Source organism: Pantherophis guttatus, chromosome 1 (genome assembly GCF_059756535.1).
Source record: "Pantherophis guttatus breed Tessera chromosome 1, ASM5975653v1, whole genome shotgun sequence".
NCBI lineage: Eukaryota > Metazoa > Chordata > Lepidosauria > Squamata > Colubridae > Pantherophis > Pantherophis guttatus.
The window spans coordinates 29,844,167-30,132,524 of NC_142063.1; the positions used below are offsets into that span (position 1 = coordinate 29,844,167).

Sequence of the window (288,358 nt, forward strand, 5' to 3'; positions counted from 1 at the left end):
TGAGTGGGCCACTGTATTCTAAACCAGCTGTCATTTCCAAGTGATCTTCATGGACAGCCTAGGTAAAGCATATTACATCAGTCTAATCAAGCGATGAGGGCATGAATTGCTATACTCGGGTCCTTTGCAAAAGATAGTTATAATTACATATCAGTCAAAGCTGGGAAAGGCTCCTCCAGCCAGTTTCCACCTGCAGTTAAAGCAGAGGCCATGAGTCCAGAAGGACCCCCAAATTGTGAAGATGTGCCTTCATAGATAGTGCCTGCCTATGCAGAGAGATTGCCGTTGAGAGATGTAAAACCAGTAGCTTCATCTTCTATTTCAACCTGTCATTTCTCATACAGGTATCACGATACAGAATTGAAGCAAACTGTACAACTTGAAGTGGCAATACAAAGTTACAGCTTGCTGTTGCTACATCCCAAACAGTCAGATGACTTTTCCCAGTGGTTCCATATAGCTGTTGAAGAGCATAGGAGAGGCATCCAACCCCTGGGCCCACATACTGGGTCATTGGACCAATCTCACTCACACACACACACACACATCATCACAGTTTGAATCTGCCTAAGGAGAAGAACCATTGCAAAACAATGAGTCCCCATAAATGAATAATCTCTGCTCATAAATGGTCCAATAAAATACCACAATCAATAGTATGGAGGGCTGCTAAAAGATCTAACAGGTCTAGGTGGGTGCACTACTCCACCCAGATCATGACACAGATCCTGTGAGAGCAATTAAACTATACCTGTCCTATACCAGGGCCTTATCCCTGACTGAAAAGGATCTAAATAATCCACCTCTAGGATGTTTTGAAGTTGGTCCGCTATCAGTATCTCAACCTTCACCCAAAGTTTAAATTGGATACCAAATAATTGGATCCAAGGATGGTCATTTCAGAAGGGAGCACAGTACAGCTTCCTTCAAGGTTGGTACCCTGCCCTTTGCAAAAAAGCACTAACAATCTCTCAGACCCAAGAGGTTACCTCTCTACCTGCTCCCTTTAACTGTCAGGATACTAGGCACAGAACCAGCCAGGCAACACCCTATCCACCCCTTTCAGTGGTCAAAAGGAGTCCTGCATAATAGGTCAGGGCCCTAATTGCTACCAAGGACTGCTCAAGTGAAGTCAAGATTTTGGCAAATTGAATCACTTCACCAGCAAAACCTGTTACATTGATCAAATGGGAAGTTTCTATATTCTGATCCCTTCATCAGGATGCTGATGAAAGCTCACTGACAAAGTAAGGGAGAAGTTGATACGCTTTGCTTCACTTATTGCCATGATACCTTCTTTAGCACATGCTTACATTCACACAGAGATAATGTAAATGCAAAAAGCATTAGCACGCGCGATTGGTTGGTCCACTGAGGCATGGAGTACGTTGTACGTATTCTTGTTCTCCAATGTTGAGATTCGGGATGCCTTTACCCATGCAGTGAATATCTCCCTCTTTGAAAGACACACTGAATGTTCCACAGTCAACAGATAAAAGAGCATGCACAGAATATTCATTAGTACATATAAATTCAACAAACCAGTATCTTATTTTTTCAACAATCGTTTTATCTTTGCTTTGGTTTGGCTGATGTACACTCTGGTGTATATTGCTACAAAAACATAATTGAATTTGGTAGTTTGATCTGTTTGCTATTCTGTCCATTTCCCATTTCAAATATAAAAAGAGCTGTTTGGGTAAGCAAGTGCATATGCAGGACTCACAATTACTCTTTCATTCTGTGGCTATGGGTTCTTAGAATACAAATGTAATTTACATTTAGGATGTAAACGATGGCTGTCAGGCAGGGAAGAATTTTTTATGCTTTCCAGAACAGGACTCCTTTCCTCAAAATGTTCCTGCTCACCGCTAATCGTATTACTAATAAATGGCAGGTTTAATATATAATAAAAAAGTGAAAGACAAACCCATCTAGCAAGAAAGTATACTTTAAAAGGGGCAGAGAAAATGGAATAGAATTGCTCTATTACAAATGGGCTTTTTTTGTAGAGTAAGCTCTGGAAAGTATACATTTTCCCCCATCTGCAAAGGGGATCCGCCATTTTTACAATATCATATTTAATAAACTGACAAATTGATGTATAGGAACAAACACATTCACTGCTTAAAAAAAAAAATTAAGCAGATTTTTTTGGTGAAGAGATGAAATAAGCAAGAGGCCTTATCCAGCATGTGACTCTATGCATTCTGTAATATAAGTTCCAATACCAAAGATCATAATATGCATGACAATCCATTATTTTTATTCTTAAAATGCTACAGGTCTCCCAAATAGGCAACACAATGGTGCAGCTTTGCATTCAAGTTCATGTAAAAATTCAGTGCTACTATAAAAGAGAAAATATCAAAACCAGATACTTTTCCATGTGAACATATCACTAAGGATATCTCGCATATTTAAAGGAGTGATGTGAATAATTACAGAGATTTTCCACAGCAACTTGCATATCTAGAAACTGCTGCATCATATGAACATAATTTTTTACATCAAGCACTAGCCTAAATACTCTGATGTTGAAGATGGTGACAAGAAATGTGCACAGCTCTCAACAGAATCTGGACACACGTGTGTTCCCTATCATTTTGGCAAACTCAACTCATTTTAAAGAAGTCAGCTTCACAGCTTTTCAAAATGCTCAGAAATTTTCATGGACTGTTTCTAATTAAAGTTCTCCATATTCACTACTTTTTCACCCATTTTTATGAACCTAAATGAAAAAAAGCTCACTCATTTGTACCTAAAAGAGGTCTTGTAATCTTGTAGCTCCCTTATTTTCAAACTGCAAAGGGAAGTTCCATCATGAATAGATTAAAATGCTTCCAACAGGGTGAATAAAAATCAGTCTAGTTTAATCATCTTTTTTCTCCCGAGATTATCCATTTTCCAAAGTGCTTTAAATTGGAAAGTACATGATCTAGAAATCTCTTTCAGAATGAAAACTTAAATAATTTGTTCCAAAAACCATCTTCTTGCTTACACATAGCATTTTCTTTTAGGACCATAGCAAAGTTTACCAATGTAAAACTCCCAGATATCAGCAGGTATTAAACAATCCACAGGAGAACTGTATCCATGCTTGCTCAACAGCTAACTGCTTATGTCTGAAATGTTAATATTTAAATCTCTCTTGGAGATTTTTATTGTGTGACATAGCAAATAAATTTGCCAAACCCTATGGCATGTATAACTCAAAATATATGCCTTGCATTCTCAAAATGATTTTTTATTAAATTGGTTTCAGATGTATGGCAGTTTGAGACAATTGCAGGGTTTTTTTAAAATATGAAATAAAAATGAAAATACTTTTCCTAATATCCATCTAGTCTGGAAAACTAAAGCAAGGAATAGTCAGCTCAATGTTTCATGGTAATAATGAACTCTACTTTTCCTAACATCCATTTAGCCTGGGAAATTAAAGCTCAATGTTTCATGTTAATAGGAAAATGTTGATCCATGCATATTACTGGAGAATATCCTAATAGTAAAAATAGAACTACAACTCTTCCTGCAGTTGTACTTATGTATTCATCTACGTGACACACAGAGGTTACCTAAGAGATAACATACAGAAAAGCATTCAGTGTTTTAGAAATGTTGACTACAATTGACAGGGTGAATGAAAGTCCATTATCCAAATAAGCCACTATAAAGTCCAGTAAACAAAAGGGGGGAAATCCTCTCTTATACTAAGGACAGTAATTTTCACATTTTTACTGAAGATACAACTGATCCTTATGGAGGGCAGGAATAAAACTGTCCAAAAGCCAGAGGCAGTTGTGTTACATTAATTTATATGTAATTCTTGCCACTTTAAATATCCCAATTGAAAAAGTCTGTCCATGAGTGTTAAAGACTAGATGCTTTTGGACGGGAGAAAACAGTAGAAGAGGAAGGCCTTTTCCTTCTACTATTACTATGATCATCAGATTCCATAGTTAAATCTTTATACCAGTTTCTTCTTCAAAGATAATCCTTTGCTTTATGGCTTTTCTGCATGCACTTTGCTGGAATCAAATCTGCTGTACGTCATTCTTTAGGAGCTCACCAAAACATAAATCATGCTGTTGGAAAGAAAATAAAAAAATAATATATATATATATATTTGTTAAATGTTTGTTCTGTTTCATTGGAGATGGATAACTAGTAACCAACCTTTAAGCTTCACCACTGGGCTGACTAGGATTATGGTCAGACATTTCTACTGGCGTATCCCTCCCAACCACAGAAACTTAAAGCCAGACCGGACTCACTCGTGTAACAGTATGATGATAATAATTGCAGTACACCAATTAAAAACCTCTGCCAAGAAAAGGTGACATGTTTTCCCTTTCCAAGCTGATATATTGAAAAAAGTATGAACAGTTCGAAATTTATGGTCATGGCTCTTATTTAAGCTCCAGTGATTCACCAATGTTAATTACTAGTTTCCACCATATCAGAAATGCTTTATTTGCAGGATTTATTCTTAATAATATAGAAATCAACCAAGCAAATATCTTTTATACTAAAGAGGGTGCACATCTCCAGATTACATTAACATAATTGTTCATCATTTAATTCTCTTGTTGGTGCTTAATGTTATTCTGACATCAAATCCCAACTTATTATAAAATAATTTTAATTGTCTTAATATTTAAAATGACTATACAGTTTTATTTTTATTTTTGAAAGTGAAAACAGGTTTTGTCTAAAGTAAAGCATCTTCCTCAATTAGTAAGCAATTTAGTAGGCAACTTCTATACAAATATTTTGTTCTCTGAAAGTTAAGTGGTGAGGCTCTTGTTTCAGGATCAGGAATTCCAAAAGAATCAGGAATTCTATATCCTGTTAACTGGCTCATGAATTAATTAGGGCATCTTTCAGAAACTTCACATATCCCTGTTATTGCTGAATCAACAATGTGACACATAGTGAGTCAGTATGGTATTATAGTTTAAGGGATTGGACTAGAACCTGAGACTCAGATCCATTTTTAATCTATGTTACAGGATTTCTGCTGTAGGGGAAAATGGGAGGAAACAATTAGGTGAGCCACCTTAAAGTGCTGAATTAAGAGCAGAGTATAAATCGAACCAGATGCTGTTGGACATTCATTGAGGTCCCTTTCCCCTTTCATTGTATCTATGCTTACTTAGGGAAGCCACCATGCAAAGAAACAAAAGTTTAGTCTCAAATTTAATATGTATTTCCAACAAGAGCTCTGTTACTCATGGAATATATAGCTTTCCTGGAAAATAATCTAGGTGACTGCAACTGATTATATAATGTATATTATGATTCTTGTGTAGCCTCACCATGGGAACCATTTTATAAAATGTCATAACTTAGTCTTATAACATTAAATATGCCCAGAGATTTTTTAAAAAATGGGACTCCCCTGCATCAAATAAATGAATAAGTGCCTAGGTGTTCATAGCATTTTTAAAAGTCATTGCTGTAATTCAGTAAAAGCATCTTTGTATTTCTATTTAGCTTTCTTACACTGCGTGTTCAACTACTTATCACAAAGACATTATTTTATTAAAAACAGATGACTTACCCATATAGGTAGTAAAAAAAGGATAGAAGATAAAATGCTAGTTTGCACCACCCTTCCTTCTGACAATATGCTAAAATATCCGCATTCATAATGGTTGTGGGATCATAGAGTCCTGGTCCACTCATTACAGGCCTACTCATATACCTGAAAAAGTGAATTGGTTTTTTTGAAAAGCCACAGGAAAAAGTGAGTTTGCTTGTCAAGAAACTATACCCATTATCACACTTATAGTGCTTTCTATCCTGGCGTTTATTCTACATACTCCAAATTCCTTGATTCAGCATTAATGAAAATAAAATTGGTTCCTTCAAGTCATCGTTGACTCTTGGTGACCACCTGGACAAGTCCCTGCGGTTCTCTTGGCAAGATTTCAGAAATGGTTTGCCATTGCCTGCTTCCTAGGCTGAACTGCCCCAAGGTCACCTATCTGGTTTCATGCCTAAGGTGGGACTAGTACTAGAACTCCCAGTTACCCAGTTGCCTAAACCACCGGTGCCTAAACCACTACACCAAATTGGCTCTCAATGAAATATACACTACTGAAATGGAAAATCTCTGTTCAGTTTATCTCTGCCAACATTCAGTTTCTGACATCAAACTGTACTGAGCAAACAATAAGCCAAGTTTCATGAAACACATGAAATCTCAAATCTAAGTGAAGCATCCTTTATGATCATCCTATGGTCTCTGCAGCTGAGATAAGCAAGAATGTGAAAGGGGTGATTTCTAATAGTAGAAAGAGATAGTATCTTATAATATCTGGCAGATGGGTAATATCCCTCTGAACGTGCTGATCTGATCCCTCTCTTTTTCATGTTGCTGAATGGAAATATAAACATGAAGTTTTGTATATGTTTCTTTGGGAGTAAAAGCGCAAAGCAACTATATTAAGTATGAGCAATGACAACAAGATCACAACTGATCTCTGATGATGATATAGCAGAAGAATGCAACACACTGTTATCTTTCTCTTTGTTTCCCTCGGGATCTTCCAAAAGTAAGGAATGGGGAAGATAATTTTGGAGAGCAAAATTTAAAGGACAGGAAAATCCTTGCAGAACAATTCATACAGAATGCAATACATGAAAAGCAAAAATGAAAGCTGTACAAGTAAAGCTTTACCAAACTATGTTCAAAATTACCTCCAAATGTGGTAAGCCAGTAATGGCATATTAAGACTCAGTGTAAGCCATTCTGTTGCACACAAAAACATGACACAGAAGAATGCATGGATGAGATACTCTGGAAGTACAAGCTGCAAAAGAAGACAGGTAGTTAGATCACCCTCTTTTGGACTTTGCATCATTATTTATAGGAACAATAAGGGAGTGAAACCCATTAGACAAGATAAGCCAGTGGAGAAAGTGCCAATCTATTGTGTCATAATAACTGACTTGTGTTACACATACTTAGAGGAACTGAATAAACTTGTTAATATGTCTTACAGAATTTGCAGTATAAACATTAAACTAATAGCACTATCACATATACCTTCCAATTTCCAACTTTTATCCTGGAGATGTTAGATTTATGCTACATAATTTCTATCAGTCTCCGTATTACATTAGCAGATGACATTTAGATATCTTTGAAAGCTGCCTCTGTATCTCTAATTAATTGCAAGTAGAACCTCAGCTGCCTAGACCAAAAACGTTTCCATAATTCTACTGCGCTATCTCACCATTAAAATATGTGCAAGTTTGAATTACACATTTTTTAAAGAAAGGTCAGTAACCTCTTGGAATATGTAGACATATCTGACATTTTAAAACATAATATAAATTTTATTACTGGGGACAAGGTGGCTAGTTTTTAGTCTGGCCTGTCACAAAATGCTGGAAGCAGTCTTTATCTTTTTATGGGAGAAATAAAGACAAGGTAGAGGGAGGGATAGACCTCATAAAATTGGGAGAAGGCAGATAAAGAGAGCAGTTTAGTCTAGTGGTTAAGACACCAGGTTAGAAAGATTATGGGGGATTTAAGCCCAAAACTGCTGCATAAATCACTATATATGGATATAATTAGCACAAATTCCAGTCTGAAGATAGGAGCAAATACAATAGAAAAAAAATCTGTGTCTATATTCAATCTTTCCTGGATTTTATGTTCTGAGGAAAACTTATTTCCAGTTGTATTTTTTGATATATTCATTTTTAATCAATATTTTTTCAATAAACCTAATATAGCGAATTCTGATTATACGAGGTTGTTATAGGCAGCTATACTGAACAAAATGTGCAGCTATTTACTTTAACAAAAGCCATTGGTGATTTGATGTGCATTGATTTATCTGAATTTGCAGAAGCAAATGAAGTGTAGTTTCTAGTGTAAAAGAAACACAGACTTTAATCAGCGTAGACTCAATACATTCAAATTTCACTTCTGCTGATCTAGGTTACATTATGCGATGCCTATAGAGAACAAACCTCCCATGGAACCACAAGTCCCTACCTCCTCTAATACTGTATTTTTTGGAATCCCCCATTAAAAAAAAAAAGTACAGGACATTGGCATGCTATAAAGCAGGGGTGTCAAACTCGATTTCATTGAGGGCCACATCAGGGTTGTGTTTGACCTCGGAGGGCTGGGGGTGGGCGTGGCCGTGGCCGTGGGCAGGGTGGGGGTGGCCATGGTGGGCATTTGACACAGGCTCAAGATGCAATGTTTCCCCTTCTCTTCTTTCTTTCCACAGTTCTTTACTATACCCATTTTCCTATCTCTTCTACCAGTTATTACTGGCAAAAATTTATTACTTTTTTTTTTTTTTTTTTTAATTTGATTTATATGCCGCCCTTCTCCGGAGACTCAGGGCGGCTTACAGTGCGTTAAGCAATAGCCTTCATACTTTTGTATATTTATACAAAGTCAGCTTATTGCCCCCACAAACTGGGTCCTCATTTAACCTACCTTAGAAAGGATGGAAGGCTGAGTCAACCTTGAGCCTTGGAGAGATTCGAACCAGCAGTAAATTGCAGGCAGCTGTGTTAATAACAGGGTGCTTTAAACCACTGTAGTACCAAGGCTCTTGGTATTACTTATTCTTCATATTCCACTAAACTTTTTATTTCCTATTGTTTAATAGTAAATTGCTTTTCCAGGCAGAAAAGCTATTTATACTATTGTATTTTTATTATTCAACCAATAATAAAAATACAACAGCATAAATAACAAGATAATACAAGATCGGGCTCCCCGGCCTCTAGCAGCACTCTGCCGGCCAAAAATGGGCCGTGTGGAACAGCCCATTTTTGGCTGGCAGAGTGCTGCTGGCGGCCGACGAGGCTGAAAATAGGCCACACAGGGGCTGCATGCGGCAGAGGCACTGCGGGCCAGTCCTCTGATATTTCCAGGCCGGCCCCAGGGGCCAGATTTAAACACCCCGCGGGCCAGATGCAGCCCGCGGGCCTTGTGTTTTACACCCCTGCTATAAAGGAAAGCACCAGCCCTCTAATAGCTTGATTTTCAAGGATAACAGAGAGCTTACTCTTCTAAGACATTCTTAGAAAATAGAAGCAGCCAAGCCAGTGCTTTGTGTGAAAAATGTTTCCAGCTGCCCAGAAACAAGAAAAAGGAGAGCAGAAGAAAAGAGAACCAGTGGGTGTTCTGTGATTAGCCATTCCATGAATCGGTAAGCCAGGTCTATGGCAGATGTTTATGAGACCATACAGGGCATGTAAGACTAGTAAGTAAAATAAAAAGTCATTTATTTAAACAATTAACAAATTTAGCAATTCAGTCATAAAGTATCAAAAACTACATTGTAATCAGTGGTGGGTTGCCCCTGGTTCGAACAGGTTCGTAAGAACCGGCAGTACAACTGGTGAGAGGCCCTGCCCGCCGCCCTGGATGTCGTCATCGGCAATCTGCGCATGCGCAGAAGCACAATCCCGTTGCAAACGAGTAGTAAAGGTAAGTAGAACCCACCCATGATTGTAATGCTAAGATTCCTGCTAACTTGCTACAGTAGAAATTTCTTATTTTTATTATTATTTTCCTCTGCATATATTCTCAAGACGCTACATTCCCACACAGATTCATTTATCGCACACAATTAAACGATACGTAAAATCTCTCAGCAAATTTTTCTCTGTATTAAACAAAAAAATGCCCACAGAAGCATAACATGCATATGGTAATATCTTTTTTCTTAAAAGTCTGATAAGGGGATGCACAGATGTAGTGAAAAGTCTCTCTCACTCACACAACAAATGAGAGATGAATCGAGTAAGGTAAACTGTTCCATGCACGGCTTCTATCTATGTTATTTCTTCCTTCATTAGAAGACATGTTTTAGCAGTCACTCTATCTCACAATATTTTTTTTCTCATTCATCAGATTGCATTTAGCACTAATGCCAGTTCCTGTGGCTATCTGATATAATTTTTTTAGAGGAATGCTATCTAGTCAGTCCATGTCAAAAATATATGAAAAGACATAGTCTTTTCCAAATCTTTCAAGTATACCGTAATTTGTTACAGTTTGTCAACAAGCAAAAGAGAAACATTTTAAAATAAACATGGGAATAAGGCATACGAAGCTGGAAAACGCTGGTCTGGTCCTCTAAGGACTAAATAATTACTGGTATAAATGTGTACAAAGAATGGTAGGTATTTTCTAAACAGGTAAATGCAAGAGATTAGAGTAACTTCTTACCAATCACACAGACAGTAGAGAGCACAGGGATTGCAGACTATTCAACACTACAATAGTCTTCTTCAAGTCAACTTTGATTCCTGGTGATTTCATAGTTGTGGGCATGCAATTGTCTTGGCAATAATACAGAAATGGTAAGCCACTCACTTTTGGAATGTTCTGCCAAGTGCCCAGATTCAGTCTGTAGCCCTGGTTCCTTCAGAGATCTCCTTAATCATTCCAGATCTACCTTAACTTCCAGGCCCATACAAAGTCAGACAACTACTGCCACCTATTAGGACTATTTTAAACATTTTGGAAATGGGCACATAACTCACTAAGATCAACTACATGTTGCCACAACATGGAAAAACAGAATTGGTGGGTATTAAATACACCCATGGCAGAAGCTGCAAAAAAGCATCCCTAAGATCAAGGTAAGGGACGCGGTGGCTCAGTGGCTAAGACGCTGAGCTTGTCGATCAGAAGGTCGGCAGTTCAACAGTTCAAATCCCTAGAGCCGCATAATGGAGTGAGCTCCCGTTACTTGTCCCAGCTTCTGCCAACCTAGTAGTTCGAAAGCACGTAAAAAATGCAAGTAGAAAAATAGGGACCCCTTTGGTGGGAAAGCAACAGCGCTCCGTATGCCTTCGGTGTTTAGTCATGCCGGCCACATGACCATGGAGATGTCTTCGGACAGCGCTGGCTCTTTGCCTTAGAAACAGAGATGAGCATCGTCCCTAGAGCTGGAAATGACTAGTACATACATGCGGGGGAACCTTTACCTTTACCTAAGATCAAGGTGGGCAATAAGGGAAAAGTACTATTTTTATTATTACACTACTATTACACTATTCCCTAGCTATTTCCATGCAAATAATCCACAGTAAATCAAGAAGCCAGAATATTCCTTCTCCCTAATTCCAAGATGAATTCCCTTAAATGTGTATCAGCTCTAATCAGGATCCTAATTTAACCATCGTTCATGATTTGAATTCAATTTGCAAATCTGATTAAGGCACAAATATGGCAGTTCTTCCATTTAAATAAACATGAATTTATTGAATTGTTGACGTCAAGTCCTGTCAATAACTGATTTCTTGTAGAAGAATTTAAGCATGAAACAGTTTTCCCCATCTCTTATTAAGCAAGTGCAAAATTCAAATTATTATTTCAATCCCTGAATAGACAAAAGACAAGCAAATGAACAGGCACATGAGTTAACATAGACCATAGACATGATCCTAATAAATGGAAAGCAAAGACTATGGCATTAAGACATTAAACTAAAAAGCAGTACACACCTTGAATGCAATTTTGACTCTTTTAATCTTTTTAACCTTTTCAACTGTCTTTGTGCCGAAAACGTAAAAAGCAGATTGAAAGAATGTTAGTGTGACCACCGACAAGTTCACCAGCAGATAAATAAGTCAGAATTTCAAGAATGGGGAGTGAGGGTAAGTGTGAAAGAATACAGGGACACAATTCTACCCAGAAATCTTAAATCTGTTAGATATTGTAGAATCAAACAAAATGCATGTTAAATGGTTATCTATGTTAAATCATCATACATTTACCAAAAAACATAACTAATTAGGAATTCATGAAGAAAGTTCTGTCTCATATAAACTTACAGGATTTAGTGTATTACACTGGTCTATGGGATTCTTGTAGTCAGTCTTCAGCTCATCAAAAGCTATAATCTAAAATAAAATTAAAATGATTAAGTAACAGTATAAGAACTCTTACTATTTTAAAATCCAGCATTTGGGGGGGGGGAATAATAATGCCATTGCTAGATAAATGATAAATGAAGATAATGATATAAAGATATATACCAGGTTGATAATATGAGAAATATAACTTGTAAAATGAAGCACACGGGATTTGTAACCGATCGACACACTGTTTGCAATTGTAATGGATGATGGATGTTTTATGTTTTGTTTGTTTTAAAAAAAAATTACTACCTAAAATCCAGCATTTAGAACAGCCCAACTTCCAAATTCAAATTCTGAGGGAATCTCCTAAGGACCTGACTCATCCAGTTAGCTTCAAGTAATAATAAATAAGTTTTTTAAAGCACACTTTTAGGTGTTCACTCAAATCCCCTACACAGTAGCAGCAGCCAAGCCTCCCATAGCCTTGAATATTCAAATTATATGAATTGGAGTTGGATTCTGAGCAAGTCACAGTAAGCTGACTGAGGCTTTATCTGAACCTATTATCTGGGAGGTGTTTCACCTTGAAGAAGTGGACAGAATCTTGAGTTCTAGTAACCCAATAACCTGGTTATCAAATCTGTGCACCTCCAGAAGGGTTAAAATTTCTTGTGAGATGGTGCGTGGTGCTATATTCCCTGAAAAAGATGGTGAAAACCCATCTGTTATCAAAGCCATTCTTGGACATAACAATTCTGAATACCTTTATCTAACCGCCAACCTTCTCTTTCTCAAGAAGCTTGCTGAGAAGGTAATCAGGTTAGAGTTTCAGAGATCCACAGGATTCTTTCTAGTGTGGTTTCAGGCTGAGACAGCACTGACTGAACTTGTGGAGGCACGATGGATATTGTGTGAACTTGAAACTTTTAAATCCCTCAATGGCTTTTAATATAATCAATCATCATATCCATCTAGGGTGGCTATGGGTATTAGGAAACAGTGTTATAATGGTTCTCTTTTCTCACTGGAGGGTTCCACTTGGTGCTGGTGGGCGATCCTTTGACCCCTTTTCAAGCTCAATCCTCCCCCTTTTCCTGTACGGTATCTACATGAAATTGCTGGGTGTGATCATCTGCCAATACAGAATTTAATATCATCAATACACTACAGAAACTCAGTTGTACATATTGACCCCAGGCCAACCCAAACAATGTCATCAAAATGGTGCCCCAGTGCCTGGATGCTCTGGATGAGATTTAAGGTCAATCATAGCAAAATGGAATGGCAGAAGGTTTTTAGCTCTTGCGGTATCAGGGATTTTCCATCTGGATAGAGTTGCACCTCACCATACAACTGGTGCACAATTTGAGAATCCTCCTGGATCCTCAGCTCCTGCTCAAGGAATGGAAGATATAACTAGGAGGGCCTTCATCCATTTGTCCACTGCATCAATTTCAGCCTTACCTTGACCAAGATTTCTTTTTCACAATCACTTCTACCTTAATCACCTCATTTATTTATTTTATTCATTTATTTATTTAATATAATCTATATCCTGCCCTATCTCCATAGGACTCAGGGCGGCTCACAACAATTAAAACAAGCCAATAAAAATATAAAATACATACATAAACAAATATTAAAACCCGTTAAAATAATCGAAAACCCCCAGTCCAGGCTAGGTGCCGCGAACAGCCATGTTTTTAATTCGCGGCGGAGGTCAGGAGCCAGCTGGAGCCCCAGGGGGAGTTGATTCCAAAAGGTGGGTGCGCCCACAGAGAAAGCTCTTCCCCTGGGGGCTGCCAGCCAACATTGTCTAGCTGATGGTACCCGGAGCAGGCCCTCCCTGTGGGAATACACTGGGCGATGGGAAGCTGTTGTTGGTTGCAGATGGTCCGACAAGTATCCTGGGCCTAAACCATGTAGAGCTTTATAGGTCATTACCAGCACCTTGAATCTCACCCGGAGGGCAACCGGCAACCAATGCAAGCCGCGCAGGAGAGGTGTTACATGGGAGTATCGGGATTCTCCCATCACAACCCACATGGCTGCATTCTATACCAGCTGAAGCCTCCGAGTGGTCCTCAAGGGCAGCCCCATGTAGAGAACATTACAGTAGTCAATACGGGAGGTGACTAGCACATGAGTAACTGTGCGTAGGGCATCTCAGTCCAAATAGGGGTGCAACTGGCGCACCAGATGAATCTGGGCATATGCCCCCCTGGTCACGGTTGTTATATGATCTAGACTCAACCGTGAATCCAGGAGGACACCCAAGTTGCGTGCCCTGTCTACAGGGGTTAAAACTTCACCCCTATAGCCAATGATGGAACCTCTCCTTCGGACCGAGATGCCGGTATCCACAGCTACTCAGTCTTGGCAGGGTAGAGCCGAAGCCTGTTCCTCCCCATCCAGATCCGCACCGCTTCCAGGCACCGGGACATCACATCAAGGGCATCACTGGGTTGGTTCGGGGTGGATATAAAAAGCTGAGTATCGTCAGCCTACTGATGGTACCTCATACTTGACTACTGCCATATATTCTACATGGGACTGCCCTTGAAGACCACTCAGAAGCTGCAACTGGTCCAGAATGCAACTGCACAGTCCCAACATGTCACACCCATGTGGCACCTCTCCTACATGAGCTGTGCTCATTACTGATAGACATCTATGTGCAATTCAAACTGTTGCCCATCTTGTATGCTTCTTCAGAGAGGGTTTGCTCCAGGTCATATCCGTGAAAAAAAGTCATTTATTGGGTGAAATGCTCCCAGTTCGGACCGGATTGCCCGATCCGGTAGCGATGGCAGCGGGTAGTTTGGAGAACCGGTAGCAAAAATCCCTGCGCCCACCCCCCATGCCCAGCTGAGCTGCGAGATCATCAGAGACTGTATTTTTTACTTTTAAAAGCATTTTTTCCTTCGGCCAAAAAAATGCTTTTAAAAGTTTTTTTAAAAGCCTCTGATGATCGCATGGCTCAGCTGGGATCGTCAGAGGCTTCTAAAAGCATTTTTTTCTGCAACCTCTTCGGCTGAAGAGGTTGTAGAAACAAAAATGCCTTTAAAAGCCTCTGGCGATCCCAGCTGAGTTGCCTGATCGTCAGAGGTTTCTAAAAGCATTTTTTTTTCTGCAACCTCTTCAGCCAAAGAGGTTGTAGAAAAAATGCTTTTAAAAATTAAAAAAAAAAAAGTTGGCCACGCCCACCCAGTCACATTACCCAACCCACCAAGCCACGCCCACAGAACCAGTAGTAACAAATTTTAGATTTCACCCCTGGTCCCTACCCTAGTGTCAAATCTATCCTCTGGAATATCTATCCAGAGATTAGGTTGCCCCAACTAGGGCCGTGATAGCGAACCTATGGCACGCATGCCACACATGGCAAATGGAACCATATCTGTGGGCACACAAGCATTGCCCTAGCTCAACTACAGCGTGCATACCTGTGCCAGCCAACTGATTTTTGGGCCTTCCAGGCCCACCAGAAGTCAGGAAACAGGCTGTTTCTGGCCTCCGGAAGGCTTCCACAGGGTGGGGGAGGCCGTTTTCGCCCTCCCCAGGCTCCAAGAAAGCCTCTGGAGTCTGGGGAGGGTGAAAAATAGGCCTACCGGGCCCACCAGTAACCTTTTTGCCATCGCGTGCCAAAAGCAGGGGGAGTGCGGGGGGGGTCACACGCGCAAGTGGGAGTCGTGGGGCACAGAGGGGCCTTGAATTATGGGTGTGGGCATGCACGCACGTGACCCCCCCCACATGGCCCACACTTTTGGCATGCGACAGCAAAAAGGTTAGCCATCACTGAAGTAGGGGCTTTAAAGATTGTCTCTTTCCCCAGGGCCTGCATAAGGAATGCTTTTCTTTGACTGCATTATCAAGACTTGTTCTTTTTTTGGTTTGGGGGAATTCTGTTTTTTGTTTTTTGTTTTACTTTTATCAGGGGATGCCATCTTACTGGGAATTTTTATTGATTATTTTTATTGTATGCCATTCAGACTATAAAATAAGTTTGGTTTTACTTATTTACGTAATTTTAGAATAAAGGGGGAGGGGGAAAAGAATACAACGTAGATGCAATCTGATAACCCAATTAAAATGCCCATGCTATCTATTTTATAGCATGGGTCAATGTTGAGGCCAATTTGTCTTCACAGCCTTCCAGACTGTTGGCGGCAGTCAATTCGCCAATGCCCATCTCTTGGTGTCAGACAGGATTCTCCAAGGTAAGGATGTTTATCTTAGCACATGCATAAAGGGGATTCCCCCTGGCTCTCTACCCTTCTCCAGAGAAAAAAGTGTTTGCTATTTAAAAATCTAATAAGAGAAGCAACGTATGGAGGCTAAGAAAAGGAGCTAAAGAAGGCTGCTCCAGATTAAAGACTGGATTCTAGGAAAATCTGAAAAATCCAAGGAAGCAACCAGGAAATGTTTGCTACGTCGATCACTTGATCTCTATAAGTTAGATAACAGGTGTGAGCTAGAAATATTGTATCAGGTTAGTTTTATTTTGGAATGTGCTTTAAACTTTATAGCCTCTGATAGTGCATAGTTTCCCTATGCAAGCTCAGGGATTGTGTCTCTTAGGTAACAGACCAATACGTCTCATAGTCTGCTTGTATATCTTTTCCCTATTGGAGGCTCTCTTGAGATGCTCTCTCTGATTTTCACAAATCTCTGTTTTTATCTCCACTGATTGTTTTGTGCATTTTATTTAAAATCAAAAAGGAATGTTTATTTTTAAAATAATGTTAACTTTATTTAAGCCACCTAGAATCACCTTTGGCAAAATAGATGATCAATAAATGAAATAAATAATATTTTTTGTTTATACCTTGTAAATTTCATTCTGATTTCACTACCCAGGGCTAATTTTCCTAACCGTATGTCTGTCTCTGGTTACAGGCTAACAAGATGACACTATAGAATTTTTTTTTTCCTTTTACTTGTCAATAAGACACACAGGTTGTAAGATCCCTCTCTCATACATTAAGGTTGTGGGGAAATCAGTAAAGGCATCCCCTTAAAAATTATGTGGTTGCAGCAGTAATTACACAGTAGCTACACGGAGGCAAGAAGGTGGGGCCACACTATGTAGTCTAAGAGGATTTGTAGGAGAGAACGGTTGAGATTTCTGACCTTTTACCTACGCATTAAGCTAGAAAGCCTTAATATACATTCACACAAAAGTATAGAGATACATTTTATCCTGAGACTATTAAGATAGCATGTTACAATTCCGTACAGCATAAATAAGTCTGCCCCATCTAATCTCACCTGTTCCAAGATTCCCCTCTCCTACAATTCTAGCCCTACAAGCTTTAACATTCCCTGGTTAAACCCCATGATGTCTCTTACCCCACAAGTTATTGCTCTTTTCATATTTTCCTCTTTATTCTACACATCAGTCAAATTCCAGTTCTGCAAACAGATTCATTAAAAAAAAAGATGTACCAAACTAAAACCCCACCTGAGTTCAATGTCTTGCTTCCTATAAACACCACCGTGAATTGACAGTTCTCCTATTGCGATCCTTGGCAATTGGCATCAGAGTGTAACAGCCTGGTTATTGGTGGCAATATACAGAAAGCATACAGGAGCCACCAAGAATGTGCAGAATGGCAGTGATCCAATTCAGTGGGATAGTTCAACCTTGCCATAACAAGGTACCATCATTCCACTTTGACAAAGCATTGAGATGGGATTGAGCCCCCTCAACTGATCATTTCATTTTACAAAAGAGGTTGGCATGCATACGTGGGAATCCCTTTGGCTCAGGGGTGAAATCTACTTACCTACCTTCCTTACTGGTTCGGAAGTGCACGTGTCACATGCGCGCGCAGACCCTCTGCGTATGTGCAAAATCTTCTGTGCATGTGCAGAGGGTAAAAAACACATTACTTCCTGGTTAAAACCAGGAAGTAACGACATCCGAGCGGGTGGGCGGAGCCTCACACCGCCATCGCCACCAGTTCTCCGAACCACCTGCCACAATCGCAACTGGATCGCCTGATCCGGTCCGAACCAGGAGCATTTCACCCCTGCTTTGGCTGATCAAACGGAACTGAGGTACCAGTAGCTGCCTTATTTGATACTGCAGTTTGTAGGGATGATTGTGGCTCCTCACAACAAAGCATCTTTTAAAAGCTGTGCACAGCTTTTCACAGCTTGATCCTTCTGAATATCTCTTGGACATCCAAATAGGACTGATCACTATACGGGTAGTCCTCGACTTACAACCGTTCATTTAGTGACCGTTCGAAGTTACAATGACACTGAAAAAAGTGATTTATGACCATTTTTCAGTTTCCTTTGCAGCATCCCCATTATCATGAGATCAAAATTCAAATCTATGCCAATTGTTTCATACTTATGACCGTTGTAGCATCCTAGGGTCATGTGATTACTTCTTGCAACCTTCTGACCAGCAAAGTCAATGGGGAAGCCAGATTCACTTAACTGTATTATTAACTTATCAACTGCAATGATTCACTTAGCAAGAAAGGTTGTAAAATGGGGCAAAATTCATTTAACAAATGTCTCAGCAACAGAAATTTTGGGCTCAACTGTGGTCATAAATTGAGGATTACCTGTATCCTGTACTATGAAATTCTAATTACCTGTACTAATTAACTATGAGTTCAGGAAGTAATTTATTTTTGAGTTTTAACTGTCCTATTTTTAACCTTTTCTATATATGGCATTTTTTTTTAAGTTTAACCACTTTAAATATCCCACAAACAAAAACATGGGCTATAAAACCAATCCTTAAATACCCTTTTAACTTCCCTAAGGGGTTAAACACACTACAAAAGAGAAGTATTTTTTCCCTATTCACTTTCACCAGGCTCTATAACACAGGTAGTCCTTGACTTACAACAGTTCATTTTGTGACCGTTCAAAGTTACAACGGCACTGAAAAAAGTGACTATGACCATTTTTCACACTTATGACCACTGCAGCATCCCTATGGTCATGTGATCCCTTTTTGCGCCCTCCTGACAAGCGAAGTCAATGGGGAAACCAGATTCACTTAACAACCTTGTTGCTAATTTAAGAACTGCAGTGATTCACTTAACAAAGTAAGTGTTTCTAGCAGGACTTCCCGATTCTGTAACAGCTTTATTCCTTATCCCATCCGTCTGGTAAAAACTCGCAACATTCTTTTTTCTCGCCATGTACATGTATACATCCAAACTACAGTGTTGTTTCTCTGTGTCATATAATATATGTGGGTATATACATCATTTTGTATTTATTTATTTATTCTGTCATGGTTCTGTCATGTATATTGGAGGTGGTGACCCTTTAAGAGCTGTAGGCAACAAAAGTTCATTTTAATGTATGCCGATTAGTGTACATTCAAAGTGACAATAAAGTCATTCTATTCCTATATTCCTATTTCATACGTGGCGAGGAAAGTCGTAAAATGGAGCAAACCCACTTAACCAATTTCTCACTTCACAACCTACATTTTGGGCTCCATTGGTAAGTTGAGGACTCCCTGTATCTTTCTTAACATGCTTTTTCCTCCTTTCTCCTTTGGTAAAACTTGAGCTTCGAGACGCACCAATAACCCTTTCTGCGCTTTTTTTTTTCCTCCCAGTTTCACAAAAAAGGATGCCGGGATGACACTCCTGTACACGCAATACTTACATTACGGTCACGCCTTATAATTGCAGAAAAACTACCAGGGCGACCTTAACGTGCCCGCTGCGCACATGGTCCCCAGGTTCCCCACGTTCCCCAAACCCTCCCGGCCTCGCCAGCAGAAATGCCAAGTAGAAATTTGGGGGAGCCCCGCAGTGCCTCCCTCCCTCCCTCCCTTGCCTGACTCTTCTCCGTCGTGGCGCCACGACCGCCAGCTTCTTAATGCCCGCCCCTCCAGCATCGGCGGCCCCTTCGGGGGTTCGACCCTCCAGAAGAAACCAAGCGACCCAAGTGAGGGGGGGGGACTTTCTTCGCTCCCCACCCCCCCCCACCCTCGCTTCAATTCCAGGCAGCCCACCTTGCCCACATCTAGCCCCTCCCTCCCTTTAGGACCACCGCCCCGGATTTCCAGGGGATGCCAGGACGCCTCTCCTGCACTCACATGCCATATAGCGAAGAAGATAAGCGCAGCGGTGAGAAGCAGCGCCAGCATATAACAGAAAGCAGCGAACGTGAACGCCATGGCGGCGGCGGCGGCGGCGGGGGCGGCGATTGACACTAAGGAAGGCCGGCCCGACGGCGAGGCGGGAGGAAGTTTCTGGGCCGGATCATTCAGGGTGGCCGCAGAGGCCCCGGAGGGGGGGGGAGCGACAGACGCTTTCGACGTCACTGCGCAAGCGCACACGGGAGAGAAGCCGCCGCCGCCTTCGCAGACTGGAGTTCCGCGCCGCAGCGGCTACTTCTGGACGGCGGAGGAACTGCAACGTGGCTCCTTTCCCGACGCCGGGATTGTTTGCTATTCGCATCCGCGGGATTGTGGGTTTCACGCAGGACACCCGTATTATAATAAGGGAGGCGGCGTCCAGCGCTCTGTTTTCCGCTTCTTTCGCGGAATAGCAACGTTAGCGGGAGGATGCATGGAAAGGATAGTGAGGTTTTTTTTTTTTGCTGGGGGTTACTCCCGGGTGACCGTGGGCTTCTGCACCGAGGAGAGTGTCACGTCCGTCTGTACCACCTGCAGATCCCACCGTTAGGAAGCGGACATTTAGCTGGCTCCGTTACAACTTAGAATCGTTTTGCCAGCCCCAGGAAAAAGGGCTTGTCCTGTGTTTGCCCAGATTCTCCCATATGTTTTATTAGGAATGAGTTTATACCAGTCTTGGATGGATGGTTACTAAAAGTTGCTCCTTGGGGTTTGATTAAATTAAAGATCCAGTTCTGTTTAATAATATAAAAATCAATTGTATCATTTTTAAAAAATCAAGTTTTCTTGATTTTTTTCTTTCACACACACACACATATCTTTTATGAACAGAGTATTGGCCATATCATATCTTATACAACTTATCATATCCAGTTTCATTTTACAGTTACAATTTTTGTCAAAATATTCTTTTTCCATACCTTTTTATCTTAATACTTGTGTGCTTATTATATAAACAGCATCACCATCCACTCTCAAATCCTAGTTTCTTGACATTATTTCAATTAGTTATCTTATCCATTGTTAATCATATATATTTTCTTATAACTTTCTTATTAATTCGTTCTTCATCCTAATAAATTTGAATATGCTCGGGGTTGCCTTTCTACCATTTCATCTCCCTTGTTTTACAACAATTCATCTTCTCCTTTCTTCCCTTCCTTTCCTTCTATTCTTTTCTACTTTCTTCTTCCTTCCTCTCCTACTCCTTCTCTACTTCCCCTTCCTCCCCCCCCCTTCCTTCCTTCTTTCCTCCCTCTTTCTAACCTTCTCTCCTACTCTCCATAAACACACATTTTAGGTAGGAAAGGTGAGACCCCTTTAATGTGGATGAGTTCCATTTTTTTTAAATGGCATTTTCTTACCTAACCAGCATGTCTTGATACTGCAAAAGCTGGGCAAACGTCACTTTGTCTCAATCTATCTCTCCTCACTTTCCTCCCCAACTCATCCCACTTTAAATCCTGCATCATTTAGCTGTTCCACGCATTTGATGAAATGGACTGCAGCTCATGAAAGATCATGCTTGTGAATAGGTTTTATTAATTGGAAAGAGTTATTTGGGGCTATTGGAGTGAGTGTCTGTAGAGATTCTCAGTCGTCCAGGTCATGGTTGTCCCAAAGGTGCATTTTCAGGAGACAGCTGGACTTTCTTGCTTTTTTTTTTAAGACGTTTTGTTTCTCATCCAAGAAGTTTCTTCAGCTCTGACAGGATAGTGGGGAACAGAAGGATTTATATTCCTTGTAGACAGCTGGTAATTTGCATCCTGGAGCACTTGGAGGTTTATCTGTGTCCTCAGGGTCACCTGAGTAGTTCCTGTAGTCTGCAATTTTTCCTCTGGAAAAATTCCTCCCAGACCATTCAAAGGGTATTCATCCCAAATTGTATAGCTAAAGGTCTGTAGAGATTCTCAGTCATCCACAGTTCATGGTTGGAGTGTGTGCCAGCAATTTTCCAAGGAACAGGAATTGAAGTAGGATCTGCCCATCAGGCACCTGCCACAAATATAAGTTTTTGAGGGTGAAGAGAGATTACCTTCTGGAAAGGTGATCTCAGTTTTTTTCCTCAGTATCCAATTATTTTGAGATCAACTTCTGGTATAGCAAATCTGGAAATCAGTGGGGGGGAGGGATTGTTTGCATGCATGTAAAAGCATTTCTTAATAACATTTTAGAGGTAATCTCCCAGATTTCCTATTTATTGTGTTGTTCGCCCAAGTGTTCCAAGGAAGATCATAAAAGATCCATTTCGTTTCTTTGGACTTATCTGCTCTTTTTTAGATTTGTTGATGAACACATCCAGTGACCAATAATTTCATGATGTGGATTATGTCTGTAAATAACGAAGTACTGATTTCTTAAGATGAAGCCCTCAAAATTACACAGAATATTTTACTCAGGTAAACAACACAACTCTGGAAATACAAGCTTGTTTTCTAGATCTTTCCACTGTGGAAAAACATGCTGAAGTTTTCACATGGAATATCCCACTGTATCTCACAAGATGTCTTTCTGAGTTAGTTACGGTAAACGTTGATCTCCAGCTACATCCCTGTGTGGTGCTCAGATCTTCCTAAATCTGATATTCACCTCCCTGAATTCCTAGCAAACGTCATCCACTTATAAGTCGAAACATTCAGTATCACCCCCAGATCAGAATGACAGATGAGTCTAATTGGTCCCAGAACTTCTTTAAAAGCCTGTATTCAATGCCTGAAACCTCAATAACATTTTCTCCTGAGCATGTGCAAAAAATGAGCCTGATATACCACCAGGACAATAACTAAGTTAAAAAACTAATAGTCTGGCCAGATTTGTTCTGCAGACTTGAACGCCTGTCTTTTTCTTTTACAAATACTTCCTTCAATGGTTTGGATAGAAGAAATGGCAATTTGTATTCAATACAAGCAGAGGCTAACTTCCTCATTTGTCAAAAGCTAACTATATATACCCAAATTGGGTCAGCACCCCATCCTGTTATTTTATCTTAAACAGCCCAATCAAATTATTGTCAAAGGGGAGATCCTTGATAGGAAGAACTCTTGTTCAAAGGTTATATGTTCTTTTTGCCAGGCTACCTTTGGGGGTTTTTCCCCCCCAGCTTTAAACTTATTCTATCACATTAAAAATAGAAGACAGGGAGTTTGACAGGTTTTATTAACATTGTATGATCATTGATACCAATACAAGCTCCATGCTTTTCCAAACAAAAAGAAAATGATGATTTTAAAAAACATGCAAAATCAACTAAGCAGAACATTAAAAAATACCCCAATCACTGCAACACCTGTCAAGCTGGATAGTTTCACAGAAATGTCAGGACTTCTCCAGTCAGTCAGTCAGTCAATCTGCTCAGTGAACAATAAAAGTACATATTGCAGTTGCCACTCAAGATCTGGGTACATTTTCCTTTCTATAAAATACTGTTGCTCTTATCTCATACAGAATAACTTTTCAGCATTAGCAATGTTTAATTATATTAAGTCAATACTTGGTAATATATTATTGTAAAGAGACCAATATCCTCACTAACAATTTGGACAGGGGAGTTGAGTGAAGCAAGAAAGAGTAGTCCTGGGCTCAATCTGCAGCTTTTGTCAGATTGGCTAGAAAAGACTGATATTCCAGCGATCAATGCACATTATCTTCTCCAACGTGGCACCCTCCAGATGTGTTGGGGATAGAATTCCAAGCTACTTTAAAAAAATGAATTATACCTGTTGGAAATTCAAGGACCTAGAGTCTGGATATATCAGAAGAGTGCCAACTGGGGTAGGTTATTCAACCAGATTCTAGCAAGAGCAATAGATTTACATACTGCTACCCATACTACTCATAATGCTTTACAGCACTTTCTAAGTGGTGTACAATGTCAGCATATTGACCCCAACATTCTGAGTCCTCATTTTACTGACCTCGGAAAGATGGAAGGCTGAGTCAATCTTGAGTCTGTCAGGATCGAACTCTAGATTGTGGGCAGAGTTAACAATATATTGAACCAGAACTAATGGCCTACCCCAGCTGGCATCCTCCAGATCATATGCCCTTGAATTTCCAACAAATATACTAGCTAAAATACTTGGGATTGTAGAATTCTGTGCGGAAGGCCCAAAAGGAAGGTTGGGTCAAGGAAGGCTGAACTATGGATGCTACAGCTCATACGTTTCAGGTACAACTAGAGGGGATGGTAAGTGAGCTATAATTGGCTTGGTTCACCTTTATCCTCAATGATCCTTTCTCAATAGCTTTGCAATTTTGTACATTTACAATGTGCACATCAAATTACTGCCCCCAAATTAGGTACCATATTCATTTCCCTAAAATATGTTTCATATAGTACTGATCTGATTTCAACATATAAAATAGTGCAGAACTATCAGGACTTTAGCAATCTACCCAGTTTTATTAGTAGACTGATTCTCATTTTTTTAAAAACCCTGCATGCTATGAAAGCCTTTTCACCTGTTTCACACAAGAACATAACCTTCCATCAGTGAGGGGGAAACAACGATTCTTCCGTGAACATAACAAGCCATGTCTATTCACTTAGATCAACTCCCTAATCTGGTGCCACTCAACACATCTGGAAAGGGTCACAACAGAGAAGAATGAATTAAATCCCACATGCTTTCACAAAAGCTGATCAATGTTGATTAACAGATTGATTCACAAATGCCAGTTTCACATTTTATCCAGTGAATACGGCACTATCAATAAAGCATAAAGATATGATTTTTTTAAAGTTCAAAAAAGCTTTTACAGGAAAAGGGGAATATGTTCAAACAATTGATTCATACAATTGCAACGTGAATATTAAAAGCACATGTATTCTGTGATTCTTCCCTTTTGCTTGGATCTTCCTGTTGTTTATATGCTACAACAAACATGTATTATGTATATATGTAATATGTGAAAAGGCTTGAGGGGGGGAAAAAAGAAATTCAAAACCAAGTATTTGGCCTCATTTTGAAATATTGACAATTCTAATCTATAAAAGATTAATGAGAAGTACTACCAGAAAAAGACCAGAAATGGAACCATTGTTAGAAATTTATCATCCCACTATATTAAAACATCCATATGAAAATTTGATTTAAAAACAAGTTAGTATTCAAAAAGTTGTTACAGCTACATGTTTTGATGGAAATTCTTCACATGTTGCTCCTTCAAAATCCAAATAGAGAAGGGGAGGAGCAGGAAAAAAATCCTCTCCTATTAGCTGAAGATGTCAGTGTTTCCAGGCTGCAAACAGAATTCCATTTAGGAATAACTATAGTTCACATCATAATGCCCCAAAGACATCACAGAATGAAATATTGTGGTGGGGTAGAGACAAGCAATTGCTTAGAAAAGACAACAGCTTCCAAATTGTGGAGTTTAGTCTCAATCTCTTTAAACCGAAAATCAAGCCTGCAATTTCCTTCACCAACTTTGACCAAACATAATTCCAAGGAGTGTTCAGCTACCTATGTTTTTCTTGCCAAACTTTACAGAGAACTGAACAGTATTCCTAATTTTTAAATGCTTCTGACAAATCATTCATCTTCCAGACTCTCTTCAGCCTCCATTTTATCCTACACCAGAGGGGCACAAATATGGCGCAGGAACACCATGTAACAGTGGGCACACCAACAATTCTTTTAGCAGCACTTCAAGACTGAATTATCTTCCCCCCTTTTCTGCTTTCTGGAGTATTGAACTGGCAAAATGGGTGATTTACAATTTACTTCTTAAAACTCTTGACACTTATCCAAAACTGAACCAAACTTCACTAACTCTGGAATATGATTCACAAAAAGCTGAGTACAATTCTTGAGCTGATTAAGAGTCTGCTCTAATAAAAGGGAGAAAAAAAAACATTCAAATTAAGAGCATCCCAGGATTATAATCTTAGATGAGGGACTGCAGTCAGTCGCTTAAGAAAAAATATTCCTAGAAAAAACACTGGTTTTAAAAAAAACTTAACAAAAGAGTGGTAAAGAAGGCAGATAAGCACAAAAGAATCTTCAGACATATTTGGTACATAAAGGATTTCTATGTATATCCTCCTTCAACCAAAGAACAAATCTGACTCCCTCTCAATATCCATGTAAAACAGCCTCTGTACTATTGTACTCTATTAATAGTTTAGGGATAACACAGCTGCAGTTCATTGTAATGCCATTCAAGATGGAACAATTAGACCAGAGCTTAAATGATCCATTGCAAAATCATTTACAGAGGGTTCCCCCAGACATGATTCATTGGAAGGGTTATTCTGAATTAAATTTATTCTTCCAATGTAGCATTCATGACATAAAAATCTGGGTTTTTACTTTCTCAGAGAGTACAAGTTTTACTTTAGGTTATTTATAGTCACTTTCACAAACTCCCAAGCAACTAGAACCTCAGTTCCAAGTCTTGCATAGAAATAACAGTTTATATGGTGAATGCAAATATTCCTCCTCCAAGGAGCCCAGAGTGGCTTCAGAACAGCTCTTTAAATAAATCCTATCAAGTAATAGAAATACTATTAAAGTGTGCATTTTTGGAGGCTTATTTGCAGGGTAAATCTCTAGAAAAATCCTAAGATATTCGTGTAATTTTTTAAAGTATATTTATATTGATGGTTCTCTCACTCCCACTCCACAAAAGAGTTCTCCCTCTCCTACAGAAAAGAATGGGAAGTGTCTATGTTTAAAATTATATAAAACAAAAACAAATGCCCAAAATGGATTATATTTTCCTACTAACAAAGACAGAAGACAGCCATTAAAGAAAGAAAAAAAAAGATAGCTAATATTTTTCTATGTCATTTAATAATAGTCTGCCTCAACATGTTATTTTAAGCATAGCAGTTTTGCCTATCAGTAATAACTGTCCTCTTTAAAATGACCAGCCCAATTCTATGCAGGTAAGCTGCTTGCAGAATTAGGCAACATACTCAGATGCCCAAAACGCATAACCCAATCAGTGCATGGTTTATCTAAAATGAACAAGAACTAGTCTACTAAAATGTAAAAGCTACTACTTCTTCCTTTGTCCTGGCAATGAGAAATTCTTGGACTCTTTAAAGTATTTGGAGGTGGGGTGGGGGGATGCTTCCAAGAGTCGTATCAAGAAATCATATTACCAGAGATATAATCCCATTAATGCCAACCGGTATCAGATTCGGTATACAGAATCTGACATTTTGCCCAACTAGATGACCTAGGACACGGGTGTCAAACTCGCAGCATCATGTTGCCGTCAAGCGATGTATTGCGATGTTTTTCTTCCCCTGCGCGGAACTGGGGTGGGTGTGGCCTGCGCGTGGCCTCTGGGCCACCAGTTTGACACCCCTGACCTAGGATAATGTTGAGATTTTGGAATGTTGCAGTTATAATCCACGTATAGTGCATCATGCCGATGTAGAGTTTGATCAACTAACTATCAGTTTGGGAAACAGCATATCTTTCTGCTCCTTTGTCAGTTTACATTTGGCTACCTCTAGTCTTAGGAAACCTCATTCCTAGGTAAACCATAACAACAATAGACAGGAAACGCCTTACCTGTCTGTCTCTAAAGATCATATTGCCAGTTTATTGGCTACATCATCCATTGAAGGGAGAATCAAGTTTTGCAGCTAAGTAATTCAAGCTGCTGATTAAAGAGGATGGGATTCTTTGATCTGTATATGTATATGATCTGTATATCAAGGTCCAGTCAAGGAGAAACACAAGATGTTAAGAATGACATCGAAACACTGCTCTCCCCCAATGGATATTCCTCTGGCTTCAGAGAAGGCATTGGCTACATATATTTAACGTACAAAAAGGAAACCAAGGTAGTTAAGGAAGCCAAATTCTGCATGCTATAGATTACTTCTTTCCTCTGCTGCATTTGTAAGAATCCAGGCACCCACACACACACAGCCCCATCTATTGAGAAACAGAATGCAGAGATGTGGTGGACGCTGATTAACCTCAGAGTATGTGTTGACTTTTAATTTTCTTTTAGCCAGGCAGAGCATTTTGCCTTAAATCATAGCAGTATAAATCAGAGTGTATGCACCTACAGCTGAAGTTAATGGAAAGAGAGATTAAGCTATCAGACGCTACTAGGGAGATATTTTTAGGCAAAGTTAACCTGTATCAAATTTAGTATTTTTTTAAAAAAAAATGGCAGTGTAAGACTTTCTTACAATCATTTGATAGATATTTTTTTAAAGGCACACAGATTGAGAAGTGCTTGCATAAAAAGTCCAGAAAAGTCAAGACTTTCATATTAATAGATCTACATATAAAGACTTTTGGAAAGGAAGTCCACTACGGTATGTGACCAAGCCCTTAAGAGGTTGCTTTAAATCTACTTTCTATTTGATTAGTAAAAATGCTATCCTTTACATACACAAAAATAGTGTTAAACCTTTGACCCAAAGTGGAAATATAAGGTTCAAAATAATTGGGGTTCTTTTAAGAGAAAAGAAAAGGCCCATCTGGAGATGTTAGGAACCATACTAAAGTATCTATCCTAAAATAAATTGGGCCCAATTCCAACGTTTTCATGACACTGGATTCAGTGTTATTTTCACATAGCATTAGGTCCAGTTATTAGTTATTAATGTCCAGTTTCTATTAAAAGAAGATGCACTTGTAGCTCAAGAGGGGGAAAAATCTGCTGTAAGTTTCCAGAATATTTGACTGAGTACACAGTCCATTGATACAAACAAGAGCTAGTGCACAATGTGTCCCTTTGGAGATTCTGTCCCAGAGTTGTAAACAAGTACCAGTTCTGATTAGTCCAGATAGAAATATTAGTCATGTATGTGCAAAAAGAAAAAAAAATTATCCCTGCAGGAAGAAAATTGTTCCCTTTTAAACAATTAGAAGGAAAGGAATAATCCTGGGCAAAGTTTGGTTAAGCAGGAGATACTTCTTCCCCTCGTGTATATAAATTTTGCACAGACAAATATATACATATATATGTACATACATACAAACATTGCAGGAAACAACTGTAAGTACAGTGCATTTTTGTTAGGTTTAGAAAGCAGGAGTCATATCTGGTTCCAGTTTGAATTGGATGGAATGCTTAATCCTTCTTTTAGTGGAAGTAGCCAAGCTTCTCCTGAAGCCATTCCTCAGTCAGATCTTCTGTATTCCTGATTTCAAATACCTGAGGAAAAAAACAAACAAAAAGAGCTTCAGCAACTACATTAAGACATGGTTAAAAGAAATGGACAGACTTACCTTGGAGCTCAAGGATAAATGTGAAACACAGTACTATATAATCTGGAAAAAATTTGATGAATGGCTAGATAAAAGGAGGATAGCCGAGACAAGGTGTAGTGTTGGATGAGAAATATATACGTTATGACAGATAAATATGTATGCAAATTGCATAAATAGGTACAGGTATAGATTAATAGACAAGTATGTATAATTGTGTAGAAATATGATATAGATTGTTAGTATGATGTGTATAAATAACGTATAAGGTTAAAGAATTATAATATTAACTTTAACATAATTTGTATTAGTTTAAAGTGCTGGAAGATATTTAGAACCAGTGATGTCATATCTATGTCCGATGTTTTTAATTTTGAATGATTAATAAAAAACTTTTTAAAATAAAAAAACATGGTTAAAAGGATAAGCGACAGTTGACTATGTTGATACAACCCACTAAAAGCCAAACCTAAACCAATTATATTATGGTTTAGCATGCTGTATGTACTAAGCCAAAAAGAGAAATCATCTACTCCAAAAGGGAATAAGGAACAGATATTACATAATGCATTTTTAATTTAACTTTTTTAGAAATCAACAACTACTACTGATGCAGATAAATTTGTCCAGGAAAAAGCACACGATCATCTATCTTCGACCTAGAAACTGCTAAAGTTGGACATCTTTAAAAAAAAAAATTGCCATTCGGTACAGAGCCTTCAAAACAGCGTACCAGCAGATCAAACTACGGTACGATCCTAGGATTTATTTCCCACAGAAACGGGATACTCAAGATCAAGACAGAATCTTTTCAGTTGCAGGTAAGTCTTATATGATAGAAATCCATTCTTTCCTTGGACAGCAGATCAAGGAGGAATCTAAGTCAAAACCTTGTCCCCAGCATTTTAATTTTTTCTGTGTATGGATGCATTAATCGTTATGAGGGAGAACACTGAGTCATGCAAAGATCATCTGTGGCTTAAAGCCTGGGATAGTCTCCTCACGCTCACCAGTTAGGAATGGAAAAAAGATGAAAGTCAACTATATGGAAGTGTAATATAAAGTGGCCCAGTTCTTTACAGTAGTAGTAGTAGTAGTAGTAGTAGTAGTACTTTGTCATTGCACCTTGTACAATGAAATTAAATGCCATCTTCAGTGTACATTATACATAAGAAAACTATAAAAACATCCTTCACATTCTATGCGATTGAATGAAAATCCCTGAAATTGCATTAATATTGCACTATACTATACTGAAAACTGGTGCTCAAAAATACTTTGGATGTGCATCAGCCTCTTGAAGGAGCCCAAGAAAAATGGAATGCACTAAGTTGCCCACAAAAATCTGTTGGGATACACCAGGTTCCTGAAGCAGAAAAAGAAATACACAGCTGGAAAGGAAGGATGAATGAAGCAGTTGTAGTTATTTTGTGATTTCTAGATCAGGGCTGTGAAACTCCCGGCCCACGGACCAGATGGATCATGCACTGGCCACGGCCACACTCAGTTTACTGAAGGGGGGGGAATCCCAATACGTCACGTGATGCCACCGTGATGATGTGAGCTTGATACCCCTGCTATAGTTCGATGTTTCTCAAACTTATGCTCAAAGAGCACTCCAAGGATGTACTACTTGCATCCCAGAACCATTATTTGCCACCTATGGCTACAGGAAACCAAATAAAATATCAATTTGCATAAAGGTCAACATTAACCAGCCAAATCGACAATGAGCATAGAGCTGCATGTGAAGCCCTCCTGGAGAATAGCAATTTCAGAAAGATTACATAGTACATGTTACAAAGTTCAGTTTTCTCTTGAGATCAAAATTTTGGTTAAGTACCGGATTATGCACATCCTGCAAATATTAGAATTTGAATTGACAGACTCTTTAAGGGCAAGAGGGAATACATCAACTTCACAACAAATGCATCCAAGATTTGTTTCAGTTTTACCTTTGTGAGTTCTGCTGTTTGCACCAACTTATTTTTGCTGCCAGCATACATCATCTGTTGCTCAGGCTTACACCCTATAATTGTAAAAAGGGAGGCAGGCAAACAGAGACAAATAAAACCACATTAGTCAGTCTATTTGGCTACTTGTCCTCAGTTCTTACTGCATATGCAAGAAACAACTGGTCTTTTCCTTATCCTACTTGCTGCTTTAAAATTAACATAACAACTTTCCCAATCTAATGATTTCCAGATGTATCAGACCAATTCTCACAAACTAGGAGGGGTTGAAGTCTTCCAACACATCTCGAAAACGTCAGCTTGGAGAAAATTTGATTAGATAATTCTGCACACTAAGAAAGATTCAGTTAGCAGTAGCAGTAGTTATTTGTTAAATAACTTTATTTAACAAATAAAGTAGTTATTTGCTTAGAAAATATTGAAAAGGCCAGGCTGCCTTTTGCCCTCTGAATAGGCCTATACTTTACAGTCTATATCTAAAACTATTACAAGTACAGTATTGGTGGGCACTAGGTCAGAACTTTTTCTGTGGCAGCCTCCTTAGTTTGGGGTTTTAAATCTTAAGAAATGTTGATTTCGTTTAATTTAGTTTATTTTAATGCTTTAGTTTAAGGGCTGATGTTTTTATTTCTGCTTATTGAATATAATATATATCTGTGCTTGAAGGTTGAAAAGCATTCTATAGATGCTTGAATACATGCTTATAAAATAAACCAAAATCCACAACTTCATGTTCTATAGATGTTTGGGGTTATGGCTTCTATAATCTTTTACTAACAGGGGTTATAGGAGGGCACCAGGTTGCCTAGCACTCTACAGGTTCATATTGAATATGAAATCTGATCAACCATTTACTTATTTCACTATCCTCTTTGAGCTAGTAAAAAGATATTTACTGAAGACATCAGCTGCCAATTCTATTCATATACACCAAAAGCATTCAACACAGAACATATGTTCCACAGTCTACACCAGCTTGTCAGATTGGAAACATATAATAAGCATCTACCGAATGTTCTAAAAATCACTTTAAAAGTTTACACACATTACTGAGTGATTCTTATTATTTACATTACAGCAGACCATTATTAGCCCTGTGCTGAAGAGATGGTAATTTAAGATGTAAGGAAATATATCTTAAGTAACTAATTTGGTACATAAACCATTAACATTCATTCAGTGTTCACCCATTGTGTTAATTTGGCATACTAGCCCTTAACATAATACATACTCAGTGTTGACATATTGTCTTGTAAGTCAGAATGTGCATCATGATGTCATTATATAAATGATGCAAAATTATATTTCCGCTATGACATCATAATGTATGTGCATTATTTGACTACTGCAGATGCCAATGGTGCTAAGCTATTGTTTTATTTATAAAGGTTCTCACGTAATACTAAGTCATCTCCATGATTTACAATCAACAACCACTTGCTTCACAAAATATATTAAACCAAACTAAACAAAAGCCATTATGGCTTAGTGAAAGGTCCTCTCCAACTTGTACGCTTTTCAACTTCTTGCTTAGAGTTTGAGATGTTGATATGCTTCTACAAGATCTCATAAGACCTCTTGTAGGGTTCCAAAATTTCACAAGATTGGAAAAAATCTAATATGGGCATTCTGCTGATTCCTTGATGATATTTAGAGGAGTTGGGAATGCCACTCCTAGTTGTTATTCCCAACTCCTCTAAATACTATCCAGGGATTACCAGAATGCCTGTTAGATTTTTTCCAGTCTTGTGGAATTTTGGAATCAGGGAATGAGAAATTCCCTTACATTTCAAAATCCAATTGCTATCAAAAGTTATTCATCAACTCAACGTACAATAAAGTGCAAAGTTGCTGAGGTTTTTACAAATTTCATTAAAGAAGCATTTAAATTTTTTCTGCAGTCCTGGTGAGACTGAAAACAACTGCATCCCCATTAGCTAACAAAATTGTTACCAAGGTCTACAGCCATTCTGTGTGTTTGTTTTCACTCCCTTTTCTGATAATCCGTCACTTGATGATCTCTATAGAGACCATTTAGAGAGGGCTATAAAACACGTGAAGCAGTATATAAGTCTACATGCTATTGCTATAGACTCCTTGTCCTATTGTTCCTACAACTGTTACTGAGATAGGCTTCAGCACTGTTTATCTTCTGAATTTGTTGACACAACACAAATATAATGACACTCAGAAGCCAAACAACATGAACTTTTCCCAGCTAATCAAAATGAAAAACTTTAACACATCCTTAAGTACTTTTTATCTTCAATGGCAGCCATATTTTTATTTCTACTGAAGACAGTTTGCACATTACTTCACTGGAGTTTAACTTACCAACTGGACTTGAGAAGATAAAGCAGAGTGGGTAAGAGACTCGCCCATCATCATGCTGGTACTTGTAGCTATAGACAATGAATGTGTTCTAAAGGTAAGGAAACTAGGGAACTTAAGTGTGGGTTGTGGAATATTCCACAGCTGGCTCGGTTCACATACACCCTAAGCTAAAATCAAATAAACTATAGTCTGGTTTGGAGCAATGCATGAACCCAGTTTGGAAATAAAGCTCTTTCACCTACTATAAATCTCTTCCCTTCCTGGACACTAATGCCAGAAGTGAGTTTCTAAGAAAGCTCTGCATAGCTTCATTAACCTCTAGCCTCTATGCCCATGATGGTGAACTTACGGCACGTGTGCCAGAGGTGGCACACAGAGCCCTCTCTGTGGTCACGCATGCCGTCGCCAGCTGCTCTTCTGGTTTCCGGCACACAGATGTGCACCGGCCAGCTGGTCTTCACAGGCGCCTGAAAACAGTCCAAAAACCGGCCTGAAAACAGCCCAAAAACCGGCCTGAAAACAGCCCCAAAACCGGCCTGAAAACAGCCCCAAAACCGGCCTGAAAACACCCCAAAACGGCTGAAAACACCCCAAAAAAGGCCTGAAAAACACCCCAAAAACAGCCTGAAAACACCCCAAAAAAGGCCTGGAAACAGCTCAAAAAATGGCCTGAAAACAGCCCAAAAATGGCCTGAAAACAGCCCAAAAAACGACCTGAAAATGGCCCAAAAATGGCCTGAAAAATGCCCTGAAAACAGCCTGGAAATGGCCTGGAAAACGGTCAAAAAAACAACCTGAAAACGGCCTGAAAAACAGCCAGGAAAACAGCCCCCAAACCGCCCCCTAAAATGGCCTGGTTTTGGGGCATTTTTCAGGCCATTTTTTGGCTGTTTTTCGGGATAAAAACCACCCAGAAAATGGCCAAAAAACCAGCCCAAAAAATGCCCAAAAAACAGGCATGCACACCAGCCAGTTGGTTTTCGGGTTTCTGGCGCTCTGTCATGCGCATGCACACATATTCCAGTTTGGGCACTCGTGCTGAAAAGGTTCGCCATCCCTGCTTTATGCCAAGAAGCACAACATAAACTTATTGGCTCGGGCACCAAAACATGACATCAGAATCTTGTTTCTATGTACCAAAACATTACTCTGATCACTGATAAAGGATATCGAGGTTGTCTTTCTGGAAGCTCATCTTTTAGTTCATCTGGAGATATGCCCTGTAGGAGTCACAACAACAACTAGTATTTTAGCAACGTACTTTATAGGCAAGATGCAATACATTATTACAGCCTTCACTCATTTTAAAACTGTATTTATAGTCAACGACCAGCACTTAAAAAACAGATTATGATGACCTGTTAGTTTAGTGCAAGAATATCCTTTATTTTTCTTTGGCTGGATACATATATAAATAATGTATCTACTGAGAACATGTTTAGCAAAAAAACAAAACGTTTATATATTTAAGCTTGGCAAAGCAAAAAGCTACTTCTGCCTCTTACACAGACATACCTCATGTTCTTCATCCAAAACCACCAGCTGTTTCTCTTTGTCAATCTTCACTATACAATGAAAAGAAGGAAACAAAAAAAGTTAATTTAAATTATGCTATCTGGGGGGGGGGGGGGAAACTATTGTCATTCACTTAGATCAGTGTTTCTCAACCTTGGAAGCTTGAAGATGGGTGGACTTCAACTCCCAGAATCCCCCAGCTGGCTGGGGGATTCTGGGAGTTGAAGTCCACCCATCTTCAAGCTTCCAAGGTTGAGAAATACTGACTTAGATGCCTTTTTTTTTTTACTGGCTGCTTTTCTCTTTCACCTGAACTGAATGCAACAAGACCATTAGACAAAGTATCTCCAAATACAGGTAGTCCTTGATTTACAACAGCTCACTTAGTGACCGTTCGAAGTTACAACAGCACTGAAAAAAGTGACTTATGACCATTTTTCACACTTAACGACTGTTTCAGATCCCCATGGTCATGTGATCTACATTTGGATCCTTGACAAGTGACTCACATTTATGACATTTGCAGTGTCCTGGGGTCATGTGATCACCTTTTGCAACCGTCTGACGAGCAAAGTCGATGGGGAAGCCAGATTCTCTCAACAACCGTGTTACTAACTTAACAACTGCAGTGATTCACTTAACAAATGTGGCAAGGAAAATCATAAAATGGGGCAAAACTCACTTAACAAATTTTTCACTTAGCAATATAAATTTTGGGCTCAATTGTGGTCGTAAATTGAGGACTACCTGTAGTCATCAGGCTGCGCTAGCTTTTATCACAAGCTAGTTCACTCATTGAACTCGCACTCATCGAAGGAACACTATGACTGGTCCATGTTCATCTAATTTGTGGCTCTCAGCATTTTTCCAGGGAAGTTGAGACCCAGATTTATTGAACCATTTATTAGTTAAAACCAGGGTGGATTTGATTTAAATCAAGTTGATTTAAATCACAATTTAAATCATGATTTAAATCACTAGTAAAAAGGCTTGATTTAAATCAACTCAATTTAAATCATAATTTTTAAAGAACAACTGTCATCTCTGCTACTCCTTTGACCCACTGTTGACTCACCGATAGTCCCAGTATTGCAGAATATATGCTACATAACTAAGCTCCATTTCATGCTGAATAAACTAAATTATTTATGTATCTTAAATAGAAAACTATCTTACGATAGATTTTTACCCCAAAGTTTTTTATTAAAATAAATTCGATAAAAATCAAAAAAATCTGATTTTTTTTTTATTTCTTAAAAAAAATCATTGATTTTTATCCACCCTGGTTAAAACCCATAAAGATTTAAGGCACCAATTTCTCCATTAAACACCCCAATGCTACACAAAGGATCCTGGTCCTACCTACATTGGAATAAGAAGGAACGTTAGGTATGTACACTGCTTTAATTTATTTATAAAAACAATAATGGTGGGATTAAAAAAAATCTAAATCAGGGGTGTCAAACTGGCGGCCTGCAGGCTGGATGCGTCACACGCAAGCCACACCCAGCCCAGCTCTGCGAAGGGAAAAACATCGTGAAACGTCACGTGACGGCAACATAACACCACGAGTTTGACACCCATGATCTAAATGGTCTTTGTGTGCCACATCAAGGGTAGTACAGCCCTCTAGCAAACAAAGGCAATATATGTTATTGTTTCTGCATTAAAATCCTGTATATGTAGTTTGGCTTGGGTTTTGTGCATTTTGTTAATCGAACCATTGCCATTTACAAATGCTAAAAACATCTGTATCACCCTCTTAACCTTCTGAAATCCCTTCTGAAAACAGGCTTAGAGTCTGGCCAACCTTGAAATGTGAGGCCTTTGATATGTTGCATAAAGCTGATGTGGTCCTGAAGCCAACAGAAGTCTCACATTCCCCACTGGATGCCAAACACAATTAACCTACTTGTATGCCAAAGTCTGCACTCTTCGGAATTTTGCAACGCAGACTTTGTACGTGTAATTCAAATGCAACCAAAACAATAGAAATGCTACACAGGAAATGTGGATTTTATGTGATTTTGTTTGCACAAAACAAATGTACACTGTACTCAAACCAACAATGTACTCAAAGCAACTCAAAATAGGGCAAAACTGTACAACTAAATGCTCCTAGATTTGCTTCCAAGACTTAATGGCTTTTTAAAACTTGTGTGTGTGTGTGTGTGTGCGCACATACACATTTTTTAAAAAGCCTTTAAGTATTGGAAGCACATCTAAGAACGAGCACACACACACACACATATTGATTCAGAAACAAAAATCCAAGTTAATTTCCGCCAGAGGAGAGAACATGAGTCTGTATTATTCCCCTTTATGAGCGTTGTGAGCCCTCCCTTTCAGCTTACTGATAATGGCTGCATTGTTCGTGTCTTTACGAAAACGAAATTTTCTCAGCTTCTCTATAAGGTCTTCAGCAACATCACAAACCACCAGGGATTCACTCTAAAGAGAAGAGGGGTGGGGAGTGAAAGAGAAAAGGCACAGATGAACAAAAGATCTCTTGATTCCAGCCATAGATATCACTCCAATCCTCAACTGTTGGAGATGCAATGCATATTTAAAAAAAAAAAATCAGGCAAAATCTTATTTAGAGAAAAGCTATAGCAAGTATTTTGGAGAAAAAAAAACACACGAGAATGTAGTACAATATCCATGAGGACAAGTGTTGCAGTTTCCTAGTCTGCTACCCTCCAGATAAGTTTAGTTCATTATATTTGGAATGTTGAGAGAGTTCAAGACCTCATTAACAAATCCTTTTGGCATATATAGTGGAGGCTTACTGAGGGTTGTTGTAGTCCAGCCTACTTGGAAGGATCTGAGTTGAGGATGTCTGGCTATTCACACTTTCACTTTCTTTATTTTCCTGCATTAACTGTCAAAGAAATCAAGCTTCAGGCAATCAGAGGACGCATACAGTGTGAATTCAGTATAACTAGAGGAAAGATACTTATCCTTTTCATCCCTCAAAATCCTTGATGGCCTTGCCCATTCCTACACTCTAGGGTGGAGAACACAAGGTCCTTCAGGTGGTGTTCAATTAACAGTTCCAGCATCCCTTGCCTTTGGCCATGCTTCCAAGCTTGCTGGGCAATATTTTGGGGTTTTTTAAAGTGTGAACTCACAGCCTCCCGCTCCCTAGCCTGGTGCCTTAACAACTAGACCAAATTGGCTCGTTCTGGTATCCCAACGCTTTCCTGCTTGTGGCCATCTCTTCGATCATCCTTGCTGTTGAAAGGTTTCTAACTTGTTCAAATAATTCCACTTGGCATTTCCTACGTTCTCTGCCATCAAAAAAATCTCTACATTGCTACTTTTCTTTCCTTCTTCAAATCCTTCATTTGCTTGTCTTGTAAAGTATGCAACAGAATGCACTATCCTCACATTCAGCTGAAATGAATCTTACTATGATTATAAAAACTATTCTCACTTGATTGTCCATGATTCCAATTCCCTAACGTTCCCATTTTGTCTCTCTCAGGTTGCCTTCCAGACCATGATGTCTTCTGGATCTGCCTTATTATTATTTTGATGGGGGGGGGGGGTGTTCCATATATAGATAATACTTGCAATTGACTATTCCCAGTACTGCATGGCAACATCTCCCAACACACAGCTTGTTATCAGAGTTCAATATGGGCAGCAGTGCTAAATACAGTTCTGAGGAAATACATCTTATTGAGTTTAATGTGATTTACTTCTGCAAGACCTAGTAGTAATTCTAGGATATATTCACATGTTTTACATAGCCATAATGTTACTTTGGTTTTGGCTAGAATGCATCTGTAGTGACTGTTTAGTCAGAAACGTATGGTTAAAAAAAACCATGATTTAATACAGGGTGAAGCCAGTCAAGAGCAACTTGTGGACTTTACAGATCTAGCATTGCAGTAGGCAAGGTGAGCCACCTCAGGAAGGAGGCCAACACTTCAAGTCTCTCTGATCCAACATAACTAATGCATGTGTTACTAAGTTAGACAGCTAAGCAAACCCAGGTTTCTTTTCACTCTGCAATAAACAAATTGGAGATTCCCATGTCCAATATAAAAAGCTATGCATTTTCACAAAATGGGTAATTAAGCTACAAAATTTCTATAAATGTAGCAACAGGCACCAATTATAAAAGGAAATAAGACAATTTATGGAGAACAGTAGTTATTAGTCACAACTGCTATATATTGCTTCCAGTTACCAAGGTAGCATGATTTTCAACATTAAGAAAACATTAGTCCATGTGTTTATGTTGAGCTTTGGATTTCTCATAAGCACCTGGTTTCAAAAGAAGAAGACTCCTGCACCTGGTTGTCCAACATGAATATGCTGGACTAGATGCTAGACTAGGACACTAAAGTGATTCAGATGTTTTTATTCAGGGACTAAATGGCAAAATTATTCAAAATAGATATTGCAAATGAAGGCAAATATACGTGTCCCTGGAAAATGTTGCAGGATCCAATCAAATCAGTCACGGGGACCAAAGGTTTATTCTTTCAAGCTTTTGGGCTCATACTAAAGCTCATCATCAGGGAACTTCTCTGTCTCCAGAATATGCAAAACAGATATTCAATTATTCTATATTACACAAATAAATCAGAACAGATGATATTACATTTCTTTTTTTAAAAAAACTGTTGCTCATAAACCCAACCTGCAATCCATTTTACTGTATGCTTACAATACTCACGGTGTATAAATGCTGTATGAAAATATATCCTGGCAGTTACAATTGCACACAATTACATTAAGCCAGAAAAGCCACAAATGAGTTTCCCGAACAGATTGACTTTCAGGCATTTGTTATGATGTGCAAACCAAGTATTTCAAAAAAAAAACCATTTGCTTATAACAGAAGGTTCTGAGCCTGCAAGGAGTCCTTGAGCATGAGAACAGCGTATCGCAATCTTGTTGCCAAGGAAAAAGAATAAAATGGATTCAGAGGTCTTCATCTTCTGTATCTTTCTATTTAGAGATTAGGTATCCGTCCTGTGCTATAGCAGGAGCCAGTATAAAAACCACAGGATTGGAGGAAGATTAATTTATCGACCTTTTCCCCCCTCTCCCTTTGCAAAAGATTGCAAAACGTTTTGGATAAGAACTGTTTTTTGTTTAACTTACATCTATTCCTCCAAAGCATATATAATGCATTAAACATGCATTTTTGAGGAAACATAACATCTAAGAAAAGTTGCTTCAAAGCACATAATTCCTAGTTAGGGGCAGGAAGAAGATCCCGACTACATCTGATGGGTTTAGAAACACAAGACATGTGCTGCATTTCTTCATACCAAAGTCTTAAAATCTCTCACAAATACACAGCTTGGAATTACAAAGGTCTTGTTTTTTTTCAATTAGGCTAAAGTTTCACCAACAGCTTCTGAGCACACAAAGAGATAAGTCAAATTCCTCAATATTAAGCAATATTTGTAGTTAGGAATTAGAAGTTGCAACAACACAAGGGAATGGATTTGAAGAGAAAGGCAATGAAGAGCCCCAAGGCCATTCAGACCGATCTCTCCTTGCAATGTACACAAACGATTTCTATCTGTCAACATTGGCTATAGATAGAAAATGGCCATACTTTTTGGACCAGAATAATAAGCAGTAATACCATTACTTTTATAAATGAAAATAAGTATACTCAGAGGTTTGGTTTAACACAAGTAAAAAAAAAAACATTAGCTCTTCAAATTATTCTTTCTCAGGACAGCTAAGGAGCAATAATAAAATAATAAAATCTCCTTCAAGTGAACTCCTAGTAAATTCATGGACATCAATTCATATCAGTTTATTTGGGATTTTTTGGTAGCAATGTAGAAATGGTTTGCTACTGCCTTCTTCCAGTTTTTTTATTTTATTTTCCAGTCTAACATCCTGAGATTTTCAGATGATTTCTCATCCAAAAACTAAATAATCAGTCAAGGTTGGCTAGTTGCTGCCACCTGCTTGACAAGGAGCATTTAGGTGCCATAACATCAGATTTTGCCAACTCCTTCTAGCGTTACACATACTGAAAACCCTATTTAAATCAGTTACCATTTTCCCCCATATAAACACAAATCAGTCAGTTGCAAGACCTCTAGAGCAATTCTCATGGGTTACAGTTCTCCTTTCAGGAATTTTTAGGAAACAGATCCTAATTAGAGGATAAAGTTCAAGTTGAATCCCATGGACGTTTTCCCCAATGAGACTTAATGCTTGGTGCCGAATTGCACTATCAGGACTACAAATGTGCCTCAAATCATTCCTGGAATTTAAGCCATTCATGTCTCCTTTTTCCATCAAATCATGAAAAAGAATGACAAGTGCAAATTTACCGCAAATATTTCCCTGTGAGCATGAATTTAAAATATTTCAAGGGGCTTTTCCTAGAGCAGGTTACACTGTAGTGGTCAATACCAACTCTCATGGTTCAATAGGACAATCCATTATTGTTATTGCTATTCATATTACTATTACGGTAGTTATACTAGTATTTTTTAAATACTTGAGACACAATGAACAATCTGAAACTTCATGAAAGGGTTGATGAGATGAACAGTATGGAGACTAGAGCGCATTTCTCAATCTCAAGAGAAAGAGGTGTAGCCTTCAATTCCCAGAATTTCCCAGCCAGGTTGAGGTTGGGAAAAACTGGACTAGAGGGAAAAGTATCCGTTTTCCCCTAGGCAGCGTCTCCCAGATGTGCTGGGCTCCAAAATCCTAGCCATTTATTTTGATGATGGGAGAGGAGGAGGGGAAGAAAACTATAAAGACGGATAAAAATGAGCGCTTGTGCTAGAAAAGAGACCCAGCAAGATAAGGAAAGAAAATTGCAATTTAGTCCTACCTTTGCAAGAAGAATTGATTATTTTTTTTCTTTGAAGAGGCGGCAGAGAATAGCAATTCTAAAGTGCCCCCCCCACTTTCCTTCCGACGCGAGGGGAAATTGGAGATAATTTCATTAAAAAAGGAGCATCAATCCACCAAAAATTGGTGGATCGTCCCCGTAATTGGAGTTTCATCGCCTTAAGCCTTTTTCAAATATTTAGGCAAAGCTTTCGGGAACCCCGTACGTTGCTTACAAGCCACAATATGTAACAAAACAAGCTCACTGCATTCAATTTAGCTGGATTTGGGGGACGGGGGATCTCATTCTCCATTCAATCGCTGGGAGGGGGCTATTTCTTTAGAGCTTAAATAATGGCAAGAAAGGCGGGAAAAAAAGAAAGATGAAGACCCAAACGCTAAAAATAAAACAAAAAACCGAACCGCGATTCCACGGCAAGAGGTCTCGTGAACTTACCATCTTGTAGCTGCAGCAGCTTCCTTCCCAAGCGCTGGCCCTTTAAGAACCCGGGAGGGTCCTCCCCACCTCAAGCCCCAATCCAGTTCCAGGCCCGCTTAGTGCGCATGGCCTGAGCACTCCCTGAACCAATCAATTTTATCGCTCGGCTCCGGCGGCGGCCTTCCCTAGCTACGGTGAGCAAGAGGCGAGTTGGTCTCAAGTGGGGATCATTACCTATTTCCCTCCCTACCCGGGCCTCCATCCACCCGCCCACGCCTAGAGAGGCTGGAGGATAAAGAGCGTCCCATAGTCTATCATTCCGGGCGGGGCGAGGGAGAGTGCCTCGCTCTCCCTCCTCTCAGTTAACCAGGAAGCAATGTTGCCATGGTAACCAATGAGTTTTTCTTCTCCCACCCACCCCCCAAAAATGAGGCCGTGCTACCGCCCCCTTTAAAACCGAAACAAAGCCAAGCTAAGCAAGATTAAATAATGTGATTACTCCTAAACGAAAAATAACAGTTACTTACATTTTGGGCGTGTAAAGTCTTATATTAAAAGTTCAAATGTAACATTTAAAATGTTTTCTTGCAGACGTTTCATTACCCAAACTAGGTAACATCATCAGGGCTAGTAAAGTAGTCATGTTACAACAAGGAAATCGTCTTTGGTGTATGCTGTTGAAGACTTAACCACTTTGTGAGATTGAGACTCCTCTCACAAAGGCTTGTTCCAACCTTCTCCAATCTGGTGTTTTCATGGTGAACTAAACCAGGTGTCTCCAATCTTGGCAAAAGCCTTGGCAGACTTCAAGTCCCAGAATCCCCCAGCCAGCTGGCTGGGGGATTTTGGGACTTGAAGTCTGCCAAGGCTTAAAGTTGCCAAGGTTGGAGACCCCTGAACTAGACCACATCTTCTGCCACTCCCAGCCAGCACTGTATCCCTATTAGCCTGGTTTGCATTATAATCCTGGTGGATACCCAACTGGGTTTTATATTATAATCAATTTGTTACTCTCAAGATGTGTGGGCTTCAAGAATTCCCCAGCTGGTGTGAACTTCAATTCCCAGAATCCCCCAGTCAATGTAATGGCTGGGGAATTCTGGGAGTTGAAGTCCACACATCTTAAAGTGATCACAGCTGAAAACTACTACTCTGATACTATCCCAATTGTCTCAACAGTCTCTGGGCACTTTTGACTGGAATGAAAGCTTTGGGATGCAAGAAAAACTGGACACAGAGCATCTGTCTGCTAATGACTAATCATCTTGTCAGAGGTTATGCAGGCTGCATAGAAACCTAGATCGACCACTCTTTTGAAAAAGTGGTTTAAACCCTAAGATTAAGGGTCCTGGTTTTAGATATCTACTTGGATGCAAGTCATGTAGAGCTGAGCTCAAGTCCAGTAAATGTGTATTGAATTTTTTTGTTGGCAAAAAACACAAAATTGAATGAATGGGATGCAAATGAAGTGTGTTTTTGTTAATAATTTTAATACATAAGTATACAAGTTATGACAAATATTTGCAAAATGTATACAAATGTTCGAAAATACAAATAGCAATAGCATTAGCAGAGAAAAACAACTGGGATTATACATGTATGCTTGTTTTAATTCTTATTTATTTTAATCCACTTGAGGAAGGATCCATTTAAAATAATTAAACGTGCATGAAACCCTTTACTAGTGAAGTAGTAATATGTTTTTATATTTGTCTCAAGATCACCACACGGTTTGGACATCCAGAAGCTGCAATTCCCATCATCTCTCACCATTAGCCTTCTTTAGTTGGAATTCAACAACTGGAGGTTGCCCATAGTTTTGAGTGATGGTTTTTATAGGGTGGTGTGCTTCAATCTAATAGAGTGACATCGAGTCCTGTATGTCCTGACATTTAAAAAAAAAACTGTGTGGGTATGGCTGCATACTACCAAAACAACGTTTAAATGGTATATTCTAATAGTGTGTTAATAATAGTATACAGTAGCGCTGAGTTGAAAGGGTGATATAATATACGGCAGGCCATCTGCATTAATTGCAGTACCACGAAGAGAACCGGTAAAGTACGATTGCAAAAGGATCTCACCAACCCGATCTGCAATAATAATAATAATAACAACAAGAGGAGGAGGAAGTGGCGGGTCGGGAGATGCAGCTTCCCGATTTCTTGGCGGGCATGCGCTTAATTTGCGCATGCGCTCTTAGATGACAACAAAAGGACGGTGGGGGTTTGGAGCGGGAGCATCATCGCTCCTTTCTCCTCTTCGTTACCCGATGGCTGCTGCGTTGTTGGTGACGCTGTACGAGTACTCCCCGCTCTTCTACATCGCCTTGGTTTTCGTCTGCTTCTTGGTGACCAGCGGCCTCATCATGGGCTGGTAAATCGCGGGGAGGCAGTGGGTGGTTAATGGTTTGCGACGGCGGTTTCTGGAGTCGAACCGCGAAGATTGGCTGAGAGTCTTGATGCGCGGGGGGAGTGGGGGGGAAGAGTGTGGAGCAGAGAGGTCTTCATACTTGGCCCCTTTAAGACTTGTGGACTTCAACTCCCACAATTCTCCAGCCAGCTATGCTGGCTGGAGAATTCTGGGAGTTGAAGTCCACAAGTCTTAAAGCAGCCAAGTTTGAAGATCTCTGCACTGTGGAGTATAGCAATAGCACTTAGACTTATATACCGCTTCACAATGCTCTAAGCGGTTTACAGAGTCAGCATGTTGACCCCAACAATCTGGGTCCTTATGCAGAAAGTATGCAGAAAAGCGATTGTCCTCTTAACGGGTACCCTCCGCTTGCGATGGACAAGGAATTCCCACTGTCAGATTTTCCATAGGATGTGTGTTGGTAGGATGAAGTGTACTTTTAATAATTTTAATATAACCATAACCATAACCATAACCATAACCATAGAATTTTATTGGCCAAGTGTGATTGGACACACAAGGAATTTGTCTTGGTGCATACGCTCTCAGTGTACATAAAAGAAAAGATACGTTCCTCAAGAATTCTAAGGATATAATTCTATATAATTTTAATATAAAAGTATATTATATACTTATATATAATAAGTATATTATATATAATAAGTCCAGCACATCTGGGTTGGGAATGATTGCTGTGGGATTTAATGCAGCCCATGCTGTTGAAAGCATGGGCACTCTTTAAATGCTTGTAAAGGAAAACAGTATTAGGAATCTCATGAGAGAGGCCATTTAAATGGAGAGGAATTGAGCAAGATAATCGGAGAGATCCAAGAGATTTAAAGTCTGGATACCGTGGAATGCATGGGGCTTTGTAGAAACCATATAGGGATGGGAAATGGCTTTGATAGGAGTGATGCTTAGGTGGAGTTGAAAAATGGCTCTGCTTGTATATTTTTAATGGGAGGAGGCAAATAACAGTGGTTTCCGTGTAAAAAAAAAAGTTGTAAGGAAAATGTAATTGACAGAAGGTAATTTAAAGGAAATGCAACATAATTTGGAGGTTATCTTCTTTGAAGACATTACTATTCCTTTAATAGTCAGACCTGGACATTAATACAAATCTTTTATTTCATTATGCTTTCAGTTGCCCTGAAGAATGGGTTATGCTCTGTTTTTTCAGGACTCTTAATTCTACCACTACAAACACTTTGTGCTTCTTAGGTTTGGATGGGATGTTCCTGTGATTCTGAGGAATTCAGAAGAAACTGAATCAATTGTGAAAGTGTCTCAGAAACAGATGCGGCAAGTGAAAAATCCATTCAGTTTAGAAATCAAAAACCCAGAAACCGCTTCAGCTTCAAGTCAGTATATTGTATATAATATTTGTTGACATTTTCTGTTTTCTCTTGTTCCCTCCATTTCTATTTCTATTTACCAGAAATGGATGAAGTGCATCACTTCTGTTATTATCCCTCCTTATGCAATAAGCATGCAAAAGGAAATAGAAAAGGTATTTTTAAGGAAAATTCTGTCCCTTATAGGTTTTGATTTGCACTATAAACTTAACTGAAATAAGAGCCACTGTTTGTGGGGGAAAGAAAACATTCTTTATCTGTGGATAACGGTTCTCTGTCCTTGTGGATGTGGGAGCTGAAGCACTATAAGCTCATTACAGAGAATCACCAGAAAGTATGCAGCTGCTTCATTGGTTAACTTTACATGACAATTAGGTCATCATATTAATAGCACAATTTGGAACTGACAGTTTTAATCTGAATATATTTATAACCTTACATGGCCTCAAAAAGATAATGGGTCAGTTTCGGAATTTTAGGTTTTCACTGTTTGAGGAAAATCTGTTGAGCATGGAAGTTTGAAAGACAGATTAGGCGAATATTAGATTCATTATATAGTAGCATGGTATAAAGATAATACTTTATTTCCATTGTTTAGCTTTGAGTAGCACAATTCTTTGTTATACATTTGTACCATTGTTTTCATTTTCCTCAAGATGGCATTACCCTGGTGTCTAACTGCCTGGAAGACTGTCTCCTTTCATGCTATTGGGGCTGCAGCGTGCAAAAGGTCCATGACGCTCTGCAGAAACATGCCTACAGCTTTCGAATAAAAACTCCCCAGTCTTTTGAGGATGCAATGTGTCATGAGTATCTCTATTGTCAACAGTATTGGTATCCTTTAGTGAAGCTTGTGTATTTTCAATTTTGGCCAAGTATACAGTGGAAATTTCTCCTTGTAAATGTAACATGTACTAGTAAGCAAGGCTTCATTATGGTTGCAAAGAAAAAAATAGAAAAATAAGGGGAGTGGCAACATCCCATGCCCTTGACCAGTCGTCAATGTCTTTGTGCCGATTTTGATTTTAATTATGCTTAAATTAAACGTCAAACATTGCATGTATTTTAAAAGTTAACTTCATTTATTTTGAGGCAAAATTTCTGCATTTTTTTTTTAAATTATACTAATCCAGAGAAGTTATGTAGCACATGCTGCCTTCTTAGTGATTAGTTTATTTCTGCCCTCGCAGAGTGAAATCCAGTAGTACTTGTAAGACTGGGCATGCTTGGAAAACAGTTTGGAAGAATTACATTGGAATTCAGATGATCATAGCTTTGTTTTGCATTGCTTTGCTTTGCTTTGTTTTCTGACTTATATGCAAGCTTGAAAAATGACACAATTATCGTGATAGTCCCATTAAATTACTTCAGCTCATTAAAATACAGGTATATATCCTCAATTATCACAATTGGGTCCTGCAACTCCATTGCTAAATGAGTCATCATGTGATTACTGCCTCATTTCCCTGCAGTCATTAAACAAATTATCTGTGGTTGTTAAGTGAGATTTCATGTGACTGCAACTTGCAATTTTACTGCCGGCTTCTCAACTGATTCTATCTGTAGGAAGCCAGCTTTGAAGTGTGTAAATAATGATCACATGATAGCAGGAATGCTGTGACAATCATAAATGTGAAGACAATTATTTTTACAGTGCCACTGTAATTTCAAATGTTCACAAAACAGGACAGTCAGTAAGCAAGGGCTACCTATGACCATGTTTTTTAAGGCTCACATGGAAGTGTCTGCTTTTACAAACAACAGACCGGTATTGTGCTTATGTAGCTTCAAACATTCGTCTTCCAAATCATTTTCAAATTGTGCTTAACTCCAATATGTCTACCGCTAGACAAGTTGTTAGAATAAATTATATGTACATCCTGGGCAGGTAAATATTTCAGAATAATTTGAAAGATTAATGATGAAATGGAAATCCTTTTATTTGAAATGAAAGTTACTTATGCAATGCTGGGTGTTGTTTGTAGGAGCTAGTAATGCTTTTAAAACTGAAAACAACCATTCAAAAGTTCAATCCTAATTTCTGTGCTCCTGAATGATTAACAGGTAAATTATTCTTTTGTCTTGGGTGAAAACAGTCAAGATTGTAGAATAGTGGTTATTATGTAGTTTGAACTTCCTCTGTAGATTTGATAGCATAATTAGCATAATAGTCTTTATTTGTGACAACAAAGACTGTTCCTTGACACAACAAAGTATAAAGAAGACAGAAGAAGAGGAAAAGCATAGCCTGTTACCAGAAGAGGCAGACACTAATGATTTTGGTCTAGTGCCTAGATCTCGGTACCCACTAGTGGTACTGTTAACCCTTGCTGATGAAGACAACAGAGAAATATATGACATTGTACGTAATCTCCACTTTTTTTAAACAGGGAGGAATTTGTATTGTCCTATACATGTATTTAAAAATTACCATTGAATAGAATTGACTAAGATGTTTGAGCTTTTACATTTCTGTTAGAGAACTTTCAGTTTTAATATAAATTTCTTCATGTTTAAAACTGTAACTGCCGGTAACTCCTGAAACTGAAAGAAGTGCAGGTATTGAAAATTATAAAGTTCTCAGCCTTTATATCCAGGAACCACTGATGGTCCTTGGAAATGGTATAGATGATTATTGTTGTGGTCAGTAGTAAGAATTTGAGTAGACTTAATGAAATTTTTGTCATTTTTTAAAAATGTATTTTTTGCTGACTTATGGTCTATGTGGTCATCATTTTTAATAGTAATGCTCTATATAAAAAAGGAATTTGGGAGCTACCGACTAGATTTCTGTAACTTGCTACTTTCCAAATGTGTTAGAATTTCAACTCCCATAATTCCCCAATATTAGTATGGCTGAAACAGAACTTTAGAAATAATTCCAAACTTAATTCTTGAGCTCATCATATCTCATAGATTTATAAATTATATCTGTTTCAGATATAAAAATTAAAAAAAAAACCCTCACTATTCTTACTGCTTATAGGCAAATCTTAATATTTTGGCAAGTTTTTAACTTGCATAATCAACTACTGAAGCCAAACTAATTTTCTTAGGTGATCTTAAAATATCACATGACAGAAATCACTATCAGTGGGAGCAGTAGTTCACTAGAATCTTGTTTGAAAACTAAATGTATTATTTTCATAATAAATACGGTAATTGAAATAAAGGTTACACAGTGATTGCCTTTTTGTTAAGGTATAGCCAATCTGAATTCAAAATAACTTCACAGCTAATGGAAGCATTTATATAAAAACAGTAATTAACATGACCCCATAAATCAGTTAAATCACAGGGTATTAATAGGCAAGTATCATAGTCAAAGTAGGTGTTTGATTCACAGCTCTGAAATTAAATGATTGGAAAGATAGAATAAACATAGTAATAATTTTGTGTGTATAGCACAGGCTTCAAAATACATGTGTGGGTTTGAAGATGACTCAAGATTAACAGGTGCATTTTTAATATGTAAAGTCTATGAAACTAAGCAAAACTGTTGGAGACTCAACTTAAAATGAGTTAACAATTGATATCACCTGTTAACATTTTTAGCTATGTTGTGGTCTGGTTGGTGTTTGCTTGAACTGAAACGGACAGTGTGCCGAAATAAATCTTTCCGTCTTTGTTAAAGATTTCAATGATATCGATAATACATATTCCAGATGCCAGTTACAGGCTTTCCTGCCGGATACTATATCAGTATCTCCTTTTGGCCCAAGGTCAATTTCATGATCTAAAGGTAAGCTTTCAGATTCATTTTCTAGATCAGGATTTTATTTTATTTTATTTTTGTCAAAGACAAAAAAAAGATTGTCTTCAAAAAGACAAAAAAAAAAAAAGAGTTGAAATCCCGGAATTCAGAAGCAGAGTGAGACAAGGATTCCCACAGATAAATAGACCCTTCATAAGCCCCCATTGGAACCACCATATTGCAGAGAGAGAGAGAAAAAGAGAGATCCAGGGATTTTGAACAAATGGCCATAAAACCAGAAAAAAAGACTGTTCTTTAAACCAGCCAGTCTTCTTTGATTACACACATCTAGAACTGATTTTTAATTGGTGCAGAAGTCTTGTGTAGTGATGCGTTAAGTAAGAGCAAAGCTTTTTTATACATCAGCAAATCTATAATCTTTCGTAATTGAAGGCTATAATTGTCTGGATTCCCTGGAGCAAGTTTTTCCAGTCTGCCTCTCTAAATTTCCCCTGTGCATTCTTCATTAGGTTTGTTGACAAACATTCTGGCTCATTTCATACATTAGATTATGTTAAACTATGGCTTACATCATTATTGTTGAAATACCAGATCAAAATAAGCCAAAACCAAATATGCCGTATTGCATTTTTCCTCCTATCCCTATTACTGCGCTCTAAAAACTAATCATGTTTATATTATCACAGTCTTGTAGATCTCAGTCAGTGTACTTGATAGTAAAATTTTTATCTGTTTTTTCTCCTCGAGGCTCCTCTTTCAATGGAATTAGAAAGTAAAGTTAAGCCACGGTTAGGGAAGTCTCTCTTTTGATTTTCTTTACACGTTTATCTGAATACCAGGAATCAATGCACTTTTTCTCACGTTTCTGACAACATGGTGAAAAGGGGCACTGTTCTGTTCATTTTCTATTAACTTTCTAATTTTCGCTATTTTCCAATTCCTAGTTTTCCACTGTTATGCAACAGTGCCAATGCAATATGTGATGTCTTTTTCATTGCATTACTTTTCATTCTCCTCTCCCTTCTCTGAGGCTGATCATGAAACTGCCATTGTAGTATTTGCTCCCTAAATTCTATTTATAGAAGAGGGGCCATAGGGAGCCTCAGGTATCCAGACTTTGGCCCAAAATTGAAATCATACACATTTTGTTCCTAAAGTAGTATTCCTCAACATCAGCAAATTTCAACTCTGGAACTTCCACACATCTAAAACTTGCTTAAACACTATCCTAAAGTGACATATGGATACCTAGTGAATCCACAGACATCTTCCTTGGTGTTTGCTAAGCTTCCAGCCTAACCCGAATGTTTAGATTTTGAGAAGAAACACATGTCAGCATAATGTTATTTCCAAGAAATGACTCTATGTCTAAAATAGACCCCATTTGGTTTATTAGAAAATAAAAGTAAGTCTTGTGTTTTGTATAGAAATATATCCTTTTCTCAGAAAGGGGACAAACGTAACTGAATGTCAGGGAATATTCTGTTAAACTGCCCTTTTTTAACCACTTACCTGCCAATGCATTTAATTTGGCAAGGGGCAAGGCTTCCCCTAGGAGCCATTTTGCAGGAGTGGCCACAAAATGTTCTAAAATTCAGCATATATCTGACAGTCCATAAAGTTGAGGGTTCCTAACATGTCCTAACCTAAGGGTTTAGAGGGAGGAAGGAGATATTTGTAAATGCTGTTTTCTTTCTTCTAATTTTTCCCATTTTCCCTCCACCAGCAACTGTTCATGTCTGCCAGCAACAATGCATCCTCTCTAAGTGGCTCTTTCTCCAATGAAAGGACTGAAGACCACGTCCTGCTTGAAAAGGCTGGCCTGGTGGAAACGCAGTCAGAAGTGCTGGAGGAGAGCAGCAAGGACTGCATCGTCTGCCAAAACCGAGCCGTCAATTGGGTGCTCCTTCCTTGCCGACACACCTGCCTATGCGATGAGTGCGTGAAGTATTTCCAACAGTGCCCCATGTGCCGGCAGTTTGTGAGGGAGTCATTTCCATTATGCAGCTAGAGACCCTTGCCAAAGAGGATCCTGTGGTATTGTACTTATCAGGGACTCTGTGGCAAAGAATTGATAAACCTTTCAGCTGTTGGTTTTGCAACAGTATCTTTGATCTCACATTCCCTTCTACTTGAATGATGTTTGGTGCCTGGAAAAAAACTGAAGCAGCATTTTTATTTTCCTTAACCAGGCATTCAGAAGCATCACTGTGAAGGCCAATGACATAGGAGCCTCAATTTAGTCTTCAGGAATGGGACAAAGGGGGAAGAACTTTAGGCAACAGAAGCAATGCACTGAACAATGAAGGACATATTTACAGGGGAGGGGGGGGGACTTTTTAAGTATTTCCAGAACATATTATTTTTAGGTGTATTCCAACAATCACAGAGCATATGGAGAACAAATATCCTCATATGTAAGAGACGTTGGCAATCTTTCTTTATTTATAAAGGTATTAGAGTAAATATCACATAGCTTGGCTTTCAGCCATTAGCAGTGTTGCACTTTTTAAGCTGTAGTAGGGAGTGGGGAAAGAAAATGCATAACAATTCTCTGTGTAGGTTCAGATGTCTTTTGGGTATTCCAGCCTTTGTCAGTTTCATGATCTTGAAATGATGCAGGCTGGAAGTTCTGGAGTCCTGACATATCTGAAATTGCCAAGTTGGGGGTGGCTGGTATATTCAGTTTTCTTGGGCTTGCCGGATCTAAGCGTTTACATTCATTTGCAGATGCAAGTATGGCATTGGGTGTGAATTGTCACTCCCAGCAAAAGGATGTCTACAAGATGCGTATTCAAGCAAATATTCATTGAACCGCAAATCAGTTTCCACTTGTCTTGTTCTTGGATACTAAAAATTCATTTGCCTCAGGCAATTTTAGACACGACATGACATTGGTGATGTCATGAAAAGCTGACGTGGTCCAAACTCAATGTGATGTAAATGAGCCTGTTGACAGGGGAGAGTTCATTTGAAGACTGTTATGCCTTCAAGTGGAAGTGTTTTGTGTAGACCTTGCCTCCTCTCCAAAGTGCCACTTCTTGTCAGCATTTGGACACCTCACTCTTTGACTTATCCAAATTCCAAACACAATTTTAGCCCCTGTAGCAATTGTATGGTTTAGTTGAAATGAGATGATGTCTGCATTCATGCAGACATCATGCATAGCCATAATTTCATTGTTTGTTTTTGGCTCAGAATCTAGCCAGTTCTGGTTTATTAAAACAAAACATGGGTTACAATATTTTGCTTTTAATGTGTGAATCTAAACAATGACTTCGTTTTCTACCTCAGTTAGAATTATAACCAGCATTGTCATTCTTTAGGATCATGTTAGTAACATAGAAAACTAAGCCTTGTTGAATGAGATAAGCTAGCTGGCCAATACATTTTACAAACAAATAAACATACAAACACTAATTTCTCTGCATTCAGAGTACCAAGAGTGAATCCAGCCATTGTGGATTCACACAGCTTGGCATGATGTACCAAACTATCAAGTTATTGCTTATTCAGTAAGCAGTAGCTTAATGTAATGGTAACAATCGCTTCAGGTGCCAGATGTTACCACCATCTTAAATTATGGCACAGCCCACCCACCCCCACCCTGTACATTATATTTGAAGTACTATACAGCCATGGAATCTTAAAAGATTCTTGTTATCTCATTCAGAAGAATTTGTGAGAATATTGTATTCTCAACTAAAATTTCAAAATATATCAATTTGAAAAAATGTTGGGATACCTCTGCTGATCTGTGGCTGCGTACAATGGGATTACCTCTTTCAATCCATTCCAAACTCTCAGCAAAAATAATTCATTATGAATTTTTTAACATTTACTAAGCATTGTACACACACACGTGTATGTAGCACAAGATACCAAGAAACATAAAATAGAATGAAGAAGGGTGAAGAAGGGGGTGGGGATGGAAAGAAAAGAGGAAGATGTCAGTTCTTCAGCTTGTATGTCAAATCTGAAATAAACACGAGTAAAAAACCGGACTTTCTAAAAGTATAACCTAGTTCCTTTCATAAGCAGAGTTCATTGTTCTCTTTATTATGTAATGATAGCTCTTGTACATAACAATTAAAAGGATAACTTCAATAATAAAGCCAGTAACTGACCAGACATATAGCCACTGCACACCTGTACAACTTCTCTAAGTGATGTACAGTAGTTTGCTATGAAGCATAAGGAATCTGTTTTGTTTTTCTACTAGAAATCCCGGAACTCAGTGTAATATCATCACACAGGAAGAGACTTCCATTTCTGGAAGAGGGAACTTTGAAGTATATGCTCAGTCAGAAATTTATTTCCTTATAAAAGAAGAGAAAACCTTTCTGTGATTATTTCAGAACCATTAGACTTTTCTGGTCTGTATATCATAGAGAAACTTAACAATAGATGCCAATATTCCCTGTGCCTGCCAGCCACACAGACAATATTGAATTGGATGGACCAATAATCTGAAGTGGTAGAAGGCAGCTTCTAATCTTAGTAATCTTAATTAAGAGGTTTGTCAGTGTGGACACTTTTGGGGGAAGGGATCAGCCCCAGAGACTATTCCAGATAGGTAGATCTGAGAGAGATGCTAGGAAAAGAATGCAAAGAGAGGACCTATTGCATAGAATATCAGTCCTATCATGGTGGAAGTAGCCTTTTAATCTTAATAGTCCTGTTCTTGATTTAGTTCATATGACAGGCTGAAGGAGAAACACGTAGGATAACAAAAATTCATCGTCTCTTGCCAATGTTTTACCTAACATTTGAGGCATTCTGATTTCATACAACAGTTATTTAATTAAATGTCTAAATTTTAATCATAAATCATATTATGATTTTTAAAATATTGCTGTATACCACCCATAGTCAATTCTTATGAGACAGGTGGCCATATAAATATAAATACAAAATTCAGTATCTGGATTCACACAACATGCTAAGCCATAAAAACTACACCAGGTTAATATTTACCAATCTATAAAACATAACTGTTGTGCCACTTTAATTCTAAAATAGGTACGATTTTAGCTCTCTGATCATTATAGGCTTCAGGTGGTCCAAGATTCCATTTGTGGCTTCAGAAACACCCCAAGATCATACCTATCATTTCCAGTGACCAAATAGTGTGATTACTCATACTCAGTTGCAGGGGTTTCTGAGGAAGGGACAGAGACTTCTAAGGTAAACGTTGCCATCTCTCACCTAAAAGGCCTCATTTAAAAAAAGAATGAATGAAAACTAGGAACATTGCCACCTCTTTTAAGAAGTGTGGACTTCAACTCCCAGAATTCCCCATCCAGCATGGCTGCCTGTGGGATTTTGGGAGTTGAAGTCCATACATCTTGAAGTTCCCAAGTTTGGGAAACACTGGGCTAGTAAGTTGGAAAGATAAGCTGCCTGTGAGTTAGAAAAACTTGCTCGCCTCTTATTTGCCCCAGGAATTTCATCCCCCATCATCATTGCAGCAACAAAGCTATTAAGTCGGACTAAGAGCAGTTGGCCCCTTATTCACCCAGTAAGTTTCCATGGCTGAGGTTGGAATGTCACCTGGATCTCCTAAGCCCATTGCACCAGAATTCTTGTTATCGTCCATCGCAAAATATAAAATACCATATGCATACTTCCTTGACAAATGAAGGTGAATATACGTGTCCTAGGATAATGTTGCAGGATCCAGTCTGGACTGGTCACTGGGACCAGAGATTTTGTCTTTGAGATTTCAGACTCCTGCTAGAGCCCATTCTCAGGGAACTCCTCTGTGTGAGGATGAGGATGGGCTCCAGCATGAGTCCGAAAGCTTGGAAGACAAAACCTCTGGTCCCAGTAACCAACCCAGATTGGATCCTGCAATACTTCCTTGAACCTAGATATCAATGTTCACTCTCTGATACGCTCCAGAAGTAGCAAAAGGCAAAGTAATTTGAAAAACAAAATTAACTAATGGTAAAGGACGGATTATTTGCAGAATGTTAATTGTATCTACTGGCCTTGTTTATGGGTAGAAGTTTCATTGTTCATTCCAGATCCAGGGTCTATAGCAAATCCATGCTGATCAATCCATGCAAACAGTTTTTCCTCTGTCAGTGATGCCACCAGCTGATTTGTCATCCTTCACCTCCATCATCTGTTGTTTTGTCAGCCTCTCAGTGCTGTCAGAGTCTTGATTAAGAAAATCTGAGGCTCCTTGAAATGTGATACCAGAGACAGAGCTGTAACTCCTAACAGATGGCTTCTGTTCTGTTGGCACGATGTATTTCATGTTTGCTTAATTAGTCGCATGTCATATTGAAAGCTGAAACGTGTTTGCATGCCAGGCACACGCACAGAAGAAAAAGACTGGCCTCAGCCTTTATGTATAGCCTTCTTCAGCTGGATGCCCTCCAGATATATTTTATAGAATCAAAGCTGTGGAATGAACTTTAGAGGTTATCTCATCCAATGTCCTATTCAATGCAGGATCCACCAGAAAATCCTCAACAGCTGACCATCCCACCTCTGAAGACCTCCTGTGAAGAAGAATCTATCACATCTAGCAAGTTGTCCCACTGGCTGTCAAATTGCATATGGGAAGAGATATTAAAATCCCAAAACGTTTGGAAGATGCTCAGTTGATGATGTCTGGGTTCAGAAACCATATTAAGCTATGGTTTTTAACCCTGACTTTTTTTAAAACAAATAATGCCCCCATTCATGCATAATTCTCAGCCATAAATCATGGTTTACAGCTGTAATGGCTGAGCTCAAGCATTATCACACTAAGCCAAAACAAAGCACAGCAATTTCAGACATAGGATAATCTATCAACCCAACCATATAGCTATGATGCACCAAGCAAGAATCTTACCTGGAGAAGTATTGTTCTATATCAGGAGTGAGCATCCTGCGGCTCTGGACATGTGGCTCTTTCACCCCTCTGCTGTGGCTCCCTGTCACTCAAAATATGCGTCACAACCATCAATGTGTGACACCCACCGGCACATGATTTATTGAGCTTTTCAACCCCCGGTAGGCCAATCATGGATAAATCCAAGAAAAGAAAAGTTTCAGAAGAAAACAGAATGTTTAATTCAACTACATATGCTAGTTTTGTGGCCCCCTCAAGAAGTAGTCAGGCACGGGAAGGGTTTTGTGGCTCCCAGTGTGTTCTTTTCTGTGGGAAACAGGTCCAGATGGCTCTTTGAGTGTTTAAGGTTGCAGACCCATGTTCTATACTCTTAGTATTTAGTATTTAACAGTATTTATTTTGACTGGACCAGAAGAGAAAAAAAAGGCCAAACTTCTTTAGACAAAAACCCATCTGTTCCTCCCACTTAGTTAACTAGAACTCTCAAAATTCCTCAATTCTGCAGCCAAAAGAGTGCCTCACTCAATGTTAGAACATATATTTTGCAGGCATAAAGTTATTTCTAGCTTTTCCATTTTAAAAATATATTTGGCTGATTGTGGAATTTATACCCATGGCAAGCCAGTCTGTAACATTTTTACAATAAGATATTAAACACTAATTGAATAACAGCATTGAATAAAACAAATCAATAATGCATAAACAACCCCCTCCAAAATCCTCAAGCTGTAGAGGTAAAATGCAAAAAAAAAACAACAAACAAACAAACCTGGATGGGAATGCTTGTTTATAAAAACAGGTCTTTGATTTCTCTTAAGGTCAGCATGTAAAGGCAAAGGCCACTTCTCAGTTGCAGCAAGGTCCTGGCCTACTTGTTTCTGCCTGTAATAAGGTCCTCTTAGTAATGCCTGTAATAAGCCCGTAGATGACAAACACCACTTTCAGTTAGTAAGGTGGTAGGTAAGTTGTTCTTTTAGGTAAGGACTCAAGACGTAAGAAGACTTGTTTGTTAAAAACCATACAAGAAGCTAGTGCAAGCACCACATGTCCCTAGAGGGAAACATACAACAGAAGATTGGTTGCTGCATTTTGGACCCACCACAGTATGTTTCTTTCAAAGATTCCTGTACATTAAATGCATTCCAGTAATCTATTTGAGAGGTGGTTAGCATATGGATCACAAAGGCCAGGTCAACATTGCCCTTAGAAGGGCAGATATTAGTAAGTGAATCACACCTAAGTGGGATCAATCACATATCTCACTACTTTGATCACAGAATATAAGCCCTCTCCTTCAGGGGGAATATAATTCCAAGGTTGGTAATATCCAGGGGTGGAATCCAGCAGGTTCTGACAAGTTCTGTCAGAACCAGTAGCGGAAATTTTGAGCAGTTTGGAGAACTGGCAAACACCACCTCTGGCTAGCCCCAGAGTGGGGAAGGAATGGGGATTTTGCAATATCCTTCCCCCAGGAGTGGGGAGGGAATGGGGATTTTGCAGTATTCTTCCCCTGGAGTGGGGTGGGAATGGAGATTTTCCAGTATCCTCCCCCTGCCACGCCCACCAAACCACACCCACCAAGCCACACCACGCCCACCAAGCCATGCTCACAGAACCGGTATTAAAAAAAATTGGATTTCACCACTGGTAATATCCCTTCCGAAGAATAAAGTTATGACCAACCCTCAGACTTTAGCTTCAGTTTTAATCCCTCATCCAGGCTGCATTCCAGTCCAAGCAGGAAGCAACCATAGAGGCTGACACATCTATAAAAATCTAGATCATTCATGTAAAGATGTCACCCATTATTTTTATAGTTTTATAATGACTGTTATACATTTGCTGCTTAATTGTTGTATGCCACCCAGAATCACCTATGAGATAGATGGCCATATAAATTTGATCAATTAATCCTTCCTTCCATCACTACTGTCTCTTCCTTTCATTTCCAGCCATCTCATCTATTTTCCAGCTCCAGCTCTGTCTCCATCACTAACATCTATTATGCTCTCAAAGTTCCTAAAGTTGGGTTTCTTTTTATTTATTTATTTATTTATTTATTTATTTATTTATTTATTTATTTATTTATTTATTTATTAGTTCAATTTATATGCCGCCCTCCTCCGAAGACTCAGGGTGGCTTACAATGCACTTATAGCAATAGACTTCATTCTTTTGTATATACCTGCTTATTAGGGCTTTTGGCCCCCCATAAGTGGTGTTTCTACAAAGTCAACTTATTGCCCCCACAATCCGGGTCCTCAATTTACCTACCTCGGAAGGATGGAAGGCTGAGTCAACCTTAAGCCTGGTGAGATTTGAACTCCCACTAATTACAGGCAGCTGGCAGCTAAGTTCTACATAACAGCACTTAGTCCGCTGCACCACCAAGGTTCTTATTACCCAATGAGTCAATTCAATATGCCCAATTCATTTGTTTCTCACTAATCCAATTCTCATAAATCTAAAGTAGAAGAGAATATCTGCAGCTCAGGGTTGAACTGTGGAGTCTGTGGTGCTCTGGTTGTTTGTTGTTTGTTGTTTGTCGTTTGGTTGCAGACATTTCATTACCCATCTAGGTAACATCATCATAAATCTTCCATTGATATTAAGGCAGTATTCCTATTGTAAGCTTGCAGACTCTGTGTTAGATCTCAACATCTGCCTGCCATAGTTGTATCAATATCCAGAGTTTTCACAAGTATTTGATCAAAAAAATTAAACCTACCGAATTTAATTAAAGGTTGAGCAACATCTTTAAAAACACAAAATGCTTTGATATATGGAAAAAACTTATTTTTATTCAGATGTTGGAAATAAAATTGGAAAAACATTGGGCAATACAGTAGGCAATAAAATAAGATGCAATTGCCATGCACCTTTAACCTTCCAATTTTTAAAAGCGATCACCTGAAAAGTAAATATTATATAACTTTAAAATGGTCAAACCTCCCTGAAATAAAAAAAATTCTTTAGAAACACTGGAAAATTTTCCAATAACATTGTAGTTTGGATATTTTGTCCCATATCTCTGCACAAAAATATAGGGCTACCAAGCAGGGGTGGGTTCTATTTACCTTTACTACCAGTTCGCAGCGGGGCCGCACGCTCTTCTGCGCATGCGCAGAAGCATTTTGGTGACGTCGGGGTCGGTGGGCGGAGCCTCCCGCCAGTTTTACTACCGGTTCTATGGAACCGGTGCGAACCGGGGGTAACCCACCACTGCTACCAAGGCTCTTTACTGCTCTGTATTGGTCATCCAGACATCTGTGGTGCAGATACAATATGCCTAACCTTGGTTTGAGAGAGCAAGGCCATTTACACAGCTAATAAACCTTTTCTCGGCCATAAAATTTGCTGGCTAGTTCACCCATTATATTCATCTGTAATGTAACTGTTTGGCTTTCATTACTTGTATGAAGTCAACCATTACAGTTAGTAAACCACATTTTAGTATGAAATATATACGCAGCAATCTGTGATATGTTCCAGACACCATGGATTAATGAAGGAATGAAATCCAGCAGGTTCTGACAGATTCTGGAGAACCAGTAGCGGAAATTTTGAGTAGTTTGGAGAACCGGAAACGGAAATTTTGAGTAGTTCAGAGAACCGACAAATACCACCTCTGGCTGGTCCCAGAGTGGGGTGGGAATTGAGATTTTGCAATATCCTTCCCCCAGGAGTGGGGAGGGAATAGGGATTTTGCAGTATCCTTCCCCTGGAGTGGGGTGGGAATGGAGTTTTTGCCATATCCTTCCCCTGCCACGCCCGCCAAGCCACGCCTACCAAGCCACACCACACCCACCAAGCCATGCCCACAGAAGTGGTAGTAAAAAAATTTGAATTTCACCACTGGATTAATCTAATGTGGATACTGTGTCATAATTAACTTGGTCCCCCACATTCAATTACCTCAGCTACAAATTCTCTGATGTGTTGATTTAAACAGCTCCACTAGATGGCGCTTCCTCGTTACTTTGCCTGGATGATAATAGCCTGTACAGCTGTCAGTATTTATCTGGCACAGATTTCGGCATAATTGCTCTAAAGTGGCTCTTCAATCAGGTGCAACTTACTGCATTCCTGAGTAGCATAACAACTGTAGGGCCAGGCCAAAGTGAAATCTTCTTCTTGCCCCATGCTGGACTTTTTTCCACACTTACCTAACTTCCTAGATTGTGGGGAAATTGTTTTGATAAGTTATGATTTGCTTAACCATGTTTTATTGGATAAGTAAGTTGTAATAGTTAGGTTGATGCAACAGTTACTTAATTCATTTTTGGTATTTCTACATTGTCCAGCTCAAAATTGACTCCTGGCAGTTTATATAAATTTTTTAAAAAATGAATGCAGGAGACATTCAACCACAGAAATAGACTATACCAGGGGTTAGCAACCTATGGCTCTGGAGCCACATGTGGCTCTTTCACCCCTCTGCTGCGGCTCCCTGTCACTCAAAATATGCGTCTCGACCGCCAATGTGCGACATCCAGCGGCATGTGATTTATTGAGCTTTTCTATCCCTGGTAGGCCAACCATGGATAAATTCAAGAAAAGTTTCATAAGGAAACAGAACATTTAATTCAACTACATATGCTAGTTTTGTGCCGCTCAAGAAATAGTCAGGCACGAGAAGGGTTTTGTGGCTCCCGGTGTTTTCTTTTCTGTGGGAAACGGGTCCAAATGGCTCTTTAAGTGTTTAAGGTTGCAGACCCCTGGACTATACTATAGCATGCTAAGCCATAAAGTCTCTTAGATAAGAAACACAAGTTTCTGGAGATCCAATGTGGTGGAATTTTCAAGTTCAGAAGAGCCAATAAAACTGAAATTTAAAACAATACAAGGCACATGCTTGCTAAGATTTCTAATTGTTGTGTGAGCACTCTATGGATAATCATAAAGCTTAGATCCAAATCATGGTTCACCAAAAATTTGCAGCAGTTCGCAAATTTGAGGAAATCGACAAGGGGAGGGGCCTCTGGAGTAACCAAAGCAGCAGCTGTATCCTATGAAAAACAGGGGCCATTTCTCCTCGCTCTCCCTCTAAATGACAACCCCTCCCCCATATTTAGAAGGCTTCTGCTTGCTCTGAACAAGATAAAATTATGTCCTCTGGCCTATTGCCAACATGTACAGATAGGATTAGAACAGGGGTCCCCAACCCCCGACCATAGACCGCCACCGGTCCACAGCATGCCAGCAACCAGGCTACACAAACAAGCGAAGCCGCATCCATGGATGCAAGCAGAATGCAAAACCACACTCTCTCTTGTCCACAGAAACACCTTTCTTCATGGAACCAGTGCCTGGTGCCCAAAGAGTTGGGGGCTACTGGATTAGAACACTCATCTCTTCAGCACAGAGAGTCCTCAAATTCAGTGATATACAATTTTTTTAAAAAAAAACTAATTTAACAGAAGTCCTCTCCATCACTACCATCATCTTTTCTGGAAAAAAATTAAAATTCTGGGCTGTGTCTTTCCTCTATAACAGGGGTGTTAAACTCACATCGTCATGGCGACATCACATGATGTATCGGGACTTTCCCTCCCTTCTCTAAACCAGGCATGGGTGTGGCCAGTGTGCGACGCATCTGGCCAGCGGACTAGGAGTTTGACAGCCCTGCTCTGTAACATACATCAAAATCTTTAAAAGCTACAATTTTAACTTTTCTAAGGTTCGTTTAGAAAGACAAAGCATTTGTTGGAAAGAAAAGTGGATCCGGGCAGATATGAGGCAACATCAGAAAAGTGCATGGAGTTCCCCAAGATATATCTCATCTAGATATCTATCAGGCGTCTGCCTCCAAGATGTGTCAGGAGGATACTAAGTGCCAGATTTGCTAGCTACCAGAGGTGGTATTCAGCCGGTTCTCCCGAACCGGTAGTGGAAATCCCAGGTGGGCCCGGCCACCCGCCCCGGCACTATGCCGTCCTATTTAGGCACATTTCGAAGCTCCGTGCATGCGTGTAAGCTGTGCAAGCGAGCAAAGCGCATGCGTGGAAGGCTGCACACATGCATGGAAGGCTGCACACATGTGTGGAGGTGCACGCTCACATTTGCAAATTGGTAGGGAACACCACCTCTGCCAGCTACCATAGCCATGGACCTCTGGATCCTGCAGTCCCAACTCAGTTATTCGACTGTGCCTTCTAAATCAGGGGGCTGGTAAGAAAGAATGTAGCAAGCAAACCAGACATTTGCACATGTGAAAGCAAACATTTTAAATGACAGCACTCCTCAGTTTCAGAAAGGGAAGTATTTTGTAGCAATTAAATAAGATCTTGAGGAAGCCTGAAAGATTACCAATGTATTCTCACCTAACTTTAGCAGATGGTATTCTTCAGCTGAAGAGAAGGGAAAAAGCAGACAATGACAAAATCTCTGGAATTTTCAGAGATAAAATCACCTCTGCAACTTAAGGCCAAGACTTTCTGTCCAGGAGGATGGGGAACTGTGGAAATAAATTGGCCGAAGAAACTGCAGGAAAGATATCAGTCTTCTGATGAGTGAATGAGGTGATAAAAACATTTAAGGTTCTTTTGTTTGTGATTATCAGCCAAAATCCAAAGGTATGTGGAATTCTTTTTCTGTTATCCATTGGGACTACTGATCAATCATAGCAAAGAACAATCCTGATTAAGGACAAGGTCAGAGAAGAGGATCAGGGACGTGGTGGCTCAGTGGATAAGACACTGAGCTTGTCGATCGAAAGGTCGGCAGTTCAGCGGTTTGAATCCATAGTGTTGCGTAACGGGGTGAGCTCCCATTATTTGTCCCAGCTTCTGCCAACCTAGCAGTTCGAAAGCACGTAAAAAAATGCAAGTAGAAAAATAGGGACCACCTTTGGTGGGAAGGTAACAGCGTTCTGTGTGCCTTTGGTGTTTAGTCATGCCGCTCACATGACCACGGAGACATCTTCGGACAGCGCTGGCTCTTTGGCTTTAAAACGGAGATGAGCACCGCCCCCTAGAGTCGGGAATGACTAGCACATATGTATGAGGGGAACCTTTACCTTTTTAATGTAGTGGATGCAAACTAATCAAGGAAAGAGGCAACCTGGAATTAAGGAGAAACTTCCTAACAGTGAGGACAATTAACTAGTGGAACAGCTTGCCTTCAGAAGTTGTAAGGGCTTCATCACTGGAGGTTTTTAAGAAAAGACTGGACAGCAACCTATCTGAAATGATATAGGGCCGTGATGGTGAACCTATGGTACGTGTGCCACAGGTGGCACGCAGAGCCATATCAATGGGCACGCAAGTGTTGCCCTAGCTCAGTGCCGGCCAGCTGATTTTTGGGTCTTCTGGGCCCACCGGAAGTCGGCAAATGGGCCGTTTCCGGCCTCCGGGGGGATGAGGAAGGTTGTTTTTGCCCTCCCCAGGCTCCAAGAAAGCGTCTGGAGCCTGGGTAGGTGAAAAACGGGCCTATTGGGTCCACCGTGCCATCGAGTGCCAAAAGTGGGGGGAGCGCAGGAGTGTCGTACGTGCATGCGTGGGGGGGCGGGGTGCACTGAATTATGGGTGTGGGCACACATGGGCGCAACCCCCCTGCACTCCCCCCACTTTTGGCACACGACGGCAAAAAGGTTAGCCATGCTGCTTGAGCAGGGGGTTGTACTAGAAGACCTCCAAGATCCCTACTAGCTCTATTGTGATTGAATGTCTATCCAAGTTTCTGTACCCAGAAACCTATTTGGCAATTTCAAAATCAAAGCATCTGGGTTACAAGTCAATGTATAGATTTGCACATTGGTTGGAAAAATATCTTATTTACTTTGCTGAACTGGCTAAATTTTAAGCTATGGTTTATAAACCATAATAAACAAACTCAACTATAAATCAGAAAAGTATAAACCAAGCTCTGGCATGGCTCAGTTTAAGGTATGAAGCAGCTGACTGCTTTATATTTAGATTATAGTAGAATTCTCCAGCATATCCATCCTTTGAATAGAGGTAAAAGGTAAATTTCCTTCATGTCAACTTTGACCATGGACACACATTCATATAGTTTTCTCTGCAGCAGTATGAAAATAGATTGCTGTTGCCTTTCAGGATTTTTTTTTTCTTTACTTTGCAGCTTAACCTACACCCCTGATGTTCCCTGGAGGAATCTATCCACATTCTAGTAAGGCCCAGACCTGCTTAACTCCCAAGGATAGATAAGGTCAACCAGGTGCTGCCCCCTGCTGAGATTTTGAATCCACTCCTATACATGAGTTATTTTTGAAATTAAAACCTTTGGGGCTTATGGAAATGCTAAAGCAGCCACCTAACATCATATATTCTGGATTTCGTTTTGAGATATTAAGAACAAAATGATATCTGCTAATAATAGCATTAGTGAATCAGATCATTTGTCATGGAGATTTCTGAAAGATTTCTAAATGAAAGATGGATGCCAGAAATGTCAGTTCTGATGTTGATGGAAGAAATTATCCAGCCAGGAAAATCCCAGCTTTTTCAGCTTTGAATTCTGTACACTTAAAAGCCATTTGGGTAAGGAAGGGAGCTTTAGTTCATGAAGCTCATGGCAAAAAATTTACTCTTTCATGTAAATATTTTAAGGCAAGACAGCCAGTTTGGTCTAGTAGCTGTAGGAAGAAATAGATTTCTGGGTTCAGCTCCAAGTGGGGAAAAGTCACTGGAAACATGGAGACTGCTTGGAAAGATGGTTTAATGGTGGACAGGATCACATGGTTTGAGTTCCTGAACAGAAAAGGGCCGAGACACAGTGAGTCCCCGGGTTTATGCCCTCTCTGGCTTTGAACTTCCTGGGGCCCAGAAAGAGTATCCTGATTGGTTGTCAGACTCCCAGGGGGTGGGTGTCTTAGCTAGCCTTGCTGGCTGATATAATCTTCTCAGGTGCCATGTGGTGAGTTTCTGTTGCTAGATGGGTCCCATTGTGTTAGTTTCTATTGCTAGATGGGTCCTATTGTGTTGCAGATGATGGTCCATTGACAAAGGATTGGGTTTCTGCCTCTGGCCCATTGACAAAGGGTGGGGGCAGGAAGATGGGAGCTGCTTCGTCTTTAAAACATGCTTCTCCATTTCTCATCCAGGGAAACATAATATTCTGCCTTTTTAATATTTCCCAAAATATTTCATTCCTCTAGGAAAGGGGTGGGTGCTAACTTCCTACATAATGAAGGCAATAGGTTAGAAACCAAGAGACAGTGAGTTCTAGTCCCACCTAAGGGATGAAAGCAGCTGGGTAACTTTTGGGCCAGTCACTCTTGGGCAAAAGCTAATTAGCCAATCCTATCACAACCAATGTATCAACAGTTAGTTGATCCAAAAAAATTGGACCCAGCACTTGCAGAAAATTCTAGGAGAAAAAAAAAATCTACAAAACAAATCTCCTAACAAAGTGGTCTTTCTTCCTGACCATTGGTAATAACATTTCTTAGGCAGAAAATTAAAATAAGAGACATACAGGCCAAATGTCCTGTTTTGCACGTACTTGTGGCTATCTTGGAAAATGGAAAGGTAACAATTATTCTAATTTTTTTTTAAAAAAAACCTGTCTATTTGTGCAAGACTTGAGGGGCATATAGGCTTACAACTACAATGGTTGAAAGGAAAATATCACCAAAATGTTATCTGTTGAAACCGGCCGTCATGACTTGACTCTAAAACTACCTCTCCCTACTGATCCTTCCAAGTACCCAGAGAAAACAGTCCAAAAATAATCTAACAGCGAACTATTGCTGCTGCTCTGCAAATCTGTGTCCAGCAGTAACCCAAGGTCAAATGCCAGCAGGAATCACATGCCATCAACAGAGCCAAGCCCTTTTGCACAAGATTGCAGCCTTCTGAGCAAGGTAACTACAGCTCTAGAGACGGCAGTCCCTCTGAGACATGGGATTAAGCACACATCAGAAATCAGCATCTTGGCTAGCAGTGCTCACAGGAAAGGGAGAACATAAATGGTTTCTACCTGGTAGAGCTTTTACTCAGGAGCTTCACTACAGCTCTGTTTTGGAACTACTGTCACTATAGGGCTTAGAAAATGGGGGTGAGAGAAAGACATAAGAATGCATTCATTTGGCAGGATAGGTCAAGGATGTTTCAAACTACTATAAGCAAATTCTTCTCCTACTAAGAAGACTGCTGTATTCTTGGCCCTTTGCCAATCTCTAGCAGCCTTCCCCAAATGAGTAGCTATAATGCCTGAATCCTGGGAACACCAGGAGTTTTTTGTCACAACTTATCTGGAACTCGGGGTTTTGTTTTTTTTTCTTTTCTTTTCTGCTGAAGGCCAAACTATCTGCAATACTCTCTTGGTTGCAAAGACTGCCGTGGGAGCAAGTGGGAGGGAGTGATGTCACATGCATTGCAAACTTAGTTGTGGTTTGTAACCAATGCTTATATGGCTTAGCTGGATAGTTGAATCCCAGACAATTGCGAATTATTTCAGAAGCCCCAACGAAGCAGAAACTGGCTTAGTATGATGTATGAATCAAGTTAAACATGTTTATTTTCCAAGCATTAGATATCCATGATCAGGAAAAAATTGTTACATGCAAAGAAAGGAGGATTAAAACCACTAGTGGGCCTGGTAATTCCCTTCCCTATTGCTTACAACCTGGATCTCAGAACCTTGGTTTATATATCACCTATTGTTATCATCTAATCAAGAAATCTCTACTCCAATTATGTGCAGTTGTCTAAGATTTCAGTCAAAGGAACTGAATTAGAATAGAGGTGGAAAGCACCTTGGAGGTGTTCTAGTCCAACCCCCTGTTCAAGCAGGAAACCCTGTACCATTTCAGACAAGTAGTTGTCAGTCTCTTCTTAAAAACCTCCAGTGATGAAGCACCCACAGCTTCTGAAGGCAAGCTGTTCCACTGGTTAGTTGTTCTCCCTGTTAAGAAGTTTCTCCTTAATTCCAGGTTGTTTCTTTCCTTGATTAATTTCCATCCATTGCTTCTTGTCTTGCCTTCTGTTGCTTTGAAAAATAACTTGACACACACACACACACACCCTTCTTTGTGGCAGCCTCACATTGCTTATTGCTTATCCTTTGCTATCTGGAGAAGAGACCAGAACTGAATCTAGGTCCAAAGCATGGGCTTTATCATTGAACCGTATTCCTGTTCCCACTGTGGTTAATTCAACAAAGGAAAACTAGCAGCTCTACCCAAAGCTGCAAAACAATTTTCATTAGGAGCCAAGCAAGAAGTCTTGTTCATAGTTCCCACCATTTGGAATTGCCAAGACTAAAACGATCAGTTCTGATTGATTACAATATTCTGGAATCTTAGAACAATCCTTTAAAGAGACGTTCCAGGGATTTAAACACATTTCTATACAAAGCGTGCACTCTAGCAGTGAACTCTTGTTTCCTAGGAATGCATAGGTGTGGTTTAATTTTCCATTCTCTTGGTAGGCTAGTCTGACTCAACGAAAGAAGCCAAGGTCAATCTGAGAACTCCTTACAAAATGCATTCCTAAAAATCCTGCAGAAATCACAGCAGTGGAATGTTGAGGAGGCTCACTCACTAGCATCCATTTCTTCCATCATCTGCATTTTAATCCATAACACAAAACTGAAGCAGGAACTCTCAGGACCAGTGGGGAAATGTGGATAACCTTTCCATCTGCTGGTGGTTCTTTTCTGTTTTATTGAGAACTTTGGTTTTTAGGTTGGTTAACCCAGGGGTCTCCAACCTTGGCAACTTTAAGACTTGTGGACTTCAACAGCCAGCTTTGCTCCATACACTACAGGAACATACACTACAGTTTACAAAATAATCTTTTTCAGGAAGTCCTAAAAATATAGTTGGGAGTTTTTAAATTTGATATTTAGAAAAGAAGTTGGGGAAACTGAAAGTTAGTCAGTTATGAAATCAGAAGCCTTGCCTCAATTTTCAAATATGCTTTTAAGTATCAAATGATAGAGGGAATTATTGTTGGAGCCTATGATGGCAAAAACAAGAAGAGGCTAGAAGCACCTTTTCCAACTCATGATTTTGATGGAAAAGAATAAGTCTTCATGAGCTGCTGCACACTGTATACATCTGATGAAGTGAGCTGCTGCTCACAAAAACTTGTTTTAAAAAGTGTTTCCAGAATCCTTCTGTATATTTTACAAGGGAATTAGTAGCATCAGTTTCCCGGGTTTACAATATGGACCCTTGAAACTCATTGTGAATTAAGAAACGTGGGTCAGGATCACCCCCAAAATAACAGAGAACATCAGCTTAATTCTGAGGGACTTAAATGAGTCAAATAGCATGGGGATGCAAAGGAGGAATAAAACAGATGTAGAATGCCAACCTACCCTGTCCTATTCTTACTCTAGTCAGGCTACCGCAGTTATTTTTAAGAATTATGTCTTTTTAATTTCTAAAATATGACATACAAAGCATGGATTTCGGGAAAACCATGCAATCTTTTTGTAAATCCTTGCCTTTCATTTTGATTGTTATGTGTATGAGAAAGAAGTAGGAATATCAAATGTGAACTGCAGAAATGCAATCAGTAGATGGAAATAAAGAGAAATGGAAAAACTTGGGTTTTTTTGCAGCTCAGATCAAGACGGCTTTGAAAAACTGGAGTGCACCCACTAAAACCAATCAGGACCTAGGAATCTGTCTTTGAAACCATTCCTAACAAATGAATAATAATGTACATGCAATATTTTCTGGCTAAAAACCAGCTCCTAGCCTGTTGTACAGTCTTTGATGTGAATGGGGACCAAGTTAAGCAGCAATAAATATTAATTTTCTGGATGTTTTACTGTTTTTATTGTTTTATAACTTTAGAATTATAAGCCACCCAGAGTCACTTGGTTGAGTTGGGAGGTACAGAAATTGAATGAATAATTAAACAGTAAAAACAGACTTCTACCTTTGCAGAATATCATAACTCTGCTTCTGTAAGATTCAACAAAACTATCAGGAGTAGATTCTAAACAAGAATTTTTTTTCCACAAATAGGCATAATAATTATCTTTTCAGGTTTTGCCCTCCATAGGTTTATTGCAATCCAGGCTTTATCTCTATTCTCCAGGAAGAGACCCGGCAAAGCCCTTCTCTTGCAGGTTGTTCTGGTTTTGGGCTAGCACAGCGGTCAGTCAGAGCCACTCCTTAAAAGCTACACAGAGGTGAAGCTGTTCATCCACACACCTTACAACTCAAAAAAGAAGGGTTATCCATTTTTACCCAAAAGGTGATTTTAAAGTTATATCCATCCATGCATTCATCCACCCACCTTTCTCTCTCTTTCTTTCTCTCAGTGTTGCTATGTGAGATGGGAAGGAAACATGTACCGTATTTTTCGGACTATAAGACACTTTTTTGTCTCCCAAAAGGGGGCGAAAATGTCTGTGCGTCTTATAGACTGAATATTGCTGAAGCTCCGCCCACCTACCAGCCATTTTTTGGCCTCTGCACGCCCTGTTTTCAGGCCTTTTTCAGGCCTTTTTTTGGCCCATTTTTGAGGTTTTTGGCCTGTTTTTGAGCAGGCCAAAAAACAGGCTTTTTTTGGCCCGTTTTGTGGGCTTTTTCAGCCCATTTTCGGGGCTTTGTTTGGCCTGTTTTTTTGGCTTTTTGGGCCTGTTTTTGAGGTTTTTGGCCTGTTTTTGAGGCTTTTTTTGGCCCGTTTTGTGGGCTTTTTCAGCCCATTTTGGGGGCTTTGTTTGGCCTGTTTTTTTGGCTTTTTGGGCCCATTTTTGAGGCTTTTTGGGCCCATTTTTTTCAGAAAAAAGGCCCCCCAAAAGCTTCTACAATGGGCCAAAAAACCAAAGAACAGGCTGAATAAAGCCTCAAAAACAGGCCAAAAAAGCCCTGAAAGCAGGCCAAAAAAAGACTGGAAAGGCCCAAAAAAAGGTAGGCCAAAAACTTTTTTGTTGTTGTTTTCCTCTTCTAAATTTAGGTGCATTTTATAGTCAGGTATGTCTTATAGTCTGAAAAATACAGTACCTATTAGTGAACTGAACTCTGTAACATCTTGCCTCTAGCTTGCCTTTTCTCACCCTGGAATAGTGTCTTATTTGAAGATATGGGTAGCTTAAAAGATTAACGGAGATTTGATCTCCCCCATCAGAAATCCAAAAGGGTTGTTGCAGAGCTGTGTACAGCATCTGAAGGGAAAAGATGTTTAAAGTATTAAAAAAGTGTCAAAGTAGCCCTTGTCAGCAACTCCTTAAACCAAGTACATGAAACACCATTTTGCCTTCAGATGCAAAATGCTGCAGAGCCCTAGAGTCAAACACAGTGAGAGCAGATCTATTGTCAATTGAACAAAGAGATTATTGTGCAACTCAGACTGACTGATTTAAATGATTTAAGAAATTGTTCGGTATGCTCAAGTGTTTTTAGTAGTATATTGGAAAAGGGCTATAAACAAAACCAGAATTAGTTGTGTTGTGTTTTCCTATTTTAATTAACAGGAAGAGAGCCATCATTGAATCTGTGCAATGGTGCACAATCTTGCGGGGCAAAGAGACACATTAGCTGCAGCCCAGAAAGTTGATACAAAAAAAAACTACAATGAATTAAACCGAATGTAACCAATTATGTACAGTTAATATGACCATCATCCCCCTCTCTTTACAGATTTCACCTGTGTTTTTACATTCAGTAGAAACATTTGGTGGTACATATGAAAAGAGCCTGAAAACCACCACCAAGGTGTTTGGAGACTAAGGTTGTGCAGCAGACACATAGCTTGTAAGAACATGAATGCATCTTGATGACTGGGAAACATTGTCCTGAAAGATCTCGAAATCCTTCTCCCTCGTCATTGGAACATGGCACAGATCAAGCAGAGAAAGTTGGCAGACTCTGAGGACAAAAGATAATAAAGCGAGAAGGGACTGTGAGCTGGTTGTAGATAAAGTATCTTGGAGTATTACAATATAAGACTGTCTTGGAACCTTGACGTAAGTCTGGTTTTGCAGACAAAAAGTCTATATAGCTTCTCATAGGTTTCGCTGATGTAATTCTTACCACTCTAGGTGTTGTTACTAAGGTGGTACAAGTCTGCAGTCCTCTCTCACCCATCCTCTTAGGAAGCTGGTAACCAAACATCCCCTTTGTGGAAGTTATGAATGACTATCAGCAGGCACGAAGCTCTCCCCTCGCTCCCTACACAGGCATGCACGCTTGCACACACCTGATGCAGGTGTTCTCTTTTGCCGGGCTAACCCATTGCAGCGTGAGGAGGACCCTGGGATAATCGTGCAGGTCTGCGCCAGCCGTTCGCTGGGTGCGTTAGGACGCGTGTGGACTTCTTTGCAACCCCCGCACATATCTCCTGATCTTAAACCAGAGAAGCACAATCTGCAATGCAGCAACGTTTAGAGGGGGGCACTCCAATGTTGCTGGGAGGTTTGATGGGATTTCTTTCTCGGCACGCAGGGAAACTCTCTCTCATACCTCATTACCGCTCCCTCGTCCAAGACCAGGTTTGTGTAAGGGTGGGAGGTGGTTTTATTTATTTATTTATTTATTATTATTTTTAGCGGCCTGTTTTTGCAAAACACCATGTCGAGGGGGCGGTGGTAGAGGGAAGTAGGACATCTCGGCGCCCTGTGCCACCCAGGAGAACCAACCTGTAGGCAAGAGGTATCGGGCCAGAAGCGGGCGGCTATCCCTGGCGATCATCTACGCTTAGCCGGGGGGCTTTTGCGGACGGGCGTGTCCTTCGCGAGGCAGCAAAAGTGCGGGCGCGCGAGACGAAGCGCAACAAGCCGCCTTTTTATCGCCAATGCAAAGTCGTCTGGTTTGGGGAATGACAGCAGCAGCGAGCAGCTGGAGCCCCTCCTCCTCCTCCTCCTCCTCCTCTGCCGCGCTCCCGGCTGGGGTGGAATCGAGTTGCGCTCCGCCCCTGCAGCCAATCGCGCCCCGCGCAAAGCCACCACGGCCTCGCCTCGCCCGGGGCTGAGTCAGCGGCGGAGGAATGCGAGGCGCCCCCTGCTCCTCGGGGAGGGGGCGTTGCACCTCCGCTGCCGAGGCCATGACGTCATGGGCTATGCTAATGACTAGCATGTGAGGAGCGGGGGCTCCGCGGGGCGCGCGGCTCACTTGTGCCGGAGAAGCAGGCGGGGGAGAGAGAGAGCGAGAGGGAGAGACGCGGGTCCGACGGCGCGCCCGGACGCAGCGCCGTTCTTTACTCCGTGCCGCCGGGGTCGCCTTCGCTGGTGCGCGGGCTCGCCATGGCCCTGCCCGGGCACCGCCAGGCGCCGCCGCCGCCACCTCCTCCACCGCCACCTCCATCGCCGGCTCCTCTTCCTCCTCTTCTTCTTCAGTGAAGGCTCAGCCGAAGCCGGCAAAAGAAGGACGGCCGGCCGGCCAGAAGGGCGCGCGGCAGCCAGGTGGGCGCTCCGCATAGCGCGAGGGGAGGGGGCGGGCGAGAGGAAGCGGGCGAGTCGGGCGGAACGACGGGCGAAGCGCCCTTGCTCTGCGGCGTCCTGACTCCCGTCTATCGAGGAGCCCACCCGGGCGGGAGTGGTGGTGGTGGGGGGAATTCCCGGCACGGAGCCGGGGACGCCAGACTGTCGCGGGGCTCGAAGGACGCAGAGCCGGGGGGCGCGGCTGGGAGGCGGGTGTCTGTGGCACGGAGCAAAGAGCCGCCGGAGCCAGTGCCGGGTGAGGTGCCCGGCTCCCTCTGTTTGCATTGGGCTGGGAGAGGGCTTGGAGTCCCGGGCTCGAAGTTTATGTGGGACCGGTGCTTGTCGTCCTTGTACAATCGGGGGCGGCGGCTGTGAAGCAAAGGTTGTTGCTTCTCCTTCTGATACCCTGAAAGTTTCCGGGCAGATCATTTGGGGGGGGGGGGTTGATGGGGCTACTACCCCTTCTAGAAGGCATCTGGTTCTTTTGAAGACGCATCTACTTCGACTGTCTCGAAGCCCATGAAAGTAAAATTGCTTTTCTGGGACAGTTACTTTTTCTGCACCCATCTGTGCTTGGGGAGGTACCGGCTTGCGCCACCTTTCCCCCCCCCCCCGTTGCCCTTCCTGGCTTAGGCTCTCAAGCGGTACTCTCACTTTGGAACTCTCCAGAAGTGTAAAGGATACCAATAGCTGCCTTCCGTAGCCATTGCCATCTTGGCCGAGGCGATGGGAGTTGTAGTCTGGAGCATCTGAGCGACTGCTAGGTTGGGGGAAGCCTTTTTCCGTAGATTTGTGCAACCCCCTGGAAGAAACCTGCCCTTGGTAGCGATTTCAACCGCAGAGAGAACCGAGAGATGGACGCCACCTTGTGAAATCGGGGGTGAATATAAGTGTGTGAAGTGCATGCAGGACAGTCTGTGAGTGTTGAGCACTGATTGGAGAAAGGAGGTGTTCGTCCCCGATTTTTAAAAGTAGTATGAAAACGAGAATCTATAGTGAGTTTCCTTGGGTCCCCCCCACCTCCGGGTTTCTGCTGAACTGTGTGTGCTGTGGTCTTGGGGAAAGAAGAGGGGGGGTGTCTGAGAGTTTATTTTTGTCTCCTGCCTGCTGCTTGCTTGGAGCCTACATCCAGTGGGGGCTGGTGGTGACTGGTTGGGAGATGCTTGAATTCTGTAGTTGAAGCTGCAGCCCTTCTCCTCAGCCGCCTTACTTTCTGGTTGGGGAGTGGAAAGGCATGAGAAAGAGGAGGAGGAGGAGGGGAGAGCACCAGAACCTGGGCTGGTTTGCATTAGCTATCTATAGCCGCAGTGTTAAGTTCTCTCCCCCCCCACCACCCCCTTTTCTCCTTGTGCATGAATGATCAGTTGCAGTCCTGTCTCTCCCAGCCAGGTACATTCCTGTCTTGGGGTGGGGGGGCACTGGGAGAGACTGCTTAGAATGTACAATAAGCAACAGGGAGCTCTGTCCTCACTGCTGTGTAGCAGGGAGGTTTCTTTTAAATCTCTCTGATGTGAAGCCCGCACTTCTCCATCACTCCCTCTGCTGCCTGTGTGTGGGCTGCATTTTCAGCCTCTCGTTATCTCTGTGCTCATCTTTTCCTTTTCCACAGAACCTGTTATTTCTTGGGAGGGTGGTCTTTAACAAAAAAGAAGAAACAATCCCCTGGTGTGTGCCCCACACACCAAGCCCTTGTCTCCCTCCCTAATCCACCCTCTTGCTCTCAGTGATCAATGATCCCAAATTTCCCCTTCTGTCATATTAGGAAGTGAGCCGCGTTGTTTGTCATGCTGAATCATAGCGTTGCCTTTCAGAGTGTCTCATCTCACAGCGAAATTCTTTTTTTTTCCCCCTCTCTCTCTTTCTCCATCCCCTCCTCCTCTCCAACAGTTGTGAAGGCTTCTATTTTCTCCACTTCCCCTAGCAAGGAATGCTGTGACTGTGGATGGTCCAGAAAGCTGCCCGAGGAAGGAGAGCCAGCGCCAGCCCTGGGCTAAAATAACCAGACTGGAAAAGAGCAAAGAGGGAGGGGAAAGCAAAACACCCAAAAAGAAAACAGCTACATAACCCATATCCCCTCACAACATCTTCACACGTTGCTGTGCCTTGTTGAGAAATACCGCTATACAAGTCCACACACAGAAACCAAGCAGTGTGTCTGTTTTCCCTTGCCACCATGTGTCATTGTCCTTGGCAGAATTAAGAAGCAGCCAGTGGCCTTTTTGGACGTGCGAGGAAGAAGAAGAAGAAGAGCAAGCAAACCTCAGAATCCGTCTCCGAACATCTGTCCTATTTCTGCAGTTAACAACGTTGTAAAATAGACGTTTAAAAAAGGGCGTGGGTGGGAAGAAAAAAAAAAAGAACTTCTAGGGGATTCTCCTACTTTTTTTTTTCCTTGCAAAAAAAAATATATATCAGGGAGTGCCCCACACAGATTTTTTTCCCCTGTTCTCGATATTGCACGCGGACATTCACTTGCACCAACCATGATGTTTCGAGACCAGGTTGGAGTATTGGCAGGTTGGTTCAAAGGCTGGAATGAGTGCGAACAGACAGTTGCTTTGCTTTCCTTACTGAAGAGAGTGACTCGGAGCCAGGCCCGTTTCCTTCAGCTCTGCCTTGAGCATTCCCTGGCTGACTGCACAGAACTGCACGTTCTGGAAAACGAAGCCAACAGCCCTGGTGAGTTCCCCCCTCCCCCCACCTCCTTGTCTCCTCTTTCTCCTCTCCTCCCCTCCCTTTTGGTGCATCCAGTCCATTTTGAATGCCACATTGTTCTCTGATGTATATGAGGATGCATAGTCATATTTGAAAGGTGGTGGGTTGGTTTTTTTAAAAATTTTTTGGAGGATGCTGTATAGAAATTGCTCTTCCAAAAAACACTCTTTAATGGCAACAACTGGGAGTAACTTCCTGATGATACTTTTCCCCTCTGCAACCTCATTCAGCGTAAGCTTTGCTGTAACTCCAGGTAGCATGAATGATTGTAAATATCCTCATCCTTCCCATAAAACCTGCTGTCTAATAACTAAGTCAGGTCACGTAGAGTCTGGATTTCCTAGGCTTTTTGGGGGCAATAGGATTTCCTCTGTCTTTCAGCAGTGTGCAGAAGAAGCCTAATGCTACCTTGTGAAGGATGTTGAATAATTCTTGCCTTTGCTCCTCTGAGGGTGTGCATAGGTGCTTCTGTGCGTGCGTGCGTGTGTGTGTATTTATATGACTTACATCAGTTTTAACAATTTGGAGAAGCTCATTCTTTCATAAGAACTTGTGACTGGTGTGTTTTTCAGCAAAAACGTCTGGTAGTTCTTTGTGGCTTGGCCAATAGGTTGAAATATTATTTTTAACTGTAGAAAATATGTACATGTTTAAATTGATACTTTAGAATTTGTTTATATTGCTATTTCCCCTATGAGGAAGGATTAAATTATTGGAGTATCCCGGAAGCAAACCCATGATATGCAGCAAAAAATAATTAAGTGTTCATCTTGCATGTATTAAGGAAGAGATGGAGGAAATTGATTTTTATAAACAATTGTACTGGATCTACCTTCATTCTCACTGCTTTCCACACTGCCTGTGATTAAAGAGTCTGGAAGTCCAACAGCACTAGAGGACTACAAATTGATTGTCCTCTAAAGCAGCGGTCTCCAACCTTGGCAACTTTAAGCCTGGCGGACTTCAACTCCCAGAATTCCCCAGCCAGCAGAGTTGCCAAGGTTGGAGACCCCTGCTCTAAAGACCAAGAAAAAAAGTCATTTTTTCTCAACAGTGAAAAAAAGTTTTGACATCCATTTATAAAGTTTCTTTTTAAGTTCTCTGGAGCAACCATTGCAAAATACTTGTGCAGGTAATACTGACAAAAATTTACAAGACATCACATTTATGTAATGTATTTTAGATTTTTCTTCACATATATTATCCCAATAATTTTTATCAGTTATATGTATTTCCATGTTATTATCTCCTTATTGTCAATAGTGAAGAGTTATCTTAAGAGATAAGCATACACATATGTTTGGTACTGGCATTACATGTTATGCTGATCGAGCTATTGTGATTTGAAAATGATAGTGAATGATGTGGTGCACTTCTAATTAGTTCTGTCGCATTGATTAAACCATGGCTGAGGAAAGCACAAGTACTTAGAACTTGCGATTTATGGCTAAGAGAAGGTTTGCACACATCTACTTAAACCTCCTTTTATATATGCAGTGTGATAGGCTAAACCAGAATTTTTCAGCCCATGGCAACTTTAAGGTACGTGTGGACTTCAATTCCTAGCATGCTGCCTGCGGAATTCTGGGATTGAAGTCCCCACTTCTTTTTTCTTTAACAATAATTTTATTAAAGTTTACAAATACAGAACAAAAAATTTAAAAAACTACAGTAATGCAAACTAAAGGATAGTGTTTTTTGTAATTTGATTATTGATAGGGGATGAGATATGGGAGGAAGTGGTTTTTTTAAAAAAATTAAAATACAAGAGGTGGTGTTGACTTATCTATATTGCTTATATTTGTCTAGAGGGAGAGAGGAGTGATCTTTTAAAGCAGGAGTCTCCAACCTTGGCAACTTGAAGACCTGTGGACTTCAACTCCCAGGACTCTGGGAGTTGAAGTCCACAAGTCTTCAAGTTGCCAAGGTTGGAGACTCCTGTTTTAAAAGACCACACATCTTAAAAGTTGCCAAAATTGAAAACCACTGGGCTAAACAATGAAACAGTTCAAGAGAATGATAAAAAATCCACAAAAGCTGCCATTGAAAACCTTATACTAAATATGTACACAATACACACATAACAGTAGCTTGCCATATTGCAGACTAAAGTCTGCAATCTTGTACACTGGCTTTTCCCAATCTGGCACCTTTCAAATGTTTTGGGTTTGCAACTAAGGAATTTTGGACATTTTGTTCTAAAAGAGTGCCAGATTGGAAGGGTTGCTGAAGTTTTGAGATCAAGTATCTGTTTGAGGTTAGGCAGATAGCAACCTGAAAAAGGGGAGGTATGTTTTCTGAGATAATACCCAATGTGTGGAGTCATTGTTACATGATAAAACCATTTTTCAAGAATTTCTAGAGTGATGTTTTAAGATGTTTTAGACTTTGTCTAGTTTGTGTAAACTGTGTGGGAAGCAATGTTGAGAGGCAACACATTTTTCTTATATAAACAAACTTGAGCTAACTTTTGAGTAGACCTGCATAAGATTGTATTGTGAATAGCAAATTGAGAGGCTGCTCATTCAAGCTTCATGTCTACCTTGGATTTATTAGACAAACCACACTCTTGCTGTAGCCTTAGATTTCCTATCTGAAATAAAGACCAGTGATTCCCTTTCTTAAAAGAATGGGGATCATGTAGGGCAATGTTTTGAGCACTCTAGGACAGGGGTCTCCAACCTTGGCAACTTTAAGACTTGTGGACTTCAACTCCCAGAGTTCCTCAGCCAGCTTGAGGAACTCTGGGAGTTGAAGTTCACAAGTCTTAAAGTTGCCCAGGTTGGAGACCCCTGCTCTAGGACATTACCTGGGAATGGATACTGACTTAGCTGAAACCCTGGCTCCTTGCATACTCCCCCCATCAATTGAATGGTTTGGACTCAACTTCAGCCCTCACCTTTGGAGATGTCATCCAGCTCCTAGGGAACAGCAGCTTCAAGGAGCCAGGGATAAAGCCTTCCCTAAAAGACCCTTAACAATGGCACCTAGAGAATTTACTGCAAATGTTTCTTCAGTTGGTGAGAGAGAGAATGACCTTTGGGTTCAAGCTTCCCCATCTCCGTTCAGTATAAAAGTTCTAAAGTCAGGAAAAATGCATTGCTGATTTCAGAAGTATGTTAGTTTTTTATTTATTTTTTTTAAGCAACCATAACTGAGCATGCTCAATGTAGCTTCTTATGAACACTTAGAGTTCAAGTGTGCAAAGTGCAGCTGAGTCATGGGGGCTTATGGTGGGTGATGGTGATTTCAAGTAAAGGTTTTGACACTAGTCAAGCATTTTCAGTGGATTCTAATATTTGTCTTTTTTTGGAATGAGCTTTTTGATTTTGTTTCTTTATCCTTTGCAAGACCGAGTCAGGATTGACAATAAGAACTGAAAAAAAATTGTGAAGATGAGCAATAAAATGCTCTTTTGGAGAGAGATGAACCTGGGAAGTGTTGGTATATGTCATTTCCTGGTTTCCTTCTGGTATCAGTGGTGTATCTCTGTTTGAGGCAAAGTTCATCTACATATGTACATTCAAAGGCCTTTTTGTTCATTGGCACACTCGGGGGTTGTGTCATTCTAAATATTGGGGATAGACTCTGTTTTTAAATCTATACTTTTCAATTATCTTATAAACATACACTAGCTTTTCCCAATCTGGCAATCTAGGAATGGTTTTGTAGTAGCATAAGAAAAGCTCGCAACTTGGGCGTCCTCCTGGATGCACGGCTGTCTTTAGAAGAGCATATGACGGCCGTGGCCAGGGGGGCTTTTTATCAGGTCCGCCTGATTCGCCAGTTGCGTCCCTTTCTGGATCGGGATTCCTTACGCACAGTCACTCAGGCACTCGTCACTTCCCGCCTGGACTACTGCAATGCTCTCTACATGGGGCTCCCCTTGAGGAGTACCCGGAGGCTCCAACTGGTGCAGAATGCGGCCGCGCGGGGGATTATGGGAACAAGGGGTCACTCCCATGTGACACCTCTCCTGCGTGAGCTGCATTGGCTTCCAGTGGTCTTCTGGGTGCGCTTCAAGGTGTTGGTTACCACCTTTAAAGCGCTCCATGGCATAGGACCTGGGTATTTGTGGGACCGCCTTCTGCCGCCGATAGCCTCCCACCGACCAGTACGCTCCCACAGAGAGGGACTCCTCAGGGTGCCGTCGGCCAGGCAATGTCGGCTGGCGACCCCCAGGGGGAGTGCCTTCTCTGTGGCAGCTCCCGCCCTCTGGAACGATTTGCCCCCGGAGATAAGAAGGATATCGGATCTCCGGGTCTTTCGCCGTGCCCTGAAAACTCTTCTTTTCCAGCAAGCAGGGCTGGCGTGAACCCTGCCCCCTTTTTTAGTTTTTAATGGTTATTAATTGATTAGTTTGAATTTGTTAATGGGTTTTAATTCGCACTGTTTTAATTCAGGCCAAAGTATATAATTCTTTTAATTAATTTTAAATTTTGTATTGTTATGTATTTTAGTTTTGGCTGTGCACCGCCCTGAGTCCACTAGGAGAAGGGCGGTATATAAATTGAATAAATAAATAAATAAATAAATAAATAAATAAATAAATAAATAAATAAATATTTCTTTATAGATAGTGTTAAACCAATTATACCATTTATTCTATATTCTGTAGTAATCTGTCTCTTCTTTTTCTTTAATTTCTTTTGTTAATTTGTCCATTTCAGCGCATTCTAAGATTTTATCTATTAGATCTTCTTCAGTTGGGATTTTTTCCTATTTCCAGTTTTTTGCATATGTTATTCATGCTGCAGTTAAAATATGTATCATCAAATATTTTATTTCTTTGGGGTATGGTTTTGTAAAGATTCCTAACAGAAAAGCGCTATTTAAATGTAGCTTCCTTGGGTAAAAATCGCAAAAGTTTAAAAAAATTCTGAACATTTCTCCTCCTCCTCCTTCAACCAAATAAAATATCCTAAATGAAAACTGAACAAGTGACCCACTGCCAACAGAAGGCATCCATTTGTAGATGGGGGTAATTGTCTTTCCTCAATTCTGCTTGAGAATGGGGTAGAGTGGAAGGAAATTTCCACTGCCTGAATAAACAGGAGCTTGAGGGAAGCTACATTAGGCACTTGGATTTGGTTTGGTTTTCTACTGATGGGCTTGAGCTAGATCAGGTAGCATGTTAAGAGATTAAGAAGCCGGACTATGTGGCTACATTTGTTCTCAAGGGCTTAAAGAGCTCTTGCTGCTGCCCTTGCTTGCAAGTAATGCTATGTACTGTATGTATGTATCTAGCCTAATGTATGGATATACAGTGTTGCCGTCTATGAAATGCTGGGCGTACATTGCTATTCCTGGAATATTGGGAAGATATCAAATATAGGACCTCTGCGTCTGCATTATGTGTTTATTATCTTCAGACTTTTAAAAGTAATTCCTTTAACTGTTCCTTGAGAATGAAGAGCTGTAGACTGCTAATTGATTATTCGGTATATTTTGTGTGTAGAGATCCAGGTTTGCAACATTCTTAGTCGTTTGTTTATTCACGCAGCTGCCCTGTTTAGATGATGCACAATCCAGAGATGAGTTTGGTTCAAGGTGTGCATAAATAGGGCTTTGTGTGTCCATTAATCACATTCCACCCTTCAAATCTGGATCTGTTGCACAGCTGTACCATTTGACTCCATTGTCACTTGCAAAATAAACATCCACTTGGTTATTTATTACCCGTTTTTAAAGAAAATAAAACAGTTGTTGCTGCCTGTGAATGAAATGTTTATACCCCACTGCTAGCACATGTTTTGTTAAGGGAGGGGGATGATGGTGCTAAAAATGTGTCATTCTCTTCCCCCCCCTTTTTTTTGTCCAGTCTCAGTGTAATTCTGAACAGAGCCCCCAGTGTTCATTGTGGAGGAGAATGGTGAGTGTTCTTTCAAGTTCACATGAGAACATAAGGCTTGCAGGGTTTGAGGGCAGCTGTTGCTGGGGCCATTTGATGGTAGCTTCCTGCTGAATTTTGCAAAGCATAGAAAGCTACTCTGAAATTTGTTTTTAGGAAATCACTCCAGGGCTCCATTCCAAGACAGAGAGGTTTCTCTGTTTGAATTTGTGGTGGTAAACCCTGCTGGGAATTAGGCTATTTCCTTATATAGTCTGTGAGGAACAGTGTTGTGGTGTCTTTCATGAATACCACCACACTGCATAAAAGAGTTTAAAGTGATCTAATCTTATGAAGTTAGGCAAGAAAGCAAAGCAGGATTAAAAATAAATTATCGGGTGTAAGAGCACTGGGGCCTGAAGAGTTGAAAGGTGGATGAATGGGCTGTTCTCTCTTAGCTGCTGCTTCATAGCTAGAGTTTGCAGTTCTTCAGCTGCAGTGGAGATACTTAGCATATGGGATGGCCTGCTTACTTCTCATGTGATAGCATTCCTATTTGCCTTAACTTTGGTTAAATGTGATATGAGCATGGCTTGAATGCATTTTAAGGTAGCTTGTTGGAAAAGCTATGCTCCAATAGTCACTTATTTGAAACAACCTATGTCAACCTGCTTAGGATCACAGAGAGGTAGACTGAAGTGTAAAAAAATAATGCATAAATATGTATACAACCTTCATACAATTTCCTTTTGGAGTAAGGGTTATCACTGGGCATAAATAAGAAACAATAAGAGTGATTAAAGATAGCAAAAGTGATTTACTCTATTGCTATTAAGTTTAGTTCTCCATACCATTTTCTGCCTTGCAAACCATCCTTAATTTCAGCAGATCCAACTACCATTTTATTCATGGCCATTTAAACTTCTCTTTCTTTTTGTGGAACTTCAACTTCATCCAGCTACAGCTTCCTTCATTTTTTCCTTCTCATCCCATTTCTTCTTCCTTCCTATGCTTGTACTGCAGTTTGATCTTCATTCTCTCTGTATGACCAAACCACCTCAGCATACTTGTTTCAGTATTGGCCATTCGTTTTTGTATTCCTTCCACATTCATTCAGCGTTCAGTTGTTGACCCTGTCTTTTCTGTTTTATCATATATGCTTCTTAAGCAAATCATTTCCACTGCATTTATTTTAGTTTTGTCTTTCTCTTGACATGGCCATCTCTAAAGGTATTCAGAGTGATCTTGGGGAAGGTATATGAAAACTATGAAGAGGAGGAGGAAAGAACAGTGGGGGGAACGTGGATAAGAAATTATACAATCCAGAAATAGAAGAAAGTGTGAGAAAAATATCTCAAAATAAGCCTTGATTTTGTTTAGTATTAGGTGGGACAGCAAGCAACCTGGACAATATTTATTGTTCTACGACAATAAAGTAGCATTTGTAGAATTCTTGTATCTCTTGCTTGGTCTGGTCTACCCTGAAAAACTGATAACTTCCCTCATTTTCAAATAACAGTGAAGGCAGAAACACACAACTGTTTTTTTTTCTTTCAACGAACATTCATTATTCACAGTATACTACCCCATCTACCAGCATTTTCACATCTTAACATTTCTCCATCCATTTTCCTATCTAAGGATGAACATTTTACTGAAGTATACAAATGCATCTGCTTTTCACCATTTATGTGATTGTTTACTTCTTTCCATGTGAAACAAAACTATCTTGATCTTTTGATAAATTTTTCAAATCCATACCCTACTGCATCGTTTAGGTTAACATTTATAGGAAATCATTTGGGTTCTCAGGTAATACAGCATCATTTTTACACAACAGTTCACATACATTCACATTCCCAACCATTGCAGTCTATGACAACACAAGCTTCCTGTATGTATTTATAAGTAGGCCTTGACTTATGACCATTCATTTAGTGACCGTTTAAATTTACAGTGGTGCTGAAAAAAGTTACTTACAGCTGGTCCTTGCACTTATAACTATTGCAGCGTCCACATGGTGACATGATCAGTCATGTGCCTGGCAACAACCATGTATTTATGATGCTTGCAGCATCCAAGATCACACATTTGTGACCTTCCCAGACAGCTTCCAGCAAGCAAAGTCAACGGGAGAAGCTGGATTCATTTAATGACCATGTGATTCACTTATCAACCACAGTAACCCTCAGACACTCAAATTGTATTCAGTGGTACCTCAGTACTCAACATTAATTGGTTCTGGGAGGCATGATGAGTACCAAAAATGATGAGTACCAAACAAATTTTTCTCATAAGGAATAATATAGTGAGTCACAAGGCAGCCAACAATGACAAGTTTTAGCTTGTGCATTGAGTATCAAACAAATGATGAGTGCTGGGACAAAATTTTCATATCAAAATGCTTCAAGTACCAAATTTGATGAGTGACACGATCAAAATTTGGATGCTTGGCAACTGGCACATATTCATGATAGTTTATTGTATGTCATGCCATAATTACATGGGAGTCCATGATTGCCATTTGTGATTTTCCTACCTGGCTTCTAACAAGCAAAATCAGTGTGGGAAGCCAGATTCACTTACCAATTTAACAATTACAGCAAAAAAAAAAATAATCATAAAATTGGGCATGACTCACTTAACTGCCTCGCTTAATGATGGACATCCCAGTCCCAATTGTAGCCGTAAATGGAGGACTTACCTATCTATCTAAATTACTCCTCCAACATTTCCTCACTTCAGTTTCATCCCGAGTCATTTTTATTTTTAATTTCATTCATGATGCTAGAGGGTCTTTGTTTAATCTCCTTCACCTACTTCCAAAACAATATCTAATTTTTGTCAACATTTATTTGCATTTTCTCTGCCTGTTTTAATTGTTTCTTACTCCTTTTGACTTTGCAACATTTCTATTAAGCAATAGCTTTGTTTCATCCTCGTTTCTTGCAATAGCCATTCCATTAGATGCATTTTTCTTCATCGAGTATCTCCACACACTTCTGTGGCCTTCTCAAACATACTATTTTCATTCTGCTCTGGGCAGCTTCCACATCCTTTTTCCTTAGATGTTGCTTGAAGAACTGCATCTCTTATACAAGCCAAGAGCATACTTTGGAGTTCTAAAGAATAATACAGCACTTTTTCTATGTCAGATTACAAGTGGTTGCATTATTTACAGATTGAATATCCTGTTTCACCAAAAATAGGACCCATCCGGAAAATAAGTCCTAGCATGATTTTTCAGGATGCTCGTAATATAAGCCCTACGCCCAAAATAAGCCCCAGTTAAGATTGTCAGCCAGATGGATGCATTTAGTACTGTATTTCCCCAAAAATAAGACCTAATCAGAAAATAAACCCTTTTGGAGCAAAAATTAATATAAGACCCGGTCTTATTTTCAGGGAAACACAGTATAAGAATGCATCGAAATGTTAATGCATTAATGTGTGATCATTACCATTTGGAAATGATAGTTTGGTTGATCATTATGACTTGGCGGCACTGAGGTTTATGGAAGCAATTTTTCAGTCCCTTATATTCTTTACAACAGGCAACCAAAGCAGAGATTAGGCCAACATTTTCCAACTTTGGCAACTTTAAGGCATCCTGCTAGAAACCAGGAGATGGTGAGTTCTAGTCTTGCCTTAAGTATAAAAACTGGCTAGGAGAGTTTGGACCAGTTACTCTCTCAACCCAACTCACTTAACAGGTTGTGGGGAAAATAGGAGGAGGATTATTAGGTATATTTGTTGCTTTGGATTATTATCACCTGGTCTATCAAATGAATGACATTAAAGCCTTAAAATTGTACATTTTCCAGAGAAACAAGAATGAATATGATCATAAGGAGTGGTTGATCTAATGCGGGGCTCCTCTTTTGTATGTTTCCTCTACCACTTTTTAATCTATTCATGTGAATAGATTCAGGGAATGGTATAAGTAGTTCTTGACGTATGACCACAATTGAGCCCAAAATTTCCATTTCTAGGCAAGACAGTTGTTAAATGAGTTTTGCTCCATTTTACAACCTTTCTTGCCACTGGTGTTAAGTGAATCACTGTAGTTGTTAAGTTAGTAACATGGTTGTTAAGTGAATCTGGCTTCCCCGTTAAATTTTCTTGTCAGAAGGTTGCAAAAGGTGATCACATGAACCTGGGACATTACAACCGTCATAAATCTGAGTCAGTTGCATGCATTTAAATTTTGATCATGTGACTATGAGGACGCTGAACAGTTGTAAGTGTGAAAAACAGTAATAAGTCACTTTTTCAGTGCCATTGTAACTTTGAACGGTCATTAAATGAATGGTTAGAAGTCTACGATTATCTGTATATGGGTTCCTCTACAGTCCTTTGAGAAAGACTGGGAAAAAAGCAGGCTAAATGTGACTACCCAGGACTGTGTTGATCATAGTTCTGTGAAGGCATAAAGGTTAGATATATATTTGCACTGAACAAGCAAGAAATGTGTTCCCAGTTCTGAAGAAGCCTCAGGCATCTGTTTTTTCATACCAAAAGTCCTTAGATTTTGTCCTTGGCAGCTTTCTTTAGGGCAAGGTTGACAGGGTAAATGGGTTATATAAGAATTTTCAAGGGGCCAACAAGTCCAATGGGCAGGGCAACAATAATAATAATCTAATGATGGCCAGCTTTTTCTGAATTTTCTTCTGTTTGGGGTAGAGCTGGGAGGTATTTGCTTTTTTTTAATGTTAATTGTATTTAAGAATTTATTTCATAAATTTGGTTTGCTTCTCACCTGAAAGTAGCAGAATACAATCATCAGTTTTTAGCTGTTTTGTGATTAGAGGGGCTCTGACAGCTGGAGAAAGAGTTAGGGCCATATGTGATCCTGTGACTTACTGCCACTCTTCCCCCCCCCCAAAAAAAATATTGGAAGGCTGTATTTCTCTTCCTGCAGCCAGCCTTTAATGCTATTGCCATTTGTAATATACTATACTTGGAGAAATAGTAGAATAAACAAACTTCCCATGTTTCAGTGCAGTAAAGATTAAAAGTTGGATTTATTCGTGTATTTCTCCCACATCCAAACGCTTATTACAATCTGCCACATCTCCTCTTTCCAACAAAGATTTGGGAGTTTTTTGCAAATAGAGCAAAGCTTTTCTATCTCACCATTATTTGTTCCTTGTGATTTGCTTCCAGTTGCAGAATCTTTAGGCATTTCTTCTGGTTGTACAGTTGGCGTAGGAGAAGAGAGGCTCTACAGAGGATGAAATCTTACCAGGATTGAATTGAGTGACACTGTGGATTTCTCAACCTAGTAAAAATAATACTCAGCTGTTTCTAGGCTTTCCTCCCCTTTCCTGTCAGCTTTGCACCCACCTGTTGCCTCTTGTCTTAGCTTTATCTCGTTGAAAGTTGAATTCAGTCTTTTAAATACCGAAATGGACCTAATTATACAGTTTAAAGAAGGCGACCTTGACTCAGATTTGTGGGAACCCTCAAAGCTTCAATCTTAAGTATACGTTACTGCGTGATGCTTCAGTGGCTGGTGAAACATGATCCACAAAAGGCCTCTGCCCCAAAGAGCTTACAGGAAAACTTCCAGCTATAGCAGAATGAAAGGAAGGAACAGGAGGTGTGCTGAGAGATAAATATAGGCAAGTGCAATTCCGTGGTTTTGGCTTTCATTTTAACTGAGTGTGCAGATGGAGAGTTTAAGTGAAAGTCTGGGGGGAAAGTGAGTTTTAAAGGGGAATGATTATTTATTTTCTTGATTTATTTATTAGATTTTTATCCCATCTTTATTACTTTATGAGTAACTCAAGGCAGCAAACATACCAAATACTCATTCCTCCTCCGCTTTTTCCTCACAAAGCCCCCATGAGGTATGTTGGACTGACAGAGAGTGACTGGCCCAAAGTCACCCAGCTAACTTTCATTCCTAAGACGGAACTAGAGCTCACAGTCTCCTGGTGATTGGCCCCAAATCACCCAGCTGGCTTTTCATGCCTAAAAGGAGGAGTAGAACTGACAGTCTCCTGGTTTTTAGGCCAGCATCCAGCTTCTAACAAGCAAAGTCAATGAGGGAAGCTGGATTTGTTTAATGCCTTCATAGTTCCCTTAAGACAGTGATGGCTAACCTTTTCCGGACCAAGTGCCCAAAGCCCGAATATGTAAATGCGTGTGCGTGTGTGCCCAAACCCCCAAAATGTGCACACTGCACTGTTCATGCACCCCGCCCCCACTCATGCACGTGTCGCCCCGCACGTGTCTCCCTGCTCATGCATGTGCTGCCCCCGCATGTGCTCCGCCCCCACGCATGCACAGCAGAAACCTAATGACCAGCTGGGAGGTGGGAGGCACGCGCACATGTGTGGCAGAGCTGAACTGGGATGATGACTCATGTGCCCACAGAGAGGGCACCGCGTGCCACCTGTGGCAATTGTGCCACAGGTTCGCCATCACAGCCTTAAGAACTTTTTGCCATAGCAAAAAGGTAAAAAAAAAAAGTCAGACACAACTCATTTAACAACCACTTTTCTTAGAAACAGAAATTCTGGTCTCAATTGTGATCATAAGTTGAGGACTGCCTGTAGACAGATTTTCATTTTAATCTTCAATTGCTGCAGAATGTCCATATCAAAGAAGGAAATGTCTGCCATTCCCATTACTTTCCTGATATCTAAACATTGGGGAATGGGGGGGAATTATGAGTCATCATTTTCATAAAGTTTAGCTTCCACAAATCATGGCAGGGAGCTCTTCCATATTATTATTGTGTAGATTTTGTTTTTCAGGAGAGAGAGTTGTGTTGAGATATGACAATAATTCCCACATGTGAACATGAAAAGAGAATCTAAACCTGTGTTTCCCATACTACTCAGCAGGATGCCTCACCAAAACCCCACAAATTGGACATGATGCCCTTTCTGTTTGTTATTCTGCAGAATGGGTATTCATACACATGAAGGGGAAATGTAGCCAGCATGAATGACTATTACTTGTAATTGAATCTCTGGGTAACCAGCTTCATGAGATGTCATATCAGTCCTTGCTTCTCCCCTTGCCCTGGGAGTCTGCGAATTCACAAGAGTGGATCAGTGGCTGCAGCTGTCAAATACAATCCAGTGAAATAAAAAAAGAGTAATACAATAGCACCGTGAGTACCAACATTAAAAAAAAAACTGACAATAGTGAACACGTGCAGTAAATTATTGTGAATCCATATGTGCTTTTCAAAAGATAGCTCAACCAGGCACCTGAAACTGCAGGAAAAGCATGAATAGGCAATACATTGGATTTCATTGGGCTGGAGATTCATTTCATTCTCTAAATGTCTGTGGAGATTCTCAGTCATTGAGGTCATGGTTGTCCCAAAGGTGCATTTTTTCAAGAGGCAATTAGACTTCCTTGTTTTTCTTTGAAGACCTTGAAGTGGCCTCAACGACTCTCTAAAAGAATGCAAATGACCAGCTGCCTGCAAGGAATATAAATCCTTCCATTCCCCGCCATCAGTCAGAGCTGAAGAAGCTTCTTGGATGAGAAGCGAAATGTCTTCAAAGAGAAACGAAGTCCAGTTGCCTCTTGAAAAGGCACCTTTGGGATTTCATTTCCTAGCATTTTAATAGCCAGAAGTTTCTGTTGAAGATTGTTGGCCAGTAGATTTATTGTTATTATGGAATGAGATACATAATTATTTTATAAAGTTTTATTTTGCCTAAGTGATAAATAATTTTAGATTAGTTTTTTGGTACAAAATTCAATTTTAAAGGTTTTAAACATAGAATATACAAGAAGGCAATCACAATCTTTATTTCATTCGGCAAAAAGTTAATTCCGATACTCTTAAACAAAAAGATAAGGGAGCATTTGTTGAACTGGGTAGTCACTTCATTTTCAAAATGTTTATTTCATGGTCGGTGATTGCAGAAAATTTGAAAAACATTGCTTTGCATCCTAGTAAAATAAAGGAAGAAAAAAACCCCTATGTTTTATCTGTATTGTATATCATTATACTTCTATCTGCCTTTCCTTGTACTTTTACTAATCTAAAATCCTGCAACATTGCAGTGTTTCTATGTTAGGATATTGCTGCTGTCCTCCAAGATTGCCATTTTCTTCTTCTTTTCCAGCTCTACAATATACTTTCAGAAGGGCTGCACTGTAATTATATAGATACCTCTTTAGTACTTGCAATTGGGATTGGCAACTCTGTCACTAAGCGAAGCAGACATTAAGTGGGAAGTATCTGGCCACAGTTACATTTTCCTTTCCTCCCTTTCCTTCCCTTTGGAATGCTCACCCCAGCTACAGACAAAACAGACAAAATTAATTAGTTTCGCACCTTTGATTTTTGTTTTCCTTCTAACTACTCCCTTGCTCTTTAGAATGCTCACCTCAGTGCTGGGATAATTAATAAGGAAATTAATGTTTGTATTTACATTCATTGGAGAGGAAGGGATTACAAGAGAGTAAGCAGGCACACAGTAGGGAATACACATCAAAAACAATGCACTGGCACTGGCAGCCGTGAGTACACTACGCTACACAAACAGCCTGGTGTATTCCCCATTGTGTCTTGTAATACCTTCCTTTCCAACTTTTATGCTTTGCAAGGGGGGGGGGGAGAGAAAAGCATCATGTCAGGCACCGGATAATGTGTACTGACCGTAATGATGATCAAATGACCGAAGGATGCTGCAAAGGTTGTAAATGCAGGCGTTGGTTGTAAAGTTATTTTTTCAGTTCCATTGTAATTTTGAATGATTGCTGAACGAGGCAGTTGGTAAGCATTGACTACCTGTATAAGCATGGATTTTACTCTATATTTGCAATTACACATTCATTGTCTTACTTAATGATCCATAGCAAAGAATCTACATTTACTCCTTTGCTTCCAGAGGGTCAGCATTTCCATGAACCTATATCAGAAATCTTTCACACATCACTCTGACATTATTAGATTAGCTAGATTTATTCAATGAATAGAATGGCCGGCCTCATGTGAGCCATGGTGGCCCAGTGGTTAGAATGTAGTTCTAAAGGCTACTTCTGCTGATTGCCAGTTGCCAGCAGTTCGACAGTTCTAATCTCACCGGCTCAAGGTTGACTTAGGCTTCCATCCTTCCGAGGTTGGTAAAATGAGGACCCAGATTGTTGGGGCAATATGCTGACTCTGTAAACCGCTTAGAGAGGGATGTAAAGCACTGTGAAATTTTATATGTCTAAGTGCTATTGCTATTTGGTGAGCCAACACAAAAGAAATCATATTACTGTATTTTCCGGCGTATAAGATGACTTTTTAACACATGAAAATCTTCTCAAAAGTTGGGGGTCGTCTTATACGCCGGGTGTGTTCTCCTGTAACCAGGCAGACAAGCCCGAAAGGCTCTGACGAGCCTTAAATGGCTCTGGCGATCCAAGCTCTGACGATCCCAGCTGCATTGCCTGCTAATCAGGCAACGCAGCTGGGATCGCCAGAGCCATGTAAAAGGAAAAAAGTGTTCCCCCTCCAGCTTGCTTACCTTAGCTGCTAGTCGCAGCGCTTGGCTTGCTTCACTTGCCTGAATCCATTCCATCAGCAAGCCACTCCCTGCCTGCAATCAAGCAGGCAGGGAGTTGTGGACTTCAACTCCCAGAATTCCTCAGCCAGCAAAACAAAGCTGGCTGAGGAATTCTGGGAGTTGAAGTCTACAAGTCTTAAAGTTGCCAAGGTTGGAGACCCCTGTTCTATTGGGTAAGTTTTTTCCCCTTTGGGAGCTTTAAAAAAATAGTTAATTGGGGTTTTTTTAAGTTGTTCTTTTTTAGACCTAGCCATTTAAAGTTTAGGAAGTTTTAAACTTAGTTATACGGCGAGTATAGCCCAAACGCTATATTTTAACAGGAAAAGTCGGGGGCCGTCTTATACGCCCAGTCTTATACGCTGGAAAATACGGTACAATTCAGCATGTGTAGGAACTCAAATTATGTTTTCCATCCCTCCATTGCCTTCCCCCAATTCAGGGAAAATACACGAAGGTATCCTTTGTTTTTCTGTACCTGTATTCCACATAGTTCCTTGATTTGTGTTTGAAGTAGCTGTTCATTCATTTGGTTTTGATTTATTCAGTGTTTGCTCGTAGACTTCTACTAGAAACCACAAGGATGAAAAGTGTGTTGCAGGGTCACAGCACAAACCCAGGTTTTCATACTTATGTCCTGACATCAGGCAAGTATGTAAGTTATGTATGCAAGTCATGGAGTCTCCGTCATGATGTCAGAACACTGTATCAGCCCTTCCTTCCCACTGCACACTCCTATAGCTTTGCGTGGATAATGCTTTGCTAGCTACAAACTTTGCCTTTCACTCTTCTTTGGTCTTTCAGCTTTGTAAAGTCTGCTGGAGTTTCTTTCAGAAGTAGTGTTTTGAGATTCTGTTTAGTCAGTTTTGTAAATAAAGTTTTCCAAAGTGTCCTCTCACACGTTTTGAAGTGGAAATCGATAGGAGGTATATATCCCTGTTGATTCTTGAATCTCTTAAAGCACACTCCCGCCTTTGGGACAACAATAACCTGGATGACTGAAAATCTCCATAGACGTTTCATTTGGAAGATTATTATTTAATTGGGGCATCATGAGCTATTACTTTTGTTATGGTTTTAAATCTCTATATGTCCACTAGAGTCATTGCTGTGAGATTGGACAGTTCTATAAATAGTTTAAGTAAATAAATAATCTCAGACTGAGTAGTTTTAGATAACCAGATAAAAATAGTGACAGAACATAGTGGCATGAGGAACTTTTGGTGATTTGAATTGATATTACAACTACATTTCTATTGCCCTAGTCCAGTGATGGCTAACCTTTTTGCCATTGCTTGCCAGGAGGGGGTGGGGCGGGGAGTGTCATGCGTGCACGTGCCCACGCGCATGCACACGCAAACACCCCCCCCGCTCTTGGCACATGTTGGCCTGGTAGGCCCGTTTTTCTTTCTTACCTGGTTCCAAATCCTCTCTATTTATGTGGGAAGGGCGAAAACAGCCTTTCTCACTCTCTCGGAGGCCCTCCAAAGGCCTGAAACAGCCCATTTCCCAACTCCCAGTGGGACAGGAAGTGATATTTTTTGCTGTCCCCAGCCTCCAGAGCCTCTCTAGGAGTCTCTAGGACAACGTGACCAGACATCCCGTTTTTGGCGAGACAGTCCCGATTTTTAACAATTTGTCCCGCGTTCGCAGCGTTTTAAAAAAGTCCCGATTTTTGGAAAGAATGCACGACAAGCTAAGGAATGGCAGGAGAACGGGAAGGGAATATCCGTTTTTGACTCACCCTCACCTTCTACCTCTGTTGGATCGCTGGTCCCCGTTCGCTTACCCAGCCCACTCCCAATCTATTGCTGAGTCCCAGCTGATGGCTAGAGGGGAAAAAAAAACTGTTTAAATTCTTGCCGCGGGGCTTCAAAGGGCCGCCCTACAGCTGATCAGTGTTAAAAGAAAACAAATGAGTAGACTGGTGCCTGCAAAAATAGAAAAAACAGCCCCTTTCAGCTTCAGCATAGGTTAATTACCATAAGTTGATTTGATCAGCCTCCCGACTCTCAGCTGATTTGCTCTCAGGTGTTTTGCGGAGGGCTCTGTTGCTAGCTAGCTGCAAAGAGGTAAATTGCTGGAGCAAATGTTTTTTTTCCCTAGCTATGCTGAAAAAGCGAAACTGAAAGTAAAGTAGGGTCTTTGCTGCAACGTGACAAAATGAGGCAGAGAGAGACTTCTTTTTCTTTTTCCTCACCAAAAAAGGTAGGTGCAAAACTGCAAACAATGGGAAATTTAGGGCAAAAGAAGAGGTTCAAGATTTTAAAACACAAAAGGAAAAAAGCTCTATTTAACTAGGGAATTGTAATAATTGAGATACTATTAATTGTATATTGTGTTGAAAGCAGAAATGGTTAAGTTGTGGTTTGGAGGAATATACTCTACTCTAATTTCCCTTCCCTTCCTTCATCCCTCTCTATTGCTGTATCCTTTTATGCATATGGACTACTCAGAGGGCTGAAAAAGTTATTTTTGACTGGTCCTCGCACTTTTGACCAGCCCTCGAACTTACGACTGTCCTCACATTTTACGTTTTTGCCCTATCTTTTCACCATGGTGAAGAGAAGCAGTTGTGAAATGAGTGGCACGGTTGTTAAGAATCCTACAATGGGCATAAATGATGACCAGTCATAAGTGCGAAGACCAGTCAAAAGTGCGAGGACCTGTCAGAAATCACTTTTTTCAGCCCTCTGGGTAGTCCTTTTGTGCACATGGACTACTCAGAGGGCTGAAAAAGTTATTTTGACTAGCGCCCCTCCACCCCCCGGTCAATGGTGTCCCGCTTTACCAATGTTAAAATCTGGTCACCTTACTCTAGGAGCCTCTCTAGGAGTCTCTGGAGGCTGGGGACAGCAAAAAAAGTCACTTCCTGTCCCACCAGGAGTTGGGAAATAGGCCCTTTCAGCCTCCATAGGGCCTCCAAGGGAGTGGAAAAGGCTGTTTTCACCCTTCCCAGATAAATAGGATCTGGAGCCAGGTAAGAAAGAAAAACGGGCCTCCCCGCTCCCTCCGGCCATCCAGAGACAGGAAACAGCCTGTTTTCCTACTTCTGGTGGGCCCAAAAATCAGCTGGCCAGCGCAGGCATGCGCCCCAGAGCTGAGCTGGCATGCCCACTAATTTGGCTCCTAATATACCACTAATATACTACAGGTGGCATGCATGCCATAAGTTCGCCATCACGGCCCTAATCTAATTCTTACTTCAGCCAGATTGCATTACTCTGTGTGACATTACTTTGACATGGTTGAAAGAATGGATTGAACTAAGAAATACAAAACTATTAACACTGGAAGGTCATGATCTACAATTGGGTTGGCCTGCCTTTTTATGGTATGGTAGAAATAAGATACATATGTATTTTCATAGGCATTATATAAGAAATGCATTGTTATTGGTATGGGAAAAAGTTAGAGATAAATATTATGTGAAAATACCAATATGGTTATCAACAATGGAACCCTTAATTCACTCAAACATTTTTAATTTTGGAAATATTGTTAGATTTAAAGATTTGTTAACAGATAAGGCGGAATTGAAAGGAAAACAAGATCTGGAAGAACAGGGAATTGAAATGGATTGGTATATGTATATGCAAATACAAACTAGATATGAAAAAGATGTTAAACTACAGGGTTTTTACTCAGAGAAGACTGAGCTGGATAAGATACTCATGGGAACAGAGGATAAATTAATTTTAAAATGTTATAATTTTTACTAAATATAGAACTAGAGGAAGAACAAGTAAAAGAAACAATGATAGCCTGGGCAAAAAATTTTGGATATTCAATTGAATTGGATAAATGGCAACAATTATGGGAAAGAAATTATAAATTAACAATGTCTACTGCATACAAGGAAAATCAATATAAAATGTTTTATAGATGGCATATTCCCCCAGAGAAACTGGCAAAAATGTTTAAAGATAAATCAGCTAAGTGTTGGAAATGCCACCAGTTACCAGGTTCATATTACCACATGTGGTAGACATGCCTGGAAGCAAAAAGCTACTGGAATAAAATTAAGTTATGGGTGGAGGAAATGATACAACAACGTATAGACTTAAAACTAGAACTATTCCTATTGGGTATCTTACCAGAGAAAATTAGTAAGTATAATATGTATTTGATTATAAATGTAATAACAGCAGCAAGGATTGTTTATGCACAAAATTGGAAAGCAGAGAATATACTATTCGAGGGAGAAGTAATTTAAAAAAAAATAGATTGTGCAGAAATGAATAGATTAACTATGATGATAAAGGAAAGAGAAGACTCAGAATATTTTAAGATATGGAATACATTTTACTATTGGTTAGAAAAGAGATATAAATAAGTTTTAAAAGAGATTGAGGAAAAAATAATTGTTGCAATTAGAATATACTACTAATGGAAAACCTTTGTAATGGACTTGGCGAGATTGAAGACAGAAGAGATAGAGAAGAGAAGAAATTTTTGAAGAACACCGAAATGTCACATGGAAGAAATGAATGATGTACTAAATGTTTGTTTGTCTTAAAATTTTTTTTAAAAACTTTATTAAAAAGGGGGGGGCAGCGTGCTGGTTTCTTTGGTACCCATCATGTAGAATCCCCCAGAAGAGTTTCCTGGTTGTGTTATTTTAAAGCTAGTATGAATTGAAAATTTGAAATGCAATATTTTTACTTGACTAAATGTGATATGGGAATAATAATGGTATGAATTTTCTAGCACTGATAAGTATTAAAGTGCTCATTAAAATTATTTGATTTAATCAGGATATGTATTTGCATTTTCATAGGAGGGAGGAGGAAGAATAGCTGTCAGTCATTCATACCAGCCTATGAGTCTAGGTTGTCTGGATGTAGTTGATGAAAAAGTTTTACTGATGCCACCATCTGCTCTTGAATGGAGAGGTGCCATCTGGAACTTGGATGGGCCAGAAAAGGAAATCCTCTTTTCGCAGGAATAAGCTTTCAAATAAATGATTTCAGGATTTCTCCTTTTGGAGCACATGGTGCTGGATTGCATGCTGAATATTGAAGTAATCAAGACAAAAGAAGGATGCTTATTTTAACAATGGCAATAGTTAGGAATTGAGAAAATTCTAATTGTCCTGCATTACATAATGCTGTGATTTGCAGATCAAAGCTAGCCTTCAGTAATCTCTAAACATTCTGAGCCAATGGACAAAGAGATGTACTATTTATTTATTTAAAAGATTTATGTGGCTGCCCATCTTAACTCTGGGTGGCTCACAACAACCATTTAACCAATAAATAAAATAATCATAAAAACAATACAATTAACAGAAACTCTGCACCATAATCATCGCCCTTGGGATGCCTCATTGTAGGCTTGCCTACCCTCCTTCCATACTTTCTATCCACACAGCACTCCAATAAAAAGCCAAGTCTTAATGGTCTTCTGAAACACTAGAAACTTAGAAAGCCTGTCCAATCATTGGTGGGAGGATATTCCACAAGGTAAGAGCAGCCACTTCTGTGATGCCGCTACGTGGCAAGATTTCAGGGAAGGGGACAGGTGAAATTTCTAAGGAATAGACAGCCCCATAAATAACTCTCCATGAAGATGAAGAAAATTGGAGCTTATACAGAACTATTCAGACTTGAGTGAGTATCTCTAAACAGAAATAAATGAACACAAATTAACACAACTAAATGAACATCCATTATTTGATTTCCTGGTTCTAGTTCTCCCAAGGTTTTCTGAGGCTTCTGCCTGAATTCCTAAGCCTGGTCACATGAAATCTGTTTTCTTTAGGACGAGGGTCCCCAAGCCCCGGGTCCATGGCCCAGTGCTGGTCTGCAGCCCCATTCAGAACCAGGCTGTAGAGGTAATGGGCGCTCATGTCCAAAGCTGCATTTGTGAAAGCAGTGTATGCGTGGGGGGGGGACCTCTCCTCCCACACCCACCTTGCTGCTGCCATTGCTACTCTGCCAAACTGGAAAGGTTGGAGACCACTGCTTTAGGGGTCAACCAAAATTCCCCAAAACAAAGAAATTTCCTCCTTCCTTTGGTCCTGAATTGCATTCTTAGACCAGGGGTCAGCAACCTTAAACACTCAAAGAGCCACAAAGGTCCTAACCGGAAGCCTACCGTTCAATTCTGGAGCTGATTGGAAGTCCGGTTCCCCCACCATAGAGTCTCTTCCTAGCACAGCATCCTTTTTCCTCTATCTGTCCTAACTTAAAGCCCCATCAATTGTGGAGCCGGCTGGTGACAGGAGCCACAGCAGAGGAATGAAAGAGCCACATGTGGCTCCAGAGCCGCGGGTTGCTGACCCCTGCCTTTAGACTCTTACTAGAAAAGTTGATGAACATTCCTTAATCTATTATAATATTATATTTTTTAAAGAATAAGTTTTGATGGGGATATATGCATACAAATACCTAGGCAATCAGAAGATAGTATCTGCTATTAGCGGGGTTTACAACAGTAGTAGTTAATGTTTCTAATATCCAATAGATTTAAAATAGACTTAACTATAATTTATTTGTAACTATTATTTTTTGCTCTCCCTACTTACTGTATCTACTAAATCATTTCTGTTGGAATTCTTGGATTTCAATTAAATAACTAGAAATATTTCTTTTCTAGTTCTTTTTTTTAAAGTGGTCATTGGAGAATTTGCACTAATATCAGCTTGCTCTTTATATAATAATTCATTAGATCACTAATATACTGATGCCAAATTCCAGAGCTCTGACACAAAGACTCTTAAGAAAAATGGCATTTGCTAAATTCTTATGTAAACCCTTTGATGCTCAGCTGTTTTAGATCATTGTGGTATTTGTTTAAATTTCTTCCACAATAATTTTGAGAACTATGCCATGGATAAAATAATAAAGATTCCTTTAAGTTGAGCTCAGCTCTGGGTAACTATAAGGTCCTCTAAACTGGTAGTTTTCTTGCCAGTAAGATAGATGTAGTTTGCCATTTTCCTAGAATCCTCCTCGCAGGATGATTTTTCAATTTCAAAACTCTAACCTATAGCCCTAAGATTTTCTAAGTATCTCTTGCCCACAAGTCATGCTTAGTTCTTTTCTTTTTCTTTTTCTTGTTTTCAGAATACAATACTGAAATTTTTTGTGGACATGGATTTAAATCCCTCTCTGATCTGTATTCCACATGTGCAGATAATCCTAATTCATTCTCTATGTTATTTACTTATTCATATATTTTATTCAATTTTATTTTATTTGTATAGTCATCCACTTTATATTTGTGACTCTCGGTGGTCCAGATGATTAAAACAATCAAATAATATAACCAATAAACAAAACACAAAAATCAATTTTAAAAAAATAACTAGCCTTTAAAATCAATGTAAAACCCCACTAAAAACCAAAAATAAAACCAGAAAAGATAAAAACCAGGCAAGTGCAAATCATGGATCAATCAGCACAGACATCTAGCAGACTTCAAACGACAGCTAGATCCCAAACACATTGGTGCAACCCAGTGGTGGGTTTCAAAATTTCTTACTACCAGTTCTGTGGGTGTGGCTTGGTGGGCATGGTGTGGCATGGCTTGGTGGGCGTGGCAGGGGAAGGATACTGTAAAATCTTCATTCCCACCCCACTCCAGGGGAAGGTTACTGCAAAATGCCCATTTCCTCCTGATCAGTTGGGATTCGGGAGGCAGAGAATAGATGGGGGTGGGGCCAGTCAGAATTTTTACTACTGGTTCTCTGAACTACTCAAAATTTCCGCTACCGGTTCTCCAGAACTGATCAGAACCTGCTGAAACCCACCTCTGGTGCAACCGTGTTTTCAGAACCTGTTAAGAGGACAAGCAGGCTTGGGCCCAATATAACCTTAGAGGAGATTAAGTTCTGGTTCACTGCAGCAGAAAAGGCCCTTCTCATGGGCCCCATCAGATAACCCTCCTTAATAGATGGGAAACTGTAACATGCTTGTTCTGCTGGACCTGATGTATAAGTAGATGTAACTGGGAAATCTGGTCCCTGAAATAACTCAGCCCCATGGCCTGTAGCAGTGGTGGGTTCCTCCCGGTTCGGCCTGGTTCTTCTGAGCCGGTAGCAGTGACAATATGATGTCACCAAACCGGTTCTGCCCCCGCCCCCCGCGTTATTCTTACCTTTTATTTGGCCCCACCCCCAATCTATTGCTGCCTCCTGAGTCCCAGCTGATGGCTAGAGGGAAAAAATCTGTTTAAACTCTTGCCGCAGGGCTTCAAAGGGCTGTCCTACAGCTGATCAGTGTTAAAAGAAAACAAATGAGTAGATCAGTGCCTGCAAAAATAAATGGGTAGATCGGTACAGCTCTGCAAGCAGTTAAAAGCCTGGTAGACCAGTACCTCTGCTAAATCCTAAATAATTGCCACATGACCATCAAGCCACACCCATAAAATAAGCCACACCCACAGAACCGGTAGTAAAAAAAATTAGAACTCACCCCTGGCCTGTAGGGCTTCATAGGTTATTACTAGCGCCTTCAATTGGATCCAGAAACAAACTGGCCACTAATAAAGCTCATAGAGCAGAGGTTTAATGTTCATTGAATAAAAGCACACACAGCTGTTTGTGCAACTGCATTTTGCATCAGTTGAAGCTTCTGAATACTCTTTTAAGGGCATCTCATGTAGACTGTGTTAGAATAATCTACTAGGGAGGTGACCAGGGCATTAGTGACAAGAGTACAGCATCCCAGTCCAGGAAAGGGGGCAACTAGCACACAGCACAAAGCTGTGCAAAGGCCCTCTCAGCCCCAAATAGGAGCTGTGAGTCTAGATTGGGCACAGGGTCAACTCTATCCAGTTCCACTGATAGCATAGGTAGTCCTTGACTTATAATGACAATTGATATCAGAATTTCTGTCGATAAGCAATGTGGCCATTAAGTGAGATATATCCAATTTTACAACCTTTTGATGTATTGTAATATTGGTGTAATGTTGACTTTTGCTGTGCCTTTAAACAAATCTAGTTGTCGCCCCTCCCCCCCATTTATTTTGCTTGTGGGAAGCCCTCTGGGAAAGTTGCAAATGACAATCACAGGATTGCTGCAACTGTTGCAAATGCATGCCTGAATTCGAATTGTATTGATTTTGATCATATGATTATCAAGAAGTTTGGTTAGTTTTTGTCAAGGTCAGTGTAGTTTTAATGTTGAATTATAATAAGGTTTGAGACAGAAGATAGCAAACTGCAATAGAGCTGGTTGAATGTTGACTTCTTGATGCTGGATATTTTATTTTATTTTATTTTATTTTATTTTATTTTATTTTATTTTATTGGTTAAAAAGTAGTGCTTTAAAAGGAGGCAGCAGTGAAAGATCAGAAATCGGTGATTTTTTTTTCAGATATGAACTGATATTTCATCCAATTTCTGTTATTTCTATGGTTAATGTGGAATGCTCAACCCATTGTTGCCTATTCAGATGAGAAAACAAAGTAGCAATTATGATGAAAGGTACTTATTTTGTGGCACCTGAGAACCCCAATACAAAGACCTGTGTAAGTTATTTTTATTTCATTTATTTATTTATTAAATTTGTTTCCCGCCCATCTCACTGCAATTTCAAATTCAGACCCTTATAGGTAAAGCTATGAAGACAGACCTGAGAATTAATTAGCTTTTTTTTTTCTTTAATTGAAAGTTGAGTTTCTTAGTTGTACCGTACAGTTATGTCAAACATGATAAGCTGCAGAATCACACCAAATTACTTACCCATTAAGCCTGATTCTGTCTTTCAGCTAGAAGCACATGACTCAATCTTGAAACAAAAATATTTCCAATTTCTGACTATTTATGCTTTCCTGACAGTGGCAGTATTTGGTGGCAATGAATTTACTGAGTGTTTTAAAAAACACTGGTAAATGCACAAGTCTGCTTGACAACACCACATGTTCTGCAGACCTGCTGTAATATTGTCATTGCTTAACAGTAGGTCACTGAATTATGCCTAGGGAAGGTTGTCTCTGTCGCTTCCAATTACTTCAGCCTTCCTGCTTATTTTTGCAAATCTTGTCTAATTCAGTTCGTTAAACTTGAAGATTCACCGTATGACATCTATGTCACAGGATAACATATGTCTGTGCATTATTTTCATAAGTATGCACATTTCTATGAACCTTTCCCAGTATATATATATATTTTTAAAGTGAACTGCCTTGCAAAATTCAGACAAATAAGACTTCAAATGATTCATTGAGTGTCCTGTGTTCAGTCCATGTATGTTCTTGAAAATGTTCAAAGATTCAAAGAAAGGTTCTTGCAGGTTTTCAAATTCCACCCCAAAATTGCAGAGTAGTTTGAAGAGCATATAGGTGTAGCTCTTCTACATTAGCCTTTGATTATGTAGCCTGTTGATAAAAAGCTAAACTGATTGGCTGATTTGGGCTAAAAACTAAGGGGCATTTTTCATTGGGAATGTTCCTGTGAACTCTGCTCATGTTTTGTTGCGTGGAAAGGATCAGAAGGGCATCTACAGTAAGTACCATAACCCCTATTCGTCTGGACTATTGTAATGCTCTCTACATGGGGCTCTCTTGGGGTACACCCGGAGGCTCCAGCTGGTGCAGAATGCGGCTGCGCGGGGGATTATGGGAGCAACGGGGCGCTCCCATGTGACTCCTCTCCTGCACGAGCTGCATTGACTTCCGGTGGACTTCCGGGTGCGCTTCAAGGTGTTGGTGATCACCTTTAAAGCGCTCCATGGCTTAGGGCCAGGGTACTTACGGGACCGCCTTCTGCCACCAATAGCCTCCCACCGGCCAGTTCGCTCCCACAGAGAGGGCCTCCTCAGGGTGCCGTCGGCTAGACAATGCCGGCTGGCGACCCCCAGGAGGAGAGCCTTCTCTGTGGTGGCACCTACCCTTTGGAACAATCTACCCCCAGAGATACGAGTGATCTCCGACCTCCGGACTTTTCGTCGGGCCCTAAAAACTCATCTCTTTCAGTTAGCCGGTCTCTCTTGATTTTATGATTTTATGGTTGATTTTAAATTTTGATATGGATTTTAAATTGATAAATTTTAAACTATGGGCCAAATTTAATTATTTTAAATCTATTTTTAATCGCACTTTATGTATAAATGTTTTATTTTGGCTGTTCACCGCCTTGAGTCCGAAAGGAGAAGGACGGTATAGAAATTTGAATAATAAATAAATAAATAATAAATAAATATTATATTATATGCATCGGTTATGCTGCTGTTTCAATGTGCATGCATAGGGTCCTGTGTGCATACTAAAAGAATGGTGCACTAACTCGTGGGGGCTCTATGCATTGAGAAATGTGTTTGTTGTTCTGCTTACCTGTTGTTATGGAGAAGATGCTATTAAGGGAACAGAGTTTCTTTGTATAATACTGAGATTATACAAGTGAGGCTCTTCTATGGAAACTGTTCTTTGATACATGACAACTCTTCCTCTGCACGATTGCTTTTCTATTCTATTATTATTAATTTTATATTTATAAATGAAAAAATAGGACATTGGTACCCCCTGAAGCAGAATCTCTACTTTGATAGGAAAGTTTGCCATTTTAAGTGAAGTGGTACAAAGATCTTTCAACCAGGGTGTAAAGTTTTAAGAGGCAGATCTAATTCAGTTCAAACACGGTCCTAAACTGGGTCCAGTCCACCTCTGTGGATTAAGGAAAGACCTATTTGAGGGAGTCTACTAAACCAAAGAGAAATAATGAGAAATAATGAATGTGATGGCAAAGCATGTCCAGTTAGACCTGTTCACTTCTCAACAGAGACACTTTAAATATCCAGTGGAGCACCACCTTAATTGTCACCTTTTAGAGAACTTGTTTTTATTTAAAATTATCTCTTCAAATCATGTGTGAAGGCTCCGTCCCCTGGCTGGTCAAGCTAACCTAGTGAACAGTTAACTATACTGTATAGGGCTGTGGTGGCGAACCTATGGCACGCGTGCCACAGGTGGCACACAGAGCCCTCTCTGCGGGCACGTGAGCCATCGCCCAGCTCAGCTCTGCCATGCATGCGTGTGCGCCTCCCGCCGGCCACTGCTTTTTGGGTCTCTGTTGTGCATGCATGGACGAGTCATGTGCGCATGCACATGGGTTAAACATTCATGTGGGGGTCATGCATGCACATGCAGGGTTGGGGCCCACGCAGGGTGGTCATGCGTGCATGTGTGGGGGTGAGACACACAAGGGGGGGTCGTGCACCCATGCGTGGGGTGCAGGATGCACAGGGGGTGTCGCACACACTTTCGGCACTCGGCCCCAAAAAGGTTAGCCATCACTGGTATAGTGCAATACTAATGCAATATCGGGTTTTCAATTCAATTGTATAGAATGTGAAGGATGTGTATTTGTGTTTTATTTTTATAGTTATAATGTACACTGAAGATGGCATTTAATTTCATTGTACAAGGTGCAATGACAATAAAGTAAAGTTAACTTAACTTAGGCTGCACAGAGGACTGATGGATCAGCTTAAAGGACTGCTCTGTGCTGAGTTTTCTCAAAGCCCCCTCTGTGTGCCAGGAACCGGGAGGGGCAGAGAAGGGAACCACCAGGCGTTGCTGCTTCTGCTGCTGCTGCTGCTGCTTTTAAAGCACATATCAGATTAGTTCTTGAGAGTCCCAAGGTTTGCCTGGGTGTTTGGACAGGTGGCTCTCCTCCCTCCCTGCCCCCAGGTTATCCTCGGTTTTCTTGGGAAGTGGAGGAGGGAAGGTCCAGTAATCCTCAGTGATGTGGTAGGAGGATGGTGCACAGCAGCTGAAGGATCCTGCTGTTCTCTATGGGATTAAGGAATTTTATCAGAGAAGCTATTGTTTGTGTGCCTGGCTTGGAAACTGGGTTAACACTTTCTCTGCTGCATCCAAAGTCCAATGCAGGATAGAGGAGATGGGAAAACTCTTGCTGCAACGGTTTTTCTTTTATAAACTTTTTTTTAAAACAAAGGTTGCTGATTTCAAACCAACATAGAAATTAAGTTAGTGAGATGTACATTTAGTGTATAGCAGGGGTGAAACTCAAGGCCTGCTTGGTGCTTAGATCTGGCCTGTGGGACCGCCCTGGAACAGCAAAGAATTGGCCCGCAGTGCCTCTGCTGTGTGTGGCCCTCCCAAACTCTGTTTTCAGCCATGACATCCTCCTGAAGCCCTCTGCCAGTGAAAACAGAGCTTAGGGGGGCCGCGCACGTTCCTCTCAAGCTCCGTTTTCACTGGCAAAGGGTTGCAGGACGCCACTGCGGGCCAAAACGGAGCTCAGGAGCCCGTTTTTGCTGGCAGAGCGCTCGGGCCACCACAGGCACCCCTGACACAAGTGATGTCAAGATGGCCATGCCCACCGTGGCCACGCCCACCCCAGCCCTCCGAGGGTCAAACACAACCCTGATGCGGCCCTCAATGAAATGGATTTTAACACCCCTGGTGTATAGTATAAAGGTGAGTAGATATAAGTTTTCTGGAGTATACTTAGTGTCTTTCCTAAAAGTCCACTCGAATCTAGTGCAAAAGTCCAAGGCCTAATTCCCACAGTGTGCCAGGTTTTGATGTAGTTCAGGGATGTCCAACTGGCAGCCCATGGACTGGATGCGCCACGTGTAGGCCACGCCCACCCCAGCTCCACAAAGGGAGAAAACGTCACGATACGTCACGTGATAGCAACGTGACATGGCGAGTTTGACACCCACGATGTAGTTCATTTAGCTTTGGCATAATGTGTTGTGTAAGTACAGTGAATTGTGGTTCATTCAATAAAGTTAAACAAACCCTAGTTTATCCCAGGGTTAAATACACACAACAGAACAATCCAGCCCTATCTTTGTTCACTACAATCATGACATTTTGAATCACTGCTGCTACTATTAAAACATTGGGAAGGCACGTTTCCTTCTAATCATCTGAAATTGCCCAATGATCAGTAGTCTCTTATTTAACCATGATTAACCAAGTGCTGATATTAATAAAAGATGATAGGTCAGCGTAGATATACTGGAATAAATTTATATAATATTATGCAAATAAGATATGCTTAGACTTCAACAGTTTCTGATCTTATAACCAGTGTGCCTGTAAGTAAAGAGCCAGTTTGGTCTAGTGCTTAAGGCATCAGGCTAGAAAGCAGAAGACCTGAGTTCTAATCCTGCCTTAGCCATGAAAGCCAGTGGGGTGATTTGGGGCCAGTCATTCTCTCCCAGTCCAGTCCAGTCCACTTCACGTCACAGGGTTGTTGTGGGGAAAATAGAAGGAGGAAGGTGTGTTAGATATGTTCGCCACCTTATTTCTAAAATTAATACAGGCGGGATATAAAAATCAAGTAAACAAAAATAAATTCATCCTTGAAGGTATATAGGAGAGGCTATAAATCTAACCAACAAAATGGACCACCTGCTTTTAGACATGATCAGAGTCAAACCCAGCTCCTCTGTTTGCCTAATCCCATCATACCCAAATTGACCTTCCCTGCCCAAGTCGAAGCCCTCATCCCATCCCATCTAGACCATAGAAAAAGGCCTCCTCACCCACTCCCTGTACAGCCCCAGGGCAATCCTTACAAGGGACCTATAACCCCAAGAATCCCCAAAGCTCCATCCTTCATCAGCTGATGACCTTAACATTTCACCTCCTTCACAAGGGGCTTCCCCAGTTCTGCTGCCCTCTTGAAGGACCCATTTTGTCTAACAATAGAGCTAAATTTATTCATCCATCCATCCATCCATCCATCCATTCATTCAATTTGCCGCCCATCTCATATCCAACACCTCTGGGCTGCTTACAACATAAAAACATTGAAAAACATTAAAACCAACAATTGTTAGGGGAAAAAACAGCAGATAAAGACATTAACAGATATAAATCATCGACACAACATGGCAAAGAAGGGAGCTGGATGCATGGGGGAGGGAGGTGGGGTTCAATTTTAGTCAGTTAACCATCTCCAGGTACATTGACAAGGACCTGTGTAGCTTCACCAAACTGGCTAGCCCAGGAGTCAGCAACCTTAAACACTCAAAGAGCCATTTGGATCCATTTCCCACAGAAAAGAAAACACCGGGAGCCCCAAACCCTTTCTGTGCCTGACTATTTTCTGAGCGGCCACAGAACTAGCATATGTAGTTGAATTAAATGTCCTGTTTTCTTCTGAACCTTTTTTTTTTTTTGGATTTAACCATGGTTGGCCTACCGGGTGTCGAAAAGCTCAATAAATCGTGTGCCGGTGGGTATCACACATTGGCAGTTGTGATGCATATTTTGAGTGACAGGGAGCTGCAGCAGAGGGATGAAAGAGTCACATGTGGCTCCAGAGCCACGGGTTGCTGATCCCTGGGCTAGCCAGATCCCTTGGGTTTCTTGCCTTCAAGCCGTTAACTTCTATAAAAGTCTTTGCATTTGTTCAGAATCCCTCTTTCGTATAAAGGCAGCACCCATGGTCACAGTAGCATGATTCTTCTCAGTGTTGTTCTCCTTCTTCAGATTGAATCCATGACAAAGTAAACGGGAGGGGGGGGAGGGGGCTGTCATGGGTAAGTACATTGTTGGTGATAAAGCAAGCTTCCTTTTCTCACCATCATGGCCACAAAATAAACTGTAAAACAGTTTCTCCGCTGTGTTGAGTTATAGTCGCCATATATTTTTTATCATTTGTGCTGGTTGTTGATTCTTCTTATTTCATTGCCTTTTGCTCCTTCTCAATTTCAGGACATTGGAGAATTGTCATATTAATGATCCAAGTCATCATTTCATTAAAGGTATTGATTTAGTCCTTGATTTACAACCATTCATTTAGTGATTGTTCAAAGGTACAGCGGCACTAAAATGACTTATGACTGTTTTTCACACTTTTTTTTCACATGGCCATTGCAGCATCTGTGTAGTCAGGTGATCAAAATTTGGACGCTTGGCAACTGACATGTACTTATGACAGTTGCAGTGTCCCGGGGTTATGTGATCACCTTTTGCAACTTTTCTGACAAGCAGTCAACGGGGAAGCCAGATTCACTTAACAACTATGTTATTAATTTAACAGCTGCAGTGATTCACTTAACAACTGTGGCAAGAAATGTGGTATAATGGGGTAAAACAACACAAATTCCACCATTCTTGCATATGAAACTTTATCCCATTGTTGCATTTGTTACCAACAGTTCCAGGGGCAAACTTATATTTGGTAACTGTCTTATATTTGCATTATTTATAAATATGGAAGCAAAACATAGTGGAGGCAAATATATTCCAATAAATAGACAGCAAACAGCTGATACTATATTCGTTTCCCAAAGACAACAGCTGCATTCCAAGAATGCATCATCCAAGTAACAGCTGTTTCTGTGTCTCCCAGTTCAAACTTCTGGCAACTGCAAACTGTTTCTCTGACCCCTCCTTTCTGCGAAAGGGATGATTCTTCTTCTAACCACATTCCAAAAACTGGAGATCATTAGATACCAGAAAAAAACGCATTCACTCTCATTGATGAAATAAAAGTCAGGCTGGATTCACTCACATATTGCACTAAGCTCTATTTTTTTAAAAAAAAATATTGAATGAATCATAGTTCAGTGGATTCATCATAAGATACTGAGCTGTAAATCAAAGAAATTGCATTATGACCTAGTGAAATGTATGAACTCAGTCACAGGCTTCAGCAAGCCATCTGTTTAGTGAAGGAGGATCCTCCTCCAGCTAATGTTACTGTTTAGCATCCTTGATGCATTACGTAAACTAGAATTTCTAATGATTTTGGTTTACACTGAACACATCCGCATGCTGATGGGTGTTGCTTCTTTTTGGTTCCTCTTACTAACAGAGCCAACAAATATGTGTGCCCTCTAGAAACAAGGACTTCAAATTGTCATCACATGTGTGTTGTCATAGATTTGCCAAGCCCAAGCACTGCTTTTACAATCCTGATACTACTTTGATATAGAAATGGTTTAATGCTTTAGGACAGGGTGTCTAACCATGGTAACTTCAAGACATGTGGATTTCAGCTCCCAGAATTCCCCAGCCAACAAGGGGAATTGCTGAGAGTTGGGTAGGGAATTCTGGGAGTTGAGGTCCTGAAGTCTTTAAGTTGCCAAGATTGGATCCACCCACCCACCTCCTGGTTTAGCAGAAGATAGAGATAGTTTAGGAGTGCAGAATATTCCCAACATGGATTTGAATTGAAGTTGTCCCTGGGGGGAGGTCTACATTGATGGGCTTGCCAAGATTGGAGAGGTACAGCAGCAATGTATCATTCCTATAGGTGGAGTTTGAGGTTATTCCTTTTTTTTTTTTTTAATGATAAAGCCTTTTCAAATGTGCTGTTAAGAAAAATTAAATTGAACAGAATCAGGGCAATGTGCTGAGATCCACCACCACCACCAAAAAAGAAAAGAAAAGAAAACAGAGAGAGACATTAGGGATTATGGAATGCCTACTGCAAGTTTAGGTTGAAAAGTTTTAGTTTCTTGTGGATTCCTTAACTAGGGTACAAGCTTGGAAGCTACATTCATATATCCATAGTTGTAATGCTTTGTATTTCTATAGAAGAGTAACTACTGTCTGTTTAATTAGATGTATAAGGCATGCATTCATGAGGTGTTTATAGTCACACACATTACCATCAGTCACACACATTATTTTGCTTCTAGCTGTTTCATACAGCCTCTGAAACAAGAAAATCTATTAGGCATTGATGCCAGTGTGATGTTCATACAATTTGTCTATGAAGGTGGTCATGCCTGATTTTTTCAGGGAAATAATGTTAATTGACCTTGCTGTCCAATGCCCCATACAGAGAAGGTTGCTAGCTGCAAGATCCTTTTCATTGGAGATGCTGAGGATTTAACCTGCAGATCTTTTTTCTATATAGGTCATAGGTTCTAAGGCTCAATTTTGTTGATGCAGTGCAGATACTATTGAGTCACAGACTGAGTGATTAGATTTATTTCGCGCTCTGCCTCTTGGTTCAGGTTACAGCAGTTATAGCATTAGCGTTTAGGCTTATACACTGCCCCATAGCACTTTACAGGATTCTCTGGGTGGTTTACAATGTAGAAGGATTGTTTTCATATTGGCCCCAACAATCTCATTTTACTGACTTCGGAAGAATGGAAGGCTGAGTCCAGTTAGGATCAAACTCCAAACTATGGGCAGAGTTTGCCTGAAATACTGCACTTTAACCACCGTATCACCAGTGGTTTTTTCTCAAATGCAACATTTTCATCTTCAAGAGACACACATTCTTGGGAATGAAGGAAGTTATTTCATACCATGTCAGAAAATTATTCTATTTAACAAAAGATCTCCAGTTTGAGAAGACTTTTCCTTGGATTATAGATATGACTATTCAGTGGATTTGCCCACCAGATTCAGAATAGCAGCCTTGATGTACTGACCAGGGTTTCAGGAAGAAGTTGTTTCCAGCTATCCCTAAAGATCCCTTTAGTAAAAACAGATCATGCACCAAACCTGTGGGATGCATATAAAAAAGGAATTGATGTGACTTCACTGTCTGAAGAAAGAACAATGTATAGACGACAGCATACTAAGTTGCTGCACTCATCATAAAGCCTGCTTTTTTGTAAAGGGCTTCAGTTGTACACTTTGGAGGATTACGGAATAAGGTTGCCCTTGAGAATGTAGACATTGGCCACAGTCCAGCAAAATTACACTGTATAATTCTAAGATCTTTGCTGCATGGATATTTGTGTTTTAAAGCTATCACAAACTATTTAATTAGTCTGTGCATAACTAAATCTAAGAAAAGTAGTTATTGCAGCAGCTTATACAGTCTATAAAAAAATAAGTAAACAATGCAGGACCAATTAATGTTGGCATTAGGAAAAATTGTAAATTATCATGTATTCCATTTGTGTATGTTAAAGAGTGGATGAAATCTTGAAAACCTAGACAAGAGAATATATTCTCCCAGTTGGAAAATAGCTTAATGCAATTTTGAATAAATTAGAGCAGTGTTTCTCAACCTTAGCAAGTTTTAAGATGTGTGGACTCCCAGAATTCCCCGGCCAGTTTTGCTTCTGGAAGTTGAAGTCTACACATCTTAAAGTTACCAAGCTTGAGAAACAGTGAATTAGAGTCTGACTCAGGGGTAAAGGAAAGAATGTGTTCCTTGTACAAAGAAGTTATACACTACAAAAGTATCTTTGCAAAATAAGTAATTGTGAGTTTCTTGAAATTGTAATTCAGCTTCTTGAAGAACTTGGTGTGCACAAACCGTGCCTTTTGCAATGTAACTGTCAATTTTTGCAAGGTTTTGCAAAATGAACTCAATGTTCTGCCCAAGAAAGATAAATTATGATTAGTGCTTTAGAAATGAATGATCTGTAAGATGGATGAGGCCACCAAACGAATTGGGTTACTGGAGCATTGAGACAAACTCGCACAATAGCATATAATGTAATGTGACATAGTGTGACATTGTTTTCTTGTCCTTTTTTGTGTTGTGGTAGACTGGAAGCAACATAAGGATATTAACAGAAGTCCCATTGGGCTACCATATGACGTGAATGAGCTGTGTTCTATTGGGTGGCTTACCAAACAGAGCCATGATGGCACAGTGGTTAGAATGAAGTAATGCAAGCTAATTCACTGCTCACTCCAGGAGTTTGATTCTGAACAATTCCAAGTTGACTCAGCCTTCCATCCTTCCGAGGTCAATAAAATGAGGACCCAGATTGTTGGGGGCAATATGCTGACTCTGTAAAACCGTTTAGAGAGAGCTGTAAAACACTGCGAAGTGGTATATACATCTAAATGCTATTGCAATTACAATGGTGCAGAATAGTTTTAGGATTTGTTGTTGGGCTGTTCAAGTTGCTCTTCACAACTTCTTCTAAAAGTATTCCTCCAGTTGCACAGAGGATATAGAGAATATCTGGGAAAATCTCAGACCACACTTTATCCTTTAAGTTATCTTTCTTTCAAGCTTCTTGAATTAAGATTTTGTCCCATGGAATAACTGTTTCAATGTAGAAAATTAAAATTAATACTGTATGTGTATTAGCAGGGTATGACTTGGAGAAGATTAATGTAAGGAATAGATTCAATGTACTTAACTTATGGGGAAGAGAACTTGAGGAGCTAAAGGAAAACTGAAATGGAAAAAAATACATTCCCCAAATCAAGTGGCTATTGGAACAAGCTAGCATGATAGCCAGAGAAAGAAGAAAAATGAAAGTCTTGGGCAGCAAGGAAGATGGAGTATCTGAACACAAATTTCAAATATCACACAAGAAAAGACAAGGCAAGTTATTTTAATCAAGACTGTCAGCAGGTAGAAGCATATAACAGAAAAGAAAGGTACTCTTTGGAAAAACTGCAGGAAGATAAATATCTACAATAGATATACCCAAGAATAAATATGGAAACAATCTTATAAAGACAAATGAATTTAAAATAAGATGTAAGGCTCTTCTAAAATCCTTTACAGAGAGAGGATTTTTTGTAAAGAGAAAAGTGAAATACAACAAGCAACAGATCAAACAGGATAGCACAAATGTCAGCTATATGTCAACAAATACAGAATATGATTGTGTGGCCTAAAGACAGGGTGTTTGTTGAGCATACTGTACATATAATAAGGAAAGAAGATGGAAGAGAATATACTAATTACTGCACCATCTATTCTAGCTAAATTTTTTCTTAATATCGTAATAAAGAAAAGAAGAAACAAATGCCAGATGAATAGCTACAGGTTTCAGAAAAGCCATAGGAACATGAGATCAAATAAATAATGAGGATAATAATGAAAGCAAGACAATATAAGATGAACTTTTGTTTTAGTTATATCATTGGACTTTAACTGTATACCTCATCCCAGAATGTGGGATCAAAGAGATTACTGGAATGTCCATGGAAGAGCTATAAATTATTAAGATTGTGATGGCCAGCTCAGTATGTCCATACTGTCAATAGAACCTGTCTTGACAACACAAAGACAATTCATCCCACAAAATGCATTTGTATATTTTTCCTCCGATAATGTACATTATTTTCAAAATGCATAAATCAGCAGCAATGGTATTATGAAGATCATTTGTACTAGATAACATTCTGCAATTTGTTATCCTTTTCATCTCTATAGCCCAGGATGATCACTAGCTGTTAATCCTGGAGTTTATTTTTAATCCCACATACCTGAAGGCTTTTAGATAGCAAAAAGCTGCATTAGACTGCATGTTCCATTTACAGTACCTTAAGAATGACATCACCCTTTTCTAGAAGAGGCCAATATAACTTGGGCCTTTCTCCAATCTTCTTGTATCGTCCATATTGCCTTTCCTTCAGTGGTGGGATTAAAATTTTTTTACTACCAGTTCTGGGGGCGTGGCTTGCAGGGGAAGGATCCTGCAAAATCCCCATTTCCTCCCGATCAACGGGGACTCGGGAGGCATAGAATAGATGGGGGTGGGGCCAAGCAGAGGTGGTATTTACTGGTTCTCCGAACTACTCAGTTTCCGCTACTGGTTCTACAGAACTGGTCAGAACCTGCTGAATACCACCTCTGCTCTCTTTTTCTTAGTGATAATGACGACAATCATATGACTATCTGGGGCAGGCAGAAGGGGAATTGAGGAAACATTCTCTTGCTTACATGACAAGGCTCTGATGTTTATCACAAATAGATCTATTTATGTCCATGAACAATAGGGCAAGACGTTGGAGGAAAAAGAAATATCTACCAGAGGCTGATTGGAGTCTTTCCAAAAGAATGTATGCATTCTTTCATTTTTCTCTCTTGGCAGTAGGTAGGACAAGAAGAGGAACCACAAAAAGTAGCTCAGAAGGAAAGATCCAGTGTAGAAGAAATTTGCAGCAATTTCAAATCTTTCATAAAATTTTGAATACAAACAAAAATTTCATTATCTCCAAATATCTTAACTTGATTGAAATATGAAAAGGCAAGTAAGCATTGACCTGAAATTATTTTTGTTGATATATATCTAAACATTTTAGACTTAACAATTTAATAACCACTACATAAAATAATTTTATAAAGGTATCTATGATTCTTTCTCAAGCTTCCTATTCATTGACTTTAGCCATTGACAATGATTTTGTACTGTGTTGCTTCTTTGATGCCCTGTTTTGCAACAACCAGATGGTTACTATTACCCCACATTAAACAGATTAACAGAGTTGGAACGGACCAACAAGTCCAACCCCCCCACCCAAGCAGGAGACCCTACACCATTTCTGACAAATGGCAGTCCAATTTCTTCTTAAAAGCCTCCAGTGATGAAGCTCCCACAACTTCCGAGGGAAAGCTGTTCCAAAATAATAACAAATATTCCAATATACTCAAATTTCCTCATGTAAAGCAGATCACTGTATCAGAATAAAGTCTTGCCTTCCTGTGCATTTGATATGGGAAGGAATGGTTCGAATCTCTCTCTGAGATGTCAGTGACTTTCTCAGTAGCTGCCAAAACCCTATGGAACAAGCTGCTTTCCACTCACCCTGTCTACCTGATTCGTTCTCTGTGTTTCTTCAGGAAAGGTTATGGTGATTTTCTGCCATGATTTTGGAGCGCTAATTCTTAAATATGATGGCGGGTGTGTATTTATTCATTGCTGTGATTTTAAGTGTGTTTAATGCTAGATTAGTGTCTATTTAATTCTGGAATAATGTCTTCTGTAAATTTTTATTTTTAATTTCATTTATTGTAAAATAAATGCCAAAGTCTAAGATTGGGTAGCATATAAATCTTATGAAATAAATGGATGAGAATGAAGACCCCTAATCCATGAGTCCCCAACCCTTGTGCCATGGCCAACTACCAGGCTGTGACCTATTTGGAACTGGGCCACATGGGTAGCAGGCCGGTGCGCGTGTACATAAGTGCACAGTTCAACTTCCACAAGTCGAGCTGCAGATGCATGCATGTGCATGCCAGCCTACCATTTGTGCAAAGAGCTGAGGTGGCGCAGTGGTTAGAGTGCAGTACTGCAACTACTTTAGCTGACTAAAGTATCAGCGGATCAAATCTCACCAGCTTAAGGTTGACTCAGCCTTCCATCCTTCTGAGGTGGGTAAAATGAGGACCCAGATTGTTGGGGGCAATATCCTATTTAGTATACTGTCTTTGGTGTAAGCCGCCCAGAGTCCTCGGAGAGTGGGCGGCATAGAAATATGACAAACAAGCAAACAAACAAATAAATAAATGCACTTGCATGGCCCGGTTCCCTTCTCCTCCCCCAGCTGGGCTGCCAAGCCGCAAAGGTTGGGGATCGCTGCCCGTATCTTACTCAACTGTTCCTCTGGCTTTTTAGATATTCTTATAATACCAAAGTACTTTTTTCAAAGACTTGTTGCAGCCACAAATAAAGTAGCTTTAAGCTTATTGATTGTACTGAGATTAAATGCATATTCTCATGTGTTGCATGACTGTCCACAATAAAATGCAGCACTCCACAGCACTGAACTCCTGCTGCTTTAGGAAATCACACATAGTTTGGTTTAAATGTAGGGAGTAAGGGTGATTCCTCCTACCTAGAAACCCCATTAGCAAACCACATCTATGACTCCTTTGTTTTACATAACCTAAAATATAGTTATTGTATGACTGTATAGATATTCACTATTACTATGTGGAAGCCGTTGAATAATTCTCACTTTTACCTTGAATGTATAGAGGTTAATCTTATTACAAGTGATGGATATTTTACTTTGGAGGCTCCTTAATTTATATTCCACTATTAATCCTTTTAGTACACTTTTGTATCAGTTTTTATTTTATCCCAAATCTGCACTCAATTATAAGTATATAACTAAATCAAGTACCACTGCTTAGTACTGCTTTTCATACAAAGCAGATAATTAGCTGATGGCAGTACTGGGATCTATTGTTACTCCCATCTAAAGAGACAACTTATGCAGTGTGAGCCTCAGGAAAAATATCTGTAACCCTGAGAACAGGCATGTACTGTATTAACCCACAAAATAGGACACAGACAGCTATATAATGGAATTGTCCCTCATTAAAACACCTTATCGCTTGATTCATTCAATGTGCTAATACAGGTTAATAAAACATCATTGTTGTGCCCCGACACATGAACCTTATTAAAAACTCAACTCTATTTTAGCCTGGTCTAGCATGTTGTTTCAACTCTGTCATTGTGCCAGTTAAGCAGTTGTTTGCTGTGATTGAACTAGCAATGTATTTAAAGGATGGACAAATCCAAAATTGCAATGAAGAAGTAGTGAGAAGGAAAGTACAATTTTCTTTTTATTTTAGCATTGTACATTTGGATAAGGCTATTTCTTCCATAAGAGTCAAACTGCTTTTACGAGTATGTGAAGTATTATAAGGCTGTAAGACTCGCGATGCTGCTGACAAATTTTCCACTGAATAGTCTATCAGCGGTTTCCCATCTATCTTCTAATCATATTGAACAACACAATGGATCTCCTTTCTTCCTTCCTTCCCTCCCTCCCTCCCTCCCTCCCTCCCTAATGTAGATATTCTGAGTACAGGTAATCCTTGTCTTATGACTACAGTTGAGCCCAAAATTTCCGTTGCTAAGCAAAACTGAGTTAACTGAGTTTTGCCCCACTCTGCAAGCTTTCTTGCCATAGTTGTTAAGGGAATCACTGCAATTGTTAAGTAAACCATTTGGTCATTAAGCAAATCTGGCTTCTCCCATTGGCTTTGCTTGTCAGAAGCTAGCTGGGAAGGTTACAAATGGTGATCACTTGCCCCTGGGACAGTGCAATTGTCATAAATACATGCCAGTTGCCAAGCATCTGAATTTTGATCATGCAACCATGGGGATGCTGCAATGGTTGTAAGTATGAAAATCGGTCATAAGTCACTTTTTTAGTGCCATTGTAACTTTGAACGGTCATTAATCAAATGGTTGTAAGTTGAGAACTACTTGTACAGAATTTGGGACTACCTGCAACAAATATTCTGATTTATTTCCTTGCCTTCGAATAGCAGTATATTATGTTCTAATACTGTGAGTACCGTATTTTTCAGAGTATAAGACATACCTTCCCCCCCCCCAAAAGGGGGTGAAAATTTAGGTGCGTCTTATACACCGAATGTAGCCCCGCCCACCCACTGGCCCCCACCCTTTGGCCTCTGCCTCTCAGCAGTTACCTCCTTGCAAGCAAACAGCAAGAAAAAACTGCTCCTTCAGCTTCAACACAGCCTAATTAGCACAAGTTGATTGGATCAGCTTCCCGACTCTCAGCTGATTTGCTCTCAGCTGTTTTGCTCAGGGCTCTGCTGCTTGCTGCAAAGAGGTAAATTGCTAGAGCGGATTTTTTCCCCCCTTGTGCTAATCAAGCTATGCTAAAAATGAAAATGAAAATAATAATAATAATAATAATAATAATAATAATAATAATAATAATAATAATAATAATTTTATTTCTATACTGCCCTTCTCCCGAAGGACTCAGGGCGGTGTACAGCCTATTTAAAAACATGAAAGTAAAGCAGGCTGTTTGCTGTTTGCTGCAATGAGGCAAAATTGCTCAGAGGCAGAGACAGAGGGAGATTTCTTTTTCTTCTTTTCCTCACCCAAAAAAGTAGGTGCGTCTTATACTCCGGTGCGTCTTATACTCCGAAAAATACAGTAATTCTCCCATGATAATCAGTGAATCAGAATAGAGCAGGAAGGGATCTTGGAGGTGTTCTAGTCCAACCCTCTGCACAAGCAGGAAACCCTATACCATTTAAGACAAGTCCACTCTCCTCTTTAAAACTTCCAGTTATGAAGCATCCATAACTTCTGAATGCAAGGTATTCTACAAGGTGTTCTATCTACTAGTTAATTGTTCTCATTGTTAGGAAATTTTCCCTTAATTCCAGGTTTGTCTCCTTGATTAGTTTCTATTCATTGTTTCCTGTCTTGCTTTGTGGTGTTTTGGAAAATAAGTTGACCCCCCTCCTCTTTGTGGCAGCCTCTCAGATACTGGAATACTGCTATCATGTCTCCCCCCCCCCCCGTCCTTCTTTTCTCTAGACTAGCCAAACCCAAATCCTGCAACTGTTCTTCATATATTTTTGTCTCCAGGCCCTTAATAATATTAGTTGTTCTTTTCTGCACTTTTTCCAAAGTCTCAACATCTTTTTTGTAATGTGGTGACCAAAACTGGATGCATTGTTCCAGGTTTGGTCTTAATAAGGCTTTATAAAGTGGTACTAATACTTCATGTGATTTTGATTCTATGCCTCTGTTTATAAAAATCAGAATTATATTAGAATTTTGGCTGCTGCTGTACACCTCTGGCTCATATTTAAGTGATTATCCACTAGGACTCCAAGATTCCTCTCATAGTTACTGTTTTTGAGGCAGGTTTCGCCGAATCTGTACTTGTACCTTTGGTTTTTCCTGCCTAAGTGTAAAATCTTGCTTTTCTCCACATTAAATTTCATTTTGTTGGATATGGCCCATTGTTTAAGTCTGTCAAGATCTTTTTTGATCCTGAGTTATTCTTGGGGTTTTGGCTATTCCTGCCAGCTTAGTGTCATCTGCAAATTTGATGAGTTCCTCTTCTACTTCCTCTTCTAAGTCATTTATGAAGATATTGAAGAGTACTGGGCCTAACATGGAACTTTGTGGTATCCCACTGCTTATTTCCCTCCATATAGATGTAGCACCATTAAGGACTACTGGTTGAGTACGGTTCACCAGCCAGTTACAAATCCATCTCACAACTGAGCATTCTTCACCATCCTGCTGACATATTTAGTGTTAATCTGATAAAAGTATCAGAGAGGACTAGAGGTCCAGTACATGAGCTGTGCAAACTCACTGGGTGACTTTGGGCTATTCGTTTTCTTTGGACCAAATCTACCCTGTTTGATTTTAGTGAGGAACTGAAAATGCAGGAGGGAGCAATATGTAAATGATTCTAAACAGATGGAAGAAAGGCAAGAAATGAAATTAGCTAAACTTATAAGTAAACAGAGAAAAAGCTGTATAAAGAGAGAGACAATTTAACAAGAATTTGACATAATTAGCTATTCTGTCACAAAATAAAATGTCTTTTAACGCCTAAAGGCCTGCAACTTTCCACCCAATTGATAATCCAGTTCTGAAGACACAGGAAAGGGGCTTTCCTTATGGATTTAAGCCACGGATAGGCACACATACATGCTAGTCTTATCTATATAATTTCCCCCCAAGCAGTAAAAAGAAGAAGCTGTGGTTGAACCATTCCTTCCTCTGGCTTTCATTTATTATTAAGATGGTTGGCATTTGTTTGAAAATTCAAGTTTTAAATATCATTGATATCTTAATCAATTGTCCACTCTCAGCTCTTGCACAATAAGACAATTGGAACATCCATGTTTGTGTTTGCCACATAGTGCAAATATATCTGAGATCACCCAGAAATGCAAATTTGACATCATACAATACTGCTGTATGACACTGACTTTGAATGCTTTTCAGGGCCTTTCAAATCCAAGTTTACTGAGTACAGTACACTTTTTAAGAAGTTGCAACTGCTACCTTTTTGAAAAAGTGTTATTCTTTATATTACAAGATTAAATTATGCTCTTATAACACTCTATCCAAGCTGTTGAGAATGGAGTGCTTAATAACCTGCATTAAAAAGGCATAGAGAGGCCTTTAAACCATATCTTCATGGTCATTTTACACTCTGTAATAAACTGAAAAGAGGCAAAGAAAACATTATTGCCCTTGATCTCTAATTCCACATTGGCAAGTTGGTCATGTAAGAAGAGTGCGACGGTACAGATAGTAGTGGCCAATTAAAGAGTTTTATCCTTGGGTGCTATTGAGAAAACAATATCTTATTTTGCGTTTTTCAGGACAAAACATTTCAAGCAATTCAAATATTATTACTTGGAGTTTTAAATTTTTATTGGAGATGGTGCTACTGCTGGTGATGGGGACTGAACTTCACTGCTTGTAATATTATGTAATAACTGTGAGAGATTCATTTTGTATAGTTTTAAGTCTAGCAAGAAGTTTCCTAATCTATCTTTCTGTTGAAACTCTGTAAGATAAGAGTCAATAATGAGGGGGCTAAATTAGAATCTTTTAAAAGGCCCTCTGAGCCTCTAGTTGTCAAGGGGGAAAAAGAGAGTTGGGATAACAAAGTTTGTGCAAACTGGATTTAGGGAGAGAAGAGCAAGCATGTTGTGCTCCTAAAATTCTCTTCTTACAGTAGACATCTAATGAAAATAATGGTTTCTAACCAGCATTCTAGTTGTCTAGTGGAGACATTAGTGTCTTTCCAAATCACAGTTTTTCTAATCTACACCATCAAAACCAATGAACGAAGAAGGCGGAATTGGATTTATTTTGCTACTTAAAATGTTAAAAGTCTATTTTCATGTGTTGTGGATGTATATGTCATGCTTCTAGGTAGACATGTGTCATTAATTTCCTAATCTGTTGATTAACTATATCAGTTCAGCTTAAAATAATAGATCTATAATTGGAAGCAGCAGCTGAGTTGTACCCACTGCTCAATAGAAAAATCCAAATTAAAGCACCCCTGACACATGTCTATTGTGTCCCTGTTTAATCCCATCCAATGAAGGGGAACATTCCCCCTTTTTTTAGGTAATTGCTGCCACTCTTAGACTGCTTTTAATGTTAGGAAGCTTTTTCTAACATTTGTTTAGAGTCTTCCTTCCTTATATCTTCAAATATATTATTTCCTATGCTGCACCCTCGAACAATAGAGAGCAGGTTACGACTGTCATCCTTTAAAGCAGTGGAAGATATTGAGCCTTTTCATCTCAAGGTGAAATAGGTTTAATTCCTTCAATAAGATTTACTTTCTAGTTCACTTATCCTCTTGCCGTTTTATGAACTTATTTCTCTAAATCCTTTTTAAATTTGATAACCAGAACTGAATAGAAAACTCAAAAGAGCAGAATAAAGAACCGTCACCTGCTCTGGCTATGACTATCCACCCAAGATATTTCTGAACTCTTATCCTTAACCGTTGGACACATTGGCAAGGGTGATACAATGTGGACTTCAACAATACCTGGAGGACAGCAGGTTTCTCAGTCTTGAACTAAAGCTTTTATTCCGGATTTTCCTAGGAAAACAAAGTATCTGCAAACAGTATTCTAAAGGAGGCACATTCATTGAGAATTGCTAACCTTTCCATCCCTTCTCTGTTTCTTGGAGAGCCACTTCAGTGAATTCAAAAGCTAGAATAGGAAAGTCTGGAGCCGTAAAACCTTTGGATAATTGGGTTTTATTTTGAAGGCATCGTGATTCCTAGCCAAAGATTCAGTGCTTTCCACTTCCTAGATTTGCTGTTTGAATTTTTAAATAGTAACAGTTGAGTTGGATAATCATAGGGTATATGTCTGGTTTGTAAATTAAGTAATAAAGCATTCCAAATTTTACATTGAAAAAAAGAAAAACCTCCTGGAGCATTCTGAAGTGTTTTTATGTTGCAAACTCTGCTTTTGAGACGAAAAAGGCAGCACCCACAATGCAAATCTCTTTCTCTTTTCCAAAGAAAATTACAATTGCTTGCTTCTTCCTCTGTTTTTTAAGCTTTTGAAGGATTACTTAATCTTCTGGGTGAGTTCGAGAGTAACAGAAACAACACTTTTAACCTGGATTTCCCCAATTTTGCATTTCCCCCATCTTATTGTAGAAATGTGGAAGATTCCCTTGACAGAGATTTCTTGCCTAGGAAAAAGGGGCTGGAGCGATTTTAAAATCAAGAAAGTCCAGATAACATTTGGCTCGGACACCTGCCTGATTCACTGAACTTTAAGGAGTAGAGGTGCAAAATAATCAGACTGCAAGATTATGTTATTCGAGCCAATCTCAATAAAAGTCATTTTAGCCTTTCTGTGGAGTTGATTTCCTGGTCTAATCTATGCAGTGAGATTGAAACATATGTTGGGAGTTCAGCTCCTAGAATTTTGCCTAGAAATTTGGGGAGTTGCAATCCAAACATTTCTGGAGTTTCCATGGTGGAGAAAGCCTCCCTCAACAGTAATCAATCAAAATAATCACACTAATCACGAATCAAAGAAAGATGTACATCACACTTCTAGGAATTGGAAATAATTTTTTAAAATGGCAAAGAAGTAAAGATGACTATGGACAGACATTTTGACTCAATATATTGAGAAGAAAGGTTTAAAAAGCTCAATCTTTTTTAGCAATAAAAAAAAAGCCACTTGAGTTCAGGGCTTAAACTGTGGCTTCTTATCCTCCCAAAGCCAACATTCTTATGAAAGTGGAGGATTCAGCTTCTTACAGGATTCACATATGATCTTTAGACTAGACTTGGTCTCCATACTCAGCAGAATAAAATGGTAGACTGTTTGAACTGACTGCTACCGGTATTTCAGGTTGCACATAATTGTTTTTGATGTTTGTTGTCCTCCTGGAAAATCTCATAGGAAGGAAAGCAACCAGGCCAAGAAGCTTTGTAACGTTTTTGTTTCTTTACTTTGAGGGGAATTTTGCCACATTCTGCAACCTGAAATAGTAGAATAGATTCTACCATCTTATTCTTCTGCATGTCTAGACGACATTTCAGTCCATTCCCAATGTATGATCAGAGCAGGTACAAAAACCATGAGTACTACTGTCACATGAAAGTTTCTTTTTGAGAGTCTAACTGGGTCCACAAGCTCCGTTTTCGTTGGCAGAGGGTTGCAGGAGGCTGTCACAAACACCACAGGTGTCCCCGACACGAGTGATGGCAAGCTGGCCATGCCCACCTTGGCTTCCCGAGATCAAACACAACCCTGATGCAGCCCTCAATGAAATTGAGTTTTACACCCTTAAACTATACTGTAGCTTCTGAGTGGTTTTCAAGGGCATCCCCATGCAGAGCATATTATATGCTGCTGAGTTTAATTCTCAAATCCTTTAGTACAGTATTAACTGTGCTGGCTGGGACCATTAAGCATTGTAGTTTAGCAAAATTAATAGGACCACAGAATTCTCACTTTGATATGTGCTGCATTTCACTACCTGTTAAACCCAGCCATGATGCCTATGAGGATCTGGGAGCAAGAGGGTGGAGCAGGTGACAGGATCAAAACCATGGTGTTAAACCAGCTTTGAATGTATTTATACGTGCATTACCTCCATGGATTCATACTGCCTTGGGCCTGCCAAGATCCTTCATTAGGCTAAATTGCTAGTGAAATATTGCCTTATCTCAGGGTATTTCAGGGTACAGTCAGTATAAAACAACTAAACGAGCTTCTGCCATAGGAAATGCCCGAGGCTGTCTCTCGTTGAGGCTGTCTCTCGTTGAGGTTGCCTCTTGTTGAGGCTGCCTCTGGTTGCATTCTTCACCTATATAGTTTCATGTATAATTTTTGGATAGCTGCAATCCGAGACAATGTGATTTGTGTGATCATTATGGGAAGAGAGTACTGGACAAGACAACGCTTCATTTGTACTTCATATCAACGTTCAAGTATGCAAACATACTTTTTCTGTTGGAAAGCATTACATCTAAAATGATACCGAAAGATGCTGATGATCTCTCTATTGTATGATTTACACTACAGGCATCTCTGACTGAACTACTATTACCCTAGTAATGAGCCAGACAAATAAACACAAGGTTGTTTTTTTTTCCTAAGGACATTGCATAAACAATATGATCACTGGTGTGCAGGCTCATCCTGAATAAAAACAAAAAAATTAGTCTGTTCGGCAATAGTTAACTCATCTATTGTTTTCTACATTTCACTTTCGCCATTAAATCACCCGTACTACTTAATGGAAAGTCACTTTGCTTGCCAAATTAAAACATTTGTTGTTGCTTGTGTTGCTTTTAGAGCTGAATGGCCATCCCCAGGCCTGATAATCCTATACAGCCACTGTACATAAAACAAAATGGAAAAGTTCACATTTTATGTTTCAGATCCATGTTTTCCAGGCCAGTCTATCTCAGGCGCAGGTTGTTAACCTCTGCAATATGTTAGTAATTAAAAGGGCCTTCTTTCCTACCCCCTGGTTTGTTTGTTTTTTAGTTGTTGTTTTTTTAGAAGTAAACTACGTTTCAGTAAGGTGATTAAAATTGCAAAGAATTTTTTTGAGGAAGGAGAAGGGGAAAAAAAAGAGTTTATTTACCTCAGTAACATTATTGTCTCTTCCTTCTTCCATGCCTGTGTAGGCTAGCAGTCAAAACTATTAAATTTCTTTTTAAAAAAAGAAATCAAATAATTTGGAGGTTTTCAGTTTCCTGATACCCAGGTGCGGTGCATTATCTGAGACATAGTACTTGAGACATAGGATGATTGAAAATGTTTGGGGTTTTTTGGTAGCCAAGACTGCCAGAAAAGGCAATAGCTATGATAGTGAGATTTCTTGAATGAAATGCTAGGATGGTGTCAGTTTACATGTCTCTGTTTGGTTTCAGTCAAAGAGCACAAAATGGCAACATCTGCCCACAGAAATGATAAAAGGAAGGAAGTCCTTTTTCATCCCTTATTCTGTGGTTCCATTGTGGCCTCTTTCCAAGAACATTCATAGTTGTGTGTTCATTGAAGCTGGCTGTAGCAACTCAGTGTTCAAAAATAAAAAATAGAACAAGTTCCCCTTGGTTTTGCATGTGTTAGCAGAGAGCAGTGGCATCAGGTGAGCTGGATATATAACTAAGAGGTTAAAGAGAAGGATGTGAAATCCCTAAAATAGGACTGTGTGCATCAAGAGATAATTCTAGGAGATATTTGCAGAAACTAAATGTTTAATACCCTATTTCCCCCAAAATAAGAATTTCCCCTGATAATAAGCGCAATTGGGCTTTTGAGTGCATGGCAATAAGGCCAAGTGCTTTTTTCAGGGTTCAAAAAAATGTAAGACAGGGTCTTATTTTCTGGAAAACATGGTAGATTCTTAGAAAACTTTTGTTGTGAAAGGACATGACTTTGCAATGGCCCATTGTGACAATTTTTTTCTTCATTTGATTCATTAAAGATTTTTTTTTAATCCCGCCTTTATTATTTTTACAAATAACTCCAGGTGACAAACGTATCCAACACACCTTCCTTCTATTTTTCCCACAACAACCCTCTGAGGTGGGTTGGGCTGAGAAAGAGTGATTGGCTCAAAGTCACCCAGTTGGCTTTCATGCCAAAGGCAGGATTAGAACTCCCAGTCTCCCAATTTCTAGTTTAGTGTGTGTGTGGGGGGGGTTGTTAACAAAAAAACAAAACAAAACCCAAAAAGCAATGGATTAAATTATAGGAATTAACTATTAACATCAAACGGTTTTATCTTTCAGATGTAAGGGCCTTTCACCTTTGCACTAACCAAGCTACAAACATGCCCTGGCAACATTTTTTTTTCCCCTGTTGTGTCTCCATGACAGTGTGAGACTGAGTTAACACAGCCTTAGTTGTATAGTACTGGTGTTAAAAGGTGTTTTCCTCCTTAAGTCAACACGTTTTTGTTTTGTTTGTTTTTTGCTTTAATTTATATGCCGCCCTTCTCCGGAGACTCAGGGCAGCTTACAATGTGTTAAGCAATAGCCTTCATACTTTTGTATATTTATACAAAGTCAGTTTATTGCCCCCACAATCTGGGTCCTCATTTCACCTACCTTTGAAAGGATGGAAGGCTGAGTCAACCTTGAGCCTGGTGAGATTTGAACTTGCAGTAATTGCAAGCAGCAGATGTTAATCTGTTAATAACAGTGCTTTAGTCCACTGTACTACAGGCTCTGTTTTAGTGACAAGTACAAGGTATGTGGAATCAATTAAACTTCACAGGCATTACTCTGGACAGCAAGTCAGATACCAGTAGCGTATGGGATCCTGCTGGGGCTTGCTTGCTTGCTTGCTTGCTTGCTTGCTTGCTTGCTTGCTTGCTTGCTTGCTTGCTTATTTATTTATTTATTTATTTATTTATTTATTTATTTATTTATTTATTAAATTTGTATACCGCCCTTCTCCTTTCAGACTCAGGGCGGTGAACAGCCCAAATAAAAACATTTGTACACAAAAGTTAAAATAATTATTTAAAACTAATTAAATAGAATTTGGCCCATAATTTAAAACATATCAATTAAAATCAATATCAAACGTTAAAACCAACATGGAATGAGCCATGTTTTTGGCCACTTCAGGCTGATGTGGCATGATTTCCATCCTCCCATCTCTGTTCAAGCTTATCTGCTGTTCCTGGTCATCTTCAACTTTCAATCAGGGGTGAAATGCTCCCGGTTCGGACCGGATCGCCCGATCCAGTAGTGATAGCGGTGGGTGGTTCAGAGAACCGGTAGCAAACATCCGTGCGCGCAACCCCCCCCCCTCCACCCAATCATCAGACGCTTTTTTTTTTATTTTTAAAAACATTTTTTCTACAACCTCTTCGGCCAAAAAAAATGCTTTTAAAAGTAAAAAAAAAAAGCCTCTGATGATCGCGCGGCTCAGCTGGGATCGTCAGAGGCTTTTAAAAGAAAAAAAGCCTCTGCCGATCAGGCAGCTCAGCTGGGATCATCAGAGGCTTTTAAAAGCAGTTTTTTTACAATCTCCTTGGCCAAAGAGGTTGTAGAAAAAATGCTTTTAAAAGCCTCTGACGATCCCAGCTGATCGGCAGAGGCTTTTAAAAACATTTTTTTATAACCTCTTCAGCTGAAGAGGTTGTAGAACAAATGGTTTTAAAAGTGTAAAAAAAAAAAAGTAGGCCACGCCGACCCAGTCCCCCACCAAGCCACGCCCACAGAACCGGTAGTAACAAATTTTACATTTCACCACTGCTTTCAACCACATGGGGACCAGAAACTTCATTGTTAAGCAGTATGCTTGTTAACGAGGCATCATATGATCATGCCATTGATCATTGTACAACCTTTTTTTGCCATGGTCATTAAATCAGATGTCATGTAATTGCCACTTGCAGACTTCTGACTTTTCTTGTCAGAAGCTAACTAGGAAGATTGCAAGTGGCAATCAAATGACTGTAGCACGCTGCAGCTGTTATAAACACATTGCAATATGCAATGATTGACAAATGCACAAATCATGTGACTACACTGATACTGTGATAGTTGTAAACGTGAGGACTGGTCATGTCACTTTCTCATTGAACGTGGGTCCGGTGGTCCTCTTCCATGGGGAGTGCTCTTCCGATGACGTCGGATCGGGTCTGCTAGCTGAGAAGCTCCTCCCTTCCTGTAGCCTCCCAGCTTTCAGACTCGATCCGATTTGGATCAAGTCACGGTTTGAGCTGCTCCATAACTTTGGAAGTATTATAACTCTAATTGGATATTCTAAATTGATCCCTGCCTTCCAGCTAATTGGACTTCTAAATTGTTGCCTGCCTGATTCCCCCAGGGGGGGGGGAATAATTCCCAGCGAGCAAGGTTTCGTCCCGAGGCCGCTGAGGACTGATCGAGGTGAGTTAAGCTCCCTCGAGGTGGAGATTTCTCTGGCAGCGAGAGGGGTTAAACTCCCTATGCCGCTGCAGCAGCCCTCAGGCAGGGATTAGGTGGTTGCTTCCCCGCCGCCGCACCGGCTTCAGAAGGGGCGGGGAAGGCGGAGCCTCCACTGCTCCATTGGGCTGCATCGCGCCGGAAGGCACAGGAGCTGGGAGCCTTTCCCTCGGGCCTAATCGCCCCATTCTCCTCCGGCTCTCCTTTCAGCTCCGGCAGGACTGCAGGCAGGGCGATTTTTCCTGCCTGTTCAGCAGCGATTTGGCGCCCCCTGGGCTTTCGCCCACGCGCCTGGAGGGAATTGCAAAGGAGACAGCACAGTCTAATTGGAACTCATTGCTGCCAAAGTAAGTTTCTCCCTGCGGGGGGGGGGGATTAACTAAGGATCATCCTCCCCTCCTGGATTAATTGTTCTATTTGCCCTTTCTTTGGCAGACGGCTTGCAGCCTTCCTAGGCCTCTCCAGGGATCCCTGCTCACCTCGTGGCAGCCGCCATTTTGGCCTTTCTGCTCCCTCCACCATTTTGCATTTCTGCGAGGTCTGGGCCTCTTTCTACAATGGCTCCCACCAGACAGTCTAAGACTAAGAGACAGGGCCCTTCTTTGGACCAACCTGGAACTTCAGCTGAGGTTCCTACAAAAAAGACAAAAAAATCCTCCTCCAAATCTTCTGATTCTAGATCAAGGGAGGAGATGAGGCTGCACCAGGCAATTGAACGTTCAATACAAAAGGCCCTCAAGGAGGCCTCTATTAAGGAAGCTGAGGCCTCAGCCTCTATCCCTGCTCGGGCCTCCTCTCCTGTGAGACCTGAACCCATTGCCCAGGCCTTGCCTCCAGCCTTATCCCCGGATGGGGATGGGGCTTCTGTTCAGCCACAGCAACAAGTTAATGAATCTCTCTTTGGGAATCAAGAAGAAGAGCCCTCTAGGGCTCAATCCCCGGGGGGGGGCAGGGTTTCTCCTTCCCCAGTCCTGCAGAGTTCTGATAACCAAGGGCAGGGGCCTGTAATTTCCCCAGATTTGGTGGCTTATATCCATCAGGCCATTCAGCAAGGCATTCAGGCCGACAGACAGCGCAGAACAGCCTCATGGGTTTCTGATTCACCCTCTCACATAGATGTGGAAGGTTCAGGTCTTATGTCAGATAGGGTTCAACCCCCTGCCAGAGCTCATTCATCAGCTTCTTCTGTCCAAGGTTCTCTCACCGGTGAGGAGGTTAAGGACACTGAGTTGTCTGATGATGAAGACTTAACCCCAGACCAACCTTCTTTCATAGGCCTATTCAAACCCCAATTGTTCAGGTCCTTATTGCACAAAGCTAAGTTAACGACTGGTTTAGGAACACCCCGCCCTAATCCGGCTGGGGAGGGGACTTCTTCAGTGCCTCTGTTTGAGGAACCTCTCATTGAAACCGAAGAGATCCCAGGCCCCAAATTGTTCCGGGATGTCCTCACTAAGCAATGGCTTGCCCCTGCTTCGGGGCCTAGACCCAATGCGTTGGACAAGCGCATTTATAATATGGCCCCGGAGTTTTCCTCCCTTCTGCAGGTGCCCTCGGTGGATGCTCCGGTTGCCGCCCTTTCGACCTCTTCGTATACTGCGGGCCCTCCAGAGGAGAACCTCCGGCCGGAGGAACGCCGTCTGGAACACGTGTTGGTCAAGTCTCACCAGGCTTCTGCATGGGCCGTCAGATCCTCAATGGCTGCTTCCTTCTTTAACCGAGCGTCCATTCTTTGGCTCAAGCAACTGCAGGAACGTCTTCCAGTGTCTGACTTACGCTCTCAGCAGGACATTACTAAGGTACTGGCAGCTTTAGAGTTTTCGGCCGACGCCACCTTGAATTCATCCAGGTTCACGGCCAAGGCCATTGGGGCAACTATCACGGCCCGTAGACTTTCCTGGCTCAGACAATGGCAGGCAGACGCCAAATCTAAATGGCGTCTGGCGACATCCCCGTTTGAAGGCCCCTTCCTATTCGGGGCTCCATTGGAACCTCTCCTAGCAGAATCTAGGGACAAGCGTAAATACTTACCTTCCATGTCTCGTAGGTCGGGACAAAGATTCCTCCCCTCTTCCTCCTCCTCCTCCTTTCGTCCCTTTCGAGGGCCAGAAGGATTCTCCTTCCCTCGACAAGGTCAGAGGTCCTTTCCATCCAGACAATTCCGCCCCTCCGAGCGTCAAGGGTTCCAATCTCAGCGGGGCCAATCTAGGCGCCCCTTCCGTGGGGATCGTGGGCGCTCCGCCCGCAGATCCCGCTGACGGTTCGTCCAGCCTTCCCATCGGAGGCCGCCTGGCCCTGTTTGCCAGCCAATGGGAGGCCACATCCTCGGACACCTGGGTCAGGGAGACTGTCAGGGTGGGCCTCTCCCTCGAATTTCTCTCCACACCCCCGACCCGATTTCTCAAATGCCCTTTCTCTCGGGATCGGGCTCGTCGGCTCCTGATGGTATCGGCCATTCAACATCTTCTCGAGATTCAGGCCATCGAACCGGTACCTCAGGAGCTGCGCGGACAAGGCTTTTACTCCCGCCTGTTCGTCATCCAGAAGTCGTCGGGGGGTTGGAGGGCAATTCTAGACCTCAAATCCCTGAACCGACGGATCCGATACCGTCGGTTCAAAATGCAGTCCCTCAGCTCCATCTTGGAGGGTATCAGGCCCGGGGACCATCTGTCCTCAATAGATCTGACGGAGGCTTACCTCCACGTTCCAGTCCACACGGCCTTCAGGCAGTTCCTCCGCTTCTGTTATGCGGGTCGTCATTATCAATATCGAGCCCTCCCATTCGGCCTATCCTCGGCCCCCCGAGTTTTTACAAAAATCATGGCCGCGCTAGTGGGCTACCTCCGGACTCTTCCAGTAAGGATCCAGGCCTATCTGGACGATCTCCTCGTCCAGTCGACTTCGGAGGATCTAGCGCGCCAGGACTTGGACACCACCCTCCAGGTCCTGGAGAGCCACGGGTTTTCCGTCAACATGGCCAAGAGCCATTTGATACCCACGACTCGCATACAGCACCTGGGAGCCATCATAGATTCGGTGGAAGGCAAGGTTTATCTTTCTCAGGACCGCCTGTCCAGCCTGCGGTCACTGGTCAGGTCAGTGTCGTCAGGGAGACCAGTCTCCCTGGCAGCCCTGTCCAAGCTCCTGGGAAAGATGGTCTCCTGCATCGGGATCATCCCTTGGGCGCGTCTCCACTGCAGGGATCTGCAGTGGTTTCTGATCCCGTTCCAAAAACGTCATCTAGGGACTTCCGACCGCAAGGTCCTCCTTCCCCACAAAGTTCTCCTCTCCCTCCAGTGGTGGTCTTCAGCAGCAGTCCTCAAGGGGAGGGAGTTCAGGGTGTCCCAATTCCTTATTCTGACTACAGATGCCAGTCTCCTGGGCTGGGGGGCCCACCTGTCCTCGTCCATGGCCCAGGGGCGCTGGTCCCAGTCAGATCTGACACACAATATAAACTGGTTGGAACTTCGGGCCATCCACCTGGCCCTTCGGATCTTCCAGGATCAGGTGTCAGACAAACACGTATTGGTACGGACGGACAATGTAGCCGCCAAGGCTCATGTAAACCGCCTGGGGGGGACCCGGTCTCGCCACCTCATGCAGGAGGCCGAGAGTCTGGGAGCCTGGGCGGAGTCTCACCTGAGGTCCCTCCGGGCATCTCACATATCGGGCGTGACGAACACCCAGGCGGACTGGCTCAGCCGGGAGTCAGTGGACCAAGGGGAGTGGGCCCTCGACCCGGGCCTGTTTCGGATGATCACCGACCGCCTGGGCCTCCCGGTGGTGGATCTGTTCGCCACTCGGGCCAATCGCCAGACAGAGAGATTCTTCTCTCGCTACCCGGAGCCGGGGGCGGAGGCAGTGGACGCAATACACAGCAGCTGGCCGGCCGGCCTCCTCTATGCCTTTCCGCCTCTGCCTCTCATTCCCAAAGTCATCAGAAAGATGCTGTTCCTCCGGGCGGAGCTCCTGTTGATTGCCCCGTTCTGGCCCCGTCGGCCATGGTTCGCGGACCTCCAAGCCCTGTCCGTCCGTCATCCCTGGCGTCTTCCTCGAGACAAAGTGACTCTTCGTCAAGGGCCGTTACTGCACCCGGATCCGGCGTGGCTTCAGCTAACCGCCTGGCGGTTGAGCGGAGCTTGCTGAAGAAGTCCAAGATTCCTTCTCGGGTCGCCAACACTATCCAAGCGGCTCGACGCCCGTCAACAACACGGATTTACGACTCCACCTGGCGCTCCTTTGTGTCATGGTGCAACCACCGCTCCATCGTCCCTACGTCGGCCTCCACGGTACAGGTACTGGTGTTTCTGCAGGACGGCTTTGAGGCAGGCCTGGCCCCTAACACGCTCCGTCGGCAGGTCTCCGCCCTATCCACCATTTTGTGTTGCGGTTCTAGACATTCCCTCTCGAGTCGTTCCCTCATCCGCCTCTTCCTCAGGGGGGCTTCCAACCTTCGCCCGGGGTCTATCCACAGATATCCCTCCTGGGATTTGCCCTTAGTGCTAGACGCCCTCACGAAGGCTCCCTTCGAGCCCCTAAGGTCAGTGGGCCTACGTTTCCTGTCTTATAAGGTCGCCTTCCTACTGGCCATAACCTCGGCCAGGCGGATTTCAGAGTTGGCAGCCCTCTCCATCAGGGCTGATCTCTGCGTTTTTCATCCTGACCGGGTGGTACTTAGGTTGGACCCCACGTTCCTCCCTAAGGTGAATTCCCCTTACCACAGGGCACAGGAACTAGTCCTTCCAAATTTTTGTCCACGTCCTAGCCTGCCCTTAGAACGAGCCTGGCACTCCCTGGACGTGAGGAGAGCCCTTCGGATCTACATCCATCGGACATCTGACTTTCGGAGATCAGAATCCCTTCTAGTCTCCTTCCAGCCATCTAGTATGGGCCAAAAAATCTCATCCATTACAGTGGGGCGTTGGATTAGGGCCACCATAGCCACGGCTTACGGGTCCCAGGCCTTGCCAGTTCCACCCAGGATCACGGCCCATTCCACCCGCAGTGCGGCCACTTCGGCCGCCTGGGCCACCCAAGCCTCCTTGGAGGAAACCTGCCGGGCTGCGGCCTGGTCGTCCCCTACCCCGTTCATTAGGCATTATCGACTAGACCAGTTTGCATCTGCGGATGCAGCATTTGGGCGTAGGGTACTCCAACAGGTCCTCCAGCGGACCTCCTCATCGGCCAGGGCAACTCCCTCCCTATAGTTTCACGCTTTGGTATGTCCCATGGAAGAGGACCACCGGACCCACGTTCAATGAGAATGGGCTTTGCCTTACCTGAAAGCCCTTTCTGATTGCGGTGGGTCCGGTGGTCCGCCCCGCCCTGTTATGCCCAGGGCCGATTCGGCGGGGTTCTGGTGTCCTGTTTCCTTTCTTGCAGCTCACCGTGTAGGTCTGCTACAAATCGAATCTCATCAGAAAGCTGGGAGGCTACAGGAAGGGAGGAGCTTCTCAGCTAGCAGACCCGATCCGACGTCATCGGAAGAGCACTCCCCATGGAAGAGGACCACCGGACCCACCGCAATCAGAAAGGGCTTTCAGGTAAGGCAAAGCCCATTTTCATCGTGGTTGTAACTTCAAATGGTTGCTAAACAAATGGATTAGACCTATATTCTGTGGTTGCCTCTAAAGAACTAATTACAGCAGTGCTTTGCTGAAGATCTAACAGAATTTGCACAATTGCTCAGCTGATCGTATTGGAAGTGCAGGAACTGATTTAATACAAAGCGGAAATCCCAAACAGAGGTTAGGGGAATCTGACATCTATTTGGGTTTCAATATTTGAGGAGCTGCCATAAAGAAGAGGGGGTAAACTTATTTTCCAAAGCACCAGAAGGCAAGACAAGAAGCAATAGATGAAAACTAATCAAGGAGAGAACTAAGAAATTTCCTGACAGTGAAAACAATGAACTAGTGGAATGACTTGCCTTCAGAAGTTGTGGAAACTTCATCACTGAAGGGTTTTAAAAAGAGACCAGTCAGCCATTTGTCTGCAATGGTAGAAGGTCTCCTGCTTGAGCAGGGGGTTGGACTAGAAGGCCTCCAAAGTCTCTATTATTCTGCTATAGTGAATTTGAATTGCCTATATAAATCCTAAGTAAAGAATCAAATAGAAGAGAAGAGACATAACTCAGGGATGAACTATGGAGTCATTGGTGCTCTCTGAATCTTGGTTGGTTGCTTGCAGATGTTACATTACTCAACCATGTAACATCATCATTGGCACCACACATTTTAAAGTCACAGAAATTGGGAAACACTGCTTGAGATGCTGTTTATTGGGATCCTTTCCAATCCCATTTTAGAGTCTGATGCCTTCCCACCCCCCTCCATCTAGCATTGGGTAGTCCAATTGTAATATTTGAAAGAAATTTGCCAAGAAGTTTATTCTTTCCATGAACTCGTAACTCTTTTGTATCTCTTCAGGGTAGCAGCTTCTGAATTAAACTCTTCCTGAGCTGTTTTCTGGTCAGTGTGGCAAAGATATTTGCTCAGGTTGGATAGATCACAAGGCCTTTTAAACATTTTGGCAGGCATTTGTAAAAAAAAAAAAAAAAAAGGATTTAAATCTGTTTTCTTTTTAGTAGTACTGCTTAGTTGTAAGTAAAGCATATGGCACACCTGCATTATTAGAAAGATATTTTAACTACTTGACAGACACTGCTGCTCTCAGTTTTCGATTCAAGTGTCCCATGGGTGACCACATTTCTTCCTTGAAGTTGGACATCTTGTTTTATTTCTAATTGCTTGAGAGAAACCTTCCTGAGTAAGCGGCTGTAAAATAAGAACAGTGCCTATTTTATTTGAACACAGCTTGTACAAGGGAATTCTGCCTTCAGAAGTGTTAGACCACAACTTTCATTAACTCTTATTACTCATGCTGGCTAGGGGTCTAAAAAATTATAGCTGATACATCTGGATGGCATTTGATTGGGAAAGGCTGTCTGACTATATTGGCCCATTAAAGATAAAACCAAAAATAGGTCAGAATAAAGCATTAAATTCTTACATTATTAGCTTAGAATAACTCAATAGGAGCTTCATCCTAGCAGTTCCAAGGATTGAAGGAGCTGCCACCACTGAAGAAAATTCCAAGTTTTATTTTTCTGCTTTGACAGTTGAAGGGTTTTTGTACCTATAAAAGCTAACTGGCCTGGCTACAACCTCTTCTGTCTAACTCTGACATTATTTTCAAATATAATGCAGAGTGGCACATAATTCTGGAAGGAGGCAGTTGAGCAGTTGACATCATCATCCTATATTTGTTCCCCTGAACTATGGTCATAGATGAAGTGACGTATGTAATCTGAGTTACTGAATCTTTGCAGTAAATGAATATGAAAGTGATCAGAGGTTTTTCTTTTTCTGTTTGTGAAAGTTGTGGTGCCTGGATAGATGGTAGGAAACCTTGAGCAATATTGTAATTCATGTTGGGATGTCTACGTGTATTTGTAGTTTTCGAGATGTTGCTGCTGAGCAACAACTTACCATTTCTCTGTTGTATTACCCATGCTAGCTAGAGCTTCCAGGAGTTACTGTACAGCAACATTTGGAAGACTTAATGAAGGTGATTTCTTAGACTTGAACAATAGGATAAGTACAATTTCAATTGGGTAAATGGAACTTCTACCGGACTCAGGTTGTTCTTCTCTCATGAAGTTCATATATATCTAGAGACAAATCATAATGTTTGGTTTTGGAAAGCCTATTCTAAAGATGAAGCAAATGAGGTTGATTTAAAGTACAAATTATACAAATTTGAAAACTAAGTAGGACCATGTAACATTCTTTGGATTCAAGGACACTTTGTTGTAGCTCAGCAGTTCTGGATCTGGTTAATGGCTGAGTGTGGCTATCTACAAATTCCCCATGTACTGGTGAGATCAGTGGTGGGTTGCTACCGGTTCTCCCAGGTTCAGGAGAGCCAGTAGCAGAAATGTTGAAGTGAGAGCAAACTGGTTCACTCCGACCGACAGCTGGGCCCTCCTGCCCGCCCCTGCGCTATACCTACCTTTATTCCTTCGTTTTTAGCCCAGCTGAAAGGCGCAGCAGAGGGGATTGCCATGCCTCACCTGTTTTGAAATCTAATGCGCTTGTGCAGGGTGCAAGTTTGGCATGTGCAAAGTGCGTGTGTGAAGCGAACTGGTGGTAATACCGGTTAGAACCCACCACTGGTTGAGATCCATGAAGAAAAAAAAATACAGTACATACAAAGCATTACTTTTCCTTCCTTTTGATGTTTATTAACAATTTAATTAAACCATGGGGATTTCTGAGACTTGTAATTTTTTAAAAAAGCTGTATATAAAGGAAAAAGAAAGTTTAGGTTTGTGGCTGTTGGAATTGTGGCTTGTAAGGAATAAATTTGGCCAGATATCAGTGGTCTGGAATGGCTGATGAATGTCAGTGCAATTCTCTTTGGAAAAGAACTGATTTCTCTAACCCTTGTTCATTTCTTCCCATTCAGCTACACCTGCTCTTGTTTTCCTGTAGGATGTTTCCAGGGCTTTCAAACACAACAGTCTTGTATTCTTCCTTTCCTTACGTCCCTGGTTTCTGCAGTTGTACTTTCCTAAATGGGGATCAGTGATCTCGAAGCAAAAGAATGCAGCTAACCACTGTCATTTGGGATCCTCTGAAGTGCTACCCTACGGAAACTCTGCATTCTTTAAGCTCGCTTGTGGTGTGCCAGCACATTCCAATGGTCTGAGGTGGAAGCGAATAAGTGGTCGCAAGCACTGCCATGATTTGGGGTGGAGGAAAGGATCGTAATTTTTAAAAATACTCCTAATTATATTCCTTCTCAACAAGGGAGCTTTGGAAACATTTTTAGCTCTTTATAAATGTAGAGATTTTTCTGTCCTTTTTACATCTTTAAATTGGGCTATGATCTTGTTGACTTATTTTTGTATTAAAAACTTGCCGTCAGAATGATCTTATTTTTAGATCATGTAAGAAAAAAAGAAAAGAGAGCAAGCAGGCTTGCATTATTGTTTTTTTTTTTCTTCTGGTGGATTTTAGAAACATACCCAGTGGTGGGATTCAAATAATTTAACAACCGGTTCTCTGCCCTAATGATTTCTTCCAACAACCAGTTCACCAAACTGCTCAGAAAGTTAACAACCGGTTCTCCCAAAGTGGTGCAAACTGGCTGAATCCCACCACTGAACATACCCATACCCTGAATAGTTTCTCTCTCTCTCTCTCTCTCTCTCTCTCTCTCTCTTTTTTTTGTTACCCTGCTTTGAATGTAATTGCTAATCTCTTAGTTTTTCTACTGTAAACTAGTCATGAGATACAGCTGCTATTTTGTCACAAGCTGCAACTTAGGGAAGTACTCTGGATTGCAATTGGAGGATGTCATTCAGATGGCTGAATTACCTACTTCACACTGTGAAATGCTTTTAATCTGTGCCTGATGAGCACCTTCATCTGTACTAACCTTGCTCAGTCCGGCCACATTCCAGATGTGGAATGGACCAATTGCAGAATTCCCCAGAATATGGCCATTGTGGGAATTAAAATGGAATGCCAAGATAAGGAAACTTGTCCTATACCCACCATTTCCTGTTGAAACCACTTTTTTCCTTAATAGCTCAACTGAAATATTCTGCCCCACCTCCCCCGCCAAGAGCATCTTGATTTGATCCTTTGATTTTGTCTTTTTGGGGAGGGATTGGGGTGACGTGATAGTTGCCTTCCAGTACTTGAGGGGCTGTCACAGAGAAGAGGGGTTCTCCAAAGCGCACCTGAGGGCAAGGCAATTGATGGAAGCTCATTAAGGAGAGATTCAACATAGAACAAAGGAGAGATTTCATTAATAATATAAATTAATAGTATGTGTAATATTCATTATATCTTAGCTTTCCATAAAGTTGTAGGTTTCCAGACTCTTCTTAGTTGAAAACAAATAAAATATACCTTACAGTAGAACAGCAGTTCCAGACCTTTCCCTTAAAGTGGACCTGTGTATTATAATTGAAAGCTTTTGAGTACCGCCACGGAAAGTAAGGATCAGCAAGATGGTATCTGCTGATACTGTGGCATGTGCATCCCAACCCAGAATTAAATCACCATATTTAATATTAATATACCAGTATAAAGTTATTTCAGGGGACCAAATCTTACAAGATGGTTCAAACTCATGAATTATCTAACCCTTGGATGACTTTGTCTATTTAAAGAAGTGCATCATAAGTTTGCATCCATACTGATTAGGGCTCCAAGATCACCGCAAATGGGGACTGCAGCCAAGAAATTAAAAGATGCTTGATCCTGGGGAGGAAAGCTATGGCAAATCTAGACAGCGTACTAAAAAGCAGAGACATCACCCTGCCAACAAAAGTGCGGATAGTCAAGGTTATGGTTTTCCCAGTTGCAATGTATGGCTGTGAAAGTTGGACCATAAGAAAGGCTGAGCACCGAAGAATTGAGGCCTTTGAACTATGGTGCTGGAGAAGACTCCTGCAAGTCCCTTGGACTGCAAGGCGATCAAACCAGTCAGTCCTAGAGGAGATCAACCCTGACTGGTCTCTAGAAGGCCAGGTCCTGAAGATGAAATACTTTGGCCACCTAATGAGAAGGAAGGACTCACTGGAGAAGAGCCTAATGCTGAGAAAGATTGAGGGCAAAAGAAGAAGGGGATGGCAGAGAAGGAGGTGGCTGGATGGAGTCACTGAAGCAGTAGGCATGAACTTAAATGGACTCCAGAGGATGGTAGAGGACAGGAAGGCCTGGAGGAATGTTGTCCATGGGGTCACGATGGGTTGGACACGACTTCGCAACTAACAACAACAACAACAACTGAAAATCACCTGGAGAATAGCTTGACTCCCTTGTCTTTGTGAGCTGCCACAAAAAAGAGGGAATCAAGCTATTCTCCAAAGCACCTGAGGGCAGGACAAGAAACAATGGGTGGAAACTAATCAAGGAGAGAAGCAACCTAGAACTAAGGAAAAAATTCCTGACAGAAATCAGTAACCTGTAATCAGTGGAACAACTTGTCTCCAGAAGTTATAAATGCTCCAACACTGGAAGTTTTTAAGAAGATGTTGGGTAAACTTCCGCTCTCACATGGCTCATAGATTGAGAATTATTGTGTTAGAAAATGTATGAAATACAAAGTAGAAATTCAGATTTATTTATTTTTTTAGAAAAAAAAATATACTTTGCTGTTTTCACATGTAAAGTGGTTTATATAACTCCATACCTACAGCAAAGACATTGACTAGTGATTCAGCCTCCAAAACAAAACATTGAGTTATCTACAAGAGCCTCCAGAAATAGGACTTCGAGACCTAAAGGTTAAATCAAATATATGTTCTTTTTTCACCTGGAAGATGGTTTACTAATATCTTCATAGCTGTGTTTCTAATTAGCATGTGTATGAATTTTCTATGCAACCCTGTGAGTACAATCATCAGTTTTAGAAGTTATAATGCTGCAAAGCAATACAAGTTAAAAGTAGCAGTGCTTCTGTCTGAGGTTCATCTGCATCTATTAAGTACGGAAGGATAAAAACAGAGCAGCCCTGTGACAAAGAAGTTGGTCTGCCCCTGGTTTATTCCTGGCTGCTGGTGAGACCGCAAATGTATTTTTAGTAATAGAGTCATATGTTTGCTATATCCAGCATGTGTCTGTACTTTTTCTCTCCCATCTCTTCAACAAGGCTGTGGTCTTCTTTACTAGACTATTATTCCTAGGGATTATTTCACTCGCATATCTTTAAAACATCAGAGTTGGACCCTGCTTGTTTTAAGAAATACAAAAAAGACATGTTATTAACATACCTTTTGGGGTGAAAACCCTGCTAAAACAGTGCTTCTTGTAGTAATAAAATATATAGATGCACCTATTTACATGCCTTGCTTTTATGTGTTTTCCCAAATTCTTCCAACAGCTGAATTATATATTCATTAGATCCTACTATCTAGGGCAGGGGTGTCAAACTCATGGCATCACGTTGTCATCACGTATCACACTTCCCCCCCCTTCACTAAACTAGGGGTGGGCGTGGCCAGCACATGACACATCCGCCCCCACGGGCTACAAGTTTGACACCCCTGATGTAGGGCACTACCTCTTTTTCCTCTAGATATAAAGATAAACAAATTGAGATTTCTCCCCTTTTCTGATTTTTGTTGTTGTTGTTCTTTTAAAACAATTAGGTGTTTTAGGCCTCATTCGATTTGCATATTTTGCTCATATATTCTGGTATTGTGATGTTTTTCATTTTTGCCAACAAGATTGCTCAGTGGGAGAGGGTATATTTAGAACTGCTAAATTAAGTTACGTAAAAATAAATAGATTTGGGGAACGAAACTGTTCTTTACTTTTGAGAAAGTTTGACCTCCGTTTTTGGGGAATACAGATAGTCCTCGACTTATGACCGTAATAGATCCCATCTATCTTAAATTATGACAGTCATAAATTGAGGCACCCATGTGACCAGGCCAAATTTTACAATTTTTTTTTTTTTGCGGTGGTTGTTAAGCGAACACTGTGGTTATTAACTGAATGTTGCAGCTAAGGGAATGCAGCAGACGTTAAGTGAATCAATGTGTTCCTATGGGCATTTTTTGCTGGGAATTGCTGTCACATGACTGTTGAATGCTGCAACCAGTCATAAAAGTGAACCTGTTCCAAGCACTTGAAATGTGGTCATTTGATCATGAGTATATATGCACCTGTCAGAAGTTTGGAACTGGGTTATAAGTAGCTTTTGGAGGATCAATTGTAACTTTAAATGGCCTCCTAGCAACTGGTCATTAAGTGAGGACTCTCTGTATGGAAGGAAGCCTCCACCCAGTTGTCTTGCTTTCTTACTGCATCATTATGAGAACTGCTGCAATTCTCCAGTGTCCAAACTCACCCTAAAAACATATTCTTTCCATACCCTTCAATCAACAAGCTGCTATTCTTTATTCCAATTGCAGGCTATTTTATTCTTGGTTGTATGTTTTTCCCAGAACAAGAAGACATTTTAAGACTTGATGACAGACTAGATGGGAAAAGGTAGAGAGATTTTCCTCTCTTACCATAGAGGATATGATATTTTCCCTGTATTTTAGCTTTCTACCTTCTCTGATTCTCAGCCCCAGAGGTGGTATTCAGGCGGTTTGTACTGGTTCAGGAGAACCGGTAGTGGAGTTCGTGGGCTCGCCCACCTGTCTCGGCTCTATGCCGTCCTATTTAGACACAGTTTTGAGGCCGGGCGCATGCACGGAAGGCATGCGTGAGAGCAAAGCACATGTGTGGAAGGTCGAGCACGTGCACAGAAGGTGGGTGCGAAGTGAACGTGCGCACGCGGAGCAAACTGGTAGCAACAAAATGTGAAACCCACCACTGCTCAGCCCCAGTTGTATCTGGGACTTCCTCACATAATTCCATTTTCCATGCCAGAAAGAAAAAGAAGGCAATGTTCTTCAGAATATTGATTAAAAGAAGAAAAAGAAAGTGAAAGGCTGCTGTTGCGGGGAAGAAAGAAAAATATTCCCTGGACCTGATTTAATTGGAAGAAAGAAAATTCTTCTGTTCTTATCATATTAATCCTGATTTTTAAAATCAATCCATTCTGGATTGTATTGCAGCTTGTCCTGAAAAAGCAGGTGTAATCATTAATTATAATTATTACAATAATAACCACAAAGAACTTTAGCGTAACGTTTCTGCTGTTAGTCAGTGTTATTATAAGAGAGGCAGATTATCATTTGCTGAATGTAAAGAGAAAGCCAATCTATGTGTGTGTGCAGAAACACTTTTATTATATTTTGTAACAGTAGAACTTTTCTAATATACTTTAGCTCATTATGTCCTGAGATTTCCTACGGATGAAAAATGAGATATTGAATGCAGAATACTCAATTTGTCTATTTTTTATTTCATAGCCACCATAAATGCCCATAACAGAATAAGATTACCTCATACAAGAGAGAAATTTCTTTTGTACTTTCCCATCATCATATTGATTAAAGGAGTGGCTGATAACAATTTTAAATCTAAAGTGCTGCATTCTCTTCAGAAATCTGAATATAATTTTCATTAAAACTTTAAAACAAGAAGATAAAAACAAATGAATGAAAGAAAAAAGAAAAGAGAAAGAAAGAAAGACAAAAGGAAAGAAAGAATAAGAAAGGCTGCAAGAAAAAAAAGCAAAAGCTGCAAGAAAAGAAAAAATTTGAAAAATAGGAAAGAAAGAAAAATGATAACACAAAGTGGCTTCTGATATTTTTCACAGCAGTACAAGAATATTTCAACCTCTCTAAAGTTACATCATATTACTCTTCTTCCTATAATCTGCCCTAATTATCAAAGCCATAATTCACAATTTTATTTTGTTTTATTTTTACACAAAAAAGAGGGTTCAAGTTACTGAGAAATGCAAATAATGTGTTTTCTCTATTCAGATAAGTCAATTTATCCATCTCAACAAAACCTGTCAACTTCATAAATCATTCCTCCATAGTGAGTAATGTCAAATCTTTTCCTCTCTTCATGTAGTAATCTCACTGCAGTAATCATATATTGAAATAATATTCCATGCCTTTTTTCTAGCTATTTATCCATTAATGCCATTCTCTTCAGAAATCTAAGTGGTTGTAAAGAAATAGTCAGCACTTGTTGCGAATATGTCAATAAGAGTAACTATAAAACAAATTATATCTGCATACTCATTGATGGCAAAATCACTTCTTAATCACCTGGGAATTAATTCCAAAAACAGCTGCCTTAGACAGGAATTTCTAGATAACCTAGCTGGTCAGATACTCAAGAAAAAGAAATATAATACAATTCTTGCTGCAAACTCTTAATAACATTTTTTAAAATTACATTTCTATTGACCCTATTAAAATAAGAGCAAGGAGAAAATTGTCCTCTGAAAATAAATTACCCTACAGTTGATTCAGCAAAATAACAGGGTTTTACTTTGTTTTAGATTTGGAAAAGGAGATGGACTTTTAGTATACCAATGCTCCCTATTAAATGATGCACAGTTACTTCAGAAATTAACATGTAGAAGTTGTTCTGATTTTTAATATTAATATTAAAGTATTAGAATAGAATTAACATAGTTGGAAGGGACCTTGGAGGTCTAGTCCAACCTCCTGCTTAGGCAGGAAACCCTATACCAGTTCAGACAAATAGTTATACAACCTCTTCTTAAAAACTTCCAGTGATGGAGCATTTACAACTTCTGGAGGCAAGTTGTTCCACTGGTTTTATTTATTTTATTTTATTTTATTTTGAATTTGTATACCGCCCTTCTCCCTGAGGACTCAGGGCGGTGAACAGCCAAGTAAAAACATCAAGTACAAATATTAAAATACAGTTAAAATATATATATATAAATTTGGCCCCATTAATTAAAAACAATAAACAATAATTAATTGTTATTAATAATTAAATAATTTATTGAACAATTAATTGTTCTGTCAGGAAATTTCTCCTTAGTTCTAAGTTGCTTCTCTCCTTAATATATTAAAGCATTAATAAAGTATTTAATACTAGCATTAAATAATATTAGTATTAATATTTAATATTAAAATATTAACTATAGCTGTAAATAATCTTCTACCTTAAACCTTGGTGGGCAATTTATGGCTACCAGTAGTTTGGGGCTGCTGTTCTGTAAATATTTGTGCTTATACACACAGTCATTTTCCATCCCAAATACATACACTTGCAGCTCATTTTCTCAGTGAGCTTAATTCCATACTTATATACACATCTTATTTATTTTTACATGCAATCAATCACATACATGCTGCCCCATTCTGCCCCTTGTAGTCCTTGACTTGTGATCACAATTGAGCCCAAAATTTCTGTTGTTAAGTAACCCCCACGCATGCCCATGAGACCCCTTCCCCCCCGTGCATGCGCACAAGACCCCCCGTGCATGCACATACATCTCCCACATGCGCCCCGGGCCCGAGACCCAAAAATCAGCTGGCTGGTGGGAGGTGCTCATGCATGCGCGATGGAGCTGAGCTCGGCAACGGCTCGTGTGCCCAGAGAGAGGGCTCAGTGTTTTTCCAGATATTCTTTAGAAGCTATAAATCTGCTCAAGACATATGCACTAGCCAGTGGTGACTATCCCCACACAAAATTCTGCATCCAATTTACAGAATTTTTAATGTGTATCAAAGTTCAGATTTAACAATGAAAAGTTACTTTGGGTTCAAATGTCAAACTTGGCCACTCTGTATTAAAAATGTGGTACCTTTGCTTTGATTCCTAAAAACCATCTCTTATAACTAGTGATTCAATTGCAATAGTAAAGCTTCCAACTTGCTGTATTAAAGTATCAAACAGACTCTCGAGATTTGTTGTTATAATTGTCTACACTAATTGGGACTCATGTGGTGTACTTGGGTGTCAGCTGGTTTGTTTGTGCTCTGCTTTTCACAAACAACAGAAAATAAAACCATTACACATAAAAATAACTGCAATAATCTGCTAAGGAAACTGAATTTTACCAAGATTTATTTATAGCATTGATTTTAAAAAATCCCAGCAGATATTATTGAGGTTACGCTAATTCAGGCACATTCTATATACAGCTTAGTTTCCCAGATTGTCTACATGTCAGCATCGCTTATGTTCTGACATATTAATGTGTTTGTTCTTAATAGATTTTGGTGCTTTGTAAGATTCTCTTTGAAAAGTGTGAATCTAGTCATGGCATTGGAGGGGAGAAGAGTTGGTTGCGTGATTGCATGCCATTAAATCAATATCCACTTTTTGCAACCACGTAGATTTTTCTCCACAATGATCTGGTCTTCTGACACTGTACCTACTGGAATGGGGGGGAGGGAGCATATTTTGAGATTTTTCTTTTTCTTATACAAGGTTTTCCCCGCTTTCTATGCATCCTGAGTTTACTATTATGCTTATGCACAAGCTGTATGCAGGGGTGGGCTTCAAAAATTTTAGCAAGAGCTTCTCTTCCTGGTTGCTGGGTGAGCATGCCCATGGTGGGTGTGGCCTAGTCGGCCTCCTGCACCACAGCAGTTTTTGCCCTCCCTGGCTCTGGAGGCTTTCCTTGAGCTTCCAGGAGGATGAAAACGGCCTCCCCAGGCTCCAGAGACCCTCTGGAGGCCAGAAACGGGCCTGTTTCTGGCCTTCCCTAACTTCCAATAGGCCCGTTTTTCACCTTCCCTCGAGCCTCCGTATGCACCCTGCACTTACCTGCATCCAAAACAGGCCGTGTGGGGACTCCTGGGAGGGGAAGGGCAAGGTGGGAGGGGCCAACCAGGAGTGGGATTTGGAGGTTCTCCGAACTGCACAGAAACTTAGCTAGAGGTTCTCCCGAACCCCTGCAAACTCCCAGGAGCCCACCCCTGGCTGTATGTAATTTAATTGTTTCCTTCGCTTCATAAATTCTGTACTTAACTAAATTGATGGAGCAGCAGGGAGAAAGTAGAAAATTAATATACCTGTTGTCCTGGTATAAACTAATGATTCGTGGCTGATTTTCAAAGTATAATGTTGTAATGAGGTATATATTCTCACTTGTTCTTGAGTCTCTGTGAACAGGAATGACACAGCAAGAAAAGTAGTAGGGCTGATTCAGCATTTTTCTTCTAATAATTTTATTTAGATTTACAAAGATAAAAGACTAATACAAACCAAGAAAAATATAAAAAGTAAAGAAAGATAAATGCAAAGTGAGAGAAAATGAAATAAAAAAATAAGAAAAGATATAAAACTGACTCCCCCCTCCAAACAAGTATAAACAATTTCGGGAACTTAACATCTTCGCTAGTATTTAAAAATATTCATATATTCTTTTATAAAATTTTATACAACCCACAGGAAATATTCTTCCAAGTTCATCTAGTTCCTTGACTTTTCAAAAATTAATATTGTAGTCTTTCCTTTACTGTTTTCCAAAAATTAAGTTTTTCTTTTTAATCCTTAAATTTATATGAAACTTCTTTCATCTAGTGTAGAAGAAAACTCTTCTAGTGTGACAAAACCTGCCCTTTGGAAGGTTCTTAACATCCAGAAAAATCACTAACGAGCAACTTCCTGAAGTAGTTAAAAAAGGAAATGGGCGAAACCAGTGTCCAAATGGAGATGCTGAACCTCATTTTAGGCAGGATGAATTTCCCCTGGGGCTCTCAGAGTTCCTAAATCTGCTGGAGGTCACTATTTTACAATCTTTTCGTGGGGAGCTTCTATATGGAAGAAACTTATGAGTGAGGGAAGAGGAGATGAAACTCCACTTTTCCTCTTTTTTCCGCTGCAGCCTCCTTGGCTCCTGTTTTTGCTGTGACTATTGGCTCAGCTCTCAGAGTCATCTTCAGTCTGTCATTATGTCCCTGGAAGTCCAATTCAGCATTTTTTTCCCAAGATGTTGTGCTTTGCCAGAGAGCAAGCCATAGTAGGGCTCTTGCCTAAACCAGACAGGTTAATGTCTTGCAGTTTCCCAGCCCAGCTTACCCAGCCCAAAAAAATGCCAGCATTTCAGCTTCACTAGGATACATTGGGGTACTGTTCTCATCATACAGTGCTCAACCAACATCACCCCAAACTATGCTAGCCAAAACGAAGGAAGTTATAGCCAACCTTTCTAGATCAGGGGTCTCCAACCTTGGCAACTTTAAGCCTGGAGGACTTCATCTCCCAGAATTCTGGGAGTTGAAGTGCTCCAGGCTTAAAGTTGCCAAGGTTGGAGACCCCTATTCTAGAGGATACCAGTAAGAAGACCACTCAAAGATGCCATATGTAGCTATTACAAATAAAACAATTTTGTGTTCTCTTCTTTGGGGGAAATTTTGAATGATGTTATTTGTCTGCACATTTTTTGATTTTACCGAAAAAGTTCCTTCCCTGGCCTAAGACATAGTTTGGATCTCTACACTGACTTAATTCCTTTATTAATCCCCGGAAGTCTGAGCATAGCCATAACAAGATACAAGTGAACTGAAATGCCTGATTGCCTGCCTACTAGGGCTGCAAGCTCTCAAAATTTTTTTTTAATCAAAAAGAAGTTGGCTCTTCAACATATTTGGGATGGAAATACAGCTGGGAAAGGAGACTGGGTGGAATTTGGGATATTCTTTGTGAATGTCCCTTCCAAGAAGTTAGCTGTCTGTTTCTCTTTTTTCTTTTCTAAAATTTCCACTTGGCCATGGTTTGCAGAGCCAATAGCATTCCAGTTGGCAGAGTTTCTTTCCAGTTTTGGCTGAAACAAGCGGCTATTTCATCCTGAACTCCCCTCCTCCTTCCGTTTTTTTTTTTTTTCTCTGCTAATGTGGAAGTCATCATGGCTTTACGTCATATGGCAGTGAACCCAAGCACATTTTATGGCTCTGTGAGTCATCATTACTTTTCCAGCGTCTGTGTCATTAGCTTGGAATTTGTATTTGAAACTTTCTCCACACTTCATTTACTCTAGATTTTTTTGCCAAGACTCTCTGCTTTGGTGTTTGTCGCTTAATATGGTCTTCCTGGCCCTCTTTTCACAGAATTTTTCAACCCCCTCTCCCCATTGTACTGGGGACAAATCCAGGTTGTAATGTTCACAATTATCCCACTCTTCTCCAGTTCTTTGCCATTAATAAAAACATATCAGGTGTTGGTTTGTCAACACATAAGAGCACCCATTACATAGTCCTTCACTGAATTTGCAGTTTTCTTTAGAAACAGGCAAGTACAAAGAAGACATCTGGAGAACTGGAAGGTTAGTTTTTGAACAGGAGAAAGCAAAACTAATATCGCTGCAAAGGGTTTTTAGTATGTTTAACTCTTTAAAATAATCTGATTTGAATCCCTGTATGGTTCACTTATGCTGACTGAGCATAGTGATCTAATACATCAGGAGGACACCAGGTTGGGGAAGGCTGGTCTCTGCCTGTGTAAAAATGCAAAAAGAGCTTATATTCTATATATATCCTACAGCATCTCTTAGCAGGCATATTTTTAATGCTCACATTGCTTAATAGCTGCCAAATTGAAATGGTGGAATCATCTCTGCCCATTTTTCTGGGTGAGAGCAAATTGGGAGGGGATTTATGACTGTCCTTGCATGGGCTATCTTTAACACTTGTCATTTGCTGCCCAAGAAGGAGACAGCTTCTAGCTAAACTTGGATATCTCAAAAAATCCTGAATCTTATCATTAATGATAAGATTAGTTTTCCCATATATAAGATAAGATATGACCAATCATTTTATTGTTGTATGTGTGTACATTGAGAGATTCCTTGTGTGTGCAATCACACTTGGCCAATAAAGAATTCCATTTCCATTTCTATATTTCTAATTCTCCTCCCCTCCCCTCCCCTCCCCTCCCCTCCTCTCCTCTCCTCTCCTCTCATTGGAGCAGTCCCGGTTAGTACTTATACAGAAGTTGACCAAGAAATCCCAGGACTGGAAGCTAGACTGGGAAAGCAGAAAACTTTCTGCTGGAAATCCCTGGAATGCAGTGGGAAGCCACTGGTTTATTGTTTCAGAAAAGACTGTATGGACCTTGTACATGGATTCAGCAGAAGTCAAGTAGAAGGAGACTTTTGCTTACATGCCTTTTCCCAAAGTATCCTAAGGCCTGTCTTGTACGAACAGAGAATAAGAATTGAATGTGATGGTGAGATTTGTTCCATAGAAGAAGCTCAGTTTCCTTCTGTTGTGACTCCTCAAATGGTATAGTCTTCGTTATAAAACTATAAATGACCTTTTCCTCATTGCCTCCATATTGTAAGCAATTGTCCCATTTTTCAAACTGCTGTTGTTTTAACCATCTTTCAGGTTTCTCTGGTTGGAATTTAGCTTGTTACTTAGTTTGTTTTAAGGGTCTGAAAGGAGAGCATCTCAAGGAGTAAGTGGAAAGAAGTATCATGATGTCACAAGGACAAGCCAGTCTTAAAGCCAGGCTTTCTTCTAAATTTGTTGCGACATCAGAGATTACAGATCTAACTAAGAAAGAAAAGGGGTATGTGAAAGTGTGTATTTTAATGGTCTTTGGACCAGTGGTGAAATGTAAAATTTGTTACTACCGGTTCTGTGGGCGTGGCTTGGTGGGGGGGGGGGTAATATGACTGAGTGGGCGTGGCCAATTTTTTTTTTTTTTACTTTTAAAAGCATTTTTTCTACAATCTCTTCGGCTGAAGAGGTTGTTAAAAAAATGTTTTTAAAGCCTCTGACGGTCCCAGCTGACTTGCCTGATCAGCAGAGGCTTTTTTTTCCTTTTAAAAACATTTTTTCTATAACCTCTTTGGCCGAAGAGATTGTAGAAAAAATGCTTTTAAAAGCCTCTGATGATCCCAGCTGAGCCGTGCGATCATCCGAGGCTTTTTTTTTTTTACTTTTAAAAGCATTTTTTCGGCCAAAGAGGTTGTAGAAAAAATGCTTGTAAAAATTGGAAAAAAAAAGCCTCTGATGATTGCGCGGCTCAGCTGGGCAAGGGGGGAGGGCAGGGATTTTTGCTACTGGTTCTCCGAACCACCCACCTCCATCGCTACCGGATCAGGCGATCCAGTCTGAACCCTGCTTTGGACCAATTGGTTTGGTGTATGTGAGTGTTATTGGATGCCCCCTGGAGTTTAGCAAGACATGAAGATTTTGTGAGCGGACGTTGTGGCTTTTCTTGCTCAAAGGAGAGAGTTTAGAAACCTCTCACAACATAATTAGGTTGGCAATGTGAAAGAAGTGTATTATGAGCATCCAATTTAAAAAAAAAAAAAAAAAAAACCCTAAATGGAAAGAAAACCCTTGAAGCTTCTGTTCTGCCTGGTGGGGTGGAGAGAGGCCAAGTGAAGCTGCAATCTAATTTTGGAGTGGTGTTATTACAGGTCACAGAGTCATTTCACCGGCCAGTCACAAGCAGAAATTCCAAAAGAACAGGTCACATGGTGGCACAGTGCGCTGAGGAGGCTTACGCGAGTGACGATTTATTTTTTAATTTGGCCAAGAGCCCTACATTACTTTGTGTCTTCCTTAACAAAACAAAACAAAGCAATGACTCTTAAGTGTTCCCTTTCCTGTTACACCACCCCCACCCTGTGGCATTGCCCAGAGTGTGGCAGTATAGAGTGAGCCATGCTGTTCTTCATAGTTTTGCTTGTATTATTTTTGTATGGAAAAATCTCATCAGCAGTTAGCAGCTTATGTCCTGGGTGGGGGGCAGAGAATTAGACCACACAGTCCTCATCTATCTTTTATTTCCAGTGTGACTCCCTACAATCTCACTGCTCCCTGGCTGCTTCTGTTTTCATATACATTGTGCCAAAAACTGATAACTATGGTTGTCTAAATTGTGGCTGTGGGGGATACAGACAAAATCCTAGGTGCTTGGAGTCCTAAAGGCAGAATGCTGATGCCTAGAAACCTGAACTATTTATACATTTAAGAAGATAACTGTCTTATTCTAGAAGTGCACCATATTTTCAGACAAGGGCTAGACTTCATTCTTTGTATGCTGTGCCAGTGCCTGTATCTAAATATGGACAGAAGCTGAATTTAAATTACATTGCATTAATTAAATAATATAAATATGTGCCTCCGGATGTTTAATAATTCCCTTTTCTTTGACATTAAAATTACTGTTTGGTGTCAAACTGTCAAATCACTCCAATGACGAGGATCACTTAATGAGACAGTCTCAAGTTATGCATTCCTTCTTTTACAGAGTCAGGTTATTGATCCTTTTAGACAAGTGTTTTCTAATCTTCTGACAGTTGATGTTGAGTCCTCCAACTGCTTTAATTTCTGCAAAATGGGTGACCAATGTAATGTATATGAGATGCTATGGATGACCTCAGAGGGAGTGGGGTGAAGGTGTGCTCCATCCTTGCTCTGTTTCACTTCTTGGTGGTTTGCAATACCATCAAATGATCATAGAATCCTTCTAGAACTTCTGTGGGGGTTGGGAATGAGAGGTATGCTTTTTTTTCTCATTCCTTGGGATCCATTCCAATTGGTATTGATTGGAGTGGAAAGGTCTAGTCCAGTGGTAACGAACCTTTTATTCACCAAGTGCCAAACAGGTACGTGCTTTGCATGCTTTGCACATGAGTGTGTCACCCGTGCTGATGTGCGGCTCCTCCCCATGCTCTGTACATGCAACCGCACCATCTGCGCATATGCACAGCTTTTGTGCGCGCCCCCACCGTGCGCTGCACACACAATCACACCATCTGCGCATGTGTGTGGTTTTTACATGTGCAATGCACATGTGCAAACACCATCTGTGCATGCGTGCACTGCGCACCAGTACTCTCACATGTATGCATAAGCACGCATGCGTGCGCAGGAGAGCTCCAAAGACCAGCTGGGTCCCTTGAATTGTGCGCATGTGCAAGGGCCCCCGAACACCAGTTGGGGGGTGCGTGCATGCACAGCTGCAGGTGAGTTGGGCGACAGCTTGCGTGCCTGGAAAAATGACTCTGTGTGCCGCTTTCGGCACGCGTGCCATAGGTTCACCATCAAGGGTCTAGTCCATGCTTTGTGGTGAGTATCTCAAAGCTTGATGTACACCACCTCCTATTTAATATCTACATCATGAAAATGCTGGATGAGTTTAACCTACAGCATGGATTGAAATATCAGAAATATGTTGATGATGCTTAGCTGTACATCAAAAATATCATTAAGTTCTGTCCTGATGCCTGGAGGCTGTGGGGGACTGGATGAGAAAAAACAGCTTCAGCTCAACCAATCTGAGTGGCCTTGGCTTTTAGGGCTTCCTGCATCTCATCATTAGTTCTGGGTGCAGTACACTTCCTCAGAGAGAATTAGGGTACAGTTTGGGAATTCTTTTGGACTTGCAGTTCCTATTTGAGAAGAAGGCACACCTATAGTCAAGGAGATTTTTGTAAAATTACCTGTAATATGCCAGTTGCATCCTTTCCTGGACTGGGGGGAACTGCAAAGGCACTCATGTTTTTGCTGTCCTCCCAAATGGATTAGTGCAATGTGCTCTACATGGGATTCCTCTTAAAGAATATCCAGAAGCTGCAATTGGTCCATACTACAGTGGCACAGGCAATTTTAGGGGTGCCCTTACCTCATGAGCTGCACAGATTCTCAAGAAGCTTCTGAGTGCAATACAAGGTCCTGGTGCTCACTACTTCATGGGATGGGACCAGGATATTCGATTACCCTTACTCTCTGGATCTCACCAATTAAAGAATACTGATTACTGTGACCTGCAAAGTATGCATCTTTTGCTGGAGTGCTGCCCTTTTGGAACACCCTACCACCTGAGATTATTGCTGAATTTCCAGAAAATACTTAAGATCTGGCTATTTTCCCAGGCATGGTAACTAGGAAGGTAGTGAAACCAGTGAGATTTTATAATTGTTGTTGAGGAATTATCCTCAGCATCCATGTTTTGCTTTTTATTATGTGTTGTTTTTATCAGTTGCGTTATTTATATTGGTTTTTAAATTATGTTTACCACCTAGAGTTGCCTTGGGAAACAGGCAGCTCTACAAAGCTAAATAAACGAAAACTGAAATAAATATATATTATTGAGCATCTCCAGTTTTGCTCACCATAGGGGTTCTTGCATTATTCTCTGGCGGTCCCTGGGAGAGAAAATCAGCCTTTCTCTCCAGCATAGAGAGATAATCATACCCTTCTCTAACAGTAAGTTTCTGGTCCTTCCATGACAGGCAACTAGCGCCTTTTCTTCAAGAATATAGATTACACTCTTTACCCAAGACTATAGACATGGCCAGCTCATTCTAAAGCTTCAGATAAATCATTCTATTCTTATTGACAACTAATGTTGATTCCAATTGCTTTTAACCCCCTTTAATGTCTTCTACTTGACTGTGGACTAAGAAGATGTATTTAGGCAGGATATTTGCAAAAGCAGCTCTGCAGAATATTTCTCCCAGCTCTGTGTTCTTTTGTTTGGGTGGAAGCAATGGCTTCTCAAAATATCAAGAGGAGGTTTCCATTGCTACCTGGTTCTTTTGAAGGCCTACATGCCAGACTGAACCTGGACTTCAGCTTCTGTTTTGTAAATTCTGGATTACCACAAAAGACTCTCATTCCAGCAGGGTAAATTTCACATTGTAACTACTTCATTAGCCTCACAATTACGCCTGTCTGCCTCCATTAAGGACACGGCTTTTCCCAATGTATAAGACATGCATATGGTGAAATTAGATTGATGGCTGCTTTCCCTTGTCAAACAAATATAGAACCTCAGAAGAGACACCATTCTTTTCATTTTAAGTAGTACATTTCTTGTTAACCTTCCTTCCGCAAATCTGCCAACAGTCACAAAAACTATGCACTTTGGGAATTGGCTATCACGGTTAAACATATCCTCCATAGTAGTTGGTACAACAGAAATGATGGCCTTCCATCGGGTGCACTACAGTTGTCTTCAGTAAAAGAGTGTATCATAGACAACACACAACGTCTACTGCCTTCTTGGTGCTTTCTCTTCACTGCCTTTCCCAGCTCTCCGATGGGATGGGACGGGATGCACTGAAGGATAAGAAGATTGTCTTCAAAGACACAGTCCAGTTGGCATCCTTCACAGGTGGTTCTTATCAGTCCACTCAGCTCTGGTGAAAATTTACATAGTAATCTTTCTTGGCCCTGTGACAAAAGCAGTGTGTATATTGGAAAACAGCGAGAGTACTATCAGATCACCTCTACCTTCCTTGAATTGATTCGGGCAGGTCTGGACTCTGACGCGATAGATCCAGAGAGGGTGATGGAGACAGGTCTTGAGACTGTTATCTGGGATGAGTTTGATCCTGTGACCCCAGATGACGTGGACAGGATTCTGGGTAGATTGAACGCGACCAGCGTTCTTTTGATACCATCGACCATGGTATCATGCTGCACCGGCTGGAAGGGTTGGGGGTGGGAGGCACCGTTTTACGGTGGTTCTCCTCCTTTCTCTCTGACCGGTCGCAGTCTGTGTTGACAGGGGGGCAGAGATCAACCCCGAGGCCCCTTATATGTGGGGTGCCGCAGGGATCGGTTCTCTCGCCCCTCCTGTTCAACATTTATGTAAAGCCGCTGGGTGAGATCATCCGTGGTTTCGGGGTGAAGTACCATCTGTACGCTGACGACACTCAGCTGTACATCTCCACCCCGGATCACCCCAACGATGCCCTTGAAGTGATGTCCCAGTGCCTGGAAGCCGTACGGATCTGGATGGGGAGAAACGGGCTCAGGCTCAACCCATCCAAGACCGAGTGGCTGTGGTTTCCGACGTCCCGATATAGTCAGCTGGCGCCATCGCTGGCTATTGGGGGCGAATCATTGGCCCCCACGGAAAGGGCTCGTAACTTGGGCGTCCTCCTGGATTCACGGCTGTCTTTAGAAGAGCACTTGACGGCCGTGACCGGGAGGATTTTTCATCAGGTTCGCCTGATTCGCCAGTTACGTCCCTTTCTAGATCGGGACTCGTTACGCACAGTCACTCATGCCCTCGTCACCTCTCGTCTGGACTATTGTAATGCTCTCTACATGGGGCTCCCCTTGAGGTGCACCCGGAGGCTCCAACTGGCGCAGAGTGCGGCCGCGCGGGTGGTTATGGGAGCAACATGGAGCTCCCATGTAACACCTCTCCTGCGCGAGCTGCACTGGCTCCCGGTGGTCTTCCGGGTGCGCTTCAAGGTTCTGGTTACCACCTTTAAAGCACTCCATGGCTTAGGACCTGGTTATCTACGGGACCGCCTACTACCACCAACAGCCTCCCACCGACCAGTACGCTCCCACAGAGAAGGGCTCCTCCAGGTGCCGTCGGCCAAACAATGTCGGCTGTCGGCCCCTAGGGGGAGAGCCTTCTCTGTGGGGGCACCGACAATCTGGAATGAGCTCCCCCCAGAGATACGGAGGATCCCGGAACTGCGCACCTTCAGACGCTTTTATTTCATCAAGCGGGCCTCGCCTAAATCTTCTTCCTTTTAAGTGTAAATTTTAAATTTTTAATGTATTTTAAAATTATGGGTATTTTAAATTATGGGTATTAATTCAGCCAAATTTATTTAATTCATTTTTATTCGATTTTAAATTTTGTATATTTATGTGTTTTATTTCATGGCTGTACACCGCCCTGAGTCCTTCGGGAGTAGGGCGGTATAGAAATTCGATAAATAAATAAATAAATAAAATTGTATATTAGTGTTTATATTCAGGTAATGGGACTGGAAGAAGCATTTCAGAGAGGAAATGTTGATTATTTATTTATTTATTTATTTATTTGATTTGTATACCGCCCTACTCCCGAAGGACTCAGGGCGGTGAACAGCCAACAATAAAATACATAAATACACAAAATTTAAAAACCCGATAAAATCAAATTAAACTTTTTGGCCCAGACAAATTAAAATACCCCAATAATTTAAAAACAGATTAAAATTTACATATTTTAAAAAGGGAAGAGATCAGGCCAAGCCCGCTTGATGGAATAAAAAGGTCTTCACAGCACGGCGGAAGGAGCGCAGATCCGGGATCCTCCGTATCTCCGGGGGGAGCTCATTCCAGATGGTAGGTGCCCCCACAGAGAAGGCTCTCCCCCTAGGGGCCGCCAGTCGACACTGTTTGGCTGACGGCACCCGGAGGAGTCCCTCTCTATGAGAGCGTACTGGCCGGTGGGAGGCTAGGCGGTCCCGTAAATAACCAGGCCCTAAGCCATGGAGCGCTTTAAAGGTGGTAACCAAAACCTTGAAGCGCACCCGGAAGACCACCGGGAGCCAGTGCAGCTCGCGTAGGAGAGGTGTTACATGGGAGCGCCATGTCGCTCCCATTACCACCCGCGCGGCCGCACTCTGCGCCAGTTGGAGCCTCCGGGTGCTCCTCAAGGGGAGCCCCATGTAGAGAGCATTACAATAGTCCAGGCGGGAGGTGACGAGGGCATGAGTGACCGTGCGTAACAAGTCCCGATCCAGAAAGGGACGCAACTGGCGAATCAGGCGGACCTGATAAAAAATCCTCCCGGTCACGGCCGTCAAGTGCTCTTCTAAAGACAGCCGTGAATCCAGGAGGACGCCCAAGTTGCGAGCCCTCTCAGTGGGGGCCAATGATTCGCCCCCAATAGTCAGTGATGGCGTCAACTGGCTATATCGGGACGTCGGAAACCACAGCCACTCGGTCTTGGATGGGTTGAGCCTGAGCCTGTTCCTCCCCATCCAGATCCGTACGGCCTCCAGGCACCGGGACATCACTTCAAGGGCATCGTTGGGGTGATCCGGGGTGGAGATGTACAGCTGGGTGTCATCAGCGTACTGATGGTACTCCACCCCGAAACCACGGATGATCTCGCCCAGTGGCTTCACATAAATGTTGAACAGGAGAGGTGAGAGGACCGACCCTTGCGGCACCCCACATATGAGGGGCCTCGGGGTCGACCTCTGTCCCCCTGTCAACACGGACTGCGACCGGTCAGAGAGAAAGGAGGAGAACCACCGCAACACAGTGCCTCCCACCCCTAACTCTTCCAACCGGTGCAGCATGATACCATGGTCGATGGTATCAAAAGCCGCTGAGAGATCTAACAGGACCAGGACAGAGGAGCACCCCCTGTCCCGAGCCCTCCAGAGATCATCAACCAACGCGACCAATGCCGTTTCCGTGCTGTACCCGGGCCTGAAGCCCGACTGGAACGGATCCAGATACGTCGTTTCATCCAGGTGCTGGGGAAGCTGTTGCGCAACCACACTCTCAACAACCTTTGCCACAAAACGAAGGTTGGAGACCGGACGATAATTTACCAACATTGCCGGGTCCAGGGGAGGCTTCTTGAGGAGAGGCCTCACCACCGCCTCTTTCAAGGCGGCAGGAAAGACACCCTCACCCAGCGAAGCATTTATAATCCCCTGGAACCAGCCTCGTGTCACCTCCCGAGAAGCCAGCACTAACCAGGAGGGACACGGGTCCAATAAACAAGTGGTCGCGTTCAGTCTACCCAGAATCCTGTCCACGTCCTCAGGGGTCACAGGATCAAACTCATCCCAGATAACATTCTCAAGACCTGCCCCAGTCCCTCCCCCTGAGACTATCCAGTCGGAGTCCAGATCTTCCCGAATCTGAGCGATTTTGTCATACAGATATTGGACAAAATCCTCGGCTCTACCCTCCAAGGGGTCCTCCCGCGCTTCCTGGTGGAGCAGGGAGCGGGTCACCCTAAACAGGGAGGCCGGGCGATTATCTGATGACGCAATAAGAGCAGCAAAATAGCTACATTTCGCTGCTTTTATCGCCACTAGGTAATTCCTAATATGAGCTCTTACCAGTGTCCGGTCAGATTCAGAAAGACTGGCCCTCCAACTATTCTTTAGGCGTCTTTTCCGGCGCTTCAATTCCCTCAGCTCCTCAGTGAACCAAGGAGCTAAATGAGATCGGCGCCGGGTCAGAGGCCGCAAAGGCACGACCCGATCCAGAGCTCCAGCGGCCGCCCTATCCCAGGCGGCCACTAGGTCTCCAGTCGAGGCGTGTGCCAGAGCCTCAGGGAATGGCCCAAGCTCCATCTGGAACCTATCCGGTTCCATCAGGCGCCTGGGGCGGAACCATCTTACCGGCTCCGCCTCCCTGCAGCGGGGTGTAGCGGTTCGAAGGTCGAGACGAAGGAGAGAGTGATCAGACCATGACAAGGGCTCGGTGACTATATCCCCTATCTCGAGATCACTCAACCACTGTCCAGAGACAAAAACCAGATCCAGCGTGTTTCCCCCCATGTGGGTAGGGCCATGAATTAACTGGGTCAGGTCCATGGCTGTCATGGAAGCCATGAACTCCCGAGCCACCTCAGATGCCTCACCAACGGACGGCAAGTTGAAATCCCCCATGACCATAAGCCTAGGGGTCTCAACCGCCACCGTGGCGATGACACTGAGTAGCTCGGGCAGGGCTGCTGCCACATGGCAGGGAGCCAGGTATGTGATCAGCAAACCCATCTGAACCCCGTGGCCCCATTTCACAAGGAGGGATTCACAGCCGGCTGTCTGAGGAACAGTGGCCTCCCTCGGTCTCAGACCTTCGTTAATAATAACCGCTACCCCCCCGCCCTACCCTGCAACCTCGGCTGATGGAATGCGCGGAAACCTGGTGGGCACATTTCAACAAGAGGGACCCCCCCCTCTTGGCCCAACCAGGTTTCCGTAATACCTGCCAGGTCCGCTCCCCCCTCCTGAACAAGATCACAAATGAGGGGGGCTTTATTTACTACAGACCTGGCATTGCATAACATCAGATGGAGGCCAGGGCCCTGAGGATCTGCGCCACCTGGAAAACGAGTGGAGCTTTGGGGGCCGGAGCGCGCCACCGCTCGAAGACAGCGGGCGCGCGCTCCCCTAACATGATATGGCCCCCTGCTCCCGCCATATCTACCCCTCCCACCCACGGTACTGATGGTAAAAACCTTATCTGGATGAACTTTATCCCCCCTCTTGACCCCGGGCCCCCCACCCCCCATGCCGTGCTCCACAGCCTTACCTGGCCCTCCCCTTAGTGGGTTATCCCCCATACCCACGGCCTTACTTCTGATCCAACCCTCCCCCCCCGGAACCCCTTAAGACATTTGCTAAAACTTTATCTAAAAAACCCCTCAACCCCCTCTTCGTGACATGCCACCTCTCTGGGTTCCAAAGCCCTTCATCGAGGTAGGCCTTCGATAACATGGAAGGCCAGGCTTGCGAGAGGGGGGAGTCTCGCAAGGCAAAGAGCTCAGCCGGTGAATACATTCCTGCACGTTCGCTTGGGGAAATAGAGTCAGGCTAAGGATTCAATGATGGTACATTTAAAAGTCCAGGAGAGACAGTTCACCATTTTGGCGCGGATCAGAACCGGGGCTCCACTGTCCTCTCACGGCAGTGGAGAGGAGTCTCAAGCCGATGCCCTGAAAAGCAATGACCAAGCCACCCTCTCACGGCGGCTGGTATCGACAGGTCTAATTCAGTGGCAATAACAGCAAGGTGACTCCCTCGGTGACCACACCCAGGCTTAAGCGCCTCCTCACAGCAAGGCATTGTAAATGTGACTGGGACTGATGATATAGCCGGAAACCAGGGGTCAATTATAGTCAGGTCAGGTCAGGGGTCCAATAAGTCCAATGCAGTCCAGTGCCGGTGCAGATAAGGTCCAGATCAAATGGCCACGGCCCCGCCCACGCCCATAACCAGGCCGCGGCGGGGAGGGGAAAATGGATACAGGCCAGGGGGAGGCAGGCCAGTCGCCCAACTTTGCCAAACACCCAGTCTCCATAGGGACTGATGATCTTCTAGTTGGACCAATATAATTCTCTATTTTGTTGCTTGCCTTTATTGAAGAACACTTAACATCCAATTTATTGGGAGGTGTTTTCCTTTGGGTGGGGGGTGTTAAATTTATTGTGTTCTATTTTAAATGGAGTCCCATATCAGTACTGTTGTGACATTATTGTGCTATTCCACACATGCTCCGAACCCTTCTAGGCATATGTTTGGTTCTTTGCATCCTTCTTGGCTGAAAAAGTTATTTAAGTGTAGTTAAGATGCAAAAAACAAAGGCAGCATTTCAAAACAATGTTGTCAAACAGAAAACCAGGGTGTAATAGATCAGCAATTTATTTCCTAACATCTGAAGCTTTTAAATGCACTTTCATGATATTGTACTTCTTTTTCTTTGACATATAAGGAAAGTGACTGGCAGAAAGACTTAGTAAATATTTGCTGCTGTGTCATTGTTGAATTTGTACATAATTTTTATATATAAAATATTATTTTGGTCTATAATTGCTACTTATTAAAAAGTAATGTCTTGTTTATAAATAAATTTTCTATGCTGAAACTCCTGGCTGACACCTTTATATTCATTACTCATATACATTTTGACTAAATTGTACCAATCTACTGAAGCTACTTAACCACCATCCTTCCTTCTGAGAAATATCCAATTCTTTTTGTTTGTTTGAAAATGAGCAGATTTATTCATAATGGGTTCTATAAGAATGGCTTGTAGGATTCTGTATCTCTGAGCTGATTTTCCTTCTACGCGGTATTTTTGGATTCTCATTATTCCTACACAGGAAAAGACTTCGTTATATTGGCTTGGTTCCAGAAGGCTGGACACTTGCTTATCTAATAACCTCTCCCTAAAGATACATACAATTTCAACCTTTCTGAGCGTTCAGAAGGGCATGAAGACCTGGCTCTTCCCCCAGGCATTGGGACCAAGCTGTTACAGATAGTCCTCAGCTTTTAAAAGAACCTTTAAACCAGGGAGTTGTCAGGCACAAATAACCAAGACCATTTGTTGAATTCCCAGCATAGAAGAGAGCTGCGGCATAGAGCCGTGGTGGCGCAATGGTTAGAATGCAGTACTGCAGGCTACTTTTGCTGACTACTGGCTGCCTGCAATTTGGCAGTTCAGATCTCACCAGGTTCAAGGTTGACTCAGCCTTCCATCCTTCCGAGATGAGTAAAATGAGGACCCAGATTGCTGGGGGCAATATGCTGGCTCTGTAAACCGCTTAGAGAGGGCTGTAAAAGCACTGTGAAGCGGTATATAAGTCTAAGTGCTATTGCTAAGTGCAATAAGAGTTTATTATTGCTACCTCTAATACAAGAATCTTGTCAACTAATGGTCAAAGCTAAATTGGCACTAGGTAAAGGTCAATAGAATTCACAGAGGGGGAGGCTAGACTTAGGTCTCTTGTTGCAACATAATAACTCTAAACTGATAACACTTTTAACCCTGCCTTCCAGCTCAGCTTACTCTTTTCCTACAGGAGCATACATGTCCCAATACTTGTCGGTTCCATGATAAAGTTGCAATATCAGCAGGAGGGGAAGGTGACCAGTGTGGTGGGGATAGGGCATCTCGAATAACAGGTTGATGCCTCATCAACTTTAAAAGTAAGTTAATTCATGCGTCTGGGATTTCTAGAGGAAGGAAATATAGGTCAGTTACATTCTGTGTGGGTTTTTATTGTTTTATTTTTATTTTTTATTTTTTTTGATATCTGATCAAATTTATTTGACATTCAGATATGCAGGTAAACAGTTTTTATTATCTTTGGGGGGAGGTTGTTTTTATTTTAAGGACGTTTAAACCTTAAACCTTAGACCAGCTCTGGGAAAAGATTATTGTGAATCTCAGCTGAGATGTAGTGAATTGGCCAAAAATTAGGCAGCCCTTGCAAAATTGTACTACTATAACACTACCCTTAAAGCTGTCCGGAAATTTCCTTTCGTATAGCCTTCCAGTGACTTTAGATTGCAGTAGTACCAAACATGAAAAATATATAAGGAGTAGCAAATAAGGTTGTGCAAATCACTTGGGCACAGAATGGAGTGTCAAAATGAAGCGTCTCTGGAAAGTTTAGTACAGCTATTCTGAAGCTCGCTCTTCTGATCATGTGTCCATGTGAACTCAATCTTGAACTGGCCATACCTTGACAATTCCAAGTAGCAGATTTGAAGAGTCCTCTTGGACAAGCTGTCCAAAGAAACATATTTTAACCTATGAACAGCCTGTACTCTAGAAGTATTATGGGGATTCCTTCCATGTGCATTTCCAGTTTGGAAGCCTTGAAGGACAGATACGGGAATAAACCTTATGTGAATCATAAGGAATTAATTATCACAAGAAAGCTGTATTCACGTGACACATTTAACAAGCTCAGTTAATGTTGATGGGGCCCTATTTGCCCCACATGATAAACTTGGTACCATTAAATAAGGATATTATTGTGTCATAGAAACATTGCTTGTTTGTATTGCACAAGGTTGTGCAAACCCAGAAATGGATGAATTTAATATTCAGCTTAAATATGTGTGAATATAACCCGTATCTAGAAAACCTCACATTTTACGGGTTTAAACAACTTTGTCTAAACTCCTATTTTTATGGAATATTTCTGCTTCTTGAGGAGTTTTTTACTTTAAAATTTTTATGGGTTTAAACAACTTTGGCTAAACTCCTATTTTCATGAAATATTTTTGCTTTTTGAGTTTTTTTACTATCTGGTTTTTATTAGCTATTTCAAGGGCTCTTTTAATCTCAGATATGGGTATCTATGTATGGGTATATTTCCCCAACAGCCATAAATACATTTCTCAGAAGAAAAATTGGGGAAGGAAACTACACAAACTTTAAGATAGTTTTTTTTTTCTCATTTTATTTCTAACTTAAGGGAAAAACAATTCTGCATGCGTAACTTCTGCTTTACATATAATTTTAAGTCATGGAATAAACTGAAATGGTTGAATTCACACAATACGATGAGTCCAAACTAAACATATTACATAATCTGTGAACCTAGATTTTTTAAAAAAGTTGATTCAGTATAACAGCAGTGGTGGAAAAAAACTAAATTTGGAGAGGGAAAATTTTTGAGGAATAAATAGAATCATTGGTTATGTTTAGTCTCAAAAAAACGAGACTATAGAGAGACATGATAAGTGTCACAAGGAGTTTATGGCTTTCATGTAGAAGGCAGGGCAGAAAACAGGATACGAAAGAGCAGATTTAATTTACAAAGAAATTATTTTGGTTTATACTGAAAAATGTCCTAACTGTATGAGCTATTCGACAATGAAACAGAGTGCCTGGGGGATGGTGACCTCATCTTCAGAGATGTTTAAACAGAAGCTGGATGATTATCTGCCAGAGAAGCTATGTCAATAGATTTCTGCTGTGGCCAGAGTCTAGGAGATCTCCAAAATAACTTCAACCCCTCTCATGCCATAATTCTGTGATATAACAAACTGATTCACCAAGCTCTACATCTTATGCCTTCCAATGTGATGAACACCATAATTTTAGATCAGGATATGCAAAGATACTACTGATAGGCTGAAGTTATAATGTACACCCTCATCATTTTTTGGCTCCACTTACTAATGATCCCTCATTGTGTTTGGTATCAACGTGTAGTAGGATTCCTGCTCTGCCCAATGAAAATGATTTTAGATATCTTACATATCTTTGTTATTAGCAATAACAAAATTCAGTCACCAATTAAAATTACAAAACCCAACAACAGAAGGAGCAAACTATAAGAAGTCAGCTTCAACTTCAAAGATAAAGCATTATGAACGCTTTATGAAAAAGCCAAATTTGTTGCTAATATTAAATATAACAGGAGACTGGAAAAATGACTTTGAAAATATGGGACAGACTGTTTAAAGCTAAGCAGTTTCAAAGTAATGCTGGTCTAATCAGAGTAACCATAAGCCGTCCCTTGGGAGTCCCTTGGGAGTTGGGCGGCATAGAAATGCGACAAAATAAATAAATAAAAAAAAGCTAACCATAGTGAGTGCCTTGAGTTGGGTCTGTAAGACACTTGGGGCAAAATTTGTAACACAATGTATGCAGCAATGATGAAAAGCCCATTCCCTCATTCACACTGTTCCATTTTTTGACCAACTAGAATTTCTGACTACTTTACAGCTGCCTTATGAAAACTAGGAGATGGAAAGCATTATGAACTGGTATCTTAGCAAACATTAGTAAACAAGATGTCCACCCACTCTTCTAAATATTAGATGGAATTGCCTTCAGTTTAATCCAGAAAAGTATGGTGCTCACATACTAAGAGCTATAACCAGTAATACAAAAATATTCCCCTTCTCCATATAAATAATTATCTAAAATTATCTTGGCTTTCTCTGGCTGAGGAATTCGGGGAGTTGAAGTCCACAAGTCTTAAAGTTGCCAAGGTTGGAGACCCCTGATCTAAAGGATATCTTTTAATGAAGTTCCTGATTAGACACAAAATATTCATCTCTCTCTCTCAGCTAGTTGTGATTTGTATAAATGTCCATCTTTGAAACATAAGCTGCCTTGGTGGGTTTTAGTCATTTGTTATCTTGGAGGTGGAAGATGACAGAGAGGGTTGTGTGGGTTGGGACACTTCAGGCACATATGTGCCAAAGAAATGGAATTCATGTCATACTTTTCTACTGTTTTCTTTCTTTAGTAGTGACTTATCTTTCAGGAAACCTCCACTTAATGTAGAATCACTTGCAAAGGCATATGGTTGTCTGCCTCTGAGCCACACTTGGCACCATCTGTTTTCAAAACAGGGATGGGTATCATCCTTGACAATCCAATATTTCATATTTGCAATTCAGAATGAATAGACAGACAGGACTCACTCAACATAGCAGCTAGAATCATGAATGGCTCTCAGAAAGCAGAAATGGAAATTTGCTTGGGTTCCCAACATATTTACCAGATCACACAAGGTTAATTTCAGTCATTAAAGGAAAAGATGGTTGAGTCAATCTTTTACCCTTCTTCGTGTTTTTTTAAGACATAAGAGTAAATATTATTCACTCTAAAGAGTAAGTCATTCCAGTTTGGGTTGCTGCTTTCACTGTCAAAATACCTTGATTCATAACTGATTTTTTAATGTTTTAGAATGATTCATTTTATAATAATTAAATATATTTTGCTACTTTAGAAATATACCATGATATCTTGCTTATCTAATGAACAACTTCCTGACAGTTTAATGTTAGTGGCAAGCTATATCAGGCTAGCAACCAACAATTAATTACATGTTTTAAAAAAAGTCAAATTTATTTCCAGATACAATTTCCTGTCTGGACTGAGTGGAACTCCCCATAGGGCTATCTTTAGATAGAAAAGCGGCCTCAAGGTGTTTGAGTGTGATAATACAGTATGATTGTTTTCAAACAATCTTTGTATAAATGCAGATGAAAAGATTTACAAATTCCCACAATGGAAGAATGGATGATGAAATTAATGGAACTCGCTGAGATGGTGAAGTTAACGGTTATGGTTAAAGAAAAGACTTTGTGTAACTTTGTTTCTTTGTGGAAATCACTTTTGAACTTTTTTGTTAGCGGCTGAAAGAACTATATTAATTTTGAGATTTGGAAATATAGAATTACTGTGTGATATTGAATTTTGCATCTAAAATTTAATGTATCTTAAATTTGTAAGAATTGAAGAAAGTTGGAAGTTACTTTTTTTTCTATTTCTTTTCTTGTTTCCATATCCCTTTGCACCTCCCCTTTCCTATTTTTCCTTATAAAAGCGCATTTTATAAGGTAATGAGTATCATATGATTGACGTTTTATTTTTCCATTAAACATATTTTTGTATTTTAAATTAATCTGTTTTCTTCTTCTTCTCTCTCTCTCTCTCTCCTCTTGGTAAATTACAAATTTAACTGTCCTGCATTCCTGTTACCTGAACTCAGAAATCACTATAAGCTTCGTTATGAAGGTTAGATAGTGCCCAATTGAGCCTGATCTTTTCCCCCCATAGAACTATGACCCTTTCCAAGGTTAATGGATAATGGCATGCATAGCCATTTTTGCCAACCTGGTCGTGCCAAAAGAGATACCATTCTGTTCTTTGCACAAATAATGTATGTAGTCCAGATATGGTGCCTCCCACATATCTGGTGCCAACACATCTGGATTTCCCAGGCAACAGGACTGGAGAAAACTGATTTGCAATGTGATGTGAAGTTACATGTTTCTGTCCCCTGCTGTGAGATGTTTACCTTGCAGCAAGATAAAAACATATTATATAGCAATGTGTTCTGCAGCCAGATTATAAAATGATCAGTCCCTATCCTTTGCATATGAGCAGGTACATGCCACAGCTTTCCCCCCATATAGCAACTTCCATGATCCCAAGCTCGCATGACTGGAAAAATGCCCACAAATTATCAATTTCACAAAATAACAATATGAGTGGGTCGGGATCAAGTAGGGAAAGTTAACCATTTTGGTGGCTTGGTTTCATTTTAGGATATGTTTATAAGAGGACGCTACTCAGAGAAGTTGAATCCTTAAGTAGGGTTATGATTCTAGTTACAAATTGGTATGAATGATATGTATTCATGCCAGCCTGTCTTGAAACAACAGTGGACATTTCTTCATTTGCAAGAACAAACATAGCATCTTCCTCAACCACACTTGTATTTTCTTGGAGGTTCTGTGTGATTCAAAAGCTTGCATGCAGTCTTAAGTATTATCCTGCTTTATTGTTGTTTCTATTTTGCATCTTAATTTTCACTGCAGTAGAAGAAAATAAAATGATCTGATTATGGATGAGATTAGTATCAAAAAGCTATTCATAATGTTTTAAAATCTCTTGATTTACTTATTAGCCTTGTTTCCTGATTTCACACTCTTTCTTTCTCTTTCCTTTCCATCCCTCCCTCCCCCCCCCCCATCCTGGCACAACAGGAATCATTAACCAGTGGCAGCAAGAATCAAAGGACAAAGTGATTTCTCTATTGCTCACCCACCTGCCTTTGCTGAAGCCAGGGAATATTGAAGGAAAAGTGGAATACATGAAACTACTTCCCAAAATCCTGGCTCACTCAATTGAACACAACCAACACATAGAGGAGAGCAGGCAACTCCTGTCTTATGCTTTGATCCATCCTGCCACATCCCTGGAGGACAGGAGTGCTCTTGCCATGTGGTTGAACCACTTGGAGGACCGCACATCGGGAACCTTTGGCAGCCAAAACAGAGGTCGGTCTGACTCGGTGGATTATGGGCAGTCACATTACTATCACCAAAGACAGAACTCGGATGATAAACTCAACGGGTGGCAGAGCTCTCGGGACTCTGGCATATGTGTGAATGCCTCCAGCTGGCAAGATAAAAACCTGGGGTGCGAGAATGGCCACCTCCCTCTCTATTCCTCGTCCTCTGTTCCTGCAACCATCAACACGATTGGGACTGGCACAGGCACAAGTAAGTCTGTAATGTTTTTAAAGGTTGATGCTTTGCATCAGGTCACCAGATATGTCTGTCTCCAGAGTTCAATATCAGGTACTTCATTTCTAATCCACTCCACTATGACACCGAATAAGAAATTATAGATGCAGAAAAGGTAAAAGCAAGAAACTAGAGGGACAGAAATATTTAATAACGTCAGTGGTAATTTTAATGGTGTTTTACATATCAGTTCCTGCTGTAAATAAAATGGAGTAGAAAAAGACTTGCGGACAATCAAACAGCAATTGTCTGGCAACTTCTTCTCAATCTGTCTTCTCAATTCTTCATTAGAACAAACATACAATGCAAAATAAAGCCAGTACAGATAGTCCTCAATTTAAAACAATTCATTTAGCAACTGTTTGGTAACATGATCTAAATTCAAGTGCTTGGCAACCAGCATGTATTTAAAATAGTTGCAGCATCCCAGAGTTATTGCCATTTGTGACCTTCCTACCAGCTTCCGACAATGGGGAAAATCAGATTCACTTAATGACCACATGAGCCACTTAACAACTGCAGTGATTCACTCAACTGAGGCAGAAATGATTGTGAAATCAGGTGCAACTCACTTAACAATTGCCTTGCTGAGCAACAAAAATTCTCTTCCCAATTGTGGTCCTAAGTCAAGGACTGCCTATAGTGTAATAAAACTTCTCTGTACCTCTATGAATACCCATTCATGCACACGTGCATATACACTAAGATACACTGTGTTATATCTTCTCCATTGTCATATAGGTGTTTTCTCTGCAGTGAATAAGTTCTAAGAAGAAGACAATACTGAAGTTAAATAATTTAATCAGCAATGTAGAACAGCCAATTGATTTATTATAGCTTCAATTTTCTCCATGGTGTGTTAAAAGATTTTCGTACAGATTTAATGTACAGAAACGATGATTGTGCAGGGGCAGCTGAAATAGAACTCAGAACATCCTTCAACCCCAGATGATGCTGCAGCATCATCATCATGTGTGTCAGGACATGTGGCTGCTCATTTCCGACAGCAAGCATTGTTTCTTAACCCTCTGCATCTTTATAGCCGATTATGAAACAGCGTAGACGTGAGGATGGCAAGAAGCCAGTTCAGATTTGCATGTGCAAAAGCAGACAGACAAAACATGCAACTGTTACAACAACTTTCAACACATTAAAGCAAGTGGCTACATAAAAAATTTCTTGTGGGAAGGATCAGTTTGACCCCTCGGTCCGTGTGTGGGAAACCCACAATTAAGTAATGGGAAAAAGTCATAGTTCTTCTTTTGTTCTTTCGCATTCCTTGTTTTCCTTTTTTCTTCTTCCTTGTGGAATACATTACATATTTTGTTACTCCAGTTCTGCATTTCTAATCAATTTGTTTTACTATTTACTTGTAGAAGAACAGATACTTCTTACTGAACAAACCAGTTTCATGTAACAGTGTCTACAGAAGGGGGCAATGGTGGGACAGCAACTACAAAGCATCCTAAATGAAGTGGGTTATCTGAGCCTCATCCAGTCAGGATTCAGATCTTGTATTAGGCATCACCTTGGGGAAGGTATGAGAGAACTTGAGAAAAGAGTACACAGAAACTGAAGCAAGTATGAGAAAGGAACTCAAAAGTAATCCTGCCTTGATTTTGTTTACTACGAAATGCAACAGAGAGAAACTTGGACGGGCTTTCAAGATTTTGTTACTGTAGTCTACAACAACAATAAAATTAGCATTCCTTAAATTCCTGCTATTGTCCTGGCCCAGTTTACCTCCCTCCAAGAGTTGACAATTGAGAATCAAACTGTCTATGAAGAATCCATGTCATCCATGTCATAGTTGTATCAAAAGTGTTTTTTTTTTTTTTGAAAAGGCAACTGGATTGATTTTTTAAGGAAGAAGACAATGTTCTGCTTCCTATCCTGGAAGCTTCATTAGTTATATTGGATGGTGTTAGAGCAGGGGTGAAATGCTCCCGGTTCGGACCGGATCACCCAATCCGGTAGCGATGGCAGCGGATGGTTCAGAGAACCAGTAGCAAACATCCCTCCCCCACACCCTGCCCAGCTGAGCTGCGTGATCATCAGAGGCTTTTTTTTTACTTTTAAAAGCATTTTTTCTACAACCTCTTCAGCCGGAAAAAAATGCTTTTAAAAGGCTCTGACAATCCCAGCTGAGTTGCCTGATCTTCGGAGCCTTTTAAAAGCATTTTTTTACAACCTTTTCAGCCGAAGAGGTTGTAGAAAAAATGCTTTTAAAAGGTAAAAAAAAAAAGATTGTGCGCCACAGCTGATCACCCAGCCACCCTCGCGTACTGTTCTACTTACCGCATGCCTCCTTTTGGTGTGCACTACGCGCGTGCACCTGGCATGCGGTGCGTGGTGCACACTGCGTATGGGCAGGCAGCGAACTGGTAATAAACTGGTTCAGATTTCACCACTGTGTTTGAGGTAAAAGGACAATAACTATCAATAACTGTCCTATCATCTCTTAACACCATGAACAACTGATGAAGCTTCCTGGATAGGAAGCAAAACGTCATCATCTTCCTAAAAAAAAATCAGTCCAGTTTCCCTTTTCAAAAAATAAAAAACACTTTTGAGAGAACCAAACTGATTGCCCTGATCATGTGACCTGATTGGGACACATCCCTATTCATCACACAACATTCCTTTGTGGTTTTGGGGTACTCTTAACAGGAATCCTTCTGGCCTTCCAGCAGAATTGAGAAGTAGGAGACCCTGTTTTGAAGCAGTTAAATTCTGCCTGGAGTGAATAGTTCAGTTTGGTGATAGGGAAAGAGGAGGGGTCATCCGGTGATTGGTGAGTTGTGTGATACTACAGATAAAACCAATCTGTTTAAGTGGTTTATCGGAAATGAGATGTTAAGAGTACTTAAGATGTTGAGGTCATATGGAAAAGAGCATAATGCTTTCAGTTTATGCTCCATCTCTGTGAAACAGTTTGTTTAAATTATATACCACATTTATATTGCACCATAGTTGTCTGCAGATTCTTAGTGGCTTACAACATGAAAAACAAAAATAATAAAAATAAAACTCTTAAAGCCAACAGGAAAGAATACAGAGTTTTCCCATGGAGGTCCAGATGGTGCCATTATTGATGGTACTTTATAAAATAGTGATGCTGCATTGGGGTGAGACATTTTATTGTTTTAACATTCTATGTTCAGTATTTTGTAAACCTCTAGAAGACCTTGTAGAGTCATCAGATGTAAGTAAATACTGTAAATAAATAAAATCATATATTCTTAACATTCATAATTCAATCTACACCTTCACTTCCCTCCATACATTCAACTTCTTAAGACCAAACACTTCTTGCAGTTCTCTTACACTCATCACTATTCTCTCATAGTTCCACTGATACATAATACCACCTATTTTTCTTTCATTATTTCATTCCATCCATTCATTTGTAATCATTACTGTTCTTTTTTTCCCTCCTTGCTTTTCAATGTTGCAACTGTTTTCTAAATCTGTACGCCATTCGGAGTCAGTGTTGAGTTAGCCAGCCTTATAAATCTACGAGAGGAAGACTGTCCATATCTATTGCACATGCTTTTAGAAGTGCCGTGAAGCCTTTTCAATGGGCAGGTTTTCAACCAGGTGAGCCTGTCCCACCAAAGGCGGATGTGGCTTCCTTCGAGCATCGTCTGCTTCTCATTGGGTGCTCCTTTCTGAGTCAGTCTCTGCTTGGTGCACAATGTTCCATTCAGCTACACTTCTGGCATAAAGCACCATTTCCCACCGAAAGAGCTGCTATGTAATACCTTCTTTTCCTTTGGCCTGAATGTTCTCTCCATGTCGTTCCTACACAAATAGCCCTTGTCCTAGGCCAAGATACTTCCTGACTTGCTACAATGAGGCCGTTCTGCTCTCACCAGGAGCACAGCTTGCTCTGCCTAACACGTCGCGCTTGTTCAACAAGAACTTTGCAGAATTTCTCTCCTGCTGGAAAATTTATAAAGTAGGATTTTAAATACAACGCATACATTTAGAATCTGAAGATTGTGAATCCGCATGGCATATAGATACATGCTTTTGAAAGGCAGGGTTTTTTTTTTTAGTAGTTAACAGTCTAAATTTAACATTTCTACTTAAAGAAGTGTTAACAGTCTTTCACTTGCACATATAAAATAAAAACATGCAGGTAGAGATGAACACCTGGACTCGATTTACTTGTTTGTTTTTTGCAATCCCCTCAAGATTATGGTGCTAAAATTCTATGCCAACCGCCCACCTGCCTGAGTTCAATTTTCTGCTTCTTTAAAATCATTAGTAAAATAGTGAATGAAGCTACAAATAAACTAAAAAACATCATTTTTAAAAAACAAACCGTAACCTGCCCCCCCCCCCACCTTGCAAATGCCTGGTCCAAAAGATACCAGAAAAGGAATGGCTTCTGCTGTAGAAATATTGCCTATTTCGAGGGAATCAGATTTCATCTAATGTACAGACCTTACTGAACAGTATTTCCTTCACCAATAGTCATGAGGGCTGAGGCTCCTGAGAGATGTAGTATCCTGTGAATTGCTCTGGTTTTTGGTCGGACCAAAATAAAAAAGTCAGATATAATATTTGTTTGTAAATAAACTTTCCTGTTCTTGAGCCTAAATACTGTCAGATGTGATAACAGCTAAAAATACATTAAGATCAATGTAGTAAAACAATCTGGTATGAAACATATAGATAGAATCACACATTAAAATATCCAGATACTAAACAACAGAATTTCCCAAACAGTAGTCCAATATCCAGCCATTCAGCCATCATTATATATATAATGATTTTGTGTGTGTGTGTGTGTGTGTGTGTGTGTTTGTTTCTATCGAAGCACCTGGTCTATCCCAATATGGGAGGGAGCATACTACTTCCCTTTTGCCTTTCAGCTCCAATCCAGGAGCCCTCAAGCAGTCGCATTCACGATAAACCATTTTATACCAAATTTATATTTTGCTGATATATATATTTCTTTTTCGTAGGCTTTTATGTGCATATTCTTTCTAGCCAGGTTTTACCTACGTAAGCTAAGATGTTCTACAGCCCTAGTTCTGTGAAATCTCATTCACAAGTTTCTGGGCAAGATACAAAAAGCGTAGCTTACGTAGGTAAAACCTGGCTAGAAAGAATATGCACATAAAAGCCTAAGAAAAAGAAAAAGAAACATTGTACCTTTACAGGGAGGATACTTGAGAAGAGGGTGTGGCTCACTGATGATGCCTTACAAGGCAGAAATAGCTATTTGAGTCTCCCAAATTACAGCACAGAGTTGTTGCTTTTCAGCAAGATACAAAAAGCCCAGAAACTTGTGAATGAGATTTCACAGAACTAGGGCTGTAGAACATCTTAGTTTATATAGGTAAAACCTGGCTAGAAAGAATATGCATATATATATATATCCCATCCCTAAATCTCTAGATCAGGGGTGCAAAACTTTATTTAATTGAGGGCCGCATCAGGGTTTTGTTTGACTTTGGGGGGCCTGGTGGGTGTGGCCAGCTTGATGTCACTCATGTCAGGGACGCCTGTGGTGGCCCGAGCGCTCTGCCAGCAAAAACGGAGCTCAGGAGGGCCACTCCGTTTTTGCTGGCAGGGGGTTGCAGGAGGCTGTTGCAGCTGAAAATGGAGCTTGGGAGGGGCACCGAGGGCTGGTCCTTCACTGTTTCCAAGGCAGCCCCACGGGCCAGATCTAAGCACCCTGTGAGCTGGATACAGCCTCCAGGCCTTGAGTTTGACCCCCTGTTCTAGATAATTAACTATAAAAATTATAATAGCTCTCACAAAATAATAAATTCCTTCCCCCTATGACAGAGTTCCCCAACCTTTCTGCCTTTGTGGACCAGCAGGGGAGAAGAGGGGATGTTCCATGTGAGTGGTGGGTGATGCAGGTGCATGTGCTCCATTCATCTCCCCGTGCAAATACTTATACTTGTTCCTTGCTCTGCAAGCAGGAGTTGTGTATTCAGGGGGACCTACAAATTGGGGATCATCTGAATAGACTACAATTTAGTTCTAGATCAAATGCAAGATTTCTTTGAAACTTTGAAACCTAAAGCAATTCCATCTTGGGAAGATTCATTTTAAGCCTTCCCACCCAACCCTGGCAACTTCTAGGCACCAATTCAGCATTGTAAATACTAGCCCCACATTGTGTTCAATGTCTGGGAGAGAGGTAAAGAGTTCCAAAGTAGAGATCCCTGGGCAGAATTGTCCTCCCTTCCCAACTGGGGCTACTCCTTGAGGAAGGAGAACCACTGTAAAACAGTGCCCCTAGTCCAATCCCTTGAAGGTGGTCCAGAAGAATACCATGGTAGGTGGAATCAAAAACTACTAGGAGATCAAGGAGGACCAAGAAAGTTGTAATCCTCTAAACTCTGTCTCTCCGCAGAGAGAGATAGTCTCATTTATAAGACTATCTCTCCCATTATTTCCCATAGATCCCTCTGGAATCCATTAGGTAAAAGAGGAAGATACTCAAATGTTTTAAATAAGGGCAGAGTAAATAAATAACTTCAGCTGTTTATTTTGCCTTTGGGATTTTTTTCCAAATTTATCAATGATTTCTCTGGGAGAAAACACTAGTTGAAAGTAAATGTTAAAAGATGGTGTCAGGGTTCCAAGTAACACTCCCAACGAAAGAAGACTCCGAGGCTAGAAGTTCCATGCCACTAAGTGTAGCAGTCCTGAAGATCCAAAGAAAATGATGGCCTCCAGGGCTGACAGATAGTTTGCTTACCCAGATTTTTTTCAGAGCAGGGCCACAGAGGACTGATGGTTGACCTTTAGAGAGTACCTTTTAGGTCACACAGGGCAATGATAGATTCATTATAGAATCATTGTAAATGTGTTCTATAATGACAATATACAGTAAACCAGAATAAATAATTGCAATCTTGCGGCAGCTACCTTTTAAAAAAATTAGATCTCTAAGATTTATTTTTGGAACCAGGTACACAATTTTATTTCATAATAGAAATAATAGTTTGTATCATATGTATTTATCCCATACCATAACTGCATGTTTGTTGGTGACCAATTAATATTTCTATTTCACAGTTGAAGAATACAAAGGTTAGAAAATAAGAAATCGGCACAAAACCAGCAGCGGCCAACAATTATAATTATTGCTGCAATTCTGTGCATTATTATTAAGCCATTAGGAATGGAAGAAGTTGTTGATCTGCTATGATCGCCAAAAAGAATGTGCCTTTTTCATATTCCCTTTGCAAGTTGTCCCTCGCCGCTCTCCACTTTAAGTCCAATTTGTATGAGAAGACATAAAATTTGCTTGACAGTCACATTAGTGGGCAATGAATAATCTGAAGCTTCATCAGAATTCATCAAAAATACCATATTATGAAATATTTTTATCTGAACTAATGCCAGTTGTAAAGGGCAGGTCGGAAAAAATCTGACTTGCCCTTTACAAAATTCATCAGAAATGCTATATTGTGAAATATTTTTTATCTGAATATCACCAGTTGCAAAGGGCAGGTCAGTTGTGAGTGTTTCCGTTCATATCATTTTCTAATGGTTGGTCATCACATTTAGAGTCAGACAATATATCTGTACCTAATCCCCTTACACAAGCGTAAGCAATCAAATGCCAGATTCAGTTGCTACGAAACAAATTCCAGGAATCTTGATTTCCAGGATTGATCAGTCTCCAAAGCAAATATTAAAGGCTGATAGTATTTCCATTACTGCTACTTTTTGTAGATATACTACTCATAGACTTCACCATGGGTTTAGAGTAGTTTTAGAGTAGCTTCTGTAACCACAACATAATCCGTGTACCCTGGTATGCAAATCACTTGACCCAAAGAGCCAAGTGGGAAGAGCTTGCAATAAATGTATGTGGAGATGGGAACATGAGAAGATCGCAGCTCTAATTTCCTGTATTGATTTTTGGGTTTTATTGTTGTTCAGTCTGGGGTTGTTTTATCAAAGAGAAATAATATTTCAAACAGAGCTGAGGTGTGGCTCTTTAGTGATGCAGTGTGATTCAAGAGTAGAACTCGGTGTTGTTGAATTTCAATCCTGTCTTTCCTGACCATTGGTCCTTTTGCCTGGGGCTGATGGAAGTTCGAGTCCACCAACAACTGGAGAGCCAAAATAAAAATTGAATCAGGCTGGATTTTAGGAACATTTCTCACCACTGTATGGTGAGCACCAATTGCTTTTCCACCCAGAAATGCTAACGATCAAATCTGGGACCTTCTTCCTGCAAAACAGGTACTTTGTCACTGAATGAAGAGATGCTTTAAAAAATCTAGAAGTTACAGAAATTACAGAAACCTAAAAAAATAAGTTGCTTTAAAGAAATGCTATATTCATGCTTCCACACATTCTGAAATACCTCTTTCAAATCATTTTCAAAGCACCTGCTTCCTGCTCAGTATTAACTTCTGCACGAAGAAAATATTGTTCATTTGGCAGTTCAGTTCCCCTTTATCCTCTGTGAAAGTTGTTGAGCAGATTGCCGTGAAAACTGGTGGATTTTTCTTCCCCACTATTTGGTTTGCTTGTTTATTAGATTTGTGTCCCACCTTTATTATTTTTATAAATAACTCAAGGCAGCAAACATACCTAATACTCCTTCCTTCTCCTACTTTCCACATAGCAACAAACCTGTGAGATGAGTTGGGTTAGGTGAGTGATTGGCCCAGAGTCCTTCAAATGGCTTTCATGCCTAAAGAGGGACTAGAACTCACAATCTCCTGGTTTCCAGCTTGGTGCCTTAACTAGCTATCTCTATATTGTCTCTATCGGAAAGTACAAAGATGCTGAGCTGTCATTGAACAATTTGGCAACTGGCAATCTGAATTCCCTGCAGTTTTGCAGGGCTCTCCATGGTTTTTTCCTCTTTGCCTGATGCTTAGCCTTGCTGATTATTTGCAAACAGTTAACTGCTTGTCAGGATTTGGAGCATATCTGGTGGATGATTATTTTTTTAAGCACTGAAAAGCGTGTGTGTGTATGTATGTATGTATGTATATGTATATATTGACACATCCGGCACTGTCAAAAGGCAATCTTCTACAATTTGTTAAGGAAAAAAATATACCCGTAATTTCAACAATCTTCCAAATCTTTTTCTCTATTTACTTACTGATTACATTTATTTATATGCTGCCTGATCAACATGCAACTCTGGGTGGGTAACAATAAACATAACAATGTATTAAAGACAGTAAAAACAAGTAAACTTTATCCATTTGGAGCAAGACCCAATGGACAATGTCATGACAACAAAATCAGGCTAACCTATTAGCGGAGCCCAGTCTCGGGGCAAGGACAGATCTTTAGTACCTTAGGAAAGGCTGGCAGAAACAGGGCCATCTGACTATGGGGTCTATAGAGCAAGTACTACAACAGAGAAGTCACACCTCCCCGGGTCCTATTAGATCACATTTAATAGAAGGCACCTGGAGCATATCTATCTTGTCAGACCTCATGGGACAAGGAAAGATAATTGGAGACAGTTGGTCTCAGCTGGCCCTATACCATGAAGGCTTTATAGATGGTAGCTAGCTATAGGTGGTATAGTGGTAGCTAGCACCTTGAATTGCACTCAGAAGGTCGCTGAGAGCCAATGCAGTTACATGGTAGAGATGGAATGTGGCATGCCCGTAACTACCCACCATATTGCATTCTGGACCAGATGTGTAATCCAAGTGATCTTCAAGAGCAGCCCCATGTAGAACAAATAGCAGTAGTCCTATGGAAATGACCAAAGCATGAGTGAGAGTGATCAGGACCTCCTGGTCTAGGATACAATTGATGCACAAGATGGAGTTCTGCAAAGACCCTCCTAGCTGCAGCTGCCACCTGCTCATCAAGTAGGAGCTGAGAGTTTACATGGACCTCAAAATTGTGCAGCTCTGTCTGTCCCTTTCAAATCCAAAGAGGGCAAGTCTTCAGCAAATTCCAAACCCCATAGCTATTCAGTCTTACCTTGTGTTTCCTCCCCCCCCCCCCAATCCAGCCTCTTAGAGCCTCCAGACAGTGAGAAAGCACCTTGAGACATCATCTGGCTAGCTTCGAGCAGACTTGCATAAACGAACACCATGCTGATGATATCTGACCACCAGACGACTGTAATCCGTCACTCATATAGATGTTAAAGAACAGCAGGGAAAGGGTAAAGCTCTGAGGAACACATTAGAAAAGCTGTTTTTGACAACTGATTCTGTCTTTCTGAAATTGCAGAACTGAAGTTTGTGGCCACAGAAAACTAGTTTTTTACAATGTTAGTAATTACTGTTCTCTCTCTGCCAAAACTCACAGTGGCTGATTGTATCCGCCTGTGCACTAAATTGTTGGGACTTTCATATGTCGAATTTTAAATTTGCCTGCCAGACTTTCTCAGCAATCGGTATTTCCTCCTTGATTACTTAGTTCAAAAGCAATGTTGTCTTGATATTTCTCGCTTTCCCTTTTTAGCACACACAGCTGAAGTACGATAATTTCAGCTGAGTAACTCTCTCTTCCATATACACATTTCCTAGTGTTGGCACATATAATTTGAAGAGGGTGGAATTTACTTTATTTGATAGTTCAGAAATAATAAATCAGCCAAAACAGAGTTTAAAGAACAGAGTAACAAGCGAAACAGGGTGAGTGAATATTTATCAGTCTTAATTATTTCAAGGCTATCAATTCAGGGATGCAATGATCTTGTGAGATGGGTGCATACAACACACTAAACCTTGATTAAGAAAACATAGCTGCCATGTTCAAGTAACCTGCTGTGCCCAGATAAAGTATGTTATGGTTTAATGTAATATATTTTGTTCATATAACATATCAAGTTAATAGTTTGGTTTTCACAATTATCAACTATCCAATCACATTTTATCTAATCAAGCATTTTTTGTGAGCTATCATTGGACTGACCAAATTATGAGGTATTCCCCATATATTTGCATTGTGCAGTATTGAACATCTCTATGTACATGTATGTACATGCTTACCAATGCATTTACCAGCACTTTGTCAAACGTGTTGGTAGGTTTGACTATATAATTTCATTATATAGTCCTTGATAGATAGTCCTTGACTTACAACCATTCATTTTGTGACAGGTCAAAGTTATAATGACACTGAAGTGACCTGCAACTATTTTTCACAGACTGTTTATTTATTTTTTATTTATTTTTTAAATTTTTATACCGCCCCCTCTCCCGAAGGACTCGGGGCGGTGAACAGCCAAAATTAAAAACACACAATACAAATATTAAAATACTTTAAAACGAAATTAAATTTATCATTTATAAATTTATTTATTTATGTTGGCACCATCTCCATGCTCACATGATTAAAATTCAGCTGCTTGGCAACTGACTCACATTTATGACAGTTGCAGTGTCCTGAGGTCATTTGATCACCTTTTGTGACCTTCTGACAAGCAAAGTGAATGGGGAAGCCAGATTCACTTAACAAACTTGATACTAACTTAACAACTCCAGATATTCACTTAAGAACTTTGGCATGAAAGATTGTAAAATGGGGCAAAACTCACTTCAGCAATGGAAATTTTGGACTCAGTTGTCATAAGAATCACCTTGTGGTTGATATAGGCAGCAAATAAGTTTAATAATATTAATAAAAAATACAATTTAAAAAAGGTTGGTGTCTATATGGCTTTTGCAATGAACTATATTTGTGGTGTTTCCATAAGAACGATAGATCAAATTCCAAAACGTTGAGATCAGAAAATGTGTCAGTTACCTTGACTAATCAGGTAGAACCCATAACACTTGATTTAAAACTTTTCTATTGGAGTAAATGGCTAATGAGCTGAAGGTCTGGACCAGGTTGGCAGTATGAATAAGAATTATTGTTGTTGGCTTTGAATTTGCAAGTTCAGTCTTACCTTAAAATTGCCTGCATTCTGGTTCAGTTCAGAGAGTGGCATTTGTGTGTCCGTGTTGATCATAACAAGTAAGAAGATGGAAACATTAACACAGTTGCAAACCTTTTGTACATTCCTCACCAAATTCCCCAGGTGATGGATTGGTGGTGTGGAGAGGAAGCAAGAATGCAAGTAACTCAATACAATTCTTGCGTGCTTTATCAGTACCTCTTCCATGGCCAGTAGACTTATTAGCTATAATCCTTTTATTTCTTTTTTTTTCTTCCTTGTCCTTCTTCTCTTCCTTCTCCTCCTCTAAATGAAGAGTATCTAGAGTATCAACACCTGGGGAAACCCCATTTTAACAATAGAACAATTAAAGAGAGATTTGAACTGCCTCTGCAAAAGACTGGTGGTGATTTAACTATCATGAGGACATAAAGACCATTATTAAGGTGTCTTATAACTAAAATTAGAGGCACATGATGAGGAGGCCAATTAGTTTATATGTGAAGAAAGATACTAAGATATTTTTTTAAAAAAAAATACAGAGCTTTAAAGTATATTTGGTAACACTTCAATCTTAAACATAGGTTCAGGTTTTCATGTGTTTATACACAATTTAATGTGCTTTCTGAGTTGAGAGTTGTAATACAAGATTTGTGGAAGTGCAACTGAAGGATTTCCTTAAAACTGCCGATAGAATTCCCAACTATTCTTATGAGTAAATATGTAGTTTTTTATTGTTAGTATCACTGAATTTATTAGTAGGATAAGCTTGTAAATACTGCCTTTTCTACCATTTAATTGCTCCTTCTGTTATTTCTTTTTATTTTAGCTTTGTGGTGGCAGCAACCATCTGTTTACACAGAGAATGTGCTAATATCTGCAATGAAAAGATGTATGCATGGAAAGAACCAGTATTACACTAAATTTCTTGGCTACTCAGCTAATTGTAATTTCATGGAATGATCAGATTTCCATTAGAGAGAGACGTTCTGCATGACTTTAAAGTATCTCTGTGGTTTTTACTGACCACAACACTGGTAGAGGCCTAAATCAATCTTCCCCGATCTAGCGCTGTCTGTATTTTTGGGATTAGGGTTGGGTGGATTACCGTATCTGAGCAACAAAATCTAAATGACAGCAAAGGGCCTGGTGTTTTCTTTCTCTTTGCTGCCATCAAGAGCTCATCCACTTTTTTTTACAGCCCAGAAATCCATCTAGTTCACATATAAATGAATATGAATTCAGTTTGGCATTTTCAACTTGGAATAGAGCAATACAGCATGGCAATTTTCCATTTTCACCCCCAGTCCCTTAGACATCACTTGGAAGCGAGCCTTTATCTGTCTTTAATGCTACGATCTCAGAATGATGAAAATAAGCCATGTTAATGGAGTTCTCTTCCAGAATTATTCAAGAGTTTTGAAAAGTTAAAAGACCATGACAAAGCGCCCCTCTCGATGGTCCCTGATGTTACAAAAAAAAATCCCCTTTTTCCTACAGAAAGAAAATAAATTGCCTGTGCCCTTCCCATCCATATTTGCAATACATGTGTGAATTTATTTGGCCAGTTGCAAAACTAAAAAAAAAAATTAAAAAAATGAAAAGCAATTGTTAAGGGGGAAGCCACCCTGTAGTGAAGGCGCCATTCCTTCTCTTTCTGTTAAAAAGTCTTTTTTGGCTCCAGTACTAACAACATAGCATGGGGGCCATTTTTCAGTGGTCATAGATTGCAAACTGGAGCTTTTGTGAGAGGGTAATGGCTTGTTTAACCCAGAGGTTCAAAAATGGCCAGTGGATAAAAAATTGGTACACGTTGATTATTTAAGCAGAACAAAATCAAACCCAGAAGTTATTTTAACAGAGCTTACCTGAATAAAAGTATTAAGGTTGTCTGTACTCCTTCAAAAGCAGTGGTTTGGAGAAACAGCAGATACTAAAAAAAATTAGCTGGGAGGATGAACAGCCAAGAGCAAAGCTAATTAAAAACACAGATTGCCAACAAGCCAATATTGGGAGGGGTGGGGACAGAATGTCTACTGTTCTAATAAGTATAGAGGATGGTCTTGAAGGGCAGAGCAAAGATCCATTACTAGAGACCAATGATCAAACAAAAGAGGTTTGAAGCCAGGCCAAGAAAGTGATTCATGAAAACCATCTCCGCAGTATATGTCCCACCTCTTAATTCATGTGAAGATAAAAGAGGGAGGAAGGGAAACACATTCAGACTTGCAATGTTGTAATGATATGTGGGAACGCATTTATTTATTTAGCGTATGGCATACAATGCTAGGGAAATCTACAAATGCTAGACGCAACACAGTCCTGACAGACTAAATTGCTAGTACATTCCATTCAGCACTTGCATGCCTATGTGGGAATGATCTTGAGAGACACGACAATGAGACACATCCAAGGGAGCAATCAAATAAAAGACCACTTAGCCAGTGGCGAAATCCAATTTTTTTTACTACCGGTTCTGTGGGCGTGGCTTGGTGGGTGTGGTGTGGCCTGGTGGGTGTGGCTTGGGCTTGGCAGGGTAGGGATACTGCAAAATCCCCATTCCCTCCCCACTCCTGGGGGGAGGATACTGCAAAATCTCCATTCCCACCCCACTCTGAGGCCAGCCAGAGGTGGCATTTGCTGGTTCTCCGAACTACTCAAAATTTCCACTACTGGTTTTGCAGAACCTGTCAGAACCTGCTGGATTTCACCCCTGCACTTAGCCCACAACAGGAATGGGGGGGGGGGCAGGGCAAGAGGCTCAGAAGAGACTGTAGAAAGTTAGCACCCACACTTCTAGAAGAATGAAATATTCTAGAAAATATTAAAAGGGCAGAATATTATATTTCCCTGGATGAGAAATGGAGAAACATGTTTTTTTTAGGCAGGAAGCAGACTCACTCTTAATAGCCCCCACCCTCCTCAATAGCCCACAGCAGATGTCAACACTTAAGAGATAAAGAGATGACTAGGTCTATTCATAAGCAAATACCCTCACCCAAGAACCAACAAAGGTAGGATTAGCCCTCAGCCATAATAGGAATTGCCAAAACCCTCTTCATTACATCATCACCCAGCAAGATTCAACTAAGCCTGAGAATCAAGACAACCTACAAAGTTATCCCTGCATGGCTCCATGGGAGTCTGACAACCAATCAGGATACCTGCCCTTACACAGGAACAGGAAGCTCTAAGGTGGGGCCCAAGAGAGGGTATAAATATAGATAGATAGATAGATATCTTCCATGTGCTCTTTTGGCCCAGGACCTCAAATCATGTGGTCCTGTCCACCATTAAAGCATCTTTAATGGACCCGGATGGACATTTCTTCCAACAATTTGGCACCCAGAGATGGGACTCCAAGCTAACCTGACCAATAGATCTGGCCCAGGTAACCTCCCTTGCCGGCAGCGACCGACTGAGACTGTGGGTGAGTTTTCCTGGACCTTGGCCATTTGGAACAAAGGTTTTAAAGAGGTTTTGAGTGTTGAGTTCAAAGGCTGCTTGGAAAGAAGGTGAGCTCTGTACTTCCAAGAAATAGGTCTATATGGCATAATGTAGTTCCAGGACTCAAAAAGTCTCCATGAAAATAATAGTTTTTAACACATTTTTTATTTATTTATTTATTTATTTATTGGTTCGATTTATATGCCGCCCTTCTCCGGAGACTCAGGGCGGCTTACACTGCGTTAAGCAATAGCCTTCATACTTTTGTATATACCTGTTTAGTAGGGCTTTCGGCCCCCCCTAAGCGGTGTTCTTCTTTATACAAAGTCAGCTTATTGCCCCCACAATCTGGGTCCTCATTTTACCTACCTCGGAAGGATGGAAGGCTGAGTCAACCTTGAGCCTGGTGAGATTTGAACTCGCAGTAATTGCAGGCAGCTGGCAGCTAAGTGCTATTTAACAGCGCTTTAGTCCGCTGCTCTACCAAAGCTCCTTGTTGTAATCTGTCTCATATATAATATTGCATTTGGATAACTATCCGCCAACCCTTATCCCAATTTCAGTTGGACATCTGTTTAGCCACTCCTTATATCTGATAAAATGAGACGTAACTCACAAAAATATTTTATGTTTTTTAAAATGTGTTCATAGAAAATAATGTACCAGCCACCTCCTAGTTCCAGGATCTGAGTAAGTTTAGTTTGGCTGTAGAATACCTGTGAATGTGGTAAGCAAGTATATATACATTCAGCAGTGGTTTTTGTCTGGATACAGCAGAAATTCAGAAATTCATTGGTAAGGAAATGCACCTCTTACTGGAACAAAAACTAGTTATAGAATTACTTATTGATTAGTTCTGAAAAAGCCATTTAGCCATCCTTCCAAATGCCAGGCATTTAAGGTGCTTCACGTAATGCACACTAAAAATATATATGAATCATAGATAATAATGATATTAGTATAAAAAGTAGAAAGAGGGGCACGTAACTAAGGCAGAATATCAGCAAATAGCCCAACCCTGCAAAGATGAAGTGAGGAAAGCCAAGGCTCACAACGAACAAAGGTTTGTGACAAAAGTAAAAAATAACAAAAAAAAAAACTTGTTCCAATATGTTAAAAACAAGAAAAAAGTCAAGGAAATAATTGGTCCATTGCTGGGAGAAAGTGGCAAGAAGGTGACAAGCAACAGGGAGAAAGCAGAACTACTTAACTCATTTTTTGTATATGTCTTTACGGAAAGGGAAAAAACAATCCAACCTATCAAAAACAGCACCACAAAAAAACAGATTAGGAACATAAGTTAAAATAGGGAAGAAAATGGTAAGGGAGCACCTGCCTACTCTAGACGAGTTCAAATCACCTGGGCCAGATGGATTACACCCCAAGGTTCTGAAGGAACTGGCAGATGTGATCTCTGAACCACTGAACTATATCTTTCAAAGATCCTGGAGCACCGGGGAACTGCCAGAGGACTGGAAAAGAGCTGATCGTTCCCATATTCAAAATAGATCCAGGAAACTACAGACCCATCAGCCTGACCTCAATACCAGGGAAGATTCTGGAAAAGATAATCAAGCAACAAATCAGCAAACGCCTAGAAGCAAACAAAGTAATAACCAAAAGCTAACATGGGTTTGTCAAAAACAGAACATGCCAGACGAATCTTATTGCATTCTTTGACAAAGTGACAAAACTAGTGGACCAGAAGAATGCTGTCAATATAATTTACTTGGATTTCAGTAAGGCATTTGACAAAGTAGACCATAACCTACTACTTGATAAAATAGAAAAATGTGAGTTAGACGGCATCACCACCAGATGGATTCGTAACTGGCTGACCAACCGCACTCAACATGTAGGCCCAGTACTCTTCAACATATTCATTAATGATTTGGACAAGGGGATATATGGGGAACTCATCAAATTTGCAGACAACACCAAGCTAGCAGGAATAGCCAACACTCCAAAAGATAGGCTTAAGATACAGAAAGATCTTGATGGACTTGAATATTGGGCACTATCTAACAAAATGAAATTCAATGGTGAAAAAAATAAGGTTCTACATTTAGGCAAGAAAAAAAATGCACAGGTACAGTATATGTGGTATCTTGCTCAATAGTGATGACTGAGAGAGATCTTGGAGTCCTAGTGGACAATCACTTAAATATGAGCCAGTAGTGTGCTGCAGCTGCCAAAAAAGCCAACACAGTTCTAGGCTGCATAAACAGAGGGATAGAATCTGGATCACATGAAGTGTTAATACCACTTTATAATGCCTTGGTAAGGCCATACTTGGAATACTGCATCCAATTTTGGTTGTCACAATGTAAAAAAGATGTTGAGACTCTAGAAAAAGTGCAGAGAAGAGCAACAAAGATGATTAGGGGACTCGAGGATAAAACATATAAAGAACGGTTGCTGGAACTGGATATGTCTAGTCTTATGAAAAGAAGGATTAGGGGTGACATGATAGCAGTGTTCCGATATCTCAGGGGTTGCCACAAAGAAGAGGGAGTCAAACTATTCCCAAAGCATCTGAGGGTAGAACAAGAAGCAATGGGTGGAAACTAATCGAGGAGAGAAGCAATTTAGAACTAAGGAGAAATTTCTTGACAGTTAGAACAATTAATCAGTGGAACAACTTGCCTCCAGAAGTTGTAAATGCTCCAACACTAGAAGTTTTTAAGAAGAGATTAGATAACCATTTGTCTGAAGTGGTGTAGGGTTTCCTGCCTAAGCAGGGGGTTGGACTAGAAGACCTCCAAGGTCCCTTCCAACTCTGTTATTCTAATGTTCAATACTGCTGCAAAAATAATGCATCCCTCCATTTCTTTTTAAACCAGTTTGCAAGTACAGATAGTTGTGGGATAAGGGGCATTCAAGAATGTGGAGTGTTGCTTCCCAGCTTAGCAACCTTCATATGTGTTAGTTATCAGCCCCTAGGATGGGGAAGCCAAGTTTAGATGGAAAGACAAAAACTGGAAGACTGTGAGTTCTAGTCCTGGCTTAGGCAGAAAGCCAGCTGAGTGACTTTGGGCCAGTTATACACACTCAGCCCTAGGAAGAAGGAGGCAATGGTCAATCATTCCCAAAGGCTTGCCAAGAAAACTGCATCATGGGAAGGATGCATGTGAAGATATGACCCGAACAAAGAGTTCCAGAAGCGCAGTCAAGAAAGGAAATATATTTCAAAGAAAGAAAAAAGAAGAAGCAGAATCAACTATAAGGAGGGAAAATGGAGCGGACAATCACCCATTGCTAGGCACAATCTATCTCTTTTAGGTGAAATGTCCTTCCTTAATTATACCCACTTGTATTTCAGTGATGTTGTAAAGGTAATCTCGACTTAATTGAGATGAGAATTTCCATTGCTAAGCAAGGCAGTTGTTAAGTGAGTCACACCCCACTTTGTGCCCATTTTTGTCATATTTGGTAAGCAAATCACTGCAGTTATGTGAATCATGCAGTTGTTAACTGAGTCTGGCTTCCCCTGTTGACTTTACATGTCAGATGCCAGCTAGGAAGTTTGCAAATGGCAAACACATGAACCAGGGACGTAAATATAAACTGGTTGCCAAGTATCCAAATTTTGATCACATGACCATGGGGTTGCTGTGATGGTCATGTGAAGGACCAATTGTAAGTCATTTTTTTCGATGCCATTGTAACTTCAAATGGTCACTAAACAGATGATTGTAAGTAGAGACTCTTGCTGAGTCACTTTGCTTTAATATTCTACTCTGCATCCTTTAAGCGAAGTGATCTACTAGATCACGGGTGTCAAACTCGCAGCGTCACATTGCCATCATGTGACATTTTGCAATGTTTTTCCCCTTCATGGGGCTGGGGTGGGCGTGGTCTGCGCCTGACACATCTGGCATTGTATGTCCCTTACTAAGAGAAAAAATACCAGTTTTGTGATAGTGATGCCGCTTAATATAATAATAATTTTATCAGTAGATGGATATTGTATGTAATGTAGTGGAGATCTCAGTCATTATGGTAGACTGACTTATATTCATCTAGTACAGGGGTGTCAAACTGGCAGCCCACGGGCCAGATGCGTCACGCACAGGCCACGCCCACCTTAGCTCCACAAAGGGGGGGGAATATCACGAAACGTCACATGACGGCAATGTGATGCAGCGAGTTTGACACCCGTGATCTAGTAGATCACTTCGCTTAAAGGATGCAAAGTAGAATATTAAAGCAAAGTGACTCAGCAAGAACATTTTTTATCAGGTTAAAAATGCATCTTAATGAAAGTAACATGTTTGCCCAATTCATACTTTAGGCCAGTGGTTCTTAAAGTGGGGGTAAATACTCCCAAGGGACTTGTACATATCCTGGGATTAATGGAGCAATTTATAATTGCTTGTTTGTGAGTTCAGGATCCAGTTTCAGACTGCCATTGTCAACACGCTTGTATAAAAGAACCACCTAGTAGGTTGGTTTTTTGGTGTGGGTAATGCCATTATGTCAGACCAGAAAAAGTAGTAATTGGGTCAAACCATTTAAGAACCACTAGTTTAAATGATGACTTGCATTCAAGGGAGACGTTTACTTTGATCTGCTAACCCTTGGGGAAGAAATAGCTTGCTTTAATTTGTTTTCCACTTTGTTTGTTTCAGTTCTCTCAAGTCAGACCCATCATAGCCCTCTGAAACGGTCTGTGTCCCTCACCCCACCCATGACTGTGCCTAGCCAGCCCCTTGGACACGGATGGATGTCTCATGAGGACTTGCGGGATAGGGGACCCCAGGGCATCCCTTCCGATCATGCCCCCCTGTCTCCGCAAAGCAGTGTAGCCTCCTCAGGCAGTGGTGGGAGTGAACATTTAGAAGATCAGACTTCTACTCGTAACACATTCCAGGAAGAAGGGAGTGGTATGAAAGGTGAGTGGAAAGTAATGAACGTTTTCCCTTCCTGTCCTGATTGCTTAACAACATGTGTGCCCACATTCACACAAAGTCCCAAAGTTGTTTGAAACACATTCTTCTAAAGCAGAATATAGAGACGTTTTAATTCCATGTCTGACCTTAGGCTGCAGTTTAAAACTCTTCCATTAAACAGGTTGATTTGCAGGAGTTATTCCTGTCTATTGATTAGCTGAGATGGGATACCTCCCCTAGGACAGCTATTAAGCTAGGTGAAAAAAATACCACATTCTGTAATCCAAATTTCAATATGGAAAGTATGAAGCACATTAAATGAGTGTCAGCTTTCCCAGCCAAACCAGATAGAAAACACAACAAAATGAACTAATTCTACTTTATTGTAAGGCTCCTTTAACACAATCTAACAAGTCACAAACTTCCTGCTTTCATTTTAACTGTTTGATCCATTAGAGCAGGTCTTTCTTAAGTTTCTTTCTCTGGCCATTAAGTGACTGTGGGGTCCTGCATCTCTTGTCTGTTTCCTAGACAGCATCTCCTCCTCTTTTCCCCCAATATCATTCATTGCAGTCCATTACACTGGGTTCGTCCTCTGCATTGAACCATACCTTGGCTTATTTTGTTTTACTTATTATGTTGTGCAGGCAGGTAGTTGCTCTATATTTGATAAACACTGATTAATAAACCAGAGTTTAGCGGAGCATGTGAGCCCACTCAGTAGAAAAAAAATACATTTGGAATAGCTGGCTGAGGAAAAAAAGAGAGTTGGGGTTCTGGTTTATGCATATCAAACACACACAAGAACACAAAATGAAGAGAACTAATGAATCTTCTGGGCAAGTATGGAAGAACAGGCTGCTTAGCAAAATTGTAGGCACCTGTGCAAACTTCTTTCCCTCCCATCTGAGGTTTCTCCCCAGCACAGCCAATAAAGCTACAACCTTGAAATGGGTGTGAGGGGGAGATGTGTGCTTTGGAGCTCTGCAGCCACTAGCAAACAGTACAGTAGCTGAACAATAAAGGCATTCTTGGCCTTGTCTTCTTAAGAGACTAACAGAGTTGGAGGGACCTTGGAGATCTTCTAGTCCAGGGGTCAACAACCTTAAACACTCAAAGAGCCACAAAGGTCATAACCGGAAGCGCCCCCCACCCCTCAATTCTGGAGCCGGCCGGAAGTCCAGTTCCCCCACCATAGAATCTCCTCTTAGCGCGGCATCCTTTTTCCCATGCCTACCGGAAGTCCGGTTCCCCCACTATAGAGTCTCCTCCTAGCATTTTATTTATTTATTTATTTATTTATTTATTTATTTATTTATTTATTTATTTATTTATTAAATTTTTATACCGCCCTTCTCCCGAAGGACTCAGGGCGGTGAACAGCCAGGGTTAAAATACATGCAGTATAAAAATTAAAATAATTTAAAAATAATTAAATCCAATTTGGCTTTCCAATTTTAAAACCCCTTACCCATAAAAATTAATCAATTAAAATTTTAAGCCAGCCCGGCTCGCTGAAACAAGAAAGTCTTCAGAGCCCGGCGGAAAGTATGGAGGTCCGGGATCATTCGTATCCCTGGGGGTAGCTCATTCCAGAGGGCGGGTGCCCCCACAGAGAAGGCTCTCCCCCTGGGGGTCGCCAGTCGACATTGCTTGACCGACAGTACCCTGAGGAGACCCTCTCTGTGGGAGCGTATTGGCTGGTGGGAGGTTATCGGTGGCAGAAGGTGGTCTCGTAGATATCCAGGCCCTAAGCCATGGAGCGCTTTAAAGGTGAGAATCAAAACCTTGAAGTGCACCCGGAAGACCACCGGAAGCCAGTGCAGCTCGCGCAGGAGAGGTGTTACATGGGAGCACCATGTCGCCCCCGTAATCACCCGCACGGCTGCATTCTGGACCAGTTGGAGCCTCTGGGTGCTCCTCAAGGGGAGCCCCATGTAGAGAGCATTACAGTAGTCCAGGCGGGAAGTAACGAGGGCATGAGTAACCGTGCATAAGGAGTCGCGATCCAGAAAGGGGTGCAGCTGGCGTATCAGGTGAACTTGAATATCAGGCGTATCAGGCGCAACTGGCGTATCAGGCGAACCTAAAGCATGGCGCCCTTTTTCCTCTACCTGTCCCAACCGAAAGCTCTATCAATTGTGGAGCCGACCGGCGACAGGGAGCCGCAGCAGAGAGATGAAAGAGCCAATTGCGGCTCCAGAGCCACAAGTTGCTGACCCCTGTTCTAGTCCAACCCATTGCTCGGCCAAGAGATCCTGTACCATTTCAGACAAAATGGTAGTCCAGTCTTTTTTTAAAAAAACCTCCAGTGATGGAACACCCACAATTTCTGAAGGCAAGCTGTTCCACTGATTGATTCCAGGTTGATTTTTCAATTCCCTAATTTGCAATCATAAGAATTCCTGGTGGTCTTCCCTTCAGGTACCAATTAGTCCTGCCTGCTCAATGCCCAGGCCAGAAAGTCTGGCCTGATTGGGCAGGGAGGGTCATGTGGCAGAAGACTGTCTATTTTTAAAGCAGGAAAAAAGGCAAAATGGGGATATTTAGAAATTCTGGATTGCCTATCCTGTAAGGCCCAAAAAGCCACCAAGCTTGAGTAATACATGATGGAAGTCACACAGTCAGACACTGGGCGGGTTCTTGGTTGCCTCTTCCCATCTTAATATCAATTCAAATTGTTAAATGGAACCATCAGCCTCAAACGGTACAGGTAATACTCAACTTAAACAACAGTTCATTTAGTGACTGTTCGAAGTTACAACAGCACTGAAAAAAAAATGACTAATGACCATTGTAGCATCCCCGTGATCATGTGATGGAAATTCAGATACGCGGCAACTGATTCATATCTACTGTGTCCCGGGGTCACGTAATTACCTTTTGCAACTTTCTGACAAGCAAAGTCAATGGGGAAGCCAGATTCACTTAGCATCTGTGTCACTAACTTAAGCGTTTTAGTGATTCACTTAACAAGGGTGTCAAGAAAGATCCAAAAATGGCACAAAATTCACTGAACAGCTGTCTCATTTAGGAACAGAAATGTTGGCCACAATTGTGATCGTAAGCATGATTGGAAGGAATGCTATAATGGTCATAAGTGTGAAAAATTGTCACTTTTTCAGTGCCGTTGTAACGTTGGACGGTCAATAAACGAATTGTTGTAAGTCGACCACTACCTGTATATTATTTGATAGTGCAAGTCTCTCCTATTCTTATGCAATTTCATTGAATAATACATATAATAGGTTTCCTGGACCTTATTCCTCCAGATGTGTGTACATAAGTCCTTGCTGGTTGAGGATTATGAGTTGACATGCAACCCACCTAGATGATCCCAAGTTGAAAATACTCCTGTGTGTAGAGTATTTCTGGCATCTGCATTGGCATAAGAGTGGGGTTTTTTTTATCACCTTCCATGTGTTCGTCTATCTGTGCTTCCCTCCATGGCATGTTAACCAGGAGTTAGCTGGTCCCATCTCTTGCTTCTCCTTAACAGCTAAGCATGATGAGGAAACGGCCCTTTTCCAGTATCTCATTCTGCTTCTCAAGGGGGGAGCTTTGTAGGAGTTGTGCTTTTACTTCTCTTTGCTTCACATTGCTTCAGGGGACACTTAGAAGACTTGTGTACAGCTTCCCTGCTTTGGTTCAGATCAGTGTTTTTCAAACTTGGGAACTTTTAAAATGTGTGGACTTCAACTCCCAGCCAGAACTGCTTTAAATTAAAGAATGCAAAGAGGAAACAAAATTATTTGAGCAATGTCAGAATGGCAGCTCAGTAAAAAGGGCTAAACTCCAAACCTGTTAGTGGACAGCAACTAATTTGCATTTTATAATTACCATAAATTCATGCCATGCAATTATTGCTTAGGGATTGTATAAGTGTGCAACATGGTACCCACCATGATCCTGGATCTTGCAAAAATATATTATGGAGAATAAAAGTAAAATGTCAGATTCTTCACAACAACAATTCAGCAGAGCAGAGAAAATAATGTCTAATTTTCATGCACCATTTTATTATTTTGCTACAAATTTATCACGTTTGTAGGTAATTTTTAATGTAGAGGAACATTCACATGATTTCATTAGTTGGTTACTCGGCTGGTATCCCTATTGCAAACTTTTGCAAATGCAAATGCTTAAATGAGCAGATTATTTTGATGCTACAAGCTTTACAGTGTGCTTGGAATCTGGACAATTCAGCCTTATCATGAATACTCTGCCTGCTGTTTCTTCCCACTGCTATAAAAGGCTAAAAAAGCAGGAATGATTTTGAAAGCATAGTATCCTAATTATAGATCTTGGTATCCTACTTCGTTTACAGTCAGGATCACAAAGTGGGGTTTGTTCTTTCTTTTTTTGGAAACTTAGCCTGTTGGGAAACAGCAAACAAGGATCAGTATGGATAACCTGCTAATAAACCAATAAAAACTTTGTTTAGCTAGATAGATTAATGGAAGGAAGAGGGTGGGAGCAAACAGGACCTGTACATAAGCCCACTGCTCCTTCACAATAAAACACAATTCTCTAGAATACCATTGGTGGTGTGCCTGAATGATACCCTGCCCAGTATAAAATTTGTATAAATTATTTGATAAACCATTGTTTCGAAGAGCACGACATGGGTATTTTTAGAAGCCATGTGTCAGGACTACCTCCGATCAATCCCTGGGAAAGAAAACCCTTGACTCCATAGATTCAGAAGAAAGGTATTTTTACTAGGGAAGAACACTCTGCTTTGTGACATGATGTCATGCTGGTCACTTGACTGCAGAAATGTCTTCTGACAGTGCTGGTTCAATGGCCTAGAAAGGGAGATGAGTGTGCCTCCTAAAGTAGTTGGCTATGACTAGCAGAGTAAAACCCACAGGAACTCTCTTACTTTTGCCTACAGGCAAGGACTTTTATATAGGTTTAATCTCTACGGTTTGTATAATTTTGATTCTCGCTAATTGTTGGCATAATTATTTACAATTTTTAAAATAATTTTTGCCATTGGCCCAAGCAGCTGATCATGGAGCAGATTATCGTAATGTTTGCTCTGCTACTCTTTAAGATGTAATTGTCGTGTTTGTCTGTTCCACATATAGATGTTCCTGCCTGGCTCAAAAGTCTGCGTCTCCATAAGTATGCTGCCCTTTTTTCCCAGATGACCTACGATGAAATGATGTCCTTGACTGAATGTCATCTTGAGGCTCAAGTATGTTAGATTATTTAGTAAAAAAAAAAAAAAAGTTCCTGAGTTGCTTTGGCCATTTGACACCTAATCATCTAATGATCATCCAATTTAAGAGCAAATTAAACACTGTTTTTTGTTAGCACCAATTCTGCCTAAATAAATAAATACCAGATTTGAAGCAGGAAAGACATGTCCTTAGTATGAACCATTATCCTCACTGATGACAGGTACTGCTTTAAGTGGTGTGTTTCCTCCTATGGCTACAAGAGAATGCCAGCCTTACAAAAGCTTTTATACAAGCTTTTATTTGGGTTAGAGCAAACTGTTTTTTCTTTTGACCAGAGGGAATGTTATCTGAATAAAGGTCCACTCTGAATGCTCTTGTAGAGGGAATTAAAGATCAGATGATACCTGGTCCTTTTTCCTCTGACAAAATCATCACTTCTGTTTTTCCTCCCCAATCTCCACTCATTCTAGATCGTATGGGGGGGGGGATTAGGGAAATCCTTTGATCCATACCACCAGCTGGCTCTGTATCAATCTAAATAGTTAATTAGCTATTGGAACCTATTGGACTCAATTGCTTTAGTCTGGAGTGATTAACTGTGTTTCCCCCATGTGCGATATCCTGTATAGGTGTACTAATATTGTGTTCCATGTCTCTGTTGCAGAATGTTACCAAAGGTGCAAGGCATAAGATTGTGATCAGTATCCAAAAGCTAAAAGAGAGGCAGAATCTCCTCAAATCCTTGGAAAGAGTGAGTGCTCTCCATTTTTTCTTTTGAAAACAGATGAGAGTTTGGCTATTACTTCAGCTAAATATATGTATAATGCTCTGAACCTCTTTGCCCATATGTATACCTCTGTATATGTATACGGATGAATTGCTATATATAACGTAGTCACTTCCTTTCCCATAACGGGGTTTGACTTTTGGTTTAGGAGTTGTAATCTACAACCTATCTACCTACCTACCTGCCTACCTACCTACCTTTTTTGTTCATTGGTTCATTCATTGCTCCATTCATTCAGTATTTCTGTGGCTACCTATTCATACATGACTCAGGATGAGTGCCGCCATGTTCTTCACACATGCACATCCCATTGGACTTGCAAGGCAATGGGATGCGCATGCACGAAAAACATGGCAGCAATGAACATGGTGGGCGGGGCGAGCAAGTGGCGACTAGGGGACTGGTTCGGGGGTGTGGCCAACTGGCCATTGCTACCGGTTCGGCGACGTTGGCCAAATTTCCACCGATGGTTCACTCGAACCGGTGCAAACTGTCTGAATGCCACCTGTGGACCACTTGCCAAGAGCCTTGTGATCATGTGATTACCATTTCTCTGATGACTTCCTTAGAAGGTCACTGGGAAAGTTATCAGGGAAGATTGCAAGCTAATTGGCTACCTGCCAATGCTACCTGCCCAGGATAGCAGTTCCTGCCCTCTCATCTCTGGGGTCTGGCTAAAAGTGCTCCCTGCTGAAAGATTTCGAATTTGTGCCTGCTTGAAGTTTGGCTGCAGAAATCACTTTTTCAACAGGCCTTGTGGATGGGAATGTTAAAATCTGTTCCTTTTTCTATTCTAAAGATTAATGAAACTGAGTTCCATTTCTCTCAGGGACTTCATTTTTATTATATTGTATTGGTATTTTAAACTATACAGTTTAACCTTATTTGTGTGAACAAGGTAAGCAAGCTGTTCAGAGTCAGCTTTGACTGGAGGGATATATAAGCCCTGTAACTAAGCTAACAGAAAAATCAATAAAGTGGCCCTACTTTGTTCCAGCATGCGAGCACCCAATTTGGAAAGGCCAGCACTTGCTTGCCATTATACATTCTCACATTGTCCAACCCCCTCTGTCTGTATTCATGAGCATGCCGTTGTGGGTAGCTTTCTTTTTCTCACTTCTTTTAAAATTTTGTAATCGTATTCTCAAAATGTATATTTTCACCTAAAAGCTAACAGGGTCATTTGCAAGAGTTCTCATAGAAAAATCATCAAAACCTCATCAGATCTTGTGTGGGATTATCGGAGACATATACAATATTGCGTGACATGTTCACAATCTTGCTGGTGTTTCTGCAGCATCTTGAAGAGGGTTTTTTTTTTAGCAGCCTTGCATCAGATCTCATGATGTGTCAGCTTTTTCACACAATATCTTCCAGGCTTTTGATATATTATGTGGATGCAGCAGGAGCACCATTTTGCACCATTGAAACCGTGTTCCTACCTCTGATTTAAATCCCTGTAGATGTCACGCTGTTTAGTCACTTTATAAGTAAGCATTATGGCTCCAGTTGAATATTCGCATCTAGGGGACTCATGAAAAACAGTGAAGAATAAATGGAACTGCGTGAACGGTGCAATATTGTAGGTTACAGAAGTGTTTAGAGCTGTTGGTAAGAAACAGAAGTTTGCTTGCTAAGATTGTCTAAAGGGAAAGTTAGCTGTAAGAGTGGCTTCTCTGAAGTACTTTTGTTTCTTTCAAGATAAAATATTTAGGCTGGGAGATTAATCTTATTAAATTAAATAATTTTATTTTGCTAACTTTGATACTGAAATGAATTTTTTTATATCCGAGGAGTAAGCTTTGAATACAGAAACAGAAAACAGGAAAAATTTATCACCTGTTTACATGGAAGCTAGCCATGTTGGAAACAGGATGTTAATGTAGATGGACCTTTGCCCTTATATTCTTACAGGAGGTCCAATGTCATGGTTTCTCCTCTCCCAGTAGAGGCTGGGAACTATAATTGTATGAAGTTGATAAGTTCCATTACCATCAACCTTCCTAACAAAATGACTAATAATTTCTAGATTGCAATTCATATAAATATGTCAAAATTATTTCTAATTGAACATTAGGAAAATCTTCAAGTGAGAGTAAGGATCACATACAAATTATTGATGGAGACCTTTTCTCTGTTTATGCTGAAGCAGACACTAGAGAGCCACCTGTTAGGAGTGAGTTAATTTACATTGATTTTCATCAATCCTCCCATCAATTTATTCTAGATCAGCTAAAAAATAGGAAATGATATGGAGGAGCAAGGATTTTAATCCAGATTTCATAAAATAAGGATTTGAACCCAGATTTCACAGAATCAAGGCAGGGTGTTTGTTACAGTTTTGGCTTAGATGGGTGTGTAAACTCAGTGACTGTTATCTATGAACAATTATATAGGGTTTAGCATCAAACCCAACTGGTTTTTATTTATTTTACAAACCATGATTAAGTGAGTCATGGATGGTTGCAATGTATGAACCAAAGCTAAAATGACATTTTTAGTGTCTTATATTCTGCTGACTTGTCAGGTGTTAAACGTTCATTAGGCTTCTTCTTTGGGTCATCTTCCTGATTTATCTTATGCAAGTTCTATTGGATATTTCATTGATACTCATGCTTGGCACAAAACTGTGACATTTATGGGATGGTTCAGGATTTGAGATGCTCATGGGTGGGTCTGTTTTGCTACCCGCAGGATATCCTAGAAGGAGGCAATCTGCGCCTCCCATTGCAGGAGCTTCACCAAATGATCCTTACCCCAATCAAAGCGTACACTTCTCGGAACCTGTCAATGGATGAGCACAGTTCTCATCTCCATCGACCAACTTCTCTGATTAGCTCAGACAACCCAGGGTCGGATTGCAAGGACTCTGCCTCAGGAGGAATGCAGCACCACACCTTACCCGGTTGTGAGGGGGAAACTGGAGGTATCCCTTTGCCAGAAGGAGACATCCCAGGACAGTTTACTAAAGTGATGGGAAAAGGTCAGTTTGCTTTTTTTATTCACGGTCCACTTGTGCCTGTTGCAAGTTGTCATTCATTAGCCAGTCTGGTCCAGGGAGTTCATACTCAGTTAAATACCCTGTTTCCCCAAAAATAAGCCTTCCCTGAAAATACTTAAACGCAGAGCTGGAAATCAGATAAGACAGCAAGAGGAACCCCCTCTTGCTTGACGGGCCCCAAAATAAGACCTCCCTGAAAATAAGGCCAAGCGCTTATTTCGGGGTTCAAAAAAATATAAGACAGGGTCTTATTTTCAGGGAAACGTGGTAATTAATGTATAGACTGCCTGATCCAAATGACTCTGGATGGTTTACCTCTAATAACAACTTATTAAAAGAAAATTACAGTTGACTGGAAGAGCAAAGTGCGAAGAACTGGAACAAAGCAAAACCAACAAGGTGGCTCCACAATCACATTAGCTTTAGCAGTGATTCAGAGAACGGAGCAATGAGGTTGAGTAGAAGGGCTCAACCTGTTTTTCCAGAATCCTGTGCAAGCAGCCAACCAGAGGCATCCATCATGGGAAGACCTAGAACAAGAATGGGTGATTAATTTTTCCAAGGGGCCAAATGGGACTGTTCTGCAGGGCTGCTGTGAGTGTCTCGATGTTACCTGCTCCCAACATCCCCCATTGCTGTTCCGACACCCCAGCCCTCCCCTCCCCTCCACCCCATCCCCACTACCAATGCCACAGGCTTAACTGAAACTACCCAAGGGCCGGTAGGCTTTAAAATGCCCAGGTCTGACCTACAAGATCAATAGTTGGGGGTACAGCCACCATTTGTTTTCCTTTTGATCCCCCCTAGTGAGTATGCCTGGTTTTACCACAATGTTTGAGAACCTCTTCCCATGTAACCCAGCACTGATTTGCTACTGTCTTTTCTGGGATTTTTTTTTTTTAATTACCTATTTATTCTGGGGATTCCCTTGTGTGCTCCTATCTAAGAATAAAGTTCATATTCCTCAATTTTTGCAGTATCACTCAAGATCAGCTAAGTGCTGCCATCTGTTGTGACCCATTCAACTTGAATTAAGTTTATTGTAAATTAAATAAAGTTTTTATGGGGGCTTCTTCTTTCAAATATTAACTGGAATACTAAAGTAACGATGATCCTTTACTTGAAAAAGTATGATCTAATAGAATTAGATATTAGGTAATTCTCCTTCTCAGATCCATTTTATAACTTTAATATCGTAAGTTTAAATATAGGATCCAGTTTTCATTTTTTGTATTTTGCTTTGCATATTATTGTACCTTCACTCTGTTTGCTTTATCTGCTGTACAGGTAGTCTTCCACTTACAATACTTCATTTAGTGACTGTTTGAAGTTACAATGGCACTGAAAAAATTGACTAGAGACCATTTTTCACACTTATGACTGCTGCAGCATCCCCATGGTCATGTGATCACCTTTTGTGACCTTCTGACAAGCAGAGTCAATGGGGAAAACCAGATTTACTTAATAACCGTGTTATTAATTTAACACCTGAAGTGATTCACTTAATAAAAGTGGCAAGAAAAGTCGTAAAATGGAGCAAAACTCATTTAACAAATGTATCACTTAGCAACATAAATTCTGGGTTCAATTGTGGTTGTAAGTCAAGGTTTACCTGTATATGAACATACTTTCACTTTCTCTTCTCCTTTTCTTCCTTGTTCTGTTGTCTCATTCTGTCCCCATTTTTCCAAAATGCACATTTGCTGTTATTTGTATTCCCTACTAATGAAACTGCAGTAAAGATCTCATACTTAGATCTTGCCACTTCCCATAGTTGCAGGAACAGCAGCATTTAATAGAGGCAGCAAAGCATCAGTCCAGGGCATTTGCAACTAAAATTGACTCCAAATTGTTTGAATTCAAAATATAAATGGCTTTTAGAGCATATTTTCTTGCATATAAACAGATCCAGAATCAGTTTCTCAGATAGCAGAATCTTCCATAGAATTATAGAATACTTTTGAGTTGGAACAGCTTTTCAGGTTAAGGTCATTCCGTTGTCATCTGCTGTGTATGGATCTACTAAACTAGGGGTGTCAAACACAAGGTGCGTGGGCCGAATTCAGCCCATGGGGTGCTTAGATCTGACCCGCGGGCTGCCCTTGAAACTGCAAAGGACCGGCCCGTGGTGCCTCTACCAGTGAAAACGGAGCTTGGGAAGACCACGCATGGCCCTCCCGAGCTCCGTTTTCGCTGGCAGAAGGCTAGCAAAACAAACTAAAAGCAAAACAAAACAAAAGGAGAAATGTTTCCCCTTTTGCATTTGAGCATCCAAGAAGGGACAGGAAAGGAGAAAGGGAAAGAGGAAAAGACAAAGAAAAAGAGGAGAAGAGAGCAAGGAAGGAAAGAGGGGAAGGAAGAAGAAAGGAGAAGGGAGGGAGGGAGGGTCTGAGGGAAATCCTGCCTTAGCACTTGGCCACACAGGCACCCCTGACACAAGTGATGTCAAGCTGGCCACACCCACCCTGGCCTCCCGAGGTCAAACACAACCCTGATGCAGCCCTCAATGAAATCGAGTTTGACACCCCTGTACTAAACCATCTGTGACAGGTGGCCATTCGGCTCCTTTTTGAAAATGTCCAGTGAAGGGGAGTCCACCTTTATTATACACAAGTGTTTCTGAATCTTAATAACTTTAAAATACATAGTCATCAATTCCCAGAATTCCTCAACCATGCTGGCTGGGGAATTCTGGGAATTGAAGTCCATGTATCTTAAAATTATTGAGGTCCAGAAGCACTGTTCTAGACAGACTGTTCTCTGCTGTTTTACAGCTCGTGGTCAGGAACTACCTCTCATTATTCAGCCTGATTCTTATTTCTTTTGATTTTAACTCAACAACCCAGTCCTGGGTTGTTTGCTTCCCTGGTTTCAACAAAGGATAAATCTGCCTTTTCTTGCACATGACAGGTTTTCTTTAGATATTGTAAACCTCTGCAAGCTAAATTTCCTAGCTTCTTTGACAATTCCTCACAGGGTTTGGATTCTATCATTCTGGTAACTGACTTTGTTCTGGCTTTTGTTACTCTTTTTAAGTGCATTGCCCAAAACTAAACTTGTGATCCAACAAGTGCATTTGGATAGCCATTCCCAAATTTATATTCCCAAATATAAATTTTGGATAACTATGACGTTCTATTCGAAATAATAGGTCAATACATTCAAAAGATCAAAAAGTGTGAACTGACATCTCCAGAAAAATTGTTCTGGCTACATATCAGAATATCAGAATAACAGAATAGCCCAACTCCTGCTTAGGCAGGAAACCCTACACCACTTCAGACAAATGGTTATCCAGTATCTTTTTTAAAACTTCCAGTGTTGGAGCATTGACAACTTCTGGAGACAATTTGTTCCTATGCAATATATGCAATGACTTACTGACATAATGGCCAAATGTTGGGCGGAATCTGGAGGAAGAAAGCTGGCCTAATTGGGCCCACAGACTGCACCATCCTTAGGGGTAAAAGGACTGTAGCAGAGACACACTTAAGAGCAAAGTATTTGACAATTAGACTTTAATACCTACTATTGACAAATATTGGCCTTTTAGGACAATTCAGCAATTCAAGGTGGGCTGAATTATAGCTTCTTTCATTCCTGGTCAGTTTGCTCAATTGCTTTGCTTGGCTGGGAATGTTCGAACTTGTAGCTGTTTAGTCTAGTGATTAAGGTACTAAACTAGAAACCAGGAATCACTGAGTTCTAATCTCACTTTAGGCATGAAAGCTGGCTAGATCACCATGGGCCAGTCACTTTGTCTCATCCCAGCCCACCTCACAGGGTTGTTGTTGTGGAAAAGTAAGCTAAAGTAGGAGAATTAGATATAGCAATAGCACTTAGTCTTACATACCACTTCATAGTGCTCTCTTTAAGCGGTTTACAGAGTCAGCATATTGGCCCCCAACAATCTGGGTCCTCATTTTACCAACCTCGGAACGATGGAAGGCTGAGTCAGTCTTGAGCTGATCAAGATCAAACTCCTGGCAGTGGGCAACGTTAGCCTGCAATACTGCATTCTAACCACTGAGCCACCACAACTCTTCAGTTACCATAGTTACCACAGCGCCACAGTTCACCACCTTCAGTTATTTATAAAAATAATAGAGGATATAAATAAATTAATTAATTAATAATTCATCTCAAGGGTACTGTATTATGGCAGACTAATCTAGATATTAAGGTTTGCTCTCTATGAATCCAATATGATTCAGTATGAAGCAGCATATTTTTATTTATTTTATTTATTATACTATTTTATTGTAATAATGAAGTAATATACTGAATAACAATAAAATATTATAAAAATGTATTTGATTGTATTATGCTCATACCAGCCCCCTGGTGGCAGTGATTAAGTTATATTATTCCATGTCTGTCCTAAAGTCCTTCACATCGCTTTTCAATACTGGAGCTGGGGAAGCAGGAGGCCCAGCAGCTTCCTTTTTATAAATAAATATACATGAAATAATTCCAAGTTGACACCACAGTAACAGAAAGCAAAGGATGGAACAAAACTGAAAAAGGAAGGCATGAATGGAATCCAGCCTGTATCTCTGTACATTTTTTTTTTATTGACAGTTGTTTCCCATTGATGGCAATTCTTTTCAGGTCACCACAATGAGTTCATTCTTCAAGAGATTGAAAATAATTGGAAAATTCTCGTTAAATTTAAAGTTATGTGGTGGTGTTTGATGATGTGGTTGTTATTTTACAGTTTGTACCCAGCTCCTTGTCTCCAGACCTGACGAGGAGAATATAAGCTCCTATCTACAACTCATAGACAAATGCCTAATTCATGAGGTGAGTAATTTTAGGGAGCTGAGGGAAGGGAGGGAGATTGGCAAACTCTTGTTCTCTTCCCATTTCTTGAAGAGATTTGCTGGATTTCCTAGATATGCAAATATGACCATTTGAGCACTAATATTGGCATGGTTTAGGGATAGTATCTCAGGTCTAGGTAAAGATCAGTTCCTGCCCAGCCAGGGAAGGATTTTGGGAAGATTCTAATACAAATCAATCAAAACCCATTGCCAGTTATTATAAATACAGTATTAAATGAGGCACTCATAATTAAGTGGGGAAATGGAGTAAATGATTTCTAAGGATCCTTTTTGGTTCTTTGCTTCTCTGTTAATAAAATGATGTTAGAAAGCTTCTGCTTTACAATAAACAGACTGATAAAAGAAACATCTCTGAATATAATTGCTATTAATTTGCTATTTCAATTAGCAAACATTTTCCTTACATGGTTGTAAATACTTTGGAGTTTTTTCCCCCTCGGTTGATAATGATCTTGCATAGGTCAAATGTTGTTGTCCTGTTCTTTGTCTGTGGTCAAACTTGGGCCTCCCTCTGTGCTGCAATTTCTCTTGTCCAATTTTGACATTCCTGTACTACACATAGCTTACTGTAACCATCTTCTGGCTTCCAGAAAACTTCAAAGCTTTGTCCAGACTTTTGACATTTTGTATTTATCAAGTAACGGTTAGCATTTATAGCCAGCTTTTCTATGACATCTGGCATTGAAGAGAGATTCCATAACATCTGGAGTACTATAAACCAAATGACCAGTTGACTGATCAACCTTAGCCGCCTATCATCATCTCACCTCATTTCCCTTTTTATAAGAGCAAATGGATCATATTAGATTTTTTGCTGTCATCCTTGCCCAGGCTTGCAGTTTAAATATAGTTGATGCTTTAAGGGAACTCATTAGTTTCAGTCCAATCTCTCATGAAGTGCTACTTTTATTCTCTCCACAAATGTTTGCCAATCTGGTGCAGTCTCTGACCAAACCTGTCTTTTTATGATAATGTAATAATATTTATTCCACCTGGCCCTTTCCTGGCCCTAGGAAAGCAAACAAAGCTATAGTTCGTTTAACCACAATTTCTTAATTAAACCTAATGAGGATTCAGAAGTAAATAAGTTTAACAAAGATAATCAAAAGAATTAGATTCTAAGTCCTATGAAGATAGATTGAACGGGCTGGAGATGTTTAACCTCCAGAAGGGAAGATTGGCTGAGAGATTATAGCACTCTTCAAATAACTGAAATTACAGAAGAAGTAGTAGAAGAAGGCAAAGGTTTGCTGTCTGTTGTTCCAAAATGCAAGAGATGGAATAATGGTAAGTTAGAGGGCAGATTCCAGTTGATTGTTAGGAACAAGATTTTTTTAATAATAGGAACAATTCAATGTGAAATGTACTGAACATCTAAACAAGATGTGCTTCTTGTGATTGAAGAGTGCAATTTCAAAGTTGGAAGTAGAAAGGAAAATATATATATAGTTGACACAGAAATAAAGGAGAACAGCTTGGTGGTTGCTGCCAATCCAATAACTTCCTGATTTCTAACCCAGTCTTCAAAGAACATGGACATGGACATGGGCAATACATGGAATGCATAGAAATTAAATTGTTTATATGATTGATACAAGTAGGTGGAAGAGGTCACTCCACCTAGAGTCTTCGGAGAAAGACGGCATACAAGTTGAACAAATAAATAAAATAAATAAATATAATAGCAACCGATCATGAATTGCTCATATACAAGTTCCAATTCAAGCTAAAACAGAAAGTCAGTCAGTTTCCAGGATATATCTTGAGCTTATAACCACAGTTTTCAAGGAGAACATTTGAAGTTTTGAACCATTTATAGGGAATCAGAGAAACTATAGTATAAAAGCAAAGACATTCTTAAAGATAAATGTGAATAGAAAAGGCCAAAGACCAAAAAACAGACAAAAACAAACTGGATGTCAGAACAAACAGTGGAAATTGCCAAGAAGAGAAGCCAGAGCCAAGAAAGACAAAATTGTAGGAAGGAACATTGAAAAGTATTTCAGAGAGCTATTAAAAAGACAAGAAACAGTATTGCAGGGAAATCTGGAAAGACATCAAAGATGAAAACAGACACAGACAAATAAGATCCAAAAGTTCTCCAAATTTAGAAAGAGGTTCCAACTTTGCATTGATTTGCTAAAAGACACCAATGGACAAATAGTAACCGATTTCAAGAAGTTCAAAGTTTTGAAGGAGTACGCTGAAATTCTGTACAAGAGAGATATCAACATCCAAGATTCCTTAGAATATCATCCCTATTTACAAGAATTTCTAGTACAGTAAGATGAAATTAAATCAGCACCTTGGTCATTACCAAGTCAGAAGGCTACAGAAATTAATAAAATATTTATAGAGATATGGCAAGCAACAGAAGAAGAAGAATCGGTGAAGATTCTAACCAAACCATATTAGCAGATCTGAAAAATAACACAACAGCCAACAGATTGGAAAAGTTACCCCAGGAGATTTAACAATATGTGCAAACTATTCTATAAATGTCCTTAATTTCATATGCTAGCAAAATAATGCATAGAGACATGTAACATAGATTGGTATCCTAAGTGGAAAGCTAGATGCCAGATGTTCAAACTGGTTTTAGAAAATATAAAGGAACATGGGAAAATATGCATACTGGGTAAATGAGAAAACCAGAGAATATAATAGAAAATAAAATAGAAAAGTCTTTGGTTGCATTGACTGTGTCAAACTGTGAAATGTCCTTAGAAAAATGGGAATCCCAAAATTTCTAATTGTTCACTAAAGTTAGACTTTAAAGAAACAAGACAGAAAGAGTATTAATGCTTTTGATAGTATTAGAAAAGGCTTCTGAAAATACCATGGTTAGCTTAGAAAATAGAGGGAGTCATAGACAAATCAATCTTGAGTATTTGCTTGAGGCAAAATAACCAGAGTCAAGTTATTATAATTTGGACCCATTTTGTGAAGACTTGGCTTTCTTGAGAAATCTATAATACTGGGAAAAATGAATGAAAAAAGAAGATGATGATGACCAGCTGCAAGTGGATGGATTAAACCACAGTGGCAGTGGGTGCCCTGTTGGAAAACCTGAAGGGTCAATTTGGGACAGATCAATTTCTGTAGTTGTTAAAGGTTGACACTGACTTGATGGCCCATCCCATTATCTCTCTGGGAATCGGTTCATCACTAACATCTTATTGTTGATTGGTTAACAACAAGATATTGAGCTAGTTCCCAGAGAGATGATGCTTAACACCAGTGTCGTGTCAAACTGGGACTAGATAGCCATCTGTTGGGAATACCTGAATCTGGATTCCTGCACTGAGTAGGGGGCCAACCCTGGTCTAGGCTAGAGTGCACCTTCCAACTTTTTCATCATGCTAAGAGACAAGTAACATTATGGCTCATGTGAGACCAATGTTTCTGAAATGTTGATGCCATGAGAACTCTGAAGTATTTGCTGCTATCGAATCCACATTAAAAGGGTGCTTGGCAACTTGCATGTGGAAAGAGCAGTAATGGCGTTTGAAACTTGGAGAGAGGCTATTTCACAGCCCTTCCATAGAATGACATGAGGATCGCAAGATTGACTAATCTTCACAGCATCAGCCAGTGGGAATTCACCTCGAGTGATCCTCAAATGCAGAAATGTCTATGGCTCAATTTGTCTTTCTCCAAAGCATAATTAAGTTGTTCTGAAAAATATAGATTTCAGACTCTTGAATGTAAAACTTGCTGTTTGAGAACAGTGGTTACCTCTAACAAGGTACTGTGTTCCCCTCATTAGTGAAATGTTTTTACTAATAAGCCAGTCATCCTAATGATGATGAAGATCACTTGTGACTTTTTCTTCTAATCATTATTCTATTTTGAATGTTTATCCCCCCCCCCTTTTCCCTTCCCTCCACCCTCCCATAACTCCCTCTCTTGGACAGGCATTTACCGAGACACAGAAGAAAAGACTGTTGTCATGGAAACAGCAGGTGCAAAAACTATTCAGGTCTTTCCCTCGCAAATCCATCTTAGACCTCTCGGGATACCGGCAGCAAAGAACGTAAGATTGGGGCTTCGTCCCGCAGACTCAACTCCTGGGAGTGCCAGTGCTATAGAGTGTTGCCTGTGATAATGTCGTAGGGCTAGGCCTAGAGGGCCAGTGGGTGGGAGGCACACCCCTTGGATCTAGGAGGGGGGGGGAAATCAAGGCTCACGGTTGCCCAGGAACAAGCCTAATTCAGCCTAGCAACTTTTACACTTCCACTGTGCCTGGAAACTATGGTGGGTTGAGCGATTTGTGATCAAGTGACAGGGTAGGAGTTGGAAGAAATCACACATGCAAAATTATTAATTTCCAGATTCTTGACAGGAACGTGGCTTTAGTGTGAATTAAATTATTTGCGGTGATTTATTTATTTCGGTCATTTCGGCACAAAGCTCTATAAAGCAGTTCTGTAATTCTGTGAAGCATTATTTAATTACAGTATTTTAAAGTGAGCTTGCCTTGTCTTTAATTTTAAACAAGACATCATTCACGAGACCTTTAGCTTCAAGGCTCCCTCAGAAAGAGGGAGAATAGGGCACTTTAATCAATTTGGTATATTTATCATGAGTGAGGTGTCTTTTGGAGGTTTATAATACAGGAGGTGAATTTCATTGAATTGGATTTGCCCCATTTTGTTTTCTCAGCCGAGGATTTGGCCAGTCAAACTCCTTACCGACAGCTGGATCTGCAGGTGCAGGAATGGGCAGAAGAAACCCACGCCAATTCCAAATTCCCTCTCGAAATCTCCCCACTACACGGCTGGGGCTTTTGGGTCCCAGTGGCCTCCTAGGAGCCAGCCAGCGCAATGGAGCTGCCAACCCCACCATCTTAAAGCAAGGAAGACAGGTGGGTATCCATCAACTTCTGGGTGATCCCTGAAAGCCACAGGGCCTATGATAAAATGAGATAGAAAAGGTTAGTGCAAGCTAGAGGGAACTACTTCAAAATGAGTGGCTAGATTGTCCCTCAGTGAAAACCTCAGTACAGATTTGTCCAATGTTGTCACTGGCCCTCTTGGGATTTTCTGTGACTGAACAGAAGCGTTATCTAAATAAAAGCTATGTGGAATTAATTTAACAGGCTTTGCTGCCACAAGGTGAAGAGATAATCATTAATTTTGATGACTTTAGAAAGGATTTATACAGATCTGTGCCAGATAACTCTGCAAAGAGGCATCCAGCCATGTTAACAAACTGCCCATTTTATAAACATTCAGATCAAAATGTAGTACAGATAAGTCTCAACTTAAACCATTCATTTAGTGACTATTCAAAGTCACAGTGGCATAAAAAAAGTGACTTATTATGACCAGTCCTTGCACTTAATACCATTGAAGCATCCCCATGGTCACATCAGTGGTGGGTTCCTCCCAGTTCAGTCCGGTTCGGTCGAGCCGGTAGCGGTGATGATATGACATCACCGAACCGGTTCTCCCCACCCACCACCCACCCACCCACGTTATTCTTACCTTTTATTCAGTCCCACCCCCAATCTATTGCTGCCTCCTGAGTCCCAGCTGATGACTAGAGGGAAAAAAACTGTTTAAACTCTAGCCGCAGGGCTTCAAAGGGCCGTCCTACAGCTGATCAGTGTTAAAAGCAAACAAATGAGTCGGGTCGTAAGTGCGAGGACTGGTCGTAAGTGCGAGGACCTTCCTGAAATGACTCTGACCAGCTAGCCACGCCCACCTAGTCACATGACCTCCAAGCCACACCCACAAAATAAGCCACGCCCACAGAACCGGTAGTAAAAAAATTAGAACCCACCCCTGGGTCACATGATCAAAATCTGGACTCTTAGCAACTGGAATATATTTACAATGTTTGCAGCATCCCGGAGTCATGTGATTTTCTACCTTCCTAGTTGGCAAAGTCAATGGAGAAAGTGTCTATGGAGATTCTCAATCACCAAGGTCAGAAATCAGCAACCTTAAACACTCAAAGAGCCACAAAGGCCCTAACTGGAAGCCCCCATTCAATTCTGGAGCCAACCAGAAGTCCGGTTCCCCCACCATAGAGTCTCCTCCTAGCACGGCATCCTTTTTCCTCTACCTGTCCTAACCGAACGCCCTATCAATTGTGGAGCCGACCAGCAACAAGGAACTGCAGCAGAGGGATGAAAGAGCCACATGCGGCTCCAGAGCCACGGATTGCTGACCCCTGACCAAGGTTATGGTTGTCCCAAAGATGCTTTTTTAAAAGGGAAGTGGACTTTTTTGTTTTTTTTTTTCTTTGAAAGCATTTCACTTCTCATCGAATGTTTTCAAGGAAAAAAAACAAGGAAGTCAAGATGCCTTTTGGAAGAGCACTTTTGGGTCAATGGGAAAAGCTGGATTCTCTTTACAACTATGTGATTTTCTTATTACTGCATTGATTTGCTTAACAATTGTGGGAGGAATGTCATAGAATTGGGCACGCCTTATTTAGCAATGGAAAATCTGGTCCCAATTGGAATCATAAGCTGAGAACTATCTGTATATCTTGCAAATGTCAATGCTGAAAGAAACATGCATTCATTTCATTGCCGTGAGACTGTTTTCTTTGGAGCATCTGGCAGGCAGTTGTTGAAAACTGATAGTCTTTAATCTAAAACTGTCTATCCAAAGATGGCACTCTTCAGAAAAAGTGACTTTTAACTGCCGGAATTCCTAGGGTCTGTGCGGGAGTCTTGGGCATTATACTATAATCCCTGCACATGTGCATTTGTCCATTTGAGGAAAAGCTGATCTAAAATCACAATCGCAAGCTCTACATGTGTATGATTCAGAGTATGTATTTTTTTTTTCTTTTATGGAAAAGAAAAAGTATTTATCACTCACCTAAAGTTCCTTTGTTACTCTCTTTCCAGTTTCCTTCTTGGACTAAACTGAACACTCTTACATTGAATTTTCAGTTTAAAAACGAAAAATGAAAGTGATTGCGCTGGCCAAAATAGTCTGCAGGCATTTCCTGTTTTCACTGTTTTCAGTGCTGTAAAGAGGTCCTGTAAAGGGGATGAGGGTTGCCGAGGGAGGAAAAATAAAATGTTTTGAGTGCAGGAGAGATGGGCCATTGGTAGGGACTGATGTTCTTAGTCTGGCCTGCTCAAAAAGCAAACGCAGCATTTGGTAGGTTAAACTGAAACTGTATAGAAGAAACACAAGCAAGTGTGTGAATTACAGTTACAAGTTTGGTGAATTTGAAGAGTTCCTGTCTTCAAAAAAAAGGGTGGGGGGAAACAGACCGAGGGAACTACAGATCAATCAGCCCAATACAAATACCTGGGAAGATACTGGAAAAAAAATAACCATAAAAAAACTAAACAAGATGGGATCCAGTTTGTTTTATGCAGAAACATAGACAAAAACACATCCAACAAGGGACTCCATCCATCTTAAGCCAAAATCTGGGGAAACAATCAAGGATAGTGTAAGTAGTCAGGGAATGGAAATGATCCAGTGTTCCAGTTTCCTCTGTCTATTTTTGTCCCGGGCTGAAAAGACAAAAGAGACGTCTTACTAGAGAATGAAGTCAATGGCAGCAGCACTCATGGCCCTTCAGTGTGATCCAACCAGATATCATTGAAATTGTTCATTAGTCAGATATAATAAAATCAATACAGGTAGTCCTTGATCAATGACCACAGTTGGGACTAGAATTTCCACTGCTAAGCAAGGCAGTTGTTAATGAGTCATGCCCAACTTTTTTGTCATGGTCGCTAAATGAATTACTGCAGTTGTTAAATGGATGAGATGGTCATTAAGTGAATCCAGCTTCTTGCACTGACTTGGCTTGTTGGAAGCTGCTGGGAAGATTGCAAACGGTGATCACATGACCCCCACGGTTGCTGCATCTGTCATAAATATATATGCCAGTTGTCAAATGCCCAGATTTTGATCATGTTATTGTGGGGTTGCTGCAACAGTCGTAAGTGTGAGGTCCGGTTGTAAATTACTTTTTTCAGTGCTGTTGTGATTTCAAACAGTCCTCCAACCTGATTCAAATTTCAAACCTCCTCTAACCCAGAGGTCTCCAGCCTTGGCAACTTTAAGGCTTCCAGAGTTCAGCAAAGCTGGCTGAGGAATTCTGGGAGTTGAAGTCCACAAGTCTTAAAGTTGCCAAGGTTGGAGACCAATGGTGGAATTCAAATTTTTTTTACTATCGGTTCTATGGGCGTGGCTGGGGAAGGATATTGCAAAATCCCCATTCCCTCCCCATTCCTGGGGGAAGGATATTGCAAAATCTCCATGCCCACCCCACTCTGGGGCCAGCCAGAGGTGGTATTTGCCGGTTCTCTGAACTACTCAAAATTTCTGCTACCAGTTCTCCACAACCTGCTGAATAGCACTCCTGTTGGAGACCCCTGCTCTAACCTACTTCAAATGCATTTGCCCATACAGGTAGTAAGTGATTGTAAGTTTTGAGGGCTACCGTATGCGCAGATGCATTTCAAGCCAGTTGGAGAAGGTTCCATCAAATTACGGAAGGACGGAAGAGTTCCTGAAATGAACTGTTTTGCTGCCCTCTTTCCAAAAAAAGAGCAATTGTCCTTTTTCTGCTGAAATCTGGCACAGTAGCAAATTGGCCTTCTTGTATAATTCTAGGGATTGTAATGTTGCTGGGGACCCTTGCCTTTTTTGCATTTATGGCTTGCCTTATTTTAATGGCGCATGCTCTGTGGTCTCTCCATAGAATCTTTGGTTTGCAAATCCAGGAGGAAGTAACAGTATGCCCAGCCGAAGCCATAGTTCTGTACAGAGGACCCGTTCACTGCCTGTCCACACCTCTCCTCAGACAATGCTTATGTTTCAGCAACCTGGTAAGTCTCACCAGTTTCCTTCTTTCTCGGGGCTTAATCACCTTCTTATTTCCCCACTGAAAGAGTGATGGACATGTGAAAAGTACCATATGGCTTGTTAACAATTCCTTTGGGAAGACCTTTAAAAGTAATGATTTGGCAAGGCTAGAAAGGGATGAACTCTTCCCCCACCCCACCTTTTGTGTCAGGTTGAATAGAAATAGGTAATTTTCCTCTTGAGCTGAAAAACAAATCACTATTGAACTCTGGATTAATAGTCATCTGTCATGATTTGTATAGTGGTTATTTTTAGCGTAATGCAGGAAAATTATCTTGAGTTTTTTGGTACCAGCTCCTATTTACTTTGATGAAACAAATTTTCATTGAATTTATTGTGGAGAAATTGTGCATTTTGATGAAATTCTCAGAGTGAGCTAGGGTGTTCTTGAACAAATCTTGAATAAATCACAATAAATAAATAAACTTAGTTATGAGGAGGCCAACAGATAGGAGCCATCCCACTGGCTTCCCGCTTTTCCTTTAAACCCTCTAGGACAGGGGTCTCCAACTTTGGCAACTTTAAAAAGCTGGCTAAAGAATTCTGGGAGTTGAAGTCCACAAGTCTTAAAGTTGCCAAGGTTGGACACCCCCTGCTCTAGGAAAACTTCATGAGGGAACTCCTTCCATGGAGCTTTTTCAGACTGGGAAATGGGGGCAGTGAGGGAGACCTTAAAATGGTAAGAATAAGAAGGATAATAGAAAATAACGCCAACAATAACATTACTGTCCCTTCCAAGAACCCAGTAAAACACTATTTGGAGAAATTCAAAAGAAATTCTGAGGCATCTTGAAAATAAGATAGAAAAACAGGAGCCTAATTCATGGGAAAAGAAACTTAAGAAATTGCAATACAGATCGTCCTCGACTTATGACCACAATTGAACCCAAAATGTCCATTGCTAAGCAAGGCAGCTGTTAAGTGAATTTTGCCTCATTTTACGACCTTTCTTGCCACAGTTGTTAAGTGAATCACTGCGATTGTTAAGTAACACAGTTGTTAATTGAATCTGGATTCCCCATTGACTTTGCTTGTCAAAAGATCACACAAAGTGATCCCATGACCCTGGACTCTGCAGCCATCATACATGCATGCCAGTTGCATCTAAATTTTGATCCTATGACCATGGGCTGCTGCATCAATTGTAAATGTGAAAATGGTCATAAGTCACTTTTTTCAGTGCTATTGTAACTTCAAACGGTCACTAAACAAATGGTTGCAAGTCAAGGACTACATGTACAGATTCTGGCACAGCATTAGTTTATTAATATTTACTATTTTAATGTTTTATCGTGTTTAATGTATTATCAGTTTATTTGGTTGTAATCCACCTAGAATCGCCTCTAGGTGAGATGGGAATAAATTCATTATTTACTTATAGAGAACTATTCCCACAAAAAAATGCTGATGGAAGGGGCAAACCCTGCCAGCAACAAATCCTCTTCAAGTTTTGGGAAAAACAATTTTGATTCCCAAAAGTTGTTACTGGGCTCTACCCTCTTTAATTGTTTCTGTTGAAATAAGTGGGGATATTTACAAGGAATATCATGTTAAACTATGACTTATTTAACCATAGTTTATTAAGCCCCACTTAGCAGAGTTCAAAAATCATGCTAAATTGAATTAATGATTTGCAGATACCATGCAGGATGCTAACAAATCACAAATAAATAAATGATTTATGGTATCATTTAGAGTTCATAATGGCTGGGAGTTACACAGAATGAAGTCAGAATGAAATAAACCTCATTATGACTTACCATGTCCTGGGAATATACTGAAAAGTTAGGGATATGGAGCAATCAGCTTCTAGATTTTTGTAACAGGGATTTGAATGGTGAATTCTGGAGAAAGATCTCATCGTAAGATGTCAAGTATTGTGAACAAGAGGAAAGTTAGAGGTGGCGTCAAATTGGCTCAGTCTCTGTGAACTCCGTGAACAAAAGCACAATTTGTTCCTAACTTTATTTTTAAAAAATTGAAAGTGTTTTATTCATCCATTTGTTTCTGTGCCCAATTGTGCATCTTTCTCCATAGCATGTTGTTGTCTTCTGTCTTAATTAGCCTCTTTGGTAGACATAGGTATTGCAAGGAATTGAAATCTTATTATAATTCATCTCCTTGGCTAGAGTTAATTGTCCCTTGCTGGTGGGATTATACCATCTTCAGATTGCTTCAAAATTATCTAGAAGAATTGAGAGAATTTTTGTTGAGCCTAAAGTGAGAAAGTCCTCTTTTTTTCCTTAAAAAAAATCACACCTTGCAATAGCTATACCCTAAAGTTCTATTTAGCTAGAGGAAAAACCTTTCAAATAATAGTGGCAGTTCTCATCTGCTATATTTAGTCCTCTCGTTATCTTTGCAGAGTTCCAAGTCCCAGTGACAGAACCCGATATCAATAATAGGCTGGAGTCCTTGTGCCTGAGTATGACTGAACATGCCCTAGGAGGTAAAAGCTATTATTTTTTTCTTCTCTCTTTTATGCTCAGATTAAAATTGCATCAAGCCTTTCTGATACTGTGATCCCCAAGGCTCAGACTCCTGCTACGTGGGTAATAGGGATTTAATATTTGAAAGCTGCATGTATGCAAACTCTTACTTTTGCCATCGGAGTGGTAATCTTTGCAGTTTCAGACTTTCCTTCTCCATTAGGCACATCAGCAGCTGGACATTAATTCAGCTTTAATCCAACCACATTAGAAGCATTAGTGCTATTTGTACTTGTTCTCTGATCTTCCCCAATAGCTCATCAAGTTGCTTCCAACCTGGGGGTTCACCTGCCAGTATAATGTTGACTTTGTCCTGATTGGGAATGTCTGTGTTTCTGGAAAAATACTAGAGCTTGTTTGTCCCAAAGGTGCTTTTTGAAGAGGCATCTAGACTTTCTGGTTTTTCTTTGAAGCTGTTTTGCTTCTCATCCAAGAAACTTCTTCAGACAGAAAGTCCAGTGGCCTCTTGAAAAAGCACCTTTGGAACGACCATGACTTGGATGACCGGGAATCTCCATAAACAACTCCATAGACAAATAGAGTATGTTGCCACTTTCTCCAGTAGATCATATTCCTCATCTATCATCTGCCCATTATCTATGTCTCAGGTTGGTCTGGAACAGGGGTGGGTTCTACTTACCTTTTCTACCGGTTCACAACGGGGCCGCGCATGCGCAGAAGCGTTTTGATGACATCGGGGTGGGTGGGCGGAGCCTCCTTCTGGTTTTACTACCGGTTCTATAGAACCGGTCCGAAGCGGGGGCAACCCGCCACTGGTCTGGAAGCATCCAGGTCAAGGCTTCAAGATTTGATTCAGAGGGTTGCTTTGTCTCTTCAAGTGGTATGCACAATCCTAATATTTATCATGGTTATCAGTATTTTCCATCCCATCTACTCAATGAGCTTAATGCATCAATTATAAGAAGAGTAAATTCACATAGAGTTAAAACAAATACTAAAAACACTCAAGGGTATCCACAGGGCATGGTTAAAAAAAAAAAAAAAGTAGCCATAACAGTGCATTCAAAACTCTGCCTTTTTAAAAATGTTTCACACATAAATAAAAGCATGCAGAGCTTTTCTCAAACCATCATGGCCACCATCTTCCATTTTGGCCCATATCCTACAAACAGTCCTGAAAACATTCATTAGGAGCAACCGTTGCTAAAATCAATAAAAGCAGTAGAAATCCAAACAGGAGACCCCTAGAAGATGAATCAGAATTTTAATGTGTAACCAGAAAGGAGATGAAGCTGATGGTTTTTACATTCATGATACAAAATCATTCACTCTCAACCCAACCCACCTCACAGGGTTGTTATGGGGAAAAGAGGAAGAAGAAGGTGTGTTGGATATGTTTGCCACCTTGAGTTATTTGTAAAAATATTGAAGGGAAGATATAAATAAAAATAATAATATAACGGCAAATTCATTTCATTATTGTATGTGCAAATGTCCTGAGATTTTCCTGGTTTCTAAAAGAACTTCAGTTGGGTTGGTAGAAAAGGAAGGGGAAAAAACCTTCTTTTGCTTTTAAAAGACAACTTGCTGAGATATTTCATAACAAGACTCTGCTCCCTATACATTGTTTTTATTCTGGAAAGATCAAGCAGGGATTGTCCTCTACATAACATCTTAAAGAGAGAGAAAAGGATTGTTTGAACTGATTTTTTTTCCACATGAACATTAAGCAAGATAGGATGGGTTTTTTTTCTGTTAGGAAAAAACAGTAGAAGAAATGAAAGCTAGATATTGGACCCACAAACGTTTGTTTGACTAACCACATTAACAAGGAGAACCTTAATAGCTGGCCTTGGAATAGGCGACGATTAAATATAGTTGTGGGACTAAGGATGGACCAGCTGTCTCCATCCTTAACAAAACCCACTGTGTGTCTCCTCCATATGTGCTTACGTAACTTACAAGCCACAGCCGTACCAGCAGACTTCAAAAGTATTTCCTCTGTCTCGTTCCTGTGCTAAATGGAGAACATTATGCAGGTTTGGGAGTTAGAAGGAAGGGGGGAGGCAGGAGGTGAAGTTTAAATAGACAGTGGCTCCAAAGTTTAAATAGACAGCGGCTCCTTTCCATTTCTTTTGCCCTCTTTGAAGTTGTCCAGTGTAGGGCTACCAGATCTAAGCTGCAAAAAGACTACCGTATTCATCAATAATGACTAGATAATATTGAAGACATACAGAAAAGTTTTAACTTCTCTGTCATCTAGGGGTTGTCCAGCTTTTTGCAGCCCAGATCTATTGATGCACTTTAAAGATACACAGTAGAAAGTATTGAGAGATAGAGGCATGGTTCATCACGAGGACACACAGTATTGTGGCTTCTTTTGGACACTGAGGATGATAAAGGATGCCTTGTGTATCAGAATCAAGCCAGCTGTGGTTTATTCTGTTCAATCATGGTCACAAAAACCATTGTTTAGCACAGTGTTTCTCAACCTTGGAAGCTTGAAGATGGGTGGACTTCAACTCCCAGAATCCCCCAGCCAGCAGCGCTGGCTGGGGGATTCTGGGAGTTGAAGTCCACCCATCTTCAAGCTTCCAAGGTTGAGAAGCACTGGTTTAGCACAATGTGTGAACCAGTCTTTGATGCAGTTGAAAGCCACCAAATAGAAATTTGTACTGCTGAATGAAGACATTTATCTTAAAACAGAGAAAGCCACAAGGTTCTTTAAGGTGACAATTATAAAGCTACCAACTGTCCAAGTGTAAAATGGTCACTAATAAAATACATAGTGCAACTAGTGATTTTTTTAAAAAAAAAACAACTTTAATAAATAAATTGAACCTTTGTTTATCCACTCCAGTACATAGGAAAGGAACCACATCATTACCTCCTGCCTGTAGATAATCCCAGGTTCGTTGTCTATCAATTCTAGCTAAAAGACACTGATTGTATTAGAATAGCTGAGCAATAAGCCTTACCTGGTAAAAAGTATTTTATTCTTTTCTTGAGGAGCTACCAAGAGAAAGGAGGGAAAGAAGCTGGTGTCAGAAGGTTAACAACTACTTGTTATTAAAGGCAAATCCACACAGTGATTTTGATGGAGTTACAAGGGTTGTTTTGGATGAGTGGATGGATGAATGAATGTGCTTTGGTGTTCTTTTTGCTACTAGTCATAGATCGCCATCTGTTGGATTTGCTGAAGCATTGTCCCCATAATGGCACGTAGAATGGTATCTCATTCACATAATATTGCAATGCTGAACAAATTGGAACAGGAATGAGTTTGGGACAGAAAAGGATTCCTGCTCTTGTCTCGATTTGTCTTGTTCAAGTCCCCACTGAATCCAATTGATTAGAATGATTGTTACTTCACTTCCTTTCTGGGAATCAGTCTTCAAGATACCAAGATACCAGTCTACCAAGAGCCTTGGTAGTACAAGGGTTTAAGGCACCCTGTTATTAAGCTGGTTATTAAGACCAGCTGCCTGCAATTACTGCAGGGTTCGAATCTCACCAAGGCTCAAGGTTGACTCAGCCTTCCATCCTTTCTAAGGTAGGTGAAATGGGGACCCAGTTTGTGGGGACAATAAGCTGACTTTGTATAAATATATACAAAAGGATGAAGGCTATTGCTGAGCACATTGTAAGCCGCCCTGAGTCTTCGGAGAAGGGCGGCATATAAATCAAATTAAAAAAAAAAAAAGATGATGCCAGAGCTACCGTAGGAATGATTGGCCTTTTGAGGCAGTATGTGCCATTATTTGATTTTGTATAAAGCTGTGTCTCCTCATCATTAAAGTTACAATGTTATTTTTGGGGTGATCTTCTCTTGCAAGCTTTCCTATGGAAATACTGAAATCTAATGAGATTAGATATTCTTGCAAAGGCTTGGCCATGTACAAATATTTAGCTTTTTGTGGTTACTATTGAGCAACATCCTGGATATTGTGGCAACTCAGGAGGCAGTACTGCCAACCTCCCAATCTGGAAAGTCTACTTTGATTGATTTAACCTGACCATCTGATTCAACATCTTCCCAAGAGAAACCAAAGTAATATTGGGATAGCACTGCAATTTATCCATTTGCAGTTTCTCCCAGCATTGCTTTGTTGGAGAAAGACTTGTGATGGATAGGAGATATTTCCCAGTGGGCTGTATTTTTACCTATGATCCTCATTGCCAGATGTATCAGAGGAAGGACTTGGTGGGAAGGGGTGGAAACATTCATTTATTTATTTATTTTATTTATTAGTTCGATTTATATGCCGCCCTTTTCCGGAGACTCAGGGCAGCTTACAATGCATTAAGCAATAGCCTTCATACCTTTGTATATAACTGCGTAGTAGGGCTTTTTGGCCCCCCAAAGCGGTGTTCTATTTTATACAAAGTCAACTTATTGCCCCCACAAACCATTTTACCTACCTCGGAAGGATGGAAGGCTGAGTCAACCTTGAGCCTGGTGAGAATTGAACCCGCAGTAATTGCAGGCAGCTGGCAGCTAAGTGCTACTTTAACAGCAGTTTAGTCTGCTGCGCCACCAAGGCTCATGCCTTACTTCACAAAAAAAAGGGCAGGTCTTTGCATTACTCTATCCTCCTTGCTTCTGAATTGGAAAGCCATCTGCTGTTCCTTTTGGGCAATGGGTTATCTAACAATGTCCAAATCCTTACAGATGGTGTTGACAGAACCTCAACTATCTAGAAGATGGAAGAATCTGCAGTGACAACGCTGGCCGTGAGAAAATTTGGCTGCTGGACCAGTGGTAGATTTCATGATGAGTCCCTTGTCATGCTAAGGATCCCTGGAGATACATTGCATCCTTTCATTGCTGTTTCCTTCTGTTCTTCTTTCTGCCTTCTCTCTCTTCTCCATCTCTGTTTCCATTGTGAAGGGCTGCTTATCTTAATGGTTATGTCAGAAGCAACACAGCAATTGTGTCATCAGAGATAGCACATACACACAAAAACAACAACTTGGAGTAAACAAAACAAGTTGGGGGACTTCACCTAAGGGCTGGCATCCCGGTGCATGTCTTAAAAGTATCTAAGGGCAGGCATCTTAATAGCAAGGGAATAGGCAGGAGGTCTCCAGTGGAAATGGGGGGGGGGTGTTTGATGCAAGTCTTCTGTATGAAGAAGGAGACCTTTAAGTATATTATTGACGTATGGTCAAGAAGAAGGGACTTGCACATTGTTTGTCTGTAAATATGAGCTGTATTTCACTGACATTCAAACCACAATGGGAGCTGTGGTTTCATTGAGTGGGATAGAAAGGAAACTCAAAAGGCCAATTGGTTTTGCCTCAGTTACATTAAAAAAACTAGCTTTGAATCCTGAGCATTGTTTACATATGAAGGCGGATAGAAAAGAGCATGTTGCACATGCTTCAAACTCCACCTTCCTTCTTCTGCAGAGAAACAATGGGGTAAAGCCAGCCTAGTTTCCACACTTGTCCTGGAGAGCCATCTTGCATGGCCAAAATCCCTGCTGCTCTGGGAAACTACCAGTGCCCCAGTCCCAATTGCCAAATTCCTGTATGAGATTGTATGTATGTGGTGCAAATAAAATCTCTTGAGACATCTAGTGGCTGGGATAAGGGCGCCCCCAGAAGGAAGGGATACCAGCAGTTTTGGCTAGAAGCAAGTCAAAGCCTTCTGATCTTGGAGGAACCAGGGATTCCCACTTTCCTTCTCATTTTGCCATTAATAATAGATCTTTTGCATGGTACCTGTGTGTGTGTGCGTGTGCGTGTGCGTGCGCGTGTGTGTATAATTTTTTTTTTCTTTTTGGCGTCATAGCAGGTTTTGCCTTTTTAAATAATGTCAAGTTTCTAGAGAATTTCAGACACTTATAACTTTTTTCTTGACTTTCCAAGCTGGGCCAGAGCAGGATGCCAAAGAAATGTTGTAGAGCAGAAAGAAGAAAAGTTGAAGAGAGGGTTTTGTTCCTTTGATTTTGTGTGAATGAGAGAGATAGAATTTTAAAGGTGCTTCATTGAAATTTGGCATTGACATCTTGAGCATTGGGATGCTCAAGAATAGCTTTATGAAAGTTAGTATCATCTTAGAGAACATTGCTCTAAACATATATTTTTTTATGAAAAAGCAGAGGTATATACACCATGAAGATTTCTTCTTGATCTTGGTTTGGTAGCATTTGGAATTCAGAAGTTAGGGAAGCAAATTTACAACATCTGTTCCACCCCTAACTCTACCCCTGTTCCAAAGCGTTATCTAGATAACAACTAAGAAACAATTAGCAAAATAGCATTATGATTGCAGCCTCACAACTGTTGTGTTGTAATCCAAAAATGAATAACAGTGTGCACCAGCTGCAATTGCTTCCAAGCATCTCTACAGGCTGATTTGACCCTAGAGAAAATTAAAGGGAAAAATAAGGTGCCTTAAGCCTCTATGAGCAAAGATATTTAGTTAACACCTTAAACCTGCCAATTACCAGCAAGGCCAAAATGCTGAGGACTTTAGCTATGCTCACAAACAGAGAACCCTCATGCTGGTCTCTGCTTTAACCCACATTTTTCCACTTCTATACTAATTATGTGCTGAGAGGAAGAGACTGCTTTTAAACAGATATATGTGCATGCATGAAAATGCAATCTGTTCCAATGCATCACCTACCAGATAATAGCAAGTGATAAGGTGCCATTTAGAAATCAGTATTTTTGATCATAACAGTGCAGAAATAATTGATGCTTCAGCTCTATGATAACTGTCCAATCTATTCAATAACAAAATTACATTTTGGTATAATAACTTCCTGTTCCTCCTGTGGAAGAAAAATACCCATACATCTTCTTACCCAAAGATGCATCCTTAGTTCTTGGGTGGGTGGGTGTGAGAGAGAGGGAAAGATTGTGTGTGTGAGAGAGAATGCCAAGCAACAAACTGTATATAGTGAACAGTAATCCAGTTTGAAACTGGTTGCATTATCATGGCTTCTTGCACTAGGAATTGTAGTTTTGTGAAGGTGCTGAAGATTTGTCATAATGAAGCCTATGCTACAGATTTAAATTGGTTTGAAAGTACTGCTAAATAGGAATACTCCCTCCCTTTCCAGTTATGTGTCCCTTTCCATGGTTCTTTAATTTCAACTCCAATACAGAGGCAAATTTTCCAGGGTTCAAAGACATAAGAGTGCAGCCAGCGTGAAAGTGGACATGCCCAAAATATGATGCAGTCAGGCCTATTTCATTAAGTCTGTAGTGCAAATTACTGTGGGTTTTCTTTTCTTCCCCCAAACACAGAATCCGTTTTTGATAGTAGATATTTTTTTCCACCTAATCAAACCTAACATAGTGCCAAACATTTGCTGCTGCTACTGCTGCTGCTTTTTGGTTAGAAAAGGGAAGAAGCTAAAGGACTGCTTCTCAAACTCTGTTATTGTTTTATTTTATTTTTTTTTAATTGAGGCTATAAACAGAAGAGAGATCATAATGGGTTTTAGATAGCAGTATTTTAAAGAATTAAAACTGGTATTTCTGAATAAAAAGTGCCAAAATACCCTTTTGCTTTGCTTTATGTTTACTAGAATGCCTGTTAACATAAAAGGAAATGTTTTTACGTTTAGTAAAGAAGGAGTGCAGTGTTGGAGGAAAGATTTTGGAAAGTGATTTTTAAGGCACCTGAGAAAAGACATAATCTGCTAGGCTAGTTTTAGGCATAGGTTGTTTTGCAATTGATGGATTCACATACTTGTTCATTGCTGTAGATCAGCCTTTCCCAACTGTGGATTCATTGCAAATTCCCAACCAGCATGGTGTGTGTATATATGGCCATAGCAGTGAGAAATTCTGGGAGTTGTAGTACAACATATCTGGAAGAGACCAGGTTAGGTGAAGCTGCTGTGTAAAATAGGCTAATTGGTTGCGGTAGGATAATCGTCGGGAAAGCAGGTGGAATGGTGTAGAAAATAATTTGGATGTAGAAACTGAGGGAACAGTTCTGTAGACTTGACTATTTTGGAAGTCTATAAACTATGTACTCATGCAGGAATCTGGGCTGGGGGGGAGGAGAAGTAAAAAAAATAAGTTGTTCCTCAAAATCAGGGTGCTATTGTAGATTAAGGAAGCTTTAGTCCAGAGCTGTTCAATCTTAAAAACTTGAAGATTTGTGGAATTCAACTTCCAGAATTCACATCCGATCTGGCTGTGGAATTCTGGGAATCGAAGTCCACAGGTCTTCAAGTTGTCAAGATTGGATACCCCTGCTTTAGTCCACGTGTGTCTGGAGAGCACCACGTTAAGGAAATCTGGTCAAAATACTTAACAGATTTGAAATGTTTATTTATTCCTTTGCTGAATATAGAAAACAGAGGTTATCTGATTATTAAAATATATTATTTTGGATAGACATGTGACATAACTTGCTATGGCTGGTACCCATGTAAAATTCTGGTGTTAATAACCATATGCATTTTTTCTTCTTCTATTTTTCCCCCCTTTGGAAAAGAGAACTTATTTTCCATGAACACTGTGTGTAGGTACATTGCTAAGTTGAGCATGTTTTTTGTATCTTGTGTAATGAACAGAGGCTTCAGATACATTTTAGAAGCCACCATCCCTTCCTCTGAAATCCTGTATTGAGTGCAGGTAGAAAACACAGAAGATTAAAAAAAAAAAAAAACTCAACTATCCAAAATAAAATTAAATGTATTTATAAAAAAAAAATAGTTGCATGCTGAAGGCCATGGAAGTCAAATGTTTAGTATTTTTTTAAAAAGTGGCAGTGCCTTTCGTTTTTGTATTTACCATTTATTGCTCAATGCAACTGTTTTATAATAAGCAATTATATAATAGTTTCAGAAAATGCAAACTATTTCACTACATAGAAATGTGTGTTCTATTTTTTTTTCTTGTTCTCATTACAAGAGTGTGTAAGCTGGATACCTCTGCCTGCTCTGCGAGAGATAACTTTTACTATGCGGTTATCATGTATGAAATTTATATTGGTGCTTTTCTTTCTAGTGATTTATGACACTTGTTGAATGGGGAAATACAAATTTATGTAACATAATTGGGGGTGTGAGGGTAAGGGGATGAATTCTAGTTTTTATGCTGCTTTGAAATTTATTTGAGGGAATAGTAGTTGACGAGGAAAAATCCGGTAATGCAGTGGGTGAAGCATTTTCACACTTACTCTCTGCACTGTGATAACTTTCTGTACTGCAACCCAAAGCAGTTCAGCATTTTGAAGGGTCCTTGACTGTGATTCACAACAGAGAAATAAACTGTAGGCCTTAGTACTTGTTCTATGGCTAATTATTACCTTTAGAAAAGAGCCTGATTATATGGTGATGGGAGGTCATTGCCATTTGACGTGCTGCTTTGTCACCAATCAGCATGTACTCGTTCTCATTATCACTGTTAAATTCCCAATTATTGAAGCCCGATGTGAATTAGCCAGGATAACATTTTATGCCTTTCCGGCTCAGTGCCCAAAATGTCTAGTTACTCATTATTATTTAATGAGATTTAAAAATCGGTCATCAATACTCAACTTTGGCCTGTTTAAATAATAAACACACTTTATTGAGACTAGTAGCTTGGTTTAAAAAGGAATGTATTTCTGTTTTGTAGCATCTAATCCAAATGTTATCTCTAATCCAGTGTTTCTCAACCTTGGCAACTTAAAGATGTGCCGACTTCAACTCCCTGAATTTCCTAGCCAGCTATACTCGTTGAGGAATTATGGGAGTTGAAGTCCAAACATCTTCAAGTTGCCAAGGTTGAGAAACACTGATCTAATCTAATGGCTCTTTAAAGCACATAAAGGCTTTGGAGCTTCACACAAGAAGAGATTTATGGGCATCCACATAGAGCTCCATAAACAAACAGAGAGTAGGATTAATTGGAGGAGTTAGCATTCAGTAAGGCAAATGTCCTATCCATAGGTTACAAGACCCTGTGTTCATTTTGTGTGGTAGACTCAGAGGCATCTGCAAGTGGCTGTCACCAGTGGATGGGTAATGTAATCAACATTGTCCCAATGGAAGCTCCACTGCTTTGGTAGATGCAGTTGTGAAGTTGTAGGCATGTAAGAAAGGGGTAGAGCTTACCTTGAGCTGCTGCTTTTGTCCTTCTGATGAAAGCTTTTTATCTTGCAAATTACTCTGGACAAGCTTGGGTATTCAATCTCAAGAAGATTGCAAACTGCCTGCCATCAGGCAGCCTCTTTACATTCTCTAGACATTGAGCTTTGGCAGTGCCTTTTCCTCTTGTCTAAGATGAGGCGAAGAAATAAAAATATCCAAGAAAAAAATATATTTTTCTTTGTGCCGTTTGCTGCTCCTTTTTGGCAACTGGAACCTTTTCCAGTTTGAAACCAAGATTCAACCCTATTTTCCTTGTCTTTTCTTGGGAGCAGGCAGAAGAACGTTTCTTGCTGACCAGTTCTATTCCCTGAACAAAGAACTGTTTTGATGGGAGACATACAACTTTGTAGGTGTTTCCTTGTCTGTGGCTGCAGAATTATGCTCTGATTTAGCCCTAGAACCCAGGGCCCACCTTACAGTCAGTAAGCGTTTCTTAGCATTTCTCTTCTCCTGGGTTTCAACCAGCTAAATTAGAAGTTCTGAATGTTCTTGTTTCCCCTTCCTCATCTCATTTAGGATGAGTGACCTACGGGCACATACCCTGTCTCATTAGGTGTTGGCTTCAAGAGTGTTGCATCCTCTGTTTTCACTAGACGAGATGGGGAAGAGAAACAAAGAGATGTTCAGAAGAGTAGCAGGTCCACCTTTCTTGTAGCGTGTAGTGAATACAGTCCCCTTCCTGCCTCTCCCATCAAGGGTTTTCTGGATGTGCCTGATTCTAAGAAGTAGAAAGAGTAGATCTTGTAGAAAGTATAATTTGCACACAGCTATGATAACACTAAAGTTGATTTTATACAAGTCATCAAAGTTTGCAAAGTGAGTTTTATTTTTTGTATTCCTTTAATCTTTACTTAAAAGGTGAATGTGTATTCCTCTGGGAGGAATTGCAAGAAAACAGGAATGTTAATAAATGTTTAAAAATAAAACAGAATACTTCCTCCCTTATTAATATATAACCCCTTATGTATTTATGCCTACTGTAAGCAACTGAAACAGCTTGGATTTCCATTTTGTTGCATGCCTGCTATCGGCAAAAATGAAAAAAAGAGCCTTCTATTGTACATGCATGCATTTTAGTCTTGATCTCTTTCTTTCTGTTTTATTTTATTTTATTTTGGTTAGGGGGAAGCGTGTATTTCCCCTGCATAAAGTTAGTGCACAAAGAAATATTTTTGCCTAGTTAATGTTGCCAAGCAATGCATATTTTTAAAAGAAATTTGTCATATATGGAAATAGCATGTTTGTTTACATGTATCAGCTTCCTGATTAATCAGAAGAAGAAGGAGGGGCAGGGAAAAAGTCTAATGTTTGGGGAATGCTGTAATTTCTTTGCAAGTGTACAGTTTTCAATTTGTTGTTATTACTGGTGAAAACACCCTTGTGATTTCAACTTGCTACAATATATATTTATTACTCGTTCTCCTTCCATGTAACTAGGAATCATGCCTATGTTTCATATCAACGTTATATTGAAAGTGAAGGGAGATGATTAATACAAGATTTTGTAACATTGGGGAGTGTTGCCTCTTTATTTGGTGTGTTTGGATCAAGGAGAACTCTTTTTCCTCTGAAAGGAGAGAAAAACAGGCCGTCTTAACTGTGAATTAATTTCAGCAATGGCTTTAATTCAGCATTCTGCAATATTGCAGAGCAGGATTGAATTGAATAGAAAAACGGAGTAAATATTTAAAATATATATATGCTCAAGACATCCTTTACCAACCTACCCCTGGTATTCTGTATAAAACAAGAATTCATGAGGGCATTTCTGGAGCTTATTCCAGTTTCTTGGGTATCTAATGGCACACAGGCATCAAAAAATTATGGCTCCATTCACACATTGCCTTGTTTCTCAATCTTATTAACTTTAAGATGTGTGGACTTCCCTGAGGCAAATTTTGAAGTTGAAGGCCACACATCTTAAAGTGGCTGAGGTTGAAAAATGCTGCCTTTAAGGCAGAGGATTATTCTGTACTTCAGAGTAGGTACGGTTCATATGTCTTCCATTCATATCCTTTGTAAGACCAAACAACTTACAAAAGAGAACATGTAGTTGGTCTGATCTGGATTTAGCACAATATATGAACCCAGTTTTTGAAAATTGTAAAGCCATGAATTATGGCATTGGGCCACAACTTCCAGCATTTTGAGGTCCTCACCAGGTTGGTGGGACATGTTGAAGGCCACATTTCAAAAAAACAATGCATTGTATTTTCTCTAGTGTCCTTCACTTCTTTGCCTCAACCAGACTCTGTGAGTTGAAAAAAAAGATACTTATGAAGACGGTTTTTTTGTACTGCTTTATACATGTAATATTGTACAAGCTGAACCAATTGTGATTACATTGTAGCTACATTTTTTATTAAGTTAATGATAATTTATTTTGTGGTTTATTCATGTGCAGGCCAAATGTACTGGGGACATGGATTTTTTTAACCCAGTTACGAAAATTGTCTGCAAACTCAGACTCCAGATTCCAAATATATATTTTCAAATATATATTTTCATTGAATCAGGATAATAACTCTTAGGTATGCTGACACCCTATTTATTTATGTATTTATATATTCAGCAGATTTATATAGCCATAAATACAAATGATTCATTTACACATTTAAATATGTGGATGAATCATTTATCTGAAAATAAAAATGGAGCAAATTATTCCAGACTTGATGAAAGAGCTTGCCGTAGCCAGAACCGCCTTAATAATTAATTGAATAAATTAAAATATTGGAGAGACACAATCATTTTCATGTCAAGTTGCTCTCCCTTTCTGTATTTCATGTATGTTCTTGTACAACATGGTTCTGAATATATATAGTTAAGCAATTCCATGATGTTTACAATTGCACTTTTCCAGTTACATAAGAGGTATTGCTATTGGGCCGGGGTGGGTTCTACTTACCTTTACTACCAGTTCACAGCAGAAGCTTCTACACGTGCGCAGACTGTCAATTATGATGTTCGGATGGGTGGGCGGAGCTTCCCGCCAATTTTACTACCGGTTCTAAAGAACCAGACAGAACTGGGAGCAACCCACCACTGTATTGGGCCACTAAAAGGGTAGATGCAAAGACCACCTTTAGAAAGTACAAATGTCATGGTAAAAGATACCTAGTAAATCTGCCAACATAAATTCTGTAAAGTAAATACATAAGATGAAAATCCTCCCTGATTTAATCAAGGAACACTCTCAAAATCAAAATCCAGCATACCATATACTGTATGCTGGCAACTTGAAAGCCTGTTTATTTGTGTGTGTGTTTTTCTTGTTTGCTGCCCATCTCACTAAGATGATCTTATTTATTATTTTATTTATTTTATTCAATTTGTATACCACCCTTCTCCTAGTGGACTCAGGGCGGTGCACAGCCAGAACTAAAACACATACCAATACAAAATTTAAAATTATTAAAAGAATTACATACTTCGGCCCAAATTTAAAACAATTCGAATTAAAACCCATTGACAGATTAAAAGCTAAAAAGCTAAATAACTATTAAAAAGGGGGGTGGGTTCACGCCAGCCCTGCTTAATGGAAAAGAAAAGTTTTCAGGGCATGGCGAAAGATCTAGTTGGCTTACAAACATTAAAAGCCAATAAAACTTTGAAGCAATAAATAATCATAATAGTAATAATAAACAATTAAAAGTTGGGAAGGAAAGGAGCAGAATGCATCTTAATCCATCAGTCCCCTCCAGCATGAGGCACCTCGGGTTGGGGCCCCAGGCCAACTGGCAGAGCCAGGTCTTCAGGCCTTTATAGAAGGTCAGAAGGAGGGGTGTGGATCTCAGTCAAGGGGCACAACGTTCCAAAGGGCAGGAGCCACAGTAGAAAAGGCTCTTCTCTTGGACCCTGCCAACCCAAATCTCTTGACCGATAGGGTCTGCAACATGCCCATCTGCCAACACAGGTTGAGGGAGAGGCAATCCCATTGGGGTGAGACGGTTCCTCAGATCGTATGGACCCATACCATGAAGGGCTTTAAAGGTGATAAACACCTTAAGTTGTACCCAGAAACAAATGGGCAATCAGTGCAGCTCACAGAACAGTGTTGTAACATGGGCCATCCTATGGGCCCCAAGAACTTCCCATGCTGCCACATTCAGCATCTCTTTGCAATACTCTTCAGGGGTAACCCCATGTAGAATGCATTGCAGTGGTAGAAGCGTGAGATGACCATGGCTTGAGTAATTGAGCTCAGAGACTCCAGATCCAGAAAAGATACCAACATAAAGCTAGGCAAAGGCTCTCCTAGCCAATTTAACTGGATTTCTCTAAAAACATTACTAATGCCAAGAAGTTTCTGTTAGAAGTTGTCTTTTTCTCAACATACTATGAGAAGAAGGCCTTGCCTTCTCTGGATGCACGGCTATCTTTGGAAGATCATATGACGGCCGTGGCCAGGGGAGCTTTTTATCGGGTTCGCCTGATACACCAGTTGCATCCCTTTCTGGACCGGGATGCCTTGCGCACAGTCACTCATGCCCTCGTCACGTCACGTCTGGACTACTGCAATGCTCTCTACATGGGGCTCCCCTTGAAGAGCACTCGGAGGCTCCAGCTGGTCCAGAATGCGGCCGCGCGGGTGGTTATGGGTGTGACTCGGCGTACCCCTCCTGCGTGAGCTGCACTGGCTTCCTCTGGTCTTCCGAGTGCGATTCAAGGTGTTGGTTACCACCTTTAAAGCGCTCCATGGATTAGGACCGGGATATATACGAGACCGCCTTCTGCCAGCAACAACCTCCCACCGGCCAATACACTCCCACAGAGAGGGGCACCTCAGGGTGCCGTCGGCCAAACATTGCCGACTGGTGACACCCAGGGGGAGAGCCTTCTCTGTGGGGGCACCAGCCCTTTGGAATGAGCTGCCCCTAGAGCTTCGTCTTAGCCCTGACCTACGCACTTTTCGCCGTGCCCTTAAGACCCTTCTGTTTCAGCAAGCCGGACTGTCCTAATATGAATTTTAAATGGGTGTATGTATGTTTTAAATTGATGGCCAAATTTTATATATTTGATTTTAATTGGTTTTAAATTTTATAAATTCATGTGTTTTAATATGGCTGTACACCACCCTGAGTCCCTCGGGAGAAGGGCGGTATAGAAATTTAATAAAATTAAAACTTAAACTTAAACTTGCAAATTTGTAATGTTATACCGTATACCTAGACAAGATGCATAAAATCTTTAAGCATCTTCTCACATACAATGACTTGTTGCAACAAGTTAGCACTTAGATATGCCAGCTTTATCCAACAGATACCACTCCAGTTGTGGTGGGTCTTAACGTGCAAAACTCAACTACATCAACAACAACACACCTGACACATCTGGTTTAGAGGAAGCTGCTCTACAGAGTGAGATCACAGTCATTATGGGCAAGGGCCACAGTTTCTACTGGATTGCACCTGAAGCAAGAGATGGGAATTAAGAATCTATTCCTTCTTCAAAATTTCATAGCAGAGGTAAGCAAAGATGGTGAGCTATGACTAGTTCAAGGTATTTCACCACTATTAATTTATATTACCTATATAGCACCACTCAACCATACTTGAAGTGTCCCAAAGGTGCTTTTTTCAAGAGGCAACTGGATTTTCTGGTTTTTCTTTGAAGACATTTCGCTTCTTATCCAAGAAGCTTCTTCAGCTTTGGCTGGATGGTGGGGAATGGAAGGATTTATACTCCTTACCCAAGGTGTAAGGATTTATACCCAGGAATATTTGTTGCCTCTTGAAAAAAGCACCTATGGGACAACGATGACCTGGATGACTGAGAATATCCATAGACATCCTTCAAGTGATAGATATATAGCCTGCCTTCATTATGATATTTTGGAGGAATTACTAGAAAACACTAAGTTTTTAATAGGAAAATGTTTTGCATGTTGCACATGAAGATAGGTATAATGAGAATTTTATCTATCCTGTTTTATGTTTGTCAATGTATGAATCTTCTATGTATAACAAGTTTGACACCTTGATTCTTCACATAAGTCCCAATTATGTATCTAGAAAACCTGTTACATGATAAACAAAATGCAAACACAAGCTGTGTTAAATAACATAGCCAATTGGGTATGAAGCCTGAGCATAATGAAAAATGTAGGCCATGTTTCATTTTATGATTGGTAGCTGCTTTATTTGCTCATTTGGATGGTGGTTTACGTAAACTGCCTAATAGCCAAACATGACAGCATCTTCTGTTCCTAAACAGGGCATTTCCTCAGTGGCTTCTTCCTTACTAAACTCAACCAGTTCTCCAATCATATCACAAGACACATATCTAAACTCCCACTGAATTCAGCAATATCTTTATTAAAATCTTACTTGCTCTTCTGACTTTCTCCAGTATCTTTCCCAGGGGGTCTAGCAAATATATTAATTTGTATCTGAGCAGGTGTGCTTGGAAGGTGCATCTCTTTGACTTTTAGTATGATAACAAATGTTAATTATACCTGCTGCTTGGGATTATACCATATCTGTATTCTGCAGACTTCCCCTCCCGTGCAACTCTTCTTCAGATTAGACCATTCGAGTATTAAAGATTTTAGCATGTCTGTGCTTCTGCAAATGCTACATTAGAAAATGAAGTTGCACAGAATTTATAAACAACATGCTGAGCTATAAACCTTTTATTTTAACTGAACTATTCCAGGTTCAGATGATGATTTAATCATATAAAAATCAACAATCGTAGTTAATTTCCCTTGTCATTTGAAAACAGTGAGCTGGTGTATGTTTTCACATCTGGTTAGATGGTTTAATCCTCTCTTGGAAACTTCCTCTTTAGATAGAACCACCAGAGCAGTGGTGGGTTCTTCCAGGTTCGGTCCGGTTCTCCCGAGCCGGTAGCAGTGACGATATGACATCACCGAATTGGTTCTGCCCCACCCCCCGCGCCCCCACCCCCCATGTTATTCTTACCTTTTATTTGGCCCCACCCCCAATCTATTGCTGCCTCCTGAGTCCCAGCTGATGGGCTATAAGGAAAAACTGTTTAAACTCTTGCCGCGGGGCTTCAAAGGGCCGCCCTACAGCTGATCAGTGTTAAAAGAAAGCAAATGAGTAGACCAGTGCCTACAAAACTACATGAGTAGATCAGTGCCTGCAAAAATACATGAGTAGATCAGTGCCTGCAAAAATACATGAGTAGATCAGTGCCTGCAAAAATAAATGGGTAGACCAGTGCCTGCAAAAACTAAATGGGTAGACTGGTACAGCTCTGCAAGCAGTTAAAAGCCTGGTAGACCAGTACCTCTACTAAATCCTAAATAATTGTCACATGACCATCAAGCCACACCCACAAAATAAGCCACACCCACAGAACCAGTAGTAAAAAAATTTAGAACCAGTTTGAACCAGGGCCAACCCACTACTGATGTACGGTGATGTAGGGGAAGAAGTGACAGAACTTGGGGGCGGCATTAAAAGAGGGATTGGCCTAGAACCGTGATGGCGAACCTATGGCACGCGTGCCACTGGTGGCACGCAGAGCCATATCGATGGGCACACGAGCTCAATTTGCAGACTTCCAGAAGACAGCAAATGGGCTGTTTCCGGCCTCCGGAGGGCCTCCGGGGGGGTTGGGGAAGGCAATTATCGCCCTCCCCAGGCTCCTAGAAAGGCTCTGGAGCATAGGGAGAGTGAAAAACGGGCCTTCCGGTCCCACCGGAAGTCGGCAAACGGGCCATTTCCGGCCTCCGGAGGACCCCCAGGGGGTTGGGGGAGGTCGTTGTCACCCTCCCCAGGCTCCTAGAGAGCCTCTGGAGCCTGGGGAAGGTGAAAAACGGGCCCACCATGCCATTGCGTGCCAAAAGCGGGGGGCTCGCGCGCATGAGCATTGGCACATATGGGTGTGGGCATGCACGCAACCCCCCCCCCACGCTCCCCATGCTTTTGGCACACGATGGCAAAAAGGTTAGCCATCCCTGGCCTAGAATCTCTATGTAGCTACAAGCAGACAATGTCCAGCCCTCCTTGAATTCCGTTTACCCTTACAGGTAGTCCCCGACTTACCGCCATTCAAAGTAACCATTACCATTATGTACAATTACAGTAACCATTCAAAGTTACAAGTAGCTTATTACCATTTTTCACACTTATGACCATTGCAGCACGGTCATATGATCAGAATTCGGACTCTTGGCAACCGGCTCATATTTATGATGGTTGCAAAATCTCAGGGTCATGTGATCACCTTTTCTGACCTTCTGACAAGCAATGGGGAAGCCAGATTCATTTAACAACTGTGTTGCTAACCATAGTTACTCACTTAACTATGGCAAGCAAAGTTGTAAAAACTCTTTTTTAAAAAATAAGATAACCTTTAGTGTCATTTTGACAACTCACTTAAGAACTTCGTTAACAACAGAAATTTGGGGATTTAATTTAATTTAATTAATTAAATTTATATGCTGCCCCTCTCCGAAGACTCAGGGCGGCTCACAATACATTTAAAAAATCATTATAAAAAGACATTGAAAAATTAAAAACATTAAAAACTCATTCACACCATTCATGGCCGGATCTTGCCAGATCACAAGAGCGAGATTAACGGCCCCAGGCCTGCCAGAAATGCCAGGTCTTCACTGCTTTTTGGCGGCCAATAGGGTGGGGATGGTCCGGACCTCAGGAGGTAACTGGTTCCAGAGAGCTGGGGCAGCCACAGAGAAGGCCCTCCCCCGCGGGCCCGCCAGCCAACATTGTTTAGTTGACAGGACCCGGAGGAGACCAACTCTGTGGGATCTTACCGGTTGCTGGGAGCTATGCAGTAGAAGGCGGTCTCGAAGATAACCTGGCCCCAAGCCATGTAGGGATCAATTGAACTGCAAGTTCAAATCTCACCAGGCTCAAGGTTGACTCAGCCTTCCATCCTTTCAAAGGTAGGTGAAATGAGGACCCAGATTGTGGGGGCAATAAGCTGACTTTGTATAAATATACAAAAGTATGAAGGCTATTGCTTAACGCATTGTAAGCCGCCCTGAGTCTCCGGAGAAGGGCGGCATATAAATTAAAAAGCAAAAAAAAAATTGTGGTCGTAAGTTGAGGGCTACCTGTATTTAATTCCCAGATAGAAGATGCTAACTATTAATTGAGAAGGTTCCTGTGCATAGGCACAAGTACCAATAAATCAATTTAATGGGATCTTCCTGTGAGGACCTGATTTTTCGCACCCAACAGTTATATCATAATTGAAAGGACCTGTGTGAAAAATTAAGGGATTAACCTCTTCCTCTGAGTTTCTGCTTAAAATCCTACTTTGGGTAAATCTCCCCTGAGGGAGAAGGGATAAATATTACGCACTTTTGAGAAAATCCAGCCCATCTAAAAGTGATAGCCATGAATGTATGTCCTTGTGATGCCAGGTCTGGGCTCTTAAAATTCCCCTTTTCCGGGAAGCATCTGAAATGAAAGCTAAATGGGGGTAACTGAAATATTTGCTCCTCTTTAAGTCCTTTGTTTGGGGGAGGGGGAGGCTCCCCTTATTTGCTTGCTTCCTGGGGAAGGGGTTTAAGTCAAGGGTCTCCAACCTTAGCAACTTTAAGCCTGGCGGACTTCAACTCCCAGAATTCTTTTGCTTTGCTGGCTGGGGAATTCTGGGAGTTGAAGTCCGCCAGGCTTAAAGTTGCCAAGTTGGAGACCCCTGGTTTAGGCTATATTTATGTGTGCAGGTGGTATCTATATTCAGCCAGCAGAGGGCAGTCCAGTCAAGTACCTAGCCTGGCTGAGCATTACTATGGATTTGGATAGTGCTTTCAGAAGGGCTGGCCCAGTGCATTTTTTCCCAGCAAGGCAGTTTGCCAGGATAATAAAAGGGAACCACTCATAAGCAGTCTTTAGAGACGTCATCATGATTTTCTACTGCATTGCTTGAAAAACAAATACATTCTAAGAACCCTGGTTAAATAATTCCTTCCCTTGAGACTAATCAAAACAGTCTGAAAAGTGTGTAAGGAAGTACAGAATCCTTTATAAGGTGAGGTCCATAAAAAGGAGCAGATGTAAAAATAGGCTGGGCTTGCATAGAGCTATGCAGCTCGGGAGGGGGAGGCATGGCAGGGGGCCAACCCCCACCCACCCCCACCCACCCCCCGTCTGAAAGCAGGCAATGCAGAGATTCTGGTGAGGGTGATGCCCCAGATCTCGAACTTGGCAGAGAATCAGATAAAGAGAAAGACGAAAGACTTTCTGTCAACAAAGTTCGTATTTGAATATTCTGGATGATGGTCACTGACCAGAATTGCAAACAATGAGGGCAATCTGGCTGTGACGTGTGTCACCCCATTGATCACCAGGGTTAAGTCAGCTAACCTGGCTGGCTTGGTGGGTGTTCCCTTCCTCCCTCACCACTCCAAATGCATCCCTCCCAAAGCAGTGCGCTCGATGGAAGAGGATGACCATTTCAGAAAAATGGAGTGTAGCAATTTTCGATCAAGGCTATAGGATAGCTGCAAAGTCAGCAACTTTAGGTGATCTCTACATTAAGCAAAAATACAATTTTTGTAAGTAGTCCTCGGATTACAACTGTAATGGAGCCTGAAATTAACGTCGTAAGTCAAGATGGTCGTAAGTCAAGGCACTCACATGACCGGACCCAATTTTATGCCATCCTTAAGCAAATCAATGTATTCCTATGGGCATTTTTGACCATTGTAAATCACGGTCACATGACCAGGGAATGGTGCAACTTCTTGTGAAGTTGAACCAATTGTCAAGTATTCCAAATTCAGTCAGGTGACTGGGTGTACGTGCACCTATCCAAAGCACAGAACCAGGATGCAGGTAGATTTGGGGGTGGAGGGGGTCTCTGTCATAATTTCAAATGAACACTAAGTGACCAATCATTAAGCAAGGTCTACCTGTATTAAACATATTATAATTAATATATTATACATATATATTATAATATAATATATTATACAGGTAGTCCTCGATTTACAACAGTTCGCATAATGACTGTTCAAAGTTACAACAGCACGGAGAAAAGTGACTTAAGACCATTTTTCACAGTTACATTTCCACCATCCCCATGATCATGTGATCAAAATTCAGATACTTGGCAACTGGTTCGTATTTATGACCGTTGTTATGTCCCAAGATCATGTCATCAACTTTTACAACTTTCTGACCAGCAAAGTCAGTGGGGAAGCCAGATTCACTTAACAACCAGGTTGCTAACTTATCAACTGCAGGGATTCACTTATCAACTGAGGCAAGAAAGGTCGTAAAATGGGGCAAAATTAACTTAACAAATGTCTCACTTAACAACATAAATTTTGGGCTCAATTGTGGTCGTAAGTGAAAGACTACCTGTAGTTTATCATATCACTGGGATGGAACCCTCACATTTTCCCACAAAGTGAGATTTGAAGAACAAGATGTGCTGTCTAGATTTGCCATAGCTTTCCTCCCCAGGAGCAAGCGTCTTTTAATTTCTTGGCTGCAGTCCCCATCTGCGGTGATCTTGGAGCCCAGGAAAATAAAATCTGTCACTACCTCCATTTCTTCCCCATCTAGTTGCCAGGAATCGACTATGGTTTTCCCAGTTGCAATGTACGGCTATGAGAGTTGGACAATAAGAAAGGCTGAGCGCCTTGGAACTATGGTGCTGGAGAAGACTCCTGCAAGTCTCTTGGACTGCAAGGCGATCAAACCGGTCAGTCCTAGAGGAGATCAACCCTGACTGCTCTCTAGAAGGCCAGGTCCTGGAGATGAAACTCAAATACTTTGGCCACCTAATGAGAAGGAAGGACTCACTGGAGAAGAGCCTAATGCTGGGAAAGATTGAGGGCAAAAGAAGAAGGGGACGACAGAGAATGAGGTGGCTGGATGGAGTCACTGAAGCAGTAGGCATGAGCTTAAATGGACTCCAGAGGATGGTAGAGGACAGGAAGGCCTGCAGGAATGTTGTCCATGGGGTCGCGATGGGTCAGACATTACTTCGCAGCTAACAACAAATTAAATGTGCGGCATCCTTGACTTTGCAATGGCCCCCACATTGTACCACTGCTGAAAGAGAGTAGCCATGGCCCTAATTTTGGAGAGAGCTAATTTCAGAAACTCTGTCAAAGTAAATTGTGACCATGACTGATAAAACTGAACTGGCTGGGTTTGTACAACAACAAGCTGAATCACAAGCCATGTTTTGCAAACCTCAGTAACAGGATTTTTACACTCTGATAAGCCATCCATTTTTCAACTACTGGGTTTTTTTTTAGCTCAGTGGACACAATAGGGGAACCCAGCCTCTGTTTCAGCTACAGAGAACTCTTTGAAGCTCATCCCTGGAAAGGAAATGCATATTTTCACTGAACATGATCAGCTACTTTTTAAAGGCACTGAGATATCTAAATGCTCAGAGGCATTAATTTTATGTCCTTTTGTTAGAAACAGATTGCAATTATTCCAATTGTTGGTTCAGATGTTAAGATTTCATTGGGAGGGAAATCAGAATGACAGCATCTCTTCTCGGATACAATTATACTTCCAAAATCAAAAGCTACTTTAAAAGCAGACGTTTCCTAAGTTATTTCAGTGTTATTTCCTTTTCTCAATGTTATCCCAGATTTGAGAAGTTAATGTTAAACCTTTACTTAAGTTGCAAAACTGAGATAAAGAGAAACCTGGAAAATTTTACCTAAAATCAATGAAAGGTTATGCTTCCCCAGGAGCAACCTCCTTCCCTGTTACTCCAGGGGTATGTTTAGCAGCTTTGCACAATTACTGTATTTTTTGCACTTCTAGTGCGACACACCTAGGTTTAGAAGAGGAAAACAAGGGAAAAAATATGAATATGGAGCGCCGTCTCACTGTGAATATGGAGCATCGAATATGGAGCAGCAGTGTAGAGGCAGGAGGCGGAGTCTGAGAGATAGATGTCCTCTTATGTACCAACTCTGCCTATTGACTCCTGCACTGCGGAAAAGAGACAGAAGAGTCAGGGTTCAGCACGGTAAAACGACCCCGCCGCAACCCGGCTGCTAATCACCAAAGGACTGGCACCGGTCCACCCTTGGGGACCCCTGAGGTATTACACTTCACGGTCTGATATGGTGTATTCACTCCATAAGACGCACAGACATGTTGGCAGGGGTAAGGCAGAACGTAAAATGAAATTTGGTTATAAGAGTGAAATAATATGGGGTCAGCCTAGAGGATCTCTGAAGGGCCCCTGTGACTTGAGAAAGTTGCAGAGTTCAAAAAGTTAAACCGCAGAATTAACACACTTTCTACAGTTGAAGAGTTCAAGAAGTAAAACCACAAGAAATTAACTAATCTTCCTGCAATAATGGGAGGAGGGAGAGAGCCTAACACGTAGGAGGTTTATTTCACATTTCCTGTTTTTGTTCTATAAAGATACGTGTCTTAAAGAAGGACTTTGTTCAGAATGTAAAACAGAATGCACGTCTGAACCTTTTGGCCAAAATAAATAAAAGCTTTTTCTGATTTCGAAATTCATCTCTTTTATTTTTCTGCAACAGGGGGAAGTGCATCTTATGGAGCGAAAAATACGGTAACTTAGCATGAGAAGACTTTTTGGCTGAACAATTTTTGTTAGGGCAAGGCACATCCACCTTTGAAAGACACCAATAATTACTGGTTGGGATCCACCCAGAGTTTGTATTAAGATGGGTAGCTATATACAGAGGGATAGAATCAAGATCATGTGAAGTGTTAATACCACTTTATAATGCCTTGGTAAGGCCACACTTGGAATACTGCATTCAGTTTTGGTCGCCACGATGTAAAAAAGATGTGGAGACTCTTGAAAGAATGGAGAGAAGAGCAACAAAGATGATTAGGGGACTGGAGGCTAAAACATATGAAGAATGGTTGCAGAAACTGGGTATGTCTAGTTTAATGAAAAGAAGGACTAGGGGTGACATGATAGCAGTGTTCCAATATCTCAGGGGCTGCCACAAAGAAGAGGGAGTCAAGCTACTCTCCAAAGCACCCGAGGGCAGGACAAGAAGCAATGGATGGAAACTAACCAAGGTCCCTTCCAACTCTGTTATTCTATTCTATTCTAAATAAATATTGATATCTTTCAGACAGAGAGGTGGGAGATGCAAACTGATCATTAACTAAGCATTTGTGGAAATGGTCAGGGGTCCATGCCCATCAGACAGATGTTGCTCTTGGGTTTGCTGTAAAAGAGAAGCAGAACTATCCTTCTGGAAATTGTCCATGGTGGAAGATTAGGTGTTGTACTTTGCGCCTCAGTGCACTACTTTGCTTGAAAGGTAGGCAGCATATATGCCCTGGAACCATTCTCCTTGCCAGTGTGCTATTGGGATACTTTTGAGGTCAGTTCCTGCCTGAAACATTGATTTGTCTCCCCAAACCACTCAAATTGCAGCCAGATGTTCATCAAATCCTCAGCTGGTGAGATCAGAAGGTTTGTGACGCTGGGACCAGCAATAACAGTTTGCTGGGTAGGCAAAAGCGTCAGTGCTCTTACGAAAGATCAAAGGGGGTGGGGTGTATCTGGCGAATAGACATCCAGCAAAAGATCAAGGGAACCTCTTCAGTGGTTGAGAAAACCAAGCTGACCTTTGTTCCACTTCTAAACTAGCTTCTCTTCCAAACAGACTGATGTAACTCTTCCTAAACTCCAGAGCTGACATAAAGAAATAAAAGAACAAGAGCTCATGAGTATTACAGTAATTAACCTTTTCACAGCAAGCTAATGCTATAGAATAAAACGAGAAAAAGGGCCCTGGGCTAAACATCAATTTGATGGCCTAAATCAGGGATGTCAAACTCGATTTCATTGAGGGCCACATCAGTGTTGTGTTTGACGTTGGGAGGGGGGCGTGGGGGCGTGGACAGGGGGGCATGGACAGCTCAATGTCCATTTTTGACTGCAACAGGCCCTCCTGAGCTCCGTTTTCATTGGCAGAGGCACTGCAGGCTGGTCCTTCACTGTTTCCAGGCCAGCCCAGCAGGCCAGATCTAAGCACCCTGTGGGCCTTGAGTTTGACACCCCCGGGCTAAATACTCTCAGTCCTTAACTGAAGATAGCATGGGCTCCTCAGACATCCACAGATGGAGAAGGTATCTCAGATCCAAATATCAGCAAAATGAGGATCTTTGCTTCCACAATACATACAGAAGTGAACGCTTCGTATATGTTCTGTCCCCATACCATGCACACACACCCATAGACGGCCCGGAATTAATAAGCCACACGACAAAACTCTTTGATGATAAAGCTGGCAGCAACCCAGTGGCCAGCTGCCAATTCAGACTTTACTCACACAAAACAAAGATTAATCCAAATGCAGTCCGATAAAGCAGGCAAAGTCCAGTAAAGCAGAGATCATGGAGTATTTCCATTTTTTTGCTCATCACAAACTGAACTGGCTACCACACCCACATTTATACCCTGTGGGGTGTGGTCCAGTGACTCAGCTAATCTCTGGCACACCTTCCCCTCTGCTGTGCACGCTTCTCCCTGCGCTTCTGTCGAGGGTCCAGCCAGCACTTATCTTCCTCGTCGCTGTCCACCTGTGGCTGCGGGGATGTGCTTGGTTCTGAGCCTATCGTTTGGCCTTCAGTGTCCTCCGGAGGCATTGCCAGAGAGGAGAGTCCTGGAGAGGGAGGCCTTGCCAACTCCTCCCCCTCACTCTCAGAGTCTGCATCTGTCGATAGCCCAGGCTCAGGCAACGGAGCCACAACAGTATATCAAATCATAGCACTGAAAATAATTTAGACCAAAGAATTCAACCCCCTGTTCAAATTCAAACATCCTGAACAGAAGAACTGTGGAATTTGTCCTTAAACACATCATATGACATCAACCATCTCTCACTGGTGGTTCCATTAGCAGAAGCTTTTCCCTTGTCAGGAAAATACTCCAAGGATATTTCTGAAATACAGATAGATACCTAAATGGGTAGCATGGCTATTATGAGAAGCATGTAGAATGCGAAGAGAAAAGATCGGGCCAACATAGCTTCAGACCTGTCTACCCAATGCGAAAAGGAAAGATCAGGCCAGCGTGGCTTCAGCCTGGTCTACCCAGTGCAAAGAAGAAAGATCGGTCTACCCAGTGCAAAGAGAAAAGATCAGGTCACCATAGCTTTGGCCCCATCTACCCAGTGCAAAGAGGAAACATGCCAGCAGTTTGGGAAGTGGTGTCAAGCTGGCCACGCCCACCCGGTTGCCCCCCCAGCCCCCCCCCATGAAGTGAACCATAGCCCTGATGAGACCCTCAATGAAATTGAGTTTGACACCCCTGATGTAGAAGATTGGAGTAATCCAGAGTGAAAGTCCATCGTTAACCATGAAAGTTCATTGGGTGAATCTCAATCCAATCAAAACAGGATCATTACGGTAGGGAAACATTGGAAGGGCGATCCTCTGAAATTCTGGAAGAATGGCAGAATGTAAATCTAGTGAAAATTATTATTTGCTCCATACTGAATTATGGATGACAACGTGGTTTAGGGTTGCAGATCAGCAAATGAGAGGCACGGGGCTTCTTTCATCCTGAAATCTGCTTGAATTTGAAATCTCACATTCAGCAGACATCCCAAAAGAGAAGGCAACTTGCATTTCCAGCCTTTGCAGACATTCATAATGAGGTCCTGAAGCAACTCAGATTAAAATTTATGAACTAGTTATGACATGTCATTGATGTTCCTCTTTCCTTTTTAAGCCCTAATAAGAGTGTCAGAGAAGGAACATCTGCAGAAAATTAAGAGCTGCAGTGCTGGAAATGGAGCTAATGCATTTATCAAGGTCAGTTTCTATTTTAAATTCACCCTTTTCCAAAAGCTGTTTGCCCTGGTGAAAAGAGTATTTGGAGGAACCAATCGGCTAATATGCTATTCAGCAGCAGCCCCCCAATCTTTTGGTTGCCAGGAACTGGTTCCGTGGTGGGGAGTTTTTCTGTGGACCGGTGGGGGGGACGGACATGGTTTTATGTGCTGCCCACATCCTGTATATGCACAGATGTGGCTTAGCTTACCTGGTTCCTGGCAGGCTGTGGACCAGGGCCAGTCTGCAGACTAGGGAATGTGGACCCCTGCTATACAGTATGATTCTTGCCCCACCCCAAGCAGGGAAAGATTAGTTTGATAATGGAGCAATTTCAATGACTGAAATGGCAGCGAAGGTAAAGAGTTAATCTCATCCTACACCAGTGTTTCAGTTCCATCCCCCTTCACAAACACACACTTCCCCACTTCCTCCACATGACTGATGCTTTGGTTATACAGGTAGGCCTTGATTTACAACCACAACTGAGCCCAACATTTCTGTTGTTAAGCATGACAGTTTTTGAGTTTTGCCCGGTTTTACAAACTTTCTTGCCACACAGTTGTTAAGTGAATCGGTGCAATTGTTAGATTAGTAACATGGTTGTTAAGTGAATCTGGCTTCCCCATTGACTTTGCTTGTCAGAAGCAAAGAAGATGACAAAAGAAGGTGATCACGTGACCCCAGGACACTGCAACCGTCAAATACATGCCAGTTGCCCAGCATCTAAGTTTTGATCACACGACCATGGGATATGCTGCAATGGTCAAATGTGTGAATAATCAGCAGTCACTTTTTTCAATGCAGTTGTAACTTTGAGCGGTCACAAAACGAATTGTTACAACTCAAGGACTGCCTGTATTGGGGTTTTATCCTTCCAGGAATCACCGAGCATGAGTTGGGTGGTCATATAAATTTTCTTAAATTAAATTAAAAAAATAAATAAACCATAAGACTGTTAGAATGCTCCAGGCAGGGAGATCCTAAGCATCCTTTTGCTGTGGAGGTTGGATACCAATCTTTTCTTTTATGTACACCGAGAGCGTATGCACCAAGACAAATTCCTTGTGTGTCCAATCACACTTGGCCAATAAAGAATTGAATTATTCTATTCTATTCTATTCTATTCTATTCTATTCTATTCTATTCTATTCTATTCTATTCTATTCTATTCTATTCTATTTCTATTCTATTCTATTCTATTCTAGCCAGGGTTGAATCTGCTGGAATCATCTGCTACAAAGACATGGGCTCCTGCCAGAATTAAAGGTCAACATTTTAGTTCATTTCTGGATTCAATAAAGCTGAACAAAGAAGGTGATAGATGTAATTTCAAGAGTATTAGATAGCTCAGCAAAGCCAGGCTGTATTGTTTGAGGAGATTAATATTGACACTGCCTTTGAGTTTTTCAAATGCTGCATTTTGCTGCTTTTGAAAACTGGGGAGCAGTCCTCTCGAACGAACAAAAACAAAGGGGAAAACGTGAATCCACTCACTTCAAGTAAAAAGGAAAAGACGATTCTGTTTTGAAAATACAAGTGCTGTACCACCACCACCACCACCCCAAAAAATCCATGGCATTAGGAAAAACTCAGGCATTGCATTTTGAGGAAAAAGATCTTTTGTGGCATGGATTTACAATTGACCCAAGAAGCAAGGTAGAGAACTCTTAAAAGCCCAACCTCATCATATGATCTGGGAATAAACCTGTGATAATATCTTTATTCATCTAATTCCCACCAGCGTGTGGCAGAAAATTTCCTGCTGTTCTAAAGTGGAAGATTTCTTCTAACTTGTACCTGCATTTCAGAGTAGGGTTCAGCTGCCTCTGAAGCTGAATGGAGGGGTATAAAAGCAATTCTCAAATAGTGTTAACTATAAATTGTTACCTATTTGTCACAGTATGACTGGGGGTTCTTTTACAACTCTATGCGTGTATCATTAAGTAGGACAATGGTTTCACAGACAATAGTTTGATAGAGGAATCTTTTGGGGGGGTTCTTGTTGTTTCCTTTACTACATTCATCTGTATTTTCAAAATCCTGTCCAGCAGTGTCCAAGCTTTTCAGTTTTTACTTTTCTGTAGCTCCCTCTCTCCACATGGTTCTTGCTAGCAAAGCTACCCCCATGTCTTCTTTTCTGTCTCTCTCTTAGACAGAGGGAGGAGGGGAACTGATTGAGTCCAGTGTGGGCTTCAAGTCTTTTGCACTTGTCCCTCTGCTAGGATCTTTTGTGAAGCAACTCCCTCTTGGGCTTCCACCAAATGCTCCCGGTATCCGATTGCAGGCTTCTCTCCATCCCTATCTGTCTTGGGTTTGGGGTGAAGCATGCCTGGGTCTTCACTGCCCAAGGAAGCCTCCAGCTGATGTCTTCTTCCTCTGAGACTGGGAATCTCCACTAAACACTCAGCATACAGCCAGCAGCCTTTCGCCAGCCACCCAGGTCTCTCCAAAGGTACTTTTTACCTGCATGCCTCAAAGCAGCACAGGCTCAAACACATCTCTCTATACTACTTTCTTCCTTGCACTCCTTTATAGCTCAAACCAGCAGCCTTCTCCAGCAACTGAGGAGGTGGGCGTTTCCCCAGGGCTATAGTCCCCAATACCCTATGTCAGTGTTGGCGAACCTTTTCGGCAACGAGTGCTGAAACAGGAGCATGAGCGCATGTGCATGTGTGCAGTATGCACCAGAAACCAAAAGAGCCTCTGCTTGGGGAGCATACATTTGCCGGGAAGAAGCCAGCTGGTCTTCGTGCATGCATGCATGCCAGAAACGAAGACCAGGTGGCGAGTGCGCATATGCGTGCCCGAAACCAGAAGATCATCTTCCCGGTGCATGCATGCACACCGGGCGGATGCTCTTCTGGTTTCCAGTACTCCCACGCACGTGAAGGCCAGCTGGCTGGCGTGCCGGAACCCAGAAGAACCAACGAGTGACAGCTCACGTGCCCAGAGAGATGGCTCTCCATGCCACTTCCAGCACACATGCTATAGGATCACCATCATGGCCCTATGCACAAGGCTGAACTAATGGGAATACTGCGTCTCTCTGATGCCCAACAGCCCTGGCTAGCAGCTAAGTCAACCCATCAGCCCTTGGGAAAGGACATATGCGCTTCGAGGCCAGAATTTAGTTTCCACTCCCATGTTACCAATAAAGGAGATGAAATGGTGCTCTCTGAGCTTGCAGACGTCTCATTACCCAAACTAGGTAACGTCATCAGTGCTAGTAAGGAGTGGAGTTTGCTCTAGTGGCTTGCCCAATCAGTGTTGATCAAAGAACCTCTAAGACCATCCCCACCAACACTGACAGGGCAAGTCACTAGAATATAAACTGAGCACAAAACCGACTTCTTACTAGCACTGATGATGTTACCTAGTTTGAATACTCAAACATCTGCAAGAAAACAACCAAACCCAGCAAGCACCCCTTCACTCCCCATGTTGCCTTCTCTCCTTCTGCTGACCCACACCACCACAGCGCACCACCACACCAGCCTGGCCATAAAGCCCATGTGCCACAGTGTTCAGCAAGTAAAAAAGAGCACTGCATTCACAAATCACACAGAGGACTATCTCCAAAAGTGATCAACACTGCATTTTAATACTATAAATAGGCCAGAATTTGGAGGGAAAGACAACAGCAAATTGCATATGATTTACATACATGTACATATACATATTTGGATAAACACATACTTACATAAACATACATACGGGTAGTAGTATAAAGGCAGTAAGGGCAAGAGAGAGAGAGTTCACATAAAACATAAATAGGATTCACTGAGCCAAAGGATCTCAATACATTAAGGCCACAAAAAGAACAAGCCACTTGGAATTTCCTTTCTTCCAGGGAAAGGAATGGAAATCGACTTCTCTGCATCCCTCACGCATTTTCAAACTAGGCAAGAGAGGAAGCAGGGCTATTAAGGATGCATCCAGGTACCAGTGAAGAGGTATGTCGGGAGGATTGCATGGTAAAAACCAAGGAAGAGAGAGAGAGAGAGATTGGCTGGATGTAGCTATTTCCTCTTCCTATTTCAAGCACTGGTGCAACGACGACTTGAACTCTCCAGACCAATCAAGTCACTGGCTTCTCCCAACTTCACAGTGCAATTTTAGGCCTTTGAGACATTACAGTGCAATTTGTAAAATAACCTAGATGGACGTAGTGTCTTTCTCTAATTAGAGTGGTTATAAAACTTTCTTTAATATGTTTTCCATTCAGAAGGCAATTATTGAGATCAGTTCCAGTAAGCGGCTTTTCGTGACATTCCAGTTACACAAGAGGGAAAAAAGAGCCTGACCTACTTTGGACACCACAAACCAGGGTTGCTGTGCTCACAGCTCCCATGTGAACCTTATTCAAGCTCTCATCTGCTGAGGACTTTATGGTGAAGGAAGAAAATGTCCAAAACCAGAATTACTTATTTATTTCAGAAATGGGCAACCTTTGCTGGCCAATATTACATTTAAAACGGTGATGGGGCTTAGGAGCAAAAAAATGAGTGGGGTTATATATATCATGGAAGAGTAGAGGGATAGGGGTGGTGGTGTTACAACAATATGCCTATTTTAGGGCTTGTATAGCAGCGTTCATGTTTCCTGCATCAAATTGCAGGAGACTTTGCCTTCATGTTTAACCAACATGGCCAGAGAGCTCTGAGAGTCATAAACAGAAATCAGGTGCCTGCAACTGTAGGTTGCCCATCCTGGGTTTAGGAAGATGCCTAAGACTGAAATGTGGAAATGAAATAATGCCCACTTCCCTAGAAGGCAGCATTTGTTAGAAAGGCATCATTGGCTGGAGTTTCTGCATGCTATAAATACACTCGCAAATCTGGGTACCCTGCCATGGATCCAACAGAAATCCATTTAAGAATTGCATGTTGAAGTCCGCTCCAGGGCAATTTGAGTTAATGCAGCAAAGAAATACTTGCAAACTAAGCAATGGATGATGATATTCCCCAAAACCCAAAGGGAGCCTTAACAAAACATCTGGAAATAAGGAGCTCTGTGCTATGCACACCTCCTTCTCTCCTACTATGACTGAGCAAATTATATTACGCAAGTTGTCTAAACATGGAATTCTGGGTGTTGATTTGGTAAGCCTGAATTCGGCTGAGCATTTTGGCATTTTCATGGGCAGAACTGAGATGAGGGAGATCCTTCAAAGTCCTTCGCACAAACAACCAGAACCCACTGGAGCTGCGCAGACTGTCCGCTTCATGATCTAAATGTCTGATTTACCCTCCCGATGATGGGAACTTGCCATGGGCCACAGGACAAGAGAAAGCAGTTGCTAACTCTGCCAAGGAAACAGAGTCTATCATATTATCCAATACCCAGGAGGGGATCAGGAAGGCAAAACTCTGGGTTTTTCCAGAGATGTGTTTTTCCTCCACATAGTTTTAACTTACAAAATCACTTCTGAACAGCAAAAAGACAAATGGAAAAACTGAAGACAAATAAGGAATTGGCTGCTAAATACAGCCTCCCAATATCCTTTATTCCATCTTGGTTTGAAAACTGATTCTGTTCAAAAAGTTCCTGTCAAGGCCTGTTTTAGCAAAGATGCAGAATCCCAGGCTGAAGGTGGTCTGAAATTGGCACCAAGTTGTTGTAAACAATGTAGGGCTGACATCCAAGAAGTAACTTAAATCATTCTTACTTGAATGTAAGTCCAGTATAGAATATAAACCATGTGGTAGTGTCCACAGTATAGTCACAACCTATATTGAACAGAAATTATGTGGTAAAAGGTTTACTAGAGTTTACCAAAAGAGAACATCCACATCACTTTCATATAAGGGAAAAATACAATGCTCCAATCCTATCAAAATGTAATCAGTCCTGGATTCCTGAGGGCAGGTCATCCTCCCCCATGATAATGTCTTCCAAATGAGTTGAAACTACAATTCCCAGAATTCCTAACAAGCCTGGAACCGTAGACCCAGTTTATGCAGGAGGGCTGGGTTTGTACATAGTTCTGCTCCCATCGCCTCAAAAGGAATTCCGTTTTGTATCTTGTTCCTTTAATGAAATAAACGCCAGGCAAAATATGACTTATTTTTTCTCTTCAGTGTCAGAGTTTTTGCCAAATCTAAGCAACTCCTGTCCAGGAAAAGCAGTTGCTATCCAGTTTCCTGCATTATGATGAGGTTAACATAAGTATCTCAAGATTTCAGACCCTGGGTCTTTCAAAACAAAAAAAATTAAAAAATTATATTAGTATTATAATTATAACTATTATATATAACTATTATATCAGTAATGAACACAATAATTTAACCACTCCAAAACAAGAGTTCCAGATTTTCCTTCCCTCTCTCAGAAGGTCCATAATTTCCATTTCATCAATGGAAATTAATCAAAGGAATTTGACTTCTACTTGCCTGGGTTTGGAGAGACATCTGAGCAAAAGCAACGGAAATTCATCCACCTGATGAAAATGGGGCCACTTTCATTTGCAAAAAGTAAAAGAGATTACAAAAGTGAAGAATTGGGCTAGCTGCAACTGAAGTACAAAATAGAGGGCCGAGGGAGTGGTGGTACAAGTTGCTCTGAAACAAGGAATAGGAATGAATGAATGAATGAATGAATGAATGAATGAATGAATGAATGAATGAATGAATATATGACCCCGTAATGATGTGGGAAGGAAGTAGTGCCCTCTCTTCAACATCTAGACAAGCCTCTAATTCCTTTGTCCATCTTTCTTGACCTTGGAAAAAGGATGGAGAAATTTGCTGTACATTAGGGCAAAGGGTTTCTCTGTCTCAGTGGGATATATCCTTCAAGCATTTCAGATGACTTTGACAAGAACAACCTGACTAAGCCCACACAAAAACACATAGCCACTGCATGACATTTGCCTTATAACAGCCACATAACATAGATTGAGAAAATATTTCCAGGACCTTTATGCTCCAATGACACAAGGAACCAAATGGACAAAGAAACTACATGTTGGAACTTACCACCAACACAGTAAAACTTCAGAAATGTTAAAGTGACTGTTACTTTTCCAAAAAGAGAAGGAGCAACACAAACAACAAAAGATTCAACATCAATGCTAGAGAAGACAGTCCAGGAAGGAAAATCGATGGCATGTTTTTAGCTACGGATGAGTGCCAAAAATTCTTCACGTGTCTTTGGGTCTTCTCGGAATACTCCAAGCATGGTGCTGGTTACAGTCTTACTATTCATTTTCTGAACCCCTCGCATCACCATACACATGTGCCTGCAGAAGGAAAAGACAGAGAAAACAATCCAGTGGAAATATTTTTGCTGAAAAAAATGTAGTCTGTCTCTTTCTGTTACAAAAAAACAGTAGAAGTAGGATAGAAAGCTTTCGCTGCATAATTGAAATACGATTTGATTTCAGTATAATAGATTGCCAATTATTTTTTAAAAATCAAACCCTCACTATTTCCACTCTCATGTACACTTTTATTCATGATTAAGTTGTGGCAGTCACTGAGGTGATGAAACTATATATTCTCCATTGGGAAGGCGGGGGGTGATGATATACAGTAGATAGCAATAGCACTTAGACTTATATACTGCTTCACAGTGCTTTACAGCCCTCTCTAAGCAGTTTACAGAGTTAACATGTTGCCCCCAACAATCTGGCTCCTCATTTTACCCACCTCGGAAGGATGGAAGGCTGAGTCAAACCTTGAGCTGGTCAGAATCAAACTGCCGAACAGCTGGCAGCAGTCAGTCAGCAGAAGTAGCCTGCAATATTGCATTCTAACCACTGCACCACTATGGCTCGTAGATGAGATGATAGATAGATAGAGAAATGATAGGTAGGTAGGCAGGTAGGTAGGTAGGTAGGTAGATAGATAGATAGATAGATAGATAGATAGATAGATAGATAGATAGATGAGAGAGAGAGAGAGAGAGAAATAGATGATAGATAGATGCTAGATAGAGAAATGATAGGTAGGTAGAAAGGTAGGTAGGTAGGTAGGTAGATGAGAGAGAGAGAGAGAAATAGATGATAGATAGATGATAGAGAAATGATAGGTAGGTAGGTAGTAGGTAGATAGATGAGAGAGAGAGAGAGAAATAGATGCTAGATAGAGAAATGATAAGTAGGTAGGTAGATAGAAAGATAGGTAGGTAGGTAGGTAGATGAGAGAGAGAGAAATAGATGATAGATAGATGATAGAGATAGGTAGGTAGGTAGATAGATAGATAGTTAGATAGATGATAGATAGATAGATAGATAGATAGATAGATAGATAGATAGATAGATGAGAGAGAGAGAGAGAGAGAGAGAGAGAGAGAGAGAGAGAGAGAGAGAGAGAAATAGATGATAGATAGATGGATAGAGATTATATGCAGTTCTCAACTTATGTCCACAACTGAACCCAAAATTTCAGTTGCTATGCAAGACTGTTGTGACTTTCGCCCATTTTACAACCTTTCTTGTCCTGGTTGTTAAGTGATTCACTGCAGTTTTTTTTTTTTTAATTGAAAAAGTTTTACAATTACATTTTCTCCCCAATTTCCCCCCCAACCCTCCCAGACCTCCCTAACCCTCCCTAACCCCCCTAACCCTCCCCTCCCCCCCAGACTTCCTCAAAATGTAATCCAAATCAAAATCCCCTTTTTATAAAACTTGAACCCGTCCACCCCCTGTATATTTTTCACATCTTCACAAAGTTCTATTATTATTCTATCCCTGTATAATACTTTCAGTTAAAAGCAGTTAACACTGCAGTTGTTAAATTAGCAACATGCTTATTAAGTGAATCTGGCTTCCCCATTGACTCTGCTTGTCAGAAGGTCACAAAAGGTTATCGCATGACCCCTGAGACACTGCAGCTGTCATAAATACATGCCAGTTGTCAAGTTTCCAAATTTTGATCACATGACTGGAGGGGGATGCTGCAACAGTTATGTGAAACCCAGTCATAAGTCACTTTTTTCAATGCCGTTGTTACTTTGACCAGTCACTAAACAAATGGTTGTAAGTCGAGGACTATCTGTATAGAAATTGAACAGTGAAAATCTCTCTCTCTCTCCCTCCCACCCCCAACTTGAATTCCCCCACTCTTTGGACACATTACAAATTTTGCATCAACTTACGTTGCCTCAATCACCACCCCAACTCCAGCGGGCTGCAAGGCTTCTGTGATGGCCACAGCAATTTGTTTTGTAAGGCGCTCCTGAACTGCAAATGAAAAGAGGGAAGAAGAAAAATGAATATCCTGTTCTGGAAAAAATTTCTTAAAGCCACAGCTCATTAAAAATTAAAAATCGTAAGTTTTAATCATATTTTCATGGCCCACAAAGTCTACTGATGAAGAAAGTGCTGGAAGTCTCCTTAATGGAAGGAAGACTGTCAGAGTCCAGAGAAGAAGCAAATCTTCTGTCAGGCCTTCAGACCTACCATGTTTACCACTGTGGGAAACTGGGAGGAGGGATTGTATGGAGCATGGGTGAGATATAGTGATAATAACATTCCTTTCTCAAGAAGTCAAGGCCAACTTGTCCTGCACCTGGACGGCTGGAACTGGGAGGCATCTCCAATTGGAATGAATATGATGGACTTGTGGGTGTTGGGCAGGGACTTGAACTTTCCTTTGGGTGGGGAAAACCTGGAAACTGTCAGATTCGGGTTTTCCCAGATGTCCCAATATGACATCTCTAATAAAATGTAACTTTGAGGAAACTCAAGCCTCCGAGTTTTCTTTCATTGGGGATGTTACTGGGAACCCTGATATCTTTTCCACTTACTCCTTTTAAAAGCAGGTGCTGACCTCTGTATATGGAAAAACCACAGCCCAGGTGGCCCTCGACTTACAACTGCAACTGGGACAGGATTTGTAATCATACACTATTATGGTAGTAAGTTGAGGCATCTACACACAAGACTCAAATTTGTGCTGCAGTCATTAAGCAAATCACCATGGTAGGGAAACCATAGCCATGAGTGCAAATTCCATTCCTCCAAGTAGGCATTTTTTGTTGGAAACCAACAAAAAAGTCTCAAGTTGTTGTCATGTGACCATGGGACACTGCAACCAGTTATAAAAGTGAACAAGTTGCCAAGCAGCCGAAATATGGTCACGTGATTGGGTGGATGGTGGTGGCACATCTTACAACAGCCAGAAGTGCTTATGGGCCATAAAGCATCTGTTCCAGGTTTGTCATAACGTCAAACAGTTGTTAAGCGATTGATCGTAAGTTAAGGACTACCTACACCTGGAGACAGGGGCCCCTGAAATGAAAGCAGAAAAAGATCCTGGAGGATGTAGAGCCACTTCGTGGTGAGAGGTTGGGCTGCAGATTTGTTATTGGCTTCCGTTCAGGCCTCTCCATCAAAGTTTACTCTGTTTGTATACATGATGAAATGCAGGGGAACCTATTTATTGGCTGGCCAATAAATATTGGCTGGTCAAAATATATTTTTCTGTACATAATGTATATTTACAAATCCTTCCAAGTAAAAAGTTAGCTTATCTAGAAGCTAGCAATAGCAATAGCACTTATATACTGCTTCACAGTGCTTTACAGCCCTCGCTAAGTGGTTTACAGAGTCAGCATATTGCCCCCAACAATCTGGGTCCTCATTTTACCCACTTCGGAAGGATGGAAGGCTGAGTCAACCTTGAGCCTGGTGAGATCCGAACTGCCAAATTGCAGGCAGCCGGCAGGAAGCCGAAGTAGCCTGCAGTACTGCATTCTAACCACTGTGCCACTGTAGCTAGGCTAGAATGCTTCTCACTGATGAACATGCTGATATCCTGCCATGGTTCTTATTTTCTTTGTTATTGTTTGCTGTCCAAAGTAACTTCCTGAGATGGGTGGCTGAATGAATGAATGAATGAACGAACTCCATGACTACGGAATTTCCTTTGTAGTGGGATATACCGGAAATAAATTGTTCACAGCACATTCATGCCTTCTTTTTTTAATTACAACAGCTGATTAATAGCCCTTTGATATTGCATGGCAAATTCTATTAGAATGGCAAAACATACATTTCATTAGGTGAAGCACAAAAGATTGTGACTTGCCTTGTAATCGTCTACTGTATATTTCCACAATCCTAGAAAGAGAAAAACAACCAATGAATTCCATTAAGATTACCCTGGAAACAAATTAATGATAAGTACTTCCCAAACGTTTTCCTTTATTACACAAAACCACATATAGGAAAACTTTAGTGAACTTGGAGGATCAGTCATAAGTCCCTTCCTTCAGCACCATTGGAACTTCGAATGGATATTGTACAAATGGTTATAACTAGAGGACTCTCCGTATTATAAAAACAGTATCACTGCGTGATCTTTATGTGATTTCAACAAATTAGTACTGGTAATTTCATCAGTTGTCTTAATGGGAATATTTGGGAAGTTTTTTGAATATATTTTAGCACCCATGGCAATCTTTAAGTCAATTTAAATGTCCCTGTTGTGATGGGTATGGATTTGTGTATCATTACCCAAAAGTGGGGGGGGGGTGAACACATTTACTCAATTTTGGGTATTTTACCAAAATTTTGAGTTAGTGAAGGCCTGGTCTTCAACAGTGTATTTTAATACAGGGATGTAATCCTCCACTTTTCTAGCATCTTCTTTCATCACTGAATCACTTGCTGGGATTTGCAGGGTTTAACAACACAGGATGAGCCCCCTACTTTGTTCTATTACACTTGTTCAGTAGACGTCCTGGCCCTGTAGTTTTGAAATGTACTTCTTAAGATGGAAATCTCTGAGAGACCACTCCAATCACCAATTCAGCCTCCTTGATCTGCCAGAATCCAGCCTGCATTTGCCTGCACTGGCAACCAGAGAGCTTTGCACAGAGAGAACCTGGGGTGATCCAAAAAACAGGAGGATATGAAAATAAGCAATCCTTTTCATTGTTACAGTTTAAACAAATGGGATGGGCTAGATGCTTTTGTTTTATGCTAATTTTCACTCTTTTTTCAAGACCTGCAAACTACACTATCGTGTCATGAGAAATTTTAGCACAAGGGATCTACTAATAAAGTATCCTGAGATAGAAATGACAGAACTGGCCATGCAAGTCTCAACGTGGGATGAGACGCTCCCAGACGTAAGCTCTCCTAAACCCTGATTCTTGTAATAGAAGAATTAAGGTCATGCTTCAGGCCACCTGTGAAATACAGTAGATGCAATTGGCTTTCTTGATCTGGGAGATTATGTTTGGCCAACAGCCATAATAAGAAGTGCTCCTTAGTGGGCTGGCCAAGTTTGCTTCTTGACCAAGTTTGCTTCTGGAGCAATCTTTTCTAGCTTGCCAATCTAGCAAAACAAGGATTTCAAAAAACATTTATTAACAACTGGGTTTGGTTAGAAACTGCTTTGCTCTAGGTTTCCACCAACTGGTTGCCAGCAGGCTTCAGTTGCTTGATGGTAGAAACTTCTCAGAATAATTCTCTCCTGTTTTCTACAGCCCTTTAGATGTTAGGAAGATACCTGTTATGGATATCATGGCTCCCTACAGTCTTCCCTTCTCTGAGCTAAATATACATATAAATATATGTGGAGATTCTAGAAAGAGTGCAGAGAAGAGCAACAGAGATGATTAGGGGACTGGAGGCTAAAACATATAAAGAACGGTTGCTGGAACTGGATATGTCTAGTCTTATGAAAAGAAGGACTAGAGGTGACATGATAGCAGTGTTCCAATATCTCAGGGGCTGCCACAAAGAAGAGGGATTCAAGCTATTCTCCAAAGCACCTGAGGGAAGAACAAGAAGCAATGCGTGGAAACTAATCAAGGAGAGAAGCAACCTAGAACCAAGGAGAAATTTCCTGACAGTTAGAACAATTAATCAGTGGAACAACTTGCCTCCAGAAGTTGTAAATGCTCCAACACTGGAAGTTTTTAAGAAGAGATTAGATAACCATCTGTCTAAAGTGGTGTAGAGTTTCCTGCCTAAGCAGGGGGTTGGACTAGAAGACCTCCATGTCCCTTCCAACTCTGTTATTCTCTTCTACCCAATACTTCCAAATATTCCCATAAGATTTTCTTATAAGCTTTTCTTATCATCTTAGTTGCTGTCCTCTGGATACATTAGTTTATCAATATCCTTTCTAAAATATCGCGTCCAGAACTGAATACAATATTCTAGAGGCAGACTTACCAATACTGAATAGATAAAAATAATAACTTCTCTTCATCTTGATATTATACTTGTGTTGGCGTAGCCTAGTATAACTTCTGCTTCTTTTGCAGCTGTGTCATACTATTAGCTTGTGTAATGCTTATGACCTGCAAAGTTATTGAGATGCCTTTCACATGTATGTCAGCCCAATAAAGTCCCTATCAATTTATTTTATGCCCTGGACTACTAAGTACTTCACTTTTGTTCCTGTTGAAATACTCCGGGACCTCAATACCTATGTGCACTTCCTTCACACCCACTGTCACTTTCTGGTTTATTCCTATTCTATAACTTATACCAGTGTTTCTCAACCTTGGAAGCTTGAAGATGGGTGGACTTCAACTCCCAGAATCCCCCAGCCAGCGCTGCTGGCTGGGGGATTCTGGGAGTTGAAGTCCACCCATCTTCAAGCTACCAAGGTTGAGAAACACTGACTTATACTCTTCAACTCTTATATTTCATTCTTGAGTTTCATCTCCCCAAGAAAAAGCACATTCTTTCAAAAAGCTGCTGATGCATAAACATTAATAACAGTTAATGAAATCTTAAGAGTGACAAAATCTGGGTGTCCATCTGTCCAACATTATACAAGACAGTCCTCAATATATAACAAAAGTTAACAAAATTGCCTATCAATGGGTCACAACTCCTGGAAACTGCAGACTGAGCACAAGGTGCAAGATTATTTCAACACTGTTTTTCTCAGTTTGGTAAGATGTATTGCTAATGAAATCAGTTTGGTAAGATGTATTGCTAATGGTTTCTAAATGCAAATTGCACGCAAATCTTATCTTCTTGGTTTAGAGATAAATTTTCTACCTTTTTGGCAACAGAATAAGTACAAACCTTCTTTATATGCAAATGTCTAGCCTCCTCCACTGATACAAGATAAGAAGCAGCTCCTCACAGAGATTCAACTTCCTTTACCATTAACTTCAGCAATGTATTGATTTGTAAACAGGGAAAGAAAACGATGCTTGCCGTGATTCACAGACAGAAAGAAAATCATCAGATGTGAATGACAGATCAACATTAAAGTCCTTACTCTGCTGCTACAATTTAGAGATAATTGGGGGGGCCACCCTAGCAATACTAATCCAGTGATTTGTCCTGCCAATGCCATCAAAAACAAAAGGCTGATAACAGATTTCAAATAAATCCCCCCAGATGAAAAACAAATTAAGATGGATGAGGCACCATGTAATATTTTCAACATTTACTAACGCAGGCAGATAAAAGACGCCAATTATTACACAAGCAGCCCTTGTGTAAGTCAATAGATGTGAGGCAAGCGAATCACAAATGTCAGAGTGCCAGAAGGTTTCCATCAATGTAAGAAGCAGAAGATCTTCAACAGATCACATCATCAAAATTCAGGTGGTTGGCCACAGGCATGTATTTACAATGGTCGCAACATTCTGGGGGTCACATGATCGCCACTTCCAACCCTCCCAGGGGCTACCAAAAAGCAAAGCCAATAGGGGTAGCTGGATTTGTTTAACAACAGTGGTCAAAAAAGCAGTTGTGAAATCAGGTGCAACTCACTTAAAACCTTATTGCTTAATGATGGACGTTCCATTCCAATTATCGTCATACGACAAGAACTAACCACAGGCAACCTGGCTGGATCAGCCAATATAGTCCAAGATCATCTTAACAATATGGTGATAAATGTAGCTCATTCTTTCTATATTATATAACCATAGTGTGATCTAGGAACTCCTATTCACGGCTTTTGGGGATTCCCAACAGTTTAGTTTAGTTTAGTTTAGTTTAGTTTAGTTTAGTTTAGTTTAGTTTAGTTTAGTTTAGTTTAGTTTAGTTTATTTTATTTATTTTGTCAAGCATGTATTAGATATTAATATAATAAGATATTAGATATTCAACATCAGTTGCTATCATTCTACCAAGGAAGATACAGGTAGTTAATACAAATGCCAAGATGGAGAAAGACTGTAGTCTTCTTTGCTTGGAAAGAATTTCCAAAACTGATTCCAAAAGCAACTGATAGGGAAAAAATGCGGAGGGGAATTTCTTTTCCTGATAACATGTATTTCTCCACATATCCTTTTTCTCCATATGCAATTGCATATGCCTCTAAAATGTTTTACAAATTTTTACAAGTTTACAAATTTGTAAACTGCCCAAAGTCACTCCGAGCCAGGCAGCATATAAATTTAATAATTAATATTAATTATTATGATTGCTGTTGTCGTCGTTGTACAACTCAACTTTGGTTTGCTGGAAGCTTTAAAATCGCCAAAAAATACTCCTTCAGAGGGGGATAGTACTTATTTCCTTTCACATGCTTTTGTGAGCTCTACAATTTCACTCTGCAGATGGGACAGCCCTGAATAAAAATGAAATTGGTGGTACACAAATTTGATAGAGAAATAAATCAGCAAAAATTAACCTGCATCATTCCTACAAAGACTCGGTAGAATGTACTGCTCGTTTTCCCACTCCTAATATTCGTCTTTGCTCTTTTCATTCCCGTTTCCTCAATCAAGGAGCAAGACGTGGGGGAGAGGAAGCTATCCAGGTTTAGCAGACTGGTTCCCACTAAAAGCCCGTCTTGTTTCCTGAGTGCCCTCCTCCTTCTGCTACTCAGTGCAAGAGGAGAAGGCAAAGTTCAGGACGGAAACATGCTGCTGACCTACATGAACTGCAGAGTACATATATAAATCCAATGCACTTTCAGTCTATTTGACAATTACCACCCCAGTGAAAGAGCCCTGGTGGCGCAGCAGACTAAAGCACTGTTATTAACATCAGCTGCCTGCAATTACTGCAAGTTCAAATCTCACCAGGCTCAAGGTTGACTCAGCCTTCCATCCTTTCTAAGGTAGGTAAAATGAGGACCTGGATTGTGGGGGCAATAAGCTGACTTTGTATAAATATACAAAAGCATGAAGGCTATTGCTTAACGCATTGTAAGCCGCCCTGAGTCTCCGGACAAGGGCGGCATATAAATCAAATTAAAAAAAAAGAGTTCATACAACATCCTAAAGCAGTGATGGTTAACCTTTTTGGTGCCGGGTGCCCAAAGCGAGCATGTGCTCGCGCGAATACATGCGTGCATGCCCGAAGCCCCAAAATGAATGTAAGGGCCCCCCATGTATGCACCCGCCCTGCACATATGCGTATGCCCCCATGCATATGCATGTGTCCCGTGCGCATACGCCCCCCCCATGCCCCATTTTGGTTTCCAGGTTGGTGCAGGAGGTTTTCCAGGCCCAAAACGGGGTGCCTCCCACCCAGTTTTGGCCCTGGAAAGCCTCCTGCACCAACCTGGAAGACAAAACGGGGCATGGGAATGCTGCATGAGGCCCCCTGTGCCCTGTTTTGGGCCTGGAAAGCCTCCTGCACCCCCCCCCACACGCATGCTCCCCACGCATGCGCGGCAGAAACGTGAAGACCAGCTGGCGCACGTGCATGGATGGTGGAGTTGAGCTGGGGCAACAGCTGGTGTGTCCGCAGAGAAGGCTCGGTGTGCCACCTGTGACACACATGCCATAGGTTCGCCATCATGGTCCTAAAGCCTAAATTTGGACTAATAATCCTGTAATCACATAGCATATTATTGCCCAGACAAATCACATTATGGCTTGGCTTGCTAGCCTGGTTTATTCAACATGTTGTGACAATGACTACAATCCCAGGGTCACAAACTATACCCAACCTCATTTTAAACTAATTTCGAGTGTGGGGGGAAACCCGTCCCTTTACTTAGAGTTTTTATGCATTCTCTCCTGCCAACAAGTCTTAATTCAATCAAATAATAGAATGTTTAGCTTAAAGTAACAGGAGGGGAATGGTAGAGCAGTCAGAAGGGCCAGAACTGGGAAAGAGGATTTTTAACACTCTCTCAACAGGTAGATAGATAGATAGATTTTTTTTTTATTGGCCCAGTGTGACTGGACACACAAGGAATTTGTCTTTGGTGTATATGCTCTCAGTGTACACAAAAGAAAAGATACATTTGTCAAGAATCATAAGGTACAACACTTAATGATAGTCATAGGGTACAAATAAGCAATGAAGCCATACTAGTTTCCTAACCAAACTTCTCTACTATCCTCAAAGCCACCAGCTGGAAAATATACCTCCATATCTCAATGGTGTATAAACATATGGGTCCAAAACAGGGAATTTAGCTAACGAAGACATTGCTGGGAAAAGTTAAATGTTACCTCCCCTAGTTTCACTTTCTCAATTGCATCATCCCCACGGCTTAAAATGAAAATAACTGTAGATGTAACCTATATACACACACTCAATGATAGATTTACCTATGCCAACTTCTAATCTAGTTTCATTTTCAGTTATCTGAGCTTCGCACAGTATCTACAGGTAGTCCTCGACTTACAACAGTTCACTTAGTGACCATTCGAAGTTACAACTGTATGAAAAAGTGACTTACGACCATTTTCACACTTACTACCGTGCAGCATTCCCCATGATCACATGATCAAAATTCAGATGCTTGTCATATTTATGACGATTACAGTGTCCGGGGTCATGTGATCACCTTTTGTGACTTTCTGACAAGCAAAGTCAATGGTGATTCCAGATTCACTTAACAACCATGTTACTAACTTAACTATCGTAGTGATTCACTTAACAAATGTGGCAAGAAAGGTCATAAAATGAGGTAAAACTCACTTAACAAATGCCTCACTTAGGAACATAAGTTTTGAGCTCAATTTTGGTTGTAAGTCGAGGACTACCTGTACTCATTTAGTGAAATGCCGGTAAGTGCTTGCTTTTTGCAGCATCTATGATGTCCAGAACTTGTTATTTGAGAGTCAAAAACTGTCACCTTCAAGGAATCTGACTTGAACATTAAATCAGATGGGATTCTGAGGGGGTCATGGGGAGAACTCTGTTTTTCTTATTAATGCAAAATGTTTGTGCACAAGGATGGGGGGAAAATAAGATCGATTAGCCTCTTGTGGAATGGCTTTTCTATGCAGGGAGAAAAAGGAATCTGAGATTGTCCTTAAATCTGCTGCTTTTTCTGCAGAAGAAGTCTGTGTCTTATCAGAGGAGATGGGAGATGCACAACCAGCAAAAAGGAACTGCAAAATCCCTTGCCAAGTTTCTTGCAATTATATGGTAACAAATGGGTTCCTATTCACTCCTTGATCGCCCACCTAGGTATACAATCTGCTCACTCCACAGTGGTGGATCTGCAAGTTGTCTCTAAGACATGCACCAGTGTGGAGTTGTGATTAATGTGTTGGACTAGGAGCAAAGAGACCTAGTTGTAGTTAATTTTCAACCACAAAACCTCACTGTGTGACCTTGAACCAATCACTCTATCTCAACCCAACGTAGTTATGGTCTTGTAGTTAAGTACATTAGGAAAGTTAATTTTCCAATAAAATGGCCATTCTTCCGATTAAAATGTAGTTTGCCTCCAAGCTATGTGATATTTATGAGACAGATGAATACTTCCAAAAAACTGAATCACAACTTCTTATGCTTGTATAGTTCTTGATCCCTGCAGGATACCATGAAGCACGTATGGTCAAATTTAACTGAGATGATTAAAACAGAAGGTCATTGTAGAGAGAAAACAAATTTCGTCAGACTAAACTGTGAATGGAGGATTTAGTATTTCAAAAAATGCCTTCCCTGCTTATCATCTGGATGCTAAGAAACATTATCTTGTATTCTTCTGTAAGAATTATTTTTACTCCCATCTTAAATCTGACCACCTACTTTTATGAACAACCCCGTCTAAACAGAGAAGCTAAAAACATCTCTGAAATGCCCAAGAATTTCTGTAATTCAGTGTTAACAACATTGGACTAGGTAGTATGAATTGGCATAAAGTAGTTTCTTATTTTTTATAAACCGATAACCAACCATGGGCAATGTTATTAATTAGAACTCTTCCTGCTTGAATTAATCATGACATATTTAGCAAGGAAATAAAGAAGGCATGGTTAGTTTAGCTCCATTTTAGATATCTGAATCAATACCAGGGGTGGGTTCTACTTACCTTTACTACCGGTTTGCAATGGGGCCACGCATGCTCTTCTGCGCAACTGCAGAAGCATTTTGATGACATCAGGGTCAGTGGGAGGAGCCTCCCACCAGTTTTACTACCGGTTCTATAGAACCGGTGCAAACCAAGGGCAACCCACCACTGATCAATACAGCTGGAATGTGAGGTCCTTAGTGAGGTCTGAGCTTGGTGGTTTACTTGCAGACGTTTCATTACCAAACTAGGTAAGCTGGAGCTGTTTACCCCAGACAAAGTTAAACATCAGATCTTGAATTGACAGGTTAAAGTTCTATTTCTACCATTTCCAAGGCATTAAACAAGTCACTCTCCCAAGGATTTTCATAAAGACTAGCAAGGCTCTGGTACCTCAAATGTGAACCCTCTCTGATATGAAATCACTGTAATTGGTCCAAAATCACTCAATTGATTTTTATGTGTAAGACAGAAGTAGAACTCACAGCCTCTAGATTCTAGCCTGCAGCCTTTAACCACTGCATCAAACTGATTCTTTAATGATTATTACTCAGATCATTTCTATTTACTGGCATGGGCTATCTAGACAGATATTGTATGTAGGCAGTTTACCATTGGCTTGAAGACATATCATTATCACGTAGCATATTGGAGGCATATTGAAAGATTAAATAGAACCAAGACCCATTTTGGAAGGGAGTTTAAGAATAGAATTATTCTTATTTATCTCTCTTTCCCCCCTCCCCCAGGCATTTTCCTCAACTAGGTGCTAATCAAGGATTTTCTGCCTAGGGAACCAGTCCTCTTCTCCTAAAGCTTCTATCTGTGGTGAGGGGATTCCTCCTCTCCACAGTAAAACAGCAACGGATCCACCTGCATTTTATTATCGATCTTGGGAATCAAATATGAGGCTTGGGCTTTCCCATGTGAGACCCTTAAAGATACTGGTCCTCAATTCACAATTCTAATAGAGCTGAAATCTAAAATCGCCACAATTACAGCTCTTCACTTCCCCAGAACCAAATTTAATTTGTTTTTTTTTTTAAACATCTCTATCAATCATCTTCAGCCATTGATGGTCCAAAACACCAACCCTCCTCACTCTCTTTTACATTATGACCCTTCTCCCTCTCTTCTGGTGAGACTAGTTTACTGGAACCTAAAGTACAACTGAATTAAATTGCTCAACATTTTGCATATAATTGAATCTGGGAATCATTTCCCTTACTTTATCTCTACTTCTGTCTCTATATCTTTATCTCCCTCAGGTCAGTTTAGACTCCTGGTGACTATATGAGCAAAATCATGCACTTTTCTTGACAACATCGTTGGAAGTGAGTTGCCGTTGCCATTACCTTTATCTTGGGGTTAAAAAAAAATGACTGTCCCAAAATTACCCAGCTAGCTTTGTGCCTAAGGCAGGATTAGAACTCACCACCTCCTGCTCTCTAACCCAATGCTTTTAACCATGCCATACTAGTTTTACTTTGGTTACCTGCAGTTAAATAACTTACATTACTTTTAAGCATTTGTTTTTCTTACCTTGCAAGCTTGCTGAGCCCAAGGACTTGTTTGTTGGGAAGGTAACCTATATGCACCTAGGCAAGAAAGAGAACAAGTCATTAAACAAAGCTTAGGACTTATTGACCTAGGAGATTCATGCATGTGCACCCATGCCATGTCACACGTGACCCAGAAAGTGACGTTTTAAAAATTGGTGAGTGGAGCAAACATGCATGCAGCTGAGTAAGTTTTAAAAGGTCAAGGATAAAGAGAAATCCAACATGCTTGTGAACTCACTTCCCACTTTTTTCCTTTCTTTCCTGTAAAGAATAGAAGATGCAATCAGAAATCTTTCACGCTTTAGTATTTATTAAGCTTACTGAAAAAACCAAGAATACGTAAGTCCTAAAGATAGCAGTGAAAGTATGAAAATATTTCCTAACTTGAGATCAATTTGTTGAAAATCTGCTAAATCAAAAATAAGTGGGATACATTATTATACACTTCCTATCACATGACTAAATGAGGCGCATATGAGCTGGTAGCCCAGGAAAAAACGCTTTCTTTAGTAGCTCATTATATTTATGGACAGGTTACCAAATCTGATAAAGACAGGTTGCAAAAATGGGAAATGCAGAGGGCAAACAACCTCAGAAACAACAAATGAAGCAAAGAGATGGCTGAAGGCAGAAGTGGGTTGCTTCAGACCTTACAGCTACCTGCAACCTTTGGCCTCTGTTTAGACTTCTAACAAGAACAATCTGTTCCACTGTTCAGCAACCAAGGAAAAAAAAGATGGCTTAAATAAGAAAGAAGAGTATGCCAAAAAGAGGAAAATGAGTGGCCTTATCCATTTTTGGCTGTGGCCCTAATACTACTGCTTTTGCCCTATCTGCTATGTGATGTGGCCCTTTAATCCTGCAGCCCTGGATAACAAATGATGCTCACCAATTAGGGGCAAGGCTAATGATTCCCTCCATTTAGCTGCAAAGGATTTCAGAGATAACTCAGTTGTTCAAAGCACTGGTCATATATAAGAATAAGGATTCATGGATATCTACAGGCACAACTAACCCTCCAGGAATTAGGGAGCAATAGAGCAATTTTGGCTGGTTTTAAGTCAGGCACATATTGCTCCAATTTTCCCATATCTAATGCCCTGCAAGTTTGAGAGACTAACTCCCATTGTCTATGCTTCTCATGCTAATAGGAATTATAGCTCAAATCTTAGGGCTAAAAAAGCTGAAGACGTTTGGGTTTGGTATATGTTTTCCATTCTACCCAGTAAAGAGTATAACACTTTGATCTATTTAACACAAGAATAAAAAGAGAATCCTGATTACCCTTATTGAATTTCTATGGTTCTGGGAAAAATGATGTTGAAAGGGTTATCTCAGACCATGATACACTTCTCTAATCCATGGCTCTTCGTGTCTAGGGTCTGGACTCCCAGAATTGCTAAGGAATTTGGGAATTGAAGCCCCAATTAAAGAGCATCAGTATAAAATCACTGTCTAGCACTCCATAGAAGTCATTAGTTAGTTTAGCAAAACAAATGACAATTAGCTTCTCTAATTAGCTGATAAGCATTAAAAATTAAACATCAAATATATATAGAAGAGCCATATCATGTAGTTAGAATGCAGAGAAGTAGAGATTGTTAAATTTTATCTAATAAGGGAGGGAAAGTGAAGAGAATGATCTTCTCAACCCAAATATGCCAGAAGATACAATGTTGAGCCATTGTGCCAAGTCATACTAGCCCAAGCAAAACCATTGATTAGAAATCTGGCCTATAAATTCTTTATGTGTATTTCTTTTAAGTTGACTGTCCATGAGACTGCCTTTGTGATCCTAAAAAAGAGAAATAAGACGCCTAGAAATCAAGTTATTTGAGGAGTTGGCATAGAAGGTTACCATAGTCTGTGTCATAAGACATTCTTTGGAACAATACCAGTAACATCTAATTTTCTGGAAAGAACAGTATGTGAAAATAATATGTGAACAATAAATTCTAAGTCTAACACTGTAGAACTAGGATTTTAAAACCAATATCTCACTCAGCAGAATAAGAGTAACATAGCAGAACTTATTCCATTTGAAAGAAAAGGAAACAAATCATCACATAATAAGATAATTAAGAAGTAATAATATATATAGGGGACATGATGGTTCAACAGTTAAGAAGCTGGGCTTGTAGGCTGGAAAGCTGACAGCTCAGATTCAAGATATGAATGCTGCGTAACAAGGTGAGCTCCAATTACTTGCCCCAGCTCCTGCCTACCTAGCAGTTCAAAAGCATGCAAATGCAAGTAGATAAACAGGTACCACTTCAGTGGGTAGATAACAGTGTTCCATGACCATGGAAGAGTCTTCAAACAACACTGGCTCCCTTGGATAAGAAATGAAAATGAGCACCGCTCCCTAGACTGGACAGAAGAAACCTTTACCTTTACCTTAATATACATTAGTATACACAGATACTACTGGCTTTGAAGATCTTTAAATTCAGAATCTGAATTTAAGTGTATTGGCACTTTTTCCCTCTCAGGGCAAGCCACACCTGTGGAATATCTGCCTGTTAATGACACAATATACAATGACTTGTCTGTACTTTCTATATTATATGCTTCATGTAATATGTTCACAAATATTTCTTATTGTTTTTATTTAAGAAGGGAAAAAAGCCATTCGCAGAATTTAATTTTCCCTACAGAGGAAAACTGGGAGAGAACAGTATACACTAAAGTTCTTATGAAATACAATGCAACAGAAAAAGGGCAACATCAGTTCAAGTCAATGATGTATGTCTTGAGATCTTGAACTATGTGGCCTTCAAAAGTCGCTTTGTAACCAGCCTTCAAAGTTTTCTAACTCTTAACTTTTGAGCTTGACTCCTGGTACCTAAATGGACACATGTAATCTCCCTTCCAAATATTGACCAGTCCCAACCCTGTTTAGCTTCTAAACTAAACTTTGCTGGAGCAAAGTCAGGACAGAAGTTATCCCTTGTTGAAATCCTTCCTGATTATAATTATAAAGAAATGAAACACAGTTTCCTGGCATTTATAAGGTTGGAAATCCATCAAAACTATGGAGGAAACTGTAAAATAAGCCAAGCATAATGTTTAAAATCAAAGACAATCTCCAAAACTCTCTTCCAAAAAGCCTGACCTATCACTGTTCCACCCAAGGTGGCCTTTGACCATTTAACAACTAGCTTCTCCTGGTTTAAAGCTACATACTTTTTAATCAGTATTTTTAGTAATAAGTGGAGAAGGGACTCTTGAGTCCATTCGATCAGACAGTATCAGCATTCAGAATTTTGCCTAGCTAGGCTACATGGATATGAAAAGGTTCCCCTTTGAAAGGAATGGAGAGGAGAAATGGAGAAAGTAAAGGTAAGTAGAAAAATTGTTCTTACTGTGCTGCAATAGGCCAAGGGCATTTTCAAATGGGTCTCTTGTGACCCAGAAGAAGTCAAAGCTTATGTCTGTGATGATCAAATTTAATACAGAGATCTCTGCCCGCAAGGTGTGCCGCCAGGAGTATTACACAAAGGGCTTTGAAATGAAATGTCAGAAACTGTTAGGATAGAAATCCAGGCTGGGTGCAATGTGATTGAAGCAAGAAGGAAACTGACAGGGCCCTTGCTAAAGAAAGGTGAACATTGTGCTTTGAAGGTTTGCTGTGAATGTTAGATAGCCTTGACCCCAGCATGTTCTATTCATTCACTAAAAGCCTATAGAGTCCAACAAGCAAGTTGGAGTTTGATTTCAGTCCACCCTTGTTTCTCTTTTGTCAACTTCCTGAAGCTTCATGTCTTTATAAATAACTGAACCTGTAAACTTTTTAAAACCTGAATTAAATTAAAAGGAACACATCAGTATATCCAAAACGCATAGAAGCAATACATTTATTGGTATTTCTTCTGTTCAGGAAGCCCTGAACGACAGCCCCTAGCATGGTATAACATAACATAAAACATGACATAACAATAACATGACATCTTATATAACATAGTATATAACATAACATAGCATATAACATTATTCTGCACCAGATAAGATTCAATTTGCATGTTTGAAAGGACTCCCTTCTAATAATGTACTCTATAATACTCTCAAGTCTAAAAATAATAGACTTGAGTCTGACATCAGTTACAGTAACAATAACAGAGTTGGAAGGGACCCTGGAGGTCATCTAGTCCAACCCACCCACCCACTCACCCGCTCACACAATTTTCCTTCCCTCTTCCTTTTTTCTGGCCAGCTTCTCTGACAAAGATTAGTTGAAATTCTAAAGCTTGCATTCCACATCTCCTGTATACATATATAAATATATGCTGATCTAATACTTTTAGTGGTAAACAACATTATGCAAATTACAGAAAAAAGATTAAGAAGTTGTTAAGAAAAAGAAGCTAAAGGAAGAAGAAAAAGAAATCAGCATCATTCACTACACCTCTAGCCTCATATTTCCAGACTCACAAAACATCCTTGTTTCCATCATACTCCATATCCACGTTCATATACAGGTAATCCTCGTTCAGCGACCACTCATTCAACAACTGTTTGAAGTTATGTTAGTGCTGAACAAGGAGACTTATAGTTATGGCTTGCGCTTAACAACTTTTTCATTTAAGTGTGGAGTTGCTGGTCCGAATTACTATTGTTAAGCAAGGACTACCAATATTTCCTTTTGTTCTTTAAATTTCTCACTTTGCTCTTAGTCAGGTTCTCATCAGCTCCATCCAACTACAGTCTTTTCTTTCCTCTCAGCAAATTCACTTTTTTATATATATCTATTTTGTGATCAAATTAATTCAATATGCTTTTGTATTTGTCATTACTTTTGTATTCAATCCATGTTCATTCAGCACCCATTCATTTATGGCACTATCTGTTCTTATTTTGTTATACAAACACACCTCTTAACTAAGTCACTGAACTTACTTTTTAAGGATTGCTGGCCAGTGTTGATGGTGGCCAATCACAAGGATTTTTGCCTGTCCTGGATAGGGTTGCAGTCCCCCTAAAAGACCAGGCACACAATTGGGCTGCTTGTCAACCCTACATTTCCTTTGAGTGCTCAGGTAAGTGTGGTGGTGAGAGGCATTTCATTTATCAGCTTTTCCCCCCAACTTTAATAGGCCTCTATAATCCAAGCTCTGATTACCTCCTGAATAGTTTACATTACTGTAATGCACTTTTGTGTGAAATATACTTCAGAAGGATACTTGGAAGTTAGGCAGTGCCATCATAAGTATCAAGATGGGTGGGAAGAAGCAGCAAATGACAATAGATGCATAATGATTCCATGGAAATGCTGCAACTTATCTAATCAACAGAAGAGAATATTTGTAGCTCAGATTTGAACTTCAGGATCCTTGGTCCTCTCTGAGATAGGTTGTTTTCATGCAGATGCTTTATTACCATACCAAGCAATCAGTGTTAGAAGGAAGTGGGGGTTTGCTCTCATTTTATATACTAGAGCAGCTACTAGTATATAAAATAAGAGCAAATCACACTCGCTACTAGCACTGATGATGTTACCTAGTTTAGTAATGAAACCTCTGAAAAAAACCCCAACCAAGTTCAGAGAGCAATTATTTGTAATCAAACAAATAATGGTCACAAATATATCAGATCAGCATTTGCACAATCATTGAACACATTTCAGCAGCAGCAGCATGCCTGGTGGCCTGGCTTCTATCATGTGTCTCTCCCTAGAAGAAAATAAAATCACCCTGGCTCAGTTTCAAAATACTTCTTTTAACATTTCCCATGTCACTAACTGGGAGTTGTACTCATCCACTAAGGGTGAGCTGGAATCATCTAAGACCAAGACCTGAGTTGTACCAGATCCAATGCCAATGAATTCTCTCCCCATTGTTTAGTCTTTCATAACCTCTGATGTCTTTGAAATACAACCTGAAAACTTACTTTCATAAGCAGGTATTTACTTGCTTAAGCACACATTACATCATGTACTAAAAGCTGCTTTAATATCATGATGTAAAGTTTTATTGTAACATTTACTTTGCTACATGATTCATATGTTTGCTTATTTTAACTGAAAGTATTTTAGGCAAATTGAAATTGTAAATGATTATGGGCTGGTTTTGCTAGGAACATGCAAGCCAAAATTTGAAAAAATAAAAAATCCATCCAGTTTAAGTTATTCCTGCCACATGCAGCTCTCATTCCCATTTCAATCAGCTCAATAAAAGTATAGTTCTATCACTTTGGAATTATTTTTTTATGGCCAACATAGTTTTCTTTATTAAGAAAGTAAATATGATTGGAATTGCCACAACACAATGTGATTCTTCCAGATCCGATTCTACTTTATTTTTACTTGTTGAAAGAACACAAGACACCCATCATTGCTAAATCTTCCCACTTCCACTGAATAGGCAGGCAGGCAGTTAGTTAAATGCGAAGTTGAATGAGAAGAGCAGATATTGAGATAAAGCGAAGATGAGTGTAGCTATTAGCACTGAGTAATGATCTATAAAATGACTGTTCTAAAGGAGCAAACAAAGTGACATCAATTTTTTAACTAATTCATTCAGCCTTTGTTCCCAACAGCTGTGCCTCCCCCTTCTTTGAGTCACAGGATACAATCAAAATGACCAAAAGACAAAACACTCAATCTGCACTTATTACACAAAAACCCAGACACAATAAATGGACGTATCTATTACATATCCATTCATGGTTATAAGTGGACTCTCTATTTATTAAACTGGGTAGCATATATGCTTAAAACATTTTGCTGCCTGAATGGAGTAGTAAATAATCCTTTGACGTCACCTCAGTCAAGGTACAGAGCTTTGACAACTGATTAGGGTATTTGGAGAGATGATGCACTAAATGCCATGAACACCTGCTCCTTTATGAAATAAAGATATTTATTTCATATAAGTATAAATGAAACATATTTAAAAATTGAATAGCAACAAATAAATTATGGACTGGGTTTCCTATTCACGACTCCCCAAAAGCTGCACTTTGAAACACTACCTTGTGATGTTAACAGTTGGGCTTCTTTTGCCCACCTTACATTTTATACCTTGTTTAATGGTCCTAACATCTGGCTTGATTGCTCTGTATGCAACATGTATTTCCTTTAAACACATTTTTTATGATTTGCAAAAGTTGATGATTTGCATAGTTTTGCAAATCAAGCATTTAACAATGATTGGCCTATTGATTCTACTTTATAGCGGAGAAAAGGAAATCAAAAGTTTACCTTTCCAATAAATGGAACCAGGTGATGTTCACACATTGAAAACATATCAATATCCTTCACAATCACCATCTCATCATGGTCTTCATCAAATATGGCATCGTTGAGTACATCTGAAATCAAGAGAGGTATATACAATGCAACTATTACTTGTCATTTTCCTTCTACATTGTTTTATTTGAATGTGTAGGCTATACCATTATCCAAACATGGATTTCAAAGAGGTGTACATTATACATGGAAAATGAACAAAATTAAAAACAGAAAGTGCAAATTCATCATCCAAATTACAATGTTACATAACTGAGAACCAACATTTTATATTTATATTTGTTTTTAAAAGCAAGACTTTATGAAGATACATATCTTATGCATCAGTAATTCTGTAGCAGAAATATTTTTCCAACTGGCAAGGATTTACTCTTTGAACCTGCAGCTTTTATTCCCAAATTCTAAAATGTCTAGACTTAATTTATAGTAGCCAAACTGGCCCTGGAGTTAGTCAAACCATGTGCAAAGAAAACCACAGTTAACCACATTTTAAGGTTACATTATCATGATGGAGTTCATATGAAATTCACCTGGTCCAAACTAATAACTTAATGGCTTAGTATGTGAACCCAGACTTAAGACATGGATCGTCAAGTTTGGAACTCAACTTTGCAAGGATCTTGTTGACTATAATGTAAAGATATCTCTGTATTCATTCTCCTCTATTAAAAATTTGAACAATCATAACCTTTCCATATATTATGGAAACTTATATAACAGCAACCTGAAACTTAGTTAATATGGTAGTCATAACATAAAATATTTCCTATAATTTATTATATTACCAGTTTATTCATCCAAAGCAGTTGGGATAAAAAAGAAAAGGGAATAGAAAGATAGGCTATAAATAAAAGTGTAACTTAGCCTCATGTTACATTTTTTCACACTTCTAGATATTTTTAAGAATTGATCTGAATAAAGGCAAGGGATTTGATGCCATGAAAAGTTTCCTTCTCATCTTCAGGTGACCAAAAAGCTAATATAAACAAAATCAACATCCATGCCAGCCACTTTTCCTTTTCTGGCTTCTGCTGAGATATATCCCTTCCAGTTATGAACACAGACACATATACCAATGAACTGCCCTTTAGGCCAGGCGAGATATGCTATCAGGGGTGGTTTTAATTTCCTGTGTGCTGCTAGACAGACGCAGGTATCCCTGACAACCAGAGTTTAGAGGCACACAACTGTTTTGTTACGTACTGTCCATCATTGGCAAGGTCTTAAGGAAGCCAGGCATGTAAACAAGGGATGAGGGCAGAAGGGAGAGGAAAGATAAAATATTGTTCCAACAAAAAGGCTCAAAAGAGCAGCTGTGACTCAGTTGAGTTTTTCAGCCCTTCCCTTCCAATAAGTCATTTGCCTCCACCAAAATTTCTACGTATTAACAAGTTCTCCTCCTAAGTTCAGCCCAGGCAATAGAATGTGAGGCAACCACTAATCTCAGGAGAGATGCCATTCAAGTCATGGGTTACATGCAACCCAGCAATAATCTGGTTTCTCAGGATAAAAAAAAAAAAATCTAGTTCAGGATATGAATCTATTATTCCAATAGCAAGTGCATGGAGGAATTATCTGGATTAGCTCACTCAACCCACCAAGCAGCTCTACTAATTTTTAGATTTGCTTCCCAGAATAATGCAATCTGTATTCACCTATTTATTCCCACAGCAATGTCATATTTCTTGATTTTTGTAAATGCCTTTTTCAACTATGAGGAAAGGACAACACTGTTAATGCAATGGACACATTAGACGTGCCAAAAGCTTTGTTTCAAGAATGAGGCTGCTATGGAAAAGTTGCATAGGTTTTAGGTAATAAAACATTTTGCCCCTAAATAGTAAACACCCCTTTAAATCAAGTTTGACTCCTGGTTGATTACATCCAGGCAGTTTTCTTGTCTATGTTGGCTGGATGATTATGGAAGCTGACATTCGTCATGTATGCAGCATCTGGTAGGGGGAAGGCTGATGTATAGGATCACAGATGCTACAACTATACAACACTTTCCTGAGCATTAATCCCACTGAATTCAATTAGCTTTACACTTCTGAGTAGAGGTCAACAGAACAAGTTCCACTAACTATTGCTATGAGTCTCTATACCAAATTTTAAAAAGAGGTGACATTCATCTACTGTATATTGTTAAAAAAGCCAGTAAAAATATTTCAAATCACCCAGAATATTTGATCTGTTGATCTAAATGTCAGCATTTGCCACTTCAAAAAATAATATAGGATCCTGGCTGTGTGGCATAGTTAAGATATTCATGATGAGCTTGTTCTAAAGCAGGGGTGTCAAACTTGCAGTATCACAGTAGTGTTACAGGATGTATCACAACTTTTCCCCCTTCGTTAAACTATGCGTGGGCATGGCCATTGAATGATGCATCCTGCCCGCGGGCCATGAGTTTGACAGCCCTGCACTAAGGAGATCCATATCAACTCCCTACTTACTTGCAAACTTCTCTAGGTATCTTTGAGCTAGTCATTCTCTCTCCAGCCTACCTCATGTAGTAGTTTTTGTGAGAGAAAACATAAAAATATAGCACTGCTGGCCAGGACAAGACCAGTCCAACAATTTATTTTTCACAATGGCCATGCAGATGCTTCTGGTGTGCTGAAGGAGGAGACTGAGACATATCTTTGTCCCATTATTCTGTCCCCAACATCAAAATAAAATTGAATCAAAGAATTAAAACTCCAGATGAATCAGTCTTCCATGAATTTATCCACTCTCATTTCAAAGCCCTCCAAACTAGAAACCATCTCCACCTCTTTTGGTAATAAATTCCATAGTAATAAGATGAGTTTGTTTGGTCTCCTTTGGAGAGCCTCAAAGAACCCCTGGTCCTTTGATTTAAGGGAGGAAGAAAAATTTCTCTCCATTGTCATTTTCCAAGCTAAAGAATTACAGACATTCCACCTTTTTTACAAGGTATTTCAATCCTTCAATCCTTTGAGGTGCTCTTCTTCACTTGTTCCATATTCTTTTTCAAATCTGTGAACAGAACTGTACATAGCACTCCAAATGCACCTTCTCAAACTTACAAAAGGGCATTACAGTGTTGGCATTTTTAATTTCAATTCCTTTCCTAATAATCCTCAACACAAAAATGCCCTGTTGTAACTACATCATCACCTTCCTGGTATTATGAACAATAATTCTTAGCTTACTGCTTATCCCTAAAGAACCTGTATGAACAAATTAAAAAGCACTGGTCCAAGTACACAGCTTTTAGGCAATTCACTTCATATTTCCCATAAAATTGCCCATTTATGCATTGCTTTCTATTTTAACTAGATTGCAATCCATAGAGAGACATATACTTTCTCAACCCATAACTATTATATTTACTCAAGATCCTTGAGGAAGAACTTAATGAACAGAAAATCCAAGTCTATATGATTGATGGGATCTCCTCCATCCAGGTGCCAGCTGACACTCTCAAAAAAAAAAAAAAGTTGTTGGCAGGGCAGGATTTATTTTGCAGAATCAAGCTAACTTTCCTTCAACAAGATTTGTGTCTATATATGATTACTTAATTTTCTTTTGCCATTTCTACCAATATGATCTGAACAGATGTTAGTCTAGGATGATGACTATTTTGTATATTGTTGCTGCTGTCATTAAAGAAAATTGGCCTCATCTTACATAAATTTAAGATTGACCAAATTATCACAGATTCAGTCTTTTGCCTTTAATTGCTACATTTGCAATTTATTTTTCAATCCAACTTTATAATTTATTTCACAGGAGATTTACTTATGCATATCTCTAAGTCTGATAGATAAGGAGAAGAATTTGCATATATGACAAAATAGGTGTCACATCTAGGCCAATGGATTGCTCCTAAACCACAAAAAAACTTGTTTGAAGAGACACAAGTCCTTGGCTGAGTGTTTAATCCAAGTTTAAATCTTTGTATGGACACAATCTCTTTTAACCCATAACTAAACGGATGTGGAATCTCCACACCTGGTAATCGTATCAGGTGTCTGTCCTTTTTTGAGTTGAAAGGTTTAGAAGATGCTGAAGGTGGAACATGATTACCTGTAGTCAAGGGAAGTGATGCTGGATAAAAGCAAGAAGCACAGCAAGAAAGAAAGAGAGAAAAGATAAAAATAAATGAAGGGGAACACAGACTGCGTCAGAGATAAGGGAACCTGTTGCTATAGAAACTATTTGCATGGCTTTAATGTCATTTGGGTAACCTCTCAGAAGCATCGTTGATTTGATACTCAAAAGGCAGGTCAACAAAATACAGAAGATATATTTAATGGTCTCTGAGCAACTGAGAATTTACTTCATTCCTAGAATAAACAGAATCATGAACTTTTTAAAGAACAGAGAGACCTGTGGTATATTAAAGGTTACCAAATTTATTTCAATGCTCAGGAACTAAAATTACTAGTCTTTAAAGTGCCACAAAACTCTTGACTGTCAGAGTCAGACCCACCAATTAACAGACTAAGATTATCACTTTAGGCACCAACTGCTGGAGAGTTGATAACAGCTCAATTCTTTCTTTCTTATCATTGGATAACACATCATCCATATCTACCAAATGGCTTCTTTACTGGAGGAGAACGAAGGTTTGCCTGGTATCCTACTGTCCATCTCTAGTCTTTATTTCTCTGTGTTATGTACATAGGGCCTAAGGTTAAAGCTGCAATAGCCATTCACTTGTATTGTACCTGCTTTGTTGTCACTATTAGTACACTTTTTAAGAAGACTGTATTGCTTTTTACTGTCTCTGTTTAGAAGTAAGAGATGTACTTAGTATGCCAAAGAGGGCTTGTGGCAGGGGTGAAATCCAGCAGGTTCTGACAGATTCTGGAGAACCGGTAGAGGAAATTTTGAGTAGTTTGGAGAACCGGCAAATACTACAGCTGGCTGGCCCCAGCGTGGGGTGGGAATGGAGATTTTGCAGTATCCTTCCCCTGGAGTGGGGTGAGAATGGAGATTTTGCAGTATCCTTCCCCTGCCACGCCCACCAAGCCACACCATGCCAACCAAGCCCCCCCACCAAGCCACATCACGCCCACCAAGCCACACCCACAGAACCGGTAGTAAAAAAATTTGAATTTTACCACTAGCTTGTGGAAAGAGAATTCATCCAAAGAGAATCCAAATTGGTTTGGTTTTCACTCAACAGGCAATTATAAATTAACAAAATGCAGTTGTGTTCATATAGTAGGGCATGCCCAAAAAACATTATGGCTTAACCTGATTATTCATATTTCACACAATATGAAAAAAAATGTTTGGGTCCCTACAACAGGCTGAGCCAAAGCTATTCAACCCCACTTGATCAAGTCTACTCGGTGCGAATCCAACCCAACTGCTTTTTCAAGGAGCTTTTCCCACCCTAGAGGAACCTTCAGATTGTGGATTTCAGCACTCAAATCAAGCATGGCCATTGCTGAAAATTTTAGGAGTTATCCCATATTTCTAAACTTTGGAAGATCTGGGGGTAAATGCAACTTAAAGTAAATCTACTTTCTGCTTTATGAAGTTGGTGTAGGGCAAGGCTGTTGAGCAAAGGTTAGGATTTTGCCTGTATGTTGTCTTGACCAATTTGGTATTTCCCTCCAGTAGATAAAAACAGTTTAGCAAACAATTTAAGATCTAAACCATGTAATCTTCTCCAAAGCAATAGTCCCTAAGTATACTGAGAGTACAAAAATCCCTACCAGCATGGTTGACAACTCTGAAAATTGCAATTTACAAGGACCAAATTGAGGAAAGCTGCAATGGAAAGAAGAGATCTCTGAACCAACTGTAGTTCAAGAACCTTAAGCCAAACTCGAGATTGCTGTAACTAAACTCTGCACTCTCCAACTTATATTACATATTAATGCAAGTCAGGTTTTCTTATGGATAACTGCACCCTAGTTTCATGTTGTATAGTATTAACTCCTCTTTAAGATACAATAGTTGGCTATTGTGCTAATGCAAAATACTGTATCAAAGGCACAGCCAATATATTTTCACATTCACCTACTTTACAATACTGTTACAATGACAACAGAATTTAGGGGGAAGTGAGCGAACATGTAAATAGCCCTGAATCTCTAAATATGAATGAAAGATGGGATAAAGATTTATTAATATATTCCTCAATGGCAAGTTATCTTTTCATTGGTATTTCACCCAGCAGCTCCCAAGGAAAAAAAATGTGCATCCATCAAGAAGTTGAATTAAATTGGCAATATTTCTGAGTTATCACTTCAAATAAAGTACATCTATGCACCTTTCCTACGGTACCAGAGTCTCACCTGTCAATTTCCTGCCTGTTCATAATGGCAGAGAACATTTACTAAGGCATTAACATCTTGCATTTTCCACAGTATTCTAACATCCAGAAGAGTGCTTACTATTTATATGAAAAATATAAAATTCTAAATTCCAAAAATAAGGGATGCAGTTTCAAAAAGAAGCGGGTTTTGGAATACAAAATTTTCAGAGATAACATAGGATTATAAGTGTTATGTATATAGGTTTCGGCGGGAAGTTTGAATTAACTAGTCATCAGCTGATTGGCTGACCACCACAGCTGCAAGGTATATAAGGGAAGCTGTTTCCCCAGGTCAGTTGCTGGGTTCTCACTCTACATTAAAGAGCTGTTGTCACTCACTGCCTGGCTTGCTGTGTCCTCATTCACCCAACTTAACAATAAGTGACTTGGTAGCAAAATTATCTTTTCATTGCAATTGAATAAACATGGAAAATAAATAAAACAAAATACTATAAGTGATAACAGGTCCAAGTTGCTGTACCTGTGAAAACAGTATTTCTAAGAGTGACAAATAGAGAGCAACAAAATTTGGCTCTGTAATCACAATCTCTAATTATCAGATACATCCCTGCCATTCTTGATGATGCAGAATGGAGGAAGGATCACCTGGTATCCTACTTTCCATCTCTATTGTGTTACTGTTATGTACATAAAAGGGTTAAGGCTGGAATAACTTAAAGCCACTCCCTTTGAGTTTTTCCTGCTAATTACACAGCCTTTCTAGAAAGTTTTGTGCATTTTGGTAGAAGTAAAGAATGTAAATTATTGTCCATTTTTCATGTCTGCCTTTGCTTGCTTTTCATCTCATTTTACCAATTCACTGGGGATTTTTAAAATGTTTATTGCTTGTTTAATAAATACAAACCAACCAATATTCTTGCTGACTGAATGGAATGGCCCTGCTTGTTTGCTCTAATCCGGATGCAGGGTATGTGACTGGGAATGTGCTGGGTGGAAACTAAATCGGAAATTACCCACAGTAATTTTCCAACACTAACAAGGTCTGCAAACACACATTGTCTCTTCTCGCCCAAGTGGAATCAATGGTTTGGAAAATATCTAGTAATTTCGTCACCAACAGCAGTGGAAAAAAAGGGTATAATTTAACGCATACTATGTTACCAAGGAAAATTCAGACTCAAAGCAGAGGAGGGATGGAACCTTAGCTAAATTTTGCCACTTTTAAAATGGATTCAGATCAAGCAATTTTAAAACTATGCAAAACATTTAACACAAGAACAGCCATTAAACAAGAGACAATAGGCAGCCTTGCAAAGTTTATAAAGCAATGTACTATACTGAAAACAGCCTGCCACTCATACAATGCCTGTAGCCCGTAGTTGCTTTAGATTTAGAAAGTTCCGAAGGTAGCAGATACAGAGGGCAAAGATCAGTGACATATCCGAGAGTGGGTAGCAGGCCAGGCAGAGTGTTAACTCTGAAGTGAACCTGGCTGAGGCCATCTTTGAGGCTTCAAGGTTGCCACAAGGAAAAGGAAGATACAGGGAGCGGGGAGATAGATAGATAGCTGGGGGGGTTGTAATCAAAAGAAAAAGTTTGCCTGTGAGAACCAAGGTCATTCCAACAGGTGGCTGGGGAGAGGAGGAGTGGAGTAACCAAGCAACCGGCCAGCACTTCTATTGGACAATGTGACTGATGACTTGGGGGAAGGGGAAATTTTCACTTTTTAATCTGGTGAAAACCGTGGGAATTTTCAGAGTTGGTCTTCACCAGTTGTGCCAATATGATGTATCCAGTAAATCGTTCCTTGAGGAATCTACCTGCCTCGGAGTTCTGCTTTCAATGGGTGGATTACTTGGAAGGCTGACACAGAGTTGCTCAGTTTAATAGGTCACTAGTAATTTTTCTGAAGAGACAACAGCTCAATGGAGGAGCTAGGCAGAGCTTTGAAAAGTCCCCATTTTAAAAGATTAGTTGGATGCTCATGGGAGAAAACTGCTGGATAAGATGCCAATTTAATATAATAAACCAACTCTCAGCATGAACTTTAAAAAAAAACTTAAAAGAAAAGGATCCTTGGCTGACTGTGGTGATGATTTTGCAATTTTCTAACTACAGCATCGTAAACCCCAGCCTGCACGTCTCTGAATTTGCAATCTGAAGAAGGAAAATGTTTGCAAACGCATCTCTCTTGCTGTCCTCTTGAGTTTCAAGAACAAACATGATCCCTTTGCACTCTTGGACTGCTACAAGGCCCACTTTGGATTTAATAATCGCCTCTTCAGAAATAGACATGGGACCCAAGGAAGAAGGTTGTTGTCACAATTGATGGGAGTTAAGTGAAAGGGCAACACAAAGGTTTGTACTGAGGTTGATGACATTTTATCATGTTCAGAAAAGATTTGGAGTTAATAAAGCTTAAACGTTGTATAGTGCTTTTCAGTGTTCAAAGTATTTCCCCTGATGGCCGGTTATAATATTGCAATAACACTACAGGGTAAGTTAATACAATTGATACAGACTGAGATTGAAATAGTATGCGAGGAAGTAGACTTGCCTGAAGCTGTTTAGCTGCTAGATTCACACCACTAGACTCAGCTAATGTGAATTTATTGTTCAGTATGTTGGGGAAACCTAATATTAACTTATGTGGTGTGTTTTGTGAACTCAGCCAGCAAGCTCTGTCTAGCTGCCTGTTCCCTAAACCTCATCTCCATCCAGGTTCATTATATACTTTATCATCTCTAACCAGAGAACATCTACTTTTTCCCCATATTCTACCTCCTTCCTAGGATTTTTCCTCAGTGGAAAATGTGTGTGTGTTTAAAAAATGTTCGGTGTATTAATAGAGAGGAGCTCAATTACTTCTATAAATGAGACACTTTATTATACAGGTAATTATTATGGAACAATTATTATTGTATTCATTCAGTTCAAATCATTTTTGTTTCCTAGGAGGACGAGAGAAATACATACACATAACATATACACTCATGCATATATGAAATGCAAGTATGTCACACATTCTTCCTAAAATAACTGAATGATATATGTATACAGTTCAAATATATTTTGATCATATAATTTGTATGCAATGTATTAGAAGTATTGTCAATTTAATTAGGGCATCTTCCGGAAACCTGACAAGTATGCAAAGAGCTGGAATATCCTATTTTAGCAAAACAATGTGGAAAGGTTTTTAAAATGTTAAATATGTGTCTCTGGTCTTAAAATGCATTTAACACAACAAAATATTGGGTTTTTTAAATGATGTTGAACGCCTCAAAGGATTTTTAAAGGCTGGCTGACAACTTCAGTATGTTGGAAATGTAAATGGTGGAGGAGATATGGATACATGTTTTGGAAATAGTTGTCCTGTTTTGGAGTAATACATGCACATAAGTTAATATGAAATTGGAAAAAGAAATAAGGTTGAAAGATATAACATCATGTTGACATATATTATCAAAAATGTGGAATTTAATGATGTATAAAGAACTCTGGATTTATTGTATATGGACTGTCACTCAAAAAATGGCTTTACCTTGAACCCAAAGTTAAATCATGGAATTATAAGATTTGCTTACTTTCCTTACTTGTTTCATATCAATGGAAGGAAAAGTCTGACTAATTCTCTTTAATATGGTTGATTAATGTATTTCTTATTGGCTAGGTTTTATTCATAGTTTTGTATTAGGCTGTAAACCACCTAGAGAGGACTGTAAAGCACTGTGAAGCGGTATATAAGTCTAAATGCTATTGCTAGCATGAATATAATTTAATGCTTTCTTTTTCCTCTTAGATCTAGCAATTTTGTTATGTTTTATATTGGGCATGGACATGGACATGTAGGGGTGGAAAAAGATTTTTCAGGATTAGTTTAAATTAGAATTGGGTTAGGGTAGGGAAGCAACATATTGCACAATTTTTTAAATTGTATTTTGTTAAATTTTATTGGAGGGGTTTAATAACTGCAGGTCATCTTCCCTTCAGAGAAGTACAGTAAATTGGCAGAGAGACACGTCAAATAAGTTAGACTTTGAAGAAAAGGGACAGAGTACTGTCGCTTCTGAGCCTTGGTGTTGGAAGAAGACTCTTGGTAGACAGCAAAATAAAGCAAAACGGTTTATAGAATAAATCAATCCAGAGTTCTCACTTGGGACACAAATGACCAGGCTCAAACAATCATATTTTGGATACATTGAGTGAAGACTTAGCTCCATTGAGAGGTCCATAATGGTCAGAAAGGTGGAAGAAAAGAGAAGAAGAGGATGATCAGCTGTTAGATACCGGTATATTGACTTGATCACAATGGTGCATCATTGGAAATCTTAAATGGTCAGGTCTATCTATGTGGTTGATAATTTGATGTACATAATTTTATTTTTTTTTATTTTTTATTTTTAATTTGATTTATATGCCGCCCTTCTCCGGAGACTCAGGGCGGCTTACAGTGCGTTAAGCAATAGCCTTCATACTTTTGTATATTTATACAAAGTCAGCTTATTGCCCCCACAAACTGGGTCCTCATTTAACCTACCTTAGAAAGGATGGAAGGCTGAGTCAACCTTGAGCCTTGGAGAGATTCGAACCAGCAGTAAATTGCAGGCAGCTGTGTTAATAACAGGGTGCTTTAAACCACTGTAGTACCAAAGCTCTTAATCATTCAAGTAGCAAGATCTCATGAGTCATTGGCATAGTTGTGCTATGTTCATATTGGCTTTCCGTCTAGAAAACATTAATCCATTGTTCACTTAACTCAAGAGAAACATAATTCTCACAAAAGAGCTGAGTAAGCTCTTTTTAGAGAGATGGCAATTGATGTTACGGCTACTAAACCTGTTCTACAAAAAACTTTATAATCACTGTTTAGAGGCAAAGAGATCCAGAAGACTAACTCTTTGCTGTCATCTGGATATCATTCCAGTATTTTCAGCCCAAATATGAAAATGCTACCTCATATTTCATAGACTTCCCACTTTTGCCTTGTTAACTATATTCTTTTTCAGTAAGGAAAAAAGATATATTTATATAAAAAAATTACAAGTGGAATATGATATCAGTATGATTCCCTGTCTGCTATCCCATGAAATTCAGAAAGCTGCATAATAAAAAAATGAGAAAATTGCAATTAAGATCATTTTTCATTTGGCTTCTTAAAATTTTCCTGACTTTAGCAAATCTTTCCTAAATGGATATCCACCAGATTATTATTCCTATTTTCCTTATTCTGGCTGGGATGACAGTTTATTATATACACATGAAGGTATCACATGGGAATATTGGCTCTAAGGAAGTGATGGCCATAGTCACTTCATTCTGCCTCCATTCTGCCTTCATTCTGCCAATTTATTTATTTATTTTATTAAATTTATGATGGTCAGCCACTTCAATAGATTCCCATATTTATCTTCATATTATTGCTATATTGCAGGGATGTCAAACACGATTTCATTGAGGGCTGCATCAGGGTTGTGTTTGACCTCGTTGGGCTGGGTGGGCATGGTGAAATTGACATCACTCATGTTGGGGGCACCTGTGGTGGGCCAGGCGGGCCTGGGGGGATTCATTGTCTCCAGTGGAGGAAGGTGAGACCAGGGAGAGCGCCAAACCCTTGTCCTCCAGAGGAGCCTCACCATCCCTCTCAGGCCACGTGGAGGTCCCCTGGACAGCAGCACAGGCAGTCCAGTGCCCTAGGCAGCAGAGGGCAAGCAAGTTTGTTTTGCTAGCACTCTGCCAGCGAAAATGGAGCTCAGGAGGGCCGCATGTGCCCCTCACAAGCTCTCTTTTTGGCTTCGACGGTCTCCTGCAGCACTCTTCCGACGAAAACAGCCGCCACTAGGTTGTAGATCAGCACCTGGTCAGCCTGGGAGGGGCCAAGGCACTGCGGGCCAGTCCTTTGCTGTTTCTAGGATGGCCTTGTAGGCCAGATTTAAGCACCATGCGGGCCAGATTCGGCCCCCGGACTTGAGTTTGATACCCCTGCTCTAGTGCTTGAATAAAAATGCTGCACAAAAATGCAGTGCTACATAAGACACACTACTGTACCAGCTACTGCATATGAACTTTAAAGAAAATGTAGGTTAATTTGGAATGAAACCATCCTTCCAGGCCTGTTGAACTGCAACTCCCACAATTCCTGTGAACCAAATCTCAATGGATGAATGTGATGGGGGCTGTAGTCCAGTGACCCTGGACTGCAGAATGGGAAAAGCTACCGTGTCTTCACGTTGTTCCTACAAAGCAATTGCAAGATGTCTGCTACATAAAGATACAGCAGGAAAAGTTTCATCTAAATCAGTGTTTCTCAACCTTGGAAGCTTGAAGATGGGTGGACTTCAACTCCCAGAATCCCCCAGCCAGCACTGCTGGCTGGGGGATTCTGGGAGTTGAAGTCCACCCATCTTCAAGCTTCCAAGGTTGAGAAACACTGATCTAAATGATTTCAACCTAGTAAAGCTCTATAATTTTGCATAAACTTCTTGCTCATTTTTATCTCTTCAACAGCTTCTGATCACAGGAACTGTTGGACAGAAACTGGCCACCCCATTCTCGTTTTATTGATATGCTAATTACATGGGAGTTAAAAATACTCAGTCATGCTTTTCTATGGAAAAACACCATATACAAAAAAAAAAAAAAATCAATCAGTACCACAAAGTCTACGTTTGATCTAGGACAATCATTCCTGAAATGGATACATCAATTGCAATCTTTTATGTAGAGTTAATGTTGTGTCTCTACTCTCCCACAAGGATTTTGAACATGACTGAGACAGAGATAACAAAGCCAAGGAAAAATTCTTTAACTTTGTGATTTTCCAGTATGCACTGCAATTAATCAGTGGCAAAAGTTATAGTAGCATGTTGAGAAATTTCCTTTAAAGTTTCTGCCTCAAAACTGTTGGTTACGGGAGAGGGAGCCTAATCTTGTCAACCTAATAGAATAAATCAGCGTTTCTGAATCTTGGCAACTTTAAGATGTGTGGACTTCAACTCCCAGAATTCCCCAGCCAGTATGCTGGCTGGGGAATTCTGGGAGTTGAAGTCTACACATCATAAAGTTGCCAAAGCTGAGAAAAACTAGAATAGATGACAGGTGGATTCCTTTTCCTAGGGCCTGGATATATTGTAACTATTAGACTGATAGAAATTTTAGCTCAGAACATAAATTTCTTGCCTCCGGTCATATAGAAAAGAGTTTGAGACCTAGAGTCTGTTCATTAAATATGAAAAGTCATATTTGCTAAGCTAGGAGGATTTTTGTTTCATTCTCAAGGAGACAGTGTGGTGGAGAGATTAAACTATTGACCTAAGACCAAAGTGATGCAGATTCAGGTTGACCTTCAGTCATGGAAACTCACTGGCTGGCTGAGTTGAGAAAGAATTGGCCCAACCTACCTTCATCAGGTTGCTTTTGTGCGAAGAAAATAGGAATACATCAGGCATTGTCCATTCCTGCAGAAAAGGCAGGATCTAAATCTGAATCTAGACCTAAATTTAAATCTAAGTGATGTGAGAGAAAGGGAAATAATTAGAGTAATTGGAGATGCTAATGAATGTTTTTCTACAACTGATATTCCTTCTGTTGTACTGGACCATGACTTCTATCATCTCATTATATTTGAAAGCATTAATGCTATTTTTGTAAACTATTCAGTATTATAAATGCCTTGGCTATGTTTGTACTAGGCAGTAAGCCATGTTTTTGTTTAATCATGTTTAATGTTTATTTGGCAATTAAGTGTTGTACCTTATGATTCTTGATGAACATATCTTTTATTTTATGTACACTGAGAGCATATGCACCAAGACAAATTCCTTGTTTGTCCAATCACACTTGGCCAATAAAATTTTTATTCTATTCTATTCAAAGCATAGTTTATTTATTATATTTTCATCCCATCTTTATTACTTCATAAGTAACTCAAGGTGGCAAATATACATACTATTCGTTCTTCCCTATGCAACATGTTAACCCACGAACAATGATTTGCACATCACAGGGACCCAAATATTTCAGTACTAAGCCATAAACAAGCAAACCACAATCTGGACTAAGGCAAAGATGCAACCCAGGCCTTCAGTACTGCTGTGCTGGTCAGGATTATGAAAAGCAGAGGCAGCCTTATTATTTATGATGCAATTGAGGGAAAAGATCCTGCTGGTAACAACTCCACCCTTGTTGTTGGTAAGAGTTAATATTGACACCAAGTGACTACATGGGTAAGTCCATGCAGTTTTCTTGGCAAGATTTTCAGAAGGGATTTGCTATGCGAAAATCCCAATATTTCTTAATTTTCCAGTCTAGGACTCAGAGCAAATGACCAGCCCAAAATCACTCAGCTGGCTTCTCAGAAGATGAAAACTCTAGCTTGTCTGCCTGCTCTTAATCCACCACCTTTAACTATCATTTATGAAGCAATTGGCGAAAGCATCCTGCTGGCACCTCTTTCAGTTTTGTTAAAAAAAACTACAAAAAAGTTGTAAGGCCATTCTAAGACTGAAAGGAATACTTTTTCTTTTAAGTCATGCCCTATTTCACTGGAAGGAAACTGGGTGCACCAGCCTCCAACCAGCCTTTGTCTACTCCAAACTTCGATCCTCACTTCTCTCACATCCATTATCTCCCATAGACAAAGTGTAGGCACTAGCTAGCTGCCTTACAAGTAAAGTTGTTAAACTTCTGAACACTATGTATACCGTAAACGTAAGCAGGGCTCCAGAAACCGTGATCATTCATTTGAACCCCACTGTTAACACCAGCTCATCCCGGGTATCTGTAAGAACTGGCCTACCCCACAGGACTGTTGTGAAGATTCCCTATTTCAATGCTTTCCAGCCTTATAAAAACTACGGGTCGCGCGTCCCACCTGTAATGGTCTCCTGATAGCCTTTGGTGAAGTACTGCATGGCCGTGGCCGCCCTCCAGGGCGTCTTGAGCAGCCCCTGGCGCTGCGGGTCCTCGCCCAAGGCACGCAGGATGGTGGTGTAAGCGGCGGCCAGGCCGGGCAAGTTCATTTCGTTGTCCTCTTCGCTGCGGGTCCGCTCTTCCTTCCAGCTCTCTAAGGGATGCCCGCCAGCCGCGCTCTTCCAGCTACGGGACGGCGCTTCTCCCGAGAGACTCCGCTGAAGGGGCGGCTGCTTCTCTGCCAGCGCGTACCCATTGCAGCTGGCGGTTCGCAGAGGCTGATCCGCCGCGGCCCGCGGCTTCCTTTTCTCCATTTGGTCAAGGCGCGCGCCCAGCCCTGGAGAGCCGGTGCTCCGCAAGAGATTCCCTGGAGCGCTGGGAAAGGAGCAGAGACCAGAGGCGGACCTTGCTAGAAGTTGAAAGTGGGGTGGGGGTGCGGGGTCGGTCACCCACTCCCCAAGAAACTATTCGAGCAGTAGGGAAGGGGTGAGAGGCTTGTTGGCGTGGGAAGGGGCGTTTCCTGGCAGCAGCACGTGCGCCCAGCCTGGAGTCAAAGGAAACGTCTGGCCTCAGTCCCGCGTGTCCCGTGGCCGACGTGGGAACGGATAACTTGAAAAAGAAATCGCGTTTAAATGCACCGGCCGACCTCCGTGTCTGCTGTCCGCGGCCAAAAGGCTTCCTTCTTCCCCCTCTGACAAGCAGGGCAAGAGGACAAAAAGGCCGCCGGCGCCCCACAGGGACTCTCGCTATGCGCTCCACACCCTCCGGCTCCTTCTTTGCAAGGCGGCGCGCCTCACTTTATACATCGCCTGGGATCGGTCCCGGGCATGGCGCGCCTCTTTCATTGGGCATCTCTGCCCGTGCGTCACCCCGCCCGGCAGCCTCTCAGAGGCTCGAGCGCCGGAAGCTGCAGGCGGCATAAAGCTTGGCGAGCGCTTCTCCTGTGGCGAGAGGACTCGCCGGTAGCCGGGAGGAGGAGACGCCCCGGTCTCACAGCCGCGGGGTGGCAGATGGTTCTCAGAGCGGCTTTAAATTGGCTGAGTTATAGGAAAGCGTGGCCGCCGAGCGCTTTCCCTTCTGGGAAAGTACTTAAATAATTAGTCAACCTTTGGGACTGACCCAAGCCATTTTGTGAAGGGAAGGACCAGGGGAGACATGATAGCAGTGTGCCAATATTTTGAGGGGCTGCCACAGAGAGGAGGGGGGTCAATATTTTTTTCAAAAGCACCTGTAGGCCAGACAAGGAATAATGGATGGAAACTGAAATAAGGAGCGGTTTAACCTGGAAATAAGGAGACATTTTCTGACAGTGAGAACAATCAACCAATGGAACAGCTTTGCCTTTGGAAGTTGTGGGAGCTTCATCACTTGAGACTTTCAAGAAGAGATTGGTCTGCCATTTGTCAGAAATGGTGTAGGGCAGTGATTGCTAACCTTTTTGCCATTGCGTGCCAAAAGCGTGGGGAGCGTGGGGGGGGGTTGCGTGCATGCCCACACCCATAATTCTATGTACCCCTGCTCATGCGCGCGTGCCCCCCACTTTTGGCACGCAATGGCATGGTGGGCCCGTTTTTCACCTTCCCCAGGTTCCAGAGGTTCTCTAGGAGCCTGGGGAGGGTGACAACAACCTCCTCCAATCCCCTGGAGGTCCTCTGGAGGCCAGAAACGGCCCATTTGCCAACTTCTGGTGGGACCGGAAGGCCCGTTTTTCACTTTCCCCATGCTCCAGAGCCTTTCTAGGAGCCTGGGGAGGGTGAAAATTGCCTTCCCCACCTCCCAGGAGGCCCTCCAGAGGCTGGAAACAGCTCATTTCCTGTCTTCTGGAAGTCTACAAACTGAGCTCGTGTGCCCACCGATATGGCTCTGCATGCCACCTGTAGCATGCGTGCCATAGGTTCACCATCACGGGTGTAGGGTCTCCTGCTTGGGTGGGTGGGTGGGGGTTGGACTAGATGACCTACAAGGTCCCTTCCAACTCTGTTAATCTGTAATTGTGTTTGTGGTTTAGCGGGAGGGTAAATCAAGCATTAGTTATGCCTCCTCATACACTGGCATAATTTTGTCTTTGCTCTTCAGGTTGCTGCCACAGGATGGTTGAGGATTCCTTCATCCTATCTATCATTTTTCTCCTATGCGGCTGTAAATTCAGATGTCACCCATTGTACACCTATAATGTATATTGCAAAACACTATATATATATATACTGGTATCATTCTATTTATTGATTTTGGGCCCTTCTGACCATTAATCTTGTTCTTAACGTCTTAGCTTTTCTCTTCTCAAGTTTGGAGCCAACTGCAGATTGAATGAGCATCCCTCTGTATATCTAATTTTTAAATAAGTTACAATAGAAAAGAACTTGATAGGACCCTCAATTGTTCTCCCAGTTGACAAAGAGTAATTGAGAAACAATGTCATAACTATTTAGCTTGATTTTGTACAATATTATACTGAAAGCTTGAAAATGTTTCAGTGGCAATTATAGAAATGACTTACACATTCATAAAATAGGCACTAAGCAGCAGCTTAGCCAAGGATGATCACGTTGTGGTATTGGTTAAAGCATTAGAAACCACGAGATTATGAATTCTAAACCTGCGGTAGGCATAAAAACAGCTGAGTGATCTTGAGCAGTCTCACCCCCACCTTAGGAAGAAGAAAGCCATGGTAAACTACTTCCAATGTAATGGTAATAACGATTGATCGATTGAAACAACTTCCAAAATCTTACCAAGAAAACTGCAGGGATTTGTCCAGGGCCAAGCAGTTATCAGGAGTCAAGATTGAATGGGAGTGTCAGGTGTGCCTCCATTCAAAACTCAAGAAAGGAAAACCCCAACTCCATGTTTGTAGAGAAAGGTACTTTTACTGAGCATGAACTAAATGCAATGAAAAGAAAGCAAGATCTGAGGCAATAGGTGCAAAAATTACATATTGAAAGTATTCCCAAATCCCTCCCCTCAAGGACCTTGGCTGAATGTCCAATCCCCAGCTCCCCAAGGCATCATGTGAGGTGCATCTTCAGATGGTCCCATCCATCTGGTATGCCAGATCAGTTGACCTTGACTGGCTATCAACAAGTCCATTTAGCTGCGCTGAAGACGATGAGAATTTTCCTCCCTTTCGATCACATCAGGAGACATCTCCACCAGCTTGCTTCTCCCTCCCAAATACCTATACATCCCCCCCTCCATTACTATGGCAGCTGAAAGCAAGCAAGCATCATAGAGGCTGGCAGGGAGGGACCCAACATTTTTTTTAAAAAGTGCCTTAGCCAAAGCTTAACCTGGCAATTGCCACTTAATTATAATTTCCTTGTAAGAAGTTGCGTTTACATTTTCTGTTCAGGTGTTCTTCCAGCCTGGTTACAGATAGAAAGAAATATATGTGTTGTGGCCTGCGTGAATCGTGGCTGATCCCGACGATGAGGAGGCTGGTGTAGGGTTGCGCCAGCATCCGGCACAGCTGGTGCTCGCGTCAGACAGCGAGGAGGCTGAAGAGGACGTGGTGCCAGAGGCAGAGACTCAGCCAGGGCCTTCAGAACCTCCAGAGGCTCCTTCAAGTGGAGAGAGCGAAGTGGAGGAGCCTCTCCTCAATGCTCGAACACGCAGGGCTGCCAAAAGGCAGGAGTGGCTACTCAGGAGGAGGAGGTCTCCTCGAGAGTAAGGTTTGAGGATAATTGGCCACTCCCTTAGCCTATTTAAATCGCATGCAGTTAGTAATTTCTTGCTGGAAACAACGTGTAATTATTAAAGAGCAGTTTGGATAGTGAGTGTCTTATCGTATCTTGTTCTCTGGGCTGGTTGCAAACCTTTGCCAGACTTTGTTTATTCTTGGTACATTATAATTTTGATAAGGACCATTGGTGTGTGTCACAATCCTTGGGAATCCGGAGCTGGGGCAGAACAATATGTGTAATGTGTACCTGAGATATAGTTATTTACCTATATTAGAATAACAAATACTTTTAAAAATTATTTTATTTGTAACATGACTCCAGGTAAATACCATTCTTGCAAATCATCATCATCATCAATTTGCATTAGAAGTATGTTAGCTTCAGCTGAGTGAAATCTAATAATGTTTACAACCTGTTGATATTCTTGGAACTCAAGTTAGTTCTCCATTGGTCATTTCAAATTTGATGAAATTTAAAGGCCTTTATTTCTTCTGCTTCTGTGATGGCTTGGTTTTTTGCATACAGAATAACTGAGTTGGAAGTGACCTTGGAGATCTACTGCAAGCCCCTGCTGGAGATCCTATATTATTCTGGACAAATGACTGTCTAATTTCTTCTTAAAATCCTCCAGTGTTTGAGCACCCACAACTTCTGAAGGCAAGCCATTCCACCGATTAATTGTTCTCACTGACAAGGAAATTTTTCTTAATTCTTTGTTGGATTTCTCTTTGATAATTTTCAATCTGTTACTTCTTGTCTTGACCTCAGGTGTTTTGTCCCCCTCTTTGTGACAGCCTCTCAAATAAGTCACATATCATGTCACCTCAAGTTCTTCTCTTTGTCCATTGTATCTGATCACATGATCAGAATTATAATCCTCATATCCATCAGAAATGATAATCACCAATTTAGAAAGAATAAAAATTCATAGAGAGCATAAGACAGTGAGTGGGAAATATTCAAAAAGATACTAAGTTTACATCTATGATCAAAGGAACAAGAACAACTTGACACAATTGGGCTCATATCCTATTTGTGGGCTTGCCATAAATGTCTAATTGGCCATTGTAGCAAATAGGAGTCATTGGATCATCTGTGGATAATAGTTCAATCCAATTTAGAACACTTTCTGTGGCATTGGGGGAGGGGTGGATGGTGGATGGGAAGTTTCAAAAAAATTGAGTTAGTGGTTATGGCTAGAAGATCAAACTCCCACCACTTTTGAACATGCACCTACAAAAAGACTGAACTTCAGTCACACTGCCACAATCACTATCTTGCCTTTTTTTTTAAATTTCCCCTACAAATGCCACTATAAAAAAAATAAAATAAATATACTTTCTCACTACTTAATTTTGAAATATTTTTTCAGTGTTACATATATCAGAACATTACAACTGAATCTTTATTTTGAGGCGCAACTGGGTTTTTTTCTACAGAAGCATCATAACAAACTTAAAAGAAATCATGACACCTTTAAAAACAGCAGTAGAGAATCCTTCCTTCTATAGCTCCTGCCCATCAGTCATGGTCAGCATTATGGGCTGCCACATGGAAGAGCTGAAATTGTAGGTTGTCAAAAAGGCAGAGTCAATGAAATGTCACAAATGCATATGAGTGCCCAAGGCTGGTGAGGAAATGAGTCACTAATAGAATTAAAAAAGAAAAAAGAAAATAACAGCAACTGGCCAGCTTGAGATTCAGAAAAGTTTGCAATCAATCTGCAGCTGAAGTTAATGCTGCTGCAAAGGAATAACAGCTAAGAAAGAAAAATGAATAAAATAATAAGAGCTAAGAATCAAATTGTACATAGTCAAGATAACAGAATACCAATGGCTGGCTAAATTATTTCGGCAGGGAAGAAACAACAGTAATAATGATAACAATGACTGTAGTAACAAGCTATTTGATGTCCTACTCATTACTACCAATGCTCTAAGTCAGAGGGAAACTATACACTTATCTGCTGACTGCCCTCCATACCCCACCCCAAACTCTCTATTTAAAACTAGGTTTAAAAGGTTGGGGGGGGGAGCAAAGTGGACTTAAAAAAAAACCATAGATGTCATGTTCTAGATGTCATGTTCTGGATGGCAAGATAATTGTTAAGTGATTTTTGCCCCTTTCGATGACTTTTCTTGCCACAGTTGTTAAGTGAAGCACTGCAGTTGTTAAGTTAGTAACACGGTTGTTAAGTGAAGGTGATCACTTGACCCCAGGACACCACAACATAACCAATCAATCATGATATTGCCTATCTCATTCTCAGGTCCATGAATGAGACAGGCTGAAATCCCCTTCAGCTGTATTGGTATTAAAATACTGCTCCTCCTTAATCTCACACTATACTAAAATAGCTTCAAGACTGGTAAGCTTTGTCACCTAGAGAAGTCAAGTGACTGGAAATGACTAGAAATAGGAGGCAATAGAAACAAGTTACGGATTGTCAATGGGGACAACAAATTTCATGCCAGTAGTTTTCTACTAACTGAAGAATGTCAGGCTTCTCCCACATCAATAAGTGAACTAGAAAGCTCTCAGCCAGATATTCAAAAGCACATCTCTGATAAGCTACTTCTAATACAGATGTTAGGGAAGTCCTTAATCATGAAGAAAAGCATAGAGCAGTCCCCAAGTTAAAATTTTGCATTACTTTCTTCTGCCTTCCTGTCATGACAGAATGACAGGTTCATTTGTCAATGGGAGAAGAGATTGTCACTTGGGCATTGTTATTGTAAGGGATTGGTCTGTTCTCTGGTCCTTTGCTTCTAACCTTGCGAACAGTTGCCCAATAATGGGAAAGTCAATCAGAATTACAACTAGATTTCTTCTGAGAAGTATATATATAGGATTCTTATTTATCTCATTTTTAAAATTAAGCATGTTCTCTCTCTGTCCTTCTCTCACAATGCAGAGAAAGAATGTTCTACAGCAGGAACTGTTATAGAAATAATTAATATTGTCCTCGCCCATGATTCTTGTTGGTGATAACATACAGTAGCAAAATCCAACCTGTTCTTAGAAGTTAAAAGGTTTTTGAATACTTTTACCGTTTTTATTTCCATCTTCCCCAAATCAAAATTGACTTCTTTCAGCTGCTTTCCTCTTTTCATAATTGTGTTTTCGGTAGTCACAGTGAGACCTTAGTAGTATACTAGCTACAAATTTAGAAACAAACATTTGGTAAGGGCCTTAGTACATCTTCCACCCAAATATCCCTACCTCAATGACTAATTCAGTAAAGCTGCAGCATTTATTATTTCCGGGTCATTTACTGAGGTATGCGTTTGCTAAGAATTTTGATATCAATCCTAGATATGTATTTATTTGTTTAATTCATTTGTTTATTAGATTTTTATCCTACATTTATTGTTTCATAAGTACCGTAAGTCAAGGCAGCAAACATACTTAAACACTTATTTGTTTTCACAATAACAACCCTGTGAGATGGGTTGGTTGGGCTGGAGAGTGGCCTCAATCACCCAGCAGACTTTCATGCCTCTGAAAATCACAGTCTCCTGGTTTCTAGGCCAGCACCTTAACCACCATATCAAATCAGTGTCAGTTGAACTCACAATTTGAACTATGTCAGTTCAAATTGTGAGTTTGACTGCATTATACATTTCTTTAGTGACTTATGGGAAACTTGGCATATTGTGATGTAACAGATTTTTGACCTTGGGTTCTGAGTAGTGGCTGCTTTAAGGTCAAATATTACTGAACCTTGTTTAAACAATAAACAGAAGGTTCCAGTCCCCAAATATTGAACTTCTCCAAACATTAAGCTTTGCTTTATTCTGAAGTCTCCCTCTCCCTAGTGTCCTGTCCTCCCCATTCCGGGAATCGTAAGTGCTACAACCGCTTCTAGCATTCTCAGCCAGCATTGGTCAATAATACCTGTCTCCATGGCCAAATTTCTTCTATAATGTTTATCTAAGGCAAAGGTCATTATCTAATGTTAAAGACTTTTGTTTCTAGTCCAGTGTATCTTATTGCTTCAAGGAAAGAAAATTCCTGATGATCAAATGCTATTCAGAGGGCTGTTGAATTACTAATATCTATTGGTTAAATACGGCCAGTTTTAAAAATAGAACGCCAGTAACCAAATCCAAATTAAAGTATCCCTGACAGATATTCTTAAGTCCCTTCCCTTAAATGCTGCCATCTTACAGGGCCTAGGAAGGATGCCTTTTCTATGGTAGCCCCTGTCTTATGGAACTTCCTTCTCCTTGTATTCATCTGGAAAAATAATGCTTGCATACCAACAGATGCAATAAATAAATAAATAAATAAAAATAGGATCATGAATATTGATATAGTTTTAATTAAGACCAGAATTC

General features: G+C 40.6%; 5 protein-coding genes and 2 long non-coding RNA genes across 9 annotated transcripts; 2 read left to right on the forward strand and 5 right to left on the reverse strand.

Moving 5' to 3' along the window:
- Positions 1–2,245: 2,245 nt before the first annotated feature.
- On the reverse strand, positions 2,246–20,232 carry CNIH1 (cornichon family member 1). Its single transcript, XM_034433410.3, has 5 exons — positions 19,943–20,232; positions 11,830–11,898; positions 6,706–6,818; positions 5,564–5,707; positions 2,246–4,085 (listed from the first exon to the last, which is right to left on the reverse strand). Exons 1-5 carry the CDS (start codon positions 20,021–20,023, stop codon positions 4,058–4,060), a joined length of 435 nt encoding a protein of 144 aa, XP_034289301.1. The 5' UTR covers positions 20,024–20,232; the 3' UTR covers positions 2,246–4,057.
- A 2,891-nt stretch (positions 20,233–23,123) lies between these two features.
- On the reverse strand, positions 23,124–42,537 carry GMFB (glia maturation factor beta). The gene is made up of 7 exons (XM_087895207.1): positions 42,283–42,537; positions 37,349–37,445; positions 34,995–35,044; positions 34,648–34,699; positions 33,480–33,560; positions 31,128–31,201; positions 23,124–29,119 (listed from the first exon to the last, which is right to left on the reverse strand). Exons 1-7 carry the CDS (start codon positions 42,283–42,285, stop codon positions 29,048–29,050), a joined length of 429 nt encoding a protein of 142 aa, XP_087751333.1. The 5' UTR covers positions 42,286–42,537; the 3' UTR covers positions 23,124–29,047.
- Positions 42,538–44,447: 1,910 nt separating this feature from the next.
- CGRRF1 (cell growth regulator with ring finger domain 1) lies at positions 44,448–53,753 on the forward strand. Its single transcript, XM_034433411.2, has 6 exons — positions 44,448–44,640; positions 45,901–46,040; positions 46,691–46,868; positions 48,249–48,396; positions 49,669–49,776; positions 51,476–53,753. The coding sequence occupies exons 1-6, from the start codon at positions 44,468–44,470 to the stop codon at positions 51,758–51,760; spliced, it is 1,032 nt and encodes a 343-aa protein (XP_034289302.2). The 5' UTR covers positions 44,448–44,467; the 3' UTR covers positions 51,761–53,753.
- A 15,576-nt stretch (positions 53,754–69,329) lies between these two features.
- On the reverse strand, positions 69,330–72,332 carry LOC117675088 (uncharacterized). Its single transcript, XR_004594116.3, has 2 exons — positions 72,164–72,332; positions 69,330–71,393 (listed from the first exon to the last, which is right to left on the reverse strand). It is a non-coding gene; the product is annotated as an uncharacterized LOC117675088 (long non-coding RNA).
- On the forward strand, positions 71,969–218,999 carry SAMD4A (sterile alpha motif domain containing 4A). 3 transcript variants are annotated; one of them, XM_034433415.3, is made up of 13 exons: positions 71,969–72,016; positions 74,831–75,622; positions 164,471–164,989; positions 184,952–185,215; positions 190,306–190,415; positions 191,066–191,152; positions 193,883–194,171; positions 198,907–198,992; positions 202,951–203,069; positions 203,699–203,900; positions 207,725–207,851; positions 210,254–210,337; positions 215,011–218,999. In XM_034433415.3, exons 2-13 carry the CDS (start codon positions 75,427–75,429, stop codon positions 215,037–215,039), a joined length of 2,112 nt encoding a protein of 703 aa, XP_034289306.2. In that variant the 5' UTR covers positions 71,969–72,016; positions 74,831–75,426; the 3' UTR covers positions 215,040–218,999. The 3 variants fall into 3 exon arrangements, with proteins under 3 accessions (XP_034289306.2, XP_034289305.2, XP_034289307.2); XM_034433414.3 differs by lacking the exon at positions 71,969–72,016 and adding an exon at positions 72,377–72,925; XM_034433416.3 differs by lacking the exons at positions 71,969–72,016; positions 184,952–185,215 and adding an exon at positions 72,377–72,925.
- Positions 174,651–203,803, reverse strand: LOC117675087 (uncharacterized). The gene is made up of 2 exons (XR_009623077.2): positions 203,728–203,803; positions 174,651–174,728 (listed from the first exon to the last, which is right to left on the reverse strand). It is a non-coding gene; the product is annotated as an uncharacterized LOC117675087 (long non-coding RNA).
- Positions 219,000–244,118: 25,119 nt separating the features above from the next.
- Positions 244,119–281,296, reverse strand: GCH1 (GTP cyclohydrolase 1). The gene is made up of 6 exons (XM_034433418.3): positions 280,301–281,296; positions 265,119–265,228; positions 257,901–257,956; positions 248,250–248,281; positions 246,316–246,400; positions 244,119–244,456 (listed from the first exon to the last, which is right to left on the reverse strand). Exons 1-6 carry the CDS (start codon positions 280,650–280,652, stop codon positions 244,330–244,332), a joined length of 762 nt encoding a protein of 253 aa, XP_034289309.1. The 5' UTR covers positions 280,653–281,296; the 3' UTR covers positions 244,119–244,329.
- Positions 281,297–288,358: the final 7,062 nt, after the last annotated feature.

What these genes read in the sequence shown, in the direction of transcription:
- CNIH1 (XM_034433410.3), bottom strand. Translation starts at nt 20,023, where the DNA reads ATGGCGTTCACGTTCGCTGCTTTCTGTTATATGCTGGCGCTGCTTCTC. An exon ending in TCTTCTTCGCTATATGGCAT is followed by an intron (nt 11,899 to 19,942) that starts GTGAGTGCAGGA and finishes ATTTTATTTTAG; the next exon opens with ATTATAGCTTTTGATGAGCT. An exon ending in AGTGTAATACACTAAATCCT is followed by an intron (nt 6,819 to 11,829) that starts GTAAGTTTATAT and finishes CTTCTTTTGCAG; the next exon opens with CTTGTACTTCCAGAGTATCT.
- GMFB (XM_087895207.1), bottom strand. An exon ending in GAACAATGCAGCCATTATCA is followed by an intron (nt 35,045 to 37,348) that starts GTAAGCTGAAAG and finishes TTCATTGTATAG; the next exon opens with TGAAGATTGACAAAGAGAAA. An exon ending in TCCAGAAAGACAACCTCGAT is followed by an intron (nt 33,561 to 34,647) that starts ATCCTTTATCAG and finishes TTTAGAACACAT; the next exon opens with TCATTGTCTATAGCTACAAG.
- CGRRF1 (XM_034433411.2), top strand. Translation starts at nt 44,468, where the DNA reads ATGACAACAAAAGGACGGTGGGGGTTTGGAGCGGGAGCATCATCGCTC. An exon ending in AGAAACCGCTTCAGCTTCAA is followed by an intron (nt 46,041 to 46,690) that starts GTCAGTATATTG and finishes ATTTTCCTCAAG; the next exon opens with ATGGCATTACCCTGGTGTCT. An exon ending in GTCAATTTCATGATCTAAAG is followed by an intron (nt 49,777 to 51,475) that starts GTAAGCTTTCAG and finishes TCCCTCCACCAG; the next exon opens with CAACTGTTCATGTCTGCCAG.
- SAMD4A (XM_034433415.3), top strand. Translation starts at nt 75,427, where the DNA reads ATGATGTTTCGAGACCAGGTTGGAGTATTGGCAGGTTGGTTCAAAGGC. An exon ending in AAACGAAGCCAACAGCCCTG is followed by an intron (nt 75,623 to 164,470) that starts GTGAGTTCCCCC and finishes CTGGCACAACAG; the next exon opens with GAATCATTAACCAGTGGCAG. An exon ending in GCTTATGTTTCAGCAACCTG is followed by an intron (nt 207,852 to 210,253) that starts GTAAGTCTCACC and finishes TTATCTTTGCAG; the next exon opens with AGTTCCAAGTCCCAGTGACA.
- GCH1 (XM_034433418.3), bottom strand. Translation starts at nt 280,652, where the DNA reads ATGGAGAAAAGGAAGCCGCGGGCCGCGGCGGATCAGCCTCTGCGAACC. An exon ending in TGGTTCCATTTATTGGAAAG is followed by an intron (nt 257,957 to 265,118) that starts GTAAACTTTTGA and finishes TTTCTTGCCTAG; the next exon opens with GTGCATATAGGTTACCTTCC. An exon ending in GGGCTCAGCAAGCTTGCAAG is followed by an intron (nt 248,282 to 257,900) that starts GTAAGAAAAACA and finishes TTCTCTTTCTAG; the next exon opens with GATTGTGGAAATATACAGTA.